The sequence below is a fragment of the Falco peregrinus genome, chromosome 6 (assembly GCF_023634155.1).
Source record: "Falco peregrinus isolate bFalPer1 chromosome 6, bFalPer1.pri, whole genome shotgun sequence".
NCBI classification, from domain to species: Eukaryota; Metazoa; Chordata; class Aves; order Falconiformes; family Falconidae; genus Falco; species Falco peregrinus.
Window position 1 is genome coordinate 67,807,624 of NC_073726.1, and position 286,522 is coordinate 68,094,145.

At 43.1% G+C, this 286,522-nt stretch overlaps 6 protein-coding genes across 23 annotated transcripts; 5 read left to right on the top strand and 1 right to left on the bottom strand.

Moving 5' to 3' along the window:
- Positions 1-9,171: 9,171 nt before the first annotated feature.
- On the top strand, positions 9,172-13,010 carry LOC114010344 (protein NYNRIN-like). Its single transcript, XM_055807814.1, has one exon. The coding sequence runs from the start codon at positions 9,187-9,189 to the stop codon at positions 12,418-12,420; it is 3,234 nt and encodes a 1,077-aa protein (XP_055663789.1). The 5' UTR covers positions 9,172-9,186; the 3' UTR covers positions 12,421-13,010.
- Positions 13,011-16,079: 3,069 nt separating this feature from the next.
- Positions 16,080-43,373, top strand: AMN1 (antagonist of mitotic exit network 1 homolog). 4 transcript variants are annotated; one of them, XM_055807817.1, is made up of 7 exons: positions 16,080-16,544; positions 23,360-23,492; positions 27,110-27,254; positions 29,473-29,690; positions 34,132-34,188; positions 37,201-37,312; positions 42,791-43,373. In XM_055807817.1, exons 1-7 carry the CDS (start codon positions 16,483-16,485, stop codon positions 42,829-42,831), a joined length of 768 nt encoding a protein of 255 aa, XP_055663792.1. In that variant the 5' UTR covers positions 16,080-16,482; the 3' UTR covers positions 42,832-43,373. The 4 variants fall into 4 exon arrangements, with proteins under 4 accessions (XP_055663792.1, XP_005241831.1, XP_013158177.1 ...); XM_005241774.4 differs by lacking the exon at positions 42,791-43,373 and adding an exon at positions 37,985-40,782 and having other exon boundaries at positions 16,094-16,544; XM_013302723.3 differs by lacking the exons at positions 16,080-16,544; positions 42,791-43,373 and adding exons at positions 16,733-17,996; positions 37,985-40,782.
- On the bottom strand, positions 41,776-50,371 carry ETFBKMT (electron transfer flavoprotein subunit beta lysine methyltransferase). Of its 5 annotated transcripts, none has more exons than XM_055807816.1 (4): positions 50,223-50,371; positions 47,112-47,559; positions 43,402-43,544; positions 41,776-42,678 (listed from the first exon to the last, which is right to left on the bottom strand). In XM_055807816.1, the coding sequence occupies exons 2-4, from the start codon at positions 47,432-47,434 to the stop codon at positions 42,314-42,316; spliced, it is 831 nt and encodes a 276-aa protein (XP_055663791.1). In that variant the 5' UTR covers positions 47,435-47,559; positions 50,223-50,371; the 3' UTR covers positions 41,776-42,313. The 5 variants fall into 5 exon arrangements, with proteins under 5 accessions (XP_055663791.1, XP_027648832.1, XP_027648831.1 ...); XM_027793031.2 differs by lacking the exon at positions 50,223-50,371 and adding an exon at positions 47,875-49,792; XM_027793030.2 differs by lacking the exon at positions 50,223-50,371 and adding an exon at positions 47,834-49,792.
- Positions 50,372-64,245: 13,874 nt separating this feature from the next.
- On the top strand, positions 64,246-183,218 carry DENND5B (DENN domain containing 5B). Of its 4 annotated transcripts, XM_055807487.1 has the most exons (23): positions 64,246-64,518; positions 113,309-113,374; positions 120,057-120,166; positions 125,384-126,050; positions 138,406-138,593; positions 142,019-142,555; positions 143,906-144,137; positions 146,236-146,386; positions 157,136-157,229; positions 158,235-158,345; positions 160,583-160,714; positions 161,545-161,697; positions 162,213-162,291; positions 163,503-163,584; positions 168,591-168,719; positions 170,092-170,213; positions 172,049-172,194; positions 173,938-174,056; positions 175,218-175,405; positions 176,987-177,069; positions 177,237-177,363; positions 178,174-178,348; positions 179,200-183,218. In XM_055807487.1, exons 1-23 carry the CDS (start codon positions 64,407-64,409, stop codon positions 179,381-179,383), a joined length of 3,987 nt encoding a protein of 1,328 aa, XP_055663462.1. In that variant the 5' UTR covers positions 64,246-64,406; the 3' UTR covers positions 179,384-183,218. The 4 variants fall into 4 exon arrangements, with proteins under 4 accessions (XP_055663462.1, XP_055663463.1, XP_055663464.1 ...); XM_055807488.1 differs by lacking the exon at positions 113,309-113,374 and having other exon boundaries at positions 64,247-64,518; XM_055807489.1 differs by lacking the exon at positions 158,235-158,345 and having other exon boundaries at positions 64,248-64,518.
- A 17,273-nt stretch (positions 183,219-200,491) lies between these two features.
- SINHCAF (SIN3-HDAC complex associated factor) lies at positions 200,492-219,119 on the top strand. 3 transcript variants are annotated; one of them, XM_055807491.1, is made up of 8 exons: positions 202,896-203,655; positions 204,557-204,636; positions 206,760-206,824; positions 210,819-210,966; positions 213,011-213,110; positions 214,094-214,220; positions 215,652-215,802; positions 216,665-219,119. In XM_055807491.1, exons 4-8 carry the CDS (start codon positions 210,839-210,841, stop codon positions 216,825-216,827), a joined length of 669 nt encoding a protein of 222 aa, XP_055663466.1. In that variant the 5' UTR covers positions 202,896-203,655; positions 204,557-204,636; positions 206,760-206,824; positions 210,819-210,838; the 3' UTR covers positions 216,828-219,119. The 3 variants fall into 3 exon arrangements, with proteins under 3 accessions (XP_005241829.1, XP_027648818.1, XP_055663466.1); XM_027793017.2 differs by lacking the exons at positions 202,896-203,655; positions 204,557-204,636 and adding an exon at positions 200,531-200,629; XM_005241772.4 differs by lacking the exons at positions 202,896-203,655; positions 204,557-204,636; positions 206,760-206,824 and adding an exon at positions 200,492-200,629.
- A 27,043-nt stretch (positions 219,120-246,162) lies between these two features.
- On the top strand, positions 246,163-280,882 carry CAPRIN2 (caprin family member 2). Of its 6 annotated transcripts, XM_055808812.1 has the most exons (21): positions 246,163-246,235; positions 247,489-247,751; positions 249,703-249,765; positions 253,386-253,472; positions 255,982-256,220; positions 257,497-257,579; positions 259,482-259,646; positions 260,117-260,160; positions 261,517-262,359; positions 263,575-263,694; positions 267,516-267,647; positions 267,832-267,919; positions 268,614-268,669; positions 269,278-269,388; positions 271,077-271,187; positions 271,821-271,973; positions 274,893-275,076; positions 276,609-276,794; positions 277,702-277,802; positions 278,543-278,609; positions 279,972-280,882. In XM_055808812.1, the coding sequence occupies exons 2-21, from the start codon at positions 247,503-247,505 to the stop codon at positions 280,538-280,540; spliced, it is 3,651 nt and encodes a 1,216-aa protein (XP_055664787.1). In that variant the 5' UTR covers positions 246,163-246,235; positions 247,489-247,502; the 3' UTR covers positions 280,541-280,882. The 6 variants fall into 6 exon arrangements, with proteins under 6 accessions (XP_055664787.1, XP_027648837.2, XP_027648838.1 ...); XM_027793036.2 differs by lacking the exon at positions 246,163-246,235 and having other exon boundaries at positions 246,347-247,751; positions 276,612-276,794; XM_027793037.2 differs by lacking the exons at positions 246,163-246,235; positions 263,575-263,694 and having other exon boundaries at positions 246,348-247,751.
- Positions 280,883-286,522: the final 5,640 nt, after the last annotated feature.

Here is a 286,522-nt window from a genome sequence, read left to right on the forward strand (position 1 = left end):
GGTACAGGAAATCACTGGACTGTTTGCTGTTCCTTATTCGGTATTTCTCCAGTCTGTCCATGCCAAACTGTTCCCAAGAATTGTACAGTAGCACTAGGGCCATGAATTGTCTTTGGATTAATAGCCTTGGTCCTGTATATGCACTTTAAGTGATTTGGCACCTGCTTCAATTTCTTCTTGTAGCTTTGCCACAATCAATAGATGATCAGTATAATGGTAAACAGTAATGGTACCTGACCGTAATGCTACATCATTTCGTGGCAAATGGACGGACTGTGTATCCCTGAGGCAATACTTGGGAAGTATATTGCTTTTGTTGCCAGGTAAAGGTAAACTGGGTTTGGCTTTCTGAAGCAATGGCTATCGAAAAGAAAGCATTAGCAACATCTATCACCACCTTCCAGGGTTTTAAATTTTTGCTAATTTTTAATGTGAGAGTAACTACAGCTGGTACTGTAACTGCAAGTGGAGGGGTAACTTTATTCAGTTCTTTATAATCTACAGTCATTCTCAAAGTGCCAGCCAGTTTTTGAACAGGCCAAAAAGGATTATTAAAAGCAGTCATGGTTTCCTTAATGATTCCCACTTTTTGAAGTGCCTGAATGGTTTGAGTAATTTCCTCCTCCCCCTGGAATACAATATTGTTTCACAGTTACCACCTTGGCAAGCAAGGATCCCACTTCAAGAATCCATACAAGATGGTTTTAAATTGAATAGTGAATTCCACTTGCAAAGTCCCAAAGCAGAAGCAACCATTTAAAGTTTCAACTGTTTGTCCTGACAACACATCAATACCCAAAATATATTCTTTAATCTGGGAAATTCACACTGTCATGGTGAATGGAATGGCATTTCCTATCGTTAATGTAGTCTTAGCTCAGAGAGCAGAGATTGGATTTCCCCCTAAATCCACAGATCTGTGATGTGGCTTCTTTATTATTAATATTACTATGTAATGCAGTAACTTCAGCTCCACTATCCACCAGAATACTGGTATGCTACTTAGGATAGTTCATACAAATTTCAATACATGCTTCTGGCAGAGCTAATGTAGCCAAAGTGGCCACGGTGGTCCAGTGCTCAATACCTGGCCACCTCACAATGCAGGGACTCTCTGACTTTTTTGTTGGCTGTGGCGTAGCTGTTCTTGAATCCTGTTGACTACACCATATGTGTGAGTCAGCAGAGGCAGAACACAGGAACAACCACAAAACCACAGATGAAATGCAAGGAGTAAATTTATTTTTGTTACTTTGCCAACCAGGGGATGCCTGAAGCAGCAGCCAAGCAGAGGCACACAAACTGAGCTTGGTCCATGCTGGCAGGTCAATGACCTGCTGTTTTCACCTGTGTATCAAGGATTCACACAGGCATAGATTACCCCTGTGCTTTGATCTTCTCTGTAGCAGGGCAAGAATTTCAAGCATGTCTGATAGTGCACTTCTAAACCTATCATAGGCTTATGTTATCTAAACACAGACGTTCTGCTTGTCAGGCACACAAGGATAAACAAAATTAATATGATATATGTGATTTTCTACACCTTAGCTGCATGTCATTTGAGCATGTTTATATTCCTCCTCGCCAATTGTTCATTGTTATCCCACAGTGCTTTGACGACTTCTTAACACAGCAGACTACTCAGGAGCTGATGAGAGGAGATGCTCTGCTGACAGTGATCCTTACAAGCAAGCTGGAGACCTAATCAGAGATGTGAAGGTTGAGGTACCCTTGAAATGGAGTTCAGGATCATGAAAGGAGGGAAGAAGGTAAAACCTGGGTTATGGTCCTGGGCTTCAAGAGGCCAGACTTTAGTTTGTTTGGGGATCTACTTGGATGAATCCATTTGATGTTGATACAAGGATTATTTACTTAAAAGAAAACAAGAAAGAATTTGAAAAACAGGATGTTAATCAACTCCTACAAATAGCTAACAAGACACAGCTTTGGAAGAGAGAATGGACACCGTAAATGCCTCAAGCTAAGAAATAACAAGATAAGCTCAAGGAGAACCAAATAGTTAATAAGACCAAACAGAAAATTACTTGAACTGTGTATGAACTATCCTAACTAGAAGATCCTCCCTCAAGCAAAGAAAGCCCCCTACTAACATTCTGGTGAGTGACCTGCTGCTCCACTTAGACACACACAGGTCTATGGGGCTGGATAGGATCCACCCAAGGGCACTGAAGGAGCTGGAGAAAGAGCTGACCAAGTCACTCTCCATCATTTATCAACAGTCATGGCTAACTGGGGACATTTCAGAAGACTGGAGGTTAGCCAATATGATACCCATCTACAAGAAGGGCAGGAAGGAGGAGGATCTGGGAAACTACAGGCCTGTCAGCCTGACCTCGGTGCCAGGGAAGGTTAGGGAGTAGATCATCCCAAGCACCATCATGTGGCACGTGCAGGACACCTGGGGGATCAGGCCCAGTCAGCATGAGTTTAGGAAAGGCAGGTCCTGCTTGAAAAACCTGATCTCCTTCGATGACAAGACAACTGTCTAGTAAATGAGGTCAAGGCTGTGGATGTTGTCTACTTAAAGCTTAGTAAAGGCTTTGACACTGTGTCCCACAGCATTCTTCTGGGAAAACCTGGCTGCTCATGGTTTAGATGGGTGTACTCTATGCTGGGTAAAAAGCTGGCTGGATGGTTGGGCCCAGAGAGTGTTATAAACGATAACAATTAAAACAATTTTATTTTAGGTTCAATCAATTTAGGTTGAGAAACAATAAGCAAAAACAGCGCTGGGTGCACAGAGAACTCAGTTAGTTCCACCACACGCACACCTGAGTCCTAAAAGCAGCATCTTTTATGCCCGGATCTTGACCAATCCCTTCTCGCCGGATGTTCGTCCCGCTCTTTCCCCACTGGGCCGTTAGGGAACGCCTTCTCCTCCTATTGGCTCTCCTTTGGCGCGCTTTTTCAAACCTCAAGGTCTTTGTCTCCTTCGGCAGGCCTTCCCTGGCGTGGTTTTGCTTTCCTTATCTCCCTTGGCGGGCTTTTCCAGGCAGCGATTGCCTCAGGGGAAGGGGAAGCCATCACATTGTCTTAAAGGAGAACCACACGCGCCCACTCACCACAACTGCGATACAGGTCCCAGATTTACACAGGGTACAACAATTATTTTTGACATGAATCATGACTGCGTTTATCACAGTAGTGAATGGAGTTAAATTCAGTTGGTGGCCAGTCACAAGTGGAGTTCTCCTGGGCTCAGTATTGGGACCAGTCCTGTTTGATATCTTTATCAATGATCTGGACACAGAGATCAAGTGCACCCTCAGTAAGTTTGCAGATGACACCAGGTTGTGAGGGGAGTGTTGATCTGCTGGGGGGCAGGCAAGCTCTGCAGAGGAATCTGGACAGGCTGGACCAATGGGCCAAGGCCAATTGTATGAGGTTCAACAAGGCTCAGTGCTGGGCCCTGCACCTGGGTCACACCAGCCCCACACAGTGCTACAGGCTGGGGCAGAGAGGCTGGAAAGCTGCCTGGTGGGAAAGGACCTGGGGCTGTTGGTCAACAGCCACCTGAACATGAGCCAGCAGTGTACCCAGGTGGCCAAGGCGGCCAACGGCATCCTGGCTTGTATCAGAAACAGTGTGGCCAGCAGGACAAGGGCAGTGATTGTCCCCCTGTACTCGGCCCTGGTGAGGCTGCACCTCAAATCCTGTGTTCAGCATTGGGGCCCTCACATCAAGAAAGACATTGAGGTGCTGGAGTGTGTCCAGAGAAGGGCAATGAAGCTGGTGAAGGGTCTGGAGCACAAGTCTTATGAGAAGCAGCTGAGGAAACCAGGGTTGTTTAGCCTGGAGAGGAGGCTCAAGGGGGACCTTATTGCTCTCTACAACTACCTGAAAGGAGGCTGTAGGCAGGTGGGAGTATTGGTCTCTTTTCCCAGATAACAAATGACCGGACAAGAGGAAATGGCCTCAAGTTGCACCAAGGGAGGTTTAGATTGGATATTAGGAAAAAATTCTTCACTGAAAGTGTGGATAACCATTAGAACAAGCTGCCCAGGGAGGTGTTGAAATCACCATGCCTGGAAGTGTTTAAAAAAACGTGTAGATGTGACATGTAAGGACATGGTTTAGTGGTGGACTTGGCAGTGCTAGGTCAACAGTTGGACTTGGTGGTCTTAAAGGTCTTTTCCAACCTAAATGATTCTATGATTCATGGTCCTGAAATTCAAGAGACTAGTCTATAGCCTGTTCAGGGATCTACCTGGATGAATCCATTGGATATGATCCCAAAGACAAGAGAGGTCCAGGGGAGCTGGTGCTTGCGCTTTTTTCCTCCCTAAGGAATCACTTCCTACAAGCTCAAGAATGGTGCACACCAGTATGCAAGTAAACCTGCAAAGGTGGCAGAAGGGCCTGCATGGATGAACAAGGAGATCCTGATTGAACTCAAGCATGAAAAGGAAGCATGCAACAGGTGGAAGCAAGGAGAGGTGACCCTGAAGGAACAGAGCCACTGTCCAAGTGTGCAAGAATGGGGCTTAGGAAAGCCAAATGCATCTGGAGTTGATCTGGTGCAGGATGAGGTGGGCAACAAGAAGCACTTACAAGAGAAAATGTGGGCCAACTCCTGAATGGGGCTGGGACCTGGTTATAAAGGATGCTGTATGGGCCACTACAGAAGGCATTAAGAAGAAGAGAAAATTATTTCAAGCAGAACTTCAGCAGAGTTTAACTGTAGATTTTGATTGTAGAGATACGTATGTTAGGATGACTGACTGCTAAATTTGAGCATATGACGTAATATTAGAATGTGTTTCCATTAACAGTGCAACCTGGATGTACTCTGCGTAACAGCTTGTTCCCACAGGAATGCGTAAAAGCATAATGCTTCCAGCAGACCTCAGTGTACCCTCTAGAACATTCAGTATTGTGCAAATAAGAGACCGATGGATTTGTTTTATTTCGAAGACTGCTGTAAGATTGTGGTGAACCCCCCCAGTCCTCAGGGCTATTTAACCACTTAGTGGAACAAGCTACACCTGCACATCATCCATGTCAATCAATCCACTGCCTCTGAAGCAAGGCCACAGCTGCATGCCATCAATGCCAATCAACCCACTGCCTTCATTCTTCTACAACCTACTTTACAATCTACCAATTGTGAAGTCTGTTTTCCGCATGTCAAGGGTATGATATGAATCATCTAATTAACCTACCAATGCCTATGTTGAGTTATCCAATCATAAAAAAGTGTATTTTGTAGGTCTTGCAGCACCATCACTCATCACCATCCTGTTTATCTATTAATCCAGATGTTTCAGTCATCAACTTCAGTAAAGTTACAAGGCAGCAGCAGCAGCCTGTGTTTCTCTTAGATAAGATTCTTCAGATCCTTTTGTGAGAACGTAAGTTTCCTTATGCTGTTCTTTTTAGTAGGAGTAGGTGATGGGTCTTGGGTCTGAAGGTAAGGCCACAGCAATTGTGAAGTCTGTTCATCTGATTTGTGTCAATATGGAACAGTGCTTAGGGTCGCATGATGAAATGTAACCTTCTGTCTTACATACCATTGTATAACCACACACCTAAGAAAAATGGAGTGATCAATGTGTACAGTTCCTGTATCTTGCAAAGGACATCTGGTTACACACCCAGTTCCTGTATCTTACAAAGAACATCTGGTTACACACCCTGATATGCTGGCTAAAGCTGGTTTGGCTGCTAAATAGGGCGCATGCGTAAAATCTAGGGTCATCCTAACAGTGAGCCGAGGAAGACTGCTGACTTCATCCACCGACCACCAGATAGGAGTCAAGAAGACCCTCGGAGATGGAAAAAGCATGCGCCATGGAGTACACGCCTATTCCAAAAATTCATTTACATAAACCAACCCTTTCTTAGAAATAGCTATGAGTATTAGTTTAGGAAATATAAACCAAAAGTAAGTTTTGTACAGTGTGTGTCTTGGTGGAGCAGAGACTCCCGGCACACCCAGGGCTGTTTGCTTGCCTCTACTCATTTAATAAATTGCAAACTTTGATTGCAATCCTATTTGGGACTCAGTCATTTATCACACAGATGTTTCAGTCACCAACTTCAATAAAGTTACCAGGCATCAGCAGCAGCCTGTGTTTCTCTTAGATAAGATTCTTCAGATCCTTTTGTGAGAACGTGTTTCCTTATGCTGTTCTGTTTAGTAGGATTAGGTGGTGGGACTTGGGTCTGAAGGTAAGGGCACAGCGATCATACCCTAATAACGTTTGCTCCTAAGGACGGTGTTGGTCTCTATATCACATTATCCAGGCAGAAAAGGGGGGGTGAGGGGGTGGGGGTATGAAGAGAATTGCTGGTAGAAAATTCTGGCAGACAGCAGGCTCTCATCTCTGCAGATTAGCAGAGGTTCAGAAAATCGGTGCTGTGGTGTAACTCCACCAGTAGCAGCAACAAGGGAAACGGTGGTTAAAACCACCATGCCCCTTGCCTGAAGTCCCTCTGATATGGAGAAATAGTGTGAAATGGGGACAATGGACATCGATCGTGATTGTATATGTCTGCTCAAGGAATGTGGGTATGGTGACTGGTCATGGGTGTGGTGTCTGGTCACATAGCCACATAGCCACACAGCTTTGAGGAGACACCTACCCTTCTTCCTCTAACAAAGGGGCTGTGAGAAACTATGGACTAGGGTATTGTTTATTAAGATTTATGTTAAGCCCAATGTAAAGGTCAGACAGCAAAAGATATGAAATCGCTTATGCAAACTAAAACAGCCACCAGATACCGCTTGTGCAAGATAAGATAACCACCAGACGTCCAGGAACCGACAGAAACAGGACAAACAACCCCATATAAGGACATATGAGTGAGGGGTCAACTATGGGACAAAGGAGGAAGACTTCTTACTTCGGCCTCAACGACCACCAGGAGGCAGAAAACGACCCCCTAACAACAACTGAAGCATGCGCAGAGTACCTCCACTACTTCATGAACACGGAAGTAAAAAATGTATAAAAAGGGACTGTTTGAACTGCTCAGGACGGCAGTTGGCGGAGCGCAGACTCCCCTGCCGTCCAGCGCTGTTTTTGCTCATATTCCACTTGCTATAATTAATAAAATTTTAATTGGATTATGATCCGTTGTGGTCTCAATTTATAACAATTCCTGGTGCCGTGACTCGGATAAGGAACGGTGGGCTTCCGTCCTCCGGGGAGGCGCCCCGCGGCAATCCGCGGCCCCGCGACCGACAGCCTACCTCAACCTTATCGACGAACCTAAATTCTAGAATAATGAGCAAAGGAGGAACTGGTAAAATCCCATAAAATTCTGTGCACGGGAGTCCGGACGAAGACGCAGGATGTGTAAGTATATTGCGAATTTGTTCGCGGGTTTGCCGTTCGGGCGGGATTGGGTCTCCTGGGATATAACGAGTGAGAGGTTCGATATACTGAACCAAGCGAGTGTGGACTCTTAAGTACTGCGTCTCCCATCTCCCGCGAGGGACTGGGCCAGGAACAAGGGGAGCGAGTGAGTGTATGTTTGTAGATGTTCCAGAAGATGGGGGCGAAGGGCAGCAAGCCTTCGACTCCCATGGGAAGGGTACCCACTGTACCTAAGAATACCCCTCTGGCATATATCTTAGACAATTGGAGATATTTCCCTGGAACCCTAGGGAAAGATAAGCAGAAAATGATAGAATATTGTACTAAGATATGGGGAAGGAAGAAGATTTCTAAAAATGTCTTTTGGCCAGTCTATGGGTCAGAAGAAGATTGGGTAAGACAACAATTAAACCTCTGGGTTAATAATAAAAAACCCCTTAACCCGGAGGAGAGTCAATATGCGGAAGTGTGGCTAGAAAGACCGGGAGCTAGACTTTACCCACTGAATGAAATAAAAACTAAACAAAAGAAAAAGAAGGAAGAGTTAGACGAAACCCTTCTAACCCCCCCTCCTTACGCTCCTCCTCCTGCTCCCACAGCCTCTCCAGAGGTCCCCAGAGCGCCCACTCCCCCACCAGAGTTGGAACAAGAGTCTCCCTCTCCTCCTAGACGCGTAACTAGAAGTCAAAAAGGGGCAGCTCAAATATACCCCCTAAGAGAAATGCCCATGGGGGGACCTCAACCTGTGATCGGATATATTTCTGTGCCTCTAAATTCAGCTGACCTACGAGATTTTAAAAGAACCGAAATGGGAAACTTAATTGAGGACCCACTCGGAGTGGCAGAAAGATTAGATCAATTTCTGGGACCAAACCTTTATACTTGGGATGAGATGGAATCTATCCTTTGTCAATTATTTACTACCGAGGAAAGAGATATGATTAGGCGAGCAGGAATGAGACTGTGGGATGCTCAGCATGCCCAGGGACCCCAAGCAGATATTAAATGGCCACTCCAAAGACCTAATTGGGATAATCAGGATCCGGTGCATAGAACTCATATGCAGGACCTGAGAACTATAGTAATTCAGGGGATTAGAGAAGCAGTACCCCGTGGCCAGAATATCAATAAAGCATTTAATGAAATGCGAAAGAAAGATGAGAGCCCTACTGAGTGGCTGGAACGACTGAGGAAAGCCCTTCAGCTGTACTCTGGGGTAAATCCAGACATCCCTTTAGGGCAAGCGCTCCTCAAAACTCAGTTTGTGGCAAAATCATGGGAAGCTATCAGAAAGAAGATTGCAAAGTTAGAAGACTGGCAGAATAGAGGCTTGGATGAATTATTGAGGGAAGCTCAGAAAGTCTACGTAAGGTGGGAAGAAGAGAGCAGCAAGCGACAAGTAAAAATGATGGTAGCAGCGGTCAGAGAGGATTGCAAATGGCGGACTGGTGAACACAGGTCTGCTGGAACGAAACAAGGGAACGTAGTAGTAAAGAAGGAACAGAGATGTTGTTTTTACTGTGGAAAGAAGGGACATATAAAGAACAATTGCAGAGAAAGGATCAGGGATGAGGAAATATTGAAAACGGAATAGGAGAGTCAGGGGCTCTATATCTTAGGGGACCGGAGTCATCATGAGCCCTTGATAAAATTAAAAATAGGTCCCCATAAACAAGAGTTCACCTTTTTAGTAGACACTGGGGCTGAGAAATGGACTATTAGGCAAATACCTGAGGGATGTAAAGTTTCCCCTGAAAAAGTACAAGTAATTGGAGCAAAAGGAGAACCCTTTAAAGTAAGCAAAATCAAAAATGTGGTATTCGAAACTGAAAATAAATTTGGAATGGGTGAACTCTTGCTCGTCCCTGAAGCAGAATTTAATCTGTTAGGACGAGATTTAATTGTTGAATTGCAATTAGAAATTAAAGTGAAAAATCAAGAGCTAACGGTGTCTGCTTATCCTTTGACCGTGGATGATCAAAAACAAATTAACCCCGATGTCTGGTACTCTCCGGACACAATTAGTAGACTGGAAATCCCACTGATTAAAATCCAAATTTCCGAACCCCACATACCTGTGAGGGTAAGGCAATATCCCATATCCCTAGAAGGACGGAGAGGATTAAAACCAGAAATTGATCGATTATTAGCACAAGGAATCTTAGAGCCTTGTATGTCACCCTTTAACACTCCCATTCTGCCTGTAAAGAAACCAAATGGGAAATATCGGCTCGTACATGATTTAAGGGAAATAAACGAAAGAACTATCACCCGGTTCCCTGTAGTAGCAAATCCATACACACTGCTAAGCAAGCTAGGACCCCATAACTCCTGGTATAGTGTGGCTGATTTAAAGGATGCCTTTTGGGCCTGTCCACTGGCAGAAGAATGCCGTGATTATTTTGCCTTTGAATGGGAAGACATAGAGACAGGCCGTAGACAACAATTGAGATGGACCGTGCTCCCCCAAGGGTTCACTGAGTCCCCTAATCTGTTTGGACAGGCCCTGGAAGAGCTCTTAAAAGAATACCAGGTACAAACGGGAAACGTGCTGTTACAGTATGTAGATGATCTGCTCATAGCAGGGAATAATAAGGAAGATGTAAGAAAAGAAAGCATTCGACTCCTAAACTTTCTTGCACAAAAGGGACTACAGGTATCACAAGAAAAGTTACAATTTGTGGAGGAAAAAGTGAAATATTTGGGGCATTATTTGTTTAACGGCAAGAAGATATTGGATCCAGAGCGCATTAAAGGAATTCTGGAATTACCTATGCCTGTCACTAAGAGGCAAATTCGGCAGGCATTAGGGCTATTTGGGTATTGTAGGCAATGGATAGAGAACTACAGCTTTAAAGTTAAATTCTTATATGAACAACTGTCTAAAGACAAAATACCCAAGTGGACCCCTCAGGATCAAGAGCAGTTTGCCAGTCTCAAAAGGGAGCTAAGTCAAGCACTGGTTTTAAGCCTCCCAGATTTAAAGCGGCCATTCCATTTATTCGTTAACATACATGAAGGAACGGCATTCGGAGTATTAACTCAGGAATGGGCCGGACAAAAGAAACCGGTGGCATACTTATCAAAGCTGTTGGACCCTGTGAGCAGGGGTTGGCCGAGTTGTTTACAAATCATTGTTGCTGCTGCCTTATTACTTGAAGAAACGAATCGTATTACCTTTAATGGAGAAGTTGTCCTATATGCGCCTCATAATATAAGGGGGGTGCTTCAACAAAAAGCAGAAAAATGGCTTACAGATAGCCGACTATTAAAGTATGAGGGAATACTCATAGAATCTCCAAAACTATCCCTAAGGACTATCGAAGCGGTTAACCCTGCAGAATTTCTATACCCAGGGGAAAGTACTGAGTTAGTACATGATTGTCTTCAAACGATTGAACAACAAACACGAATTCGACCAGATCTAGAAGAAGAGGAATTACAACATGGAGAAATATTTTTCATAGATGGGTCATCTCGAATAGTGGAAGGTAAACGATTGTCCGGATATGCCATCGTTAAGTTGGAAAAAGGAGAATTTAAGACAATAGAATCGGGCCCCCTGAGTGCCAGCTGGTCGGCTCAAGCCTGTGAGCTGTATGCATTGTGGAAAGCATTAGTGTTACTGAAGGGAAAGGATGGAACTATATATACAGACTCACGCTATGCGTTCGGAGTGGTACATACCTTTGGAAAAATATGGGAGGAAAGAGGATTTGTTAACTCACAGGGAAAAGAACTGATACACCCGGAATTAATTCGGCGAGTTCTGGGGGCATTGAAAATGCCAAATAAAATAGCAGTTGTACATATAAAGGGACACCAGCGAGGTACAAGTTATCAGGTTAGGGGAAATAATGCAGCTGATACAGAAGCAAAACGAGTGGCAGGCAATTATAGTACGATTTTGACTATGCAACAAATATCTGTTAGTAAAAATTTGAGTTTTGAGTCTGCAGAAAAGGAAAAACTAGAACAAATGGGAGCTAAGGAACAGAATGGTAAGTACATATTGCCAGATGGGAGAGAAGTCTTGCCGAAGGGCATAGCACTCGAAATATTTTCAAAAATACACAGTAAAACACACTGGGGAACCCAGGCGTTAGTTGATCATTTCAATCAACAGTTTGCCTGTATAGGCGTATATAACATAGCAAAGACAGTTACGGCACCCTGCGAGACCTGTCAAAAGGTTAATCGAAACAACATGAGACAAAAACCTCTTGGAGGACGTTCCCCAGCATACAGACCTTTTTCACACATACAAGTGGATTTTACTGAACTACCCAGGGTAGGGCGTTACAAATATTTATTAGTAATGGTGGATCATTTAACACATTATGTTGAGGCTTTTCCTACCTCCAAGGCAACTGCTAACCAAGTTACTAAAGTGTTACTTGAACACATTATACCTCGATATGGAGTACCTGAAGTAATCGACTCGGACAGAGGAACACACTTTGTGTCAAAAATTGTTAGAGATCTAACAGAAAGCTTGGGTATTAAGTGGGAATACCATACGCCATGGCATCCACAAAGTTCGGGAAAAGTTGAAAGGAAGAATGGAGAAATCAAAACTATTTTGACTAAATTAATGATAGAAACCAAATTATCATGGATTAAGTGCCTACCCATGGCACTATTAATTCTCAGAACCAGACCCCGAGCAGATGTAGGAATATCAGCGTTTGAAATGGTGTATGGAATGTCCTATAGAATTGAAAGTCCACAAACAAATGTTTTAATTCGAGACCGTGTGATTAATGAATATGTTTCACAATTAGCAGAACATCGTAACAAGCTTTGGGAACATGGACTGATTGTGCAACGACCCCCGTTGGACTTAAAAATTCACAATTTTAAACCTGGGGACTGGATATTGGTTAAAACGTGGAAAGAAGAAACCCTAAAACCCAATTGGGAGGGACCTTATCTTGTTTTGCTTACAACAGAAACAGCTGTCCGGACTGCTGAGCGTGGATGGACTCATGCCAGTCGCATTAAAGGCCCAGTGACGAGACCCCACTGGAAAGTAATCAGTACTCCAGGTGACACCAAGATAACCCTGAAAAGATAACGTAATGATAGAGACTTTATTTGATTATTTTGTCGCATTACCTTTTGGTATAAAGTGTGTATTGCTGTTTATATTTGCTATAATTATTTCTTTTTTTATCTATTACATATGGAAGCATACAAAGTGTGTTGAAGGAAATTGCTAAACTTATGCAACCACACAATATTGAATATAGAAGATATGCTGATGTAAATAATATATGCACTCTAGATATACGAATTAGGTGTAACAATTTGAACTGCAATTGTTATCCATTTGCTTGTTTCAGGTGTAAGGTATGCCAGGATAAATGGTGGACACACTGTGAATGTGGACACACTGTGAATGTGGATACCCTCCGATATGAGTTTACACACAGTGTTGAAAAATCCAAAGAACTCTCACTGAGTGGAAATTAAAACAATTAGAGTCTAAACAAGAAATTATTCGAGAATCCCATGAGTGGTGGGAAATTTTTACCAAAGGAATAAACCCTCAATATTATTGTTACCACTCCAACGAACCAGTCCCCTTTTTGTAGCTGAAATCTTGGCTATAAAGTGCAGAAGGGAAGTACTAACCGTGTCTTGCTTTGCCCCATTAGTTAAAGCTGCAAAGTGGGAAGCCTATGTAAACAGGCAGAAAGCCCGAAACAGCTGTTCTCCTGAAGACAGGCAGAAAGCCCGAAGCAGCTGTTCTCCTGAAGAATTCCCTTGCTGCCGAGAAGATGGTACACCCCGTGGCTCGAAGCAACCGAGTCGACGGGCAAGGCAGAGGAGGAACAAACTGTGGAGAAAAGAACCAGAACAATGGGACACAAAAGCAGCAATGGCCGAACTTCCCCAGGACTGGTAAAAATATACTTAAATTGGCAAAATTGACAGACACCCTTTTTCCTGGTATACCGTTAGTTTTGTTATTGATAATAACCCAAGCAAATGGAAACCCTCATGAACCTATGGCCTGGAAATTATATAATTTACCAGAGTCAAAATTAATTCAAACTCAGATCGGTCCAGGGAAGTGGAATTTCTCCGTGCATCTATATTCCCTGATACCTATAGAACAGGGCTCCCCTGTTTTTACCCCAGATCTAGCAAAGCTTCAGGCCCAATGCAAGGCATTTTATATATGTCCAGCAAGTAACCCTGGCAGAAGTTATTGTAATTATCCAGGTCATTTTTACTGTGGCTATTGGGGTTGTGAAACTGTTGCTTCAAATTGGAAAGCGCGGGGCGATAAATATATAGATGTAACTTGGGGACCCCCGGGCTGCACTCCCCCAAAGCATGATTTTGATGGACACCCTAAAAGACCCTGTGGCAGCGTGTCCTGTATCAGAATTGAAATCATTATAAAAGAATCCCAAGATGACACATGGTTAGTTGGCCGTATCTGGGGAATTAGATATTGGGAATCAGGAGCGGATAGGGGAAGTTGCTTTAGAATAGTTAAAGAAAAGCTTCCTCATGATCCTTTGTCAATAGGACCAAATCTGGTCCTGAATCCACCCACTTCCTCTGAAGAAAAGGTTGCCCCCGTAATTGTCGTAACCCCTTCTCCAGACTCCCTTTCGGAAACAACTAATGACACTGTGACTGAATTCTCCTTATCCAGGGATCTAGAGTTGTCAGAATCCAAAGACCCCTTATGGAATCTAATGCAAGCCTCTTATCGTGCCCTTAATGAAAGCAAACCAAATTTAACTGAGGAATGCTGGTTATGTTATAATGTTAGACCACCATATTTTGAGGCAATTGGAAAACCAGGTAGGATTCAATGGTCTAATGGTTCAAACCCACGAGAATGCCCATGGGATGACCAGAGGAACCATACGCAAGGAATTACTATTCAATTAGTAACAGGTCAAGGAAAATGTATAGGTACAGTGCCCGAAAAGTATCAGCCTTTGTGCAACCGAACAGGTCACTAACACCAATATAGAGAAACACAAGAATCAAAATGACAAATGGGCTATCCCGACACCAGGAGCTAAATGGGTTTGTTCAGACATCGGAGTAACGCCTTGCCTATCCCTAAACGTGTTTAATCAATCTCAGTTTTGCGTACAGGTGATTATTGTTCCTCGTCTGATCTATCACACCTCTGAGGAGGTGTTACGCCACTTTGAAGGAGACCTGAATAGACAAAAACGAGAGCCAATTACAGTGGTAACCCTAGCTACACTGCTGATAGCAGGCGGAGTTGGAGCAGGTACAGGCATAGCCTCCCTAGTAAAAGGTCAGGAATTACAAAGTTTGCAGATGGCTGTAGATGAGGATTTAGCAAAAATAGAACAATCTATCCAAAATTTAGCCACTTCAGTAAAGTCTTTATCAGAAGTAGTGCTGCAAAATAGAAGAGGATTAGATCTATTGTTCTTAAAGGAAGGAGGGTTATGTGTAGCTCTCAATGAAGAATGTTGTTCTTTTGCTGACCATACGGGAGTAGTCCAGGACACCATGTCTGAACTCCGGAAAAGGTTAGATCAACGTAAGAAGGATCGTGAGGCGGGCAGGCCATGGTATGAAAACTGGTTTAATGTTTCACCTTGGCTAACCACTTTGTTGTCTGCTTTAGCAGGACTGCTTATTATGTTGATTCTAGGACTTATATTTGGGCCTTGTATATTATGCTATATTTTACATTTTATTAAAGAACGGTTTGACATAGCTAAATTGCTTATTTTAACTACGAGGTCTGGGGCAAAATATAAGAGTGTATCTATTAATGAGGATGAAGATTGTTGTGAATGCGTTATGCCACGTGAGAACTATGCCTATTGTAATTGTGAGGTATTACCTTGTGAGTGTTATGATAAATGTTGGGATTGTGGAAAAAGGTTTGCTTGCAGTGCCGAGAATGAAAGTAGCGTCTAATAAACAATAATAGGATAAAAAGAAAAAGGGGGGATTGTGAGAAACTATGGACTAGGGTATTGTTTATTAAGATTTATGTTAAGCCCAATGTAAAGGTCAGACAGCAAAAGATATGAAATCGCTTATGCAAACTAAAACAGCCACCAGATACCGCTTGTGCAAGATAAGATAACCACCAGACGTCCAGGAACCGACAGAAACAGGACAAACAACCCCATATAAGGACATATGAGTGAGGGGTCAACTATGGGACAAAGGAGGAAGACTTCTTACTTCGGCCTCAACGACCACCAGGAGGCAGAAAACGACCCCCTAACAACAACTGAAGCATGCGCAGAGTACCTCCACTACTTCATGAACACGGAAGTAAAGATGTATAAAAAGGGACTGTTTGAACTGCTCAGGACGGCAGTTGGCGGAGCGCAGACTCCCCTGCCGTCCAGCGCTGTCTTTGCTCATATTCTACTTGCTATAATTAATAAAATTTTAATTGGATTATGATCCGTTGTGGTCTCAATTTATAACAGGGCTACTTATAAAAAGGATGAGAAAAGGATGAGAGACATTCCAATTTTATTTAGAGGGAGGGAGTGCTAAGTCTCCTTGCTGGAGAAGATCAGATGGTCACAAGGACATGAATCACCTACAAGACCACCACATTCCAGGCAAAGGACTGATAAGCTAATTAACATACGAAGCGAGAGTAAGCGGTTTAGGTAACGAATATGTATAGGTGTTAATTGAATAATCATTTGGTTTATTGTATAAATGTGAGATGGTTCGTCACTTTGGGCATGCACGCTTGTGGTGGAGCGATCCCCCGTGCATCTGCGTGCAATAAACATACCTACTTTATAACTTTCGAGTTATAGAGTTTAATTCTGTACATCACCTCAGCCTCCCCAGGCTCCTCTGTACGTCGTCCGGGCTTGGGGAGAGACTCTGTCCTAAACACGAAGCACTGGAAGCGGGGAGAGACCACCCCTCTGCGCGAGGCGTGGGGTGCTCCACGGCATTTCTGCTCGCTTCACGAGACGCCGCTGCCCCTTCCCGCCACAAGCCCCGGGCGGTCCCCGGGCGGGCCGGAGCAGGACTACACCTCCCGTCATGCCCGCCAGCCGCAGGGAGCCGCCGCCATTTCGGCACCGTCCCCCGGAGCCGTTCGGTCTGCCTGGCGCCGCGCTGCTCGGCCCTCGCCGCCGCCATGAGCCGCCTGAGCGGTGGTTGGGACGGCGCTGGCGAGGAAGTCCAGCTGCTCCTGGACCTGTGAGTGCCGCCCCCACACCCCCCTCCCTGTGCCGGCCGCCCCCTTTTCTCCCGGGAAGGCCCGTGGGCTCAGGGCCGGCGGCCGGGCCAGAACCAGCCCTCAGCGGGGCCGCGGCCTCGAGTGAGCGCAGCGCCGCCGGGGGGCAGCCCGCGGGGCCCGCCTGCGGGGGAGCACGGAGGAGGGGTTTGCCCAGGGGGACAGGGTTTGTCAGGCCTTGGGCGGGGTGGCAGGGCAGGTGACAGGGTTTGGTAGTGGTGACAGGCTCGCTGACGGTGTTTGGCAGAGGTGACAGTTCGGGAGGAGTTACAGGGCAGGTGGCAGGGCTTGACTTTAGTAACGGGGTTTGGCAGGGAGATAACAGGACGATCCCTGAAAGATCTGGGTGTGGAGGGATGACTGGGGATTCCTGACCCCAGTGAATCCACTAATGGTGTTTTGCTCTTGACTTTTTTCATTATATCAAATTCCTTTGTGTTCAGGAGGGACTTAGAGACAGCATAGGAACGAAATATTAAGCTGGACAGGTAAAGGAAAAATGGCTATCAAACAATAGTTAAAAAATTTATTCTTATTTTAAAGCACTGAAGATACGACTATAGTTGTCCTGGTGTAGCCAGTAAGTGTTTTATAGTTTCCTATAAAGCAGAATTAGCAGTGAAAACATTTATAATTCAAATGATTAATTGGTTAAACTGCAGATGAGTAATGTAGTCTGAGAATATCAACCAGCTTTTTGAAAACAGTGCGACTAATCTTAATAAGATTTTTTCTCAAGCTAAATTTAAAATTCTGTGTCAAGAGACAGTTAAATGTAACTGGAAGATTTGGCATAGCTCCCGCTGATTTCCAGGTGTTGGAGTATTTTCTGCAAATTTGAACTAAGTATTCCGTTGAGATTTGCAAGTCCCTATTCAAGCATGGCTGCATTAGCCACTAAGTATCTTCAAGATTAAAAAAAAATCTTAAATTTGTATTTAAGTTTTTAGATACAGCTGGGTTTACATACTATGGGTATGTGGTGGCAATCTGCCTCCTTCAGGATGAATTACCAGAAAAGTTAATTTACTCAGTGGCCAAAATGTAGGTATCATGTGATAAATATGTATTTAGCATGTAGCTGAAGTGTGTGCTCTTGGATGACAAAGGACCGCTTGACCGTTCACATGACTCAGTAGGCATCCATCACGGAAGAGGGCACAGTCACATGATAGGTGCATACATAGCTCCCCGAAAGGCTCAGAAAGTTCATCCTAGCCAAAGGTAGGGTGCTGGTTTGCACTGAGCTGCTGGTTCATTTGGCATCTCATTAGGGAAGGTGTCAATTCTCAAGGCTAGCCAACTGATGTATTGCGCAACGGACAGTGGAGGTAGAAAATGCAATAGCAATCTTATGTCCTTTCAGATGCCAAGGACCCCAGCTATTGCAGCATGAGACAAGCCCTCTCACATTGGTCAGTGTGTTGCGCAGATCCCATCCATGGCGAGGTTCACGCTTGCTGTTGTCTTTAGAGCTTTGATAAGGGTTTTTCTTTTTAGAAGTGAACACCTGTTCTTCATTTCTGCAGTCAAGTAAAGGAATGTTACATGTAGACATGCTATTTAATCTCAAGACAAATAATGTGGATAGTGTAGTCTACTTGTATGTATACTGAGTTGGAGCCATGTATAGGCTTCTTTGTTAGTCTGTCAGCCAAGTTTATCCAGCAGTCGCTGAGGTTCAGTGAAGGCGTACACATGTCCAGAGGAAGTGCATCCTTACACGTGTCCAGAGGAATGACTTGAAGGTCATCATGGTGTGTGCTCAGGTTGTGTAGTAGTCACTCATGCTGTTGTACAGGTCTCTGCAAGCAAGGCCTGAGGTTAAACTCTGCGTGGATTCTGCTTGAAATCACTGTCTTCTCATTACAATGTCTTCTGCAATGACCTGCTACAGGTGTCATTACTACTGTGCAAATTTTAGTGTTTTTTTAAATGTGCTTCCATATAGAAATCTTGTTTCTTTCCATACTTAGAAATCTATGTTACACTTCAGATTGTAGACCCATAATATTTTGACCTCTCTAGAGTTTTTAATTGGTATGGGTTTAATTTGTTATTTGCTGGTATTCTGGTGCCAGACAAGGTTCTGTTCCAAAAAAGTTCTATATAGGGACTCCAGAGTTGTGGCTATATGCTAAATCTAATTAGGCTTAAGTCTACGCTGCTGCTGCACCCTGACCTCAGCCACTTGTTCTGGCAGTGTTATTTCTGTGACCTCACAGTTTTTGTCAAAGGAATTTTCATTCAGATCAAATGCCAAACAGCTTATACTACAGCTGTGAATTTCAGAGCCAGCATGAGGAAGGTGCAGTAAAAAGTGGTTGGGGAGACAAGGTGGGTGTGGAAATTGCCTTTTCAACTTGTATTTGGACCTTACATTTGATTAGTGTGTAATGACAGCTGGACTGCTAATAGAAATTACTTAAAAGGGTTTTGTCTTGCTAATAACACTTGTGGTTTTGCAAAGCTAGAATGGTACCCATACTTTTTTTGGTGCATGATTGATCTGGTAAAATTATTTTTAAGATCTGTATTACACTACGTGCTTATCTCGTGATTACCCTTAGATCCTAGATCTAGTAATTTCTCTTTACATGTACTGTAGCGCTTGATACCATGAACAGTTTCTACTTCTGATTGGTTACTAATCTCTTTTATACTACTTTATTAGTACTGCTGCAACTGCTTTCTATATTAGTGTAACAATATAATTGTTATACGAGTAAGTCTAAGACTTGAAATGAATAATTACACAACTTTTTAACAGTTGTGTGTGATCTTAGTGTGTTGTTTCTTGTCTTATGCCAATCAGGTGATGGCCATCTATTTAATCCAGACTGCACTTTAAGCTTCTTACTTATGTTACCCCTTAGGCTTATTGTTTAACTAGCAGAACTTACAACAGAAACTAAAAACTGAAACAAATTGTTAGTGTGGCATAGTCCTTTTAATGAAGTCATTATTTTTAGGGTCTCCAAACCTAACAGAAAGTGCATTTATTAAGGTGTTTCTCCTGCTTGGTGGTGTTTGCCACCTGTTGGCCTTTGCCCCCTACCCTAAAAGAGAAATTAGCACGCCAGAGGTCACATGCACAAGAGCATCATATTGGAAATATTTAGAAACATCCTTTTTTTTTTTTTTTTTTTTCTTTCTAAAGTTATAGCTTATATTAGCTTCTGTTCCCTGAGGTTATTGTTTCCAAGATGAAAAATGACCAACTTCCACACGCACTCCTAGCTGATGCAGTTTTAAGGCCAGCATATTGAGGTACACCAAATTTGTGGTTGGTTTAGATAATTACGCTTGGTTGCAAACTGACAGTGTAGAAGTTGCAGGGCCTGCCAAATAGAGTGGATGCTTGGCAGCAACAGCATGTGCTGGAAAGGCAGAGGAGGCAGCTGTAGCTGTCATACTTTTAGGAGGGTGCTGTTACAGATCCCTCAGAGCCCTGGCAGGTGTTTTAAGTTGACTTGTTCATGGCCAGACATGAGCTTGGAACCAAGAGAGTTTTTACCATCAAAAATGAGAGTCTTAGAGCAACAGAAACGAAACATCAAATTTAAAGGTGTTTTAATTAAGATTGTCACTGCGTGATAAAGAAGCGTGCTGCACATGTCAGTCGTCACAAGAGTATGTACTTAGGTATTGCTTAGATTTGATTGTTCCATGTGTCATTAATAGATGGTTCCTGTGAAACAGATAGCATTAACAGGGAACCAACTTACTGCAGACTGATGCGTTACCTAACTTGTTAGCGTCTTGAAAAACTAAGGTCTTGCAAAGGCATTGGAACATTTGCAGATGTGCAGGGTACCATCTCTATGAATGAAAACTGAGGACAGAAGTAAAGCATCAGTTTCAAAACAGCTTCCTTTTATGGTCTTACTATGAACATAAATTATCCAACCCTGAAGAATGCAGGAAGGAAAATATTTTTTTATTTGCTTTTACACCTATTTTAGTATCTGTTCTTTTGGTTCATTCTTCTTCTGATGTGTCCCATGTCTAGCATCTGTTCTGCTATTCTATTTCACGTGACATAACTTAGTATAAGCTACACTTTGATGTAATTTATGAGTAAGTATTCTAACAAGTAGTCTAAAGATCTAATTTATCTTTGTGTGTTGGAAATACACACGTTTGTCCTGTCATAAGGCCCTAACTCTGTCATAAAGCTTAAGGTTAAAGATCATAGGCCTTTTCTATTCTGCGCATCTCGATACACTTGGAACAAATGAGTATGCCATTGACACTTTGTAAACAGCTCTGAACTATAAGCAGCTGGTGTAACAAGTTTGATAAGGTGGAGCAGGGAAAAAGCAGTTGGGGGGTTTGCAAGAAGGATTTTTTTTTTTTTTTTTTAAATCAGGTCATTACAAGAGTAAAGTGCATCTTGGTTTTTCCTGTCCATGAAAAATAGGATTCAGGTAATTTAGACTGGGACTGAATTTGTCTGCCAGGTGAATGCATTCTAGTCTTGACTTACCATTTGTGGTTATTGCTGTGTGTATCTAGATCATGTGAAGGTGTAGATGCCAACTACAATAGAGAATGTTACTGGGCAGTAACAGTAGCTGCTGTGAGTTTACTAGTAGGGCAAGTTTATGGAAAAATGTTGATTCTACAAAAGCAAAATATTTTGTAGGAACCTAATGTTTTCCTTCAACATTTTGGATAGGATTTAAAAAGGAAAGTTGGCCTAGGGAATCTAATTCGAGCATCTATGATCAGTAGGTAGTAAACTCCCAAATCAAAGCAGTCCATAACTTAGATGGACACATTAGGTTTCTAAGCAAGAGGGAACAGTGAGGAGTTACCTCTCTTCCCCCATTTCATCTCCCTCCATTTCAGTTTTGCTGTAGTGTAATGCTTTTTAAACACTTGGTATTTCCTAGACAACAAAGTGTTACCTTTTCAGTTATCTCAGGATGTTGGTTAGCTTCGCTGTAGTTTATGTTCCTCATTTACCTAGGAACTTGGTTGTTTGATAATAAAATCTCCCTTCAGAGAGTTCCTTCCTTAAAGACTAGCAGTTCATCTTGTAACATATGAGAGTGTGGTGATTGCTCTGAAGGGCAGTACGCTCAGTACACTTAGAAGATATTCATAAACTTTTCCCAGAGTTGCCTCCAGTGTTTCCGTAAGCCTGTGATGGTAATTTAAAGTTGCAGAGGTTGGGAATTCACATTTTGTGTATCCTATGATACATTAAAGTGCCTTAGGAATCTTAAAAAAATAGGATTGCATGATTAGTGTCCCTCTACAGTACTCAGTATAGCATAAGTGAATACTCTTCTGTATATTTGACCTCAGAAAGCATTATTTCAAATGTTCTACCTGGGTTCTGATCCACTTGTATGAATACTGATGTATTTGGTTTATTTTGCTTAAGTAAAGTTCTTAATGTTTTCTCCCAAAAAGCTGTGTTCCATCTGGGGTCTTTTAATGTATTCTGACTGAAATGATCCCTTTTTCTTGCATTCACACAGATAAAATTCTAGGATTTCAAATCCTGTCTTAAAGCATCACCCAGCATTCCCTGATTTTATTAGCTTATGAATATTTATTTCTACTTAGCCCTTCCTTTTCAGATAAATACTTAAGCCTTGTGTGTCTGTGAGATTTGTTTGCAATTTCTCATGCAGCAGTATCTTATGATGGAGACTTTGTGTAAGTCAAGTTTCAATATCTGGCCAAGGGAACAGGTTGCTTGGAACAAGGAAGCAATTTTGACCCAAATACAAAAAAGGTGCCTAAAGGACAGAGTGTTTTGTGATGTATAGAAAATGCAGTACATGTTGGCATTAATTTCATTCAAAATCTCTAGCCTGGTGTGTGTGATAATCATGTTGTTTTCTTCAGTTTGATAAATCATTTTTACGAATAAACATTTGGAAGGAAGGAGGCCTAAAATACTGCTAGTAAAAAACGAATGGCTGTGCTTACTGAGTCAAACCTATCTCTGATTGTCACAGGATTTCAGCCACCTGTGTGAGAACTTTTCTTCTTATCTCAGGGCAGCTTAATTTCTTGAAGAACCATTGCTGATGAGGGTTTTTTAATACCTTGTAAAAATCCAAGTAGGTTCACTTTCCCCTATGTATTACGTTTTCCATGTGTCCACTTGTTCTTTTATTTGCCTAATCTACTTTGTAGGACCATGAGCTTTTTGATTTGAGATTTCCTGGAGCCTACTAAGACAGAAGGATTTCTATGTCCAGTGACAATCCTCTGTGATCAGATTTAGTTAAAAAGATAGTTTCTAGTTAAAAGGGTTGAGCACAGGGTTACACAGCACAATTAATGTTAAAAATTAGTACTACAAACTAGGCAGTGAACAAAATACTACATCTGAAAATATCTCCTTAACGTTTTCAACTGAGGTGAAAGAGATGTCCCATCTCTGGAACCAGCTGTCCCAACTAAAGCTTTTACTGCTGACCAAGTGGAGGTTGAAGTGGTGAAAAGATATTTTTTTTTTTTTTTAATGCTGTGAATGTGCTACCAGTAAATTTATTTTGTGAGCTGGGTTGGTGACTGCAGTGAATGAAGCTAATTTTTGCCTACAGTCCATTGGGAAACAGTTGCACAGAAGGATCAGCTGATTGACTCCAAAGGGCAACAACTGAATTGGTGGTAGCATGAAACAGCTGGAACTGATAAGGTTTGAAGACAGCATAGCTGGATGCAGAAGATGACATCTTACGGCTTGATTGTTCTAGTTCTATTATGTAATGCCCTTTTTTGACTGTACTGTAAATTTCTTTTATTTCAGGTGCCTTCAGTGTTTGACAAGGAACCTTTCCAGATATGCTGCAGATATTAAGTCAATGCCACCCAACATAAAGGATAAACTGATTAAATTAATGAGTAGGCAAGGGCAAATAACCGATTCAAATATTGGTGAGGTAAGAACCCATTCAAAACTTTACTGTATGTGATAGTTTATTTCATCCTTGTGTACTGTTTACATGAGACAACAGGTAAATTCAGGCCCACTTACTCTGTTCATGTTTGTTTTCCTTAAACTTCATAATGTTAATAGTCCTATATTAGTAGTAATAGGATTATGTTTGTAGTAAATTTAAAATGTTGTCCCTTCAGTGATAATTGACTTCTGTGTAATCGGCTGGCATCTATTATCCCTCTTCAGTATCGGGAAACTGGACTATTGCTAACCAGTCTCTGTTCCTGAAGGCAGTATGTTTCAAGAAACTAGTGCATAATATAGTAATGAAAAGATTTCAGGGACTTGTACATTTCTGTGTGCACATAATCTCCTTATAATTTATTTAGATCTTGACTCTTTGCAATATGATGATGCTAGGGCTCGAAACTGATAGTTCAAATTCTCTCATTTCTCTTGCTCGCTTATGTGTGTCAGTGTTTCAAAATGGAACTAGTTAATGATTTTTCTTTAGCTGTAAATTCAGGGGCACATCTGTTTTGGTATCTATCTACTGTTATCTTGTTTTGCCACAAAGGGAGGCATGAGAATTGAGGAAGGCTAAAGGTTGACCTTGGGGAAACAGAAAATGAATGACTCCCTGTTCGTTCCTGCTTTGACCTGTAACTCAAAAGAGGCAAATAGTATCAGTTTCTCAGAGCGAGAATAGTGAAGCCAAGACTAGACGCAAAATCAGAAGTACTGTGGAAAACTTATGAAAAAAAAATTATCTTTAGTGTGCACCACATTTTGATTGTTCAAAACAATTCTTTGAGCAAAAATCAGTCTTGTTCACTTATCTTATTTTGGGAAATTTAAGTTGACAAAATTGGGTTTAGGCTATCTTTTCAGTAAGTCATCCCTTTCCAAGAACCCTAAGAAATGTGTATAATTAAAACCATATGATTGTGTGTGTATAAATGCACAAAAGCTATCAGGGTATCTTTAGTCTGGAAATAAACTCTCTAGTTTAAGTTACAATCTTCTCCTGTGTCTCTGTAAAATCCAATCTGTCATTGTCTTCATTCAGCAGTTGATGAGTGCCTTCTCTTGGAGCCTGTTTTCCATCTGACACTGGGATATTCTGGTCTGGTTCTTTTTGTCATGTGTTTTTCCTTTCTCTGTTCCTGCAATTTCCTGCAATTCTATCTTTAGCTGTCATCACTTTGCTTGGGCATATTATACCTTAGTTTTCCTCGCTAACAGTTTCCAGGTTTATCTCACTTGGATTTGTAAAAAAAATGCTAGCCACCTTTTGGATTCTGAATTCATGCTGCTTCTCCATACCATTTTGCTTTTCAGCTTTCCTGTTCTTTCATTTTGCAGATATTCTTGTTGCTTGGCATAGCAAAAATGGCTTATGTTGTTTAGCTCCTCTTACTATTCTTAGCTCACATCACGTATAACCAAGCTATTCTACATTTGACACATTTATGACATCTTAATTAGTCTTCTATATGGATAAGGAATTTTTTTTCTTTGCTGTTGTTTCCATTCTGCCCTTTTCTTTCATAGTCCCCACAATCTTGTGCCTAGATCTATTCTGTTAGAATTTTCCAGGCTATGTTATCTCATTTGCTTTTATGCGTGTGCTTTCTTTGGTGGTGTTTAAGCATTTTGCTTAAATTTCTTCCAGTTTAAATTCTGTTAATCTGCACTTCGGTATAAACTTCTATTTAATCTCTTACTTCCCTGTTCATGCCCAGATTTGTGTTATCATACTTCCCCCCTGCCCCCCCCCCCCCTTACTCTGCACTTTGCTTGGAGCTGTGTTCCATGACGTGCATGCTCAGCTCCTGTTTTCTACCTCACTTTTACCAAAAGCTCTGTAAAGCCATTCAGCATGTGTCCACAGGATATAAATCCATACTTTAATCTCCTGTACTCTGCATCCAAACAATCCTTACTTTATCTAAAATTCCATCTTCTTTGAGACAGATTAGATTTTAGTATATGCATTCAGTGATTATGAGTCTGTGAATAATAATAGAAAGCAAATCTCCAAGTAATACCTGACTGTGTGAAGAACCATGAGCTAGGGACACTTAATCTAGCTACTGCAAATAGGCAGTATTCTGATAGTATTATTGCTTCTCGTCTAGACTTCCTTACATCTAATTGTTCTTTCTTTCATAAGGTTTCTCATGTGGCTTCAAAACCAGCAGTTTGCTCACTTTTTGTGTCCTAGGCAGTTTGGAATTGTGAAAGAAAGCCTACAGTCAGGGAAATAATCTTGAGTAAATGTTGGTGATCACTTTGGCCATCTCAGGGTTTGGCTGTTCTGGTTCCTTACATATGAATTCAGAAATATGAGTGAAATAAGAGCTGCATGTTATCTTGTGAAAACTACTCATAAATGTATTATGGGATATGTTGGTGGTTTTGTGGCATAAAAAGACTGAGGCTTTTAGTGTTTGGGGAGGAAAAGCTGTCAAAGCTGTCTGAGGTCTGCCACTCATTTTGCAGAAAGGTTGCAGTTCCAATCCACTAGAAGCATTTGCTTTTTTTACAGAAGGCTTATTTGCCTTTATTTGTCAGTAAGGATTTTAGCACCTTAACATATTTGCCGAGCAGAAAAACAGTATTCCTTGTAATATTGTTATTGTAACTGTTAGAATGGTGAACCTGAGAAAAGAATAGGCCTGTAACAGGCCTGTCATCTATGCGCTGTTATCTTTGCTTGTGTGTGGAAATTTACCATATGCTTTTATCCTTGTGAGTTAAGGAAGGAAATTACAAGCTGAAGGGAATAATATAAGGTAATGTGAAAACCTGTTCTAATGTTTGCCTATTGGTCTGAAGGACAGCTCAGCAAAGGTATAGATTGTTTGCTCAAGAGGGCTATAAGCAGTATTTTTTTTAAAGTAGTGAGAATCCTTGAAAACTTAATTTGAGGTAAGCTATATGGCTATTGTTACCAGAATCTGAAGACTTCCATTGCTTTGGGTCTGAATTTCATAAATGTTCTCTTGGGGAAGATTTCACAAAAACTCCAACCTATGGTCTTGTGGGAGTGAAAGAGCCTATTTAATGAGGATTTGGTAACTCCTCATGTATGATAATGAGTTCGCTTGTTTATGAGAAAAAAAGAGTGTGTGCAGGTGAGAAAAATACCCTGGGGCAAAATATCTTTCAAATATTACCCTTATCTGTTCAGTGGATTGAAGTGTTGATCACAGTAATTTTTTTTATGCTCAGATTTCTGCCATCAAAGTTGTGCTGGTAAGTTTGAGAGTATTATCTGTGCTAAACTTATCTGTGCTGGCAGAAGCACTAGTGTTAGCAACTGTATTATCCATCAGTATTTCCACTGTTTAAATAATAGTGTTCATGTGCTCCTACCCTAGATGTGATCACAGAAACTGAATGTTCATGCTGTAGATTAGCTGTTGCAGCAAATATACCATATGTTCTTCAGAGTTTCTAGTTCCTAGGACTGATAACCACATCTAGTGAATGTTTTTTTCAAATACTTATTTGATATCTATGTGATATCTAACGTTACAAGTATTTTAGAAAAAAATATGCATGTTTTATAATACAGCAGAGTTTGACTGAAATGGTAGGTTTTTGTTACAGGTGTTGCACCCTGCTGTAGAGTCTTTAGACCTCCGAGACTGTGATATTTCAGATAATGCATTATTGCAACTTTATAAGTGCAAGCAACTGAAAAGAATCAACTTAAATTCTTGCAAAGAAAACAGATTGGGAATCACTTCAGAAGGTACGTTATCTGTGCACAGATAACTGGGATCTTATTTCTGTTTTATTTTTCTTGTCAGATTGGAGTAAATTGCAAAAAATATCTGGGGTAAATATTGTTTTAAAAAGTCCCCAATGCTACACCAATACTAATTAAAAGTCACTTCAGTGGTGTAATTTACAGGCCTAGAGCACTGATTATCTTATGAAAGAGAGCTATCAGGTTACTCTTATCTAGGTTTCTGGCAAACCTATGCTACATTTGATCATATTTTCCACTTCATCTTAATTATTCCTTCCTCAAAATTTGTTTCAGAGCCTTACCAGTAATACTGGTTAAAGTTTCAGGCTTGTGATTTCCTAAATTACATTTTCCCCCATTTTTAATTAAATATGTTTGTTTATTTAATAAGCTTGTAGCATCTTCTCTGACTTAAAAGACTTGACTTGCTTTAGGACTTTAGGATTTCATGTGTTACTTTTAACATCCAGTTTCAAGTTGTATCAGGAGCTGTTAGTTTAAAAGAATTAAGCTTGCTGAGTTTTATTTCCTACAAGTTTTTTTTTTTTGTCCTTTGATTACACTTACTCCTTTGCTTCATCATTAACTCATCCTTATTGAAAATTGAGGCAAAACATTAATTTAGTATTGACCTAATGTATATTGACTTTAGATCACTCTTGGTTTGTATTTTCTTACCACTGTGTAGTGAGACATTTACCTTTTTACTTAAGTAATAGGTTAAACTTTTAAAAATTTATTTTACTTATTTTCAATGTCACCTCATTGTTATACTTTTTGACCCCGAAGATACAGTTTGCAATAGTCTTCCCTCCATGCTTTCATCTGTCCACTGATTCCTAGTACGATTCTAAGGTACTAGCTAAGTCTAGAGCTCATTGTGTACTTCTCATCTATTTAGACAGAGATTCCCAACTACCTTGCAACTAAAACTGGGAAGTCCAGGTCTTCATGGGCAGGTTCCTAGTCCATGCAACTTTACTAACTTTCCTACTTATAAATAGCCATTTTTGAACTGAGAATCAGTTATGGAGTATTTAATTTAAGCTGGAACAGTTCTTTACTACTCATCACAATTACATACAGAAAAGAAGATACAAACCCACCCCATTTTAAAGCGTTGTTACCTTTTACTGATTCAGTAACTGGTGGGGGTTTTTTGGTTGGTTGGTTTTTTGGGAGGGGAGGGTGTTGGTAGTGTTTTGGTTTTTTGTTGGGTTTTTGGTGGGTGTTTTGGTTTGTTGTTTTTTTTTTTAAGAAACCTGCTGGCTACCATATGCAGAAATATCTGAGCCAACATTTACTCTGTAGGCTGCATGTGGAATGTTGAGTGTCTTTTAATAAACAGTATCCAGTAGTACCTCTCTGTCAAATTCAACTGCCGCTACTGTTCGTTTTATCATTCTTTGCAAAGTGGTTCTGACCCAAGCAAGTATGTGTTTTATCCATGTTTCTTTGAAGTTCTTGCATAGTAATGTACCTTAATGACATTCAGCTTGTTATATCTATCCAGAAGTGATGTTATTTTCTGTACCACTATAATCATCATGTTTCCATTATCCTTGAAATAAATTCCTTTTGTGAATTGCATTTGTAGTTCATGTGCTTTTATTTTATTGACTACTATCTAACATTTCTGGGCAAATATTCTGGTTATTACTAACTGTCAGGGTTCTGAGGGCACCAACAGACCCTAATGGCCGTACCTGGTCTCACCTGCCCACGCCCACCTGTACCAGCTACCCATGGACCTTCACTGCTGGCCTGAGCGTAGGTGTCCCTGGTTCCTGTCCTACTTCTGAGCTATTGTTTTGATTTCTTGAATTGACCTTGAACATGACCTCTTACCTTGCATTTTGCCTGATATTCACAGCACCATCAGTGGGTCCTAGTGCTATCATTAGTCTGCTTTCAAGCCACTGACGTTTTTTTTCATGCACTCACTGAGGTGGTACCTTTTGTATGTAATACCCCTCTGCAGTATAGAAGGGGATTCAGCATTCAGAAATCCTTGCCAACTCTAGCACTGTTCATTGTAATTTTCTTTTTGTCATCCTTGAATTAAAAGAAACCAACCACAAAATTATTTCCTTGTACAGAGTCTTGGTGACATGGTATGAGATGGAAGTTGAACAGTCAATGACAGCATATTGGATTCAGCATGGTGGTTATGTCAAAAAATGAATAGTTCTTTAAATTGCTCTGGTTTTTTTGACAGGTGTCATAGCGTTGGCCTTATCCTGTCCTTACTTGCGTGAAGCGTCTTTTAAAAGGTGCTGTGATATAACTGACAGTGGAGTACTTGCTCTTGCGCTCAACTGCAAGTTCCTACAAATAGTGAACTTGGGCAGCTGTTCAGGCATCATGGATGCATCTCTGCAGGCACTAGGAGAAAACTGCAAATTTCTTCACAGTGTGGACTTTTCATCTACTCAGGTAACTCTGGTAGCAATTGGCTAATTGACTTTTGTTTGTTTATTTTTTAAATTTGTCGTGATTGAGAGGGGATCTTTTTAGCTCTACTCTTGACAAGATTTAGAACCACAGTTCATTTCCAAGGTCTTCCTCTCAAGGAAAAGGAAAGATAATATTTTGTATCTTGGTAACCAGAAGAACACATATCTTGGTATTACAGCATATATTGTGGGCCAAAGATAAACTGTTAGTAGAATGTACCTAATACTGGAGATTTTCTTTTTGGTGTCTTTATTTAGAGCAATCATTTATTTCAAGTTGTAAAGTCCAAAATATTTACTTTAAAGTAAGTAGAATCTTGGACAGATTATTGTCTGCTTTCAGTTAGGACAAACTGACCTGAGTAATAATAATATAGGATGTCAAACAATATGAGCCCCTAGCAGAAGTAAACACTCCATAATTAGTTCTAGTTGAAGAGTGACTGTGCTTTCTGAATGGCTTGTCAGAGTTAAGTTATGGAGGCATCATGGAAAGAATGACATTTAAAATGTCAGAAAGGGCAGGTAGGATTTAACAACAGTTAGTATTTAGCATGAGAAGGGGGAGATCAGCTGCAACAGCGATACTGTAACATACTTCATAATTACAGTAAGATAATGAAGTGAGGGAAGGGATTTTTTGCAGTCGGTGTAGCCTGCAGTTGACTGTGATGGTGAGTGATTATGTTGAATGAGTCAAGCACAGAGCATTCATAGAGAAGTGTCAGATCTGGAAAACATGTAGCAGGTTCTTATTTTAAATGCTATTTTCTTTCAGTTTTTCCAGAAGTAGGGCATCAAAAGTAATTTTAATCTTTTTCTTGGTAATTTTTATTATTATCATTTAACTCTTATTGCTTCAAACTTCATTACTTTTTTGTTCCTTTGCCTCTCTTTCTTCATAGGAAATAGCTATGTTTTCCTGTATATGTTTTAAATGGGACTAAAACTTCTTCAGTAACTAAATGTTTCTACTTTTTTTTTTTATTCCTTTCTGATAATTGTATGGTGGTAATACACTAGAATTCTGAATTTAATTTGCCTAAAAATAAAGGGAAACTAGATATAAATGAAATAAGTTTAAGATGAAGCATAGAAGCTAAGGATGGCTCGTGCCTGTACAGATTGGAAGGCCTAACCATATTCTTGTGTTTGAGAGCCAGAATATGTAGTAAAAATATTAAGTGGAACTGGCAAAGCTGTGTGAAAGAGAAGAATAGTGAGAACACTGGAAGTAAGTGAACAGGCAGAAGAGCACAGCTCACTTGCAGGAACAAGGAAGCATATGTGAGATAGACTACAAAGGGACCCAAATGCCTCAAGGCTGATGTAGTAATTTTAAAAATAGGTTCATCCAGTGACTGCAGAGATGAAGTACGATAAGCAGGAGGTATAGAAGTGGTACAGAATAAGAAGAAATGGGGCAGGTGAGACAAGAGAAGGATTGAACCAAGAAGGATCTGTAGCTCTGTGTCCCCTGTATGCACACAGAATGTGAGTGGAAGCTTGACCTGAAGAACTCTGCTATACTGGCCCAGGACCACTTAGGAAATCTGTTTATGTTTACTTATCAGAATGCTTATATTACCATTCTAAGGAGGTAGGTTTCATACATAAATCCTGTACTTACTGCTCTACTTCTAGTGTGCTCTAAATCCCAGCAGTGTTAACAGGTAGAAACACAGGAGTCCAAATTCCTGCACCAATAAACAATACATTTTTCTCTTTTAATGTTCATTGACTCAATGTATGGCAAATAATTGTGTGAAGAATCTTGCCAGACTGTAACAGTTTTCTGTGTAGGATGTTGTATTGCCAATTGACAGGGTCAATAGATGGCACACAGACACCAATAAAGAAAATAACCTTCATTTACTGTTTGTTTTAAATTAATAGAGAAAATAAGGCAATATGCACATACAAAAGGATTAGCTCACAATACCCTGATTCAAGCGATAAAACAGATAAGCAAGGTAGTGCACCTAATCATTACTATGTACGGTTAGCTATAGTGACTAAGAAAGATACATCACCAATCACCCTAATACGCTACCGTCACCCAGATCTGCAGTCACTGGGGAGCCCCTGTTGCAGTGAGGATTTGGCAGGCCTGTCCCAGCAATTGGGAAGTCCTGTGCAGGGCATCCCCTTGTAGGTGAGGTCTCCAAAGCCACTGCAAAAAGGTCCAAGTTTCATACTGTTGAATAAACAAGCTCACATAATTACAAATTACAAATGCAGAAACATCTGGTTTCACTCTCCTCTCCAATCCCACCAAAGCCTGGCCAGGGCTTCAGGGAGGAACCAAGCGAGTTTCTTTAATCTGCTTGATTTTAACCACCAGTTTCCAAACAAGGCCATGTGTCTGGTTTCAAGGCCTCGACCACCTGCCTCTAAGCAAGGAAGGATGCGCTCTGTCTTTGCTAATGATTATATTTTATCTGAGCTACATCTTTTGCTAATGATTATACATACTTAACTAATGATCATGCATATTCCGTTAATGATTGGATACTATAGGTATATAATGCTTGGTTGGTGGGTTCATCTGGAGGTCAACTTTGTCTCAGGGCCTGTTGCTCAGGCCTCAGTACTTCAGATGTGGGACAGTTTAGTGCTCTGCAAAATGTGTTGGCAAAAGCAGGAGTGTTGCAGGCTAGCTATTTGATCTGTTCAGACACCTCTCATGCAGAGCAAAGCTGGGTTGCTCTTGTCTGAACTGCTGGTACTGAACTGCTTGTACTGAGCTACGTAAGCCTTTGCTAGAGATGCATACAGAGTTTGGTAACAGCTAGTCTTACCAAGAAGCTGATGTGTTTGTGGCTTGGTACTAACTGCAGGTGGTTTATCCCCAACACAAGAATGTATCCGTAGATGACAATGAGCAGATGTGGCATTACAGGCAATGCACATAGATATTCAACAGAATAGGAAACAATACTGCAACACTGTAATAATAATATAGCAGCGGTTACTGTAAGCTTATACAGGAAAGTGAGAGGACTCTGTTTTAATACAAAACTGTTTTCATGCTCTCATGCTGTCATAAACATGCTCACAAGCATCAAGACAGTAGCATTGAGATGGTCTTTCCAGTGTTCAGGCGCCAACCACACAGTCTGGTCCAGCTTTGTTTTGATGACATGGAGGATAAGGGACACAGGCTATCAAGTCTCTATCACTTTACTCTGATTGGTCTTAGGTTGGTGACCACGGACTGGTTTTGGATATGCCATTTCATACCCTTTAGGCACTGACAGTGATTACTCTCCATTCTGTCCCACCTATAGGAATTAATAGAATTTACTCATTTACTGCCCTTTGTGTCCTGGTCTAGGTGTCTTAAGGAACTAAATGTGCTGTCATCTTGAAGACCTGCTAAGCTAGGTACTAACAACTGCCATTCTTACAGGCCTTTATGTGCCTCCATGCTAGGACGTTCCTGTCCATTCTCCATTCACACTGATCTGACCCTTTCTATTACAATTCTGTACAGTAGGCTTGCAATAGAAGGCCAGAAGGCATTAAGACAATCTGTGCAATGGGAATAATCAAATCTTTAAACAGAAATGAAGTTTGTGGTCCCTGGATTCTAGTTGTCAAGTTTGTCTGAGCCTTACTGGGAATATTCGGTGACTGCTATTCCTGCCATCTAGTATAAGTTCTATGAAGAAACTTGTGTCATGCATCTGATACCCAATCCAACTTTTGAAGTGGCAAGGAAGCTTAATGCATTTGCTTCCCAGAAGCAAACTAATGAATTGGCCTTTCTTGCCTTTCTAAGGAAAGTTGTATCTTGTCTCTCTCCTCTCTCTTGCTGGTGATTATTGCTTCATGGCTGTCTGTAGCCAATCACTTCGATAAACATTTTAGTGCAGTGTATGACGACTACTGTAAGACTGCTTGTTTGAGGGATTTTTGTCTTGTGTAACTGGTTTGCTTTAGGATAAATAAAAGTAAGACAGCAGATAAAAGACTCCTATGATTACTTTTTTATTTCCCTAGCCCAGGAAACTTCCTTCAGGGACATCTCCAGCAGTCATGAAAATAGGAGACAAATTGGTCTAGGTAGAGATCTTATAAATTAAAAGTGCCATGCTCTGACCCTAATAGCATACCTACTGTTAAATGAGACAAGGAAGCTGCAGAAATAGCAGTTACACAGTTGAAAACATCTGGATAGAAAGGCAGGCTGGATCTCGTAGCAGCAAAATGTAGCAGTGTTTAATAGACTGAAAAAAACATACATGGATAACTTTCTCTACAAGCTTAGTTGGGAAGAAAATACTGTAATGCTAAGTTTATTCAGTGACTGCAGGGAGCGAATAAATTAAAATATTTTCCCCACACATACAAATAGCTGTGTTTGAAAAAATTGAGCTTTAGCCTATTGTATTAATAACATGGTTTTTATTCTCTAGGTAACAGATGATGGCGTTGTAGCACTAGTGAGTGGAACGTGTTCAAAGAATTTAAAGGTAACTGCCTTAACCTAGTAACAAAAAAATGAACAAAAGCAAATACCTGCATTTTTAAATTATCTGTGCTACTTCTGAGGGGTGGTTTTTATTGACTGATTTTTGCTTTAGTGGCCCTAATTTTGGTTATGAATTGAGTATTTCCTGTCTGTGGCAATGCCCCAGACCAGCTTTTTGATAACCTCAGTCTTTTCAAGATGGATTTTCTTCTGTTGAATGTAGTATGCTTCTTTTAACTGACATTGCTTTAGACAGCTGTATAATAAATGCAAATGAATGCTTAACTTTTTCTCTTGACTTCTTTGGAGTTATTACTTGATTCTGTTCAACACTGAGGCAGAATTTGTAATATGGATAATTTCATGGATTTAAGACATCAGTTAGCACCTCCACATAGGTAAATCTCTTAAGTCATGAAAACAGAGTTGTCTTTGCGTAAAGATTCTGTAGGCACAGAGACAGTGCTAAAAGGATGGAGAAGAAGCATTCCGTACCTCTTACCATAAATGATCTTGTACTTTCTCTGTGTGTGTGTTTGCTTTTGTAAGGGCTGCTTCTGGATCCAAGCTGTGCATCTAGAAACTAAGATGGGAAACAAGCCATACTTCTGCTAGTTTTATAGTGTTTAATAGAAAAGCCAACACTAAACAAAATACCAAATTTGGATCAACTGACAGTATTAATAACCTGGAAAAAATAGATCTGATATTGTTGTATTTGTAGGGCAAACAATTAGGTTTTGTTTTCTTTTTTTCCAGCTGACTTTGTCTATTTTGGACAATCTTTTTTGTCTTGATAAGTCTTGTGGTACAGATTAAATTATTATTTTTCAGACCATAGCAATGAGATTTTATATATATATATATACACGCACTAGAAGTTACTTGAAAATATCTTTGTCTTTTAGTTGGTTACATCTTTAGCTGTAGCAAAGCATTGTTTCCAGATTTTCTAAACAACCATGAGACTATGCAGATAGTCTTTATAAGACACCTCTTGTGTCCAGCCTACAAATGTAAAGCAGCGTGTATCTCTGTCGTTTGGATTGGGTCATTCAGAGTAGGTAACTCTCAAAAGTCTTCAGTATCTGTCTTAAAACACAAAGTTTTCATAACTTTATTGTAATAAGTTTTAGGTTTGTAGTTGAGTAAGGCAGGGTTCTGTAAAGTCCCTAGAGGGTTCCTAGAAGGTTTTGAACTATTTTCCAGCAATGCTGGCGTAATTACTCTGTCAGGATTATCTGCTCTTTTCTGTATTATTACTGTCCAGAGTTTGCAGAGAATTGTGTGCTTGTGTGTAAGCTCTTTTTCTTCAAGCCATAGAAATGCAGTTCCATTTATTCTTAGTAAAAATTTCCAGCTTACAAAACGTGGCTTTTGGTGTTTCCTGGTTGCATTGCTGTGGTTGCTATTTCATTGAAGGTGCACAGGTTTTCTTTTGTTTGTGTGTGCATGGATGCCTGTGGAAACTGCACTAGATCAGAAACAAGTTAGGTAGCTTACATAAGACCTGCTTCATCTGTAAGTGTTCGAGAAAGTAATATTGAGGTAGTGGGCTTAGATTTCAGAAGAACCGATGGGAAATTTCAGTCATGACAGACTGAATAGTGATACAGATTTTGCTTGTTTGTTTTCATGTGCTCTGTACTTGCATCCACTTTAAAGGCAATGTATTTAAGTGCTTTTGCATTTTGTTTCTGGGGTGGGTTGGTTTTTTTTATATTCAGGGGACGCAGTCTGTGCAGTTTTAATAAGGCAAAATTTAATTGGTTTGTGTGGAATGGCAGTTTTAAAAACAGAAGTTGTGTTCTGTCAGTATGAACAACTAGAACAGTTTAGGTCTCTTGGTTTACAAGTAGTAAGGAAAAGAAATTTAGTAGACAATATGGAATTATTTGCTAGAATCTCTTCTTCAGTGTAACTCTTCCTTATCTGTGTCACAATCCTCATACCTCTGCTTGATATCATCAAAGTGCAAATTTATAGACAGTGATCTGATGACAGGTACATGGTGAAAAAAGTAGGGTCTGAAACTTCTCAAACTGTAGCTAGCAGGCAGCTATACACATCTTCTTACTTCAGAGGCATTCAGATTCCACATTTCGCTTATTAAAATGAGCTAAAAACTATACATATATCAACTTTTGTATAACTTGGTTCTTTGAATAAAGTTCTTGTTTTCTGTGTCATCATGCTGTACAAAGTTGAATTTATTACAAAAGGTCCCTTCCATTTCTGTGCTCTTTGAAGATCCTTGGAGTTTATAATTTGGAAAGGCACTCTTTCACAATAAAACAGTGGGTTTATGGGGTTTTTATTTTTACCCCAGGATCTCCAAAGTATATTTTCCCAAATGCTATTTTCATTAGGTTTGATCATCTCTTTTCTAGATTTCTTCTTGTATGTTAATTTATTGATATGTAAGGCAGTTTAGAGGGGAAAAGAAAAAGTTGGTAATCTGTTAATTTATTCTGAATTTATTCTTTCTCTACCACATATGACTGTGGAGAAATGAAGAAAACCAGTTTAGTCTAGTCTTGGAAGACATTCTTAGACTTCTTTTAGGAACTATGTAGACGGGTAGATAGATATTGGGAACTTCAGCAGAGGCTCATGAATCCTGCCTTTTGGGGAAACCCCAGAATTCAGTTTGGGTTCTGTTTTCCTGGACAACAAATTGCTAGAAGAATGTGTGTCATAGAAAAACTGAAGGGACTCCAACACTGTAGAATCTCATTGAAGAGTTTTCTCAGTTGTCTTGAATAATATGTGTTTTGGGAAAACTCAAGATTTGTGTTTCTAGTTTTGACTCTTCATAGAAAAGCAGTCTTATTTTTCCTGAGGGTATTTTCCAGGTCTGCACAGGACCACATATGAGGTCAGTGCACAGAGGAGTAGTAAGTCATAGTTTCTTCTGGGTGGCTATCTCTGGAAATGGTTGGGCAAAGGAAAGCTCAGCCTCCAAAACTATGGGTGCTCTGACAGGCTTTTGTTACTGCTGTTTTCATAACAGGAGATCCACATGGAGCGCTGTGTGAATCTGACTGATGTTGCTGTGGAAGCGGTCCTTACTTGTTGTCCGAAGATACACATTTTTCTGTTCCATGGATGTCCATTGATAACAGGTAGGTCAAATCATGCGGGCAGTAAGAAGAGTAATTACTATGTCATAGTATCTTCTTGCTCCCTGGAAAAGAACACTCCACTTTTAAAATAATCTCAAACAAGTAAGAACTTACCAGATAAAATAATACTCATACGCTGAGATTTTCAAAGCGAGGTGAGAATTTTGCTTTGAAAAAATGGTGACCTTCAGAGAGGGAAATTTTTGTTTTGGAGTTTGAAGATTTTTTTTTTATTTACTTTTTTTACCCCTCAACATGCTGATGAAGATCCAAAGTTGATGATAAAGACTTCAGAAAAATATGTTAGCATCTTAAACTCATACTCTATTTCAAAAGTATGGAACAGCATCCATTCAAGAAAGAGTGGAATGGATGGAATAGAACTAGGGAGCCTGAAAAAAAACCAACCCAGACTTAGGAGAGGTTATGATCTATCTGTCTTGGGTTTTTTGAGTTCAGTTGGTTGGTGATGCTTTACATTTATGTGATTGGAGAAAGAACAGAGTGGTTTTGAGTTACTAAAGGTATATCTGAAGTGTGATACTGTAGTAGAAAGATAACCATAAATGGAGATATATAATTGAGGTAAATATTTTGTTGTTTACTTAATTTCCAAACACTACCTGTATATATTCTTAATGAATAACAAGAAATTCCTTTGGGTTTTTGCAGATCGTTCCCGAGATGTTTTAGAGCAGCTAGTCATATCAAACAAAATCAAGCAAGTAACATGGACCGTTTACTGATTTCTTTATCGTTTATGTATGAGTGTAAAGTTTACAGATGGAAGAGCTCTTTCAGAAAGCAAGCACCCTGGAGAAATAGCTGGTGACTTTTGTACCACCAGCTTGCTTCCCTCGTTGTTCCCACCAGAGGTCTCCGTCACCATTCCAGTCCTGACCTGGGCTTCCCCACTGTGTCTACTCAAAGCCTGTCGTGTCTTTGCATCGCTGATCATACTTAATTAAGAGGAAAGTTAAACCATAATTAATGTTACGCTGTAATTGCTCAGCCTCCTTCAAGTATCCGATTTGGCTACTAAGCATCTTTTAGCATCTGAGCTACATACACAAACCCAGTTTAAGTAAATCTGGGCTCTGAGTTTGTAGTCTGAGAGGGTAGTTGCAACTAAAAGTACCAAGACCAAACATAGTGTTAACACTTATGAGGAAGTGTCTGTAAAGTTGGGACTTAAATCTGACAAGTCAACAAGCAGAACTGGTGAACGGAGGTGGCATTAACGACAATGTAAATGCATTTTAAGTAGTAACAGTCTCCTTTCACCGTGTACTTTTGCTAGGTCTGGAAGAAAAAGTGTAGGTATCTTTTGATATTACTGATGCTGCAGGTTTCTGATTTTATTGACCATCAAAAACTTGCTGGATTTTCTTACATACAAAACTACAGTCTGTGAATGTGTCAACATAAACTTGCTTTGAAATTGTGGTGTCTTATCAAATTTCAGAGTAGTAGCGATGACCAATAAAAGAATCATATGTATGGGCAAATAATTATTTGCTCTGGCTTTTGCGTATGTTTCTTCATGAAAATCCTTTTAGAGGGCAAAACACTGGTCCTCGTAAGCATAGCTCTGAGTGAGTAGGACCAAATTTCATGTCTGAATACATGAATCTCAGGATGGTAGAGTTCAGCAGATATGTGTTCCACTGTATGTGGTTTATTATATTTCCAGTGCTGAAAATAACTATTTATATATTGCTCCATTGTAGTCGTATTAAAGAACAAAAGTAATTTACAAGTGTAGAATGAGTTTATTACGTGATGGACCAGTGGTATCACTACAATTGTAAGTATGTTCATTAGCTTTCTTGAAACAGCATAACCTATAGTGAGACTGATTTCTACATGCAACTTTTTTAAATGCTAGCAGTTTAGCATACAGGCAGGTAGCACGCTATGTTTAGCTAGGCTGGTCTTACATGGGTCTGATGACCTTTAGAAACCCATGAGTTTAGGCAACTATAAGGAATATGTTTATAATTTAACAGTTGTAGCCACACTTATTTAAGTGTTGCAGAAATAAACCAGTCTTCTGCTAATCTATTTAAAGTTCAGGTCGAATTGCAGGGAAGATAATAGTATATATGTTTCATCCAGTAATAATGAAGGGTATTACGATGTCTGATAATAATCTCTGTTCTTCTGTTATGATATGGTTTATGGAAGAGCAAGCCCATTTAGAAAACTTGTTCAAGTCTAACTGAAAGCATAATTTTCAAACTGCAGTGCCTCAATCCCTAAGTCTTATTGCATGCAGTACCATGGCTCAGCCCAGTGATGAATGTGTTCCTATGATAACGACAGGTATAGCTGCACCAGTACAAACCGTTCCTGCAAACAGGAGAAGCTGATTTTGCTACATTAGCAACTAGCATCTGAAGGCTTTAACTGCAGCAAATCCTTGGACTAGATAGAGGACTAAGAACCTAATCTACCATGTTTTATTGGCTTTTTTGGCTAAAGATCAGTTTAATGTTTTCCCCTATGGAATCCCTAGTATCAATCAGGGCCCATCATTCCTTTGAATTCTTGGACATATGTGGGCGATATGTTTGTTTTGTGTTATTTTTTCATATTGATCCAATCTAGCTAATTAGGCAGCAGCCATGACACGCTCAGTAGTTGTCGAATAAGTAAACATAAGGATCAGGCTGCCAGCCCTGGTTTCAGGAAGGGTGCCACAAAAAGAGTAGGTAGAATTGTAAGCTAACTCAAGTGGGGAAGGGGCCTCGGGAGGTTTCTAGTCTAACTTCCTGCCCAAAGCAGAGCCAACTCTGAGCTCAGACCAGCCTCATCAGGGGCTTGAAAAACAGTCTTGAAAAACAGAAGATGACAGAGCCTTCACAAGCTTTTGAAGCAACTTCTTCCACTGCTTGACTGTATTAATGGTGGAAAATGTTTTCCTTCTATCCTGTTTGACCCTATTGTGTTTCAACTTACACCCTTTCTCACTGGAAGAACCTGGCTGTCATCCTGACAACCTCCTCATAGGTATGGGCAGGCTGCTCATGGGTCCCTTGAGGACTTCTCTTTTCCAAGCTGAACAAGCCCAGTTCCCTCAGCCTGTTATTGTAAGACATGTAACTGTAACATAGTGCGGTGATGGTCACCAGACTCTCATCTCAAGTGCTACACACAGAAAGAAAATCATAAATTAAGGTAATGTAAAGCAGCTAAAGGTGCAAGACAGTGCTACTGCTAACCTCACTGGCAAAGTGAGATTTTTCCCCTTGCTAATGTAACCTTGGATTTGTCATGGTGAAGGAAAATGCAGCTTACACTGTGTCCTTAAACATGCATGTCTGTCTTCTCCTATAGCCTTTTCTAAATGTGTAACAGTGGTATAGCTTTACCTTGTGCTTAAAAATCTGTATAACACTGTAATGAATTAACACTGTATTTTTAGGTTTGGAAGTTTAATATGTCACATTAAATCCTTCACCGTCAGAGCTTGAGTCTGCTCTTACGTGTTTATTACTAGCATAACTCTACTGGAATATTGTTTTGATTCAGGTTGTGTCATGGTCATTTTCAACAAAAATTTACAAGCACTGGGTGAAGTCCAAGAAGAACATCATATATGCACTTACCACTTTAACAATATCCAAACAATACAGAATATATTGTTGTAAATTGTTGAGCACTGCACAATATTCACATATTGTTCTGAAGATTAAAGTTTATAAGTCTTCTGCTTGGATAGTTCTGAAAACTTGTTAAATTATATTTTATAATCATGTACATCTGAATGTGCCTCTAACTCTCCTACTTCATAAACACCGTGGTTTTCTGAGTGAATACCACATACTTTTTCACATTTATAAGCTCCAACTACATCACTGGTATTTGGATAGCTGTAGGTGCACTGTGTTCCATTCTGCAGTTACTCAGTTCCCCATTGCTGCTTGTTCAATACTTAACTGCTAAAGGTGGCAGTTCCTGCAAGACTGGCCTGAAGGTGTCAGTTTCTTCTTCAGATAGCTGCATTTACAGCCTTGTACCTGCAGATCAAATTTTCCTCTCTCTCGTGTTGTTTTTTTGGGTTTTTTTGGTTTGGGGTTTTTTTTTTCCTTTTACCTTGCAGAGGGTTCTTCCTTGACAGATGTAACTGAAAGTGATTCTGGAGCTTCTTGTGCGGCATCTCCTCAAGAGAAGAGAAAAAAATAATTGTATCTGACTTTTATTCCCTGTTTTTATTTAGATACTTTCTAAACATTACGGAAAGAAAGATTTCTTCATCCCTCACCAGCTTCCTATGATGGCCTTTCTTACCCCTGCAAAGTTAGGGAATGCGTATCATTTAGCCCCACTCTCTAGGGGATAGTTACCCTGTATGTATTACTATTTAGTCACTTTCCACTTGCTAAAAAGTTTTCCTTTGGCTAAGTTCAAGAAGCATATTTTAGATTTTGTTGCAAGTCCTAAATAATCACTCCAGCAGCTTCCGGAAGGAGTAAATTTTTATTATAGAGGGGGAGGGGAGATTCAAATGGGTTACGTTGACATTCAGAAGAGATATCCAGAAAAAGAGCAAGGCACTTTGAGTGTAATATGAGCTAATAATCTAGTGGAGAGTTTTATGAATGTCAGCAACAATCTTCTCTGTAAATAAGCTGCAAAACTGTGCAAAAGCAGTGCAGTAATCTTTCAGCCACCACTTTCTCCCCACAGCAGTATGCTGGATGTCCAAAACATTTCACAATACTGTCAGAGAGGAAGACATGAATATGCATGAAAAACACCAAGCATGCAAAGTCCTACTTGTCTTTGGATTTGCACTTCAGTGCAGGCCCCTTCGAATACAGTTTACATGTAGTTTTTACCTCAAATGGAGCAAAAGTCTCAGCGAGTATGACTGGAATCAGTACAGTAACCTACTTGGCATCAACAGATATCTTCCATATTTAATTCTCATTTTCATTTTACATACTTACAAAAAAAAGCCAACCAAGTGAGACAAAATCCATTTGAAAGCCAGCTTCAACAGTTTTCCAAGCTATTTGAGGGCTGATAACTCCAGACAACACTTGATGTTAATCCATAGTTTTCTTGTCTAGTGTATTCGGGAAGTGAATATTCTATAACTTTGTGCAACTGACTGCGAATGCTGTGGCTTAAAAACTGATGCCTGCCAGGGTCACCGATCAGCACTTCAGTTCGCTGTATCCTGATGCATTTCCTCAGCCAGTGGTGCAGACCATCCGCAAGCTGCTCATCATAAAACATGTCCCCTAGAACAATGAGGTCCCAGTTGCCGGCCTCTGAATTAATTATGTTCTTAATGGTGATGGGGAAGGGATTCAGGTGATTCAGTTCACAGTTCAAGATCATTGCCATTCCTGCAACTGAAGAAAAAAAGTCAAAGTTAAATTTTAGGATTCTGCCATTCAGCCCCCTTACCAATTTCCTTGGCACATCTTTCATCTCTTATTAAATATTTTTGTTTATCCTATCTAGGTACTTCTACAGTTTTCATTAGAGGTCAAAATCTGGCATAAAGTGGCCAAATTTTATCCTTGTTGCACCGTCACGCAGGGAAGAACTATTCCTGGAATGACACCAATGGAAACCAATCACAGAATCAAACCAGAACATCCAACTGCCTTAATCTATGGGCATACCTCCTCCCTAACCAATCAGTAAATAAATTATGAATAAATGGAATTCACAAGTCAATTATGGGAAAACAAAGTCTGGTGGGAAAGGTAAAATCTAGGCCTAACTTAAACATAACATTGGAAAATGCAGGAAAACACTATGGTCCTACGGAGAAGCCAACTTGCCACCTGCGCTTGCGAGTTCTCTCCCAAACCAGCTGTGATGGTGCATAGGCAAAACACCTGATGGAACCGTTGCTGTTTGTTCCTTCTAAGGAGCTATGGAGGGTTACTCAGTGTGAGAGAGGATGGTATAACCCAGCTTCTAATACTGGCAAAATCCATTCATCTTTTTAGCATTCTTAGAACTCTGAAACCTGAATTCCTCCCAAATATGGAGGGGAGCTTGTATTAAATGTGCTTTAAAAACTAAGAAATATCTGTACACAGATGAAAAAAAAAAGGCCTTACTTGGGTCAATGTCATTAGCAAGGACTTGCGATGCACCACTCATCACAGCAGCTATTGCTGTTGCTCCACATCCACTTCCAAGATCCAGAACCGATCGTCCTTTAACAACACGTGGATTATCTAAAATATACCTGAAAGAAAACCTATTAAAAGCAACGAACAAGATTATGCAAATTTTTCAGTTTTGCATTACACTGCATAAGACTTCTTGTCACACTTGCAATGAAGCACGGTATCTTAAAAACACTATTCCACAAGTGCAGCTGGTACACAGCTCCATATTTGTCTCTGCTGATATAAAAATCAAGAGCAATAGTCTTTCTCCCCTCTCACCCGCCCCCCAAACAAAAAGAAAACCAGCCAAGTAAGCAACACCATTTCAATCAAGCTCACCTGTCAGATAGAAGCTATCTAATAAGGTAGATTATTACCAAGGTGACTAAAAGGCTTGGCATCAAGAACCTGGAAAGTAAGGATTTGTAGAAATAAAAAGCAATCTGACTGAAGAAACATGAAAATGTATTCGCAGTGAATGCTGCGCCCATCAAAAGGCAAGGCCTACCCATTCCCTAAAATACTGCTTAATGCAACTGCTTGGAAGAAAAGGAATCTCTCCTCTTTCTTTTCCTGAACCATGCAGACACAGATGCAAATAGTTCTAGTCTGCTTAATATTGTTCCTGAGTAGCAAGAAGAAAATGAGAATAGAGCAGCAGTGAGCAGAAAGAGTATCTTCATCCAGTTGTTGGCACCTGTGAAGAGGAATCAGCAAGTAAAAACCTCTAGGCTGGACATGGAGAACTGACAGAAGGCAAGCAGCACCACAAATCATATAGCCATTACTGAGGGTTCAGAACTTTTAAGAATTGCCTTGAAATTCCATCTTCTACAACAGGGAAGACCCTAAGTGGTGGGGAGAGCCCTAAGTGACACATACTACTGCAATTTGCTACAAATTTACTACCGATTGCCATAACTTCTGTGAAAGTAGAAACAGGAAAGGATTGTACATTTGTGTTGTCTTCTGGCATGGAGGGTGATGGCTGACTCTTCACGCAGGGCTACCAGTAAGCACAGCTTTTGCAGGTGGGTGCCAATGCAGAGAACTGTAATGGAAACGTTAAGATTGATGTAAATGGTGAATGGATGGATGGAAATGCCTGGGCCTAGAAGCACCAACAGGAATGGCAGAAGGAGACCTAACAGGAATGTCAAGTGTCAATGGCACTAGATCCCAGCACGTCTGCACACAGATTCCTAGGAGCCCAGACTGGGAGAAAAGACGACAATCTACTCTCAAACTGAACAGTTCAAGCCCTTAAGAGATGACAGCAGGAAGGCTGAAACCAGGACTGAAGATACAAAATAACTAGATCAGAAACCCAGGACACAGGAGGAGGGCCTGTGTTAAAGAAAATATATTTTGAATTAAGAAAGTTGAAGTGCTGAAGCTGCTAAATGGCAGAGCCAGGCCTCATCCCTTGGATAGCCTTAATCCAAGGCTGGTTTAAAACGCAGTCAAGCTAATCAATAGGAGAACAGAGAAACAACAGATGATCAATTTGTGTACATAGGTGCTTTCTGAAACACAGATGTCTTTAGAAAAATTAATATAGATGAATAGGAACTGCTTGTTCAAAGACTAAGTGTGCTTGAAGGATTGTGTGAGTTAAAGCAGGCAGAAAGAAGATCATGATCCGAGGAGGTCCTTGGAACAAAGGCAGAGACTGGAACCAGAATAGATGAATCAGCTGGGACAGCGATGGATTCGCAGAACTGGCAAGACCAAAGGAAACTTCTAAAAACTTTGGACAGTGACTAATGATTTGGTAAGTGTGTATGTAAGCTGTGCTGTATCCCTTTGTTCTCTGCCAGTCACTGAGGTGGTGGCCCAACTCTGAGTTGTGATTGAAGCAAGCCTAGTGGTACCTGACATCCCATGCCTCTTGTCCTACACGTCACCACAAGGGATCCTGCCAGACAGCTCGGGCATGCACAGCTCGGTGCTTTTGAGTGGGTGGTTATGAATCCAGTGAGGGAAACTGGCTCAGTTTCAATGAGAATCACCATCTCCCATAGGTCTGGCACCCAGCTTTCTGTTACCACAGTGTTGCAGCATTATTTGGTACTTTGAAGCAGTACAGATGCTCTCTTTTTGGAGGGTACCCGTGCAGGACATTTGTGCAGAGGCTCAGCAACTCAGCTGCTGGGCAGCACTCCCCTGCAGCCATCGCTCCTCTAAGGATACCCTCTAGTTTACCAACAGGACGGAGAACAGTAGTAGTACCTCCACAGAAAGTGCTCTGTTTCCCCTTTCTAGGGACTACGCTTGGATTTTCAGCGACTTTCCAGCAGTAACTTGTGTAGAGCATGACCTGGCCTAATGCTGCAAGTGCCTGGTTTCCAGCTAAACGGTGCTCAAGTTACCACTGATGACTGTGGTGACTTGGGACAGCTGGAGCCAGCGGCATCCCCTGGCACACACGCAGTGCATTACGCTGCTGCTGGAGACGGCTGTCTGCCATGCTCAGTTAACAAGGTATCTTGGGTTACACCAAGAGGAATGGCCTGAAACAGGAGACTCCTGGTGTGGAAATGCCAACTGTGCAATGAGCACAGTTACAGAAGCAGAATATTTTCATGCTCCCTTTTTCTTTTTACTTTTCTGAATTATGCAGCTAATTTCTAGCATTCCCAGTACATCAAACAAGTGCACAAACAATAAGTCAATAGAGTGGTAAACCATATGGTAACAAAATGTAGAGATTATCCAATTTAATTATGCAATGTTCAGGAGCACTCTAGTTCATCTACACGGCAGGGTAATCAACTCTCAATTTAACTGCAAGACACACCTTTTTCCTGGTCAAAAGCACCTTCCTATTTATGCTTCTTGCAGAAAAACAGTAAAGCCCCAATTTAGATCCTTCCCTTTCATCTATGTGGGGAACATCTGACAGCTTGTTCTTTGCTGTAACAATTACAAACTTTTTGTGCTGTTCAAAGTGAGACTTTTGATTTTACAGAATAAAAGAACTCTAACTAGTTCCTGGGAATCAGGAACATTAAAGACATTTTGACAGTGGCCAAAATCAAAATGTGGCTTCTGATGTGACTAAAATACAGCCACAAGGCTTGACAATACAGCTGCTGAAATCCTAAATGAGGAGCATGGTTCAGGATAACAGCATTCCCAAGTGCATCAGCATAAACCTACTTTTCTGAATAGACCAGACACACATCCACACTCCTGTCCCCTACAAAAAAACAACAAAAAAAAAACCCCAAAACACACAAAAAAAAACACAAACACAGAAGCCAAACCAACCACAAATTACAACAAAATAGTAATCCTCCTGTTTGGAGCAACAATAAATGACAGAATCAAACACCTCACTAGGTTTCGATGGCAACTGCACAGACCCTCCACAGATCCAAATTCAGCCCCTTTGTCAACACATGCATCACCACTGAAGACAACAGATTCCAGCTTAAGAGCCATAAGTTATTCTATATACAGCAGGGGCTGACACTTCACTGCCAACCAGCAGAGATTGTGTCTCTCCTGTACAAGCAGAGAGGAGTACGAATACTATGCTCTCATACAAAGGCCAATACCCATTGCTAGGGATCACTACAAACAGAGCCAGGTTTGACATCCTGGCCTGTAGCAAACTGGATTTATCAGCTTTTGTGATGCATGCTGCATACCTGGAGAGGGCTTGGCCTCCTGGCCAGTAAATGGCCCAGAATGGGTCCCCATAAGGCCAGAGGTCAGGTTTTTCCTTCCAAAACCTGCAGCGAGGGGTGAGGAGGCGCAGCCGTATCTCTGGCGTGAGATGCCCACTGCTGGTGACCTCCGTGTTCTCCTCCAAAAACGCTCTCACCTCAGGATCCAGAGACTTGCCGGCACTCCAATGGCAGCAGCGCTTAGAGCGCACAGAGGAGCCTCCTCCCCTTCTGCTCCTCCAAGCCTTGGCAAAGGTGTTCTGCCTGCCCAAGAGGAGAAGCCACTTCCAGCTGCAGAAGGCCATGTCTCCCCAAGGACAAACCTTCCCCAGGAGAGCTCAGAGCACAGCTTATCTGAAGCAGGTGATGAGGCAGAAAGCTTGAAACAAACTTATAGGATGATGTTTTTCATAGTGATGGATGGCAATGCCTGAAAAAGAGAACATCATTACTTAAGTGATGTTTCCTCAGTGACTTCAAGGCTGTGCCCCACCAGGGCTTTAGGAAGAGGAGGTCTGTGTGCTGTTGTGTGACCATGATTGTGTGCCTTGCCCCTGCCCAAAGAACCATTGAAGTCTGAAAGAAGTGGTATTTAAGGAAGAAGCTATCAAAGAGACCCATTCAGAAGAGTGCTGTAAACATACCCAGTGAGAAACAACCCGTTTCACAGGACAACAGATAGAGCTAAAAATTAAACATACAACCTTTTAACATCTCCCTCCATCTGCCTTGGACATATACATACAGCAATCTACTGCTGTTTCCAGTTCTTCTATTGAATCTTAAGATTTTGCAGTACTGCTCTGGCATTGCAGGGCCTAAGGACATAGCAAAGGTTATCAGTAGGTTGTTTGGAAGATGCCGTTAATTACAAGTTTTATAATAGTGATGAGTCTTTTATATGAAAGCATCTCTTTAAAGGCAAGCAATTAAAGGATTTCCTCAAAAGACTTTCCTCTTTCTCCCTCAGATTTGTCAGGCTGATAGCTTCCAAAAGCAAAAATAAAATCTCCAAGAACGGATCAGAATACTGCCAATTTGTTGCATTTCCGTCTGTATTTTAAAAGTCTTACTGTGCAATAGTTTCACATGGATGCTCTCAGCTGTAGAAGAAAGCAGACCTCCATCACTGTAGCCTACTCCCTGTAATAAACTATATAAACATGCTCCAAGCAGTCCTAAGAGAGAAACTGAATCCAACACAGTTTAAAAAATTAAGCTTTTAAAAGGCAAGACATTCAGACTGGATGAACTCATGCTCCAAGGCCTCCTGACACCACCTGAGGCCAGTTTTCAGGTCACGAGCAGCAAAGAAAAGGATAATGGAGGATTCATTTAAAAATCAGGAGAATGGAGAGTGGAGAGCGACAGCATGCAGCTGAGGGGCAAATGAAGAGGAGCCGCTTAGCACTTTATCACCATACTGTCCTCACCCCCATCTCTTGCAGACCCTGGGTCTGTCTTATGCTGATCCTGTGAGTATACCTACCAAGCAGCGGCCTGAATCCTGCCTTCCTGCTCAGTTCTCCTCCATCCCTCCCGTAATATTTCCATATATTTTTTTCCTTTCTTATCTTGCTCTCTAATTTCTTTTCTATAGCTTCGACTTGCTTGCTCCAGGGCACAGCTTTTGAACCTCCCTCTAAACTGGTAACCAGAGAAGCATTTAAGGCCTGTGCTTCCACAACAGCAAGAGTGCGACTATGAACAGACACAAGAGAAATGGCACTCTGTTTTGCAATTGCTGTCTCTCTTTTGCAGTGGTTTCCATGAGAAAGCAGAATGACGCACGAAGACAGCTTCAGCCCACCCCTGCCAATTTTTCACAGCAGAATAATTGTGGCCAGTTTGGCCATCCAGGTTGTCCTTAAAAGCCAGACAAAGGGACAACAGGAAAAATATGCTAGTAAAACAAAGTCTTACACTTCATATTTTGTGACTTCAGGTTTTCTTTATTTGTCTGTATCTTTAGTGAAAGTTCTTATGTGTTTAGTGGCATTTTGTTGTGTGCTGGCCCCTGCTTTACATACTGGCTTTAGTTTGGCTGCTTACAGAAATGTTAAGCTGTGAATTTCCTGCCCATAACACTTTGCTGTTTAGGCTGGCAGTCCAGTTAAGTCTTTGTGGGTTTATTACAGATAAATATATGTGACTGAACATTCTGCCTTTTCCCACATTTGAGAATGCCATTCAGCAGAGTCCATGTAATTAAGGAATGCAGCTAATGACTGCCTGCCTTCTTGAAGGTGGAGCTGCATAACCTTCATCTGCCTAAGGGAAGCATGAAGTTAACTGAAACCCATCAAGAGACAAATCTTATCAGCTGCGTGCTGGTCTTTCCCCATGAATTGCCACAAATTTAGTAGGGCTGAGATTCGGCAGCCTGTATACTGTGCTGCCCACCACGACAGTTATTCTTTTTTAATTAATTGTCGGTAGAGAAATATCTGCCAAGAGCTCTGTGCTCAAAATGCCAAACTGGGCTTAGAAGTGTTTAGTGCAGGAAGGTGTCAGGATTGATCCCCTTGGGTTTGACACTGCTGGCCTTCCCGTCTCATTGGGAACACAAACAGGGGCGAGTAGAACTTGGAAAAGGGGACAACACCATGCACAACCCATTTAAAAAACAAAACAGAAACAAAACCCACAACAACAAAAAAAACAAAACACACACGCCCCCCCCCAAAAAACTCACAACCCTAACAACCAAGTCCTGTGTAATTTAACCCTTTTTAAAAAAAAAAAAAAAAAAAAAAAAAAAAAAAAAAGCAGCAGGTGCCTCCCACAGTACAGCCGCAGGGACGCTGCCGGGCGAGGCCGAAGGCTGCCCGCCTCAGCGGGGCAGCGTCGGGGGTGGGGGGATGCCGCGCCCCGGGGCGGCCGCCGCTGCCATCCCGACGTCCCCGGTTCGTCACCCCGGGCTGCCCGCCCCTCTGCAAGGCGGCCGCCACCCCCGCGGGGCACGGTCACCGGGGCCGCCCCCAGCCGCTCCAGCCGCCGCGGCCGGACCCGCCTGCCCATCCCCCCTCGCCCGGCCGCACCGCCCCCCGCCGGGGCGGGACCGGGGCCGGGGAGCGCCCGGCCTACACCTACCTGCTGCCGGCCGCCACCACCGCTCCGCGCCGCTCCGCCCCGCTGCGCGGAGGCCGGGCTGGGCTGGGCTGGGCTCCCCGCCCGCCCTTAAAGCGGCAGCGCGGCGCGGCGTGCGGCCTGGCCCGGCCGGGCCCGGCGGGGTGCGGGGGCTGTGCTCGGGGCAGCGCCTTGGGCCCGCACCGCCGGTCAGCGTCATGGCGGCTCCCATCCTGCTTCCTTTAAAGTACTGTTTAGAAGACTTGCATCAATGTAAACTAGCTCTGTATTTTAAAATATTAATTAAAAACACCACCTGGGAAAAGGAGTCACAACACAAATCCTAATTTGACAGCAGGCAACCTGATTTGTTTCCCTTTCCTTTGTGCACCAGACCAAGGCCTCTGTCACAGGGGTATGGCCTAACCAAGGTCTCCCGGTCTCTTTACAACAGCTGCTGCAGGTACCGGGTGCTGACGGACCAGGCAGCGCTCCAGCACCGGCTCTGTCCCCCGGGACAGCCGAACCTGCCTCCCCCCGCATGTCCCCCTTCCCCACGCTGCACCCGCCCCATTCGTATTTCTGCTGCTCTACGGATGCCACTGCTTCCCTCCCCTCCAAACCCTCCCTGCTGCGGGCAGGAGGGAAGGAGCGGCCGTTCTGTGAGCCCCCTTCCCTTGAAGCGCTGCCGTGCCGGTGCTCGGGAGGGCACAGCTCTGTGGGCACCTGACTACAAGCGGAGGTTCCTCCCAGGCTGCAAAGTGCATTTTCACGAGGCCACGACTGCAACTTGCTGGTGGCTGGACAAATAACCAAACCCTCCTGCATCTCCCCGCTTCCCCGGCCACTGTCCCCCACAGGGCGATCCCCCCAGACAGGGGCTTGCCTCCCTCCCAGGTGGGCCCAGGGCCAGGGCCAAGCCCCTCCTGAGGGTGCAGCCAGACCAGCCGGGGCTGGAGGTGGTTCCTGGGTTCCCTGCTGGGTGCTCCACGCTGCGGCCCCATGGCTGACCCTCTTGCAGGGGCTGGTTTTGCTGCCTTGATTAGCTGGCTTCAGCCAAGGGGGCCTGGAGAGATGCCTGCGGCTCTCCAACAGCTCCCACCAGCTCTCTGCCCCATCTCCAGTCCCATCTGCCAGGATTTAGGGACTATAAACAGCCCCTAACACGAGTGACAAACGTGGTTTTCTCTAGCTACCCCATGGGACAAAGTGTCCCAGATTTCACATGCTGCATTTTGAAAAGGCTCTTGTGCAGTGCCTGAGGTGGTGATCCTAAGCCTTGCAGCACTCAGGGTGCCAGGTTTTTTTTAAAATAAACCTGGCAATGACACATCCAGCCTAAGCCTCGATCTGTCCAAATCTGTGAGGTTACGAGGCCATCTAGTGATCCGCTGGCTTAGTACAATTAAAACGCGCTCTCCGGCGTGTGAAAGCTGCCTGTAAAGCTTTTCCTTAAACCTGGGGGACGTGTCCCGAGAGAAAGCGGTGCCTCCGTGGCGGAGGATGGAGGCGGTGCGCTGGGAGGAGGCCAGGACCCAGGCAGAAGCAGGTGTCCACCTTCCACACGGAGGAGCCTGAAGCCCACGGGCACATTAAGCTGTAGGAATACTTGCACGCCTTTTACCCTTGTAAAGCAGGACTCACGCTCGGTCTTTTTAGAAATGATCCCCCAAATTATACAGTGTGAACCTTTGTGGTTTAGACTCAGGAAGGACACTATTTCTTGGAGCCCTTAGGGGATCCGTGAAGTTTTCAAGGTCTTGGGTCTTTCAGCACTTCTTTCTGGTCCTCTCCAAAGAGGGAGACATTGAAAACACTCATAATACCCAAAACCATGCATAAAATGTGCAATTCAGGTCTTTGTGCCCTCTAGATACTCACCACCACGCTAGGAATAAACTTGGTAATGTAACAGGAAAATCATTAACAACATCAGCTCAGGGTGCTATGTGAGATGTGGTAACAGCTTTAATCACACTGACAGGTGATGATACAGCTCTACCTTGCACATTCTATTTTATGCCTGGAAGGCTCTCAGAGAAATCTGTCAGAAAATCTTTTTCACTTAGATTTCCAGCCTCTTTGATTGAGTATTTTAACAAGTAAGTTCTCAGGTCTAATTTTTCTGAACTTCTGTTACATGGTATTACCTGGTAGCTATGCAAACCTGAGTGAAGTCACTGCTGCCTAATACAGACCAACATCACACTGAGGCAGTTCAAAAAAAAATGTTGCCTGGCTGTTCCCAGCTTAGGGATTGCTTAGGTGAAAAAAAAGAGAGGTGAAGTCCTTGCTTCCTGGTAACGTTGTCTGGGATGTGAAAACCAGAAATCCATTCTTTCTTATTTAACCACAAATACTTACTTATTATTGTATAGACTTCTAGCATGACATAAGAAACTCTGATACCAATGATAGCTGCCATTCCTCTTGTGAAAGTCTGGGTGAACCAGTTAGACTTTCAAGACCTGCTTTGTGCTGATTACTTCAGCAAAGTACCAAAGCCTGTCCCCTCTGAGACAAAATGTTTAATTTCCAAAGGCTTTTTGCTTTAGATGGTGACATCTTGAGAATTTCTGCTGCTCAAATGTATGCTATACTGTGCGGCCAAGTATCGTAACTGTGCTGGAATTTGCTCTGAAGACAAGGACATCTTTGATCACAACATAACATCGATTTGGCGTATCACGGAGGAGTACAACACTCGCAAAATGCAGCTGTAGAATAGCACACGAGGGACTCCCACGTGTCCAAGGGAATTAGTGGATTACTGGCTGATGATACAACTGCCCATGTCTCTGGGGAAATCTTGTTTGAGCCAATTAACAACAAAGAAATGGAACTCCACAAGGACAGAGGGAAGGGGAAGGCAAAGAGGAGCTACCTTTGCATTAGTGAGTCCATGACTCATGAATCCTCACAGATACAAAGGTTAAACTCAAAGGAAGGCAAGCCTGCCATTTGGCAGCCAAGTGATCACCCCAGTTCACTCCTTTTCTTCCAGGTGGTACAGCTGAAGCTCCAGCCCCAGTATCCAGATCTCTTTTTTGTAAGGCCAGCAGCCACAGTTTGCTGTAGTGAAAGGACCTGGGTGGAAATTCACAGAAGATGGGTGGATTCAGAGTGCTGCTGACTTGTAAAAAACATCCCAACAACTCTATATCAGCAGTCAGGGATTTTGCACATCAGGATCAATTTGTTGCTGCCCAGAGGCTGCAGAAGCAAGTCGTTATCAAAATGTAGCTGGTGCTAGTACCTAGTAGCTAAGGTAAAATTGAAGGTGGGAGCTCTGGCTAGGTAAGGGAGAAGCAATTCAATCATTCTGTGGTGCCTTCAGCTACAATCCACACCTACTCATTTCAGAAACATGGTACATATTTTGCAGTTGAAGAATAGATATCATAACACAAAAAAGTCACACATTACCTGCAGTATGTCCTGAAAACATTAGATGTGTTTTTCATAGGATTACCTTTCCCTACTACTTTGCCAGATGCATTAAATTAGGAGCAGGAAGGAGCAGCAGCTGGTAGAGATGAAGGCATGAAGTACCTTCTAGCAGTGAATACAAGAAGGGGAATCTTCAGCTTTTTTTGGGAGTGGAGGTGGAAGACATATTAGGCTCTTGTGCCACTGCAGAATCAGTCTTCCTGATATGAGGAGTCCCTGTGAGAGCCTTGATGGTAAGGCCAAGAAGCTGAAAACTGTTACCCCTGAGCTCATTCTTGATTTTTGCCTTTTGTCCATGAGTGCAATTAAAGCATGCTTAGCCTTAGCTAGCTGCTTGTGTTCACAGACTGTTAAATGTGGGAGCATTTTTGTTGCACGGATGAAGACTGGAAAGACACATGGAGTCAGATGGTTTGTGTTTCTCTTTGCCGTGTTGTATGGATACTTGTTTTGATGTTAAAACTACTTTTATGATGCAAAAACATGTTTTCAAGTATTTCAAAACAATGTTCAATTGTATTTGAACAACTGAAGCCTCCTTGAACTAGCGGGACTTTGGCTCCTATGCATCTCTTACAGCAACGAGACATGGGCTCCTAAGTTCTGGGATTTTGTGACAATCAGCTAGCGTGAATAAAACCTCACTGTGGGGGAAAACTAGACAGAAAGCAGTCCAGCTTGATGAACGTGTTTATAGCTAATGAACGTGTCCAGAGATGTGTCTTGTAAAAACAGGTGCTCTGGTGGCTTTAGTTGCACAACAAGAAGACTGCAACATAGACAGCAGCTAAGAGGAAGCAGTCACCATGTTGGCACAGCCGCTTCTGGTGATGCAACTACCTGTACTGGTACACTGATAAAGGTGGTGGTGGTGGGCAGTTTGCAGTGGGCTTTGTCAGTAGCTCCCTCTGGTATTCCACAAACTGAACTATCCCTGTTGTACCTCCTGTACTGTTTTGATGCTACTGTGGTCATCTGTAATAGCTTTCCAGATGCCAGTGTCCTGTTTTGGGTGGCCAGGGGTCTGTCATAGTGTTATATATATTTTGGGTATCCCCAGGGTCTGGGCAAGCTCTGTAGCCAGCCCAAGGTAGGGCACAACTGCAAGAGGAAGAAGGAAGGACTGTAAATAGAGCTGAGCAATGGCTGTGCCTGGTGTCACAGCATTTAACTGGGGGAGGTGGGGTGGGGTGGTGGTGTTGTTTTGGGGGTCTTTGCTGTGCTTTCCCACAAAGCCCAGGGAGAGGAAGATGATGGAAGCTGAGTGAAAATGGGCAGCTGGGGAAAGGGGCTGCTTAGGCACTACAAACCCCTCTAGTCTGGTCTCTAGACAACCTGTAGCTGCCTGAGTTTTCCTGAATGAGCTGAAGATGTTATCTAGTCCCTCCTGACTTCCTATGACAGGAATATCCACCCTGTCAGCTTTCCCTGCATGGCTTTGTCCCACATTCCTTCCACACGTGATGTACCAAGGACAATATACAAGTCACGTTACTTCTGTATATTTATTAAACAGTAGCTTTTTGCAGACAAGCAGAAACCATGTCAAACAATAGAGCTAAGCCAATGCCGTCTGGAGCATGTGGACGTGACTGCTGGTTGAGGCCCTAATGCAAGCGATGCTTCCCAGGCTTAGCTCTCTGTTGCCAGGTAAGCTGGATTCACTACTGTGTTTAAACCTGTGACTAAGTCCTTCTCTTTTCTCCAGGCAGAACAATTGCTCCAGCTTGCTCCAGCGCACAGGCTGAAGCCACAGTATGTTTGGTCATCTGACTTTAAGGATCATGCTAACAGCCATTGGTGCCAGGGATTATGTAAGCAAATCAAGTTTTCAAGGAGCTGCATTGGTCCACAGCAGCTGGTTGATTTTTGTAATCCAAATTTCTTAGTTTCCTGCTGGTGCTCAGAGCCTGGCACCAGCTGAATTCTTTCTTTTGCCTTCTACATGGTGGTTTACCAAATATTTGGACTCTTCCAGGGACTTGGGAACAGAGGAAATAATAGACATCTGAGACAGACAGGTGGTGCTTACTCTCTAGAGGAAGCTGTTTGCCAAGGACCTGACACAATACGCTTCCTCCAACCTGAATGATTATATGGGGCTTGCTTACAGAACAACTGAAACTGACAGTAGCCTATATATTATGTCTTTGTGCATTTCAACCTTCTCCAAGCTTGGTACATAGGCAATGCACTTCAATTTCCTTCACCACAGCAGAGGACATGGTGCAGTGACACCCAAATGGATCGTTGAGAGTGGGCTTGCTTCCAGCTGGACCCGTTATCAGCAGGGCTGGGCAGGTTGCACGTGGAGCTGCTGAGAAACCCCCAACCTCATGCTGCGTGATCTCACATTTCAGGTTTTATCAGCTGAAGTGTCAGGCTTCGTGCAAGCAGCTGCATCCAGCTTGAGTGGAAGCAGCAGTGTCACTGTGACCCTGCAGCACTGTGAGCTGGCACAGGGGGAGCCAGGGCAGGAGCATCTGCAGGCAGGCTAATCCTCACCTGAATACTTGACCCAAGGACAACAGAGCAGACAGGCTCTGTCATCTTCCAAGATGAATGTAAGCACTTCCACAACTGAAACCAGCACATCTCAGCTGTACGTGCTGGGTATCAGGGCCCTGAGGGTGCTAATGGGTCTTGTCCTGCCCACCCCCTGGGGCTGCTCCTGCCTACAGCCCAGGACTATTTCAGCATCCCTGGGACTCAGCAATGTCACTCACGGCAGGGCTGGTCTCCAGCTCCACGCAACCCTGCCCTGCCCATCCGTGGGCCCCACCAATCCATCCCCTTCCCCACAGCCATCCAGGGGCTGTGGTCCCAGCCTGGTTCCCCTCACTGGGCCTGATCTTGGTGACCACACGTGGGCTGACACCAGAGGCAGAGTAGCCGGACACACCGACAGTGCCTGGCACCAAAGACTGCTCGCTGGCTGTTGCTTTTTGCCTTCACTACTGCCTAGTAGTACTGAGCACCAGGAGGCCAATGGCTCTGGTTTAGCCTGGGAAACACTTTTTACTGGAATTTCCCAATAACAGTTGCATTTCAGCCTGGAGGGACATGCTGAGCTAGCCCTTTGCCACATCAGACAGCGTCAAATGCTCTTGCCCCCAAAGGATGTGCTTGATGGGAACGGCTGAAATTGCTCAGCCTGGATTCAGGCTTAAATAAATTGTGACTATTGGTTTGCAAGAAAGTCACTAAGGAACATGATCCTTGAGGAGGAGCGATTCACTTTGATCTCTGTCCTGTTCGATGTGAGCTCAGAGCTGATTCCCAGTAAAGCAGGAGCACAGCAAGCCAACGCAGAAAAGCTACAATCTAGCTTTTGTCAGCAGTAAGTCTCCTGAGCAGCAAGTACTTTAAGGCCATGTGCTGTTTTCAGTGGCAGAGAGATATTGCTGAACCTGTGGACATAAATGTTTAGAATTCTGTTAAAAACACTAGTAGGGAAATAGAAACAGACCCTTTAGTGCTTTGATTAGCAAGAACTGCTTTTAGATCCATAATGTAACATTGCTGCAATTATATGAAAATGTATTGTAACTGAGCACTCAGGAAAGCAGCAGTCCTTGCAAAATGACAAAACGATTCACAATGCATATTCATTGCAGGAAACATTTTTCATCTGTCCTTGATCTCGTGTTGTGTATTGGCTATGGATTCTGTGGATTTGGATTTCTTTAGCATGCCCTTGGGCTTTCAAGTGTGCTGGGATGCATTGTAATGTAGATACAGGGTGTCTGGCACTTCTTAGTGAATAAGGCTTCAAAGGGAAGTTGGGAAATTGAAATCAGGGAAGTTGAAATCAGACTCTAATTACATTTGTACAGAGCCCAAAGGCATTTTGACAAAGAGCTTACCTGCTGTTCACAGACACATTTTGTCTAGTGCATGTGAAAACGTAGGATTGGTTCATGGTCCCACTGGTATCAGCAGACACGGGACTGCCTGACTTTTGGAAATCAAAATAAAGGAAAACAGTATTTGTGACTAGTTCTGAACACAATGTTGTTACTTAGGTAAATGTGACAGCTTGAGTGCATCTTCTCTGGAAGATTTCCCAGCACCAGAGATCAGCTAACTGGGAGCACAGACCACTGGCACAGCTGTGCCCGAGCCCCTGCCACTACAGACAACATTGGTGTGGGCATGTGGTCCAAGCAGCTCACCAGGATCTCCTCTTGCTTTTTCCCTTGGCACAACATGTACCTATGAAACTCTTGTGGTTTTTTTTTTAAAAAAAAGGCCACCGCCTTTTCCTCATGCTTTACATGAGCAGGTATATTATGTTACGAGGCTCTTTTACCTCCGGACAGATCATAGGGTACTGGGGCCCAGGAGCACTGAAAACAGAGAAGCTGGAGTTTAGAGGCAGGAAAACAAACACCCTCAGCAGAGAGCAAAAATGATTTCAAAAGAAGAACAGAGGTTTGCTGTCCACACCAAATACCTGCCTCATCTCAGGCCTGGTGTGAAAGGCATCTGTCTGCAGACAATGGCCTTGGGACGCGTGGGCTGGAAAGACTCGGCGTCAGTCAGGGCTGCTGCCTGCATAGAGGTGCATCTGCCTCCCAGTGCGATGCCATTGGGGCCAGCTTTGGGAACAATACAGCTTTGTGCCTGGCAGATGTTTCGGCAGAGGCAAAGCAGTACTTGCTTTCTTTTCCTGAGGGCAGTTGAAGCACAGGGGGTGCACTGACCGATTTTCAGGAGTCTGGTTCTCCTGCAAGTCAGGCTATGAGCAATTTGGCCAAGGTCGTGCAGTGAGTGAGTGATGCTGTCAGAGATGGATGGAAATCTCTTTGTGGGTGCTTGAGCTTGATGGTCCCAGCACAACACCTCCATTAGTGCGTGACATGCTGGTGATTTATCCAAGCAGTGTACTTTGCTGATTAGGTTTTATCTCAGTGGCTGGAGGAGTCTGTCTGTCTCCTACATCCAAAGAGCAGAAGGCATACCTCACTCTGAGCAAAATATGGTCTTTGACCTCAGGGTCTTGGCACTGAATCATACAAAAGGCAATGGTTGCATATGATCCTTCTCCTGACCTGGGGAGGGGGGACAGAGCACCCTCACTTAATCAGTTGCTTGGCAGGAGGAGGTGCATCTTGCAAGCTCAGTATAAAATCACAGGCAGAAGTGGAGTAAAATGGCAGGAATCTCCACAGATTTTTGCCTTTCTGTGCTGCTGAACACACGGAGAGGAAAGGGCAGGGTGTCAAAGGACACAAACCTCCAGAAAGCGGGCATGGCAACTGTAGGACTTGCCGGAGAGTTGTTTCTGAGGCAGTGTTCAAAGTCCACATGCCCTATCTGCTTGGAATGCCACTGCCATTTACCCCTCTGAGATCTGAACCCCTAAGAAGGCTGATTCAAGCTGGGGGGAGGTTTGAAACACAGGTGATGAGGCCAACCCTGAAGAGGAGGTGCCTCCTCAGCAAAGGGCTGAGCTGCGTGCTGTGCAGCCTGGTTTGCAGCACGACAATCATGGGAATGAAGACGGGCAATATGGTTCCATCCTCGCCTGTGTTTTAGGATTTGTTTTCTGATGGCGAGCTGGATGCGCTCACCAAGCAGGCAGATAAGGCTACAGTTTTTGTGTGATGGAAGCAGCAGGAACATAGGGCCAGTCCTGGGAGGGAGGTGGGAAGAAGGTGTAATTAACTATTAAATCATTTCAATTGCCTCATGAAACCTCTCCCTTAAGGAGCCTCTCTAAAAGCAGATAAGAGTGGAATGTGTCTATATGTGCCTGCAATGCAAGGGCATGCGTATGATGGACATACATTAAATGCATAAAATGCAATGAGCTACAATAGGGAATTAGAGATTTTAAACCTTTAAATTTTAAATTGTCGAAGCTTTAGAGATCCTATGGCAGAGATGCAGGAAAAGTAGTCATCTTTCACTTTGTTATCTATAATTCTGCCGTATGAATAATAATTACACAATGTGACAGAGCAAAGTCGTGTGCTTTTATTCAAGCCTAATCTTTATAGATATGAGGCCAGTACAGAAGATGAGCTACTTGCTTTAATGGTATTATAATTTGATTTAATATTAGAATATGTGCCTGCAGTATCTGCTTTCTAAGCAACAACAAATTGCACTGGAGGAAATGTTCTTTGCTTTATGCCTTATGGCTACTGATCTGGTTTATTTGGCTTTAAACCCCAAGGCAGCCAATGCTTTTCCAGTGCTTTAAGTAGTCTTGTATAAGCTCAGAGAATAAAAGCCACTTTGTTTATGAACCATGCTATAAAATCTTCTGCTGTTGTTTTTCTTCCCACTTCCACTGTATGTTCTTCTCCACTTTGTGCCAAAATGACTTAAATTTTGGTCTTACACTCCCCCCTTATTCCATCCTTATCCCATTTCTTTCATCTGACTATTCACACTTAACTTCTCGTGAAGTGGTTCACAGCACTGTGAACTGCTAAACTGAAAGTCAGCCAAAAGTAGAAAATTGTGTGCATTACAAACATTCATATTGCATCTTTGTTGTTCTCCCTTTCTTCCATCCTACAGGATCTCATGACCCTATAAATATTACAGTAAAACAGGAGAGGCTTTCAATGGAAAATCAATCTGGCTTGGCAGCTCATGAAAGGTCTTCTACAGGGAATGTAGCTGTGTGAAGGAGTTGAGCAATCCATCACCAGCAGCATGATTTCCAATTCGCCAAATTCACAAAAAAGTGAAGCAACAGTGTCACAGCAAGAAGAAGAGATGTAACCTTTAAATAGCAGGATTTTCCCACCTCTTTGAAGCATCAGGCACTGGCTTCTTGCAGAAGTAGGACAAAGAGTTTGACAGGCCTGTAGTCTGATCTTTTATGGCAGATCCTAAGGGCAGGGGAGACTGACACGCATGTTAACACTTGACCCAGTTTAAACTAACAGGTTAGGAGAGACAAAGACTCACTGAGAGGTTAAGGAGAGGGAAAGCTGCACCAACTTGATATGGAGAGAAATATTCACTGCGACTGAAAACACAAATACCTAAGGAAGAACAAATCTGCCAAACCAAAAAAATTTCCTTGCTGTGTTGTATCACTGGCAATCCAGCTGGTGATGGGACAAAGCTGCTGGCGCAGGAGAACAGATCATACTGAAAGGTCCCAGGTAGATCTGGTCTATGCCAGTAAGTTTTTGTGCTCATACCAGCCTGAAATTCTCAGTCCTACCTTATCCCTGTTCCTTGGAGGAACACATAAGCAGCTCCTAGTGCACGGATACTGCTTTGTGCTCTGCTGTGCCAGGGACAAGCCTTATTTCCCCAGGATTATTTTTCATATGCTTGGAAAAGGGGACATCCAGCCCATCTATGCCCCTTGTGGAGCTTTAACACTCTTTGTTGGTGAAGGGAAAAAATACTCATCATCCCATCCAGCTACCTCTGATAATCCCAGATGTGTCTCATGGCATGATCCTATCAGTCAGTCACTGCCTCTTCCTCGGCTGTACAAATGCTTTTCCATGGCATTTGGCTGATTAGTAAGTATGTGCAGCAGTTCATGATGCTTTGGGACCTTGTCTTCACTATCGTCTCACTCTTGCAAGAAGCTCCACAGCCCCTTTGTGAACCTGCCTGTGACTGCTGTGAAATTTAAGCAATCAATGTTTAAAGTAGAGCAGAAGTGTTTAGGCTGTCTCTAAAGCAGGGCGGCACTTCTAGAGAGGCACTGGGGACCATTGCAGGGTGGGTTTGGATGGTGAAGAGAGAACAAAAATTCCTGGATCCTGGAAAAAAAGCAGTGCAAAAAAAATCCCAGCATGGGGAAAAGGTAATTATGGACAATGAGGGAAAACCTCAGTGCTTTCCTGTGTTGTACATAAGATAGAATTCACTGGGTGATGGCATGTGATACAGAGAGCTGCCATTGCACTCTGTATCTGCTCGCACACCTGGTGTGGGAAGAGTTCATGGCGCAACAGAGCATGGGGTGGGCACAAAGTGCTCCTGGATGCTGCAAGCCAACGCAGCTTGGCCAACTCTGCTCTACTGTGCAGGCTTGCTCCAGGCAAAGGCCTCTGCCGCTTTTTCCTGGGAGCAGTTGTTTATACCCAGATAAAAGGAGAAGGCAGCTTGCAACAGACTCGGTTGCATTCCTATCCTTTTTTGAGCTGATATGAATGTAGCTGAAGAGTGAAAGAAGACAAGTGAAAAATAAGCTGTAAATGGGTATCCAGTTTACCTCCTGGAGCAGAAGGAAGCATTGCTACTGGGTGGGAAGAAAAGAGTCTTGATGTAAGTAAAACCCCACAGCTGAGCTCTGAAATTTTTGATTGTAATTGATGTTGCTGTCTAGTGACCTTACTTTCAAGTCTACTTTCACTGTTGAAATCTCCTAAAAGGTGCTGATTCCTTGGGATGAGAGCCGGCATGGAGGAAAAAACCCATGAGTGAAGAAGAGCTACCCAAAGGAAGCATGTAGTGTCTAAAGCCAGACCAGCTTGGACGGAAAGACTGGAACTACTTAGATGGAGGGGCTTAGATGAGAATCCAGGCCTGGGGACATAACACAACTTACCAGAGCCCAGACACACTCGGCACAGCCAGGTCTGGCACTGCAAAAGAGCTGAGTGGCCTTGTTGGGATGCCATTTGTTCACAGAAGATCAGACATCTTAGATGAAGAAATCACCATCCCCATGAGACTCCAAAAAAGTCTGTGGGAGCTGTATTTGCAGGAGCGGGAGCTCAACCTCTCAGCTGGTCTAGGAAGAGTGAGTTTACTAGGTTTTATACCTGCAATCTCATATATTGTGCTTTATCCCCTTGTTTAACACTATATGTATTATTGATTTTATTGAGATTGAAGTGTCTATGCACTGAAACTTCATTCAAGCAAAAAATACTGTCTCGTAAAGAAGACAGCTAAATCAAAGCAATCTAGAACCACTGGCTACCCAAGATAAAAAAGGTAAGGACCATTATATTCAATTTTTGGTTAATCTTAGAAGCAGTCCTAACCCATCCAGCTTTTAGAGAGGCTGGTGAAACCTGTCTTGGACTGCCTGGAGACACTCATGCCATTGGGCCTCCAAAAGTGAAGGAGATGGTACTTCTCCACAGTAAGAGCAATAGTTTCGAATGAGAATCAGAGAGTGACTTGTCAAACTCTTATCATCTGACCTAAAGCTGAATAAGCAAATACATAGAAGTTAATAAACAAACCAAACTAAATAAAATAACCTCTCAGTGCAAAGTCGAGGATATAACTGGTCTGGCAAATTCTCATGTGTATCTAGTAAGGTTCAGCTTGTTATACCAAGTGCTGCAACCACCAGAATCTGTGGTTGTGATAGAGGACTTTTTTTTTTATATATATTGGGGTTATTAGGAAGTGAGGAAATTGGTTTAGCTCTTGTCTGCTTTCAGTAGAGCACTACAGGAAGCTGAGAAGTAAAAGGGCATAAAATTTGTTAATTCAAAGGGAAGGAGAGAGAGAGATGCTGATCTAGGTTGCCTCCAGGTAGGAAGGAACAGTTACTCCGCATACCTCCATAAAATAACCCACGCTGGATGAAGTATCAGGTCCCTTGCAGGCATTTCTTTATCAAAGGCACTTGTTGAATAAGGACATATTATAAATCATAGAAGGAAAAAAGGAAAAAATATGGCTCACGCTGCTGAGAGGTAAGTGAAAGAGGCCATAGGAGTCCACAGTAAGCAAAGGACGAGATTGTAATGATGACTGGCTGCATGGACCCAGACTGGAAAACAGGTAAATACAGAAGGATGAAAGTGCACATGAATCTCGCAAATAAAACAACGTCCCTAAAATATACAAATGGCAGAATAATCTAACGTAAGCAGGGATCTCATCAGTCTGGAGAAGAAAGTCTCAGAACTTCAAAACAATTATCTCTGTCCCTTCAAAAGTAGGTGCCACTCCCGAACGGATCCGCCAGTACTTTGGCATCGGGTAATAATAGCGGGAGGGGTTTTAACAACGGGGATAAAATAATACGGATTTCCTCGTGGGCGCGACGGAATGGCCAGTAAATCTTAAACACACTGGGCACGAAGCGACAGTTTCGATTTTTGGTTTGAAACAGAGTGCACGTAGCAAAGAAATCCTTCTCCGCCCGAGAAGTTAACGTGTACGATGAACATCAGCCACGGCGCAGGACGGGCAGCGGACACCAGCCCCCGCCCCTCCCCCGCCGGGCGGTTCGGCCGCCGTTCCGCCGCTGGGACCGGGGGGAGAAGGAGCTGCTTCCCCGGGCCGGCTGCGAGCGGCTCGGCCCCTGCGGCTGCGGCGCCCCCCGCCAGCGGGACGGCAGCGTCCGCGGTGGGAAGCGGCACCCGCCGCCCCCTTTTTTATTTAAAAAAAGCGCCCCCCTCGCCCACACCGCGGGAGGCGGGAGCTTTATCGCACATCCCCGAGGACCACGGAAGCGACGTGTGGGAAAGCTGCCCGGGGCCCTCCTGCACCCCCCAAGCGGCGATAGCGCCCGGGACCGTCCCACCCCGGGGGGCGGGAGGCGCTGCCGCCGCCGGGGGTTTAAATGCCCCGCGGGGGCGGGCCGGCAGCGAGGCTCCGCCCCCCGCCCCCCGCCCCGCTCAGCTGACAGCGGGGCCGCGCGCTGCCCGCCCGCCTCAGCCGCCGCTCGGTGCCTGCCCGCCCGCCCGCCGCGGCCTGCGCGCCCCCGCCGGGGATGGGGGGCGGCGCGCCGTGACCGGCTCGCGGGCGCGCCCCCGCCGCCGCGCAGAGCCGCTGCCGCAGGGAGCCGCCGCCGGCGGGATGAGCGGGAGCGGCGCCCCCGGGCCCGGCGCGGCCCCCTGCCGCTTCGCCCACTACTTCGTGCTGTGCGGCATCGACGCGGAGAGCGGGCTGGAGCCCGACGAGCTGGCAGGTGAGCGGCGCCGGCGGCACCGGGCGCGGCGCGGAGGCCTCACCCGCACCCGCGTCCGCACTGCTGCGGCTCGCCCGCGGCCCGGCGGGCGTTCGGGATCCGCCGCTTCAAAATGTCTGCCCCCCCCCCCGAGGAGGGGCGCGGGGAGGAGGGGGTCGCTGAGCCGGCAGAAACCGTAGGGAGGGAGCGATTTGGAAGGGGAACGCACCCGCCGGAGCATCCCGCGGGGGGCAGCGCCCGCCCGGCGGCGGGGGGCGTTTGTCCACCGGGATGCGCCCCCCCCCGCCCCCCCCGCAGGCCGGCGCCGCCGGCTCCGGTCCCTAACGGTGGGAGGGGAAAGGCCGCCCCCGCCCGCGGCCGGTGGGTGCCGAGGGACAGGGGATGGGAGGGGGCCGGGTGACCCAGCTCGCTTTCTGTCGGGGCAGATGCGATTCCTTCCCTGCTTGCAGTGGAAGGGGGGAGCATGTCTGAGAAAAACTGAATTAATCAATGGAACAGCATCCTTAATTATGCTGCTTTATTCACATATTACGTCTATTCAGAAATAGCCGTCCTGCATCCTTCCTTCCCCTTCCGCCCCCCAAACGTTACAGAATCAGAGAAAAAAAATTACTACTATGGGGTCTAAATCATTTTCTAAAATGTTTATTTTTGTAGGGTTCGTGACTGGGTGTGAGCTCATTATGTGGGCAGCAGGCAGTATTTCTACCTGATTGTTACTTGTGTTTGTGTAAAAGGAACCGTGTAAGTCAGGTTTTTACATACAGAATTGGATCACTGTAAGCTTCATAACGGGGCTTAATTGCATGGAAACTAAACATTTTAGGAGTCTGAAAGCACTTAAGTGTGTATGTTTGCCTGTTCCTATGCATTCACGCTGCGGGCGAATGAACCATATGGGAGTGAAGTTGAGGGCAGCTGCCAGGGTGTGCACCTCTGCCTGGGGGGGGGGGATCCTGGGGGGGGGATCCTGGTGAGGGCTCCGACGCTGTTGCATCGGGAGGCACCTTGCCTTCTGATTGTGTAAGAGAGAGGCTTGATATCACTGACCAATGTACCCTGGTTGAAGTTCATATTTTTGTCACCTGTAAAAGGGGTGGATACACCACCTGGTGTTCCAAGGAGCTTTATCTTAACGTGGGGGACCTAAATCCTTTCTCTTTGCAGCGAGCACACACTGGAGGTAGCCCTGGGGTCTCAAAGCTGAAGCATTCACCGAATGTTCTTTAACCTCTCTTTGCTTTTTCACGTGTACTAGTGAATGCAATTGTGTGTTTTCAGTTTTGCTGCTTTTAGTGAAAAACTCCTGTCTCATAAGCCATCTCCCAGCTGATGGCGTACAGGGTTTGATTTGCATAGTATGACCTATTGGGGTTTCAGCTACCTAAACTTCGAGTCATCTCTTAAGTCTTTTATCTGAAAGAAACTATTCTTAAAGCAGTGTTGGCTGGCAGGCTGTGCCTTCCCCGATGAGTACCCAGACTTTCCAGCTTGTCTTTTGCTGATTTCTGCTCCGTTTCCCAGTGAGATGCGGAGGCGTGTTCCTGGGGAGTGCTGCCCAAGGGACAGCCTGAGCGCGGTGGGCTCGTGCAGCGTGGTGGCTCAGCTACAGGGCTCATTGCTTGCAGTCATTCAGTAGGTTTAGCTGAACTGCTCCAGCAACACTAGGCAGATTTCAAAGCTAAAGGAGGTCTCCCTCTTCATTTTTCAGTTAGAGAGACATTTTGCACACCTGGGATATGCCCATTTGTAAAATATAATGCAACCGTGAATAATTTCAAAGAGAAATTACCACAAGTAGTTGTTTTTAAAGCACAAGTGGGGCTTCTTTCTTCCATTTCCCCCCACCCCCAATAGGAAATAACAACTAGAAATGTCTGCAACTGATTTAAAGTACGCAAGGTCCAGCAGTATGTTTGAGCATACAAAAATTTTTGGTAATGCCAATTTGGGAGGCATTCTTAATACCTAGGAGGGTTGGGATATGATAGGGGAAGAAATGGAGTAACAGAAATGTGATGGGACTTACATTGCCGCTCAGCAATGTTATATTTTTAGGGACCTGTGACAAGAGCTTTCTGTTATCAGCTGGGAGCTCAGCACTTGGAAATATTAGGGAGGAACAGGGAGTGCTGTGAGCCACAAATATAATGCAGGCATGGAAAAATTATCTCCGGCTTTAGATATAGCTGAGAAAATGTTTCTGTTAAAGCTTGGGGAGTATTTATGCCACCATAGGCAGGCATTAGTGAGATTCCATCCAGAAATCTGTTACAGGTTTCAATAAACCAAGCTACTAGGATTGAATTCATTACCAGAATAGGTGAGGAGAAAGATGCTTGAGGGAACAGAAAGTCTATTGTATCACAGGAAACCCACGAATGAAGACTATTTCTTTCTAAAAATGCTGTTACAACATTTTGTAGAAAGAAATTATGCTATTCTTTCAGTATTGAATTACGCAGCTGTGAGAGCTTTCCATCTTGCTATCGTTGTGCTTAAAGAAGTTACTGAGGTAAGTTACAGCATCAATGAGAAGTTGCTGTTACTTAAGCTGCTACACAGATCATCCCCCATTTAGCAAAAAAGTAATCAAGAACCTGCTTATCTCCAAACCAGTGAATCCCTTTAGGAGCTAGCATACACAAAGCACCTTGCTCAAGCCAGGTTGGACTGAATGGAGCTGTGCTAGGGCCAAGCAGAGGAGCACAAGAGGAGATGAGATGAGGAGCTTTTCTGCTGCCCTGAGGCCTCTCATGTGAACAGAGAAGCAGAAGTTACAAAATCCTCTGGGGATTTTCAGCTTCCAGGTGGACGTGCTGGTGATCAGCTGAGGCACAGACTCACATCACCGGGGTACGGGCAGAGTGCACAGTAGCTGCCAGTGAGTCAGCTCTGTCGTCACCTGGAGCTCCCCGACCTGCACCCTCCCTTTGCTGGGGACAGTCGGGGACCCACCTACCTCCACGTGAAGGCTTTCCTTGCCTGGTGGCTGAAGCCCAGAATCTCTTTTCATGTGAAGCCTCTGCAGGTTGGCGGGAGAGGGGGGAAGAAAGAAAACCACACCAAAAAGCCCTCATCAACTGCATTAGGCATGAAGTGAAATGTTTCTATGATGCTCTTGGAGGCAGAGTGAAGAACTACCTTTTTAATTCTCATTTACAATTGTTAGGTCTATTCACAAAATTAAATAAAATCAAGGTTTTACTGTTGTATAAGGCCTTGACATGCTTTTAGGGAAGAGTGACTTGCTTGAAGTTCTTGTTCCTGTGGATGCACAGTGCTTAAAATCAATTTGGTGGATGAGAATTTTCCATCATGCAAATGGTTCATTTTGCTTAGATTTTTTTTTTTGCCTGTATGCTGTTTTCTGGTACAGATTTTCCTTTTTTTTTAAAATAGAAATTACTCCACAGCTGGTTCTTCAAATGGATTAATTTTGGTTTTTAAGTGAATTGATTTTGAAAAGTAAAAAGCTATTTACCTTTTGCTCTATTTGGTAGCGTATCCAGGCACACAGCAAAGTAGTGTATGGATTATAATGTTGTCAAAACACCTGAGGCACTACCACAAAACTCTCAGTCAAAGATGGAAGAAAAAAAAATCTTCCTGGGGACTTGAAGGAGGAAAGGAAACTATCTAAAGATTTCTTGGTACTTAATGGTTGGAGAGGTCAGAAAAGAAAAGCAGAGTGTTTGATGTGAAATATCTTAAAAAGCATGAAAATTTCGGTATTACTTTCTGTGCCCTGTTGAACTTCGCTAACACAGGATGAAGGGAGCTATTCTTTCATGTTCAGGGCTGATGGAAAATACATTTCAGTTCACTTTTATCTTCTTACCTACTTCTTTCAGGTAAAGCCATTTTGAGACTATCAGCTTTGGAATTGCATGTGCTTAAATGAACTCGTTATAGTAAATATGTAACATTGCCTTAAACAAAAAGACCCTATTCTTCATTAAATTGTTTCTATTACATATTTTGTCATACTGTATGAACTTTATAAGTGTATGTGCAAGGCATGAGATTTTCCTGGCTTTTAGATTTCGCTTTGAAAGCACGTTAAATTTTGTAGTATCTTGTTATGGAGTGTTGCAAACTACGGTTTATAAAAAATCCAGAATACATATGATTCGATTAAAAGGAAAATTAAATATCTTCTATTGGGGAAGTAATTTAGTGCTCTGGAGGAAAGTAGAGAGAGAATTAGGGATGAGTGGTTTGTTCCCAAGTGGAAGGACTGGTCTGTGCTCTACTGAGGATGCTGTTGCCAGAGCGGTCCGGAGGGAGAGAGGATGCGGTACGCCAGCACGGGAACCAGAGCCTGAAGGATCGTGTTGGATGATGCCTTCTGCGTCTCGGAACGTGAATATTGGTGGAGTTGCGGTAGCCCTCTTGCTGTGTGAAATGAAAAGTTTTATAGCTTTTTTCCACACATAAACTGTAAAATGTTACTTCCAGACTATGCTTATAGTGAGGAGATGATGTAGTTATTGCATCTTGTCTAGCAACATATTTTGCAATGTCTAGTTTTGGCCACAATGTAAAGATCCACTAACACATTGTCCTGGTTCAGAGCTGTAGAAAGCCTGCATCACTTCTAAGATAGACAGTCTTAATTTTTTCTTTTTATGACCAGCAAAGCTGAGAGTGCTCACTGGTCATGCTTACTGGGAATTTTGAGTGTCCGGGGGAAAATAGACACTACTTCTACCTCATGCTGTTTCCCTACAAATACTCAGTTAATGGTAATTAATTCTCCCCTCAATTAAATGCTACTTCAGTTCACAACATTGAAAACTGAACGGGGCATGTTGCAGTCTGGCTAACTGTGCTTCTTATCTAGTAGGCTTTTATTTTTAGGAAGATAAAAGACTTTTTTGTCCTTGTGTGTGCTTGGCACCTGCATGCTCATGCCTTGCAGAGCCTCCCTGCAGCCTGCACTGCTCTCCATTGTGCTTCCTGCGTGCCAAGTCACCCTGCAGTGCCAGAAAACTCGGTGCCATTACTACAGCAGTGCAACTTCTTCTGTTCGTGGCTTTGCTGAAAATAAGTAATTGGGTTTTTTCCTAGTTTACTGGAAATAGACTGAGAAATTTCCCTTGACCGAGGAATATCTAAACAGTTGCGGTTCCTATTCATGGCTTACTGAGTCGCTACAAATGAAGAGCGGGCTACAGGAGTTCTGCTTTTCATTTGTAAGTGCAGTCCAGAGTTGCACAAAGCATTCTTGGAGGGATTGTCCAGGTTAAGTAACCTGGATATGGATGAGAGTGGTACAAATAGAGGAGAACATGGTTTATGTGCAACTTAACAAAGTTTAACTTGCTCCTCAGAAGCCATTGTAGTAGATTGCTTAGGATTTCTGATCATGATAGGGATTGTGGGAGGGATGGGACTCAAGCATTTCTCTTGTCTGCTTAAGAAGCAATGCTCATATGCAGCGCTAAATCTTCTGACTCCATGGCTGGAATGAGCAAGTCTCATGGATAAGGGATTGGATGGAGTAGTTGGCTTATTGAAGTAACTGTTGGGTTTTGTAAATTGTCATAACGAACAAGGAAACACTGGGTGTACATTTAGGAAACCTGTTTGATAAAAGTCTGAGCTGGGTTAGTATTTTGTTCATGTGAAAACAAATATTTTGATTTTAGTCTGCACAACTAAAGTGGTGCCTTCTAGTTAAAGTGAGTATGGAGATAATCCCTGCTTTTGTGGATTGACTGACTTGACTCCATGCTGAAACAGAAATAATGTTTCTGCTGTCTACATCTTTAAAGATGGTGGCATGGATAGTTGCTGTAGTGGTTTAAAACATGGGTGGGTTTTTGGTTTTTGGTTTTTGGGGGGGGTTTTTTGCTACTAGGGAAAAACAGAATTCCACTGTAACACCACACAGATTTGATTTTTTTTTTTAAAGATTTCTGAATTATACATTAAAGGCTTTGCTCCTGTAGGAGGATTTCTGCAGCCAAAGGATACAGTGCTTTTTATAAAGAATTGTCAATATTATTGACAGGTATCATCTCCAGTTATGATAACCTTTAATAAGGAGTAACTCTTGCTCACTTGGATAACAGACCATTTGTGGAATTGCTAATGGCTGTGACATATTTTTATGATTTAATAATAGTGTTTTCATTCTTTATCTTCATATATGCCAGAGAGACACTGGATTTAAATGCTCCCCTAGCCCTGGTGCGACTATTCTGTTATACATTTGCCTTCATCTAGGTTTTTTTTTTTGTTACACTGTATTCCTTTGAAAATAAGATATTGATTGGGCTGGAAAAACATCATTATTCCTATCAATAGCACTGACTCACTAATGCTAAATCAAAGAGAATTTATTGTACTTTTTTTTTTCCAGATAAGCTGCCGTTTTAATTTCCAGTTAGAAAGACTAAACCCTCTTGCACTCTTGGAGGCTATTTTGTTGCCAGTGGCTGTTGCAGTGGCACAGAAGAACGTGTGACTATGTACATGAGGGTTTTTTTCATTGAAAATCCTAATAACTGGCCTGTTAATATTGCAGTCGGTAGCTTTTTTTCCTTCACATAGTGTAAACTGCAGTAGTAATCAAAGTGTTGGCAGGCAGAACGGCTGAGCTTCTGTCCTTTCTAAGAACAACCTAAATGCAACCCTAATCTTGTTCCTACACATCAGCTTGAAGTCACCACTGGCCCCATCCTGGCAGCTTAGTGGTGTGGTAGCTGGGGAGAGCTGGGGTCCCCAGCACCACAGCCTTGGGTGAAGAGCACTGAAAGGCAAAAGTGCACATATCCAGAAGAGCATGGCAGTGCCAGATGAAGCCATCGTGGCTATATGTTTGTAGGGAGCGTGAGGAGAGATGGTGTTTTTGAGCCTACGTTGAAGGTGAAGGTGCCTGTTGCCAGCAGAGAGGCTCCCGTGGTGATGTCTGCCTCCGCGATGGTCCTTATGGCTGCTGGAGGATGGCAGCATCTCGGGGAAGGCAATACCTGCTCCTCTAAAAATGGGAGAACAGAAACCATAAATATGTCAGAATTGCTCAGGGCAGTGTGTGACTGTAATATTGATTTCCCTGCTCAGCTGTTTGCCCATGAAGCCTTTCTGTCCTCGCCAGAGTGATTTCCCAGGGCTGCAGGAGCTGTGCCAGCACCCTGACACCCTGCCCACAGCTCTCCTATGCCAGTGTGGAGCTTGCCGTAGGAATACCTTCAGAATGAGCTGCTTCAGGAGAGGCTGAGATGCATGCAAACTAGCAGGACAAGGGTGTCAGGGCTCTCTTGCCTGCCGCCTTTCACCTGCTTGTCATGGACTAATCAAGTTGTCCTTAATGCCAGCTTGTCCCTGAAACATGCTGGCAAACACACAGTCTGCAAAGCCTCTGCATGGGCTGACACTGGATACGTGTTGGCACGCTGCTCCCCGCTGCAGTTGCTGATCTGTTGCAATGAGGGTTGGAGTCGACGAGAAATGTGAATGAAGGAAAAAGAAAAACCACAAAACAGCATGTGCACTTTGATCCAGTTAATACCATGGTGTTTGGCTGGTGCTGTTTGAGATCATGTAGGACTACACGGGAAGAAGATTACAAGTAACTTGTTCAGCCATCTCTTGTGTGTATGGAGAGGAACTGTAGCAGTCAAAATATATGGATCCACAAAAAGTTTTTGAGCGTAAATACCTTTCTTTTCCTTTCTTTCATTATCTACCTCTTGAACAGAAAATAGGAAAAAATATATGGTAGGAAAAGTTTTTGAGGGAAAACAGATTTGGTCAGGAAACAGTAGGCCTTCACTGTGGTATTTTGGTCACATTAGCCATATTGATAATTTCAAAAGTAATTAGGGAAGGAACACTGATGGGTCATCACAATAAAAGACACATACTGGGGAGATGACTAATGTGTGACAGACTGCTGAGGTGTCAGGTACTGGCATGGCTGGAAGATGCTTCTGTTACATTACCAGTATGAAAATATAAACAACTCAATTTATGCTTCTTGCTTGGAGTCAAAGATAGTTTTACTCAGCTGTCTGATCACTACATCTTAGCTGAGAGCTTTCTCATTAGGTGTCCTAGGTTTGATGAAGGTGCCTGGCTGGAAACGTGAAAACATGCTCGCTTAAGGTATGAGGTTCTGTTTCTTCCTCCTTCCTCTAGCTACCAACCCAAATTTGGAAAAATAACAACAGAACAACCAAGCAGATGCTTAAAGAGTGAAATGGAAAGAGTATTCCATTGCCAATACATACTCTGTAGAGCTGGTTTGAAGGACTTTGCTAGATCTCAGTGACCTGCTTCAAGTGATAGTATAAAAATTAACTGTTAGTAGATAGAGTATTGTGAGAGGGTTATGGTTTTGGTGGATCTTTAAAGAAAACTTGTTCTCTCACTGGAGAACAGCCTTCACAATTTCATACAGAAATGTCAGCAGTTCCTGGTTTGTGTTCAGAGTAAATGTTTAAATGTTGGTCTTGAAGAGTGAGCTTCCCCTGTGCCTTGGAGCATGAGCTTGGCTTTGCTTCACAGTCATATTATTCACCAAACTGCAATAATAATTCTGGGACGTAGTAGCAATTTTTATCAAAACCCCCAAGCTTTACATCAAATGGAGTCAAATCGTGTTTTGAAGCTGTGTGAGTGATAGGTTGCACAGCATGAAAGCTGGAAGAATCCTCTGTCCGTCCCCTTCTTGGTATTCTCTTGTCATGTTAAAGACTAACATGTGGAAGGGTAAGGGGGCTTAATCTGAAACACCATTCTGTGTAAACAATGACAGGATTAAAAAAAAAAAAAGCAAAGCTCAACTGTCATGGGTATGCAGTGGCTGCTGCTTTTCATGGATGACTGAAATTATTTGTATAAATTTGCATTTTCCCCCTTAGCATCTATATAAACCTATGCTCATTTCCATGCATAGCTATTTTCACGTACAAACTGATTGGCATGTGATGAAATGCAGTGTTACCTGTTAGCAGTAGCTATAGTTACAAGGGAAAAGCAAGTGCCACCATGAATGCTCCTTACACAGGGCTGCCCAGGTGTAAGGTGTTTTGAGACTTCTGTGCTTGAAAAAGAGGGCTGAACATTTTGTAATGAAACGATGAAACCAAGTGCTCCCTTAACTGGTAATTTATCAATGAAATATTGATCAAACAGGCCAAGCAGTCTGCTTTGGACTGGCTGACATTCAGGATGCAGCTGGAGCCTGCTGGGAGAGGATGCTGCCGTGATGGTCCAAATAGGTATTGCTTGTGCTGACTTTAGGTGTCTGATGGGTTCTGGAGCCCAGGTTCTTGCTGGCCTGGAGACTGTCTGGAGGGTCCAAATCCCTGATTTAGAAGCCCACCTCTTCTGATTTTTCTCCAGGTTGCTGCTGAGATGAATCCAGTCCGATGGTGTAAATACCTTCTGCTGAGCCCTCTGGTCTCATGAAAGATAATCAACATCTATTTTTTTTAAATTCAAACTATGAAGTACTTGAGCGAAGAATGTAATATACAATTGAGTAAATATTTGGCTTCTCTTTGTTGAGGGAGGGGAAGATTTGCTGATTAGTTGGTTACTCACACAATAATGTTTTTCCATCAGTATTCCCACTTGGTATTCTTGTTTGTTTTATGCTGCACAAGACTCTGACATGAATTTAAATTTAAGAACAATTTTATACTTTAAAATGAAACAACAGCTTTGTTAACATAGACCTTCAGCTGTGATGCTGGCTGGTGTGGGAGGGATGAGGGACTGTTGCACAGTTTCTGGAATGGGACTTTTTGTAATGTAGATGTTGTGCTTTCTCACTTTGTTTATTCTTCCAGTATAACAATTTGAAAATACACAGCACTGAGTATTTGGGGCATAATTCTCACATTTTATTTAAAACACAGCCCCCCCCCCCCTTCCCCCAACAACAACAACAAAAATCCAAACAAAACATCAGAAACACCCAAACACCTAAAATTTTGTGTGAACATATAAAGATTAAATGGCTGGTCATGACTCTCAAGGCTTAAAAACTGCCAGGTGCTTTGTAGAATGGCTGATGGTGGATGTATGCTCTGTCACAGAGCTTTTTTGAAGGGTGTATTCTGCTGTACGTTTTGCCTTGTAAACACTTCAAGAATGTCAAGGCCAGGAAGAATGACACCAGGTGTCTCTAACGCACCCCTTTTCTGGCTGTCAACCTTTGTCTGTAATGACTATTGTTATGAATCTATTAAGGGAGAATATTTTTTTCTGGAAGTCAGGGTAGCAATTATTCAGCACAGATGAATTAGGGCTTGAGCCTTTTCCCAAGATGATGCTATTCAAGATAGGTTTGTCTTACTAGCATTTGCAAATGTGTTGACTCTTTCTGGCTTCAGCAAGTGTGATGGCAGATGTTGTTTGACTCTTAATTCAAGCAGGGATGTGTAGTCTAGTGTTTCTGTCTCAAATCAAGGAGTGACTAAGTGCTAAAGAATCCTGGTGTAAGGAATGCTATTAAGTAATCATTTTTTCTCTGTATAAATATGAACATCTGCATCGGGTGAGGCAGCTGTAGCTGTGGCCTGCTGTCATACTTAGCGAAAGGGGAACGGTGATGGGAGATGTTAACTTCCACAATAGCAGTTCTGGTTAATAACTTATGTCGTTTCTCTGCCTGTGTCTTTGTTTTCTTTCTTCCTGGAGCTGCCCACAGGGTGGTGAGTTGGGAGGGGAAAGAAAGAGCCCGGTTGAAAATTGCTCAGTCTAACACACTGTTAAGAAAAACAACTAAACCCCCCCTCTAGCTTAATGTGGGCTGAACTTCCCATGAAAACTCTGCCTTAATGAGCTCGGACCCCTCAGCCCTGCTTTGTCCCTGTCAGCAGGTGAGAAAGAGCTGAGGTCCCTGGCGCGGGTGCCCTGGCTGTGACCCAGGGGCTCGGGGCCCCGATTAGTTCAGCTCTTGTGCTTTTGGCGGGAATAAGAATGAGAAAACATCTTGTCTTGGGGCCTGGATGTATTCATGCTCCTCGCCTGCAGGTCTGTGCTAGTGCTGGAACAGGCGTTTGTTTAGGAGCTGGCGAGAAAAGGCGCGGATTTAGGTCTGGCCAGAGCTGAGGATGAATCGCTCAGAGCAACTATCGCAGTGGAGTGTCCAAGATATGTCATATTTAAGAGTGGTGAAGGTCTGAAAACTATTTGCAATTCAAAATCTGTCTTGGGTTTCAGTTAGTGGTTAATATTTTGTCAGCACTTGGTGGCAATGACTTGTGACTGTGTCCCAGCATTGCTCTTGGTGTGCTGAATAGCTCAAAAAGGAAGCTGGCACTTGGCGAGAGACCATCTGTGTTGTTAATAGTGTAGCGTTACCCCACTCAAAATTAAAGCTTGTGTGATTGGTAACATGATCACACTAGACCTGTTTCCCTTTTTTTCAAAAAAGTCAAAAAACTAAGTCCCCAAACCAATCTGTATCCTTACCTACCCACTTCTGAGCCCATAGGTCAATTTAATTTTGCCAGAGGTGAAATTGAAAAGAGGGGGATTTTTTTGGTGTGAAGTCCCTGCAGCTAGAGCAGAGATCCTAATTAACCTTCCAATATTACAAAGGCTATGGGAAAAGCAAAAGCATTTTATAAAGCACGAGAGGCCCCTCCACGTAGGTATCAGGGCAGGCTAATTGGGCACAATGGTGGGATCCTAGCGGAGCGTGCATTGCCTCCTGCCCATCTGGTGGGTCGGGGAATGAAGGGGTAACTCATGGTGCTGAGGGGAAAGAAGGGAAGATCAGAGCTAACAGGCCTGTGTGAGCAAAAGGAGCTACAGATGAGAGGACCGTGGTTTCTCTCCTGGTGTCCTATCGTGTAAATCCTAGTGCTCTTCACCCATACCTGTGAAACCATACAGCTGTGTTAATGCCACCTTTTGTAATCTTTCCTTCTCAGGCTCAAGTGAACTGTGTTAGGAGAGCAATTCTGCTACAGCTCCTACAATGTGATAACAGGTGGTGGGAGCAAAGCCACATTTGGCAATAAATAGCAATGCAAGGATGGTTGTTTGCTGGGTCAAGGTCCTTCCTCAAACTCAATGAAAGGATGTAGGAGCTCGGCTGTGTTGGTGCTGTTGCATCCAAGAGATGAGTCTATGGAAAAGCTCTGCCCCCACCCCCAAATGCACTGAATGAGAGGTACAGCAGCAGAATATGCTGGGGAAGGGGGTTCTCAACTTTCTTTTTCCTTCTTAAATCTTCCTTCTTCTCACACTTAAAACTGAACTGGCTCATCCTCATGCTTTATTGTTTTGAAAGGCTATTCTGACCTTTCTGATAATATTGTTAAGAACCAAGAACTATATTCTGATGTATTAAAGTGCTAATGATGCATAAAGAGTCATAAAACTCCATTAAGTGCATTAAATTTTGAGTAACTCCAGTAAAAGGCACTGTAAGGGATGGCTAATCACTCTATTTATGAGTTGTCTTGGAGGAAAATGGCAATATTCAGCTGAATTTTTGCACTGAAACCTAGAAGGAGATGGCGTTGCCTTGCAGTACAGTGGGAGGCTGGCAATCCACGCTTGATTAATCTGCTCATACCAAAGTGACATCGCTCCGTGCTTTCAGCAAGCTTGTCATAGACGAGTGCATTTATGAGCCCCTGGGCAACTGAGACTACACTTGGAGGGCAGGGGCAGAAATCAGGAAGAATAAACATTGCTGACTGTTTCTCTTTCTTACGTTACCTATACATACTTTTTTCCAAGCAGTGCTTAAGTGATTCCATGTTAAAGTGAACATTTTAAAATGCGTCTTCACATCACTAACAGTAGCAGAGCTGTTGTGTGTGGGTTTGACCAGCTGGGTTATTTAAGCCTTTTTGTTTCCCTGGACTTTCTCTACTTAAAAAATGTGATCTTCAGATGTGACGGGCTGACTCTTGATTAGTCGCTGCTAGACTATGCTGAGCCTTAGTACATTAGAGAGAGGCTGGGGCCAAACCTCCCCCAGGGCTGGCCAAGCAGTCTGCTGAGCCATCATCTTCTTTTGAGTGGATTCAATTAACTGGTTGGTAAAAGTGTGTAAAAGTCTCTGAGGGCTGACGATAATTTGCGGTCCAGAAAGTTTGGAAATTATTCTGTCCTTCAGAGAAACCATTTCAAGAGGCTACTTAGCTTTTGTAGGGTTGATCATCTTTTACTTTCTCTTTCTGAATGTGTTCAATAAAAAAGGGATTGCAGCTAAATTTAAGCAAACTCTTGCATTCACGACTTACATTTCTGTTTTCCTTTGTTGCAGTGGCTTACTGATAATTGTTTTGCTAATGCATTTAAATTCTCCTTAAAAATGTATTACCTGGTTTATTTTGTGGGAGGTCATTGGTTTCACAACGTTGTATAAAACTGAAACCAAATCCTTCTGTCTGCAGCTGCAGTGTTAAATAGAACATCATTGTCATGTGGTGAACATGGCTGTCAAAACACTTCGGGCGAAGTGGGTAACATGAACAGTTCTTCTACTTTAAATATTTATAGAAGAAAATGCAAACTCAGAATGCTGCCAGCAGACAGACATACTGCTTAAATACATTGTTGTGTTGGTGAGGGCATGAATCTCCGTGCTGCAGCTTTAGGAAGAAGACAGCGAGTTGTCTCTCCTTGTGCACGAGCTCAACAGTGTACTTGTTCTGCGCGTAAATATCTATGAAAAGAAACTGGAAGTTTAAAACTTCAGAAGAAAAACAATAGCTCTATGCGAGTGATTTGCCTGCCAGCTCCCCCCAAAACAGTCCATTCTCTTTGCCCACTGGTCTTCTGCTACAATAGTCATAGCACAAGCCCCCTCTCTCATGCCCAGCCTCAAGGGCTGGTGCGTGTTTATTTCAGGTCCTCTGGTGCAAACAGGTGGTGAACTACAAGTGGTGAGATACTGAGGAGAAAACCATGTAATTAAATCTGTCACTGTAGTGTAATAAATCTCTGTTGTATTCTTTAGCTTTTTAGATGCCTTTCGAGCGATACACAATGGCTGTGATTAATGACTATTGTATTGTCTTAAATAATAAGCTTGAGCCTTCAGATAGGTGACATAATTTAGCCGTAATGAGCGTCAGCTTCATGCGTTTGATCTCAACGCTTTGAATTTCAGCGTCATTGTTGCCATGTCCTTGAGAGATCGTTTTATGCTAAAAACTGGTGAAGGGGGATGGGAGGCCATTTCTGTGAGCGTGAAGAAGCCAACCAATCTGTTGCTCTGAGGGCATTGACTTTTTTTGTTTATCTCATTTTTAAATATGCAAGATGAAAGCGGTTGGTTAGTTCATAAACTGGACCCACTGTTACTGAGAGAGATTGTCTCTTTGACAAAAGTATTCCTTGCTGGGAGGTGTCTGCTGACAGAACTAGTGATGGGTATTTCCTTTTGTGTGTCAAGATGCACCAAATACTCATAGCAGGGAAAAGGCTTTTCCATCCTTTCCACACTGCTGCCCTGTCCATCACCACCTCAGCAGGCTTCTCTGTTGTTTTCTCTCTTGACTGAAGGCAGCAGGTCTTTGGTATGAGCTCCTAATTTCTTCACATTTCTCTTTCCATCGCCTGGATTCAGCTGACAGGAGAAAACACGTTATATTCTCTTCCCTGCAGCTACTTGTGAAGAGCTTTCCCCTCTCTGTGCTGTGTACCTGCACAGCACTTTGGCAGAGCTGGGAAGGGAGGGCTGAGAAACTACAAAGCATATCAGACCTAATTATTCAGTTAGCATAAGGGCCTTTCTTCCCTGCTTGGGATATGTGCTCTTGACTGTGTGGGTAGTTTGACTGACATAGTGTGCTGATTTCAAAGCCATTGCACAGTGCCGCATAAATGCTTCAGACCCAAATCCATGCTCCCAGCCCAAAGGGGCAGCCTTAACGGCAGCCTTTGCAGGGCTTGTAAGTGAGGGGTCAATGCAGACTCTCCCCCCATCATTATCTCTGTGGGGATTGGGGGGGAAAGGGGTTTTAAATCCCTCACCCTTTCCTATTAAGTCTGACTCATTTTGTCTGGTTTAGCATTGTGGTAGAAAGAAACATAATGGATTTGTTAGGGTCAGTGCTTCACAATGTGACAGTTGACTTTGATGGGCAATAGGGCCTAGTTTGCCACTCCAGACAAAGGATTTGTAGGTCTTGCAGGCTGCCATCTGTTTCTAAAAGCAAGTTTTTGTGGAGAAAGGATGCAACTTGCATGCTGAAAAAGTTGGGTGTTTTTTTCTTGAGAACTGCTGAGCCTTTGTATTTGAGCTTTTAATTTCAAAACTTAAGTACAGATTATTAATAGCAGGACTCCCCTTTTGCCCTCTCTCGGGCAAGCTCCACATCCAAATACCTCTAGTGGTGGGCTGATGTCTTCTAAAATACTTGTACTTTAGAATACATGTACTTACACCCCAAGTGTTTTCTATTCTTTCCTCCAGCGTCTACATCAGCCTGTCTGAAATACAATGTCTGGCTGCATTCAGGTTGTTTGCATTTATTCTGATACATAAGAAAATAAGCAGGATTGGAGAAGAAATAATGTTCAGCCTTCGTTTGGTTTTTTCACTTGTGCTGAAGTTTTGTCTTGTGCTCTCTTAAAAACAGCAGAAGAAATAGTTGATCATACTGTGCCCCTGTAATCTAGACTGGAAAGTCCTATTTTCCTGCAGTGATTCCACGGTGGAGTCTCTTAAATAGAATGGCCAGTCGACCTGTAGGGCTTAGACTTGCTGACAAGTACGATCTATTTATGTGCCATGTGTTAACCTGACTGTTAGTGGATTGTTTCTATGTATAACTACTGGAGGTAGCACAGGGCTGCGCAATCCAGGTCTGGAGGGCAGGAAAAGATCCCGCTGCAGGACTTAGCAGAAATAATGAGTAAAGCCTCTGCAGTTTTCTTCTTTCCAGCTGGAGACAAACAGGACTGCAAGCACTGATAAAGAGATCCTGGCTCACAGTCCTGTCCTGCCTATTTATTTAGCCAGTTGCTCTCCTGGTGCAATACGGCAGGGGTTGATCCAGTCCTTCCCAGCACCCTTATGGTGCATTTTTCTTTTTTATTAAGGGGAGCGACTGTTGTGGCTGCCGTAGCTGTGCAGCTACACACGTGCGTCACAATATGGGGCTGGAAGTGCAATGCTCCCCTCGTTGTGGCAAGTGAGTTAATATGCTGCCGATGAATGTCACTTTAAGACTGTGGCAACAGCCAAAAGGAACTGGCACCTTCCACCCACCCCAAAAGACAACAGCCCATGTCCTGTGCCAGAAGGGCCTGCCTCCGGAGCCATCCTGGGCATCTCGGCACCCTCCTGCAAACCAGCATTTCCCACCAACGCTTTTTCTTTATTTCTGCCAGTTGCCAGCCACTGGCAGACCACTGGGAAGCAGCAGGGGGGCTCTTGCTCTCATTGCCCGAGTGCTCTGTTTTGGCCGTTCCTGGATTTAACCTTTTCTCCAGACTGGCTCCTGGCCCTGGTGAGTGCCATGGTGCCAGGGACTGGCTCGGGAGAGGGGGCTGCCAGCCCTGCCTGCTGCTGGGCAGGTGGGAACACAGCCATCGGCTGGCGAGCAGCACAGCGGCTCCGATGCCCTGCCCTGGCTTTCCTCACCGCTCTGCACCAGAGCCAGCACTGCCTGAGCAAGGAGGGATGTCCTTCTGTACAGGCAGCTGTGAAGAGAGGAAGATTTTTTTTTTTAGGGAATTAAACTAATAAAATGACTGCCTTTGATGTGGTGGCCTGGTTCTCTACCAAGCGTTCTGCTGCAGGAGGTAGTATCCTGCTCCTCTGCCAGATGTTCCTCTGAAGTCTGTTCCTGGCTCCTGCAGAGCAGCCCCTGACTGCCTGTGGAATCTGCCAGTGGTGTGGCTTCCTAGGTCAGTTCTTCCACCTCTTCCTAGCCTCCACGTTTATTCCTTAAGTGTGGGACTCTTCAGGCTTCATCTTGAGAGGTGAAGACAGCAGCCAGATTCCTTGGGGATCCCATCCTTGAACACATCAGGAATATTTTTTGTCAGAGGTGGTTCTGCAGCTGGTGTGGAGCACCTCTGCTGAGCAAAGTCCCTGTCTTGCTTCTGAGGAGCTGAGGTCTTCAAGGTCCAAGGGGTGGCACAACAAGCCTGGAAAACACTCCAGGTAAATACCTGAGGTCCAGAGAAGCAGCATTCCTGGTCAATGGGGTTAACTTAAAAGAGAGTGTACCCAGCTCTCACGGGATCGGAGCTGACACATGGTAGGCAGTCATCACAGGCTGCTTCTGCTGATACAGGCTCCTAGGTACTCTACCTGGCCATTTTGTAGAGTTTAAATATATTGCCAAGAAAGGGCTTGTCAGGTCCTGCCATGTAATCTAGCCATCTTAGGATAGTTGATGCTGGTGATTTTCTTTGGAGACGTGGTGGTTTAGCTATCAAGTATATGCCTCAGGAATGAGCCCACCCAGCTGCCTCCAATTCCTTTCAGGCAACAGAAAAACTTCATGTGTTTTTTTAGGTGTAACAGTGCCGTGGTGTTGAGTCCTAACACCCAGATGGGATCTTTGGAAATATACTTGAGGAAGCCCAATATTTTCATGCAGTTAACTTTTAAATTACCAAAGCTGAGAAACTTGTGCCTGTCTTCCACTAAAATACAGGGTGACACAACAAGCTTCACGGAAGTGTCTTCGTTAGCTTAAGAGGAGCAGATTAAATTTGAAAGGGTTTTGTTTAAGAAACATTTTCATAAAGGGATGCAGTAGCCACTGATGATGCATCAAGTACTTCTAGGTGGTTGTGTTATCACTATATTTTAAATGAGTGTTGAGTTTAAGAAGCCAGCATGCTCTTTAGGGTCTATTTGTGGTCTCCACGCTTTTGGCAACATATGTATATACTGCTCCTTGGAACTGTCAAACTTGCTGTAGTGGTAGCGATATGATCCTGTGTATCTTCTCTTTTTGTGTGGTCTTTGTAATCTTCTACACCTTTGGGGGAAAAAAAAAAAGAAGGGGAGGGAGGAGAAAATATTCAAGAGTGAGGACAAAAACGGTGGAAACATCATTTATAGAAACAGCAGCTGATTTAGCTGGTTTAACCAAAGAAGTATTGGCCCCATCAGAGGAGAACTATTCTGCTGTATGTAATTGAATTTGCCAAGCTGCAACAAGCCGTGGCATTGCAGTTTCAACCCCTGCCTTTGCTAGTCAGCGGCATTCAAAGCTGCAGAGAGATGATGAAAAATGCTGAGCAAATGCTGTGTGAACTGCAGAGTCAGCACTGAAATGCCTTCTTGACCTGGTCATGATGGTGGGTTGTTTCCTTCTTCTGAGTCAGTTTGGGACATTTGGGCACGTGTCTGACATGCAAAACCGAATTGCTTACCGCAGGTAGCACGGGTTGCCACTGCGGGGATTTTCTTCCTTGCAGAGGTCTGCGTGTGTGCACTCAGTGCCTTCCAGGCAGGCGCTTGCACAAGCTGTGCTCTGGAGAATGCCTCTGGTCTGATCAGAGCTTTGTGGAGAAAGGAAGCTGAGATTGCTTGGGAGCTGCAAGAAGAAGCCAAGAGTTTTCACATCCCGTTACACAGAGGCATTATTTGTGTCTCTAAGAATAAGGGTATAGTAGAGGACTCTACATCCTAAATTTTAATCCTGACGTGGCATTGACTGTAGTCCCGAGGAGCTTTATGTTCTGTCTTTCCTTCAGTCTACTGGAAAAAATGTGTTATTTGTACAGGGCAATGAAAGCGTTGACTATGAAAGCTGCAGTTATTCAGACGTACAGTTGGATGGTTCTGAACCAGTGCAACGCTGAGTGGTTTCAGCCTGCCTTGTGGGATGGCAGGGGACTAACGTCCTACCAAATTAGTTGTTACTTTAATTGCGAAGGGGAGGAGTGGTGTTCAAATGAGTGCCTTCCATTTGAGTTCATTTGGAGCTGTGGATATAGAAGCGGCTGTTTTTGTTTGATAAACTTGATAAACCTCATCTGCTGTAACAGTGATTTAAATTGCAGGAAGATAAATTGAGGTGGAGAAGGAAATTGGAGGGCACAGGCTCAAGCCTGAGCAGGAAGGTTGTTTTAATAATGTAAAATGCATGTTGCTTTGGTTCGGGATGAATGCCAACTCTTCAAAGTTTTGAAGGCAAAAAGGCAGAGACCTCAAATTGTTTAGGAGTAACTGAACGTCATATTTGAATATGTTTGAGATGCCTCTGAGAAGCAAGCCAGAAGACTCTGTAACTAACAACCAACAGACCAAGACAGAAGACTATGTAACTTCCTTGTGAGAACAGGCAGGCGCTCTTCTGGGTTTGTGTTCTCAGTCCTAGCATGAGAGCTTTCTGTTTGTGCTACCCAAAATAGTAAAATGTGCTGACGAAAAGGAGGAATTTAATGTAATCAGGGGAAGACTGATGTAGTTTATCTGTGGGCATGGGTGTGCCTCTGTGGGGGTGTGAGATTCCTGCCCTAGATTAAGGGAGACGTGTGTGCTTCTGTTGGACCCAGAGGAAATGATTTGAAGTGCAATGAATAATGTTTGGGAGGGATGAAGAATAGGAGGCAATGAACACAAGTATCTTCCTAACTTAAGGTTAGTTATCTTTTAGGTTTGGTTTGTTTTGTTCTGGTTTGTGTGTGTGTGTGGTACACCACATTTAAAATAGCTCAAATGCAAAACTTGAGGTTACAAAGCACACTAAAACTGGAATACAGACTGCTGTTTGGAAAAGCAAACTTGCAGAAATTTGTAAAGAAGTTTGTAGCCTAAGAAATGGGCAAAACCAATAAGAGACCTGATAATTTTTCAAGGTTCTAAGGGAAAAAAGATTATCACACAGAAGAGTGATGAGTTGGTGAAGCCAAAAGTTAAGTAGTTTTACAACACTGTCAAAAATCCTTAAAGCACAGATGCAAAGTGCCTGGGAGGCTGCGGGTGGTGGCGGCTGTTCTTTCTCCGCATCAGTGTGTGTGTGTGTGTGTGTGTGTGTGTACAGATGCATGTGCAGGTCAAGTTCCTCTCATCCAGTACAGCTGAAGGGACCCCAGATAACCCATATTGTTAGAAAATGGAGTTTCTGCAGGCTCACAATTCTCTGTGACCCTTTGCCCCTCACTAGATGAGAATTCAGCAGTTTTCTGATAGTCCTAAATGAGAGCCGATGACCTTGAGGGCAACAGGTACAGCTTCAAGAAGAATCGTGGCAACTTAATGGCTTCTTGTGTGTGTTTTTTCTGCACCAGATCTGAGAATTAAATAACTATAATCTTTTGCATGGGTTGTGCTGTCAGTGATCTAAGCAAAGAAGCCTACTTCATTTGGTGCCAGGGCCCTTGCAGATGAAGAAATTGCAATGCTTTTTTTTTTATGGTATGTGACAACTGATACTAATGCGTGTTCAAGAGCCTCATTAGTCTGCAAGTCCTAGTATTCCACGAGGAGTGATCCTCTAAACCTCTTCAAACTTTTCACTTATGTTAACAGTAGAAATCTTGACACCTGGTTCCCTCACTCTGTCCTTCAGTTCACTAACAGAAAGTTGTGGAACATGAAACAAGAAATCAGGCTTTTGGGGGTTTGGTTTTTGGTGTGTATGTGTGTTTATGTGTGTGTTCATGATAAGTCAAGATAATGTTCTTAACTTCCTTAGGAACTCTGAATATAAACCCCATGTTTCAAAATCTAGGAGGTAAGAAGTAAATAAGAGTGCTTCTGATAAATGTTTCTAAGAGGATTTGTTGAGATAAGTGACGTATAGGGATTACCCCATTTATATGTATATTTGTACTACAAGATGAACTAATGTTAGACGCCTGACAGACCAAATCACAGTACTTCTTAAACGGGTACAGCATTTACATTTTCCTTGTGATATGGCTCTGTTGCAGCGTCATTTACCACAAGCTTATCCAGGAGGCTTAGTTTGTGCTGTGAAAGCACAAGCTCAGTTAGTTACATCCACATTAACCAAAAATGTTCAGTGGTCTTAGAAGATGACTTAATGGCTGACAGCTGTCCTTTTTCCTTCCCTTTTGAAGCTAGCAGGCCATGTGTCACTAGCCAAGGTGGTGCTTGTCAGGCCTGCATGCTCCTTATCCCTACAGTGTGGGTACCACATAGTTCTGCAAGGTGATGGGTGGTTTCTGAAACAGTCTGCAACAGTTGTCCTGCTGTTGGAGCAGCCGGGGAGGATGGAGGTGTTTCAGTGGGGTGGCCATGGGTTACAGTAGCACAGGCAAAGCAGTGACTGGAGGGAGAGGAGAGTTGCAGCTGCTGAGAGAGCAAAGCAGTGACTGGAGGAAGAGGAGAGTTGCAGCTGTTGAGAGAATTGCAACAATTTTAGGGAGATGTGTGACTTGATCAGGACTAGCCTGTCTGGTGGCACTTAACTGCACAAAAAGACTTAGCTGAACTATGGTGCTAAAAATCTCGTGGGTGAGAGCATGGAACAGATTTTGGCAATTTTCAAACTTAAGTCCATTCTCTGATACCTGAAATTCCTTCAAAAACAGTTTTCAAAACAAGTGTTCTTATTCTTCAATCTTTAACTCTTGTATTGGGGCATTAACAGAAAGGAGGGGATTACCTGAGGGTCTGTAAGCTTTTTTGCAAGAGTGACTGTGGTGGAAGAGGTGTCAGAGGACTTGCTCTGACAGAAGTAGATACCCTTCAGAAGAGTCCTCTGCTCTGCAAGCTTCATCTTTCTCCACAGTTCTTAACCTGTCTAGTAGGAAAACGATCTTACAATTCTCTTTGGCTTCTGCCTTACCTTGCTACATGTCCAAAGGAAAGTCGTTTCCTTTCTGAAATGTACCAATTTAATGTAAGACATCTAATTGTAGTTGTTGCCATATGTTGCATTACTGGGTTAAATTTAGTCGTAAGGCTGAATTAAAAACTAGGTTGTCTCATTCAGGCAGTCCCATGTGTTGATTAAGTAGCTTGAGCTGCAAATGCTGTTCTGTGCTGCATGTAAAAATGCCTGCCTAGATCGCCAAAGAGGATTCCAAGTGCTTCCTATTGCCCTGTAACGGTGGGTAACACATATATGGCAATCCTGTCCTGGTCAGATATGCTGTCTGTCTTGTCTAATAGCTAGTATATGCTGTTGCTATAGCATATAATCCATCAACAATGTTATAAAATAACTCTCCCTAAGGGGTCGCTTCTTCATGGTTACCCTTTGGAAAGGTTGATTTACGTACTGAAATAGCAGGGAGCTTGTGCGTGTGCATGCACATCCTTCTACTGAGCCCAGTGTGCTGTGATGGGCAGGCATAGGCAATGACCAGTCTGCTTTTCATCCTCTGCTGATATCAAAGGGAGTTTTTGTTCTGCTGTCTCCTATGTACCTAGAGTTCTTCCATTCATGAGCATCCCCAGCCTGTGAAATAACTGTGATGTTATTCACACATAACCAGGTGTGATGCCTGTGTAACTTTGTTCAGTTTGTTTGATGGATGGGATTTATCCCCATCACTGTATTACGTTTCTATTGCAACTTCTAACCTTATTTTGGAAAGTCATTTAATTAGTTGGGCTGGGGTGGGGAAGGAAGTCATAGCTTTTTGAGACGTGATGATATTTTTGGAAGTGAGAGAGGAGGATGTAGTTATTTGGATTCCTTCCTTCAGGCTGCCAGATTGACTTTCTGAAGACTGTACTAGTGCAGGCAGATTTGGCATTTCTGAAGAATACGCTTACTGCTTTTTTACACAGTGTTAGGAAACTATTCCAGCTCAGGGAGATGCTGGGCCCCACCAGTAGTCTAAGAAACTACAGAAGCAGTGTATGCATTGCCCTGGAAGGGAGCTGGTGCATCTGCCATTTTGGAAGCCTGTCTCAAATGGCACAGCAGCCTCTCGGTGCATGGTTACGCATGTTTAACGAGCCATGGTCCTTCAAACAGAGGCAAGAATATGAAGAAATAAAGTACTAAGCAGATTGAAGCGCAATGCAATCACTGCATTAATCAAAACTGCCCTGCTATTTAGCACAAAACTAGTTGAAAAAAGTAATGCTCATCAATATGGATTTAATTCATTTGCAAATGATTCCATCAATACTTTGGTCTTTGATGTATTCATTTTATCCAGTAAATCTGTTATGTAGCTAGTATTTCTCACTGAGCAGTCTCAGCCCTCCATAGGAGGCAACTTGCTGGCAAGACGGAAGTTTATCAGCATGTTTGGTCACTGCAGGTCTGCCAATGAAATCCACAGGTAGTTGTTTGGACTTGCCTATAGAAAATTCCTGGGAGAGCCCCCAGAACCCTAGGAAGAGCAGAAGAAAGCTTCTAGGTCCCATTTTAATTTGTGTTTTTATGTTGTGGTTGGCTGAGGGTTCAGCATATCTGCATCTCTGAGCACCTGGGAGGCAGTGGTACAGGCTGACAGAAGATTCTGGGGGTGCTCCTGTCCAGAGTCGTGCTCAGGATGCGTGCTCTTCCCTACCATTTCCTTCTCCCCACTCCTTCCTAGGCAGTATCCCTGAGCTGTTCCTCAAGAGAAGTAGTGATACTAAAACCTTGTCTTCTGATGAGAATCGATGCATGGTATCTGCGGAGCTGAGCAAGGAGAAAGTCTTATTGCTAAAACTGTCGTTGCAAAGGGGATATTAAGAACTTTGTCTATTTAAGGAAAGCTTAAGGTCACACTATTTATGGCTGTTGCCTACAACAAATCTCTTGTGGAAGAAAAGGTGAGGCGGGGGGAGGAAAGCTCTTTGAAAGTTGTGTGAGCACCTGGCGTGGGTAGGACTGGGTGTCGTGTGACTTCTGAGTAGCTGCTCCTGGACTAGTCATTCTTGATGAAAAGATTAAATGTCCTTATGGTATAAAACATGAAGTTGATGTATCTTTTCAATGCCATCCTGTAGTTCATATTCCAAGGCCCTACCATAGCTTTGGTTTACGAAGACAAACCTTTTGGTTGTATTGCAAGGCCAGTAGCAGCTGCAAGGGGCTGTGTGAAGGAGTGCATTCTCCTAGGGCAGAGCACAGGCCACTGCTTTGCTGTGTGTTGGAGAACTTCAGTACCTGGCTGAATAAAAAGCTTCTGTAGGTTGCATAAACTGTTTGATACGGCATGGCACAAGGTAAAGCAGTACACTGTGAAACATTAATGTAGAACTTAAAATCTTGCTTTAAAAACTTGTTAAACTTTAATTACAACAAGCATGGTTTAGACACCTCATTAAAATGTTAGAACTTGATGTTCAGTGTATGAGTTCAAGCAGGAGAAGATTATCCTGAAATATGCATGCAAACAGGATTTCCCCTGCCCTTCTTCAGAACAGTAGGGATGAAGCATCAGAAAGTAAAGTATGACATTAGAAGTGCCAGTTACAGCTATCTGCATGGATTGAAGTCACTGGGTTCCTATCCATGAAACAGCTTGCCCCAGGAAGTAAAAAACAATTGTTCATCACCTTCTCCTTAATGTGGCCCATAAATCTCTCTGACCTAATGAAAGCTGCAAAGCACAAGGGGAACTTTGATTCTGTAATGCAGTTACAAGGTTCAACGTGAAACTGAGGAAGTCCCTGTCCACACTCCCAGGATTTGTCCCTGCATTTTATCCAGCTGAGGATTGGTCAGTTATTTCATCTGGCAACATTGAGCTCATCCCAGTCAGGTGAGTGGTGTCACCAGGGAACAGTGGGGTTACAGTCACCTTATGGGTCTTGTCTGTGGTCATTTTACAAGCTTCTTGGCTTAGCCAGGCATGATGTTTTTCCTTTACTCTCAGGTGTTGTCAAAAGCATGGCACTATTTGCAGCAACGTGCAATCCTTAGTGTAGGCTCTGAAGTGATTGTAGTAGCACATGTACAGTAGTACATGTAGCGATTGGCTTGGCAAGGCTTTGCAGCACCCCACTTGCAGCTGGGTGGTCCGTGTCTCTGATACAGAGAACTTGGGCACTGTTGCATACATCTCTAGGAGGGCCTTTTGTTCCTGGTTGCAGCAATTATGGTTCAGTGGTTCTGTACAACTGCTAGTTCTCTTAATTTGATCCTTTATTTAAAAATAACAAATACATAATAAAATAAAATAAAATCCCTGGCTCATTGCAGGGATGACTATTCCAAAGCAGTGAAGAGCCTGAGGCTCTTCAGGTGCAGACTTCTCTCACTGCAGTAGTTGCCTTGGTGTAAATGATAAATGTGGTCATGTTGAATAGCAGCATGTTATTGGACTGCCTTGGTAGTGTGTCGGTGGGAGGGAGGGCAGAATGAGCAGTATCCTCCTAAGAGGAAGTTGCTGGCTACACATTTGGAAAACCTTGTGATTATCCCTTTGTAAGCCACCTTTTCATAAGGTAGCTATGGGAACTTTCTTTCAAAGACAAGTAATTAAATATTTTTCATCATCCTACATTTTAGTATTTCATTCTTCCATTCCTTTCTTCTGTGTCCTAACAGTTTTCTTTGGGAAGTTTGGGTCACAAATGCTAGAGAGAATGCCTGTCTTTTATTGTCATTTTTTGAATCAGTACACATTAAAATCTTTCTTCCTTTAAATAAAAATTTCCACTATTCAGAAATTTTTAATTTTTTTGCCTGTGAAACCAGAGACAGTTTCCCTGAACTGTTTAAAGCTGTTTGCTTCCTTTCCCCATATCCTCCCCATCCTCCAGGTGTCTTTTTAACAGAAGAGACTGAAACTGTCTCTGAGGCATCGCTAGCCTACCATGCGATGCGCTGGAGCTTGTGGAGACTTTTATATTGTAATTAACTTGCAGATGTTTAACATGAAAATTTTGTCTGTGGATCTGAATGTGGCATCATTTACCATGTGGAATAAAACAAGGACAGGGCTTCGCAATACTAATGAGTCTTGTTAGTCAAAAGAAATGTGCAAATCTGAAATAGAGATGTCTGAGATAATTTTGTGGCACTTGTAGCAAAGTGAATCAGCTCGGCTGCACAGGTGCTTAGAACAACAGGGACGCAGGAAATGGAAACCTTTGATTTTTCTCTTAAAATAAACCCAGAATTAACTACAAGCACAGCTTGTGGTGCCTTTTTCTAGCCAGTATAAACCTTCTTGGTAGACTACCTGTAGTCGTCTCCTGACAGCAGTCCGGTAATAAAGGCTGCTGGCTTTGGGCTAGATGTGAAGAGCCAGAAGTGACACGGGCCTACGTTTCCTTTGGTTTCTGTAACACTACAAGGATCGTAACTCTGAAGCTCTGGTGGCAGCTCTGAGGCAGAAGTGACCAACATTATACAGAGCATAAAAGTACTGGCTTTTTTCCATGTTACTTGCCATGTCAGCTGTACTTTTGCAGGGACCCATAGGGTCCCGAGCAGTCCTGAAAATCTGATTACTACAGGCAAAGCGGATAGTGGCAGGTGGGGAAAAAGCCTCAGCATTGGTTTAAGGTGCATGTGTGTAGGACAGACTGGAGAGTGCGTTTGAGCAATGATAGAAAATCATAAATGGGACAGCAAAATGGTAATGATTAAAGTTATAAGAAAAAGAATATGGATGTGTCTGATCCTTTCTAAATACTTGACAAGCAATGCTAAGGCAGCTCGGAGAACAGAGTATTCATCTCTTTCTGCCCCCTCCCCAGCTGGAGCCCATGGAGCAGGGACACGGATGAGAAATTAAGCAAAAGATTGCAGCCACTTTAAGGACAGCAAATCCTGTTCACTAAGATGTATGTAGATGGTTACTGAAGCTTCATTTAATATTCTGCTTCATCTCTGATGTGTGGCCTTGCAGAGATCCTGTAATTTTTGTAACTGAGATATTTGAATGCTCCTTCTGAATTTAGGCAGCAAATTGTACAGATAAGTACCAAAAGATTATTTACTTTTTCTTTAGATCGTGGGCATCGTAATTGCTTAAAAGTTATTGTATTTGCTAATTTATACAAAAAGGACATTGTGGTTTTCTGTTATGTACAGGCCTGTCCCTTGTAACAAATGCAACATGAACAAATTCCCATCCCATCTTTTTTTTGGTCTAGTTTTTATTGTAGTACAGTGTTTTAAACAGCTGATACTGAGTAATTGAACATGTCTCCAAATATGCTTTCAGATGACTCTTATTGCTAATGTGTGAAAAGGAACAAATGCTTTAGGGTAGTGGCTATCTTAATGTTCCTTAGGAGAAAAGCATAAGCCCTGAGTGCTCCCTTTCACATCCCTAGTCTACTTGGGCTGTGTATTTGGTCAGCTTTGTTCCTGTGACAGGATTTCTTTTAAGGTAGCTAACTTATGTTTGTTCATATTTCTTGAAAAAAAAGGATGATGAGCCAGAACTGAGTCATTTTGTACTTTGGAGGATTAAGTAGAATTTGTGATATTACATTTACTGGTTTGGGTGAATGTTGCAGTGAAGTTTTCATATTACCGAGGGCCATCACTGTTCATCCAGTTGCCTTGCTGCGGTCTGTTAAACAAAATAACAGCTACAGGAAACATATGGTTTCAGTTTTGGGTGGCACAGTGTGTTAAGCAGTTCAAGATTTGTCGTCTTAACCTGTTTATTGAGCTTGATTTTTAGTAAGCTCCATCAGTAGGGTTTGTTTGTTCTAGGGTGACTTGTGTCAGGCTTCCCCTGGTAGGGCACCAAGTCTGTTTACAACACGGGTGTCTGTCTCCTACAATAGTCATACAGTTCTCATTCAAATGGAGCTTTTTTTTTTTTAGAGCTGTTTGAATGTTTTTAATATTCAAGCCCACTGCAGTCTCATAACTTAACCTACCAGCTGAAGCAAAGGCTTTTAAATGAGACTCTTCACTACTGTTCCTATGGTTACACTGGAACAGAAACCTGCTAAATAGGAGCCAGAAGGGCACAGAAAATCTTTTAGTAACAGTTGCTATCATTATTGCAACTTTACAGTTTCCAATTTATTCTTTCATGTTGTCTGCAACATTTTCTCTTTAAGTGGAAGCGTATCTTTCTGAGGATTAGTGGCTGATACTGTTGGAATACAGTAGCTAGAAGATGATGGAGACACATCCCCTGGAAACAGCTTTTTCTTCTGCTTGCAAGTGGATTTATCCCCCACCCCACCCGCCCCCCTTCCATCATTTAACTTAAATTGCAAAGCGCTCTTTCTGTGCAATTCTAAGAGATAACTCCTGAGTTGGCTGTAGGTGACTTGCATGCAAACTACAAACCAGCGTGTCAACGTACACCTTCCTATCAGATGGTGGGAGTAGTAAGTGGTACCTTAACTGCTATTGTGGGGAAATAATACATATTTAAAGCAAACAGTCAGCAGTTCCTTGAGCACTGGAACAAATGGAGCCCAGGTCTCCTGTGGATTTGCCTTGTGCATGATTGATTTTTACCATCTGAGAACAAGCACGCGCCTTTCCTCACAGCTGGGGCATTTTGTGGTGTTTCCCTCACGTCACATCTCCAGGGGAAAGCACACACGGCAGGGCAGTGCTAATGGGAGCTATGGCGTCCTCCTCCCTCCCTCCCTCCTCCCCACCCTATGCCCACCTTTGGGTTGGAGCAGAGGGGTGTCCCCGCTTGCCCATTTTCTCCATCTGCTTTTACTAGCCCAAGAGCATACCAGGTCACCGCTGCAGTCTCTGGGTGCTCATCCCCTGGGCTCCCTGGGGAGGCATGTGGAGAGGTCAAGGTGCCGGGCTGCTCTTGCCTGGAGGTTGGAGGGGGTGTGGCAGGGCTGGGGCGGCCATGGAAGGGGTGCAAGGGAGAAGATGCTCGGCAGTGAGTGATGGGACTGCCCCCTGCCCCTCTTGACCCTCCCCGTGTTAGTGAGAAGCAGGAAGGCCCCTCTCCTTCTCTCCAGGGTGGTGCCAAGGAGGCAGCCAGCTGCTCCTGCGGCACCTGCACACTTGGGCTCTGCCTTCAGCTGCCTCTCCCAGAGAGACCCTTCCTCTGCTAACCCCTGGGGCAGCAGATTGAGATGTTGCTTCTGTTATCTCGCTAATGCTGGTGAATGCAGAGTTTCCACTGGAGAGCAGGGTGAGCGGTAGCTGTGGGAAGGCACATTATCTGCTTGGGAACTGACCTCTTGGGGCTTGTTCTGGTTCCTGTTTAAAAGCATTGTCCTTGTGAAAACATCCTCAAGCCCTGTGGCATGAGAGCTGGCTGAAGTCAGCTTTTGTACTGCAAAAAGCCCAGGGTAATTAGGCTTCTGTATAAATAACACTTGAGGACACATTAAAACAGAAGAATGTTTATTCTAGCTGCTCTCTGAATACATGCGTTTGCCTTGCTTTTTAGATTATTGTCAAGGGTGGATAGAAGATCATCATAAAGGAGGAGCAAAGAAAATCAGACTGTAATCACATAATGCAAGCCTTGTTTCTCTTTTATAATACCGTTTGTGATTCAGGTTATGTGCAATTTGTAAGAGTTGTCAAACCAAAGAAAAAATTAAAGAGATACGGAGATTTAACAGAGATGGTTTGGGAGGGACTAAATGGAAAGTGGCAAGACTACAAATTGTGAATTAGGGTCTGCTTCCTGCTCTGAATAATTTCAAGGTGTGCTATGTAGCATGGTGTGTACTGGAGCATACTTGCTTTATCCTAGTGGTAAAGTGTCAAGAATACCTGGGGCCAGTGGGGTTAGAAACAACAACAAGCTGTTGGGGTACTGGGAGGGAAAGCAGCAAAGCAACAAACTGTACAATATATACCTATTTTTCAATCATGCTTTGTGATAAGTTAATTGCTTTTGGTGGTGGACTCTGCCCTTTGAGTCAGCAGGTAGGCTCTGACCTGTGGTTGTTACCCAGCCCCAGGGCTGGAGCTCCCTGGGGGTTGGGGTGCTTGCACCCCCTGCCCAGCTGCCGCCAGGGAGCCAGTGGCTGTGTCCTGCCAGGCACGGCCTGGGAGTGGCCATGTCCTCAGCACCACGCTGTTTTCTCCAGAATATCCAGAGGACAGAGGGTTTGGCATAGTGATAGTGCACTGGTGCCATCATTTCTGGGATAGCCACCCTGAAGAAAGGGACTATTTTTTGTCCATCACTTGGCCTGAAATATTCTCTGTTGTGAAGCAGCTTGAGGTAAACGTGAATGATTTTTTTTTTTTTAATTAAATAAATCACAAGATTGAAATGCAGACAATGCTGTTGCAGAGTTAAGAAAAACAGGTGAACAGGGGTGAAAGAAAAACTGGAGCTATAATTTCTCGGACTACCTTCTGCCAGCTAAAGAGCTAGCTGTCCTTACCTGCTTTGCAGATGCTCGTATCTCTCTAATCTCTCCAAGAACCAGTCAGATGTGTGCTGTGGCACCTGGCTAAGCCTTATGTGCTGGTGGGCTGATAGCAAATCATTAGTTTTCTCCATATGAACCTTATAAATGTATATGGCATGTAACCATGGTCCACGCACCTTGTATGCTATGAAGTTTCCCTTGAGACCAGCAATGACAGCAGTCAGTCACTCAGGGTGATGGGCAATTTGAAGGCATCTTGTGCAACTTAGCCATAGGGAATAGTGTAGCAAAGTGATTAATAGAAACTAATTTGAGTGCCTCTTCTCTGAGGGATGATGGAACAGCAAACACACTGCTTGTCCTGGGCTGGATCTGAGACTTCTGCTAAGCTTGACCTGTAATAATGTTTTAGCGGAGGTGAATTTCCAGCACTGGTGTAAATAACTCTGCCTTGGTGTATTGACTGTACCATTTAAGTGAGGGTTGCTGACTGCTAGGAGACGGGTCTTTCTCCCCAGTCTGCTACTTTCTGGGAAGTGAAATTATTGTTCTAGAAGCTAGTGTTTTATTGGTGTTCTTCTTCAGATGCTTAAAATCTTCTTCAGTCTTTGCTATGGTTATCTTTATGTGAACACAGTAAGTCTTAGAGATAAAATGGGAAACTCCAGAAAAGCTGTTAACTGCATGAATAAATTCTGAATCTAAGATTAGTAACACTTCTGTCTTGTCAATATATAGGCATGTAAACGTTCACTTTGTACTTCCCCCTCCCCCTCCGTGTCCATTTTTGTCCTTTAACAAAGTTTCTTTTTTTATTCTTCTCAGCATCATCAGTAAGACTGGCTTTTTCATTTCCCTTGCCCTGTGTGTAAAAGCTGTCTATTGAATGGCCAATGATGGAAAGGTGTTTTAGATTGTGACCTGAGACCAGGTCCTTCTGCACCGAGTTCCGCAAACAGCTTTAAATGCAAAATTCCTTTGTTCTACATCTAGACACTGCGAACTACTGAGAGGTATCGATTCCTTCTGTTTTCCTGCTGGGCAAGTTTTAGGTCTAAAATGGCCAGCAAAGAGTTCAGTCTGATTCCTTCTTCTGGTGGGATTTTGATGGGAGGTGCTTGCGGGCATGATGAAGTAGCAGCTAGTAGCTCTGGGAACCTTGCTGTGATATTGAGAGCCCTACTGTGCCCCATGAAGGGTGGCATGCTGCCTTCTTCTGCCGGTACCCAGATAACTGGAAGATATTGTTTTTTGCTGAAGATGGTTGCTGAAGCCCTTCAAGCGTGTGCTTTATTTGTTCTTAATAAAGTGGAGAAAAGCGCTATCTTTTTAGTCAAGGTGCTACAGTAGTCCTAGAATTTGGGTGCCATACCTGAATGGAGATGAGGGACATCTTTTTAAACATGAGTAGGATGTAAGAAAACAGACTGATTAAGCTTTCTGGTTTTACTCATTTATGGTTAGTGTATGTGAAGCAGAAGTCCTGTAGCCACTGACAGACTTGTAAGAAAGGTTAACAGAGGCGTTTCCTTTTTGCTCTTTAAAAACATGATTTCCTTTCACCTGCCTCAGCCCTCCTTCTGGTGGTCTTGAACGAGATGAACTGAAAAGATGAAATTTTTCTTTCCTTGGTCTTTCTGCTGTTCAAGAACCTATAGAATCCAAATCCTGTTAACAGGAAAAAAAGGTGGGGTTTTGGTTTTTTTAAAATGGACTTTATAATTAAGATGGCATATTGCTCTTTTGGAGTGAGGTGACATATGAAATAAACCTAAAATAAGGAATATCTATCTTTAGATGCCTTTAGTTGCTGGGATCTTTGTTGGCTGGATGCATCACTTGGCAGGCACCACCCAGAGCCTTCTCCATAGCTCTCTGGTTGTTATCCCTGCTTTCACACTTAAATTTAAGGGCTAGTGAGGAGGATCCCCATGCATGCGAAGCTGGACAGGGAGCAGACCCCAGGAGTGTTCACACACTGACTGAAAATCAGACCACTGGGTTATGTTTGAGATCCTTCTTGCATGTCTCCTTCCAATGTATGAGTGATGCACTTCTGTACTTTTTTTTTTTCTTTCAAAAGCCATTTTCAGTTGATAACACCTCTTCTGGGACACAGGAGAGGGAAACGTAGACCCAGTCTCTCCCCACTCCAGTAACCGTGCGTGCCCCCCCCTCCCCCGCCCCCCCCCCCCCCGCCCCAAGGCAGGCATTCTACCTCTTACACCATGTTAAAGCAGACCATTGCTACTTCCTTAGAAAGAAGCTTGTCGGGGTTTAACCCCAGCCGGCAACTAAGCACCATGCAGCTGCTCACTGACCCATCCTGTGAGATTGGGAAGAGAAGAGTAAAAGTAAAAAAACTCATGGATTGAGATAAAGACAGTTTAATAGGTAAGGCAAAAGCTGCACACGCAAGGAATTCATTCACCACTTCCCATGGGCAGGGAGGTGTTCAGCCACCGCCAGGAAAGCAGGGATCCATCATGCATAATGGTTACGTGAGAAGACTAATGCCATTGCTCTGAAAATCTCCCCCTTCCTCCTTCTTCCCCAGTGTTATACGCTGAGCATGATGTCATGTGGCGTGGAATATCCCTTTGGTCAGCTGGGGTCAGCTGTCCCGGCTGTGTCCCCCCCCAGCTCCTTGTGCCCCCCCAGCCCGCTCACTGGAGGGTGGGTGAGAGGCAGAAGAGCCCTTGGCTCTGTGCAAGCCCTGCTCAGCAGCAGCTAAAACATCCCTACATAATCAACACTGTTTCCAGCACAAATCTAAAACACAGCCCCATACTATGAAGAAAATTAACTCTATCCTAGCCAAAACCAGCACAAAGATATAGCTGCCTTTTGTGAGGGTACTATTCTTGTAAAACACTTGAAGCTTGCTTGCTGGATCAGGCCGTGCGTGCAAATCAGGCAAAGCGGTGCCTGAATTGTAGCTGATGTGGGCAGGAGCTTTGTCTGTGGTGGCTGAGGGAGGATGCGTGGTGGGAAGGAGCATCCTGCAGAGCTGGAGGTGCCTAAGGAATTTTCAGGCCAAAGGAGAAGTTATTTAACAAATCCATAAACCTGTAATCAGTGAGCAGCCAAGCCTGCAAGTGCAGAAAACCAGGCTTTTCATACATATAGAAGGAAAATCCTATGGTGTTGTATCCACTTTTGGATATGGATTTAAAGTTTTTCGAAGACCGGAGAGCTCAGCACTGTTACTTTTCCATTAAATGGATTTTGTAAGAGCCTGATTAATACCAGCCTTGCTGCTGATTAGTTTGTGAAATAGTTCATGTGCAAATGTTGCCTCTGCATTTGCTGCCTCCTGGGAAGATGATGGATTCTGTAATTCATGTCAAAAGATCTGTGTGTCATTCTGCAAACAGAGGTGATGCTTCAGATCAAATCAATAGATCACTCCCAAGCAGGAAACCTTCCAAACAGGATACCCTCTGCATTTTAAAAACAAACATCATAGCTAATACTGGTATACAGGTACTTACTGACAGCATGCTGATGAAGGCATCTCTTTTTTTTTTTTTAGAAGCTCCTGTGGCTTTGTAGGTGCTCTTTAAAGCATCTCTGAGGTTGGTGAGTATCTTTTACATGTGGAAAGCCAGGCCATAGTAGCCCAAGGTGCTCCCCCAGGAGGGGAGTGTGCTTAAGTGATGATGGAAGCTTCTCTTTGGACTACACCAACAAACAAAAAGCTACCCTTAACCTCTTGCTATTCAGACAGCTTCCGCAGCTACGCATAATGTAGTTTTAGCCAAACCAGAGAAGAGGTGAATGAGGAAGATGGTAAGCACCTTGTCAAAAAATAATTTGGTTGTTTCTCTTCAGATTGAATCTTTCTCGACTCTTCCTTCTTTCCCTATGTCTCCATCTCTAAACCAAGAGCAGCAGTCGTGTAAATGAGCCTTTACTTATACTGCTTCTCTCAGTCTTGATGCATCCTAATTTTAGTTACGTTATGTGGCCTGAACAGTATCTTGTCAGTCCTAATGGTTTTGCACCTAAAGACCGTTTGTCCTTAAATATATACCAGAATGACTTTAGAAAGTATGTTGAGTCTTGCTTTGGTGTTGTCTGCAGATTCCTGTGTGCCTGATAAGCTTTATAGTGCTGCCCAGTACCATAATAAGAGCATCTTAAGTTAGCTGGGTGAATGCAGATTGATTCCAGCATTTCAGCACAGGAGAAAATCGGAACAGGAGGAAAAAAGAAAGGGCCTGCTGCTGTCTTAAGGGCAGTGGGGGGACGGGGGCTTATGAAGGCTGGAGGCTTCTCTCTTCTTAGAGCTGGAGGAAAGAGAGATGGGGAAAAATATGCTCAGAGTCAAGTATGTGCTGATGGTCTTTCTGGCTCTGAAAAAAACCTGAGGGTATTCTGCTTGTAATCTTCCCCGCCCCAGAATCCTCTCTTTTTAAAACTCTAGCTCTTACCTGGGCTGGAGAGTTAACTTTACACAAAGCTTATGCTTTCTCTGTGGCTTATTTGAGCCCAGGCGATGGGGCCTGACCAAGTTGCATCTTGCACCTTCGGAGCCAGGTTGGCATCCCTGGCTTTTAGGATTTGCTCTGTCCTTCTGTCTCATGCTGGGCTAATTTAGCCTCATCTTGGTAAACAAGAAAAGGGTCCTTATTCAACAGATTTGAGCTGGAGTGACTGCAGCTGTCGTCTGGTCTGTGTGCAAACCAATTTTGTTCATTCCCTTGCCTGGCAGGAAGCCTGCGCCAGAATTGTGTCGGGACTAATCAGCATTAAACCGATGTCAGGAGGGCTGCAGCAGGCTGCCTTGTAGCGAGGCAAGAGCAACAAGGCTGTTCAGGAGGGATTAGCCTAAGTCCTGCCTGAGATGCAGCTGTGCTAGGAAAGGCACCGAAACTGTACGGAGTGTTTTTCTTGGGCCTTCTTGTTGTGGCAGTCCCTAGCTGACTGCCAGTGAGAAATCGTCATGATTTGCTGTGTGACCATAAATACAAAAGCCAGGAGAAGGTGCAGTGTCCACGGAGCTGTAATAGCCAGGAGATGCAAGTGGTGCCTTTGAGCATGCTGGGCTTTCTTCTCCTGGAGAGGCAAGGTGGTGGGGAGTGAGTAAGTTCAGTGTGTGGTCTCCAGCCAAAAGATGATGTTAGTGGTGCTGTTGCTAGTCCTATGTTATACCGTAATAGATGTGTTAGTGCTAAACAACATAAAGGCTGTGAGGTAGAAATATTTCTGAGACAAGACCAAGGGTTGGCAAGGGATGATTCACAGCTCTAATGCCTCGCAGTCTCTGTTTTCTTTCCTGGTATTTATGGTGCAGGTTCAAGAGTGCCTCCTGGTTTGCAGTGAAAGCATTAAATCAGAGAGATCCCAACATGCTTTTTTTCTCCAAAGATGCTGAAATGTTGATGTCTGTCTTTGCTCTCCCCTCCCTCCCGCTGTTAAATTGTCTTTGTAGTTTTTCATCTCAAAAATTATTTTTGTCTCTCTCCTGAGCACCATGTTTTGGCTTTGAAGTCAGCCCTGCTTTGAATGGGGGCATGGACAGGATGACCTCTGGAGGTCCTTTCTGACCTGATTATTCTGATCCCCTCAATCGTGATCCTCCTGCTTTCACAGGTACATGTTTTGGATGATCCTACACCTAAAATTCTCCAGCTTCCTCTCTGACTCTTAGGCGTCCATCTGTTTGTGTGTCTGCTCAGCATTAGTCATCCCTTCTCTGACTGTAGCTATAACACCTCATTGTATAACCACATGAAATGGGATGCTGTTGTATTATCCACAGCAGGCTCAGCCATGCTCTAAACGCCTTTTAGGCCTCCTAAACGACTAGGTAAATCTGCATCTGCCTAAATTTACACATCAAACTGTTTTCTGGTACAAAGCTAAGCCCAAATGAACTTTTGAACCGTGTTCTTGGCACATGTTAAGCATGTTTTCATTGTTTAGGAAGCTTATTTAGGGGGAGCAAGCAGACCTTCTGGTCTAAGATGCCCCAATTAATTACAAGCTATGCAGCATAAGAAATCCTCCTTCTTAGGGAAAAATCATTAGCAGCAAACCTGTCTGAAACAAGGGAACTGAGACCCAGGAACAGAGCAGCTTTCCGAGTGCTCTCATCGCTAGTGAAGAAGGGGCCAAAGGACCCAGCCTTGCCTTGTGCTTACTCCTATGTGGGCTAGCACCAGTGGGGATCTCGGCGAGACTCTGGCTGCTTTGGACATGAGTGTGTGATAAGATACAGCACTGTGTTACCAAAGCTCATTGAAAGCCTGAATACCTCTCTGCTGAGCTCTCCCTGGGCTATGTCTGACATGTGGAGCATTTAGTGGGTGTGAGTTTATCCTAAAGGGAGGTGAAGTGGCTTGGGAGGAGTTACTCTTAAGTGGGAATAAAATTAAAAAAAAAAAACAACCACAACCAAACAAAAAACACCCTATTTTTTTTTTGAAAATGTGGTGTCCAGCTAGGCACTAACAGAAATGGTAGGCTTTCAAGGCAGCCTCCAATGCACATTCTTGAATAGTCACTGAAATGGTTGGTCCCCACGTGTGTGTGGAAAATATACACGAACCTCTCCATCTCTGGTATCTCTGATTTATTTTGTGTGTGTGTGTGTGTGTAGTGGTGTTTTGGTTTTGGTTTTTTTTTTTGCCAGTGAGAGAAACCTGGCTGGTGTGGGAGCTCTTCCCCAGGCAGGGAGGGCTGGGCAGGATCTGGTCCCTTGGCACTCTTGCCTCCCACACTGCAGGGCAAACTGGACCATGCCGTGCTGAGCACACCTCCTCTCATGTTTCTCCTTTTCGCTTTCCCTAGTCATCTTATAGCAGTATCTTACCTGCCATGTTCATGCTAATGATGTGTCTCATTCTTTCCCTGACAAAAGTGGTTGAAAACAGGGAGCACCAGTAACAGAAAGGAGATTTGCTGTGAGCGGAACTCCCTTTTCTATCCTTAAAGACTGATATTTTTTCCTAAACAAGTTACCGCTTTTTCAGAGTCTCTCTGTTGGTTTCTGGATCTTCAAAAATTACTTTTCCTAATGCAGTTGTTACACTTGGATTCTGGGGCCCTATTTTTCGTGCTTAATCATACACAGTGTGCTGTGCTGATGGCCAGTGGCTTCAGGCTCTTACCCTGAATTTGTCCTCTGTAGCCATTTCTGATGCAGGAGGTTGGCTTTTTTAATTTGTCAAGGTATTTGACAAGTTTGAGCCCCCTCCCTGTGGTAGCGCAGATGGCAGCTAAAGGGGTGCTGGAACGATTTCATTCCTACCTTGGTGATTACAAACCGGATTTCAGGAGAGCGTGTGCCGAGACTGTGAATCTGTGCAAACAGATCCCGCATCCCTGACAAGCGCGGAAGGGATTTGATGCTCCCTGCTGTAGCTAGTGCTGTGGTCCAAGGTCCTACCTGTTCACCTGTGCTCTCCTGCTTGATCATTATGTGTAGGAACCCCCTCCTGTCCAGATCTCAGTTTCTTGATTTCTAATGCTCCTATGGAGGTTGCACATGTAATGTTAAACCAGTACCACCTTAGTTCTGTGTGGGTTTGTTTGTCTCTTTCTCACCCCACCCCCCCCCCCACCCCCGTACAAAACTCCAAATGTCATGATTGTCTGCTAAAAGAGTATTTTTGCATTTGGTGACCTTTTTGAAATTGTGAGAAGATGGGCAAGGAAACAACAGGTATTTCTAAGACAGGAAAAGGTCTGTCTTATAGACTAGAAAGGCACCTTGGTGTTCTAGAGCTAAAACAAGGCTGCAGTTCTGTTGAGCCTGTCTGCATGATGTCCCAGCTGGAAACCCCAGTTTTCACAGTGCAGGTTTACCCTGCAGCAGCTCCTGAGCAGGTCCTGGAGGAGCTGGAGCAGCCTCCAGTGCGCTACTGCCTCTTCTGCCTCAGGGCATCCTGTGGGAAGTGCAGAGCTGCTCTGGCTGTCAGGGATTAATTATTCACATCCGAGGAGAAGGGCTCTTCAGGAAAATTTGACCTGGTGCAACTCCTTTCTCCATCTTAAGGACCGTGTGTGGGTTTCAAGTTTTATATGTGTCCAGCTCACAAAGATCAGGGGTTTGAAGAAAGGGACAGCTTGACTCGAAATGTCTGGAGGTGCAGCAGTTTCCAAGTTCATGATCTGACTTGGGAGTTTTGCTTTCTGAATAATGCTGGGAAAAGAAGCTGTGGTCAAAAGCTTTTCTTCTGCTTAAAATAGTATAAATTGTATAATACGTTAAAAAAAATGCACGCACATGCACATTTATGCTTCTTGCCATAGTGCACTACTATTGTATTGCCCAGCTTTTCCTGTACTCTGTGAGATGGGCAGGCTGGTGCTTAGAAGTTCATTTTGTAGATGTGCAGCCCGTTTTTTTCAGTTTTTGAGGCATTGTGTTATTTGTTGGACTTTGAATGTATTCCCTTGCTCTGGATAGAAGTGCCAGCATGTGCAGTCATCCTTCCTTTTGCTCTCCTTCACCTACTGTTTCCCACCCTCCTGCAGCTTTTGTACAGGTGTGATGAACTGGATGGAGAGGCAAATCCAGCTGGGGGGTTGCAGACAGCACATTCCCCTCTGTTTTTCATCCCTCCATCCCTCCCTCGGGTATGCTTCAGCTGGCTCAGCTCACCCATGCGGTTCCCCATTGGAAATGCCTAGGCTGGTGAGCCAAAAGCTTGGATGCAGGCCTGGGAATAAGGAGAGGTGAGAAAAGGAGCCAGGAGCTGCTTGTGGTCCCTGAAGCATTGGTGCCACTGCTGGGTGTCTGTGGCTTCCTGCAGCGCCTACCCCTTGGGCTGGTAGCCTGCCACTTGCTGAAGGCTGTGTGGATGATTTAATGCTTTCACTGCAGAGTTACAGCCTGGGAATTGTGTGGGGCTGAGCTGACACTGGCTTGACATTAAGAAATAATCCATTGCAGCTTTTTTTCTGTTGTAGCCACTGAAGTTAAAGCTGCAGAGGAATTCAGGCAATTTTCTTCCCCCTTTTTCTGCTTACTACAGGTGTAGATTGTTCTTAGAAGCCATTGCAGAGATTTTCTGTTGGGGACCTTTGCAAAGCTTTGTGCTATTTTGTGATTGGAATGCACTTCTGCTGTAGCTTGCTTGCTGAACTACAATTGCATAGGATATATTCTTTCTCAGAAGATCACAATTTCCAAAATATTAAGTAAAAGAAAGGTTAGAGAAAGGGAAAAACTGACCTTCTGTCAGGACAGAACACATATTGAAATAAGTGCTTTTGTTTCTACAAGTTGACACAATGTTGGGATTAAATGCATTTTCAAAGCAGAAACTAAAAGGCTTAAGAAACATAGTTAATATTAGACAACTTGATTGTATGGCTTCTTCAACATGCCCCGACAGTTCAGAGAGATGAAGCAATTCTGTCATTTACCTAAGAAAGTGCAAACCTGTGTCAGAGAGTCCACCTGGATGACTATTGAGGAGTCATGTGAGTTTGCGTGTTATCGTTTGGGTAGGGTGACTGCACTTTGATCCAGACTGGAGAAGGAGCTGTACCCAAATGGGGCTCGGGTTTTGCTGCCATGAAGTCAGCTGCTCAAGATCTACCCCTGCAGGCTGTATCAAAATCCATCAGCTCTTTAGGCACGGATGAAGCGATGGAGAGGTGGGAAGGTGATGTGGGACAGTGCCCTTGCGGGATTGTTACCGCTGCATCCTCCACCCTCACTGCCAAGTGGACAGTGCTAAGGACCTGAATGAAATGGGCTCAGCGCTAACCTGCAGCCTAAACCAGCTGTGTTGGGAAGCACCAGTATAAGAAAGGAAGTGGGAAATGTGAGGAAGATGCCTGGACAGGCATACCAAAGAGTTTGGATCTCTGGGACAGGTGGCAAAAGGGTATTTCTTTGGGGAAGGATTAATTTGGGAAGGGGCTAACCAGAAGCACCACCAGAACAAAGAGTTCCGCAGGCTGTTTATAAATTGATACTCTGATGCCAGAAAATACAGAATCAGGTTGCAGTTTCATATTTCTGTATTAAAATAAGTCACATTCAGGCGGTCATATTGGTATAAACAGAATAGACCTTGCTGAATTCAAAGCCAGGGGTGGAGTCCTACTTCAACAAGCAACCTTTTTCAGAGGCAAAATGAGTGTATTTTTGAAATTTTGTTGTTTTGGCTTATAAATAAGCTTAGCTAGAAGCCTGAATGTTTTGTAATTCTTTTGTGACCCTTGAATTTGCAGCTGTAGGATGTATGCGAGCACTCAGATTCCTTTAATCTCATGTACATACATAGTCTTTGTGATTTCAAAGGAGAATTCTGTTCTCAACATGCACCGCCTATTCTTGTGACGACTTGAAGACCAGCCCCATTGGACTGATTTGCTGTGTACATGTGAAGCCCTTGAAATATTCATTATAGTCTGTGGTAATCTAATATTAGTGAATCATCTTACAGTCCTTTACAAGAAGGCATTTTTTTCAGCCTGATAATAAAACTGCAGGCTTTATTTAAGCAAATATCCAGTAGTACTTGTGCTCAGCTATCCTCTGCTCAGCTTATTGCTAACAGCTGTGTAACTGCTGAGATCTGCATAATTTGTTGTCACAAATATTTATAGTTTGGGTCTTTCCTCTTGTGTGTGCTTTCTATGCTAGTATCAAAAAAACCCCCTTGCTTCCTTAATGTAAATATTTAATCCAGCACACACAGACCTGTTAACCTTTGCATTGAGGAAGTATTCATCAGGGATCCTCTCTGTGTATTTGCATGTGGCAGAATAAATCACCAGAAACCTGTCAAACCCTGAAGAGGTATGCAAATGCCTGCATCTCTTTAATCTGGCATGTGTAGATCCTGTTTGATTTGAGATGGGAATTCTAATCCCATGGGAGCGATGCAGGAACTCCTGATGCTTCCTCGGTGTGGCGAGGAGTGATGAGCCAGCTGGTGTCCAGGTTTGAGGACTGTCTCTATTGTTGCTTGGGCCATTTTGTGAGGCTGGGAGGAGCCCCAGGTGCAGAGGCAGCTTTGAACCTGTAACTGAGTGTTCCTGCCAGCCCCCTCTCCTTGGGGGAGAGACGGTGTGCGCATGCATGTGGCTGTGAATACATTATGTGTGTGCTCTCTCTCACATACAATAGCGCTCTTTAGTTGGTAGGCTTATGTTTTATAAGCAAAGTGAGTGGGCACTATTGAAACCTATCCTTACACATCATAAACAACTCTCTCCTGTCTTGATTTGAAGGAATAACAACTTTCTCCTTGCAAAATTATTATTATGCTCTTGTTTTCTGTAACAGGGTGCTCAGATTTAGCTGTCCTACACTGTCACACCAAGACACCGTTGTTTTTCAGAATCACATTGCTATAGCCATATGTTTTGTTAATTCTGTTTCCTTTTGTATGCACTTCCCTGCATTTATTAGACGTCCCAGACCTTAGTATTGTCACAGAGACTGTAGGTACTTGTCCTGGTTTCAGCTGGGATAGAGTTAGTTTTCTTCTTAGTAGCTGGTGCAGTGCTGTGTTTGGTGTGAGGACAACGTTGATAATGCACTGATGGTTTTAGTTGTCACTGGATGATGTTTATACCAAGTCAAGGACCTTTCGGTTCCTTGGGCCCTGCCAGCCAGAGGGCTGGAGGGCATGGGAAACTGGGAGGGGACACAGCCAGGACGGCTGACCTGAACTAGCCAAGGGGATATTCCATTCCATATGATGTCATGCTCAGTATATAAGCTGGGGGAAGAAGGAGGAAGGTGGGGACAGCTGGCGTTATGGTGTTTGTCTTCCCGAGTAATCATTAGGCATGCTGGATCCCTGCTTTCCTGGGGTTGGCCAAACACCTGTCCACCAATGGGAAGTGGTGAATTAATTCCTTGCTTTGCTTTGCGTGCATGTGTGGCTTTTGCTTTACCTATTAAATTGTTTTTTTCTCAACCTTTGAGTTTTACCTTCCTTTCTGATTTTCTTCCCCATCCCTCTGGGTGAGGGGCAGTGAGCGAGCAGCTGCATGGTGCTGGGTTGCCGGCTGGGTTTAAACTACAACAGTACTAAAGTGAGTTCAGCCACGGTGTGGTCTGTGCCTAATCCAGCCTTAATCTGCTCAGTATGAAATACTCCGTGTATGCTCAAACAGTTACTGAGGTCTCCAAAACAGCGTGATATGGCTCCATTATGTGAAGCATTCTATTTAACTCTATAAAATCATCCTTTGCGTGAAAGGAAAGTGTAAAATACTGCAATGTATCTCGTGCAGAAATAACAGTTGTGTGCAATGGCCAGGAGGGCTCTTGTGTCTGGTTGAGGTGGCTCTGTCTGTCTTGGTTTTGAAGTAGCCTCTCCATAGTCAGTGACAACTCACGCCTATTTAAAAATTAGAGGAGCAATTACATGTGTTCTACCTATGTTTTTTTTAGCATGCCAGTCAACCTGGGATCCAGGCACTAAGAGATGAATGGATTAGTGGTAGAAAGGAAACACTTGCTCAAATGCCAAGTAATTTTAGGGTTATTTAGATCTCTGTTCTCTGCTGCTTCCATGTCTACTAGCAGGGTGCTAAAATAATGGGCAAAATAGGCACTTCGGATAAAAGTGGACTTGGATTTCTTTCTCTCCTTTATGTGCCTCTCTCCAGCTCCCATTTCAGAGTCCCACTGGCTCTTTCCAACCCTGTTTCAGGCCAGGAGATGTTCCCTGTTCCCTTTTGTGGCTCTCCAGGGTCTTTTTACCTTTACGGTCTCAAAACACTCCTAAAGCATATACTGTTTTCACATGGGTATCTACTGCTCTACAGAGGGATTTTTACTGGAGGGGCAGCGGAAATTTGAGAGGAGAGGGGGCAAGACACTGATTTTCATTGCTGAGCTTTGACAAAGGAGAGACTTCTAAGATACAGAGCCCTTTGCACTGACCCCTTTTGATCATTTTGTGGGACTTTACCTGTGTTCTTTAAGAGATCTTGTTGATGGCAGTGGAAGGTGTATCCTGGGGTTTGAGGCTGGGCTGTTGGGAAAGCAAGCAACCCCAAAATTCACCTGAGAGGAAATGTGATAGATGCCTTGAAGTGGCATTTTTGAGGCATGAAGGTTAGGAACACACCTGCAGAATCACCCTCATTTCCAGACATCTGTGGGGATGAGTGGGACAAGGGAAGAAAGGGTCTGAGGTGCAGGGGCATTTGTGAGCTGAACACAGAGACAATTATTTTTCTGGCTGCCTCAGTTGAGGTCCACCTTTACAGAGATGCTTTGGCACGATACTCACCAAGGCATTAAGGGAAGCCAAAGGATTTTGTTTCTGGACTCCACTTTAGAAAGGATTGGAACTAAACCTAGAGGCATGGTAGAAACACTGCTGTGCTTTGAGTTTTCCATCTGGAGTCTAGTTTGGATCCAGAAATTAGCATTGGTCCATGCCTTTGGATTTGAATGGTAACACTACTGTGGCATGGGGACTGAGTCTTGATTTCAGCTCTCTGTATTTTCAGTATACTTGGAAACTGGCCACAGAATGGTCAGCAGTGATAAAGCATAAATTAAATCTGGTTGTTTATGCTTTGTCTGAGATATATATAGCTCTGCTGCAATGAAAAAACCTAACGCTGTCATGGTTTACTTAAGATTTACTTAAGCGTAACTGCTATTTTTCATGTGGCTTAGATGTGCAATTCCTGTGCGCTGACAGCTTCTTAATGATCCCTTGGGTAAACTCACTGGTAGCAGCCTGTTCTTCAAACAATTTCTAAATGCAGGTGGTATTGACCAGGACATGTAGGTTCTTGCAAAGATGTTCATGGCAGAAGCGGTATTTTAACTGAATAGTTACAAGAACTGATCTTTCTTTCAATCTGATGGTATTTTTGCCTCTTAACAAAGTTCTGATGCTTTTAGTTGACAAAACTCCATTGCTTTTTCAAAGCTAGGAAGAACTGTGTCATCCAGCATGTTGTATGGATGTCTCGTTGCTTCAGTGGCAGGTTTGCCCACAGTGGAAGCATTTGCAGCAACATGCTGATCTCCAATTATTGTAGTACTGCTGGGCTGAAGCAGCTGAGAGCAATCTCCAAACTGAAATGGTTTCTCAGGCAGCTCTTAAGTGGAAGTATCAGCTCTGAGGACCAATATGGCTGTGCGGGCAGCAGATCCTTGTCTGCCTGCATCTTCATTCCTGCTCACCACCCTTCTCATTCGGGAGCTCTGGTAACTTCAGGCCTTGCCTGTGGGTTCTTATGACTTTTCAGTGTGCAGGAAGCTTTTGGGTTTTTTTCTCCTTCTGAAAGGATTCAGCTGTTGAAAACTGACTGAAGGCTTCCTCTCAGAGTAAGGCGTAAGGACAGTTATTTATTGGCAGCAATTTAAACAGCAGTTTCTCAAAAAATCCTAAAAGAGATCAGTTTGTGCTACACAAGGGAGTGTTTATACTTCATGCTGATGAAAGAGCTTTCCTGACTACAAGAAGCAAAGTTCTTTCTTTGTCAGACCCTTTTCCCATCAAACCCACTTATAACTAAGTTTTCACAAAAGCTCAGCAGCTGCAGCCTTTGACAGGCGAGCATTGCCTTGCTGTAACTCTTTGCTTGTAAAGGGTGTGCTAAAAAAAGTAACTCAGTACAGTGAGAAGCTATGTCTGGGTGCACCCTCTCTAAATCCACCTTTTAACCCACTTTTAACGAGTTATCTAAACCTGGCAGGTGTGGGCTGGATCTTCAGGGGATGTGAGGAGGCTGTGCCTGCTCAGGGAACACCTGAGTTCTAAGTAGCCAGCTTGAGTGCCACCGCTGGCTTGTGGATTTTGCTGTTTGAAGAAAAGAAAAAACTTCTTCAGAAACTGGGGATAACTTCCTTCTGGTCACCACAGCCTGTGCTTCTGGAGAGTGCTGATGAAAATCCAACCGTGGGTCCTTTGGATCCTCTTTGTGGCTCAGCACAGCAAGGGACAGCTCTTGAGGAGACGAGAAGGCAAGGTGTTCCTGTAAACCCGAGAAGTCTATTGCCCAGCTAAGTCCAGGGAGCCAAGGCCTCAAGCTTGTGCGAGATGGGTAAAAAGAAAGCTGCTATAAAGCAAAACCCCAAATCAGGCGTAGCTGACTATTCAAGCATCTTCATGCTCCGTTTATGTCAAAGTTGATTAGTGCTGAAAGTGGTCCAGGCCAAGTTAAGCTTCTTTCTTTTCTTGTACTGATTTGCAAGCCAAGCTTAATTAGGGTGGCAGAAGGTGTTATCAGTGAATTTATTCACGCTTTCCTGTTGTATAAACACAGCTTTGGTGAAACCTTCTAACTTTGAGTAACAGAACACCTGAAACTTGCCATCCTGATGAGACAAGGGAGGCTAATATTGGTGTGTGATATTATGTGCACTGCAGAGTGGTTTAGAAAATTTATCTTAATATGGCTCAGTTTAAAAGATAACTGAATGCACTGTAATATAAGAATAAAGCTGCCTGTTCTTGTACTAAAAAAGTCCCAAAGCAAAATTTACTGGAAAATTCCCCTCTTTCCTGCGTTCTTATACGCAAACCTAAATAGTAACAGTAGAGGGATTTTTAGGATGACAGGTTCTGGTTCTTTGTGGGTTGGTTTGTGGGTTTTTCTCCCCCTTTTCTCATCTCCAGGAATACCAATTGTAATAAAGCAGACCTTCAGACAAGACTCTTGTACCACGTGTGTCCCTGTGGAGCAGAGGACAAAACCTGCTTTAAGATTCATTTGAATTGAAAATTGTTTGTGAGTGCCTATTTCCAAAACCTGTCTGAGAGTGTGGCACCATGTTTTAACATGAAATAAGGTACCTCTGAATTTGATCCTGCTCTTGAAATGAGTAGAAAGCACAAGTGTCAAATGCGTCCTGTGCGAAAGGAGTGACTGGATACCTCATTCTGTGTTCAGTCCATGGAGGGAGGTGAACACATGAAATGAGGATTGAGAAACGGGTGTTGCAATGAGCGGGAATCCATCCAAGCTTTGCAGAGGACGTGATGGCATCTAGAATGTCCTCAATTCCTTGGCAGTTCAGCCCAAGCCGGCAGTCAGGTGCCTGTGGCTCCAAAGCCAGGGATCCCCTCGCCAGACGGGCTTTGGCATCCTGCTATGTTGAAGGACCTGAGCTGGTGTTTTGCTTCTGCTTGAACATTGTCAATATTCTTCCGGGAACTGAGAGATGGGTTTGGTTTCATACCCTTCCGTTTCCTGTGCTTGTGTAGCTATGCTTCCCTTCAGTTTCCTATGCTATGTAACTAACCAAAAGCTTAGCAGGCAATTTAAGAATAATGATGTATGAAACTTAAATGAACTTGTAATCATTGCTCAAATTGTTTTCTTTATTAGTAAAAATGCTCATTCATTCCATGTCAAGTGTTCAAGCAGATTTGAATATAAAAACGCAATAAAAAAGCGAATATGCCACTTGCTCTATATAAACAGGACAGACCAAGGATTTCTGGGACACACTTTCTGTGTACCACCTAGCAGTGGCTTGGGAGTCTGTGCTTGGAAAGGCAGTGTGGCAGCACCAACAGAATGAGTGAATTCCACGCGTGTTGATTTCTAGAGAAAATAAAGGCCCGAGGTGTAAAAAATTCCCTATATTTATAAGTATAGGTCCAGTCTTACACCCACTCCACTGTGTCTTGTTAATAGGTTCCAGCACCTGGGGACAGACTCCAAGGTAATTGCATACCGTGCCTTGGGTACCTATTTATTAAACTCCTCCCACCCCACTGAAAAAAAATCACCCAAACTGACATAATTTAAACCATGACTTTTTGGATTTGACAAGATTATGATGCAATTTTATGTAAAAGGGATGTGTAACTCATACTTGTTTGCTAGTGTGGTGGGATGGTCTGTTGGCAGCTGGCACTTGGGACTATTTTAAGAAGTTGAGAGTGTTTGTGCTGTAATGTTACTCTGTAGGCAGATAGGTATTTTAATCAAGGTCAGAAGGAAGATAATGATAAACTAAACTACTCACATTAGAGCCTTTTCATCTTTATTTAGACTTGTGCAATAACTCTTTTAGGTGAAAAAATTTCCTTTAGAAAAGGATTTTTGAAATATTGAGCCATTTCTAAGTATAATTAATTTGCGGCAATAGTCGTATTCCATTGCCTTGTGTTTATATAAAGAATTAGGCTGTACAACAGTGTTGGTATCTCTGTATTAATATCGCTGTTAATGATCTTTTGTCATTTGACTTCTTGTGCAGGAGATTTTACATAACTTCTCTGACTGTTTAGCCGTATGGTTGATGATGATAAATGGTCAAAATACTGAAATGGGTAGCAAAACCAGAACCTGTCCCGGTGCTTCTGGGACCATCTGGTTATGCATCCCTTCATGAGTTATGTCTTTCCTTTTCACTCTTCGTATTGCAGAGGTGGTCGCTAAGTCCACAGAAGCTTGGTGCCAAATTCTCTTTGACTGATGATGTTGTAAAGGACTTTTGGGGAGAGCTGTGAGGACAGCCTGGCAGAGAGCTTTGTAAAGGCAACATGGGTATGGGCCATCCGCAGGGGGAGTCTCCAGCTTTGGCAATTGTTTGTTTAGTTTCCTTTAATTTAAATATTTATGCAAAATTTTAGTTCAAACAGCTCAAAAGTAGAATGAAGTAGCTTAAGACACCTGGAGTGGAAAAACATAATCCTGCAGATTTGAATGTGGGTTATCTTCAAGTGCCTCATAAAGAAACAAGAAAATTGTCCTAAAATAAAAATTCACATCTAAAAATCTTTATTGAAAGAACTCCTGTGCCCTCTGCAGAGGGCTGCCTTCCCAGAAAATACAGCCTTGGCAGAATTATCTGGGTCCTCTGAACTGAAGCCTGGATTAACCGCTCAAGTAGGAGGTCATGGTGGAAATACTTTGAATTTACACCTAGAAACTGAATGACCAGAGAGGTCAAAGGTATTGCAGCTTTAATATATGCTCCAGGTTTATAAAAATGGATTTAACTTGAGGAGGATTGTGTAATGCCTTTGCGTATTGTGTGAATGGGACTTTTTTGATGAAGGAATGCCATGGCATCTGTGAAAACATATTGGTTTCTCTGTAGATGAGAAAACCAGTTGGAAGAAACCTGTTAGACATGCTAGCAGGAAGCTCTTCCATTAGAAGTACCTACTGGGGTAGCTGTTACAGGAAGACAAGATTGTTCCTTCAGGTTCTAGACGTAGCTTGCTTATTCAAATTTTGGTCCCTACTATGAGACAGAAATGATGAATAGAGGTATTGGGTAACTTCAGTAAGTCCTGGAAATGGCATGCAGTACAGATTGAAGGTGTAACAATATAGCCAACGGTATGATACTAAATATAACTTCATGGGTTTAGTTCTACACCAGTTGAAGAACTGGTGTTTTTTCCCCCCTGAGTTTCACAGATTCTGGAATGGCTCAATATATGAACAAAGATGTCTTTCATAATAGGGACGCTGTACAGCAGCATGCTATTTGAAGTACTGAGAATTTAATCTTGTTACTAATTTTGGCAAGTATTTCTGCAATATCTGTCATTGTGTTCAACACCTTTATAGTAATACAGTTGTGGAGAGTTTTATTTGTCACATGGATTTACCCTTTGCCAGTAGTGGGGGAATGAAAGGTTGCAAGGGGGAGTGTTTAATGTCAGGTTCACATTTTTTCCCTTCCCCGGTGCATTTATATATCTTTTCATTTTGTTCACACTTGCTTTTTTTATCTCTGTTTGTTATGTTGTGTAGTCTTGTACAAATGGCTAGAAGCAGATCTCCATGGCAAGAACTCAGATACTGCAGACAAAACCTCAGGTAAAGAGGGGTTAAGGACAAAACAATCACCAGGCCCTCTCTGTCTCTTTATTTTCAGTCTTCTAATTCCCCTTGAATCAAATTAAGGGCCAGAGTTCAAAACCAAAACCAACCCCCCTGGACTTTTCCCACTCTTTTACCTAATTTAAATCAATATCTAGTAAATTAAGTTCTATTTCTTGAAGCTCTCTTGGCAGATGTGCTTCCCCTCTCCAACAAAATGCCACTAGTGGTGTCAGGTATATTGGTGGATATACAATATGCTGGATCTTTGTGTGCTTGATACAGACTGAAAAATATCTTGCATGAGACCCTGTTAGAGGGCACTTACCCAGAAATCCAACGAAGCTTGGTTATGTGGATTTGTGAACAAAGGGTAATGGAAGGTCTAGCTCCACCAATTTCTGCTGCAGAGACCTAAAGGTTCTGACACCTCAAGGAAGCATCTTTTGCAGTCTAGATTTAAATAGCAGTATTAGTGAGGTCCACACAGACATACACCCATTAAAAAAAAAAAAAAGCCAAGTAATTTAGATGTATTGATAGCGTACACAGCCTGCTATGGCTTCCCGCTTGAATATGATCCACCAATTCCTTTACATATTGACATGCAAGACGTAGGTTAGACCCTGACCCCTCCCCAGCCACCCCAAAAGTCACAACCATCTTAAAGGCAACACAGATTTTAGAATTTTGGAATGAAAACTGTTTTGTCTGCCTTTTCCCAGTCCTCCCTTTCATATAATTTCTCTCCTCTGTTGTAAGATTATGAGAATACATAGTCAGAAAGAGCACCCTTGAGATAATGTCCTTGAACTCCTACTAGCCTGTCACTGCCACCTTGGTGTCTTGTAAGGCACAGAAGAAGAGCAGCAGAGCATGGTTTCTGCACTAAAAGTAACTGGTTCCTGAACCTGACAATTAACAGCTTTGTTGCTTCCCAGCCAAGCACTATTACTCCTGTTCCCACGTTGTTTTCTCACTCACACCTTGTATATTACTTGCTTCTCGTGCAGGGTCATCCAATTATCCGGTAAGCTTAACAAAGTTCAGGCTGCAGGGAAAGAACATAACTGGATGCTCTGAACACTTCTAATTAGAAATAGCCTTCAAAGAGGTTGTTGCCATGAGGTGCAGTACTGTGCATAGTCGTGCTCCCAGTACATTCCTCTAAAGGAATAAAAGATATTTTTATTTCTGTAGTCACAAGCATTCCTGTCTACGTTCCAGAGCTTGGAAGGAGCAAAAGATAGCTCGCATTCCCTGGACCAGAGGGTGTGGGTGGAGGATGCCTCTGCCTATATGGTACACAGCCTCTATAGCTGTGATAATTAATTAAAACAGGTCTACTTAAACCTTAAGATGGCTAGATTTTTAAATACTGTCACTCATATGAAAGCCATCGTGACTGACAACCTTACTTTGCAACTGTAACTGCATTTTCCTAGTAATTGTATCCTTCATCCAAAACATAGTTAAGGCTTTTAATAATTTTGAGAAATCTTTTCATTTTGAAATGAAATTAGCATGTTTTTTCTGGATCAAGCATCCATCAAATCACCATTTGCTTTTAATTTGAAACTAAATGTCCCTTTAAAAATTAGTGCCTTAAAGGGAAAGCACAAGTCGTTTAGAAGTACCGTTAGACAGGATGTAGTACCCAATTGAAATGAAACCTGAGTCTGACATATTTTACCCACAATTTTTGAGAAGTTCTTGAATTATTATTTTTTTAATATCCTGAAAGCAAAGGGATTAAATTTAAAACTAAATTTTTTATTTGCTTCTGAGAGGCAGCTTACCCTATGAAATGTACTGTTTGTATGAACAGGTACCACACATCAAGTACGATGCTTCTGTCTGTATTCATAGTACTGTGATCTGGCCATTAATATTTTAGAATATGGATTCAATTTGCATTTGATACTTGCTTCATTTTTAATGTGCCTTGCTACTCCTGTTCAAGAAGTTAGCAAGCAAGCACTTAAAAGCACGTAGTAGACTTAATGAAAATTCACTGTTTGCCTAGGATAACAGCTAAATAAATTTTATTTGCCACATGTGACTCAGCAGTTCAGAACTACCAAGGCTGAGAGCTGATAATATCAGGTATCCTTTGGTCCAGATCCCTTCCCTCACGTTTGCCAAGAAGGTTTTGCTCCCTGTGGTTCTTTTCCAGCTGCTTGTCCATGTGGAGCTGGCTTCACAGTCCACGTCTCTCATCTCATTTTGGTGAGAGTCGGGGTGTTTCCTGCTAGTTTGGCCAAACGATGACATTTCACCCTGACACGCAGGCTACTTTCTGTCATATGCTTATACAGTTTCTTTCCTAAATTATGCATCTCCTCTAAAAGCTTTCCCTGCCTGGCTTCCCAGGAGGCAGCTTTGTATGGAGGGTGCGATGTCATGTCCTTTCAAGCTAATGACCTGTTGATTTACTCCAGTGTGGTTTCTTGGCTCTTCTCTTTTGTCTCGTGATCCCTGATTGAGAAAATTGTATTTTCTGTGTGTGTATTTTACCTTTAATTTATTTTTTTAAAAAAAACCACAGTAGTAAAATGCAAACCCTGCAGAGACTCTGCAAAGGTAAGTTATTTGTGCCATTTACTTCTCTGGATAAAATGAATCCATGTTGTCAGCCTACTAGGACATCATTACTGCTGGTTTGGGGAAGCTGGATTTCTCCAAGCAATGTTCATGCTTCATAAACAACACTTTTTTAGATGTGTCTGTCGTCTAAACTGCACGAGTATTTGCAGCAGCATGCAAATTATTTGTCTTTTCCAAAAGCTGATTGAAACCCTGAGTTTATTGGCAAATATGTCTTGTTCTTCTCCACTGGGTCCAGATGCTGCCAGAGTATTGCCCGTCAAAATGGGGGGATCGTTTATAGGGAAAAGGAGATGAAGTATATTCAATAACGAGAACAGCAAAAAAATCAAGGACTTCCCTGCTTTTATATCCCCAGTGATGCAGGTTTTGGTCTAGCTTGGAGATAAGTACAACTTTACCTGATGGGATTAGTCAGTAATTGAGCCACCAAACTAGCAGAGGAGGATATTTTCCCATGGAGAGGCCTTCCAGGACCCCTTCCCAAATCTCTCTGTGCAGTGTGATATGATTCCAGAGCCTGCCAGTGCTGCTCTAACACTGGAGAACAGGTTAAAGGCAAGACAGCACCTAGCACCATGCACCAGCCACCCGCTCTGCTCCACCACAAGCTTAGGCTGTGCAACAGAACAGACAGGTAAAGCTACAGGGTATGTAACCCTCCACCTCCGGGTGTATGTGGAAGTTATTTAGGTGAAAACTATGCAGTTTGCTGTCCCATTCCATCTGAGCACACAGAGCCACGTTCCCTGAGATGCCATGTCTTTGGTGGGCTAGAAGCAGGGCTCTCCTGAGCTTGCCCAGCACACAGGGCAAAGCCTACCCCAGTGTCTTTGGTGCCTATAAGTGAGCACAGGCAGTAGAAACAGTAAATGACGTGATTAATGTACATTGCTACTGGAGTCCCATTTACAGTTGTGTGCTAATACCAGAAGATGAATCAATTTAGTTGTTGACTGTCATCACTGGGGGCTATTTTTCAGGCGCAATGTGTTTTTACAACACTGATACAATATAGAGTGGAAAACTAGTCTCCAATAAACCCGTGAAGGGCTCAGCCGGTGAACTGCCGAGGTGATGAGTGCCTCTGAACTGCACGAAGTAGCCTATTAGCATCCATCAGGTTACAGTAACATTTTTTTTTTTTTGTCAGGAAAAAGGAAACCTTTAAAGAAATTTGGACTCCCGCAATCACTTGCTGTTAGTGACAGCAAACTTAATGAAGTCACCCAGGTACTCTTCAAACTTTCAGTATAAGCAACCAAACGCATTTAGCATCAAATATCTGCCTTTCTGCTCATTCACGGTTGCAATGTAAACTGTGTCAGATGTGAGAAAGATTAAAGATCTAATTAGGAAATAACCTCATGCATATTTACTTGATTATGCAAGCACATTAATTACTGTATGATACTAAGAGTTAAAAATGTTGCCAAGTATGTTTAAGTGCATACCTGGAGAGATAATTTTTGCTGGCTTTGTTAGGATTTTTATTTTGTGAAACTTTAGGAATCTGTGGATGACATTATATCTTTATCTCTAAGCTTCTGCAAAGAACTTCTGGATAAAAATAAGAGGTTATTCTACTGCCATGTTCTGTAATAGAGTAATGGTCTCTGGTTTTGTATACTTCAGTCTGAGCTTTGAAACCAAGCATGCAGAGGATCTTCATAGAGCTTGTGCTCTGGACTGCCACAGCAGCCAGTGGCAAGTCTGGTCCAGTTTGGTAGATGTGATGAGCTGATCAGCTAAACCCAAACCCAGACATGTCTTTAAATTTGATCCAGTTTAGCAGATACCTTGTTTTCTTTATTTCTGTGATGCATACACTTTTGCTGGATTGCTGGTTTGCCTTGAGCAATTTCAGAAGCAGGGTGGATTCCCCTGCCAGAGCTCCTCACATCTTACTGTTTCCATTTATTCTTGCCCCAGGAAATATGGCTGCAGTGTTGCATCATCTCAGATGTTTTCTCCTCCCAAGCACAAAATATCCCTGTACAAGCTTATTTGCTTTTCTCCCCCATGGTTACCCACCAAAGTTAAGTGAGACAGACATAGTGCTAAAAAAAACCACAGTAGTGCTGCAGTGTGTCTAAATCCTGTGTTAAAAATGAGCCATTGTATCAAAATACCCGTATCTTTAAAATCTCAGAGATGTCTTGGGAAGGAAAAGATTTCAAACCCTTTCTCTGAAAGCGTTTGAGAGCAAAGTGCTGTTGGAAGAGCTGGTTAGCTATTCTCCACCAGCCAGCACAGCTGACTCACGCATCTCGAGGAATTTCCACCTGCCTACACATGTCCTCATGGAGGGGAGCTCCGGCATAAGCCTCCACTTCCCCTTCCTGACCAAGCGGGTGGTTGGCGCTGGTGTAAGAAATGCCTGACCTTCACCTCCTCTTCCTCCTCCTGCCCTGTTGTGCAGGTGCCACTGCGATGGCCCTGGCACTGCAGCCCCTGAGAGACAGCACAGGTTCTGCCATCTACGTTAAAGATGTTTTAAGGGTTTCATACAACAAATGGTTTTCAACCATCTTAAAAGTTCACCTGGGTAATTTTTACCTTGTGAACTGCCACTGCATGTTTTTTCCCCATTATCTTGTGTTCCCCACAGTTATTTGCACATCCTGAGCTCTGCCAGGCAAAGACTGAGAAGCTCTGCTTTCAGCTATCAGGTTGTACAGAAATTTCCTTGGGATAATTCACTCTGAGCCAAATGATTGTGTAGACCATACTTCACAAGGAGCAAAGGGCACGTGCCAAATGGCTGTGGCCTCAGAAACCTTCGGGTAACGGCCGAACTGTGAATTTTGCAACACCACTCGGAGGCCGGTAGCTGCACGAAGGCCGAGTTGTCATACAGAACGCAGCAAGCACAAATTATACTCCCCCAGTCCGTGTTGCCTTCAGAGAGGGGTTAGTGGGGTTAGTGAGCTGTAGTTCAACTTCTCTGCAGGAATGGTGAGTTGTCTAGAGCTTGCCAAGCGTTCGAGTATTTTTTCATCCAAAATAACCTCTCATTAAAAACATTAATGAAATGTTCATTCTGTCTTTAAGTATAAAGAGAAATAATTTTTTCATTTAAAAAAAGAAATTAAATTCTGTTTCAGTAGCATATTTTTAAAAATATCTAGGTAACGCTAAGAAGTCCCAAAGTGAGCTTTTCGGTGCAAAGCAAGGTTTGGTGAAAAGCGTTTCACATTGTGAACTTAAGGCTTTCATCACATTCATCTCTCAGGTGAGAAAGGAACAGAACCGGAAAGACCCACCTGTAGTCTTTAAAGCAAGAAACCTGAAATTAGTAACCTGATACCTGAGAAAAGTGTAGTAGATGGTAATATGATTAATAGATTTTAAGAACTTCTTCTTTTGATTACTGTTGCATACTGTAGAGCGTCCAGTGGTGGAAACTCCATTAACAATATCGCTGTGAAATACACTATTTGTATGCTGATAACTGGATGCATTTCTGCTTGAAGTCTAATTTCAATCTTCCTCTTTGCACTTGCTGGATTCTTTGTGTGGAAAAAGTCTGTCCTTGAAATTTGGTGTAGGAAAAATAGATGTTTTATCTTCACATGGCACTTGTGATAATAAAAAAGATCTATAATGAGTCCTTGAATAATTTATGATAGCTGGAAGGTGCTCATACTTTTTATTGACCGTAAGACAGCTTCTAACAAACTTGAGGGCAAGTGTTTTTTCAGCATCTAAGTGAAGCCATCTCTAGATGTTCAAGCTATAGGGGAAGGTAAGGAATTCAATTGATTGCAGGGTCTTTTTATGTAATACCGCAGCAGTAATTTTTCTCTTAACAATAAATTTCCATGCTGTAAATGCTAAGCTGGAAGCTATGTTGCAACTGTAGTAAGAGTTTGTGGGAAGGAGGGTAACGTCAGACTGAATGGGCATCTTTTTTCTTTTTTAAAAGGTAGTATGTCTGTTGGGAGTGAAAATGCCCTTGAGATTTCACACACATACACACACGCACAAAAAAGTGAAAGTTAGCTGCTCAGGCCAGCTACCTCTGAAGCCTCACTGCTGTGACAGTTCATTATTTCTTCATTTGTTGCAGGAGAGAATTTTGACCAGAGTCCCTTAAGAAGAACCTTCAAGTCCAAAGTTTTGGCCCATTATCCTCAGAACATCGAGTGGAACCCCTTTGACCAGGATGCTGTCAACATGGTACGTAGAGAAGCTCTCTTCTCAAGCTGTTTCCTGATTTCACCTCTGAAGTAGTTCCTGGGTTGTTTACAACCAGCCCTTGTGATGTGATGAACAAGGTGCTTCTGCTGGGACTAAGAGCATGGACTGAGACCCACTAGGCATGCTGGTTGAAAAGCTGCAGAGGAAGAAGTATTGTGCAAATACAGAATACTCTCAGGCACAACAAAAGTAAAATGCTGCATTTCCCTCATTATTTCTAATTAAGTCTAATGCATGATGAAACAAGTCTAAGCCCCATCTCGGTGAGTGGGTGAGAAGTGTGTGGTCACCAAGGATACATATCAACAGGTAGGAAGGAGGCAAACCAAGGAATTTTCAAGATACTAATAGCCATGTGGAATTTTTGAATACAAAACCTCTTGATGCTGCATATAGCAAGGGAGAGAGGAATCTTTACGCAGAAGCTGGAACTTGCCTAAACCACAGCTTTTGTTTGGTAGTCACTTTTAATGGCATCTCTGCACCAGTGCATCTTCTGTACATCTCTTTGCTCTCAGCTAAATTTGATGTGAGTGTCTATGTGGCTGTCCCATGTGAACAGGGGAGGGAGGGGAAAATTTCTGGAGCAGGGGCAGTGATAATTGAAAGACCAATGATCAACTGGAAATTTTCCTAATGAGTTGATGTTCCAGGGATGTTTCCAAAGTCACCACAGCACTTGTTAAAACATGTCCTGACAAAGACAACAGATTACTGGTATTTGTGCTTCCCAGTACAGAAAATGCTATTTGTTGTGTAACTTAGAAGTAACCAGATGTTGAAACAGTAACATTATACAGTATTACTGCTTCCAGCTGTTTTCAAAAATGTGTGTTGGGTCTAACTCAAAATTGGAAAATTAGGGAACCCATTACCCCCCAGTCTGGTTTAGATGTGTTTTGCATTTGAGGAGGGTTAGGACTACATACTAGCTACTTCAAAACAGAACCAACCTTGTTGTATGGTGCAGGTGTGAAGTCAAGAGAATCTCCTGGTCTTCACCCAGGACATGGAGTGACAGGGAACACATAAAACTCACAATAAAATGGCTTTTGCAATGCAAAAGTGCATTTGGAAGTTCCCTGCAATCATGAAGATGTACAAATCTGTAGTTCATCTCAAGTTCCATTGAATTTTATTGTTTAGCATTGTGCCAAATATTTAAAATGAAAACACAGGAGCTGGAAGTAGCGGTGACACAGAGAGCTGATACTGTGGCATTCACATGCATAGAAGGGCAGAGGCGAGCCTGCCCACTCCTCCTGCCTGCTGACAGCCGGGGATTTCTGTCCTCTGCTTCCAAACGTGCACTGATGGAGATGGTGCAGCGTTTGGGGCAGGTCTCCACATCACTTTGCTTATACAGAAGGCACAGAGGACACAGAACAATGCTTCATCAGCACACTTAAGATGGTAATAACTCTGCTACCAAGGCTACTCACGCCTTTCAGCTCTGCCTTTGAAGTGGGGGTGCTCAGAGGAGAAGCAATGAGGGGTGCGCAGCAGGAATAGGGCAGCAAGAGGTTATAGCTGGAATTGCTGCATTATATGTCTCTTACATTACAGCTGAAAATGTCTAGTATTCATGAAATGTGATCATACAGGACAAAAATAGAATAGTAAAAACTGCAGGAGACCTATTAAAATAAAATAATTGAACTGAGCTGCATTCAGCTGAAACCATATAGCTGAAGAACACATCTTTCATTTGCAGTGTGTCTTGGAGGGAAAAAAAAAAAAAGCATTTACTAACAGCAGCAGTATTTAATGGTCTTTTAAATCATCTTTTGGAAAACTTCTTTATTGTTTTGATCCGAAACATCATTTAAAGTAATATCCACCTCCGCAGAATCCCTTGAGGCAATTATTGGCCTTTCTGATCTTGCCTTGCTGTATTAGTTCTGCCTATGTGTTTGCTTTATGTGAGCTTCCAGAAGCAATTTTCCTCAGAGAAGAAAATGCATAAATCCTTGAACGTTAACTTGTGAGAACTCTGGCTTTGCTGGATGCCTAAGGAATTTCAATTGCCTTCTGAAACCATCCTGTCACTTTAAAAATAACCCCCTGAAGTCCCAGGCAATCACGCTGCCTACAAGTTGTGTTTTCCCTCCTTTTCAAAATATGTATCAAAATACAGAGTTCTCTTTAATAGGGAAGTATTTCTTCCCCCCACACTGCTTTTTGTGATTATCCCTGCCTAATGTCACATACTGTCTTCTGTGGTCATTCTGCAAGTAGTATGTTGTACCAAAATTAATTTCTCAGTAGAGAGGAAAGTGCAAGTTTTAGGAAATAAACCTCCTATTTTAGCCCTCTGGTTCATCGAAGTGTATAAATCTTAGCCTGTATTTTTGAAGTCCAAGGAAGCATTGTTCATTTCACATCGTGTACTCAAATGAAAGAATTAAAGGTTCCCCAGTGTAATTTGAAGGAGCAGGCTTTAATACAAACAAAAGCATCTTTCTTGCCACCCCCTCACCCATGGTGCATTTTGGGTATGGCGCTTGCTGCCATGGCATGTTGTGAACATGAAAAATATCCGGGGGCTTCAAAAGTGAAATAGATCTAATGGAGAGGAGATGAACCAGTGCTAATGGGCAGTGGTCCAGAGGGGACCTTTGGTTCAGAAGTACCTGCAACTGGTGATGGCTGAGGGGAGGAGGGAGGGAGAGACTACAGAGTGTGTGTGTGTGTGTCTGTGTGTGTGTCCTGCCTCCATGTTTAGGAAAAGATAAAAATACCTCCTACCTATCAGTTCTAGAGATGGGGTATGGATTAGCTGACATCTTTGTCTGTCTTTGTGCAGCTTCCCTTTATTTTCACAAACCATGTTGATTATAAGCCTTATTGCAAGTATGGCTTAATTCCACATTTTTCTGCTGATGGATATGTTTAACAATGAAAAGTGCTCTGGAAACCAGAATCTTGTCATTTGAGCAGTACTGTTGGGTAGTATGCTTTTATATAAAGATACAATAAAGGTGAACTGACTGCCGCCTTGCCGTTAGCCAGCCAGCTTCACCAGGAGGCAAAGCTTTCAGACCCTGTAACGTGTCCCAGGCTGCTCTTCCCCAACACTCTCCTGTGGGGTGTATGACAAACACAGATGAGATGGGGATTGATGTCTAAGTCACTAAGATGAAAGTTTTCATGCATTAACTGCAAATCTGAAGCTTTCTGTATTGCTGGAAAATGAGCACAGACCCTTCCTTTTGATCTTAGTTTCTTAAGTGACTCTTGGTCGCTTTTCCCTGCCTGGGTGCTTTCCCATCTTCCTTCTTTCTCTGCCTTTTTCTGTGTCCTCTTGTAGTTCTAACAACAGTGGCAGTCTCTGTGCCAGGGTGTTGCAGCCAGGGTTTTAAAATGTCAATACTCTGCATATGCGGGACTGTGGCTGAAACTTAACAGATGCGTGTCCCTTTGTGTGTTTATACTCAGTATATAAAGGGTGAGGGAGTAGTAATTAAGACTTGGGAGGAAATGTATGCAAAACAGCCTTCTGAAACTCTCAGCTGGTCTGAATTTCCGTGACGCTTATCTGTTCTTGATTGTACCAGTACATATAATTTGCTTATCTGGGTATTTTTCTGTAAAATGAAGAAAATATAATCTTTGATAGTGTTGAGATTAAAACCTATAATTTTGGCCTGATTGGATTTGATAAGACTATAGCAACCATTGAAAGCCCACACTCTTGAAATAAGTTTTTATTAAGCAAGCCAGCCAAAAAATGAGGTTAAGACATATTTATTTTGCAGAGTAAATTTAAATAAAGCGTGAAACAAGGATTTTTTTTACTATATACTTTATTAGAGAAGCCTTAACCATGGCACTGCTGTTGATGCCTCAATAAACACTATAAATCTTTTGAATGAAAACATGGCTGTTGTTCAAAAATGGTTCAAGCTGCAATTTCACGGTTTACATCAGCAAAGCCCATCATCTGAATTAAATACTTCTACCAACTCCAGGCTTCTTATTTCCCAACACATTATCTTTTAGAGCAACACCTTGAAGAGTTGTCCTAGATAACTTAGGGGCATGCTAGCATGTTGTGAAGTGAGCCTGGACCACTTGCCCAAATCCCAGCTGGCTGGTAGCAGCTTTATCAGGCTGGCGAATGATTTCTGCGAAGTGCACTGGTGAAGTCCAGGGTAGGGTTTGCCTGAAAATATATAATTATTTCTCTTGTCCTCTTCCACCATCAGAAGAATTTACTCCTGGTCAAGGTAAGACATTAGGAGATGCACTCAGTCATGTGTAGGTTCATATCCCTTGGGAAAGTGAGCTTCTGATACAGTGTTTTGGAACAGGAGGAGCACTTTGAAGGCTCTCCCTCTCTTCTTTCCTTTTATTTCTTCAGATGGGAGGTACAAAGGAAGCTGTAGTTCTTCATTTACAAACATACTGATTTAGCTAGAACATGAGGAGTTTTATGCTGATGTACATTCAAACAAGTTTTGCTGGATGTTTGTGATTTTGTGTTGGATGATAGAATTCCTGAGGAATGCCTGGAAAAATGCCTCGAGTTATCGCTAGGGCTATGTTTCAGAGAAACACACAGTGTAGTAGAATCACTGCAAAGGATTTTGCTGAGTGGTAAAACAAAAACTAGGCTTTCATAGCTTCTGTCTGTTTCCCTTTGTGGACCTCCCTGCCCTCTTCTTCCAATCTAAACTATTTTGTAGCACTTAAGGAAGAAAGTACATGTAATAGCTGTCAGTCAGTTGGGTTTTTTCTTTTAAGAAAATAAGGGAAGATCAAAGAATTTCAAGAAGTCTGTGTAATTTGATCAGTGGTATAAGATGCTTCCTTAGCTCTCGGATTTTAGAGTACGGTGAGCACAATACATGTGAATGACAATAAAACTGGATGTTTTTATATGATGCTTAAGTAAATGAGACGCATACTATTCAGTAGTGAAGATAATTTCACAAAGTAATGAAAAGGAGTTGTAATGATTTAATAGATAGCTCATTTTGGAGGCTGTTTTCATTTCTTCAGTCATGTCTACCTCTTCTTTTAAGCAGTGTCAGTCTTAGGCTGTATGCTTTTGGGCTACTTTTCAGGGGAATTATGTTTAAAGATAAATGGCTTGTTATGATGTGGAAAAAAAGAATGCGTCTGTACAGCAAAAGTAGCAAAATAAAATTGTAGCTTAGATAGCTATATCTATTTCTTTTCTCTTTTTTTTAGCTATGTATGCCCAAAGGGCTGTCTTTCAGGACACAGGCAGATAACAGAGATCCACAGCTCCATTCGTTCATCATCACCAGAGAAGATGGCTCTCGTACGTACGGGTTTGTGCTCACATTCTATGAGGAGGTCACGAGCAAGCAGATCTGCACAGCCATGCAAACGCTCTACCAGATGCACAACGCAGAGCAATACAGCAGCGTCTGTGCCTCCTCCTCGTGCAGCATGGACTCGCTGGCCAGCAGCATCGACGAGGGCGATGCCACATCCCTCGCCAAGCTCCAGCGGTACAACTCCTATGACATCAGCAGAGACACACTGTACGTCTCCAAATGCATATGCCTCATCACCCCTCTGCCCTTCATGCAAGCCTGCAAGAAGTTCCTGATCCAGCTGTATAAGGCGGTGACCTCCCAGCAGCCACCGCCTCTGCCCCTGGAGAGCTACATCCACAATATCCTCTATGAGGTGCCCCTGCCCCCCCCGGGGAGGTCCTTGAAGTTTTATGGGGTCTACGAGCCCATCATTTGCCAGAGACCTGGGCCCAACGAGCTGCCGCTCTCTGACTACCCACTGCGGGAGGTCTTCGAGCTGCTGGGCCTGGAGAACCTTGTCCAGGTTTTCACCTGTGTTCTTCTGGAGATGCAGATCCTTCTGTACTCACAAGGTGGGCACTCGTCTGACGATGCACATTGGGTCTGTTCCCAGTGGGCAGTTCCTGGGCAGCTGCAGCCACAGGAGCTAATGTAAAGCTGTTGATTTTCAGCAGGTTTGTGAAATCTGAGGATGTAATGAAAAAATGTGAGAGAAATGAGTCTGTCCTACTGGAAACACTAAATAATTGTTTCCTTCAGGCAGTCTTGGTGCTGCTTGTTTAATTATGCATTGTATTTATCACTTGTGACAGCTAGCAATAGAATTCACTTAATTATTATCCTTACATTGCCCTTGATCATGCTGCAAGACAGCATGAAACTAATCCTATCTTCTGCAAAAATGCCAGCAGAAAGTAATACATCTTGCAGAAGACACACTTGATACTTTCTTTTTGAGATTTCAGCAGCATATTGAAGTTTGAAATTTCCTGCCATCTGTATGATCTATATATTCTGGTTAAAGCACTGAGAGTTTTTTAGCACTTAGAAGCTGAAGTTTTGATGCTGGGTTGGAAGTGAGTGGAGTTACAGGGCATCCCTCATAGTCCTGCTTGAGAGATTTGGGAACTCTTCTGACAAGTATGCTGTACTTCTTTTTGAGACACTTAAGACTGCAGTTGGCAAACGCTAGCTACGTTGGCAGGAGCTGCCTGCACAAGGCTGTCCACGTTGAAGTATGCCAGTGAGCTTTTGAAAATCTGGCCTGTACGTTTTCCCTTCTGTTTGTGTCTTCCTGCAACAGTGCAATACTCTGCTACGAGTTTGGGGAATCTTGGCGTAGCACTGGGCCTGCTCTGAGGTTTTACACCCCTGTTATTTTTCCTACATGATATTGGTTGCTGTGGGTCAGGCCCTGGTGATATTTGGGTACCAAAAGGCATGCGCTGCAAATGTTGCAATGCACCAGAGTGCCCAAACAAGTCAATTTCAGTTTCCTGCTGACTTTCAAAGGGTTGTCCAGACTTTTTGCAAGTTCCTCTACATCTCATTGGATGCCTGTCCGTATTATCTGGGTTCCCCAATGGCTTCTGTGATGCTGACCCTGAATTAGTAAAATGTGCCTTCAGGAAACAGTGGGAGTGATGTGGGGTGGTCTCATCAGATGAGGGTGAACAACATGAAGCCAGGAGGTACACATACCTTTTAACAAAAAGAAGAAAAAGTGCTGAATACCTGGACTTCTGAAGAGATGTGATTCAAGCAACAAACAGCTTGAAATGGAGCAGAGGATGGGAAGTTGCCTAAAATGAGTATGGGTAACAAACCTTTAGGCTCCAAAAGTGAATGCTTGGGTTTGTCATATAAAAGAAAAGGTCAGTAAGTGTGTAATAGTAATAATAATGAATAAATGACTGAGAATGGGGGAAAATGTTCAGGGAGGTGGATGGAGGGTATTTCTTCTGCAAATAACTGAATTCAAAGAATTGCTAGTTCTTTGCAGAGCACTTCTCCACATGGACTCTGGGGGTTTGCTTTCAAGAGCCCAAAATAAAGGGCTTTATCTGCTCTTGGTTTGAAGTATGAGCAGAAATCCTGCTGTTAGTTTTGATTAGGCTGCTTTTCTCCTCCCTTCTGCTTCTGTGTATGTGTGCTTACCCCTTCTTCCTCAGTTTGAATTATGCTGCCTTTGCCACTTGACAGCGGGTTCAAGATTAAGCAGCAACACCACTGAAATGCCTCCCCATCCCTGCTCATCATTCCCACCCTGGTCCCTGCTTATGAACTCGCTGAAAACTGAGGTTTTTTGGTTTTTGTTGGGGGTTTTTTTTGCTGTAAGCTAGTAGCATTAGGAAAAATCTGCTTGTCAGATTACATTTTGTTAATATTTTGTGCAGATGGAGAGCAACCTGCATATGCATTACTTCTGTAATAGTCCTTGAGACAGATACAAAATATCCACTAAGTAATTACGACTCAGTTTTTAGTGCCACGAGAAGTTAGATAAATGTTTTTCTTCCAGTTACTGGCTATAATTTAAGGGTTTACTTGTTTGTTTTCAATGTGGTTTGTTTGAGGTTTTTTTTAAGAAGAATGAGATTGTGATAATTAATCATCTCTGCCCTCCAAAATTCAGATATTTTTTCCCTCTCGCTCTATTATTGGTGAATCTAGGGATGTCCTTGACATGACCTTTACTTTCCTATCTAATGTAGACACAACTTGATGGCACATGGGGAAAAGCATACAGTTGTATTAGGGAAATTCTGTGATTATGTAAATAGCTTCATAATGCTGGTTCCCAGAGGTGAGGAATGTGGAGTGGAGGTCAAGTGCAAAGCCTCATTTTTGGCACATCCTGATAGCTGAGTGCTTGGCTAATTGTGCACTGCAGCTTCTTTTAAATTCAGTCTTGCAATTCCTAAAAGAAAGCAAAGCAGCTCTTTTCCTATTTGAGACAGAACCAGCCTAGCTACTACTAGAAATCTCCCTAAGCTTTGAGATCTGTCAGGGAGAAAAGCTCCCAAGTTCCCAAGTTCTGTCAAGGCAAAAAGTTTAGAAGTTTTTGGCTTACATACCTCTTGTTGCAAAGTAATGAACACGAGAAGATTTTGCAAATGTGTCCTTCCTTTCCTTTCTGCTTTTAAGAGGACGGACTCACTGGACCGTGTTTCCAGTGGCCTGGGCTTGCTGCAGCCTTCCCAAACTCAACAAGAATTTAAAGATGGTCTTGTGATCACAGGGTGCAATTTCAAGCAAAACATTATTCACCCAAAGTCAGAATTCCCAGAAATGTTACAGTACCCAAGAAATGAGAGCACTGGAACAAAACCTGCTTCAGTTCACCAAACTATTTCCATGAGAGGCTGCTAATAACATGTATGGGAAATGTAAGCTGACTTTTCTGTGGTTCTCCTAGCCCTCTTGGAAGGAAGCTTTTCATTCAGGCTTGCCAGAAATTTTGTTCCTGTTTTTAAAGAATAAAGACTTATTTTGGAAAGTTGAGTGACAATATAAATTGCCGCACAACCCTGATGATACAATGAGCCTGCTGGCTCTCTGCTGAGAACTTTGAACTTCTCATTAAACATCTGTCTGCTAAAGGCAGATCACTTTTTGTGGCCAAGAAAGAGCTGAGAGGAAATGAAAACTGCAAACACTGGGAACAACTGGTCAAATGGCTTTAGTTCTTAACTTTATAGCCAAGCAGGCTGCCTGCAGGAAGGATGGTGGTCAGGTGGACTTCCACCTAGCTGGTGATAACAGCAGCAAAGGGCTGGCAGGAAGGTGGCATAGACACTGTACTGGCTTTTCTAGAGTGTCTTTTCTCTAATGAACTAGGAGTTGATGATGAAAAAGTTTATTTTTAACCCTGTAGCTGAGGCATAACATTTCCAGCAGCCTGAACAAAGGCATTTAAATGAGGAGGTGAAGGCGTTGGGTGACTTGATCCAGCTTGCCCTGGACATGTTCCCAGCATGATGGGAGAGTATCTGGCACAGCTGTGTGGTGGGGACAGGACCAGTGAGTAGCTGTTTGTACCATGGCTGCTACAGTCAGCTTTGGGTGCCTGGTTGCTCTGTTCGTGGTGTTTACGGGTGAGTGGTGTCCCGTCACCTGGGGGAAGGCAGGGTTTGTAGTGGACCGTAACTTCACTTTGCAGCGGTGGTGGTCAAGCAGAGGGGTGGAGAGACTGACATAAAAGAATCATGAGCGCATTTTTTGAGCTCATTTTTAAGCTGCTTCGCTCCCAAGTGTGTTGGACTGCAGGCAAATTCCTTAATCCTCTATTTCTCTCAAGTTTACATTTTAAACTTTAAAGCAGCCTGGTGCTACAGAGCTCTCACTGTGACTTTAGAAACCACAGCTGGGGAACTGTTGGTGTGGATAATTGTGTTCTTCTGGGGCAAAAGCCACTATGATCAAAGCATTTCAGTCTGAAGCTGTGAAACATCTTTGCAGCTTGGGAGCAGCGAACAGTGCAGCGGCAGCAGCAGCGTTAGGGCAGAACGCGGAACAAGGCAAGGACGGCTGGGTAACTGGCAGAGACCCGTGCTTGTGCCTAAATGGCAAGGCTGAAAAGACAAGCCCTTTACTGTTCATGGAGACAGTGTGGACTTCCAGGGAGTTAATCAAAATCTCTGTTGGTGTGTAAATGTGATAGACTGCTCTAAGTGCTGAATTTGGCCTGCAAAGGTGACACAGAAAACTGTACCTGAAAGCACTAGAAGCAGAACTCCTGTGGCTTCAGGTTACATCTTCCTGCATATAGACAATACTTTTGAGTTTAAATAGGGCCAGATTTTAACACTGAGGCTTTGAAGACCCCGGGGAGCAATTAGATACTTTTCCCCAGCTATTCTGCAGGGTGCAGTCTTTGCAATACTCTTGCAAATGCCCTCTATTTTAGTCAGAACACAGCTCTCCCATGTATCCATGAAGGTGTGCGGGTATCGTGAATGTCCAGGCTTCCAGCAGTGTCTGCTCTGTGATAGCTGCTACAGTTTCCCAAGGATCCAAGGATGTCTGCTGCAGGGAGATGAATTCAACTGTGGGCTCTGCGGAAACCTTGGCAATCCGTTTTGTACGTCTGCCTTTCTAGGGATTTAAACATGAGAAGGAATGTGTGGGTGAGACAAAGATAAACTTCTTAAAGCTTAGGCTGTTTCTACTCATTATAATTTTGAGCATTTACCAGGTTGTTTTTCAAAGGCCTTGAATAATTGCTTCTCAAAGATTGAAATATTCTTTGCATTATTATTTTTCAATCTTAGAAATTATAATACAAATGAGTATGCATCTATATAGTCATCGCCTAGAAAAAGATAGTGTCTGAAAGATCTTTCTTGCAAAGTCTGTTCTGTGGGATATTTTTTAAAATGAATACATTCATGATGTATTTGCCTTTTGAAATATTTTTACACCACATAGTTACATAGAAAACTTCTGTTCTGCTTGTTATTTAAATAGTTGCCCCCCATGCTAGTATTCATCAAAACCAATGGGAAGCTATGGCAGAGAGCAGTTTGTGTGGTGTCGAAATGTGTCTATATACGAAAGAGACCTGGGTTTAAGGCCTCAACAGCTCCACAGTCAGAGGAAACCGCAGTGTGTGTTCCTCTGGAAATGAGACAAGTAATTGGATAGAATAATCAGAGAATCAAATACACTCTTTTTATTTTAAACTTAGGTGAAAAGGCAAACCCATTTTTTAATTCCAAGTTGCTCAGTTTTGTTAAATGAAGTCAGTATGGCCTGAAAAGTCAAATTTTTAAAGCATCTGGAAACAAGGAGAAGGAGCTAGTACAAGGCTGTACCACAGCCCCGCTCCTGTTTGTATTCGCAGTGTGGAGGAAGATTGGGCAACTGCTTTTAACACTATGCATGCACGCACACACCCCCTCCATCACCTCTCCAATTATTTTGATTGGATTTTATTATTTTCCATTATAAAACATGTGTACCTTTCAAGAACAGGGAGAAGAAAGTTAAATTAGACCTTTACGTTCCAATCGTGGCAGATGTCAGATAAACAACATGGCAGTCAGAAATGGTCTTGAGCAAAGCTGCTGCCCACCGGGGTCTGTGCCCTCCCCACCACCTCACTGCCCTGGTGCAGGGCTGCTGCCCACCGTGGAGGCTGCTCTGCCCCAGCAGCCATAGGGGTGAGCAAAGGGCTGCTTGTGTCATCAGGGGCATTTCCATCTGTCCTGCTGCCACGTTGTCAGCTTTGTCACAGGCTTTTACCCTGCTCTTGGAGGCTTAACCATGACGGTAATGGGAGCTAATTGAAGTTTTCCTGGGAATTAATACTTAAGGTTGCTCTTAATCGTAAACTAATTTATGCTGAACCACTGATGGCAGGCTGTGACACAGATAAATTGTATAAATGGAAATTTATTGAAGTAGAAGGGATTTTTTTCCATTAAGCATTTGCCAACAAGGGAAAATGGGAAGAATTGGCCCCAGTGAATATCAGCCTTAGGATGTTTCCCTTGGGCCAGAGCTGACCCCCAGTCTGAGAGGCTAATTCTTAGTTCAGGCAATTAGATGCTGGCTCGCCTTGATCATCGTGTTTTAGAAATCTGTTTTGAGATTTGCATAAACTGCCATTCTGCTTCTATCTTGTAACTCATGCTCTGTCACTCACTGGTAAATCCACTCTTCTGTTGGGGATAAAGGGTGTTGAGATGCCATGGGTTGTTCCCTCAGGATGATCTGCTGCTTACAACCCCATGTCACCACCCTGTCCTTGTTGCCTGAAGGCAGCACTGGTACAAGGTGAGTTCTGTAAGCATTTCCTGAAGGATTTTTGTGCATTTTATCTGAACGTTTCTTGAAAAATCTCCTGGTCTGGCTTGTCAGTCATTGTAACTGCTGGTATACAAACCAGATGAAAGATGGAAACTTCCAGGGTGCTTTGAAGTCTGCAACGCTTGTATGTGTTTCTTCTGTGGAGCTATTGAGACCTGATTTGAAAACCTTTGCTCTCATAAACAATTTTTGTCTCAAATGTGAATTTCAGATTCCCTCTTTCATCTGCAGTATGCTATATATAAACATGACAGATCTGAAGGTACCAAGCCCCTAGACAGGTCTCATAATTGTTGTGCACCATTCCTGACTCGCACTCAGAGCTGACAGCAAAATACTAATTTCTGTTTTCCAGTTCTTCCAATATACCTGGCTCAGCTAATCCATATGTTGTTACAAAAAGTGGCAGTTGAACAGCAGTTGCTTATGATACTTTGGCTGAAGAGGTAGCGTGTGGAAAAACAATTAGTCATAAGAATGTTTTAAAGCTGGTTCAGGTGTTTCCCTCTGAAGAATTAGCTCTTATTCATGAAGGGTCATTGATTATTTTTATTTATTTGGTTTTCTCTGTTGATGGCTTTGCTTTGTTTAAAGCTATTGTTTAGAATTGTTTTGTTCCTTTTGATAAGGTACTCTTTGAAAACATCATCTGATTATCATCTTCCAGGATACATATTTAAATACGTGGCTTTGCAAAGCTGCTGTTATACTTTATGCATGTTCAAAAAGCAGTAGAGGAAAGGAAGTCGTGTCCAGGTAACTCATCTTTTCAAATCCTTCCAAGTGCTTTCAAACCCTATATAAAGCAGGACATAACAAAGAAAAGAAAGAGGAAGCACAGTCTTAATTTTTAAAGCATTGTACTGGATTTAGAAGATCCAGGCTGAGACTCCAGCTCAGTGGTAGGATTTCTACTTTACCTTTTGGTAGGTTACTGGAACAGAGAGTTGCAAAGCTGCCAAGTTATTCTTTCACCAGGACGGCTGGGTGCGTTGAAACTAGAGTAACAGTGCACTGATCACAGCAAGAGCATGGGTTCTGCTTTGAATGAGTGTGTGTGTGTGCTCTAACACACGCCTTACACTAAAATAATCCTGTGATTGGGCATTTGCTGAGAAGGTCCCAGGTGAAATTCTCTTCTGTTTGATTATGACCAAAGATTTGAACCTGTTTTGGAGGTAGCACCTGAATGAGGGAGGTTTTAGCTGTTCTGGGCAGGGATAACATTGATGTCCTTCTCCTTTCTCAAAGTATCTTGGTTTCACTTTGCTGCAGGATGGGAAGGATTTTGAGATATCAGACTCCTTTGTAGTGGGAAAAGTAATTTTTTTTCTTGAGCTTTGTGAATTGCTTAACACATCAGAGCTTCTATACCCTGTCCCTTAAAATGAAAGGAGAAGGATTATTTTGTTTCTCAGTCACTGTCTTTGTTTGGACTTTAAGCTCTTTGGGGGAGATATTTCTGCATGCAGAGTACCTGTTGTAATACTGTGCTGTTTGGTTATTGTCTTGTTATTGTATTATGGAGAATCAACATCAAGACAAATATTTGTCAAATGTTGTCCTCTTTCAGAAAAACATAGTGAACCGACGTTCAAATGCTGAAACCTTTGCCTTCTCCAGCACAAAATAGTGATTCATAATTATACAGGAATCTCTCAGGGTTTGCATTTTAAACATTACATTGTATCTTGTGAGCCATGTGAATATTACCAGACTTTTGTAAAGCACGGCTGAAGCATGGTGCTCTTGCGGCAGAAGAGCTGACCTGTGACGGAGTGGGTCCCCACTGCGATTACTTGTCCTGCACAGGCAAGTGAGATGCAGGGATTTAGCCAAGGACCCCTGGCAGATGCTGCCAGAAAAAAGGGCTGGATCCAGAGCCTTTGAACTCAACTTTGTTGCCTTCTTCAGTTTGGGAGAAGGTTATGTTTGAGAGACGGACCCATGCCAAATTCAGCTAAGCAGTTGCAGTAGAAGCTGTAGGGGCCACTTTACCCTCGGATTATCATCCTTGAGCAGTTTCTCTTTGAAAATGTCCTGTGTACAAATTAGAGGTTTAATTCTGCACACGAAGAATCATAGAATCTTTTAGGTTGGAAAAGACCTTTAAGATCACCAAGTCCAACTATTGATGTAGCACTGCCAAGTCCACCACTAAACCATGTCCTTACATGTCACATCTACACGTTTTTTAAACACTTCCAGGCATGGAGACTCAACCACCTCCCTGGGCAGCCTGTTCTAATGGTTATCCACACTTTCAGTGAAGAATTTTTTCCTAATATCCAATCTAAACCTCCCTTGGTGCAACTTGAGGCCATTTCCTCTTGTCCGGTCATTTGTTATCTGGGAAAAGAGACCAATACTCCCACCTGCCTACAGCTTTCTTTCAGGTAGTTGTAGAGAGCTATAAGGTCCCCCTTGAGCCTCCTCTCCAGGCTAAACAACCCTGGTTTCCTCAGCTGCTTCTCATAAGACTTGTGCTCCAGACCCTTCACCAGCTTCATTGCCCTTCTCTGGACACACTCCAGCACCTCAATGTCTTTCTTGATGTGAGGGCCCCAATGCTGAACACAGGATTTGAGGTGCAGCCTCACCAGGGCCGAGTACAGGGGGACAATCACTGCCCTTGTCCTGCTGGCCATGCTGTTTCTGATACAAGCCAGGATGCTGTTGGCCTCCTTGGCCACCTGGGCACACTGCTGGCTCATGTTCAGGTGGCTGTTGACCAACAGCCCCAGGTCCTTTCCCACCAGGCAGCTTTCCAGCCTCTCTGCCCAAAGCCTGTAGCACTGTGTGTGGGGCTGGTGTGACCCAAGTGCAGGACCTGACTTGGCCCATCGGTCCAGCCTGTCCAGATCCCTCTGAAGAGCCTGCCTGCCCCCCAGCAGATCAACACTGCCACCCAACTTGGTGTGATCTGCAAACTTACTGAGGGTTCACTTGATCTCTGTGTCCAGATCGTCAATAAAGATAACAAACAGGACTGGCCCCACTACTGAGCCCTGGGGAACACCACTTGTGGCTCTCTGCCAACTGAATTTAACTCTGTCCACCACCACTCTTGGGGTCCAGCCACCCAGCCAGGTTTTTACCCAGCATGAAGTACACCCATCCAAACCATGACCATCCAGTTTCTCCAGGAGAATGCTGTGGGACACAGCGTCAAAGCCTTTACTAAGCTCTAGGTAGACAACATCCACAGCCTTGCCCTCATTCACTAGACAGGTTGCCTTATCATAGAAGGCGATCAGGTTTTTCAAGCAGGATCTGCCTTTCCTAAACTCAGGCTGACCGGGCCTGTCATTCATAATATTACAAGCAAAACTTGGCTTGCAGTTGGAGGTAGTTACCAAAGTCCAATAGTGATGGTGGGATAGAATCTGGAAGTGCTGTTTCCCTTGTTGCAGGCATACACAGTCTGCACAAACCCTGGCTTTTCCATCCCCTTCCATTCTTTCCTTCAGTCCTGGTTTTGTGTTCTGCCTCTGGTTTTTCTCTCTCTGGTTTGGGGAAATGGAGAAATCCCTTGTTTCTGTCCTCAGTAGCCACATAAGCTTCCTTCAAAGAATCTCTCCATCAAAGAAGACTTTATGCCTTACAGAATAGGTGTCTAACCTTGTACAGGCTTGAAAGTAAATAAAAAGTAAGTAACAGAGTTTCTTCCTTCATTATACAAATATCAAAAGAACAATTTCCAGATTTTTCTGGAGGAACCTGGGAACATCCTTCTCTTCAGTGGACATATGTGTTTTTTCTCTCTGCTAATGGCTAACAAGCATTGCTAGATGGTAACAATTAATTTGGTTATTTTTAAAAACAGCTTTCCTCATAGTAAATTAATTACAAAACTTGCGCTAGTGACCATGTTAAATACTACCAGCATCAAAAAAAGTCAGCGTGGATTTTGAGAGTCGAATATCCCTTATCCTAAAAGATACTTGCAGCTATGCTGTGAAGACCTGTTATTTTACATGGCTGTGTAGATCAGAACAGACTTTGAAATTGTCTCACACATACTAAGACATGCTACCTTTTGTACTTGGAGGTTTTTTTAACCTTTAAAGTTTTCAGACACCAAAGCTTCACTAGTAGGTATTGTAAGTGAGTTTGTATAAGTGCTCCTCAACATGACAGCCAGTGGATGTGTATAATTATAGACCGTTGCACAGGGAGAGATTCATAAATAGCTGATCTGTAGCTGGGAATGGTTTTGAGGTGTAACCTTGAGACTGACTTGTATGCATGAAAATCATGTTGAAGGTTGAGTGACTAGCTATTAGTAAGACAAGATGAAAAATATTTTTGCCCTGCTGGCTGACCTTCTGCAGATCGAGGTGGGTTTTCCACAGAGAGTTGCTAGCAAGAAGGAGAACGGGTTATGCAATTTGTTGTTTTAATTTGCATATTTATTCAAGTGCATCTTCCCAGTGACCTCTTAATAGCTGAGCAGCGTCAGATGACAGTGCTTTTGCTGTTGCTGATGTCTGCCAGGGTATCAGGCTGGCTTGTTCAGGAGACAGGGTGGACCAGGCTGGATTCCTACGCAGGCAGAAGCAGTCAGTGGGGTTAAAGGAAAAAAACCTTCTTACCTGGCTCATAACTGGAGCGTTCATACATATATCTTTAATTTCATGGAGTGGGGCAGAGGGGCTAGGAGGGATGAGCAACAACCCAAGTGTTGCCAAGGATCTGGGTCTGGCCTTGGTGAGAGTGAAAATCTTTTGGTTGCTCAAGCCAAAGCTTGTGAGACTTGCCTGGCACAGAGGAGAGCTGGGTTTGGGTACAGCCACAGAGGAGACATCCCTGCTGCCACTCGTGCTGCTTACTGGTGATGTAACTGTGCACTGAAGCTGGGGGAGCAAGTCCTTTTGCAAACAGCAAAAAGAAGCTTTCACAAGTAGTGGGGGCCCAGGATGGGAATCGGAACTGACTCCACACCTCATGCAAGTTCAAAGCCACTTAAGAACTTGTGCTTTGGTGTTCCTGTCTTTACCGTTAAATGAGATGTGCTGCTGCTTCATGATAAATTTAGATTCCCAAGGAGTTTGGGTTTAAGTACTTCCATGTTCTTAGAAATTTGGGGGGCATTGTTATTAATGCAAAAGCTGTTCTAGTGTGGAGTAGAAGCAATCGTCTGGTTTCACATTCACCAGCAGCAACCACCCAGCAGTAGCAGTCTTTACCTGTTTTGTGATGGATTGTCTGCAGTTTGAGATTCACTGTAGGAATGGCCATCTCTTTAATACCAACTTGTGTTTTGTGTTTTTTTTTAGTTTTTTGTTTTAAAAAACTTGTGTTCTCAAATTTTGATTTCCTCATTTATATTAATAACTTGGATGTGGTATTGCATCGCGCCAGCTGCATATTTGAGAAACAATTTGCTCTTATCCAAACTCTGAAATGTTCTTGCAGCTCAGCTGGATCAAATTAAATTAAATTTTAATTTAAAAAATAATGCATGATAATGCATGAAGAAAAACATTGCAAAGCAGTGAACTAGTGGATTAAACACAAATTTGGGAAAATAATGCAATATAAATACGCTAGCTGTACAGAATATTTTTGAGAACTGGATTTCTGTTAGGCTTCTGTTTGGATTTTATTTAAAAGCAGTGGTTTTAAACAGGGAGTGTAAACTTCTGCTGATAATGTGGCCAAGAAGAGTCTTTTGAAAAGTACACTCAACCTTAGGAGTATTAGCAAGTGGAGCAGAAGCAGACAGGCAGGAGCAAACAAGAAACCACAGTGTTTCCTCGATGTTCACTTCTTTCTCCTCCTTTTCCTTGGAAAAATACATGCTTTTTATGGTATTATCTGCACTATAGAGAGAACTTTTGGTATCCTTTTAATAAAATAATTTAATAATAATGAAATAGACCTAGATAAGATATGAATATTTATGCTCAGCAGTTTCTTCCTAAGGGTAATGAGTTTTGATAAATTAAATAATGTTTAAGGTTTTCAAATACTGTCTTATTTTCAAAAGAACATCTTACTGTATAAACATGGATTCTGTCTTGTTTTGTCACTGATGTCCTTACCAACCAGATTTCAAAAGCAAAACACAGAAAGATAATTTTGTCTCTCTCTCTCTTTCTCCTTGTCCAGATTATCAGCGTCTGATGACGGTGGCAGAGGGGATTACAACGCTGCTGTTCCCTTTTCAGTGGCAGCATGTGTATGTCCCCATCCTTCCTGCCTCTCTGCTGCATTTTCTGGATGCTCCTGTTCCCTACCTGATGGGGCTGCAGTCCAAGGAGGGAACCGACCGCTCCAAGCTGGAGCTGCCTCAGGAGGTCAGTCTCCACCTTTGGGGTTGTTACTCTGGAACATGTTACTAATATTTTCGTGAATGTCTGCTGGAAAGTGCCATGCCTGGTGTTAGGAGGCTTTTGTGGCACTGTGAAGACCGCTTGCCAGGAGGAGTGAGAGAGCAGAGGAGGTCTCCGCAGCCCTTCTTGGCCCATTTCTGACTTTAATGAGTACCGCTAATTATGTAGATTTCTAAATGCTTCTTCTGCTTCTTGCTGTGATGCTGAAAGTTTCTCTGCTTTCCCTGCATCACACGCTTCACCAGGTTTTGTTAACCCTTTGTGAGTGTCACAGTCCTATTGACAGAACTAAAGAACATTTCATTTGGGGATGGTCCCTGTGAATCCGGATCTCAGATGCAGTTGTTAGATGGTGTCACCTGTCCCCATCCTCCTGCTGCAGCTGAGAAGCGTGCCCCATCCCTCCAGCCTCATCTCACCCTCGGGTGAGCCTGTGTGTTCCTTGCTGGGTTGAGGTCTTATTACTAGACCAGCATCCTGGCCTCAAACGAACCAGATTTGCATTAATACTGTGCCTGCAAACCACTCAGAGGCATACATGCATGTGTACTTTCAAAATATTGACTCACTCCAACGATAGTCTTTTGAAGATCTTCTGTCCTGTGCAATGGGAAGGGAAAACTTTTCCTGGTCTATCAATTCTTTCCACAGAGAAAAAAGGGAAAGCAAGGTTGTCCTAATCTAGGTGTTAAAATCACTGGTGTTAGAGAATGAAATGGAAGCTTTTCCCCTCAAAATTTGACCAAGATGATTAGAACTGCTTCGCATTTTAACCTGGCCACTGACCACTCTCTGTATTGCAAAGTCTTTGGGCTATGGCTAGCCTGTCTGCACTTGAGATGGTGGCTGGACCTGTCTCTTGAGCATGCCATGCTTTTTAACTTGGCTTTCTTCTTAAAATCCATGGGAACCCTAAGAATAACTGTTTGTGTGGCTGTAACATCTCGTGACAGTGGCAGCACCATGCTCAGCTCCATCTGGAGACCTCTCCTGGAGGCAGAGTCCCTAAGGCTTGCAAATAGGTGCTCTGACAGAAGGCAGGTGGGAGCAGCAGCAGAGGAGAGTATGCAGGAGCAGGAGTTGGTATGTGGAAGGGGAAGGGTAAACACAGGGCAAGGATAATACAGTTTTTAATAGAGATCTATTTGAAGTGTTAGGTGGAGGTGACTGATTCTTAGCCTCGGTGGCATGTAACAGTGCAAATCAGGTCTTACCTCATGAATGCAATGGCCCAATCACATGAAATTAATTGTATGAAATTTGCATTGGTGTGGAAACAAAGCTGGTACCTAGCTACGCTTTTCAGTTAAACCATGCTAATATTGTGTAATTACTGTGATTTTTAAAATTATTAGTCACATGCTTTTAGTTAGCAGATTAAGCTGTCACTTTCCTTAAATTAAGATTTTAATGCAATAGGCTTGCAGCATCACTGCAATAACAAATTCAGTATCACCAGTGAGGGAAAAGGAATAGTGGGGTGGAAATTGGCCCCCCTCCCATTATGATGTTTAACAAACAAGTGAAAAATATCAGCATTTATGAACAGCACAGGTCCAGTAACTGTGGGTGAGGGAAAGAAAGAAGGGGTATTGAACCAGGAAGATCTTGAATCTCAAATTCCTATAGACAATTAAAACCAGAATATCCTTCAATGCGCAAGCAGTGATGAAGCACTGTTTGCTTTAGCGTTCCTTTATTGTTCAGGCCAGGGGCTAGCTTTTCAAGCTCTTGCTCTAAATATAAACCATTTGTTTGTTAGAGATAAAAATTCTAACAACTGGCCATCATGCTGTCTTAAGGTTACTAATCTCTCTGCATTAACTTTAATCATCAGATGTTTTTGAAGAGAGAAGTGAGACCAATTCCCCAAGGGTTTTTTGAATCGCAATCTCATTTTTCAAATTTTGTAAATGATATGCAGAGCTGAAATTAAAAAGCCTTTGAAATGAAATATTGATAGATAAGAAGACAGTCCTTGAGCTAAAGAACCGTACCAACACATAGCACAACTCTTTAATAGCTGTATGGTTAAGTAAAGCAAATTGTTTTTTATGAAGAAATGCTTTTCTTTGTACAGTCCAAATTTATTGTGGAAAAGTGAGCTGAAGGGACATTTCTGCTTAACTAAATGAGTCCTAATACCCTTTAAAGTATCTATGTGAAAGGTGATTCATGTCAAACGTCCCTGAAACATCCGATAACAGTGTTTGCTGTGGAATATATTGTTCTGCTGAAAAATAACCTCCTCAGAAAAGGAGGAAAAGTCCTTTCTGTTAGCATATTCTGAAGATTAGTTGGTTTGGTGACAAAAATGTCGTGTTTGGTGAGAAGTAGAAAACAGTAAAAGTGCCTTGGAGAAGGCAGAGGAGTTGTGCTGATGGCCAAGTCAGGCTAACAAAGACCTGCTGCTGCTGCTGGCGCTGCTGTTGCCCTGTGGATTTCTGCATCTCCTGTTCTGCAGCTTTATGCCAGGGTAAAACCTGTCAGGGCTCAGCACCTTGGGAATCTGACCTGGTTTAAGATTTTATTCAGCACAGTGCACTCAGAGAGTGAATTTCAGATGTAAGCCGTGGTTCAGAAAAGATCGATTACTGTTTTTCATGCTGCTATTATTCCTGAGGGTGCATTTGCAGTGTAATTAATTTTTATGTAGGATTCTTCCACCCTCCCATTGACTATTTCTTAGTAAAAGTATCTGCTCTGCTAGATTCATGTCTTCACTTAGCTTTAATCTCATGGGCTGAGATCCTTCTCCATTCATAACAAAGCTGTCTAAGAGCACGCTGTTTAAATCTCAGGCAGAGGAATTGCCAAGATTAAAAGCCTCCACAGAAACGAGGGGTAAGGGGGAGTAGGGTTAACCTCCAGTGGACAAGCTATGCTCAGACATGATCCCAAAGGATTTGCATGGGACCCTCTTTTGTGGTTTTGCTTGTAACAGTGTCATCTTTCTCACTGAACATCTCGTTCCTTGATAGTATGGCTACAGAGGCTTCTTGCAGTTGGATCCTGGTAAAATAAACATGCCCTTGAAATGCAGTAATTCACACAAACAGTACTTATGTGGGCTGAGAAGTGGTGCTGCACATCCTGCTTGCTGGTGTGTCCTTGGCTGGTCTGGGAGGGGATATCAAATCTTTGTAGTGGGAAGCTGAGGATTTGCAAGTCCTGGGGAAACAGGAGAGGGCAGGAGGCTTGATTTATTCATTAAATCATTGCCCTCAGCTTTACTGAAGTCTGAAATGTCATAGGCTAGTCAACACAGCTAAAGTCTCCTGTAAAGTCTTACCCTTCTGTCTGGAAACACCCTAGGAAAATAGGACTACTTAGCAGAGGAGCCAATTCAGTGCTGAGCGTCCATGTTGAATTTTTTCTTTGTATTTCAGGCAAATTTGTGCTTTGTAGACATTGATAACCATTTCATCGAACTACCAGAGGAGTTCCCCCAGTTCCCCAACAAGCTGGAGTTTATCCAGGAAATCTCTGAGGTTCTCCTGCAGTTTGGGATCCCACCAGAGGGTAACCTGCACTGCAGCAACAGTGCCACCAAACTCAAGAACCTGGTTCTTAGTGACTTGGTGAACGACAAGAAGAATGGGAACATCCCCAGCAATGCCTTCAACATGTACGAGCTGCTGAAAGGCAACGAGACGATCGCCCGCTTGCAGGCCCTCGCCAAAAGAACGGGCGTGACAATGGAAAAAATGACCATCACGGCTCCCCTCGTGGAGAAGGATAAGGATGGGAAGTTGCCATGTGAGGAGGTGGAACTGAGGGACTACAAACTGAACGTGCAGCTCCGTGAGGTTTTCGCCAACCGCTTCACACAGATGTTTGCAGACTACGAGGCTTTCGTCATTCAGGCTGCCCCTGATATGGAGTCATGGCTGACAAACAGGGAACAAATGCAAAACTTTGACAAAGTAAAGATAGCTGCCTATTCATTTTTCCATCTGAAAGTGCTTTTGGGAGGGAGGGAGAATGGCTATATTACATATATGTAGCCTAGGTACTCTTTAATCCACCGTTCTTCATCTGCCTCACTGAGAGATTTGTCCGTTTTGATTAGGCAGGGTCAGATCGCCTGCCAAAGTAAATTGATGCAGATCCACCAAGGTGGTCAGAGCCAACCTGGCTTGTACGAACCAAGCTGGCTGGCTTCTGCCTAGCTGGTGAGGGTTCTCCCGTGGGTTTGGGGGAAGGATAGCAATGGAAAGTGACTTTTTTTTACTTTCTTTTCTTTTTTGTTTGCTGAGAGGAGAGGTGCACACATAAGTCAAAACATAAATCTGGTTTTTCTTGTTTCCTAATATCACAGTAGAACTTTTTGTTAATGGCTAGTATTATTCTGCAGAAGGCTATCGCATCGTTATGGCAGAGGAGTCCCATGAAAAGGAAGCTGAGATTATAAATGGGGAAATAGAGACTGTAGGCTAGAAAAGGAATGAGAAATGTTGGGATGCTTGCACAGTTATTATTTCCAAGTGACTCTGCAAAGTAGATAGCGTTCTTAGCCATCAGCTTTTTCAGATACAAGTCCTTCTCTAACAAGAATGGTAGAAGGATGAAGAGTCAGAAACAGAGTAAATATTGATCTGAGTCAGATAAAAAAAATGCTGCCATGCCTTTTATTGGTCATGTTTGTATTCAGGCACCGAGCTGTGCAGCATTCAACAGGAAGGGGTCATTTAGGCAATCTCTGCTAGTACTTTTACAATGAAATGGGCTGTTAAGGTTAGGGTTTCCAAAGCTCAGTTAGAGACTTAGGCACACACTCAGTTTAAATTGGAAATTCATTACTAATTGCCCTGAGTAATTTCACAAAAGAGCATTAGCTGAAGAGCACTGTACACCCCTTTATGTATGACACCTTAATAAGCAATCTGGTTCCCAGCAGGGATGCGCAGACCAGAAGTCCCAAGTGGGTACACGTGGTGGTGGTCTGCTGTGGGTTGCACGGGGCTTGTTCCTGCAGGCGGTAGCTGCTAGGCTACTTTGAAAAAGCTGGCAGCACAGTAACTTCATATTCCCTTTACCGTAGCTGTCACAAACCCTTCCCGACTGCTTATTTCTCACAGTTGTGGACCAAATACGCGACCCCCAAACCAGGCCCCTTCATAGACAGATTCACATCTCTCTGAGAGCTGTTTTTGTGGTGGGGAAGCCTTGTCCAAGCCTTCCGTTGGCTGCTGGGTCGGTTCTCTGCCAGAGGATGGCTCATTGTGTCAATGTCGGGTGGGAACGTGGCACTAATGAGCTGTTCTGTATTTCAGGCTTCCTTCCTTTCGGACCAACCTGAGCCTTACCTCCCATTCCTTTCACACTTCATCGAAACACAGATGTTCGCAACCTTCATAGACAATAAGATAATCTCCCAGTGGGAAGAGAAGGACCCTTTTCTGCGAGTTTTTGACTCCCGAATTGAGAAAATAAGGCTGTATAATGTAAGGGCCCCTGCACTGCGGACATCCAACTATCAGAAATGCAGCACTTTGAAAGAAGCAGGTACGTTCAGACAGGCTAGTAAAATATTCAAAAGAACAATGTCAGCCGCAAAGAAATATAGGCCCTCAGTCATCTGAGCACTGCAGCTGGTGAGGAAGCCCCAGAGCTACCTGAGGAGGACTCAGCAGTGTCCTTATTTTCCCTAGGCAAAAACTTCAGTATGCTTTTAAACACCAAAAACAGCAGGTGCCTTTACCTTCCCTTCGAGCTCTCCTAGGCTAGTGCCTTTAATAAATACAAACCAAACCACAGAGCTGGGCTCGCTCACCATTTCTCATTTCAGGCAGCTCCTCTTCCATTGCCAGGAGAGCTTTCCTGCACTGTGGTGGTGCGACCACCGCCAGCCACACTGAGGAGCTGAGCCCTGGTGTCTGCTCCACTGGCCTTGCCTCCCTCTTCCCGTAAAAAGACCTTTTTTTGCCTTATGTCATTTGGTTAGAGCAGCGGGGGATGCCGAGGACATAATCCTGTGTGGCATATTTAGTAGCTCCAGCAATAGTTGCTCAGAGTTAATGAACGCCATGTACTGAAGATTTGGATTTTTTTGCATTACAGTCACAGGAGGCATTTTCAAATTATACTTGAGTTCCTTACTGTGCAAGTATTTGTTTCATTTCCAAGCAATACAGGGAAATTATATTCTTAAATTTGTTGGGACACATATTAATGAACTGGGGCAAACACATTTCTCATGGCTTTTTTTTGTTTAATTCCTTCAGAGTGTTTTACTTGATACAAATATGGCAGAAATAAAAATCCTGTGTCTGCTTAACTTTTTCTATCTAAAACCAATTCTAATTTGCAGGTCGGCTGTCTATTCAGCGTCTAGTTTTGGTAGATATTGTGGCACCGGAACCTCATTTTCTATCTTGTGAAAAGCAGCAAACTGATAGTAATATCAACTTTACTTCATATTTCCCATTCACACTATATGTGACCCTAGCACTGATCCAGCACCTGTTTGTTTAACCTTCTATTTTCAGAACCCTTCAAACCCTCTGACCCCACACTGCCCGGTCCTTTTCTCCAAAATAAAAGCCTGTGAAGTTATTTGCTTCTTTAGAGGGGAAAGCTGCTTAGTTTCTGGTGGTAGTATATGTAAATCTTATAACAGTTTCATTCCCATCACAGTTTTCTAAAACAGGAAATGAGTTCTGTGTTGTTCTTGACAAATGAAAAATGGATTTAGTTTCTGCATTTTGCATATTTATTCACTTGTGATATGCTGAAAAGAATGGGCCTGCCCAGTAATGGATTGAATTTTTTATTCAAAAATTGAATATTTAAGTTGCTAATAAATGCTGATTTCCCCCATACACCTCCTTTCCCCTTCCCCTCACAGTGCATCTGACTCAATGTTGAGAGGGTGACAGATTTTATTTTCATCCTGCTCGAGATCGGAGATGAAATCCTCAGGTCCTTGTAGCAAATGACTGAACCACATTATCTCAGCGGAGCCGAGATTCCCGGGGAGCCCTCTCTGGTCTTGCCATACCGTCCCCTGTTTCCAAGCATCTGTTCATCTTCCTGGTGCTGCTTAGGCCTTGCCACAGTTAGCTATGGTTTTTGAAAGCCTGTCATCCCGTAATGGCATATCTAATTTCAGGTGGAGGACCATTATAATAGGTGCCAGCTATTTGCAAAACTCGGGTATCACCCCTATGGGTCTGCCCAGGGAGATGTGCCTGGGGCAAAGGGAGGTGCCCGACCCCACAGAGTTGCAGCTGGCCTCAGAGGTCTCCAGTCTGCTGAAGGAGGGTTAAAACCAAACACTGAATTGCAGGGAAAGATTGCACTGCTCTTGTTAACTCATAACGCATCTCGTAGGCTTCTGTAAATACCTGCTTGCTTAACAGCTAACGTGCTTGTGCCAGTGCTAGTTGTGTTGGATGAAGAAACTAAAAGCAAAATAACAAAACAATAGCACAGATGTTTCCTCACTTCTGTAAGTGACAGTTTTCTGAATCTAAAGTCACTAGTCACTATTGAACTTTTTAGAGTGTTTTCAGGGATAGGAGCATGACCGCTTCTGTTGTCACAGCATATGTCTTCAGATGTATCGCTAACGCAGGTGATCACCTGTGACTGTAACTTGCAGCCCAATCCATCGAGCAGCGGCTCATGAAGATTGATCACACAGCTATCCACCCACACTTACTTGATATGAAGATTGGCCAGGGGAAATATGAACAAGGATTTTTCCCGAAGTTGCAATCGGATGTCTTGGCAACGGGACCCACCAATAACAAGTAAGCCCAGGTTTTATTTTCTAGATTTGAAAGCAGGTTTCTCGTGTAAAGATTCACATCATTGGACAGAAGTCCTAAGTTTGGATTGCTCCTAACCAGTCTAATAAACCCTAGCAACTCTTTCCATTCCTGGTTTGTATGGGCTGCAATTTTTTAATTTATAGCCATGTTTTTCATTATGTTAGAAAGCATTAGGACTGGTTTTGGGAAGATTCCTCAGTAATGTTTTCCATTGAGTGGTGAGTATTGTGTCTTTTCGTATGTATTTATAGTTGTATCATTGCCATAATAAATCTAAAATTAATTTCTTCCCTGTTTTGCACTGAATAGGATAATCTGGAAACCTGAGCCAAAATTCAGATTCTGAAACAAATTTTGGTATTGAAATCTCCACATCATTGTGCGTAACGAAGTTATGCCTACTCTGTTCCTCTCTTTTCTTAGCTTTTATTATATAACACAATCATTTTTATAGCTCTCTTTCAGTTTTCACATTGGAATAACCTGGAAGAATAGCTTGGTGAGGGTGGAAAGTATGTGGTTCTGTACCTGGGTTTCTCTTCTGAGTCTGATAAGGTTCTGTAGTGCACTTCAATATGAAGGTAGTAATACCTATAGCTGTAGGATTGAGCATGTCATTACATAGTTAATTTACCTACTGTGAAATGAGAACCTGGAGTACTAATACACTATGCTTTTATACAGTTATAATATAAACTAAATGCTGTAAGTTACTTTTTAATTTCTTCCCCCCAAAAAACAGGATTGGGGGTGGGGGGGTTCTCCCCTTCAAAAATGGAAGATTTGTGCATCAGTGATTGCTACTTCATGGAATTATTATCTCAAGTCCTCACTGCTAGCTGCTGTGGTAAGTCAAAATGTGGGAACACAGATAAATCTGAGAGTTCCAAGAGCTCCAATTGTCCAAATGCTAAAGCTAGCTCTCATTTTAGACATGTGCACGCACACACACTGCTCTCAGCTCCTGTATGAGGTGCCCACTCAATTCTATTTATACACATTTTGTGCATCCCAGTGCTAACTAATCCCTTTTTAATAACCTACTAGCAATAAGACTTGCAAATGACAAAATAAGACATCCTTAAGCATTGAATGTTTAAAGAATTGCAGTTCTTTAAAAGAAATTTTTAAAACCCAACCAAAAGGAAGAACGTGTATTTCAAAGTTCCGTGGTTTGCAGTGTTCTTGCAAACAGAAGACAAAAGTTTACAGTAAATGCTTCCCTGAAGGATGGAGGATTTCTTCATCTTCTGGGATGCTGTGTTTAGCAGTCTGCCTCTTATCCTTCTGACAGGTTTCAGTTTTAGCATCAGCAGCAGTGTGATCATGCCCAGCCTGCTCAAAGTTGCTGATATCCTCTGGCTCTATTGCAGAATCTTAGTGAATCTATGAATAAGCATCAAATTAAAAATCGTTTTCTTTATGCCATTTGAGATGCTTCTGTTAGTGTGGTACCTATTCTAAAATGTGGCTTTTAACTCCTTGAGTGATAATTTTGATTTCAATAGCTGGATTTGGTCTTCAAATTGCAGCATGTTTCAGAATTTATAAGTACCAGAATCCCATTACTTACCACAAAGCGGTGTCAAAGTGACAAATGCTTGGAATACCTCCAGCTGTATATTGCCAAAAAGGTCTGTAATTGGAAAATCTCAAGACCATCTGTTTATATCTTTCTGCTTTCTGGCTTTTTATGTGAGCAGCTGAGAGGACTTCCTTTCTGTCTCATTTAGACGTCTAATTCTGCTGAATTTACACCCACGTATAAAACAGATAGCCTTTTCATGCTCTCTGCAAATACAGCATAATTCTTTTGATCACAAAAATCAGTGGAAGTATAGCATTCCATTAATTTGCTTTTCCTAGTGTGTGCTTCTTGGCAATATGTTATACTTGCATATGGGACTGGGCCTTTGCGTAGGGGGGAAGAGAACATTTTAGCTACGTTCCCAGGCACTTCAAATGTAGCTGTTTTGTGTGTTCGTAAAGTTAATGCAAAGGATATTGCTGTGCAGATGAGAATTGTTTTTGCAGAGTTCAGTTCTACATAGCAAACTTTGTCCTGAATGTTGCAAGGAAGTTTATTTGTGGGGGAAAACAAGGAAGAAAATAAAAATCATTCCAATGTTACAGTCAATCGTTGCAGGACAGTAGCAAATAAACAAATCAGAGCTGTTTTAATGAAAAACTGTCCTTGCTGGCCAGCAATCAGATCTTTATTGCTTCCCTTTCTGGGCAGATAAACTAACAAATATACAACTAGAGCTCATAATGTTATCTAGCTATTCCCTTCCTGTATCTAGGCAAAGCACTGAAAATACCACTGTCAGTTACTGGGCTGTGACAGGTATAATCTATCTAAATCACAAATATAATGCCAAGAACAAACACTTTTCCTTGTAGTTCTAGATCCCATATGTGATCCCAGAAGACGATGTTGCCTAGACAGGCAGAAATTGTGTTTGGGAGAGGAAGTGTCTGGCTCTTGCTTGCTGGCCATGGAGAAGCAGGGCTTGGGGACAGGGGCAGGGTGAAGAGTCATATTGGATCACTTCCACCTAAACACAGCTGGAAACAAATGTTGATCACGTTACCATGTGTAGTGTTAAAACACGAAAGTCTGTAGTACAAGCGAAGCCCAATATTGACCCATCGTCCTGCGGCCATGCCCAGCAGCATGCTGTGCCCCGCTTCTGTCACTCTGCTGCTTCCCCCTCCTGCTTCCCCTCAGGATGTCCTTTAGAAGACTGGACAACGTGGTGAACCTGTGTTCCTCTGGCCCCAGCCAGCATCACACTGCTTGCTGAATTTCTCTCACCTGCGTGGTCATTTCTTCTTCGGGAGAGCAACTCCTCCTACATTTGCTCCTATTCTTACCAGCCTTCATACTGCCGGTGCATGCTTTGTGTCATTAGGGCTGGTCTTCACCTGTTCTCCCGTGGCGGTCAGAAAATGTTGACTTGCTCAGCTAAGCACAAACTTCACTGAAAATAACTCCAAACTTCAATTTACTGAAATGTAATGAAAAGTTTAAAAACAGGCAAATAAAAACCCCCAAAACCCAAACACCAAAAAAACCCCCATTCCAAACACCCACGTCCATAAAACTGGAGAACAGGCTCCCAGGTATACAGTCTCCCTAATCATCTTTTTGATCAAAACCACCAGAACATGGAAAGACATTAACTGCAGAATATGCAGATCTAAACTTAAGCAAAATGTAGGAACTGTTACATCCAAACTATTTTTATAAATTAAAAGAAATATAATTTTTCTGTGAAGAAAAAGGCACTTCATCCCAGCTAACAGTAATTAGAAAAAGCCCTAAACCAAAAAAAACCCCAAACCCACCCAGTTCTGTCCTCTTTTCCATCACAGGCAGCCATGTCACACCTGAGGGACTCCCTCTGCACTCATCACCTTCGGTATGTCCCCTGCATCATGGGAAAACCTTCTGAAGCTACAGGGAGGCAGCTGTAGCTTCCTCTAGGTACAAAAGCAGCTCATCCATGCTGCTCTAACCTTGTAAAGCAGTGACTTCGGCAGAAGTCCTCCTAGAAAGCATCCCAGGAGAAAACAGTTCCTTAGGCAGTTTGTCTATTATTCTGGAAAAGAGCCACAGTTTCCAGAGTCCTTCCTTTTTCAAACCCCAGCACCACACTGTGGTTTACACACGTTCCCCTCTTCCTTCCCTGCATGCATTTTCTGCCAGGCTTTTAAAACTCTGTCTGAGACTCCACTGGCTGATGCATTTGCAATGATCCAGGAGGGGAATTTGAATGACAAAAAGCCAAGCTACATAAACACTTCATGGTTTTTGATTAGCTAATTGTTAAATTAGGGTGAATATGCTTACAGTGCAAAATTAAAACAATGAAACAAGCTGTGTTTTCAATCTAATTGATTACCTTGTAACTTAATTTGTACTAAGAAGCTTGATAAATGAGATTAAATATTGCAGAGGAAAACATCAATTGCACACCAAGCATGGGAATATATTTGCATTCTGGCAATTTGTAGTGAATGCTTACAAAGAACAAATTAACTGATATTTATTTATTAATTTTTTTTGCTTGTTTTCAAAGGAAGGTTTAGCTTTGCACACTTACAAAATGGCTTAAATAATCCTTTTTTTGGCTTTCTCTTTGTTTAGCCCTGTTTTTCCCATCTTCTGTATCTGAGCCCCACTTTCTTCCTTGCTTCCTTCCCCAACCAGCCGGTTTCCTCTTTCCTGCGCGGGCCACATCTCTCTCCTGAGCCCTCTCACCTGTATCCTGGCTTCATGGGAGCTTCATGCTTTTGTCTGTCCTCTATGCTCTACCTGAGCTGCCACAATCCCAAAAGGCGGGCAAAGTCCAAGTCTTCAAGCGCAGATCCAGCTATGCTTGGCCTCCTAACCTCAGGCTGTAGCTAAGTGATGTGTTGCTCTTACCCATAAGGCAAATTTCAAAAGTATTTGTTTTCTCCAGGCGTTTTTTCCTGTGCTATGTTTTGCTGACCTTACCACTGTGTCAGTATTTATTTGTAAAAATGATGCATTAGGAGTGTACAAAATTGGTTCATTTTTGTGCTCCGGTTTATGGCATAGCTTGTGCGGGCACTGTCCTGTGGCTTCCGTCACTGCCCCCCTTCAGGCTGTGGATTGCCCAGGGTTTATCTGCCTGGTGCCCTGGTTCTCATTTTTAAGTAGGACTACTGTTTACTTATTCACTAACATTTAACATTGGTTAATGTTTTTCAAGAAAACACGATGCATATAATGAAAAGTGGTTTCTGTATCTCTATACGATGATAGAATTCATTCTGGTTTTAGCTAAATTATCTTTTGTATAGGAAATGATCTGTCTCTTCTACTGAGTGCTTCATATTATATGGACCTTTTCTACCTCCCTATCTGTTGGGTACAGTTCCAAGGCCAGATGTCTTCAAAGAAGCTTTTTTTTTCCCCCCCATCAAGCCAAACAATTGCATTTTCAAGTAGTATAGAGTAGCATCTCTGCAGTGCATCTAAATGAATGAGAAAGGGACAAGCAATGAGCCACCCACACACAACACTGACGTTATTTAAAACTTGCAAGTAGTAAAAGCTCACCTTTTACGTATGGAAATCTGAAACAAGCAGTTGCTATACATTAGATGACCTAATACAGCAAACCACTGACAGGTGCAATGAAAATATAAACGACTTGTCTTCAAATACATTCATTTTCAAGAATCTTCAGCATGACTGACAATCTGTGCTTAAAAATGGTTGCTGAAATAGGAACTATGTGTTGTGGGGACTCTTGGAATCTGATGGGCGAGTCTCCTGAGTAGTGACTGATCCTCCGCTCAACTGGTGCGAGATGGTAAAAGGGCAATTAACTTCTTCCAGTTAATATATCGTTTTAAAATAGCTGTGCAGATTTAAAGTTTACAGGGAAAAATGCGTGTCAGATCCTTGCATCCTCTGTTCTGTTTAGTCTCCCCTGAACAGCGTCACTCTCTCAATGGAATTTGCAAATTAAATACCACTTAGGCCAGCGGTTTGTCAGGGCTTAAGGGGTGATGCTGGCAAATCACTACTGCTGTTCCTTGCAGAGGATGGTGGTTGTGGGTACCACCCTTCTGCATCGCTTCTTTTCATGTAATCTGATGAGAGGGCCTGTCAGTGCAAGACCACTCTCTGCAAGGCACTTTGCTCGTTTTTGTCCAGCCCATCAGAAGTTTAAAAGCTTTCCTCTTCAGCCCTACAGCAGAGACGGAATAGATGTAGTCTCTCTTCAAGCCTTCCTCCTCCTTACCATGGATCAGTGTGTGCAGAGCGATTCACAGTGCAGAACCCCTCCCCCATGGGCCCATCCCTGATCAGGTGGAGCTCAGTTTCCACCTTCCTTTTAATTTGTTCAGTCTCATGTGTATTTGACTTGGAATCTCTGTATAGTCCCGTGGAAACTACATCTGAACCCAAGCAAATACACAAGTCTGTGTGTATGTAATGTGTGCAGGCTGCATGCATGCTTTAGGGGGATTTGTTGGAGGGTGTAGGACAGCTATGTGCTAATTTGTGAATATGGAAACACAGTCAGATAACTCATTTGATGGAAGTATATAGGTAAAAGGGGTATTGTCATGAATTGCAGACCTAAATAGTAATCTGCCTCAGGAGATGGCCTGTATAAGGAGATTTAGGTTCTGTCCTATGGACAAGTGCATTTGTCTCCTTCCTTCTCTCTGTTATCACTGTAAATAGATTGTAAATTATGATAGTGAATTTCATGATGATGTCAATACTGGTTAAATCCTCCTGCGAATGAAGTTCCCTAGCAGCATGCTGCATGTACTGCAGTATATATCCTGCCTGTTATACCTGTGTCTGGTTTGGGTAGACACCACTTCTTCATTTCACCATGGAGCTTTAAAAAGTGGGGGAAGAGGGGAGAAGGTAGGGGGAGGGAGATGAACACATGGTTGCAGTACAGCATGGCCAGTCCCTGGTGTGAGGCTGCTGCTTTGCTAGAGTGGTTTCCGACAGCTCGGCTTTGCTGCTACCTTACCATTTTTATTACAGAAATTAATTAATTAAATTAATCACAGGTTAAGTACCATCTTTTTTCCAAGTGTCATCTTTACATTTCCTGCAAGCTCTTCAAACCTATTCCTGCACTTGTGGGGTCTAATTTGACATTAAATAATACTGACTTCACTGTCTTCATGTTAAAAGGGTCTTACTTGGAGGTGCCTTCATTTCTTTTCTTTATATAGAACAGCGTACAGTCTTCTCTAGTCCCTCCTCTGAAATATCACTGCTTTTTCACAGTCCCTGGTGGTGAAGGCCATTCATCTTTGGATACGGGAATTAGGTATGGGCAGACTACTGAAACGAGCCTTTTCTCCCTTCTCCATGTAGGCAGCTTGTCCCCAGGCTCTCCGCAACACAGCACCCAAGCTGCAGCTGCTTCGTGCCCAGGGACCTGGTGCTTGTAACAATGCTTCCACTGTGAGGAGTAAATGAAACATGCCAGTAGTCCATGCTCATGGCTCTACAGGCGAAAAATAAAGGGGAGAGGGCGTTTTTTGGGTCAGGGAGAACTTGGGCAGCATCTGGGCTGGGCAGCAGTGCTGTGTGCACTCCCCAGTGCCAGCCAGCTGGGGCTGGCTCATCTCCCTAAGGCAGGGACCAGCCTCCTCTGGCATCTGCTCCACAGGGACACGGGAGGTAGTTGTTTAGCTGAAAAGCCCAAGACTAAGGGCTGACAACAAGCTGGCATTTGCCCGTGCCGGTACAGCTTTCCTTGCTGCTTTGGCAGCACCAGGGCTGAGGTGTGAATAAGGCAGCAGCAGAGTCAGCGCCAGGAGAGGCACCCAGGTGGGATTTCAGCAACCCAAGGGAGGTGGTGTGGCCTCTGGGGAGGGCTTTTACCCACCTGTAAAATCACTTTGAGCCACCGAAGGGAGAGGAAGAATAATTTGAATGCAATCTCTGCTGATGAGAGGGAAGGGAATGGTTATTGTAATACTGAAGCATTATTTTGGGAAAATTCTGGCCCAGTAAAGAAAAGGCTTTAAAAGATTCAGCTGCTTAATCCTGCTTATCTGCTGTTAGATCTTTACAAAATCTCCCAGAGATTCAGGGTGGCATCCGAATGCATAGACTTCACTCAGTGCCCCAGCAGCTCCTCTTCCTCAGCTTAGAGGTTGGGGAAGAGGGAGTGTGCAGCTCACTGTGTGTGTAATTGCTCTAGCTAATAAGCAGTGGTCTTTTGTTCATAAATGCCCAATGATCCTTACATTAGTTTGCTGAAAATGTTTAAATAATTCTGATAAATAATCTGGAGAATGGCCTGTGCCTCCTCCCAGGTGCAGCATAAGGCTGGAATTAACTGAAAATGCTTTAATGATTCCGTATTACTTGTGATTATTCTGTGGCTTTCGTTCTGCTTTCACCTTCGGTGAGATGTGTTCCCTCAAAGGATACTTCTAGCAATTCTTACATCGTCCAGTAATTGCAGAAATGCAGGTGGGGAGGGATCCAAGCTTTGTCTAGAATTCAGAAAATACCATATAAATTGGAGCAGAAAAATGGGATGTGGGTAATATTTGATCTATAACTTAACTTTCCAATGTATTATTGGCATTCTATCTTGTGAAATGTAAGTGTGGTACCAACTTGGAATAAATGGAAGGTCTCCAGATCCAGTAGTTGAAGTCACTTTTATGTCTGCTGTCCTCTGTTCAAGGGGGAGACTTTTCCGCTACATTTCTACTTGCTGAGATTATTAAAATGTAAGGTTTTATTTCCTGCCCCCCCCTCAGCCATCTAATGAGGCATTGGGTGTTGCTTCTGGGAGAAAAAAAAAAAAAAAAAAAAAAAAAGTGGTGACTTACTAAACTCATGGGCTGAATATTTTTAAGACTTCTGAGGACGTGCAAAGACACTTAGGTCAGTGATGTATTCCCCTGAGAAGGTATCAGCGTTTGCTGTGCAGAGACCTGTTTGGGCTGGGTGTTTTTAGTTACCAGAGACTTGAGGCTACATTGCTTTAAAAATAAATCTCTTGCCATATGGGATAGAGAGGTGCTGAACCATAATTACATGCAGACCCAGATGTTTATTTCTTCCTTTGTACTTGTTTTGTTGACGTTATTTGGGAGGTAGGAAGGGACTTTGGTTTGACCATAAAAGCTACAGGTCCTGTGACTTTTTTCCCTTTTTATCTTTGTGGTTAGCCAAAATTTGGTCTTTGGTTAACTCACTGGAGGAATTGGTGGAGATAGTTATGTATGCAAAGTCCTTCTCTCTGGAAACAGGAGGGTTTGGCTACCAGGGGTCACGTCTGTGCACTTCTCTTAGGTTAAGTTCCCCTCCTACGCATCCCCAGCAGCTTGCTGGACATGTCAGGACCTGACTCCTGCTCTGTGCAAGGGTTTCCTCCTCCAGGCACGCATCTGCCTACACCAGCTGAAACTCCTCGCCCAAATAGGTCAGATCCCAGGTTCTATTTGTATATGCTCCTGTTTGGCGTTCACACAGAAGTAGATGGCTTTGGGATCTGGAGACTGCTGTCCCCACCAATACCGCCTGTGTGGAGGAGCTTATCAAGCACACACTTCTGCCTCTGATGTGGGCCTCTCTGCGTTTCTCTCTGTATAGATCAATGAAAAGCAGAGAACTCAAATCCCCAGGGGCTTTACCTGCTGATCACAGCTCCTGTAGAAAAAGCCATCTCGGAGCAGTCATTCTGGCATGGTGCCCAGCATGGATGCTTCAGTCTGGAGAAGAGAAGGTTCTGAAGGGTCCCTTTGATCCAAGCACTGAGGATGGGGAGTGTGAGGTGTTGTTTTCTTGGTGCATTTTATTCTTTTTATTTCCCTTTTTTCTTTTTTTTTTTTTTTTAATTCTTCCAGATTTAGGTTATTCCTTCAGATTCTTCCAGGCAGTTTCCTTCCATAGATAAAGCCTTATTCATACATCCCACCAGGCACTGGAGCTGGAACACTGCCCTGGGCACGCTTTGTGTTCTGCCTCACCTTAGTTCTGCTCTTTAACTTCTTGATGCAGGAGACAGGCAGAACAGATGACTTCATGAAGCAACTGAAAGGCTATACACTTAAAGGCTTTTTTTTTGTTTGTTTACTGTGTGTGAAAGATATTTTTAATTTTAATTAACACAACCACAGTAATTAAGTAATATCATTCAGAAGACATAGACTTCATGTGGATTAAGATGCTTATTTTTGATACTTGGTAGGTTGCTTTATACAGTGCTATTTCAGCTTGCTTTCATAAATAATTTATTAACTTATTTTTTTAATCTGCACCAGTTTAACATTTTGGTTTTCAAGGATTTGACAGAAGGCTGTGGTATTATTAGAAACCCTGCAGTCAGACTAGAAATTCCTTGCGACAGAATTATCTTGGTTTGTGTTTTGTTATAGTATGTGGCATAAAGGAATTTGCATGCTTGTGAGCTTTAAGGTTGCTTCATTTCAAACCTGGTTACCAGCCGGCTGCTTTCAGGCAACAGCCTCAGATGAGTTAAAAATGCAGCCGAACATATATGAACATGTAGGAAAAATATAGGCTTTCCTTGGTATTTAGAAACCTGATGCAAAAAAAAATATATACATGGTGAAGATAGCAACATGATCAATCCCAGGAACATCAATATTGTTTATAGCCTTCAGACATAGGTGCACCCAATATCATGGTAGTTACTATCACAATGACAAGTTTCTCTGAAATAATTCCTGGCAGTACCATAGAAAGTGGAGAAAGAAGAAGTACTGCCTCTCACAAAAGAGGAAAATCTTAAGAAGTTGCTGGTCAAAATACATCATTGTACTTCATTTGCTCCTACAGACACTGTTTTTATCAAACCTCTGCAAATGCAGCAGGCAACGGTGGTGCTGGGTAACCAAGTACAATTTACCTAGTGGTGGCATCCATGTTGCAGCATGACCTGCATTTTGGGTAACACAGGAGCTCTCACTGGAGACCCTGGCAGGCAGCAGGCACGTTTCCATCAGGGCTTTTGTCCCGTGGGTGCGCACTGGCCTGTCACCTGCCAGGCAGTTTCCCATGGGGAGGTCAGGCACGAGCTTGCACTCACATCTACTGCAGGGTCCAAGTTTGTGGGTTCACTTCTCCAGCTGCTGACCCATCAGATGTCCTCTGGCTCCTGACCCAGGCTTTCCCTCCTGATTTTTTTCCACTCACATGTGTCTTCTCTCTCTCTGACTTCTCAGCCGCTGGGCCAGTCGCAGCACCACAGCGCAGCGGAGGAAAGACCGCCTGCGGCAGCACTCGGAGCACATCGGGCTGGACAACGATTTGAGGGAGGTAGGTGGCATCATCAGTGGGCAGCATGAGCTTGTGATCCACCAGGTGAGGTTTAAACAACTGATCTGCTACTGCTTCAGGCAGGTTTTGGCTACCGTAAGGTTTGTATGGGTCTCCACAGCCATTTAGATGCTGCTGATCACAGATGTTTGTATGCGTTGTACAACTTCAAAGCACATAACGTAAATAAAATGCTTTTATTATTTTGGAGTAAGACAGCCCTTTGTCATCAGGAAAAAGGCTTATTTGCTGATTTAGACCCTGACTGTTACTGCATACAGAGAGCAGAGCCCTGGCGCCCGCCTGGGTCCAGCTGCCGAGCGCTGGCCAGAGTGAAGGTCTCTAGAAAAGTCAAGTCCTCAAATAAATGTCAGCTCTGCAGAGGCGAATTAGGCAGGGCTCTTTCATTTTTTAAAGGATTTTTTTGGGGGGTCTGTTTTACGTAGATTCCTGACATGAGTAAGCCTATTTGAAAGGTTAAGACTTCGGGGCCTTTTCATGCCTAAAGCTTGGAAACTCCCATGCATCTTGTAAATGTCAGTCACATACACGCATTTCTTTCCCGTCTTTTCAGTTTCTCATCCTTCATTAAATATTTTCTGCCATGTTTCTCCATTGATGTCCATGTGCTTCTTTTGTATGTCACTAGCAAAAATGAAACACTCATGCTGTTTTGTGGTAAATCTTGCTGAATAATGTTGGCCAGTGTTGGCATTTGCCTTCTGAAAGAACCTGAACAGATGAGTGGACTCTTGAACTACAGCTTTGAATCATGTTTCGTGGAAAACACAGCAAAACAGCACTTGTATATGTTGCTATTTTTGCTAACATGGCTTCCCAAGTGTATTTTAAATGTTGCCTCATGTATATCTCATCAGAGCCTTTTCAATACTTTGTCATGTATTTACTTTCTTCTTTTTTTGGCTGTGGATCATATGCATGCTTCTTTTGCTTTGTCTCTTTCTTTCTGGCTATTCTGCCATTGGGGCATCTGCCTCCTCTTAGCCATCGGAGGAGCTTTTGCTTCGTCAGAACTCAATGGCCTTCTGGGAGTGGGATCAGGGACCACCCCCTCCTGCACGGCCTCCTAAAAAATCCTTCTCTGAATGCTGCCTGGTATGTTTCAGTTTTTCTTGTTGAAAACTGCTTTTGAGATGTTGTTAGCGTAAGGAACCGCTGTCTTCACTCCGTCTCAAACCTCTCCCTTTCTCATAGAGTATGAGCACGTCCATGTAGCGCTTGTGGTTATATGTGTGGTTATAATCAGAAAAGTAGCTGGAAGTCAGCTCTAGGCTTCCACACCAGCTCCCTGGCACACATGATGGCTCCAAGGCTGAAAGACAAGAATTTTTGCTTTGTTTTTTTCCTGTGTTGCTCGCCGGGCAATTCAGCCTAGGGTATCAAATCCAAAAAGTATTGCTTTCTGACTGCTGGATCATTGCATCCCAGTGTGGAAGAGGGTGGTGGTGTGTGGATGCTGATGAACTGGCAAAGAGCAATCAGTTGGTTCTCTCATCCCACCCTTATTCTTCTCTTGAATTTACAAGAGTTAATATTTTTTTAATTTTTATTTTATTATAGTAACAAGACATATGATGAAGAAAGTAAAGTTATCCATGTTTTGTACTCTTCAGAATATAACCACACTTTGCATTTTATTTATCCCTTCACATTTAAAAAGAAATATTAGATTCCTAATTATATATTCCCTGTATTACTCTTCCACTGGTTTTGTTGCTAATTTTTGCACTGAGATAGATGGAACTCACTTGTGAGATTGCTTGCTGAACAACAACACGCTTTCATAATTTGTGATATATGATTTTTATTATTTATTCCCACGTGCAGTTTTTAACTATTTTTAATTCCTTACAGTATTGGTGAAAGTGTAATTACCTAACTGAGCACTTTTGTTGAAGACAGCTTTCCATGGCAGAACACTCCATTCTCATCTGACCTGTTGGACTGATGTTAACTGGTTCTTGCCCAAATTTTGTATTGAAAAAATCCAGTTGTCAGAAAAACTGTACTCCCCCATAAAAAATAAGTGAGCTATTTCAATTAATTTCAGCGTGTTAGGATTTTGCTTTTGCTTTTCCTGATCTAGTGGAAGGTACCCATGTCCATGGCAAAGAGGTTGGAACTAGGTGATCTTTAAGGTCACTTCTGACCCAAACCATTCTATGATTCCAGGAAATGAATTATTTTTGCCCCAGGCAGAAAGCTCTAAGGACGCAGCAGCCATAGTGAGACCTTTCAACTCCCCGGAAAACCCAGCCAGCAGCAGTGCTAAGTTGCTGGAGGGATGTGATCTGCTCCTTTCAGGGGAAGAGCGGTCATGGTCACATACTGTCACCCAAAGAGGCAGCATTAATTGGATAAAAGCACACTATGGAAGCGGAGCATTCCCACACCAGGCTGAACGCTTTGTTTCAAGACTTTTATTTGGCAATATTCTCTTAGTCTTTTTAACAAAAACTTTATTAATAATGCTTGAACAACTTTTTGATGGGCTTCACGTTTGCACACCTAAACGTGGCCAACTTCCTAGCTTTGCTCAGCATGTAGCCATGTCACTGATGCTGGGAGCAGAGGACACTTGTCCTTAACAAAGAAAGCCCAAACCAAACCAAAAACACCCCACCCCTGAACAACAAGGCAGTCGAACAGGAGGGTTTAAAAGTCTTTTATTATAGCTTGGATCCTTTTTTAAAGAGTATGCTAATTTTTGTCCATACTTTTCAACTACCACCCCACAGTAAAAGCATGAATGATCAGTTCATGTCAGTTTTGTTTAAAATGAGCTTCACTTGTACTTAAGAAGTTAATTGACAATAAAATCAAGTCTCATTTTTCATAACTATGCAGATGAAAAGGAAGGGGTGAAATCTTTGTCCTTTTGCTTTTTTTTTTCAAAGGATTTTTTTTCAATTTGTGTATAGTCTGGTCAAAAATTAGAGAAATGTCTTTTCATTTTTTTATTTTTTTAAAGTGACAATAAAATAACAATGGAAAGAAACTTTACTTGGTGTTTTGAATTTATTGCTGAATGGAGGAATGTGTTGCGCTTTTATGCACTTGCTGTGGCTAACTTTGTGCTAGCGGCTAACAGCACAGTTCACTAGCTGATATTGACTGTTTCAGTACCACGCAGGAAAATATCTTGCTTTTTCTGTTGTTAGAAGGGAGTGTTCCACTTCTACAGCCTGACACCTAAACATCAGACAGATGGTGATTTTGTTCCCACATTAACGCTAGCTTGTTCCTTTTCACCAGCATTTGCTCACCTAGAATTAGGATGAGGAGAGCCCCTCTAACTTTTAATACCTGAAATTATTCTGTTTAATTTTTAGAAATACATGCAGGAGGCGAGGAGTTTAGGAAAAAATTTAAGGCAGCCCAAACTCTCAGACCTCTCTCCAGCTGTGATTGCACAGACCAACTGGAAATTTGTGGAAGGGTTACTGAAGGAATGTCGCATGAAGGTAGGTCCTCTCCCGTGTGCTCTGCCCTTGCTTACACTGAGTGTAAATAGCATTTGCAGATGGTGTCCTGAAAGTCCTTCACAGCTGGAATGGCGTTGGTCTGTCAGTATACCAGGCGATTGCAGGGTGGATATCCCTTTAGTGTCGTATTTTTCAACTGCTAGAAAAGAAAGGATCATATTTTGACTCCTGTTTATGCAGTTAAAGTTAGTGGAAAGATTAAAAAGGACAGGAAGGAGAATCAGCGTGATAGACATCTTAGGAAGGATTTCCTTTAATTGTTCATATCTACATGTAGCCTAAACATAACGGGCTCAGGACCCTCGGTCAAAAGGGAAGCATTCAGCACATGCGACTGTTGTGCAAGTTGTTTAGGCAGAGCACGTGAAGTATGGCAGTTTCTAATATTAAAGAAGCTTTTATAGCCATGGAAGTATAACTTCCTGGTGTCTTTGTGTCAGTTCCAGTTGGTGGTATACTGTATTACCTGGGTTTTAAAGTTTAATAGCTGTAAGAAGGAAAGCAGATGCTGAGTAAGACTCCGATGTATCTAGCTCTGTGCTCTGTTTTTTGATACTGTTTGGTAATAGATCAACAGCGTAGAAACAGGGCAATAGGTAAAGGGTATAGAAATAGGACAGTATGGAGTAATCATGCTGATTTTTTAAAATTATTATTTTTAATCTGCAATCTCTGTAGAGAGATTTGAAGCTTCTCTGGTCAAGCCATCAACAACGGTCTGTAGATTAAGCATGTTTAAGTAAACTCATCTATAAATTCTGTCTCTTGTTGGATAACATTCTTGGAAACGGTGTTTTGGGTTTTTTTAGACTAAACGCATGTTGGTAGAGAAGATGGGCCATGAAGCAGTTGAGCTTGGACATGGAGAAGCCAACATAACAGGTCTGGAGGAAAATACATTGATTGCTAGTCTCTGTGATCTGCTAGAAAGAATCTGGAGCCATGGTCTGCAGGTCAAGCAGGTTGGTAACTGGAAACTCGGGACTTCGTGCATACAGTGCTCTAGCAAATACTGAATGCCACCTCTGCCTTTTAAGCTGCTACTCAGTGGTGTCATTCCAGCATAAAGTGGGAGGTTTCCTTCAGCTCAGAGCCCCTGGTTCATGTCTTGTGAGGGTTTGAAGAGTTTGGGGTGGTTGGTTTTTGGAGGGTGTGGTTTATTTTTTATCTATTTGAGATGTACCTCTGGAAATTGCAATGATGTTAAATAAGTGTTTGGTTTCTTTCCTTTCAACATTTACAAGGAAAGCCCAGGGAGAGGACAAAGAAACAAGGCAGGTGGGACACTGCTACTTCAGTGGTTTGGTCCTCCCCTCTTCCTGAGGGTTCGTGCCCAAGAGAGGAGGATTGATTTTTCACTACTGAAAAGTGAAAGTTTTACCTGCTGAAATGCCATCCCATTGTTTTGCCATGTTCATTGGCCTCTTTTCTTTTGCCTGATTCATTTAAAGCTGTATACTGCATATTCAATTTTCAGGGGAAGTCTGCTTTGTGGTCCCATTTACTTCAGTACCAGGAGAGAGAAGAGAAGCAAGAGCATAGTGCAGAGTCCCCAGGTGAGTACTTGGCAGCTGACTCCATGAAGGGTCCATCACAGCCAGTGAACTTGGGCCCGGCAGGAACAGTGCAGCCACGTGACACCCATGCAAGATGTCAGTGTTCTTTCTTGCTAATATCACATTTACATTTTGACAGCCTTTATAATCGTTGTGAAGATGCCTTGATGTCTGGACAAAATAAATTGACATCATTGAAGGCAAAGGAGCATACTTATTATCCCTGTCTGGAAAATCATTTGATGTCTGTTCACTACCTTTGTTCCCTTTTAATCAGCACTGAGAGAGGTGTGAGAAGCAATGCTTCCGCAAAAGATGTTTTCTGAAGAAGCTGAAGGTGTAGAGCTGCAGCTAAGACAGCTGAATTTTTCTTTGAATGAGCATAATCTGTCTACCAAATCCCAATGTGAATAACTCCATGTTCAATAAGTCTTTATACTGGTGGATGGTATAGTTCAGAAGTTGTATAATCCTCTATTAGTCAGTTCGGATGCTCCATTTATGCTTTGCTTGCCCCCTTATAATTACTAAATTACTGCTGTGTTGTGAGAAAGGTTGGTTTTACCTTGAGATCTCCCTGCCCAGTGGCTGCTGCTGGATATCGTAGTTGAACTTCAGTGGGTCATCTTCCAAGGACTCTCCAGTCCTCCAGATCTTGTAGATGGGAACTTGTATGAACAGTCCTTAAAGACATATCTATGGACAAACTAGTCTTGCTCATGAAAAGGCTTTTTAGTGAGCTTCAATGAGTAATGCACACAGCAATCTGGCTGGCAGGCACAAATTCCTGAGAGCAAAATGTGTCACCACAAAGCAGCTTGATCAGAGTAGCGGAGCACAGAAATGCGTGACATTCTTAGCATTAAATATGCTAGTGTAGCTTAATTTTAGTGTGTCCTCAGTTGTGAGCTTTCCATAGAAACATATTTCTAATAAAATCCATTGCCATACAGATTTATGTTAATATATTTCACATACGAAAAAGGAAGCTAAATCTCCAAGTTCAGTGCTGGATTAAGGAAGGAATAGGTAATATATTAAACATTTTTCATTTTGTCTACTTCTGCGTTTCCAGGATAGAGTTAATGATAATGCACAGAAACATGGCAGTTACCAGCCACTTAAGATTGTTTTCAGCTGTATGTAAAACAAATGCATTGCAGACCATTACTATGATTTTGTATTAAATTCATGTATTTTCTCTACTGTAGTTGCTGTTGGAACAGAAAGACGGAAGTCTGATACAGGAATTACTCTGCCTACTTTGAGGGTTTCCCTGATACAAGATATGAGGTACACAATTTGTTTCCTAAAGTATTAATTGTGGTTTTAATTGTGTAGCATAAGGTGAAGATCCTGATTAGTTTTGGGTCTGTGAAGGCTATGGGGAATTAAAAAGTCTCCTGAGCCCACATTCAGATCTATGAAGTGTTGCCTTTTTGTTTTTGCAAAAATTTTTTGCACATTCACTTGATTTATTTTGGTTAAAAGACAATGAAAACCACACAAGTTTTACTGGAGTTTTTGTTTTCCCAGGGGGTTCTTCTAGCAATAAAGCCAGCTTCTATGAATCACAGCAGATATGTTGAGTTCCTTAGTACCTTGAGTTTGTTTCTTTTTCTTTGTTTTAAATTACTGACCAAGCAGTTGATAGACAGAGCAAAGGGACATAAAAACCTGCTTGCAACGCCTGAGCAATATTCTTTCTTTTCAATTAGCATTTTATGGAAAACAGTAATAAATGTACAAATCAAACCAGTATTTGGGTGAATTTAAAGTTTGGATGTGACGTAAGGGCAGGGCTCTGTGGGAGACCACAGCCTGGCTCTGGAGAGCTTTCTAAGTAGTGTTGGCTGGGAATCAGAAGGGTTATAGAGTGAGAAGAGATGGAGGCTGATGTGACAGAACCAGGCAGAAGTTCTTCAGGGCAGCTCTTTGATCAAGCCACTGCCAGGTCAGGCCACTGTTTTGACACTTCACTTGCCATTGCTAAGGACTGCAGGATGGGTAAAAGTGCCATGAAAAGTGGGGGAGCAGCAATGCAATAATGCTTATCTGTGAAGAGCTGCTAGCGATTGCTAGCAATTTAATGCATAAGGCAACACAAATATTGTTCCTTGTAATACCATGCCCTTCTTCCACATAAAAATATGGCAAACAATCTTATGGTAAAAATAAAATTAATTATCGTTAGTTCACAAAACCATGATTACAGTGATGTGACTCTTACTATGCATGTTATTACAGAGATTTTTTTTTTCTGATGTGAGATTTTTTTTCTCAAAGAAAGTGACTGTACCTCCCACCTGCAGTGTACAACCTTTTTGTATGATGCTATGTAGTCTGAGTCTTGTGCTCTGATTTCAAAGAATATGACATGCCACATAAGGCTAAAACGACATGCAAAAGTGGGAGGGAGAATACACACAGTGTAATTAGGAGTATAATGCCAAGAGGTTGTTTTGAGCATGTGTCTGTCATTTTAGCATCCCTCTCGTGGGACATGGCAGCTATTTACTGAATTCAGTCCTGTGAGACTGACAGGCATGTGGAGGGTCAGTCTGAGGAAAGGGTGAAGGAGGATCTGGAGCGGAAACTCACGTGCTGGGAGGGGATCGCTGACAGAGGAGGCTGTGCGCGCTTGCTGCCGCATGCAGGGGTTTTGTCTTCCACGTACTTCCACTTGAGTAATGAAAGCCCAGCTTGGATCTGAGCTCTCTTCCTTGAATCACAGGACTGTTTCTGCTGCTTTTCAGAGAAAAAGTACAGAAGCAGAACATTAATTTTTGTAATATCTTGGGTATTCTTGATTGTCCAAAAACATGTCTGGTCATAGAAAATGCTGGGCAGATGGTGAGTTGAATTTGCCATGTGTAATCTCATGGCATACTTTCTCCTGCTTGGAAGGAATGTTGCTTAGTATTTGTTTGCACACACAGATTTATGCTGAAGTTAGAAGGATGGGTAATTGTTAAATTGCCGGGGTTATGGTGCTAACTGAACTAATGGCTAGAGGGTTAAGCATTACCTAAGCATGGCTTGTTTTTGATGGCTCGTGCAAGGTTATGTAAACAACTTAAAAAACAGGGCTGAATCACAGTCACGCTCTGAATGTGTGATAAGCCTGTGCTACAGGTAACATGGTGTGTCCTCTGCCTCCCTCACAAAGCCAGGCATCTTGGATGTGGTAAGAAAGATGCTCAAGATGTTTATTTTGGTTCTTTGCATGGAGAGTCTCTGCACAAGTGTGTTTGGGGGTATGCCCTTCAGCCTTTCCTCCAGGCAGGGATCTGCAGCATCTCTCCCAGCCCTCTTCCAGCTCCCTGGCAGGCTCCTGCTGCAGCCTGCCTTCAGCATGGCCTCACCCCTCGGGCACATCGTTGTGTGTCCAGCCAGATCAGACAGTGCCAAGGCAACTCCCTGAAACCTTTGGTCCAGCTGGATTCAAGTGTGGGGTCCTTCCCCTCCAGGCAAGCTCTTCCTTGCTGCCGGCACTTGCTTTCATGCCTGTGTGGTGCCTCCCCATCCACGGGGAGCTTGCAGCAGAGGTGCAAGCCCCAGGTGCTGGGTCCACAGCAGTGATGCTTAACCTGCTGCAGTCAAAAGAAGCTGGGTTAGCAAAGACCTGCTGCCTACATGGAATGAGCTAGTATGGCTCATTTCTGACTGTGCTGGGGTGGGGAGTATGCACACCGTCCTTGGGGGCATGGTGATAGTGAGCAGCTGTAACCTCTTCCGTCAGCAGAGCTATTTGCAGAGGGTATGTCTCGCCATACCCCAGGCTTACATTTGACAAGGTAAATAGATTTTTCTTTATTACTAATGGGATTAAAAGCAAGTCCCAACCTAGGGAGTCGCATTGAAATTGCTGTTCAGGGCTCTGACAAGAAGAGTTTGCTGTGCAGTGGTAAGCATACAGTGCTTATGTTTAGGTCACTGATAAAAATAGAGCTGCTTGACTCTCACAACTGAGCGTAAAATAAATTGGAGCTCCTGAATGCTCTGTTCTGTTACACTCTGCTTTTGCTGACACCAAGACTGACTACTGAATCTTTCTAATGTCTCTGGCAAGCTGCATGATTGCAGATCCTTATGTTTCCCAAATGCACAATTAATGCCAATCTGGTCTGAACCAGAAAAAGGTAATGAAGAGATTCAGAGCATGCATGGAATAAAGTTGAGTCCAGCTGTACTTGAGTCTTCTCACAGTAAAATAACATATTCTACTCAGTGTTTCATATCAGATGTAATTCAAGCCAAGCACTGGGCTGGGGGAAGGGGAGAGAGGGAGATGATAGCCTGTACTTGAGTTTTCCATCTCAGAAGACTTGAAATGTCTGAGGACAGTGTCTCAACACAATGTAGTTGAGTGCACATCCTGTTTCTCAAGGACTCTGGATCATGTGCCCAGCTATCTGGGCTGGAAGGTCTAATGCTGGCTGCCACACTGAGCCAGGAAGGGCTTTCCAGTGCCAGGAGCAAGGCTCTCAACAGTAATTCAGCTGGTAGGCATCACTGCTGACAGAGGGAGGCTGCTGAGCTTGCTTATGAAGGGCAGGGACTTGTACATGAGTGTAATGTGCCCTCCTACATTTGTTTTACAGCTCACTGAGAATTAGTATCTCTCACCTGGTCCATCAGAGAATTATCCATGTGTCATGTTAGGAAACAGGAGCAAAGTTTGTTTGTTTGGTTTTTTTTGGGTTTTGGTTTTGTTTTTTTTTTTAAAAAAAGTATCTTTTTTTCCCCCAACCTTGTTTTTTTAAAAAGGCATTTTAAGTAGACTAGGTTTTGTTACTGGTAAGCTACCATTACTCCTACTGTTTGTTTCTTCCTGATGGTACTTCAGATACATAGGTACAGCAGAGAGCCATGCGATGCAGACATATCAGCTTGGTTTGCAATTGACCTGTATTTTGAGAAATCCGGTGGGTCAGCCTGGTGGAGAACGGTGCTACTGAGCTGTGTCTGGTATCTACTTCATTTGTGCAGAGCGAGCTTGTATTTCTGGACAGCACTAAGTTGTACTTTGCAAATTTGCCCTTAAGGTCCTAATTCTGTTATGCTAGAAACTCTATAAACAAGAGAGTATTTTTCTCAAATAATACAGGGTCTAAATATAACACAAAGCACGCACTTGGATATAACAGATGGGGGAAAGCACGAGACAGTGAGACTATACTAGTCAACGTAAAAAGCATCAGTCACAGCATAACTTTGTTGGATTTTCTTTGGAGTAAATATTGCCACATTCCCTAACACTCAGCAATGCATGGAGAGCCTTCAAGGAAGATGCAGGAGTTGGGAAGGAGATCACAACAGAGATCAGTTCAGACTCAGCAAATGGTACTTGGAGCCTGCCACAGAGGTTTAGAGGGCTGAACTGCCTGCGCACTTAACATGCAAACTGCGTGAAAATTAAGAAATTGCAGCCTTGTCTTTTCTCCTGCTGGAAACTGTTACTTACATTTCTTGCTGTTTATTAACCAAGTCGGGGGTTTTTGGAAGCAGCTTCACCCTGCCATGGCATTTCACTTCCTCTTCTAAAGCTCCCTGTGCTCTAAAACTAGGGTTTCCGGCATTCTCCAAATGAAATATATGTGAAGTTTAAAAAAGAAAAGCAAAACCATAGAAGAAGGCTCCTATGGAACACTTCTGCTTTCCTACAGACCAAGCATGTGGAGGGCTGTTCAGATTATCACTTACACAAGGGCCCCTCATACCTCTGAAAATGCAGTTCTGCTTGTGACTGCCTGTTGCTGGTTTTGCCCAGACGATCCTCTTTTTGTCAGATTTCCCATTGCTGCTGCTATCAAGGGGGTTGTTAGAGCCTTCAGAGCAAACTGTGGTTTGGAGAAACTCTTATGATATGTATTTGTCCTCTGCTCTCCCAGACATAACCGTTTGTGTCAGCAGCTTGAGGGAAGGACGATGATATAACTGGGTCTCATGCGGCGGCTGCTTTTTTTAAGTGTTAGCAGTGTCCGTGAGGACACCTACCTCAGGCAGTGCAGGGGTGAGCAAATCTACCTCTGCTCACCTCGGCCAAGCAAATGCCAGGACAGAGCAGCTGATATGGGCTGCAGTGCATCTGGGTTGCAACCCACCATGCCTGGGAAGGGCTGCCCCACGTCCCCATGCCAGCATCTGTGGGGCCCTGCTGAAGGTCTCTTTCTCTAGAAATGATGTCAGAAGACATTTTGCAATTCAGCTGCTGCATCACACTGGATGTTGCCGTTTGAAGCATGTAGGATTTTTATGATTAACCTATTTTTATTTTATTTTCCCACTCGTTTCAGGCATGTTCAGAACATGAGTGAGATAAAGACTGATGTGGGGCGAGCCCGAGCCTGGATAAGGCTTTCTCTGGAGAAGAAGCTTTTGTCTCAGCACCTGAAGCAGCTGCTTTCCAACCAGGCACTTGCCAAGTAAGGTGGCTTTTTTTCTCAAAACTTCGCTTTCGCATTTTCCTCGGTGGTGTGTCAAGGTGCTGTGCAGGCTTGGGGTGCAGCCGGGCACCCCATTTGGGTACTGTAGTTTCCAGCTAGAAGTGACTGAAGGGCAGAGGGTAGCTGGGGGGAGAGGTACTGCCCACCCAGCAGGGCAGAAGTCTGCTTGTCTGCATTTTAATTTTAAGGAATTTTAAGGAAGGAGGTGTCAGTTTTTGGTCAGGTCAGTGCATTGATCCAAGCGGCTTTGTGGCCCTACAGTCACTGTCTTGTGCAAATGAAGCAGCAGGGGCAGGAATGCCCCTTTTCTCACAGCAGCCCTGCCTGATGTTGGCTCAAGCCAGAGGCAGGCCCCATCCTGACTGTGGATGAGCTGGGTTAGAGGCCAGCCCTCCCAGCCACTTAGCAGCTCCCCCAGCTTTGCTTCCTTTTGCAAGCACAGACACTTAAGGATCTGCCTGTGTAGATGTTCCCTGACTTCATTTTCTCACAGTGATGCATTTAGAAAAAAAACCCAAACCTTATGAAATGAAAACATCCTAGCTATTGCCTGCACTTCTGGCTCTGTGATGAGTTACATGCATGATTTATGCCAGAAGCTACCAAAAACTCAAATCTGCTAATGGGAAGAGAGAAGTAGCTGGAGATGGTCACGTCTTGGGAGATCAGCTAAAGGCACGGTGGCAGACCAGTCTTTTCCTGAAGTTTCATCTACGTCTATCTACCCCAGCAGCTTTTTGGGAGCCTGTTGCCTTCAGACTACAGGCAGTGTCACAAGCTCTGTGCTTTCTCAGAGCAGGGCCGGGCTACCTCCTGGTGTGCCTTTGCACTGCTTTGAGCAATAGGTGACTTACACTCAGTTCACCGAACTGCAAGAGTGGTGGGAAGACCCGTGCTGGTGCTCGGTGCCCTCCCTGGTTTGATGTCTTCTGCTTAGTTTCCTCTGTCACAGTGTGGAGCAGAAAGAAGATTAAGTTAATTAGACAAGGCTATTCCACAGTGGGAAGACACAGGGAAGAAATGAGGTTGCTGGATGTTGGTTCGGGTCTGCTGTTGTGAGTAGTGTTAGCTTGTATCTCTGCTTTGCAGCAAAACCAAAACTGATTGTTTAATGAGATGAACTCAGTAGCCTTGCTATGGTAGTGTGGAGCCAAGACTGATCTGTAAACCACGTGTAGCGTAGGGGGTAAATGCCCACTATGGGTTTCTAGCAGCTTGGGTTAGCTGGGGAATCTCACTTTTCATAGCTCCCATTAAGATCAACTCTTCCTTTGGTGTTTTGAGATTCAAACACCTTTTAAGATACTTGGTGCTTTTTCAACAAAAAAGGCGGTGTATTTCTTTCTACCAGGAAACTGTACAAGCGTTATGCTTTCCTGCGCTGTGAAGAAGAACGGGAACAGTTTCTGTATCACCTGCTCTCACTCAATGCTGTGGATTACTTCTGCTTCACAAGCGTCTTCACCACAATCAGTGAGTTGGAGAATCATTTTTTTTTCCCCTGAACAACAATTAGTTGCTGTCATGGTTTGTAAGAAATGCTGCTGCTGGTGCCTGAGTAGCTGAGCCCTTTTCTGGAAACGGCAGTTGTTGCTGCCAGGCTCACGGGTGCTGGGTGTTGCTCTGGGAAACCAGCTGGATAGCCAAGGTTGTGTGGGAGCTCTGCGTAAGAGCATTGCACAAAGGAGAGTAATCAGCAGAGAGTGCTGCTGTAGCACTTGATTTTCCTTGCCGAGAGCTGTGTAGTCTCTTTCGTCTTCCCTCCCAGACAAGTCCTCTACATCCTAATGCTCTTCCCGGCCGTGGCTAAGTGTGCATCCTAACAGCCTGCTTGCCACAGACTGAGGAGGAGGAAGTCTTGGAGGATGAAATACAAGGCATCTTGTGCTCTGCTGTGTATTTTAAATCTCTTTTTGCTTCTCTTTAAATGCCAAAAAGGTTCCCTTTCCCTTCCTCTCTTGTAAGAAGGAGAGCAGGGGTTGGATTGAAATCTGGAAATGAATCTTCCTTTCTAGCACTGGGCAATGCAAAGGCAGCAGGACCCCATAAGCTGACCTAATTGTTTGGATTCACCTTGGCAGCCTTTGGTCTTCATTTCCCTGCCTGTTCAGAGTGAAGTGACTCAAGTTTTGCATGGCTGTCAAAACAGCCACTCAGTCTACTTTTTCTCCTCTTAAAGCAATAAATCCCCTCAGAACTAGCACAGCACAAAGAGATTTATTCATCCTTGATTACCTTATTTCTGCAGGGCATCCAGTTTGACAGCTTTCCCCTGTAGGACAAGCACTTGGAATTTGAGGGTGGTTTTTTGAGTGCAGTATCATTGTATGGCACACAAAAAGTAAAAAGCCTGGCTTATTTTACCCAGCCAAAAAGGCAGCTTGTGAAACAGGAGAGTCTTGCGGTGCTAGTACGCAGTATCTGAGTCAAATCCAAACCGGGGTGGGTGGCAGTCTTTGTCTTAGGCATGTGTGGGTGGTGCAGATTTAAAAGCAGAATAATAAAATAGTAATAATAGTTATAACGATAATGATGATAATAACCATACACATAATCATCATAATAATAATTTAATGGGGGGATGTCCACCGAGACACATAAGACTTGGGACTTTGGCTATGGCGTTACCATCCTTGCCGGCATTTCTGACATTCCTTTCGCCCTGTCACCTGCCGTCAGCCCCCCAACTCCTTCCCGGCTGCGGGGACGGCGGTTGCCGCACACGGGGCTCAGCCCCTTCCCTCGGCGGGCTCCCGGCGCTGCGGCAAGGCGGCCGGCTCTGCTGCGGGGCTGCAGCACCACCGTGCGGTACCGCTGCCCCGGTGCTGCCCATCCCCCCCCCGGTGCTGCCCCCCCCCCCGCCTGCCCCCCCCCTCCCCCGGCCGCGCTGCCCCTGCCTACCCCACCCCACCCCCACCCCCGATGCCCGCAGGCAGCACCGAGGGCAGGCAGCACCGAGCCCCCCGCTGAACCGTGAGCGGCGGGGCAGCTGCGGCGGCGGGGGGGCTGCTGGCAGCGGTGAGTGCGGTGGAGGCTCCCCCGAGCCGGGCCGTGGGGCTGCGTCTTCTCGCTCGCAGCTGGCTGGAGGGGGGCTGCTGCTCTGACCCCCGTGAGGGGGGAGTCTCTGCCGCCGCAGCAAGGTTCATCTTGGCCTTTATGGGGAGAAGAGAGAAGGGTGCTCCTTGTCAGGGTGCTGAGACGTGGGACAAGAGCTTGCCTTCAGGGGGTTGCCCCAGAAACTCTACTCTAAGGGAGGGACAAAAAAAAAAAGTCACAACTAACTTATTTTCCCCCCTTCCTGTTCTTAGTGATCCCTTATAGGTCAGTGATAATTCCTATCAAAAAACTAAGCAATGCAATAACCACATCAAACCCATGGATATGTGTATCAGGAGAACTAGGGGACACAGGTGTAATGCAGATTCCTAAAAACCACCTAGAAATGACATTTGAGGTGAGTACGTGCTCTTTACATTTTACTTTTCGATTTGAAACATGCTTACAAATAGACTGATTTGGTGAAGGTTGGATTTATTGTCTTAAGATCACAGCATTTCAGATTCTGTGCAGGTTTTTAAGGTCATTGATACCTTCAAATATGTGCTGGGAAAACAGCGCTGCCTGCCCTTCCTGCGCTAGATGGAAGCTCCCTGTGAGCACACACCTTTAACCGCCGGCTTCACTGCTGTCCCTGTCCCTGGCTCCTCTTCTCACCTGGCCAACCCGTTTCTGCATCTCATTCCCTCCCATATCTCCTTGCCTAATTTTCCTTTTTTTTTTTTTTTTTTTTTCCTTCCTCATTTTTGGCTCTTCGTTTCCCTTCCAAGTTTCTTTTCCCTTCTTTCAATCTGTCTCCCCGCTTACTGCCACCCAGGTCCCGTTCTACCTCTGGCCAGTCCCAAATTTCTTCTCCTCCTACTCCAGTTCCCTGTCCGGCATTGCCGCTTTCCTGCCAGCCAGCCAGTCTAACCCCTGAGCTCTTCGGCTTCCCAGCTTCAGGTGCTACCCCCGGCAAACCGCAGAGCTGCTGTCCCCGTCGGGCTCTCTTCTTTATGCTTGCTGTGGTTTTCTCTTGGTGTTTGACTGCCCGGCATTCCCCTCTGCTTTCCCACCATCAATTCCAGGTTGGCTTGGTGCCACCCCAAAACAATTCCTGCTAGCGGGAATTGCAGGGAAAGCCCCGTCAGGCTCCTATAGCTCCAGGCTGTACCATATCCGGTAAGAAGTGATTTCGTAGGACAATCTGCCACTAAAATTAAAGGTGTGTCCATTGAGCATATGTGGACCAATCTTTAACAACAATTTAAAAACCCACACTTGCAAATACAGGTAGATTTTGACAGAGAAGAGAGGGGGAGGCTATTTTCATGATACAATGGCTGCCTCTCATTCAGATGTTAGTATTTTGTAGAGAAGATCTCCAGGCTTCTAACAAGCAAAATAACATATTTAGACTTTTCTAAGGACCATGCTAACACTGTTCTGGATTATTCCTTTGGCTGAAGCTTTCCTAAAATATCATCTTGGGTAGCCACCCACTATGGAAAATGTCAGCCCAAGCAGCTTGTTTGGCAGTATTAGAAGAAACGAAAACCAGGGTCTGCAAGGGGAGTGTTTAGGTGACGTTAATAGATGTTGCTGCCAGCCCCACCTACAATTACATATCGCACTGGAATTCACGGTCCCTTGTTTTCCTTGTTCTGTCTCTTTATGCTGTTAAGAGTTTCACGTTAGTGATTTTTGTCTTAAGCAAATTGATCTTTGAAAATAATAAAGGATCTAGGGACTGCTTCGTAGTGTAGAGGGAGTCAGCTGAAGGTCAGTATGCTCAAAATGCATTTTTGAAAAGCTGTTTGTACTGAAGATCTATTTATTCTACAAAAGCATACCTTTTTATCAACTTAGCTCAGAAATTTGTAATTAATACTTCTCAGAAATACTCAGTGAGTGCTCACAACAAAGAATGTAAACTCTTCACAAGCTTTTAATAGTTTTGTTTCAAGTTATTTATTTTCTCCTGTCTTAAAATAATTAACCTGCTTTTCAAAATGCTCTGCATGTTTGGTTGGAAATACTTGCTCTATAAATCAAAGGAAACTGAGTAAAAACATACATTTAAGACCATATGTGTGCATGTGGTGGGGGTGTGTGTTGTCTGTTGTTTTTTAAAGTAAGTAAAAACTGTTATTCATTTCAGTGCCAGAATTTAGGGAAGCTGACGACTGTTCAGATTGGTCATGACAACTCAGGGCTACTAGCCAAGTGGCTGGTTGATTGTGTCATGGTCAGAAATGAAATAACAGGACACACGTACAAGTAAGCAACAAGTTTTAATTTTCTTTGTCTGAAATTCTTACTTGTTAAATCTAGAGAAAGCAAGAAGGCATTCATCTTCTCCTCAGTTAATGGAGCACTGTGAATGGATTTGGGTACCTGATAGGGTTGGGTTCGTCTCCCCCACCCCTAGTGCTCTCATTTCAGAAGCCGTAGTTGGAGTTGAATAAACTGATAAATACCAAACGAGATTTAAATGTAGGATTTTCTTTGCATCTCTCTGAGACAGGACAGACAGTATGGATACTTATGAAGTAATTCATATGTTTGTCTCTAATAATTAAGTCTCTTGATTTAAAGTAGGGTGAGGGACAAATGAACTCTTTAAACCCCCAAGAGCTGGAATGACAGTTTAGGACAAGTCTTTGGTTTCTTTTTCTTTTTAAAAATATTCCAATGTCTAAGTTCTGTAACAAATGTACAGAAACTCAGATTACAGGAAAATAAAAGGCTTTGATAATGTCTTGATCTTCTATTAAGTACATGCCTTTGGTGTTGAAATGATTTTCTAACTCATCATTGGTTTTAGAAAACATCTGGCTAAGCACACTTAATTATTTTTTTTTTTTTTATAAACGTGGACTTGGAAAACTATAATTCAGAGAGGTGTGCTCCAGAGCTCAGGGTTGGCCACAGTGTATGGGGGAAACTAGGAGGAAACGGGGTACAAGGACTCTGGGTATGGACATATGCATGGATTTTATTAGGACTGCAGATGGGGTCAAAAAGTACAGCAATAAAATATGAGGTGAGGTTTGAGTACGAGGAGATGTCATGGCTGCAGCTGGGTGGGAAGTCTGTGTGGGGATTTAATTATTAATCATCGCAATATTTTTAAAGGCTGAATATCAGTTGTGGTTGCAAGTGAAAAATAACCCAGCAGAAATCAAGATGTGGACCATGACAGATGCGTATAATGCTTTCTGTTGTCCCGTGCTTGCATGCAAGCTTTGCATATTTCCCTTTTCCTAAGGATGGTACAGGGGATGCTGCCTGCTGAGTTCTGGTTTGTGAAAAGGTTTTGGCTACAGAGTATTCCCTGCCCACCAGAAGTGTTTGCTGGGTGCTAACTGTCCCTCTGGCTTTGAGATCAAGCTAGACTACCTGGGCGGCTGACCTGTGCTTGTCCTGGGTGTGCGGCAGGTTTCCCTGTGGACGATGGCTGGGAAAGGGAGTTGACGATGGCAGTTTGGAGCGAATACTCATTGGAGAGCTGGTGTCCTCCACGTCTGATGAAGAGCTGGGAAAACAGTGCCGTACCCCACCCCAGCAGAAATCTCCTACCACGGCTCGACGACTGAGCATCACTTCCCTCACAGGGAAGAACACCAGTAAGTCTTTTCCTTTCCTTTCTCACCGGGGCCCTCGAGAAGGGGGCAGCAAGCTGATGAGTTTTCCCTGTCCTGGTTTGTGTGTCTGCGGCTTGCTCTGTGGCTGTAGACATTGCCTCTTTCAATGTCCGCATCTGACAAGAGGTAACGGTCTCTTGGTGGAGCACGGGGCTGTGAGGTGAGGGAGGAGGAGGCAGCAGAATTTGCAGTAGCTGGGGCTGCTCAGTTTCCCGGCTCACTTCGCAGTCGGTGGGAAGACAGTCCTCTCCGAAGGGCAGTTCAGAGCTTTGACGTGGATGCTGTGAACTACCTTCTGCGGGAGCGCGTCTCCAGAGGGACCCTAGGGGACATGAAATTCACATCCCTAAAATTAGCTTTTTATGAGTAACTGCACCTAGCTACAGCAGGCCATGGGACTGTAAGGGCCACGTGAGGCACTCTCTGCTAAAGCATACAGATGCGCACAGTGTAGATTCATAAATCTGTGCAGCTCCTGTAAAATTAAGAGGACATGACTGCTGAAATGTGAAGCAAGGAAAGATTAGCCTCCAGGAGTAACATAGCATTTAAAAACCACCGCGGGACCACTGCAGCTCTTCACATGTGCGAGTCCATATTAGCTGGAGGAGCAGGCACCAGAGCATTTCCTTAGGTCTGAGAACACTAAGGCCCAGTAATTCATTTGTCTGGTGAGCTACTTGAGGCTCTGTGTTAGACCTGCCAAAGACTGGAGGGCATCGTGTACTGAAATGATACTGAATTAATTACACCATGCTTCCAAAATAACAGTTGTAGGACAAGCTAATAGCAACCTACATATGCCTGAAAAACTAGAAAGGACTCATGGAAGAGCCATGAAAATGATTGAAGTCTGGAAAACATATGCTTAAAATGAAGTTTTAAAAGTTCAGTGTGCTTCTAATCAGAAAGTGAATGAGGGACTAGATAATTTTCTGCAGGTACCTGTGTAGAAGATGAGGTGGCGGCAGGTGGAGGCATGGCATGATTCAGTGACAGAGGCATACAGCTAAATAGATTCAGAGCAGAAATGTGGCATATGTTTTGCCGCGGAAGATGACTTACTCTTGGAATCATTAATCAGGAATATTCTCTGCCTGTGGCCCCTCGCGCTGGTACAATGACTAGACATGTGCCGTAAATAGGTAGTCGTTTTGCCTCAATAAAACATGGCAGGTTCAAGTCGGGAATTAATTAGTGCTGGGTTTTCTGGCCTGTCATGTAGGAGTCAAATGACTGGGCAACAACTTTTCAGCCCATGTCTCTTCGTGTGAAGGTTGCTGTGCTCTGTGTGATGAGCAAGATATGATTAACTCAAATAAAATATTAATCAAGCCAGATCCCTGGGTTGTGCATTTTTAAGTAGGGTGATTTATTTGACTATTCCAGGGCTGCTCATCAGTTGCTTGTATTTAAGGGTCAGGTTTACCCAAGACAAATGATTGCCTGAACTCTTTTAAAGAAACAGAATAATTCCCGCAGTTCAAGCTATGTTATCATACAAATTTGATGAATGTTTTAAAGTTGGTATATTCAGCTAGTATGTTTTCAATCATTTCACAGAGCCTAATGCAGGACAGATCCAAGAAGGAATTGGGGAAGCTGTGAACAATATTGTGAAACACTTTCACAAGCCAGAGAAAGAGGTACTTCTTACTTTTCATTACTTGTCTGGTGTCTGCAATGCATGTAAGTATTTTTATAAACAGAAATGGAACTGATGTACCAGTAGAGACTGATAACCTTTAGATTTGAAGCTTCTGGCATATGAACAAGTCAAGTTGTACTTACAGACTCTCCCTTTCCCCCACAGAGAGGGAGCCTTACCATTCTGTTGTGTGGAGAAAACGGTCTGGTTGCAGCACTGGAGCAGGTCTTCCACCATGGATTCAAGTCAGCTCGCATTTTTCATAAGAATGTCTTCATCTGGGATTTCATAGGTAAGCTGGTATGTGATTTGGAGGCAGGAGGAGGAGAAAGACGAGGGCAAAATTACTATTCACACACAGGCCTTGGATTTTTGTCAGCTAGGGTGCCATTTGTTTCTGCCTAGCACTTGGTCCAGGTTGCTTAAAGTCAGTGAGAAACAAGACAGTAGATGAGAAATACTAAACTTTATATACTAGATGAGTGTGAATCTGTGCAGCAATTTGAAAGCACTTTGAATTCTAGTCATTTATTCATAAGTGGATGTTCAAACAGCTGCTTTTGTACCCAGACAGAAGGTAGGCTGGAGGTTGGGGTAGAGTAGCAATCCATGTTAAGGGGAGAGTTGGGAAAAGGCACAGGGAGTGAAAGGTTTAGATTTCTACTTGTTATGGGAACTCTTCTAATCACTGCACTGGTCTTATGGTGATGCTTATCTGTAGGCCTATGTTGTGGTAATTTAAGACATACTTATTCCCTTAAAACATGCTCACAAGTTGAGATACTTAGCCTGAGGGTAAGCTCTTACTTAGAAAAGGTGAGAAATCAAAGCTGATGGTATCACTTACAATGAAACTGTTGGTAAGGTACGTCGGTGCAGCTCCTTGATGTTACCTGTGTTAGACATCAGCCAGTCTGCTGACCACTGCTGTGTGGCAAAGGTGGAGATCACCACCTACTTAACGGTCTTCAGAGTGAGGAATCCATATATAAACTGTGCAATAGCTCTCAGCACATTGTTTTTTTTAAGGATTCCCTTGCGTTATTCTATGTCACAATGAAGTACTTCTGCTCACTGGGTTCTGATTTTCTCTCTACCACAGAGAAAGCTGTTGCTTATTTTGAAACCAGTGACCAGATTGGAGACAATGAGGAGGCCCTTTTGCTTCAGAGATCTTCATGCAAAACCTTTTGTCATTATGTGAACGCCATCAATACAGCTCCAAGGAACATTGGAAAGGATGGCAAATTTCAAATTCTGGTTTGCCTGGGGACAAGGTACCTAACTGCTCTTTGTTGTATGTGTCGTTTTGCATGAGACTAGAATATTTTTACACCAGTTTTGTTTCCTTTAGTTTTCCATTTTAAGACATCTCATACCTGTCTATTAACCAGTACCTATTTTAGGCAGCTTTAATACTACATGAAAAATTGGAGCCAAGAAACAATAATGATACATGGCTAGTGTCTAAACTGCTAAAAATGTTTTGAGCTCTTTTATAACTGTTAGCTTGACAGGCATATGTATGAAATTTGTCTTGAAATTGTATTTTTGATGAAGTGCTGGCTTGGGGAATGCAGAATTTCTTTGCAAGAGCTGGTGCATTTCTAAATCCTTATTGAATCACTTTGCCTTTGAAAATGGGATGTCTGTTATAATTTTGAGAAAACTATTCCAGGGCAGTCTTTCTTTCCTAATAGGATGCTTTCTGTCTTGTACTTGGGGAGGGGTGGGGGCAGTGCTTAGTTGTATTTTGGAGGGTGGAAGTTGGTATGTCTAGAAATAAGTACCACTTTTGTCTTGTCTGTCTGGAAACCAGGTGGAAAACAGTCTGTTGTTTTTTCCTGAGTATTGTATCCCCTGTTCCTGATCTGAAAAAGTTGCTGAATTCTCCAAAGTCAGTTGTCCAATTCTGCTGATATCTTTCCATCTTGATTCCTACAGTATGTTCAGTTACCTGTATTTTACTAACAAAATCAAGGGTTATGATTATACAGGAAACTTTTATGTGCAAACATGTATAACCCGCAAAAAGAGTGCATGTTTTGGGCTGTGTTCTTGGAGAAGAATTTCAGTTTGAGATCTATTGTACTTGATGCTAAATTAATTTCTTTCATCCCCTTTGCAGGGACCACTTGCTCTCTCAGTGGATCCCGTTGCTGGCAGAGTGCCCACCCATTACAAGGATGTATGAGGAGAATGCTCTCCTACGGGACCGCATGACTGTCAACTCCCTCATCAGAGTCCTACAGACATTGCAAGATTTCAACATCATCCTAGAAGGATCGCTCATTAAAGGAGTGGATGTTTAGCATGGCTTTGCTGAGAACTTCATTTTTCCTTTCCCAAGCAAGCAAACCACAACTGGAGACCTGTCAGGACTTGAATGCGATGGTAGTGCACCACTGTAAGGCCAAGCTGCTGGTTGAAATGGGAGTAGGAACCCAGTTTGTGCCCAATGGGGACTGTCCTCTAAAGCTGCAGAAAGCTAAGATGCAGTATTGTAGTTTATTTGAAACATAAATTTAGTATAAAATAGAGTATTTTCATGTGTTAGATGTGTGTAAATATGCTATCTTCTTTAAGAAATTATATTCTCTAAGAAATTTTTCTTAGACTGAATGTTCTTGTTCTGACTATGAGTAGCTTAAACCCAGGGGAAGGACTGGGGGGAGGGAAGGACTGAGGTGGGAAGGGATGCCGCTGCTTGCTTGCAAGGAAGAAGCCAATCAATGTGTAAATACAGCGCAAACTCAGCAGGGCTTTTTTTCAGGTATTGCAAATTAATACAGCAAATACCCTTACGTAGCCATTGTGATTGTCTCACTCTTGGAAATGTTGTAAGCATATGCTGTTTTACCCTACTGTACATGGTCTCTCTTAGTTTGTCTTTTTTTCATTTTGTTTGAAGACTCAACCCTTTCCATGCACAGAAGTTGTGAGTTGTCATTTTTTTTCTGTAAGGTCTTTTGTGTCACTTCTGTTGATCTCCAAAAGGGGAGACAAGTGCTGAAATGCTTAAACACTGTTGAGGAGGACTGCTGTCAGCCTCTGAGCCTGAGAGCATGGGAGACCTGTTTAAGCAGTGCTGCTGCAACCCGAGATGGGGAATGATGGCTTGCTTGACTCGCAGTGTGTCCCTTGCCTGTATAGATGTTCTGGTGATTCCCCCTTGCCCTCAGCCAGTTTGTGTTGTGGATGACTTTTTTTTTTTTTTTTTTTTTTTTTTTTCTTTCCCCCCCTCCATGTTGAGGAATTTGGTTCATACCAAATTCTTGCTGTACTTGAGAAGAATCATTGCTGTAGAGCCACAGACACCGATGTTGCTGTGCTACTGAACTGTATCAGCTGATTTTGAAATGCTGATAGGTTATGAGTCTTCCTTTATCCCACAAAATGAGTGTTTCTAGGAAGTACAGGATCTTTAATTACTTTTTTTTAATTATTATTATCCAACTACCCCCCCAAAAAAAAAAAAAAGCAAAAAGAGGAAAAGAAAAGAATCTCACTTTGGTATTTTGAGGCTCCTCTCCTACACTCTTTCCAGTTAATATATTACTTAATACAGCCTGTATATATAGGTACAGCTCTTGAAGAGGAACTGGGAACAACTGAAATCTTGTATGCTAAAAATTTAACAAGAGATTACATTAAAATCCTCTTGCGGATACCATGCGGCAAATACAGAGTGTATTTTCCATTCTTGTGGATGGGAGTTGGAAGGATTTGAGGGCATAGTTAAGTTCATCTAGTTTTAGGTTTTGGAGGTTAGTTTAAATATAGGTGTTTGTTTCCCTTGTTTATTCCCTATGATCTTGGCCATTTTGTCAGCAGGTTTCTGTGGATGTCTCACAGTCAGCTGTGGCTTGGGAAAGGCCCCGAACTGGTACTGTAAGTGTTTTGCCTCGCACTGTGCTCTCAAGTGGCCTTGGGAATGGTGGGCAGCTGCAGGTCTCAATATAGTGTGCACATGGTAGAGAGAGGGATGAGAGCTAAGGAAAAGGAAAGAGGATGAGAATTAGGGTTTGCTTTCTTACCTGCCTTTTGTCAAGCTTCTCTCCTTTCCTGTGGTCCTTCAGCTGTCCAGTTCTTATGACAGCACTCACTTTAGCATCAAAGTTTCACGTCATATTCCCAGCCAGAAGAAAACTGTTCGCGTGACTTTGTTTCATTAGAAGGAGAGTTTTATGTTATAGAAGTTTTTTTGTTTCTAAGAAAGAAGTAAAATAACACTGTCAGGGAGTCATTGACTTCAATGAGGGTTCCAGTTTTTAATAGCTGTTCTTTCCTTCGAGGCTTGTACTTCCCTAAACTGACTGAACTCATCCCAGATACTGTAGGCAGCACCGCCATGTCACTACAGTGGGTGTGAGTAACTAACGTAAAGGCTTGTGAATGGTGTCATAAGTAAGTAGTCAGAGCCCACAGCTGTGTGACATCTCTTTTACATTTCCAGAAATGTGACATTTGGAGTGTTAGGGTTTTCTGTGTAGCCAGGCTGGTCTGCTTAAAGTCAGCAGAAGATGCATGACAAGCCTTCAGCTGCAACTGCATCCCTAGTACTTAACTCTATCAATAAATTATACATTTAGCACCAGAAACCATGTGGCAGCATTATTTGGTAATGACTGCTTAGGATGTTTTGATTTCTATTACAGCTCAAGCCTTTTATGTCTAATGACTGCTATACATGATTTTTTCACGCCCAAACCAAGTCTTAAGTGACTTTCATTTTACTGAAATGATAACCTCTTTAGTCCTTGGATTTCTTCACAGCAGCATCTGCATTTGCTAGCTGGATACTTCTCAAAAGTATACTGCTGTATACTTCTCCAAAGACTATTTATTATTTAATCAGTCATAACATTAATCCAATGTGACATGGGTTAAGTGCAAGCAGGGTAAAGTAGAAATGTGAGCATCTCTAAAGGTCAAGCATAGATGAATAAACCACACACAGACAAAAGGGCAATAACTACATAAAGTCTTTCTGAAGTTAAAATAAATCAAAACCTGAGGAATTTAAAATTCAGAACAGGGCCTTCCCCCATTTAAACTACGTTAAGGAACCTTTAGCACTTAACTTCAACACAACTTCATGTCAGCTTTTTCAGCAAGTGTTGACTTGTTTGGTTTTGTCAGTTTTCACATCATATTATAATAGTACAATAAAAAGTATGTATGTCTAATATTTCCTTGTAGGCAATAAAACACCCTAAGATATGTTGAAAAGGGCACAGCTGAGTGCCTCAGATTCCTAGAAGACTAGTTATTTGACAACCTTGGGAGTACGGTTCTTTGTAGTGAGTTTTTATTCTGCCATGTATAATTACTTTTTTTTTTTTTTAGTAGACCACTTTTGTTTGTTGGAAACTGTGAGTTTTTTTCTGTAAGGTTTACAGAAATCATTCTACCCACTAGAATGGTGAGAAACCCATCAGGATTCTTCTAAGCTAACACAGTTTTTACTTCAGTGTTAAAGCACCTTCTTTGGTTGAGAAAGGGAATCTTGGAAAAGACCAAAGCTCTTTGGTATCTGCTTTTTTTTTAAAAAAAAAAAAAAAAAAAAAAGAAAAAATCCTGTCCAATACCCATCTACAGATGTCTGAGTTTGCATAGTCCTGTTATACTAACACCCAGCATGGTAACTTGAGGGAGTCAGAGAATCAAATGCCTCACTATGTACAAAATGTGTATTTATAATTCTCTGAAACGAATGAAATTCTACTGTTTAGGGAAAAATCTACTCATGTTTATTCTGAGTTGGTTTGTGTAATTAGGTATCATTGTTCTAAAATGTCTTTTTAGAATAGTTGTGCAATGGCATATTTGAGAAAATTCCTTCTTTCAATCAAATGAAGGTGTGCATCTTAAGGGGAAATACTGTATGTTACACTTGAAATGTACAAATGTGCCCTGTATAGCTTACAACGATCCTTAAATGTCTTCATTAAGTATATTTTGTCTTTACATTATTACTAACTGAATAAGAACTGGATTATTTTCAAGACGACATTAGTAAAAGTATTGTTATATCAAGCACTTTAACATACATACCACAAACTGACATGGGTTTTTCAGGTTTTGAAGTACATTGAAATACAGCTTTTCATGCTATGTCCTTTACAAATAAAACTGTGAGAATAATGGTTGGTGTCACTTTCTCCTTGCAGAGGAACCAAGACATTAGAGTCCCAAGCTAAAGAACTGATCTGAACCTGGAGGGCATGTTCCGTAAAGGGAACAAGTTGAACAAAATGATTCAGCTGACAGTCTCCTGGTACCGGGAACTTGCTGGAGCAAAAAGGAGGAGAAAGGCTGTGAGGGTCCGCTCTCAAAACCTGCCCTTCTGCCTCTCCTGACACAGAAGTCTGACTGTGCCGAGTCTGACCAGCTCTTCATTTTCAAGGCTTAGGTGGAAGGTGTGGCTGATGGAAGGAGGAAAATGGGATCCCTGTGAAGTTTAGCTCTTTCCAGGGTGGCATTTGCTAGGCAGTCTGCGTTGCTCTCTCCGTAGCTATTGCACGGGGAGGAGTGGGAAGAGGCGCGGTGGGATCCTGTCGGCAACAAATGGGAAACATGCGAATAACTGCAGCCAAGTGTCTCTTTCCTCTCTTGACGTGGGTCGCCCTGAAATTTGAACACAGGGCTAAAAACCTGGAATGAAACTCATGCCCTCCAGTCTGCCAGTTAGCATGTCCCATTAGAAGAGAGGTTGATGGAGAAGAGAGAGATGGGTGCCTGCAACAAAAAAAGTGCAAATGAATGATAGAGAAATACCCTGCTTAGTAATTAAAGGCTTAAGTTGGACTGGATTTTCAGAAATGCCCCCCACCCTGTCCCTCTCAGCTTTAGCCCTGCTGGAATTGTCAAAAATAGGAGAATTTTTGAAAACTGCGTAGCTGAAATGCAGTTCCCTGCATGTGTGTGTGCATGGTGCATGTGAGGTGGGGCATGTCTGCTCATTCATTTTAACTCTTGGTTTTGAAAAGGCAAAGGATCTAAGGAGAGGACTGAAAGTCTCAGAGCTTTGGGACCATTAATGTGAGAATCTTGAAATACATTATTTAATGATACTGGTGTTTAACAACAGTGTGGCAGCCAAATTATAGGATCCCATACATGTGAATAAAATCCATAGAGCTGCTTGTGGTCAAATTTCAATAGGAGGAGTGGCCACACTTAATACACCTCCTTACAAAATGTGTTAGGCTTAAGTACGTAAATCAGAGATAGTGGGTTCTGGCATCTTAAAGGCAGTAAGTACTTGAAGTAAAGCAGGACTAAACTTGTCCAGATAAGGAAATTCAAAGAACTTCCTCTCCACTGCACTGTCATTAATGCAGTCTGGGAACATTACAATGTTTTCTGCAAAGGGTAAGTAGGAGAAAACTGTCAGAAAACTTGCATGGGTGGGAGCTGAAATAGCTCACCAATCTAGTTTGTTCCTTTCCAGCATTTCAGGTAAGCTGGTTGGAACGAATTGGGCTCAAGTTAAGAGCAAAGCTGCTTCCCTGTCTGTCACCCCATCAGCTCGGAGGTTGAGGCTGCTGTCATTGCAGTCAGGGATCATTTCATTGCTGATATTCCTATTTTCTCTCCTGCTATGCTATCAGAAATGTATCATTTTAAGTTGGTTTGAGCTCAGCCCAGAATGTGAAGGGAATGGGAAAATACCTGTACAGGTCTGCTATCCAGTGGCTGGTTAAGGTAAACTGTCTGCCAAAGCCCCTGTGGAGCTGATTTGTCAGTGGAAAGCTGTAGTTCTGCAGGAGAACTTAACACGTTAATGGGCCCATCTGTATTCCCTGCAGACATCGAAGGGCATCTCAGCTCCTCTGAAAAAACTTACTCTGTCAGAAGAGGATGTGACCAGACAAATTATTTTCTCCTTTAACCAAGTCCACCTTTGTCTTGAAGGGGGGCTGCGGGGATAAGGGACAGGGACAGGGAAGGGGAAAGCACAGCCAAAACCACCCTGATCCTTACCTACAGAATATTTTTCAAAACACGTTGCTGTAAAGCACCTCATTGCTGTGTGATCTAGCAACAACCTTGTTGTCATTCAATAATCAATTCAGTGGGATCCATAAATGTAAAATAATTATGGTTTATATCAGAGAGGCTGAAGTATTCATACCAGTTACTCTGAGTAATAATCTGTAAGATACTGTTCCTCCTGCTTATAGTGGTTATCCAAGACTTGTGCAAGTCTACTTGTCTAGTACAAGGGGTAAACATAGAAGATAACCAGCACTTATACTTCTCTATCTTTGTGGAAAATAACTCCTTCGCTCAATACAGACCCCTTGGTTTTATGTGACCCTTCCCCTGAATGATCCATCTACTTCTAGACCTGGCCAGAGCAGCAAGTTAAAATGGGTGAATCATGGCGTGGTCTGCTCACCCAGCCTCAGGTGTTCAAGCCCTGCTGTAAAGTGCTAAACACGTGAATGCGGCGAATTAACAATTGAGTTTTATTTGCAAAGTGCATTTGGCAGGACTGTGCAGCAGATGTAGCTCCCAAAGAGCTCAAACACTTATCACAGGGCGTCTATTCTCCGAGCAAGAGGCAGGCATGGAGAACACAAGACATCCCAATCTTAGCGCAGCACATTTGGTGCCAGATTCGCTCCCACTCCCATGGTCAGCTGATACAAGCCTAAAGTCAAAAACTCCTTCCTCAATAGCAGCCAGATGTTGGGTTTGGTGGTCTGCAATCTTGCATTCTCCTGCTTTCAAAGAGAGGTTATCACAAAGGCTGGTGTTAGCCTAGGGAAGCCATTTTCCTTACGCTGCTTCTGCAGCCAGAGGGAAGAGATGGGCTCCTTCAGCAGGCCTTGCAAGGAGAAACCTCACTTGGCTGCTTTTAGTTATGCCTAGAGAAGTCCAGCAGAGGCAACTTGTAGAGGCTAAGCTAGCATTAATCTTTATGAAAATCCCCCCCCAGCACTGTCCTCCCATACTGAGTTCATTTCTTCAAAGGTACCCAAGTGATATATTAGCATGTTCTTTACACATGAAAAAATAATTCACAAGAGTAAAATCTAAGGGTGGTCGACTGAGATAGTTGTATGTTTTACAATATGCTAATAATTTAGATATAAAGACAAATTCCTCGTTTGTCTTACAGAGGCACAGGATAGAGACCAGAAAATGTGGCTTCAATTTCTAGATCTCCCTGAGTTCCACCGAGACCCTTAAGCAATTTGCTTATGGCACACCCCATTTTGCAGCTAGAGAGCTGAGATACAGAGTGGTGGGACTTCACTTCAGCCAGTCTCTGCCTTGCTCTGCCTTGGGCTTAGCAACCACTCATCCAGTGTCCATTGGTGTGTGGATGAGAGCAGCTTTGCAATGCTACTGTGACAGAAGTACCCTGAGGTCTCACTTGTGGTTAATTCCAGTTTAAAGGCGTTGGTAAAACCTGTTGATTTGTGGTGTTGTGGGCATATGCAAGTCTGTCTAGCTGTGTATGGTTAGAGAGTTTTGTAATCGTCATGACAGAAGAACAGACTTTCTTCATACTTAACTACAATACAGTTATGGTTACTATCTGTCTGCAATGTGATTAAGCACTACAGAAATGCATATAAATACTTGCTTGGCTGTCGTGTGAGGATGGCAACCGCTTCCCTACCAAAAGGGAGGAAGAGAAAACAGACGCTTTGCAAGAGCAAGTCTCCCCGGCTTTTCATCCTGAGCCCAAAGCTCTCCTAGGCAGTACAGCCATCCGTTAACATGAAGTTAATCTTGTCCCCTCTCTGCCTACAACCTGTCCTGCTCATTGCAAACCCAAATAGATCATCATCCATACCAGAAAATGCACAGTGGAAGACACATGAAGTGCTAGCGAGAGATTTCCAATAGTAGTGAGAAATGGTCAGCACAACCGAGAATCATCTTTGTTGTTGCTGGTGATTTGTTTGTTTTAAAAAAGCATGGAATTAATTTCAAATGAAATGGGAAGTCAGCTCAAAGACTCTGCTCCTGTACTTGAGACGACTCTGCCATTAAGTCTCCTTAGCCTGTTTCTTCTGCTGAGTGCTTTCACCTGAATTTACTGTGAGGGTGGTGAGGCACAGGAACAGGTTGCCCAGAGAAGCTGTGGATGCCCCATCCCTGGAAGTGTTCAAGGCCAGGTTGGATGGGGCTTGAGCAACCTGGTGTCTAGTGGAAGCTGTCCCTGCCCATGGCAGAGGGGATGGAACTGCATGATATTTAAGGTCCTTTCCAACTCAAACCATTCTATGATTCTGTGAATTAAGTTTACCTGCTGCACACATGCAGCTTTTCAGCTGTCATTACCCCATGAGATAAATAGGATGTTCTCTAAATTGGACCATGTCTTATGAACCCACCAGCTTAGAATTACTGTAGCTATTGGCTTGCTTGAGATCTAAACCTCTTGCAGATGGCCTGTGGTTCCTGACTGTGTAAATAATATGAAGCTGGCTGAAAGTGGCTGTGGTGCACAGGACATCCCCTGCCCCCCTCCGGCCCCAAAAGACTTTCAGAAAAACTGCATTCAGACAACATAAGTGGAAACATCACCCCATGGTTCTACCCAGCTTTCATGTTCTTGAAGCTGTGGAAAAGGTTTCCATCCATGGTAAGAGGAACACAGGAGAACTAGGAAAAATTTTCAGACGGGAGAAACTATTTAATTAATCCTCAGCATGGACTTTGTTAGAAGGTAATTTCAAATGTCAGCAGGAATTGTACTAGACAGGGGTAGTGTGGGTAGCTGTGATCAGTGAGAAATAGGATAGCTATTCTGGGGTTAGTCATTTGTGTTTAACTGGCACAATGCTGAGAAGTGAGGAATGAACTAGCTGATCTTCAACTCACGTATGTGTCCTAGGAAGTGCAAATACAAGCTGATCCACCACGGCTTGCTTGAAGTCAGTGGAAGTTCCTAAAACCAATGAATTTAGACAGGCACTCATGAGCACTGTAGTCTGCTAACCTACCAGTTTGTGCAGAGAAGTAACTCTCTTTTGGGAAAACAATAAAGTGACTATTGTTGCTGCTTTCAACACATGTTGTTTATTAAGCCAGTCCCACTCTTACACATAAGAGTTTGCTTCTCGGTGATCTCAGAATTTTACGTACAAATGTTTATCTCTGTGAAGTGCCAGGCTTGTGCTAATGAAGGTACTCAAAGCTCTTGTGCTCATCTCTTTGGTTAAGATAGCCTGGAACAGAGTAGCAGCAATACACAGTGTCTGACAAGCAGGAGATTGACCATGAAGACTCCCAGTGTTGACTCTGGGTAGCGTTGTGAACATCATGGTTTGTCTTATCACTAAGTGCAGGATGTCCTGGATAGATTCCACCCAACCCAGTATCACAGATTACGTTAGCGGGCAAATCTGAGACCCATTTCTCCATGGCAGAACAAGAACTAGCAGTACAAGGCAACAGTATAGGCATGCCCCTTTTCTCCCCTCCACAGCCACTCCAGGCTGTAGTTACCAAAGCATTTTGCCAGCTGCAGCCTACATACGTCAGTCTTTTACTTGCACTCGGCCTGTAGCTGAATGAAGCTTGCTTTGACATTGGAGGTTAAATCTGTTTGCAACTGGACCAGCTCCTGCAAGCATCCAAAGTGTTTGGAAGTTTTCATCAAAAAAATTGTGCAGGGCTACTAGCAAGTTTTCCCAAACATTGCAAGCTTAGTGCCTTTCTGATTCTTTTGCTGTGCAAGCTGGCCACATTCCTGGCAACATCCTAGGCTGAGCTGCTGAGTGAGGTCTGTCCTCAAAGAGCTTCCTGGGATGACTGTCTCTCCCTTGGACCTTGCTCCTTTTAGGTTTCATAAACAGGGGGATTCTGAGTAACTTTTACTTTTGTGCTAAGAATACGGGTTAGGAAGGGAAGGAGAAGGAAACAGCAGCAAGCTGGGGGAGGAAGGAGCCTGTAGTTCATTGAAATGGTTCTCAGCAGGCAGTGTTTCCATACAAGAACGTCCCTGACTGCCCCCTGCCAAAGAATTGCTTGGGGGAGGGTGGCGGGAGGGCTTCCACTCCCTTTGCTCCTCCCAAACCTAAAAGAGACTTTCTGCCTCTGGCTTAGGCAATTAATCAGGTAAGGAAAAACTATTGAGGACTCCAGGCACAATACACACCGTAACATCTCAATCAATTTCCCACTCCCCCTCTTTTAAAAGATACTTGCCTGCAAGGGCCAATACTGTTTTTTCCTTGGTTTAGCTGTGTTGGCACAGGAACCATGGGTAAGGAGCTGGGAGATGACGGTAGCAGCTCTGTTTGTGTCTGTATAATCACTCAAGGCTCTCTTACTCAGCTAATTAAAACCAAAACCCCTCTAGCTACCCTGAAAAATGCAAATAACATTTATTAAAACATTGTTCTGTGGAATAACCAGCACCAAAGTTACAGAAAGGCTGTTATGAAACAGGATTTTGCTTGCAAAGTGGTGGATGGCTGCAAATCAAGTGAATACCAGGCTTCCTTCATGAAAGCATTAAGTTGGGGACACACAGAACTGTGTACAATTAAAAATGTATGAAACGCACAAAGACAAACAGCTGACAGGGGCCAAGGCTGTCTGAACACCTTCTCATTGTGCTTTGCCTGTCTCTAGACTTAGTACAGATATGAGGGGTGTGGTATATGCAGCGAAACAAGATTTATCCAAGGGCATTGTGTTCTTAGCACAAGTAGCGAGGAAACAGACAAAACACATTAAAGCAGAAGAAAGAAGTTTTGATGAGACAGTAAAGTGTTTGTTCTTGAATCTCTGGCTAAATGCACAGTGCGTATTCAACAGCAGGTTTGTTGCAGTATAAAATAAAGGAGGGAAATATGAATGCGAAGCTGCTAACAAAGTTGAGTCTGATACAACGACACACAGCTCCTGTGTATTCACATTTATATCAAGACCCAAGCATGTTTTGTACAAGCACGAAATGAACCCTTGCTGCAAAAACAAGCAAGTGAAGCTTCTTGGTTGTTTCCTGCACCTGATAAGACATTACAGAACAGGCCTGATTTAATTCTTCTCCAGTGGTGGCAATGCCAGACTGGCTTGAAAGGATTTGATCCAACTTCTGAGCACTCTAATCTGAGTCTATCAAACCTTTAAAAGTGACTTTAAAGGTAACTAAATGAAGAACTCTGGAATTACATGAGTGTGTAAAGCCAAGTGCACGTTCCAGCCTTGCTGAGCATGGGCTGGAGTGTGGCAATCCTAAACCCCCATGCCTGAAACAGAAATCACGGAGACATTTAGAGAGGTTGTTCTGCTTTTATGCAAATCTGTACAGGTAAGTATAGCTCACAGACAAAGATACATATTAATGTGTTGCCTTTTTTTTTGTTGGTTTCTTAGGTTTGCAGTTTTTAACTTCGACTTAACACGGGCAATACCAAACTCTTAGCCCTAAAACGTGCTCAGATTTATATTTCAGTATCTGTAACCAATCCAGCTGTGCTGGAAGATTAACTTTTCTGCTCTTTAGCTGTCTGTAGGAAGGGAGGACTGGCTGTCCTGTACCGCCCAGAGAACCTGGTGGAGCTAAAGCATCCTGCGTTTGCTGGTAGAGCTGTCCCGGCTGACCCCGGCAGCTGCCCTGCAGAGGAGCCTGACCGGAGCCACCACGTTGAGGGAGCACCACAAAAGAAGCAGAATGGCCAAGCAGTTATTGAAGGTGTAAAATACAATAAAAAATAAATTGAAAAGCAGGAGGACAGTGTAGAATCAAAATAAATAATAAGAGAAGGAGAACTGAGGAAGCCAGGGCTGGGGAGGACCACGCAGGCTCAGGGGGCCTGATAACAGAACCACAAATGGGGCATGAAGAATTCGATGCCTCCTTCTTGGCTGCCACCCTTGGAGGCCTTGCGTGCTGTGCTGGCCCACCTCAGCCAGTGCCCGCGGGAAGCCGGCAGACACCTGCGAGGATTCCAGAGGGCCATGACAGGGACTATGCGAGCGTCCTGGGGGAAAGCAGAGCCAAAACCTCCTCAAGGTAGCAAAGGGGCCACGGCCTTGATGAACCATGAGCCCTTGGGGAGAAGAGCCAGCGGTGGCCGGGCCCTGCACCAGCCTGAAGAAACCACTGGCAAAGGCTGCCATGTCAGCCTGGAACAAAACCTCTCCCATGCAATAAAAAGCCCTGTCCTCTCACATTATCGTGGGGTAGGCGAGCTGTGCTGCGAACCTCATGGCGGAGCCCAGAGATCAACAGGGTTGCCAGCCCTGGGGCAGCCTGCGTGGTGGCATGGATGAGGCTGGGGCTTGCGGAGGGCCAAGGCTCGCAGGTGGATGGCCGGTGCTCTCCTAGGACACTTCGAAAGTGAGAGGCAAGGGGCAACAGAGCAGTGCCCTAGAACCGATCTGCACACATGCAGGTACTGCTTTCTTCTATCTTTAAAAGCCAATCCCTGTTGACTTTAGCCACCCTAGGCACGGTCGTGCTGTTCCGAGACACCTCACAACCTGAGAACAAGGGACAGTCTCTGTGACAGCCCCAGCTATCTGGTAAGAGACCAGGGGTTTTTGACTGGACATAATGATGCAGTTTACTTTCCCAGGACAGGAGATTCTCCGCTCTGCTTCAAACATCACATGTGGTCCTACAGTTCTTTTGACGACTGAGTGGAATGGATGCTGTCACTTGACGAATACTTTGGAAGGTGATTTGTTGTATGATCATCTTATGGTATATATAGTATGCAATTATGTAGATCTAAGTACTGTTTCTAATTTCCTATGACTGGTGTTATTATGCGCAGTATCACACCTACCTGAGAGGGAAACAGGAGTTTTCCAACAACAGCTTATTGACTGACCTCAGAGAAGCTGGGTACTCCCATTTCCTTTATGGAGAGGGAAATGCCTGCTTTCTTAGGACCATACATAGAATATAGGTGAGTTTTAAAAGCCCTCGGTGCCAAGAGAGAACTAGCAGTGAAGGGAACACGTCATGCTTCTTCAAAAGATTTATGGATATTTGTAACTCAAAAGCAGCTGTTACCTCACCATGTCAGACTAACCACTGAGTAGGACTTCCACATTGATGGTAACAGGTTGCACTCCAGCAACTCAGTCTAAATTTCTATGAGGAATGTAGTTAAGATGCTACTCTCAGTGTTTTCACAAAGACTCTGTATGAATTTCACACAGGCAGATGACATATTCTGCTGTCTATTTACCATGACAGACTTGGGAAATGGAAAATTAATAACTGCTGCCATAACAGTTCTCCTATAAAGGCACCTGGATCATTTAGAGTATAGCTTGCCTGAAGCATGACTGCACATACCTGTTGCAGGGGAGCCTGTGTCTTTCTCTGTGCATTAAAAACACATGGAGCAGGAAGCAGTGATAATGGTGGGTTATGTAAACCTAGCAGGAATGTGTACTGTTGCAGAGCAGAAGCTGGCCAGCATGAAGACTCACCAAAATACTTGGAAAGCAAAAAGTTGTGGAGGCACTGCTGAGTGCTGCCGTCCCCCAGAAGGTGGGCTGGGGGTAAAAGCCAGCACAGAAGCATCACAGCCTTAGGGCAAGAGGCAGTATGAGCCTGGGACCATGAACATGGGAGGGAATTGCCATGGTACAGAGGTTGCAAAGCAACACGTAATTTACCAGAGCTAAATAGCATGTTGTTAAGGACAGCGAGACCTATGCAGCAGGCTTGAAGGAAAGTGGACCATGGCACTGGCCTGTTTCACTCAGCCCACAAGAAGCTGCGTCTCTGATATGCTGTGCCTGCATGAGGCACATGCCTGACATCCTAGTCTGTCTAGGGGTGGAGAGATAGAGAGATGCCACCAATTTGAAGTGTACTCAAGTTTAGCAATTGGCATTTGTCCTCTAAGCCTCCCAGCACAACCTCAAAATGTTGTTTCCAGTGCCCCAGTCAGCACCCACATGCTGACTCAGTGTAAGGAGGATGCTGGGAGCCCATTTGCCACTACTTTTATAAAAGAGTCTTTAAAGGGCTGCTGCTTTAAAGAATGGCACGTACAAAACCCCTCCTGTTTTGCAGGCCTCCTGTGAACAACTACTTATTCTAATTTACAGCAGGATGTATTTTATAAGAGGGTAAACTTGGCCCAGCTATTTAAGGGAGAAGTATTTGAATGCTTACACACACACACACACTGGGGAAAGACCTGGACCGTCACAGCACACACACATCTCCGCTTGATGGGTACAAACATACTTGCACCTGAGGGTTGCAGTTGAGCCACTCCTCCTGTCTTCTTTGTGTATTGGGCCTCTCTGTTCGGAAACAGCTTGAGGATCCAGACCCAGAGAAAACACCAGGCCAGTAAGACCTGCCGTCTTTGATCTATCTGGGACCATGACTAGTACTAGATATCACAGACAGAAGTGCCTGAAACCTTGAACTGTTTTGCTCACCACCAAGTAGTTAGTGATTGACCTAAGCATGACAGATTTAACCCTTTTTTTTTTTTTAATTACATGGTGTAAATTAGGTGTTCATGATTCCCCATTCAACTCTGAGTGCAAGACTCGGCCCCAGCATTCACAGGGCAAAGAAGGATCAGCTCAAGGGGTCACTTTCATAGCTATCCAGTTTTCCCACTTTCCTCCTACAGATAACACAAATCAACCAGTAAATATTGCTCTTGTTTTTGAAACCCTGCATTAGGACTGGTTCAGCCACTGCTAAGGGTAGTTGTCCTGACAAGAATAGTCAGTCAGTTCAGCTATGGATAGAGATTTGTGTTGACAGCTTGCTGAAAATAGCATCTCAGAAACCACACTGCTAGCTGGTTTTAGAAAGGCCAGTTTTTGAAGTGTTTCTGACTGGCCAGCTTGTTACTCTGTAAATAGCAATTGCTTTGTTTAGCTGTTTTTAAGAAAGTGTCTGTGTCTGAAGGACGATGCCATCCCAGGGCACATCCTCATGGCCTGGCCATCCCTGCAGGCTGCTCTTGTTCAGCTTCCCCAGGAGCCCCTGGGGCTCATAAGAGGAGCAGGAACTCACCTAGGGATGCCATCACTCAAGGAGCCACCTTGCTCACTGCCTTCCTGCATGGAAGCTGGGCTTCCCGCACATGCCATATGCTTCAGGACACCACTGCTTGGCTGAGCCCCCAATCTGCTCAGGTGAGTTCAGTCTCAGCTGGAGTATCTCCCCTCCCACAGCACCTCATTAGCTTTCCAGATAAGCCCAGTCACTCCAGTGGGAAAGAGAAAAGTCTGACTGTGTCTCTAATGGAAGACATTTCTTTGGCAGCTGAAAGGTATGTGGCATGAAAGCTGTAAACCCTCCTGTTTCAAAAACTGTCCTCTCCTTGTTGAGAGGTTTCATGCATCTTTCCTGGAGATGTAGGTAAGTTACAAAATACCTCCTCTGGCCCTGCACGGCCAGTACCCTCTTGCATCCCTTTTCTTCCATACCGGCATGGCATTGGTGGTACCTTCCTTGGTGGTCTCTGCATCACAGGGTCAGTGAAGACAGAGGAACTTTCCTGCTGCCCTAAGGTGTCTATCAGATCACTTTGTGCCTATGTAACACAGGGCTCATGCTGCACACTAGGTCTGTGGCTTGGGCTCTGCCGCTTCTGCCCTGGAGACAGCATCTGGATCCCTTGACCTCTATGCATGCTGTAATTTGCAATGTGAACAGACAGTCAGACCTGAGGGAAGTCACTAAGGTCAGTTGTGTGTCCTGGTTTGGGTTTATTTCAGTCTCTTTCATCACCCTGTAGAGTTAATTCCTGACCACAAATATCCAGTATGGGACCCCAGCTTGCTTTTGGGGATTCCCTGTGATCAACATTTGCTCAAATTTTGCCTGAAGGTTGCCCATCCTGCTTCTGCTCTCCCCTTATCTGTATGGCTTTGTGAGTGAAGACTTTCCTCCTGCAAAGTCTTTCACCTTCCCTTCCCTTCTTTTCATTTTCAGAATGGGAGGCCTCTGCCCTGAGGAAAGGGGATGTATTCTACTGCCTCCTCCGTTCATGCTGCTTTTTCCCTTCCCGCCCTTTTCCTCTGTCTGCCCTTGGCTTGTTTTCTAGAGGATGTTAAGTGTCAAACTTGGTTGATTTGTTGCAGTCCAATTAGCTGATTCAATCCAGTTAAGCTATCTGAAGTTATCTGTGTAGTGTGGTGGCTTTGTTAGCCAACTCCATTCTCTCTTACCCTTGCATAACTTTTTGCCTCCAGCTCCTCCATCCAGATCTCAGTGGCAGATTTCCACTTGGTTTTTGGCTGCTTGTTCAAAGCTTGTGATCGGGACTCCAGGTTCTGCAGATTTCCTTCAGGGACCATCTACTCCCACCACCTCCTTCCCCTGGTTAGGCAAGTCTGCCCACCGCTCTTCTTTCTCTCCAGAAAACTTTTAAATACTGTGTCTGGCAGCTTGGCAATAATGTCAGCAAGATGCTGTCTCCTCATGAGAATCGACACTTGTACTTGAGCTCAGTGAGGTATCACTATCCCCTGCCTCGCTTTGGCTGAATAAAAACTCTGCCCACAAAGTGATGTGTTTTCTCCATAGTTTCTGTGGCTCCCTGCTGTCAGAGTCTTAAATCTGAAACTCTGTCACCTCTTCATAGTGCCTTTTTCCTTTCCTAGGGCTACCTCAGTATCAGGTTGATCTCATTCTTCAGCTAGGTCCTCCTTGATCTGGGAACTCTTTTTTTTTTTTTTTTTTTTAAATTTTTTTTTCCTCTCTCCTGGAAAGGGAACCTATGGACCTTTTTTCTGTCTGCTGGTACTGTAGATTATAAAGCAGCATCACTGAGAACAGACCTGTAGGCTAGAAAAATCTCCAAAGAAAGAATGGTGATGAGTGAAGCTTTAACTTGGAAAGATGCTGCTTCAGGTTGCTTGTTTTCATTGAGCTGAGTTTCTGGGTACGAGCCTAGGGCACCTACACCTGTAAGAAATCCTTCCTGGCAGTTCCCCCTAGGAGTTCTGTTGCCCAACTCATGCTGACCATGCTGGCGGTTCCCTAGCAGAGGATTTCAGGCATCAGGATATGACCTCATTCCTGAAACACAACAAAAATCAATTAGCTTCCCTAGGTCATTGTATTACTAGGCATCCCTGTGTACCTGTGTGATTCCAGCTGAGAAAGGTCAAGAGAAAAAGCTTGTCATGCTGAAGCACTGCTTTCTAGCCACCATGGATGCTCTCCCAACTACCCACCCGTGCTTTTCATTCTTTTCCAGCCAGCTATGTTGGTGTTCAGGGCCATGTAGTGGCAAATGGGGTTAAGGAGATGGGGCACTGTACTTCGTCAGGCGTCTTAGATTCGGTAAGAAGCTCCAAAGAGCAAATTCTGTCCCCTGTGATCCCACATGAGACCAGGCCTGCACAACACTCTCCAAAGGAGCTCGTAACTTCCTCTTCCCTAAAGATTGCTCTCAAATCATCAATATAAAAACTGGAACTTCTCCTCATGCTGTTGGGAAAGATAGGGGTCTCTGTTCAGAGGAAAGATCTCTTTTGGGTTTCCAAATACTTGGCCTGTTTTCAGAACTGCCCCAAATGACAATATAAGGAGGGCTGGGAGGGAGTGTGGTGTGGTGTAGTTAACTTTCTTGCCAGGAACAGTCTGGCAGGCCAAGAGGGCTGATCTTCTTAATGGTGTCTGCAAATCGCCTTAATATAGGTACTCATAGAATAGTCTGATTTGCTTTAATAGGGATGAAAGCAATAGTGCTGCAAAGAAATGAGTAGCACTTGGGAAGCTGCATTAAAGGTGTTTAAGCAGTAATAGAAAATGATCATTTTTTGCTATAGACTTTGAGCAATTCTTAAGACTTAGAGAATTATCTTCCTCTTAAGGAATTTGAAATATCACTTAAAAACTCTTTGGAAAGGTTATTATTGTCTGCTAAGCCTTGATGGATTTCTTACTTAGGCTAGGCTATAAATTATCTGCCTTGTTCCTAGGAGTAGACCAGTTCAGAGTCCTGTCTCTCTAAGCTGCATAACTTGAGTACTTCATTCTGGCAGTATGAATATCATGATATCTATTTTTATCATCATCAAACTTTGCTGTCACTGTTTATTTGTAGCCGTCTGTCATTTGGCCTAAAACGTAAAACAGAGGGGAAAAAACAATCGCATTTCTTCATTAACCTGTTTGCTTTAAACTACCAGTTCTGTGAGTATTTGTACCTTCAAAAAATTAATATGCTGTTAATCATATGGACAACTTACACAAGCAGGAGCTAAAGAACTGATCTATTGATCTCTGTCTGAAATTGTACTCCTTGGCAAAATCTTATTTACAACTGTAAGTCAATCAACACCCTTTTTTTTTTTTTTTTTTTTCTCCTGAAGGAACACCTGATAACTTTTTCAAAATCCTTTGGCCAGGTATTTAGCCAACAAAGCAAACTTTGAAATTATTCAAGTTGTAAAAAACATCTTACAGTGAAATCTCAAAGCAAGAACAGCTGCCTGGGTTTGGTTTTGACAGCTGCTCTTTACCTAACAAGTAGCCTATTTGTGTTTACTTATTCATTAATACTGAAAAATAACACAATAGGATCAGATATCTTAGCTGGCGAATGCCCTACTTTTCCTCCATGTAAGCACCTCTGCCTCAGAATTCATGATACATGTATGTTTTATATTTAAAAACCCCTTGTGCGTAGCTTTATTATTACACCACCGACATAATGCAGCTTCCCAGCTAAAATAATTAAGATCCCACCCGGGAAAGGTACCAGATTAACTGGAACACAGCAACAGTCCCATTAGTTTTCCAGAGACCCCATGTATTCTTAAAGTAAATGCGTTTTAGAACTGATCTGCATAAGAACAAATCCTCTGGTCTAAAGCTCATATTCCAGGTCACCTGTGATGTCCATGAAATCTCATATTCCTCCTTTATACCAAGCTCTGAGTGGAAAGGAAGATGCTTAATGTTTTAAATCAGGGCCTTGACAAGCGAGGCTTTACCTGTGAAGTGTAAAGGAGCATGCATTGTTTCAGATGTCTCTTTTCCTAACTAAACTCCTTAGGCTTGTTCCAAGTTCGGGGCTATTTTTCATCACCCTGTTTCCACACAGTGAGGTCAGACAAGGTGTCCCTCTGATGGTGTGGGGAGCGCAAGTGGTTTGCTCAAGGGGAAAGGGCCAGAGGAACCTTGATGAAAGCTCATTAGCTATTTAAGTGCATTTTATTTATTTGCAAGCTGGCTATCAGCCAAAAATGAAAACTCTAACCACTTTGGAGTTACAGGGTAGCCCTGAAATGTCATCAGCAAACACTTCAAGGAAACTAGAGACATTTCAGAAATGAAGGTTTTGACCGTGTTTTTCATTTATGCATTGCCATTTGGACTTCCATGGATAGAAGTTGTTTTCCTCTGAGAGGGCAGGAATAGCTGAACTGTTCACAGGCCAGAGCAGTACAGCATTTGGAAACAGAAATCCTCCCCGGGAGCATCAACTGTGTTCATTATTGTAAGTTAGAAGCCTGTGTTCCCCACTGAGCTTTGGGGCTTGCCTGAAACTTGGAGCGTAAGGGCATAAAGCTGTGAAATAAATACCCGAGCAGTTGCCCTGGCCCTGGTTTGTATGCAATCACTGCCTGTCCTGAGCCATTCTGTGAATGTTCAGCGTGGTGGTAAGGGCAGGCAGCCAGTGATGAGCACCAGAGATGTTTTGTTCAGCTGGGTGCTGAGAGGCAGCACGTTGCTTGCTACCTATGAGGATTCTCCTGGAAAATGCTGTTTCATTCTCATTTTGGGTTATAAATACTATACTAGATAGACTAAAAAGACTGTCATGGAGGGGCCTTGAGAAGCGTAGAGAAGTAAAAATCAGAAAACAGTGGGAGAAAATCCAGGAGAGTCACTCCCTCAAACCAAGAAGAAAGGCGGATAAAACCCAGGCACGTTATGTGCAAACAGAAGCTGCCGAAAGAGCTGGTAGAGTTCCCTAGACTAGTTAAACCCAGTAAAATTCTATACGTGTTTTGAGAAATTATTCAGCATTAGCTACAGTTGTGTCTCACAAGTTGGATGTCATTTGGCTTAGCTGTGTCTGGAAGGAAGCAGTGGTAGCAAAGGCAGCACCCCAGTCACCTCGCAGATGAGCCTGGGGCCTGCCTCGTGAGAAATCCCCCTGCCCAATGTGACCAGTTTTGTAGCACTGAGGAAGGAGATGGTGCAGAATTACTAGCCATTTACTAGCCAGTCGAGATGATGTGAGGTGCTAAGGTAAGGAAAAGTAGACTGTCCTGCCTGCCTGGAGATCCCCCAAGGCTGGCCAGTGCTGCTGCTGGAAGCCACAGGATCATTTCAGCAAGAGTTCTCTGTGTCTTGCTGACTTTGTGCCTAAATTAGGGTTAGACTGAAAAGGTCATTATCAGGATAATTTGTTACAGAAATACTCATCCCAGTTATTTTAGAATTTTGGAGTATGAAACAATGACTGCACACTGTTGCCCGAGCTGTTGTTGATTCTGTGGGAAACTTTTTCTCTTTTAAATACGTCGAAAGAAGGCATTCAGTGTTGGGGCTTGGTTTGAGCATAAGCCTGGGAGGCAGCGGCTTGCAGTCCTACTGTAGTTACAGGCTGTCATGGTGCTAAGTCATAAGTGCCCAAGCGTTACTGTGTATATATCACATGCTAATCCTTCTGACACACTTTTTAAAGGAAAACTATTTCAACACAACCTGCCCGCAGTTTCGTGGAGCAGCCCTTCCTAAATTGCATAAAGAGTGTGAAACGAAGGTTGCAATGATGTGACACTTTAAATCACACGTTCTGACGCAGCAGGAAAAACTGTACGAGCCACTGACGATTTTTTAAGCACCTTACAATTTTGAACCCTGCATGGGGGGAAAGAAAAAAACACCTTCCAAGACCAGCAAAAAATCTTTCCCTCTCGCTCGCGGAGGCCGTGACCCTCCGCCCGCCAGCGCACCGAGGTTCGGCGCCGCTGTCCCCGGTGGGAGCCCAGCCGCGCTTTGCGCGAGGGGGCGGCAGCGCCGGTAAACACGGTGGGGGCGCGTTGCGCCACGCGCAGGGGGGCAGCGTCCGCTCCGCGCTGGGGTTTGCTCCGCGCTGCCGTGCGCTGCGCCGGTGCCAGCTCCGCTTTGTTTTGTTTTGTTCCGCGGGCTGCAGGGCGCCGGGCGCGGCGCAAGGCGAGCGCGGTAACCCCGCCCCTGCCGCCGGGGAGGCAGGTGCCCGGGCCGGGCCCCGCCCACCGCCGGCAGGGGGCGGGGCGGGGAAGCGGGCCGCGTGCGTGAAGTCATCTCCGTCGTCACAATGGGCAGCGCCTCCCTCCTCCCAGGCTTCCCGCGCGGCCTTTCTCCCTTAAAAGGACAATGGGGCGCGCAAAGCGAGAGGGCTTGATTGAGGAGAATGGAGCCGTGGGAACGGCGCATGCGCAGAGCGCCAGGCGCCGAGGGGAGGGGCGGAGGGGGGGTGTGTGTGTGTGTGCGCGCGCGCGCGCGCGCGGGTTCGCGCGCCAGGCAGTGCTGGCAGGCAGAGCGCGGAGGCACGGGGAGGGCGCGCAGCGGAGGGACTTCGCCGCGCACCGAATCGCACCGCACGTTTGTTGGTGGGCGCAGTAGAGCGGTGAGTGACTTCTTTCCCTTTCTGCTCAGGGGGGAGGAAAGAAAAGTACAGCTGAGAGGGAACGGGAGGTTTAAATCGGTTTGGGGGAGATTTTTTTGTTTATTTGTTTGGGTTTTGTTGTTTGGTTCGGTTGCTTTTTTTTTTTTTTTTTTTTCCAGCAGTTGGTGGCTTCTGTTAAACACGCGCTTGATCCCGCAGCTTAAGTGTTGCAGCGGCAAAAAGACTTTGCCGCCTGAAACAGTTTGACACGCATGGCTCTTGCGAGCGGCGTTTTCCCCCTTTCCTTCAATTAGTGGAGTTTCAAGGAGGTGCTGGCGGGGAGAGACACCTCCCGTATTGTTGCGGACCCATCCCGAGCGCTCTGACACCCCCCCGCAAACTACGATTAAAGTCGCGAGGAGGGAGCGCAGCAAGGTTCGCGACGATTTAACTCCAAAAGCAGTCCCCGGCTGCGGAGCGGACTGGGGAGACCGGGCTGGGGGAGCTGGGGGGCTGCACGGCCCCCTTCCCGGGCCGCGGCTGCCCCGCCGCGCCACGCGGCCCCCGCCCGGTGCGCAGGGGGTGGCGCAGGTGCGGCCCCGGCGCGCACCGCACCGCACACCTGTAGCGCCGGCGCGCGCGAGCTGGTGCTAGCGGAGGGGAGGGGGCACGCCGGTGTGCCCGCCGTCCCTGCCCCGCCGCGGCTCCCGGAGCGTGTGGGGGGCACTCACACAGTTGTTTGTATTTTTCAGTCACCGCTCGTATTTGCGGAGGGGTCGGGGGTTGCGCACGCCCCGAGCCGGGGGAAGCGCGTGGCTGTGGGCTGGCGTGACACGTGGTGCCGGTCGCACGGGTCGCGGCGTGGGGCCTTCCCCCGGCTCGGCGGGCGCCCCGCCACCGGCCCGGTGCGCGGCGTGGGGACGGTGCGGCGGGCGGCGATGGCGTCCTGCCCGCTCGCGCGGCGCGAGTGAAAGTCGCTGCCGTCCCGGTCCGCGTGTGCCCGCGCCCGGCGCCACCAAGTTCCGACTCGCGGCTTGCGCGGCGGGGCGCGGAGCGGGGCGGCCGCCGTGCCCCCGGCGCGGCACGTAGGCAGCGCCCGGCTGCAGGAAAACAAAGGGCTCGCATGTGCTGCGGGCGCCGCGGCTCCCCGGCGCGCCGGGGGAGAGCGCTCGGCCGCCCGGGGGGGGGACTCGGCCGCCCGGGGGGGGGGCGTCGGTGGGGTGGCACTCGTCCCGCGGGGGACGGTGTGTTTTGGTGGCTGGCCGCTGGTTTTGGAGGACTTTGGAAGGGTCGGTGAAACTTTGGATGCACACGCGCTCCCCGGGGTACCGCGCTGCGCGCACGGCGTTGGCGGGCGCGGGCGGGGCGGGTGAGCCCCGCCGGCCGCCCCGGGGCTGCCGCGGGGCCCGGGGGTCCGTGTCGCCCCCGCCGCGGCGTGCCCGCGTTGCTGGGAGGTCTGCGACGGCCCTTTGAAGTGCAACTGTTGCCATGTTTGAATTACGTCAGGGCCGAGCCATGAGGAACCAGCGCGGGGCGGGGGGGGACGGGACCGGGGCGGGGGGCGGTGGAAAGTGGCCGTCACCCTACCGGGGCAAGGGTCGGGGTGCCCGGCGGGGCTGCAGCGGCTCGCCCCCCGCGTCCTGCCGTCCGTCCCCCCCCTCCTCCCCCCGCCGGATGGGGCTGCTGCACCGAGACCGCGTGGTGGGGCGGCGTTTGCAGCGCGGGGTCCGCCTCGCAGCGCCCAGCTCCGCTCTCGGGGCTTTCCTCCCCGCGCGCCGCCTTCCCCTTCCTGTGCTGCTTTAATTTATTTTTAATTTTATTCGTTTTTCGGCAAGTTGAACGCTTGGCAGCCTCGGGGAGGCGGGGGCCGGGGCCGCGGCCGCCCGCGTGTGCGCTCCCGTGGCTCCACCTGACCGGCGGGGCCGTCCGCGAAAGTAGGTCGTCCGCCCCGGGGGGGTCTTTGTTCCCGGCGCTGCCGCGCCTCCGCCCGCCAGGCCCCCCGTCACCGGGTCGGAGCGGGGCGCCCCGCCGTGCCCGGGCTGGCGCTTCCCCGCGCCACGCGGTGCTCGGCAGAAAGCGGCCGCCGCCTCCCGCCCTCCGCAGTGCGCCGGTCCCGGCGGCGCGGCCGGGCTCGTTATCTTGTCGGGCGCCTTTGATCACTGTTCCGTTCTTCCTAAACTCGCAGTTTTGCGCCAGGGGAATGCTCCCAGTCCCGCTCGCCTTTTCATGAGATCAAACTTGCCGTCTCCTCTGCGCACCCATCTCCGGATGCGTGCGGTTAAAGGGGTTTAAAGGGACCTGCCAGACCTGTTGTTTTCTGGGCTGAGCCCTGCCTGTCCCGGGGCCGCCCTCGGCTCCGCCGGTGGCTCTCACCTGGTGGGAACGGCCCCCGCGCGGCCTGCGAGCCTTGTCCCTGCTGGCGGCAGTGCTTTGGACCCACATCATTGAATAATCTTTACAATCTCAAACAGGTTTGGAGCTGCGCCCTGGTGCTGTAGTTCTGTGGCAGCCGGTGCTGGATGCTGCCCCCTCAGCCTGCGGCTGCGTGGGGAGAGGAGGGGTCCCTTGGCTGGGCTGGAGGCTGCTGCCCCACTGGGTGGGCAGAGGAGAAGTCCCAGTGTCCTGAACTGAGCCAGAACTTCAAGGGTGTCAACGTTTGTCGTCAAGGCTGAGTAACGTACCTGAGCACAACAACCTAGCTGTCATGCTCTCTTCTTTTCACTTTGAATTTTAATTTGTCACTAGTGGAAGGTGGTAGGGTGAGAACCATGGAGACACCTGTTTAACGCTTTTACAAGGCAAGCCAGGAGGGTGATGGTTCCCCAGCGAACCCTTGTACTATTGTGTGCTTGCTCCCGAAGGTGAGACTGTTTGTCGGCCGTGTGCTGTGGAAACCCCCTTCTCCCCAGCCTGCACCCAGCCAGATTCATGGTGTAGCTTACAGCTTTTTAAAATAAAGATTGCATGAACTTCGCAATGTAGAGCGGACAGTGAACTGGAGGCCTTTCTGCTGACACCAGTGGACACTGAACTCATTTGGCACCCAGGTAAATTCCAGGTTTCTTGGGATCTGTAGTCTGTGGTTGAGAATCAGCAAGTAACAAGTTGTGGGATTTCCCACAGGCATGCAGCATCCAGCTTGCACTGAAAAGTAGGTGGGATCGAGTGCCAGAGCCTCTGGGAAAAATTCCTCCTCACTTCTCTCCCAGCCCAGAGATTCTCAAAGAGAAGCCAATTGCCTACATTTACAGTCTTTCCTTTAGAAAGAAAATATGACTGTCTTCTTAGTAGAAGATGTTAAAAGAGCTGATAAATTCACACAGATTAAAAGTAAACATTAAAACTGTGACAGTTTCTTACTCATGCTGAACAGTTCTTTCTGTGTCACCAAGCTCTCTGCTCTGCATTGATTCTTAACACCTGCTGCGTTGTACTTTCATAATGAGATGAATGACATACACAGTCCTACTTGACAACCAACTTCTCCTTCAGACTTGTACCCCTTGTAGCATGCAGCTAGTAAGCTGGGGCTTGAAAACTGAGTGGTTAAGCAGAATGCATGGGTGGGACTCCATTTCATGACTCAAGACTGCATTTCTGTAGAACGTGCTCAGTCCAAAGTCCAAGTGAAATGACCAGTAGGATTACTTAAGGATATGGAAATGCATCCTTTTTAATGAAGTCACTTCAGCTGTTCTGCCAAATAATTACTACTTCTGTTCAAGTCCCCATCGGGTACGTTACCCTCTTCAAGAAAAAAAAACCCAAACAACCCGCCAAAAACCAAACCAAAACTGAAGTGTTTCATGATCTCAAGTGTTTGGGATGCTTTTTCAGTAGCAGGTGGTTGCAAGCAGCATCGTAACAGCTGCAGGGACTGTACTCAGATAAGCATCACAGACTGAACTCCAGCAGTTGCTTCTGAAACATCCCAGGTTTTCCTTGCAGGGCTCCTGATCAGACTGAGTGTGGTGTTAGTTATGCAATACAGCGGGAAGAATTCCTCTTTCAAGATCGAATGTCTGCAGGTGGGACAGGTTTGGGATTCCCCCCCACCCCCATGCAAATCTTGCTGATTACTGTTTTCATGCTTTGGCCTATCCCTTCTGGAGCACTAACCGCATGGCAGTTTAGAAGGAACACCCAAGTGGCTTAGCCTTTCACTTCTCTTGTCTAAATGGGTTAGGTACTAATTTCCCACTGAAGATCAGCAGGTGAGTAAGCTCCTTTGTGACTTGACTGCTCCTGAAAACTTTGCAGGAAACAGCTTGCGATGCAGCCAGGATGCTGTAGAAGCTCTAACATAGGAAAAAATGTCCATTTTTATTTTTGATACATGCTTGATAGCTGCTGCCAGTTGCATGTGGTGTGCTAAGATTTCACTGCAGCACTGAGCACACAACGGTAGCTGCAGATGACTACCAGCAAAAGAGTGAGTTGCTTATTTTGGCAGAGGAAAAATTCCTGAAGATGTAGTTTTGACCTTTTAATGGTTTTGCTTTGCTCATCAACTGAAAACTCCACAGGATGCTGTTTCGTTCAGATGTGCCTGGGCTGTAGTGGCCAAATAGAGCTTTCCTCCAAGTAAAGATCTTCTGGGTGGAGAGAGGAAGGGAAGTGAAAGGAAAATCTGAGGATATAGGGGACCAGAAGAGTGTAAAGTATGTGCAATTCTAAGGTTATAGTTGTTGAAAATTAGTCACTCTGTTTTGAGCTATAAGGACTGATGACAGTGTAAAAAATGTTTTTGCAGATACTGAAGTTGCATTTTCAAATGACTCCCAAGTAGCTTGGTCTCTTACTTCCTTGGAGTATTCTGGCTCTGGGCGTGTTAAAACTGGACCCCAGAAAACCGTATTTTAACTTATATTCCAAATTTTCTTTTTGCAGCGCATAAACTCAGGGGGGAGGTAGGTTTACATTGAGTCTCTGATACAGATCAGTTCCTCTGTTCATGTACAATTCTCTGTCCTACAGCTGATTTTCAGTAGAAGTATTGCAGTTCATTTCAGCAGAGGGACAGGCCCAAGAATTTATTAGCAAGTCAAGCAACTCCGCTTCTGGCGCCATAGACAGCTCTGGAAGTATTTTTCATGTGTGTGCTTGTGCCTGGGTGTATGCACTTGCAGATGTAAAAGCCAGAGTATGTATATTCCTTCTTTATTAAGGTATCTGTTTCTTTTCCTTTAAAAGAAAAAAAATGTAGTATTTTGGCTATGTTTCTTAGTTCCAATGAAATTCCGTAGAGATGAACATTGTGAGATTTTTACTGACAGGAACCGGCTGCATCGACATATGCAGGTTAGAATGTATTTTTTTGTAGCCCAGCTTCAGAGAGGCTGTGCCAAGGCTCTTTTGTACACAGAAGAGGCAATGAAATTATTTGCAGAGGTTCTCCTGTCTGACAATGTACTGGCAGTTTTGGATTGCAGAAAGGGTGAATGATCCAGGGTCAGAGTGAGGAGGTGGGAAGATGAAGGTACTGAGTAGTTGGACTGGCATCCCTCTGTTCTCCCCTCACTCCAAGGAATGTTTGTCTTTCAGCTTTGCAAGAAGCAGGTGAGCATGTTCCTTCCAACTGGCCTGATAATTGTGTTACAAAAGGAGACGTGCCTGCCTTCTAGGAATTCCTCCCTTTCTATTATAAAGGGGTTTCATTCTTCTTGGGTGATCAGAAAGAATGCAGAAGGAATCTGGAAAAGCAAAGTGGCTCAGCTTTTCTGATTTGAAAATCTGAAAGAGTTCAGAAGCTCTTCCCTAACTTGAAAACTTAATGAGCATCTGAAGCAATACCTCCTTTTAATTTAGATCATCAAGTTAAATTTTGCAAAGACATCAAGCACCAAATTCTAGTCCTGACAGGTAACGAAAGTATTCAGACATATGATGCATGCTGCTTTGTACGAGCCTTTCACAAATGTAATAAGTGGCGTGTGTGGGGTGTGGGTTTTTTATTCCTCACCTACTTTACTATTCTCTGCTGAACTCTGAATTTTTTTGCAAGACAAGTCTCTGTATTTGATACTACTTATCCAAAAGTGAGAGGGCAGAGTTGGAGAGAGCTTTTTCCTGTGGTCTTTTCTGAGTCTGTCCAAGTTGCTAAAATTGTTCAAAGCAGAACTTGAGGGAATAGCAACTTCTCCTTTGGCAGGGAGACCAGGGAGGAGGAGGACCACTTTTTTCCCGATTTGGAATACTGCTCTCCTCCTACTGCAGGTAAGTCTCCATTTCTGCAGAATGACAAATCTGCTCCACTAGAATTTCTGTTTCTTTGCTGGTGGGCTGTCCCTTTCACTTCCGTGCAACTGCTGATTTAAAAGATGTCATATATTTTAATTGCATGCTTTAAGTTGGCAAATCACATGCTTAAATAACACTACTAACATGCTTAAATATGGTACAGTTATCTTGTGTAATGCTTTTTAATTTCTATGGAAGTTATTCCATTCCTACCTGCCATCTTTTTTTTTTCTGTCCCAAATTCCACATGGTTAAACTTTCATGGCTAAGATTCAGGTGTTACGGTAGTTGGCAGTCTAATTTGAGATCTAAATTGCAAAGCTTTTGAGTTAAACCTTTTAAAGGGCAAGTCATATGTACTTCTAAGTACACGTTAGCTATTAAGCTCTTCAGCTGACAGAATATTTAGTGTATAATGGTCCAACAGCAACTGTTCGGGATTAAATGTGTAACTGGATTGACATCTTCCATTTATAACTGCACTTCAATGCAGTTGTCAGAGAAATGTTTTACTTGTGGTTTTGCTACTAGCTCTTCCCCGTTCAGGCATGATATATGGTAATACTGTTGCTGACCATTCATCAAGTGGGAAACAGATGGCACTAGTTTCCCTTCTATTGAAAGATGGTGTTGAAAGGCTGCTCCTGTGAGAATGGCAGCAATGATGCAAAACAAAATATTTTCAGAATATATGCGCCTGATGCCAGTCTTTGCCAGAACATTAATTGTAAAACATGCATCTTGTTCTATTGTGGTATAAATACCAGCTGGTGACAAAGAGCATCTCAGTAGTGTCTGTATTTCTGGAAGACACCGGGTTAGAAAGTAAATCACACTGTTGATAACAGCACTGTGTCTTGCCCTGTAACAGTCAGGATGTTCTGGCTGCTTAAGTTTTACAGCACTGATGAACCTTGTGCCTGCAGTTAGTCTTTGGCTTATAAAGAAAAGCACCAGATCACAGATGTAACATTGGAATAGTCAAACAAAACCCAAAATTGCTGTTTGGTAGTTGAAAGTTCCCAGATGAACATGCTGTTGGATCTCCAGGGGCTTGTTAAACATAGTGTCCTCAAGAGACTATCTATTGAAGAAGCATATCTGATGTGAAGAAACAAAATACCTACTCATAAGTGTTTGCCTAGACACTCTTGTTGTTTGTCTTAACAGTCCAGGGATGCTAACCTGATTTGGCTGTGCATTCGTTTGCTACATGCCTCTGAAAACATATCCAAGCAGAAGCAGAGAACAGTTCTGAGTCTAACCATTCCTCAGCAAGCCCATGCAGCAGGTCACTAGTTAGATACCTTCTTTTACTTACTACGGCTGCTTCTGGCTTCCAGGCCAATGCTGTGCTAATAGAGGGAGCAGTGAACCTCCTAAGCAGCCTGGCAGCATTTGGGGTGACTCTGCTGGATATTTGCACGTCATCCTTTGAAAAACCTAGCCCTAGGTGAGCTCCTTTTGCTGCAAATGTGCACAAAGAAGAAAGGAATACAGCACTTCAAGCCTGTGGCAAATAGCATGAGTTAGGACAGGAGGGAAGGAAAGACCTACCCCCTCCATCTCTCTCCTAAGCCTGGAGAACGTCCTTAGCATTCAGCTTGTGCAGGTCCCTTGCCATCAACAAGCTCTGCAAGGGGTTTGATCAAAACAGGCTTTTTTTTGAGAGTTGACTTGTGTCTTTCTGCACGTTTGTGCAGTAGTAATTGCAAGGAGCCAAGTGGTCTTGTATCATAATATGCTAAACTGAAATGTAAACATGTATGCTTTCAGCTGGATATGGGTTCGTGTAAGTATTAACCAACAGTATTAGGTACAATTTTTGCTTTTCTGTTGTACTTAGGAGCCTGGGAACCTTGTGTGTTTATTTGGCAGTGCTGCATGCTCTCATCTCCCCCTCTGGGGTAGGGGGCTGTATTTTTACTGGTGTGGAGGACTGTGACTAGGCCTGGGTGGTTCAGTAGCTTTTGCTGTGGTTCCACAAAAATGTGCGGGATCTTTTTCTCTCACATCCAGTCTCTGTCAGTAAGGTAAGTGCAGTGCTAGGAATGGCTGTTTTTTTGGAAGCATGTTTTCGACCTCACTTGAACCTACTTTTCAAATTGTTATGTTGCTGTTAACGATGCGGCAAGCCTTGTTGCTGTAGACCGAAGATTTCTTTCTCTGTCCTTTGGAGGATATTAGAATTGCATTCCTTACCTTCCTGCAAGTGGGAGATTTGGGGACGGATCCCTATGCCACGTACATTCACCAGTAAACCCAAGCTGGGCTGCTGGAACTCGGCAGTCCCTGGGACTGAGAAGTGGCTGGGGAGCTCCCTCTCACCAGACTTGCCCACAAGTGATGGAAATGCTGCGCTCCTGAAAGTCCTGTCCTGCCTGCGCTACTGGGCCTTTCAGAAATACTTGTGGGGAGGAGAGGTATTTTTCTTTTAGCTTCTACAAGAATATAATGACTTGACCTCTTGTTAAGGGAAGCAGGGGAAATCTTGTTGTTTGTGTGGCTCCATCTAATTTAAACTTTATAAAACCAGAAGTTCTCTCTCAGCAGTGGGAAGCTGTTCTGATGGAGCTTCCTGCAGCCGGTGGCCTGTCCCCTCTGAGCAGTTAGTGTGTGAAAGGCAGTGGAGGTGGCCGCTTGCTCCCTGCAGCAGGTGACTGAGGCAAACCTTGCACCACGGTCTGTTTAAAGAGAGCGTCTTGGAACGGTCCCTGCCTGTGTTACGAGACAGATGCAGCATGGCCTGTTAAGACTTGCTGTGCGTCCAGGCTCAGCGCCAGGAAAGCACCAGCTTTGCTCAGTCGTTGGTTTGGGTTTTTGAAGCATTGTGGGAGCTCTGTTCTGACAGCTTCTCATCCCGTGTCAGATTGTGCCTGACAGGAGTCTGCACTGGGGAGTAACTGGTGGCTGGGGAGAACTGATTGGTGGTGGGGACATCATGTCTTGGAGGGGTCTTTGTCATGGTGGCTGTAGTAAATCCACAGAAACTTCAGAAGTTTCTGCCTGGAAAACACCTCCGCTGTACGTTACCTGCTCTGATAGCAGATCGCAGCCCAGGTGCACTGAAAAGGGCAGGCAGGACCTCTAAGAGCAGCATGGCTTTGGCTTTCTGAGCCGGCGCTGACTTTGCAAATCTGGTGGTTAAGAAGAAACACTGTAAACGGAGTACCTCTCGCTCCGGCATCATTGACGGTGGCTGGGATGTGTGGTAGGTGTGTGCTGAAATGCGCCCCAGGGTCCTGCTCCCCGGCCCCTTTTCTGGCTGGGTTTCCTTCCCATGGAAAGCAGGGTGGGGAAGGTGGGAGGGTAAGAACTGAGCCTGTGCTGACATGGAGCTGGGATACTCACCCAGGCCTGAGAACCGAGAAGCCTGCTGGGTCCTGCAGTGCAGACATGGCCACTGAGGGCTGGGTGAGGCTCCACCCTGCTGTTTTTAGAGTGGCTTTTCAGGTATGTCTGCCCTACAGCCTAGAGGTATGACTGCAGCTCATTTCAAATGACTCCTACTCACTTTCAGCAAAGTTTGGCAGGGCTGTTTCCAACAGATGCCGGTGATGATGATGCGGTAGTTCACATCACAGATAGCTCACAGCCCGTCCTGCAGCCTGTTCTGCCACAGATGCAGGGCTTTCGCTAGCCAAGTCGGCTGCGTTCGCATCTCTGGGTTGTGCTCTTGTAGATGTGCCCTTAGAGTAGAATAGGGCAGTAAATGGGCTTGTCATGAGTCCTGCTTGGTATTACTTAATAGTCCAGCCGTTGCTAATTACTTTTTCTTTCCTTTTTAATAAGCAACTGCATTCTAGGTGCATCTGTTCTTCCGAGGCAATGCAGGATAAAGCTGTGGCCTAATCTCGCTGTTTGCCATCCTGAATTATAATTTACTTGTGGTTTGCTCAGTGAAGTTCCCAGGTTTTTCTTTCAGTATCTAACAGTGGTAAGTAATACCCATTCCTGCTTGTTTTCACAGGCTACAGCTGGGAGGAAAAGATGTTCGGCTTTCACAAACCGAAGATGTATCGGAGTATAGAGGGCTGCTGTATTTGCAGAGCTAAGTCTTCCAGTTCTCGTTTCACTGACAGCAAACGTTACGAAAAGGATTTCCAGAACTGTTTCGGGTAAGATTCTTTCTTTAGTCAACTTTGTGGTCAGTCATAGTGTTGGATCTCCAAGCCACAAACCTAATGTGCTGTCCCTCTTGCTCTGAAAGACTGAAATACTGGGTTAGCAGAGGTGCGTGGCAGGGGAAGGCTGGCTTCAGCTTCCTCACAACTTTCCTGGCCAGGCCAGGAGGAACTGGATCCTCTGTAGCTGTGTACAGTACCATTTGGTTACCGATCTGCTGTTGCTGCCAGCGGAGAGCTGGTGTAGTGAAGGGTCAGGCTCATGCCTCTCCCACCTCGCAGCATGTGCAGGGGTTTAGATCCCTCTCAGATTCTGCGTTTTGCACTTGTTCCTTACCATACCAGATGGTAAACAGCACAGGTCCATGGAGGTGTTCTGTGTCTCTGAAGATACAGGAATGTTAGACAAAGCTTGATGAGTAAATGTTAAACAGTTCCAGCAGAGTTTATGCAAAGTACCCTATTTCAGGTATTGGTCCCTTTGTTCAAATAGGGCATAGCAATGTCATTAAAACTTCTCATTTCCATTCTGATGGAAAGCGAGCATCCAGTAATTCATTTTCTAATTGGGTAATGTTGCACATAATGTTACTTGAAAACATTGGTAAACAAAACTATAAATACCAGTGATTTCTTGTGCCAGCTGCTGTGACCCTTCTAACTTTTTTGAAATACATTCTAAGAACTTTGAAGTTCTGTATAAATTTGTGTCCCCGAATTGTCAGGAGCAAATTCTTCTTGATAGTTTGTCATTAATTTTTACTTTTGTTTATTTTGATTTTTTTTTTCTGAAGCAATATGAATTTCTCCATTTATGCTGCAGCTTTCCATGAAATCATTTCCCTGGGAAAAGGCTGCATTGTTGATACATATTTTCTGCTTTTTCTTTCCAGTCTTGTTGGACTACCTCTCGTGAAAATCATAGGCCCAAGTGGAACTCTCATGCGTTGTATTAAAAACTACATATACATATCAGTAGTGCTACTGTTGTAGCAATCAATAACTGCACTTAACTTTAGATGTGCAAATCTTTGCAATGTTTAGAAATATTTCCCTCTCTCCCCCCCTTTTTCTAGAAACACTCCTTTCATGTGCAGCTTTGTAGTTCTTAGTATTTACCATGGATTTTTGTACATAAATCTGGTGCTGACAGTTTTCCTTCTATTGCTTGGCCACTGTCCTTGACAGTGGAAAGATTGTGTGAAGACCCTTTGCTTCTTGTTGTTGATAACTACAGTAAAGAAGCTTGCTTTACACAAGGTCTTGTGCTATCTGAAATATGTTTGCCAAGGTAAAAATGCAATCTTAACACTGAGCAAATAAGGGCTTATCTGAGCCTGCCCCGTTCGTCTATAAATGCTTTAGAGTCTTCCCATTTAAATAGCTGAAAAATTCTGCAGTGTATCCCCTTTATGTTTCTTTTAGCATGGGTTAGCAGTAGAGATAATTTCTGAAGAAAGCTTGTTACAGGGAGAAAGTATTGTTGTCATTCCAGTGACTGCTGCTTCTGAAACCTTACCCTACGCTTACGCGGGAGTGTTAGCTGGTATTTGTTACTCATCCTTGAAGCTCTGTGAGAAAGTTGAGAGCTGAATAAGCTTTTGTCAGATCTGTGAGGTCTGTTCCCAAATGTACGTTCAAGGAATATGATTATTCCTCCTCCTTTCCTTTTCCAGCCACACCAACCAACCCACTGGAGCAGTGTGGTGAGGGTTTTTTCTTGTTTGTTTGGGGGAGCAGGGCTGTTGGTTTTTTTGAAAAAACCCAACTGAAGGTGACAGGAACTTTTTCGTGCTCCTCTGGCAGCTGATTGCAACACCTTTTATTTCTATGAGGAAGAGTGCTTTCTGATAGTGAGTCCTGGTCTTTAAATGGCAATGTTTGAGCACCCCAGATGAATTGTAAAGCCTGAAAAACAGAATTTGAGAACCCTTCTTTTCCATCAATTGTTATGTTTCTTGCTGTTATCAAGTGTGTGGGGGGTGGGTGGTGCTTTTACTAATTGTGGTCAAGTGATTTTTGCTTTTGTTTTTACCAGGCTCCATGAGGCCCGCTCAGGAGATATTTGCAATGCCTGTGTCCTGTTGGTGAAAAGATGGAAAAAATTGCCAGCAGGATCCAAAAAAAACTGGAATCATGTTAGTAATTTATTTCTCCTTCACCCCAAAACTAACTTGTTTCTGCCTTAGTCCATCCTGCTACATAGGAGAGGTGCCGACAAGGATTTGGGGCTTGCTATTTTCCCCACTCTCCCTTCTCACCCTCAGCATCTCTAAATCCTTTTTGGAGTATTTCCTGTTACATGGCTCTTAGCTGTCTTCGTTTGGCTTACATGCAAATGGTGATTATGCAAGCCTGGGATGGAGTCACAGACTAACTTACCTTGTAATTCCTTGTTTTCACAAGCTCATAACTTTCCAAAAGTCTCTTATGACACTCAAAACATTTCATATTTGGCCTCTATCCAGAATTGGTCACGCTGGGGTTTTTTTGTTTGGTTGTTTTTTTTTAAAGTAGTTTGAACAAGCAAGGTGACTTGCTCAGGCAACACATAAATCAGTGTCGTTTAGTCAGATAATTACAATAACTAATATCTTGCAGCTATTCTCACTCATATATTCTGTTTTGATACATCTAATTCAGTTTGGGCCTAGGGCTGGAAAGATGATCAGAATTCTTTGCATATTTTATAATCTTTATTCAGGAAGCCTTGACAATAATGGGAGCCAGAGCTATGGTTATGACTACCACTAGCTTTATTCAGAAGTTAAACTAATGATTTTTTAAAAAATAAAAATTCCAGGGCAAATGTTTGGCAGACACTCTTAACTGAAACTGTATTTGCTTAAACAACTGTTGTCTACTAAATGGAATTTGTCAGAAATGGGAAGAAGGCAAAAGTTGACCTGAATGTGGATTTTAAACTAGTTTACTGTTTTCCTACAGGCTTAGCTTCTTATAAACCAGATTTAAATGAAACATGAGTGTCAGTGCACAGAATTGCCATGGTTTAACTAAATTGATTTTGATCACCTTCAGCTGAGTCAGTACAGGTACCTTGACTAGGGCAGTATCTGGGCATGATGCAGAAGTATTAATGGACCCATTTTCTGTGTTCTAGGTGGTAGATGCCCGGGCTGGACCCAGTCTTAAAACAACACTGAAACCAAAGAAAATGAAAACTCTGTCTGGAAGCAGAATAAAGAGCAATCAAATCAGCAAACTGCAAAAGGAATTCAAACGGCACAGTAAGTGGACCCGAAGAGTTGTTGGCAATAAACTTTGGACTCCCCTAACATAACTTACTGTTAACTGGCCAAGCGGAATCACCAGCTAGGTTCAGTTGTACACTCACGCATTTGGGTGCTCCCTGTTTTCACAGCCTTTCATTCTCCAAGAGCTTGGGGAGAGGGTGGCGTGAGGAGGATGAGCTTGTGTGCCAGGGGGTGGGTCATCAGAAGTGGGGAAGCAGTGAGGGGGAGCCTGATTTGAAAGTAGACAACTGTAGGTTATGTCCAGTGTTTAAATTACATGTGTCTAGAAAGGACTTCTTGGGCAAGACCCTCGGTGAAATAGAAGTTGGAAGAGGTTTCCCCCTGCTGTCAGTAACTCACTATGGCCACTTTCAGCTCTCCTTCCCCAAGAAGCACTGTTCTGTTGATGCCATTATCTTTTTCTTCTATACATGTTTTCAACCCAGGCTTTTTATTTAACCTAGATTCCACACACACACCCCTTTAAATTCCTGCCATGTTTCCTCTGTATAGTTTCCTTACACCTTTCTCTGCTGGTCTCAGTGATTTCTTTCCGCCAGCACTTAGACTCTTCAAATAGATTTGGATTCATAACTTTCTTAAAATGCCATCTGCCAGTTAACTCTAAATATATGTCAGTACTTTAGGCTTTTCCTCTAAAGCAAACCTTCCAGCTTCTTAACTGTTGCTGACTTGGTCTTCGGTTTCTTTCAATTATCCTACCTGGCCTGAAGGAAGAGCTCTCCAAAGAATCAGTAAAGGCCATGACCCAAAGGGTTTGTATCGCCTCATTCATTGTGCTGTAGTTAACCTAATTGTGTTACTGTAGGTGCTAGAGACTGTAACTGGAAGGTAGGTGAGCAGACCTTCTGTTAACGTGTGTGTCTGGACAAAGTACATAGTTCATAGTCTCAATCCAGCAAAAGCTCAATACTGCCTAACCTATTGCAGTCATGAGAAGAGCTTTGCAAGACTTTAACTGAATGGGTAAGAAAGGAGATTTACTGTGAGAGAGAGAAAGTACTAAGTCTGAAGCAGAGATCCCCATCATCTTCAAGGATCTTCCAGTGATTCCAGAGAGGGACTAGGATCTTGTCTGAAGCGTGGCCTGCATAAGCTGTGTGTGAGAGCTAGGAGCTGAAGCCTGATCCTGAACCTCTTTCCAGTCCCTTGTGTATAAGGACCCTGTCCAGTTCTGAGTTTTGTCTCCCAAGTGCTGACAGATAATCTCTCTATCGAAATCAGCAGGGACAAGTGAAGAATAGGTTGTAATTGTTAGTTCTGGTTACATATGGTTTTTCTTGTTAATTAAAAAAAAAGTCTGTGTCTCTGGTCCCAATCTGTGTGCAACCTTTTACAAGTCAGGAAGAGGGTAAGTCGTTGGATGCATGTTCTGATTCTTGCATTTTTTTCTTTCCCCTACAGATTCTGATGCCCACAGCACCACTTCGAGTGCCTCCCCAGCTCAGTCGCCCTGTTACAGTAACCAGTCTGATGATGGCTCTGACACAGAGATGAGTGCTGGGTCCAGCAGAACACCAGTTTTCTCCTTTTTAGATCTCACATATTGGAAAAGGTAAAAAGCAACAGAACATGCACTCTGCAGATAGCAATTCACATAAACAGTACTTGATTCTGCTTCTTCAGGAATTTGCTACTGCTGAACTTAATTTGTTTTAAGGGTATACTTTAAGTCACAGAGTATTAGACAATATCTGTCTGTCTTTAGAAAGAAATGTGTGTTTTAAGACATTTTCCTCTATCTCCCTCCAGTTCCCTAAATACTAATACAGTTGCTGGAAAATATTTTTTGTGGTTTTGAGAGTAATACAATATTCCTGACTGTCATTATCTTGTCTTAAAAAATGTGCTCTGTAGGTATGATGTGTTACCAAGTACAACTGTGTGCTCAGCTTGCCAGCAAAATGTAGCATTTGATTCGATTGACCTGTGATGGTAGTCATTAAAAAAAAAAAAAAAAAAAAAAAAAAAAAAAAAACTGGAGTGGGAGGAAAACCACAAGATTTTCTGGGAGCTGACAAGCTTGTTCTCTGTTACGGCCTGTTGTGACACAGTAACCCCTCGTTTAGCTAATTGCTATATTGAAATTGTTGTGACTGCTGCCTCCTCTCCAATAGTGTTTGCAAGTGCATTGTAGTCAAAGTTAGTTCAGCCCAGATAGTCGTGTGTCTGAAACTTCTCTGGGAAGCAAAATGGGAGGCTTAGGTTTGGTTGTTTTGGTTTTGTGTTTTTTTCCAAAGTGGTGTTGTAGATTATACACAGACTTGTTTTCTGTTTCTGAGCAGACTTCTCCTTCCTAACCTCCGAGCTGGAGGTGGTGTCTTGGGTCAAACTGATTTTTTTTTTTTTTTTTTTTTTGCATTTCTGTATATTCTAACCACACAAACTATCTGTCTCTTTTCTGCCATTTCTTCCAGGCAAAAGGTCTGCTGTGGAATTATTTACAAAGGGCGTTTTGGGGAAGTCCTCATAGACACTCATCTCTTCAAACCTTGCTGTAGCAATAAAAAGTCTGCCGCTGAAAAGCCAGAACAAGAAGGATCACAGTCTCCAGCAATCTCCACCCAAGAGGAGTGGTGACTTCCTCGGACAGCTGAAGAAGGTTATACAGATCCTCTTATTCTCTGGAAAAATACTAGAAAAGTGACTGTTCACTTTGGACACCTGCTATGCTGCCAAAAGACTATTCCCTAGAACTGTTTTGGGTTTTACTGCTACAATTCCACAAACTCTGAAGCCAGTTTGTATCCTTTCAGAAAGACTGTACATAATATTTAAGATGCTATGGAACACTTAGCAAAGCTGAATGCTGCTGCAAGGTTGTCTAATCTCCCCCCACCCCACTTGCTTCACAAGTGACCATGAGGCTGGGGGTTTGTATATGAAAGTATATGTAGTTCATGTTTCTGTATTGAAAGAAGCAGTGGTTGTAAGGCATTTTTTTTTTTTTAAAGTTGGTTGGTAACTTCCTTTAAGTCCCCAAGAAAATATTTCGTTCTTAGACATGTATGAGTCAATAAGATGAACTAATACATAGAAAAGTTTTAAGTCACCTCTCTAGTTATATAAATATATATTTTTTAAAGGTGTGGAGATCTCACCCTATACTACTGACATAACAAAGACAGATATTTCATCCCTCCTATGTGACACAGACTGGTAGACTGCAGACAGCTCTACTACAAGTGCTAGTTATCCAAGAAGCCCCCCAACATAAAGTGCTTTTCAGAAGGGGTGGGAGAGCTCTCCTCCTTAGCTAAGGAGGAAGATTTACCTAAGAATTGAACATAGCAAAATGGGAAGCTACTTTTGTTTTAACCCAGCAGCAGATACCCTGGGCTTCATGTAGTAATTGACTGGTGATCAGAGATGGACCAAGAAAACATCTTGATACCCAAGTTAGGTGTAGATGATGGCCAGAACTTGGGTAACTGCTACCTGTTGGCCCAGTGCAGCTGAAATGTGACCACAGACCAGACTTTATGCTGGTTTTGGACCTGACATAGATCCAAACCCCTTGCTAAGAAATCAGGCTCTGGTCCAGGGACATAATCTGATTGCAGCCTGGGGTCTGGATTCACAATTGCCATTTTGAAACCCTTCCCCTGCAGTGCTTCTCTGTGTTCGGGTTTTGTGTTTTTTGTTTGTTTAAATGACCACCAGATCAATGCTTTTGTGAATACTGAATATGAAAAATTCTATTAAGAATGGTGCTGTACGGAATTGAGGCAGCTCTGTTTGCATACGTGATCAAAAGGTAGCATTTTGGATTCCTAGACAAACTCGTGTGCAAACCATTGTGACACTCCTTCAAACTCCACTTTGCCTATAGGGTGGAGGCAGCTTCCTGGAAGAGTGTGCTGCAGTTCTAGCTCCCAATTGCTTCACGTTCCTGTTATGAAGGTTTAACTTGTCTAAGTTGGGAATTCTGCTTTTTTTTGTGTGTTTGTTTCTGGTTTTGGGGGTGGGGAGGATTTTTCTTACTGATACTCTTATGGGATATTCTACAATGGATTGCTACAAGCTTTCCTTTTTGTGAGAGTTGGCATAATACTGTGGTGGGTAGGGGTTAGGACTGGATTTCTATGTAGTCTCGCTTCCTGAAATGGGAATGCTTAGCAAATGAAAATATAGGTGGGAAAAGATATGCAGGTTTTAAGAGGAGCCTCTACCCTGAACGCTTTTTATTTTCTTTGCCTTTCCTCCCCCCTCTCCTTCCATTGGGTAAGCCAACCTCTGGAGAGAAAGAACATCAGGGGAAACAGGGCTTTGACTTATCACAGCCTTACAGCTTTCATTGGTCTTATTTTGCTTTTCCTAAACTCTCTGAGATTCTGAAGACAAAGCTGCCTACCTTGTTTTCATCTGCAACCAAACAGAATCTTAAAATAATTTAGGTTGGAAAAGACCTTTTAAGATCATAGAGTCCAATCGTAGATATAATGGCTACTTGCTTGTATACCAGCTTAATTAGGTTGGTCGTGTCTAATAAGGGCTTGAGCAAGAGTCCTAGCTGTTTTTGCAGACACCTGCTTTCATTTGAATTTTTGTTTTCAGCATCATTAATTCTGTATAAGGCTGCAGTATTGGTGGTAGGATGTGCTCTGATACGGATCATCTCTTCTGTATTTATTTATTTATTGCTAGGTTTCAACCGCCAACTGCTTCCTCTACTCCATCCCACCTCTTCCATTCCCAGTAGTAATGCAAAATGAACTGTATGTAGTCATGCACTTTGTATTAATGTATTAGAAATCTATGGAACCTGTTTTGTACTTTTATACTGTTCAGACACTTGTAATCCAAACTTTTTTTTTACTAGGGTAATGAATAAATTTAGACTTATTTAGAAAATAAACAACTTCTCCTGTATTCAGCTCTGTTCTGCTAATTAGTGTTTGAACTGGCCCGGGCAACCCATGTTTCTATTTGAACAAGACTTTTTTTTGGGATGAGATAATTCTCTAACTTGTAAGGAAGAGCAGAGCAAGGGAAGGAGATGGTGTTTAGTATGATAGACCGCTGTCTGGGGGCAGAATCACAGAGGTTTCCCTTGGCACTGCCTATGTCAGGCATTCCTTTACTGGGAATGGGTGGTGCTGACATCTTGGTGTTCCCCAGGGGCTTGCTCCCTGTCTAGCTCACCGGCATTCAGCAAAGGCCAGCTGAAGCAACAGCATTAAAAGGTTGGTGTTGATGGCATTTGGAAACATCCTTTTCCAGAGTCAGTGGAAGAGACCAGTGCTCCTGTCCTGAAGCTGAAGCCTGGAGTGTTCCCACAACAGATGTATTCAGCTGGATAAGCTCCAGCAGGCTGGTGTGTGAGCAAGGTCTCTGGCAGGAGATGGCAGTGAGTAACTGAGTTTAAAGATGAAGCTATTCCTTGATAATGGGGAGAACATTGGAACCTTAAGCATGATGGCTTGTTGCAAGAGAATGTTTTGAACTTTAGTGGAGACAGTGATATATTCCTGCTGGTACACTGGCCATTTTCTTATAAATTGAGCACAATGATATCCAGAGATTCATGTAGGAATAGTTTCAGTGAAAGCTCTGCATAGACTGCAAGACCACCTGATTTTAGTACAATGACATCTATTTTGGACATATCTGCTGTATTACCTGCTGTAGGTGCCTAAACGTACCTTGAGTGTGATTTGGTTCACTGAAAATGAAAAGCGCTCTGTAAAGTCACTGAAGAGAAGCAGGTGCACCAAAAGGTGGTTTAAAGCAAGTAAGCTAGTGTGTATCCTACTCTCTGCAAGTTACACCTTTTTTTCCAAATAATTACTTTTCCTTCTTTTATGCTGCTGCTGCATGCTGGTGATATAGATACTGTCTGTGTAACCTCTGGGTGCTTAGAACACCAGTATTGATGGACAGAGGGCTTTTTTTTTTTTTTTCCTCCTAGCCTTAACCTAATAGAGGATTACAGCTGCAGAGGAGGCGGTTTTTATGGGGACGCTGGGGAGGCAGGACCCGCTGTCTTTGGAGGAATGTGAAATAAAAGGAGGCAAAATCCTGGGTAAAGCCCTCCTGTGCTCCACCTGAATTGGCTGTCACAATGATGTGTGACATCTGCTAAAATACCTTACAATGTAAGATGCTTTTCAGAGGATTGTATGATACTCCAAAGGTGAGGAAAAACAAGGCATGTGACAAGAAAGTATTTTGCTGGATGTCACCAATGGACAGGAAGCAGATCCACAATTTCCAAAGCGTAAGCTGAGTGCCCAGTGCTGCTGCTGAAGCACACGTGTACGGATTCTGTTTGCTTTTGTATGGTGCCACACAAAGAGTAATTTTATTCTGATTTTTACAATGTAGAAACTTTTTTCAGTGACTTTACAACACTGAGGCTATAAACTGCTTTCTTGGCAGATGACTGGGTGCTATGCAGCCCCTGTGACTAAACAGTTAGAACTCTTGTGAAATCTTATAAAAAAATCTAGTTTTAGTAGGATGTAACAAAAAGGGAAGGTCTTTCTAAATGGTTCTTGTGGCACAACTTTTAGATTGTCCAGATGAAGGGTGAGAGCAGTCTGCCATATATTCTGCAGACCTGGTCCTGTGATTGCCAACAGAGGCGCAGCTCCCTTTTCGCTCTTGTTTTCTGTTGGCTTGCGGTGGGAATCTGGCCACGAGGGGGAAAAGGGAGCACTTGTCCAGTTCCCCTTTTTCAGACACTGGAAGTGGCACTGGGAAACTGCTGCTGACCTCCCTATAAACAGTCTCCAGTAAACAAACACAAAACTTGTGCAGGATAATGGTGTGTAGGGTTTGGAGAGCTGCTGAGGTACCTGTTTGGTTGCGATGGGCATCATGTAGCAAATCTAGCCTTTTCAGCAAACCCCACTTTGTTGTTGCTATTTCTGTTGGAAAGTCTGTGTTAGTGTTAACTGCAATGACTTGGAATTCTGTTAGTGAGGAACAGGTTAAGTCAATGGTTATGGACCTGCAGAGAAGTGACATTTTGGGAGAAAAAAACAAGGCAAAACACTTGTGTACTTCTAAATGCTGAATATATTTGAAGGGAATGTAACACTAGCATTTCATGCTATTTATCATAAAGAATTTAGGTTTTGGTTTTCTTTTGTATTTGTTAGTTATTTGGAGGATATTTTCTAATGTGTCTGAGAGTGTTGTTATCGCTACAGGAGACCATGACATCTGCTTTGCCATAGCCTCCCACTGAGTACAAGATTGACTGGAGAGGGACAGATTGCCCAGGTGTCCTAAGCCTTCGGTTCTGGGCATGGGAAAGTGTAGAGGAATGCAGCAGTGGGTTGATTAGCACTGACAATATGCAGCTGTGGCCTTGCCTCGAAGGCAGTGGGGTGATCAACATGGATGATGTGGAGCTGTATCTGTAGCTCGTTCCTGCTAAGTGGTTAAAATAGCCCTGAGGATGGTGGGAGAGGTGGCTGGATGGAGGAGGAGCAGTGTGGTCTGGCCTCTGGAGGAAGGAGAAACAGCACCGAGAGTAGAATCTGACCGATGGTAAAACCTTATTGCAGCCTGATAGCTTGCTTGTGCTGTGCTGGGAAAGGACTGTTCATGATCCTACCCAGCCCTTGCCCTCACCGTTGGCTGTAGACTTCTCTTCACCACAGATCCTGTTTCAAGTACTCTCAACCTCAGTGAGAACCTGGCCCCAGGTCTCTGCTGAAGCCACACAAAGGACTGGGAGAGCTGGAAATGGGCCAGGAAATGCGCTTAGCGTGGGTGAGGCTTACACAGAGCTGTGGGAACCGGGCACTTTGGAGGCTGCAGAGGCGTGCAGGTACCTTTTACTGCTGACCTGCAACGTGGCCTGACGATGCCGGGGAAATACAGGCGTGTAGGAGGAGGGTTAAACGCCTGGTACCCGAGGGCATGCTGCAGGAGGCATCGGGCAAGCACAGGCTGCCAGGCAGCTGACCACTCTGGAGGAAGGAGCGCACAACTGGCAGGTGCGGTTACGTCCTTCTGTGCCACAACGTCCTCCAGCGCTGCTCGCCTTCATGCCATCAAACTGCTCCACCGTTTTGTCGCGACCAGGGAGCCCCGTGCCCGGCCCGTACCGCTGCGGGGGCGCTGGCAGGCCGGGCGGCCGGAACAGGGGCTCGCCCAGCGGCGGGGGCACCGGGCGGCCTCTCGCCGCCGCTGGGTCCCGTCCCGCTCGGGGCCGCCGCCGCGAGGCGGGGTTGGCTGGCTCCGCCGGGGCGCGGCGGGGTGAGGCCGGGCCCGGCCCCGCCGGCGGCCGCGAGGTGGCGCTGTGCCCGGGGCGGCGGGCGCCGTGAGGCACGGCCGGGCTGCCCGGGCCGCCGCCGGTGCGCTTTCCCACGTGGCGTCCCTGTCCCGGTGGCAGCGGCGTGTCTGGCGGCAGCGCCCTGCTTAGCCCCGGGGAGGCGGCTCGCAGCGGCGCTGGCAGGAGTCGAGTCACCCGGTAGCCGTCCGCTCCCGGCGCTCAGACGCGGGCGGCCAGCTCCGCTCTCCAGCCCCAGCAACCCGGCGCGAACCTCCGCCGCCTCCTGGCTCAGGCTCGCAGGCGGGGCGGGTGCGTGAGGCCGGGCCTTTAATTTCGTTCCGTTTCAGCGAGGAGGTACCGGACAAAGAACGTTTTTGCCCGAACGGCCGGGCTTGTCCCCAGCAGAGAACCCGTCCCCCTGGCCGGCTCTGCCCGCCTGGCGGTGGAGTGAAGCCCCCCGGGAAAATCAGCTGGCAGCGGGGCTGGGGTCACAGCTCATCCCTGCTGACCGGGCTCCGAGGCGTCTGTCCGGCCCCGGGGGAACGGGGGGCATGGCATGGGAACAGGCAGCTCTTGCTTTGCTTGGATCAGCGTGCCTCGGCGAAGCGTCTGATCTGTCTCGTACCCTCCCGCCCGTGAAGAACAGCCACTTGGTGTGTTCCAACAGGGAGGAGTGTGAGGGGATACTGGGGCCTGCTCCTGGGCAGGGGTGGCGGGACAGCTCTGGGCACGCCAGGAGCAAGGGCAAGAGGCCGAGGAGGAGAAGCCAGCGCCGGAGCCTCTTTGGCTGCAGAGAATTTCCGAGCACTTGTATAGCCAAGGGGTACCCGCTGGCTCAGGAAGGTTACACGTACACCTGTGGTGGCTATTACAAGCTCTGACAGCAGCTTCAGGGCTATGGGAGATGCTTCTTTGTTACCTCAGGGATTTTACCTGACATCAGCAGAATAAAACAATTATTCAGGTTCTAGTTTAATTATTTGTTTGTATTCTGGTTTAATGATAGTTGGTTGTTCCTTATGCAAATGTTATTGTAAGCGTCATTGTGGCTCCAAGGCTCTTGAGAAGAGATGAAGAGGGAGCAGAAAGCATTATGAGCCTCGATAGTGCTCAGCACAGATCCAGGGCTGATTGCAGTTAGCCAGCATAATTTTGGACACCACAAGATGTTCAGTCAGGCTGATTGTTGTGTGCTCTGAGTAACTGAGGTGCAGGTGTTTGGAGCAGTAGTAAGCTGGTTGGAGAGCTCCCATGCCTTCTTGAGCATGCTCCTGCTGGCCTGGTCTTGGCTCTGTCCTTCATCCCTCTCCAACAGCCTAAGAACTAGAACACCGTGAGGGGGTAAGGATAGAAGCAGTGCTTCCAGTCTATTGAAAAGATTGTGAAAATTTGTGGCAGGGAAGTGCGCAGCTGGATATTTTCTCTGGATAACGTAAGCTGGCCTGTGCGGTGGATATGGAGCGGTTTCTCCTCACCCCCTCTCTCTTTCTCACGGTCACCTTCCCAGGATTTTCTCCCACATGTAAAGAGCAGCTTAAGGCAGGATGAGGCAAACTTAAAAACACTTTAAGGTGTGGGGGTTAGTGTTTTGTATGGAAATGGAGATGCCTAGTTAAATACTTTCCTGAAAGAAGGGGTGTTAAATGATAAGTTGTTTCTCCACCGTGGAGAGGGAGAGTAAAATTCTAGACTTCACACCTTCATAGACCCTTTGCTTGGGTAGTGCTTGTTGTCCCCTAAATGCCCACTTAGGAACCAAGAAAAGAAAACCAGCTGAAACTGCCCAAGCACCATTCCCTGTGCCACCACCCCCACCCCCATCACCCCCCCAGGCTCCCTCTCTTTTGGCTATAAATTTTCCTTCCATTTTTGTTCCCCAGTCATCTGCATGAGCGCTCTTGGGTTGGCACCTTTGCCAGGCTGTTACCCTTTACAGGGCACGAGGTGGGCGGCCTCTTCCTTCCCCTGGACACAATTCACTGACTGTCACCTACCCAGAGGTAGGCTGTTGAAAAGGCAGGTGCACTGTAGCGCTCTTTGCCTCTAGCTATGATCTAGCTTTTGATGTGTACGAGATGGTAGAGAAAAGACAGAAATACACAGATATTTTTTTTAAATTGGAGGAACAAGAGGCACTACTACAAAACAATAAGTCATCATCCAAAATTCCCATGCTGCACCAAACCTCCTTTGGTACCTTTTTGTCTAACTAGGAGGGAGGTCAAAAGTAAGAATACAGAAGCATTAGTATTATTATTAGCAGTGCCTGGTAACAACACTTTCATTAAAGACATCTCACATGTTTTCACATGAACTCCTATTTTCGGGTTCTAAAACTCAGCCGTAAAGTTCACCTGCTTGCTGACATCAGGCACTTAAAGTTTAAGACTATAAGCACTTCAGTCAATCAAATTTCTGGTGAAAGCGAAGTCCTAGAAGTCCTCCTACATATTCTAATTCAAATTTGCTTTTTTTTACAGTCTCTGCACGTTAAAGTACAGAGTGGTTGAGTGAAATTATTTATGATGTACACACTCTATAGGTTTCCAAATTCAATGCAAATGAACAACTAGTATATTTGATTTCATACCTTAATTTTTTGGGGCTTTAAAGCAGGCCTAATCCTAATGAGTGCTGAGGACCCATCAGAAGACCAGCCTTTTTTTTTAAAGGTGATTGGAAAGCCTTTTTAGTAGGGAAAGGGGATGGACATGGGACAGACAGCTGTACAGGACTAGCACAGAAAAGTCATTGAACAGCCATGAAAAAAGATGACTAACAAAAAATGTTTGCAGCTAGGTAAGTATCCATTGCCATGCCAGAGTCTGCACACTTGTTCGTAGCTACAGATAAACCTTTCCTGGAATTGTTTTCTATTTGCTTCCCTCAGAAGCTTATATAGGTGAATTATTTGCAGGATCCCAAGAGAACAGTGTTTAGGAGAATGTTTAGTTGGCACTAAAAGGAACTGAGGATAAAATGAATTTATTTAAAGACAGAGCTCTACAACATGTGCCTTTCCTTGTATTGCTAGACTTCATTTATAGCCATCTCAGTTTAGGCACTGTTATCTGGAGTAGGCAATTCTAGGAAATACAGCAAAAAATCCCGTCTATGGGAACATTTTAAGGGTGTCCAGAAATCTAGCCCTCAGGAACATTTTGGAAAACCTCTGTATGGTATCGATCAGGGCCATCCTGAAAACACCCCATGCCTGCTCCCTCAGCAAAAGATACTTTGAAAGTGCTTAAATTGGTGAAGCTGGCTAGAGGACCCCCTGTGCACTCATTTCAGTATGTTCTCAGGGTCCCACCTCGTGGAGGAATAGGAAGTGCCCCATCTGAGGACCAGTAAGGGAAGGGCCAGGCCATGGGGAGTGCAGCTGGAAAACTACAAAGGGATCATTGCCTTGGGACGCTCTCTGCAAAAATCCTGGATATTGTTTTTAAATGACTGAGCAGCACCAGACTGGGATTCCTTTGAATGTACACATGGTCCCCAAACAAAGGCCACTGTGATGGCCCTTTCCAGTGTGAGGTCTCTTTCAAAATCCTTTCAGTGGTCTGATGGACAGACATTTATATACATTGATTTTAATTCTTTCTGTGTATTTTGAAAACATTCATCCAAAAGTGAAGCTGTATTGAAAGCAGTGAAGAAATAACTCTTTACTTTCTAACGGTCCCTTGGATCCAACCACAAAACTGGCTTGAACGACAAACCCGACTACGTTCACTTGTGAGAAACTGAAAACCTCCCAGTGATGTTCATTTCCAAAACAGCCTCTTGAACAGAAGGGAATCATCTTTTAATAAAATGCCACTCTTACTAAGCTGAGTAGCATTTATCTTTTTTTTTAATGATAAATTAAGTAAATCTGTTGGATGTAGAGTAATTTGAAAACCTATAAATTGGAAAAGGACATAAAAAGATGTAATTGCAGTTTTCACTGCTCTGAGGTATGTTCCTCAGGTGCCACAAGGGTTTGAGAAATAGCACAGGGAACAGGTTTAAAAGAGATGATGCCACGTTAAGGGGAGGTTGGAAAGATGGTTATGGGATGTTGTCTAAGCAAAAAAGGATCCCATAAAAAGATTGCCAGCAACACTGATAGCTTGTACCAGTCTCTTCTTTGCCACCTCTTCTCTTGGGGTCTGGTCCTCTGATCCAGAGGTACTGAGCTCCTGAGTTGGTCTCCTTTGGGCTGGGCTGGTGCCTGGCTGCGCATACCCTGAGACTGGCAGCTTCAGGAGAGGCAGGGAAGGGCTGCTGTCCCCCTGGGCCAGGCAGTCCTGCACAGAAGGCAGCGCACAGTACCTCTGCCTTGGGTCACAAGGGCTCTGCGGGTACTTGAATACCATGTGTGTGCAGTTTTGAATTCATCCAACACAAGAAAAAGATGAATAAATTGGAGCAAATTCAGCAGAGGGATATCAAGATGGTCACTTTCCTTGTGAGGAAAGACTGAAGGAACTAGAGTTGTTTAGCCTGGAGAAGACAAGGTTTAGGGGAGACCTAGCAACAGCCTTACCAAGAAGATGGAGCCAGACTCTTTCCAGTGGTGTATGGTAGGAGGATAAGAAACAAGCTGAGAATAAGAAGAAACTGCTTCACCATAAGGAGAGCTAGGTAGTCAAACGGGTTGCCCAGAGAGGCTGTGTAGTCTCCATCTCTGGAGATTTTCAGGACAAGACTGGAGAAAGTTTTGAATAACCTGGTCTGAGCTCATATCTGACCCTGGACTAGAGATCACCTGAGATCTCTTCCAACCTGAATTATCCTATGATCTAAAACCAGTCAGAGGAATTACATCCCAAATGTGCTTCTGCTGAATTGAAAGGTAATTGTTAAAGGTGTAGAGGTTTATATGGCCAGTATTTAAAATTATGGGTTTATTTCAGCCTGATGGACAAAATCAGCCAGGTTTTAGTCCTGAGTATTTACTATCATATGATGAAATGGAAGAGAGAAAAAAAAGGGAAGACTTCGGTTAAGTAACTCTATGGAGGCATCTGAACGTTCAGCTGTTCTAGGCTAGTTTACAGAATCTAGGGTGTATGTTACCTGTGCATTGATCTTGAGGACTCTTACACTGCCAAAGTGATGCAAAGCACTCTCACTATTCCCAGGAGTAGATTCTTTATTGCTAGAAAATAGTCGTTACTGAAGAACTCAAAATAGTGAGTCACACTGAAGCAAAACGTGTTTTAACACACTCCCCTGCAATGCTTTCAGAGTGCAGAGGTGGAAGCACCACGGGGGCTGCAGTCCTCCCAAACAGTACACATGCTAGTTAATGTGTTCCCCCAGCAGGCAACTATCAAACCATCAAGCCCCGGAATATAACAGAATATATATTCTTCAGAATATAACTTCAAAATACAGAAGTGGTGGGCTTGTTTGTCAGCCAATGTAAATTAATGTCATTGTCTCTTTCAAGCCAGACGGTACCAGTTGAAGATTTGGTCCACTAAAAGTAGTTGGAGACTGTAAGTGGTGCAGAGGAATTACTGCTAGGAGGATCATTTAGCAGGGAAAGAAGCTCAGTGGGTGATGCTCATGTCTGTCTTTTCTCATTGCTGCTGGAGCGTTGTGTCATGATGTGAGAGCCATAGCTATGCTTACGGTCATGCTGGCCCTCGGTGCTGTTCTCAGTACGTAGCTGCCCTGAAATACTGCGAGAGCGGTGCTCCACTTGCCCGTCCGCAGCAGAACAGGCCACAGTCCCATCATCGCTGCAAGCTGGTATACACATGGCGGGCAATTTTCATAGAGGCTGGGCTAGAGATGCTGGGCATGCTTGCCTGCTGCCAGGTCTGTCTGCAAGTATTTAAACTGTGAAACAGCATGATGCTCTAGCGATCAGCAATGCTGCATCTCGTGAGTGTTTCACCATCTGACATCTAGGAAGCGATTACTCCCTGATGACTCTTTCTTATCTGGCATAGTTTAACCCTTGGTATTTGCCTCCAAGAGATGATCTTTGGGCTCCCCTTCGGCCTGAAAGGGAGCTGACCAGGGACCATGACCTCTTGCCCACCTTCTGCAACAGTGAGAGAAACAGAGCTTGTACCCACCTACAGTCTTTTTTCATCTCTGCTTTAGGGAGAGTACACTTGGGGTCATAAATCAGTAGGGGGGCTTTGCTGCTAGCTGTAGAGGCTCTGGCATTCTTCATTGCCCCTAAGCTGTGGTATACCTTCTATGATTTCTATCCTCCAGAAGTGAAAGTGTAGGACATGCAGGAGGCACGCGTGGCATCTATTGCTTGGAGAGTCCACTAAGTATCAAGGGCCAAATCCTGCTCAAGGGTTCAGGCCATTTCGATTAAGTCAAAAGACCCCGTTCTTTCATCTGAGAACAGATGCAAATTAAATGGCCATAAATTTTACAGCTGATTGTCAGATAATGATATAACTAGGATCAACAACTCTTGTTCCACTCCGCTAAGATTTCACAGCCATGTGCTGCTGCTACTTGTTAACATTGCTTTAATTAGGCCATGGCATTCCATAGAAGCAGAGTTTTGATCTAGTCTGAGGAGGTCTTCCCCCTGGTGAGAAACTTTACTAAATAATTGGGAAAATGGCAGTGGATTGAATCCAGGTGAAGCATCACAGGCCAGTCATTAACATCTCCTTGCAAGGATTGCTTTCATGGGAAGGCTACCTTGTGAGGAATTGGAGAGCAAACCACAGCCAGAATCCTTTACAGAAAGGCTACCACCTTGTAATAGTGGCAGAGGGTGAGTTCATGAGAAGCTAATTATAGCTATGTAAATAATTAATGGTGAATGCAGCCTATTTTTTATATCTGATTTATCAAAATCCCCACGATCTGATCCAATTCCTTCACACCCGAGAGGACTCTGTGACAAAGAACCACACTGGGGGACTCTGCAGGTGTTGCACGCAGAGCTGGACAGGATGGCTGCTATGCAGATGGCAAGTGTGTCTGTGTGACAGGGTATGCCCACGGCAGTGTGCTGTATGTGTGCACGCTTCAGCGTGTGTGCCTGGGGCACAGCAGAGCTGTGTGTGCCCTGAGTGCCAGGCAGCCAGTCCATGGTCTCTTGCTGAAGCAGCCGTAGGGACAGAAATGCCAGGGAAGGAAACAAGATGGGCAATTGTTCCTGGAACTGCTGTAGCATAGAGACCATTGGAGTTAACATGCTATTTTATGTCCTGAAGGGAGAGCAGATTTATTGTCCTCCTTTATGCTGGTTTGGAATAAAACAGGAATATATGAACCCCTTTGCTCCTTTTTCTGTTATTTTTAATCTTCCAAAGTTAGAGTTTCTAGAAATTTTAAAATAGTCATGAACAGAGGTCAAGGTACTCTAGAAGTAAAAACTGAGTAAAGTCTATTCATGTTATATACTGGCTCCCCTAAGTAACATCACCTTCTTGGTCTGATCCCATCCCCACCCCACCTTTTCTCTCTCTGTCTCTCAACTTTGTCTTTTTTAATGTTTCCATCATTTCTGTCTAGTCTGTTGGATGTGCTTTTGAAGTCTGAGTGATAACTAATCATATTGGTTTTGTGGCTTACTGCACCTTTGGGAGTAGAATGGATTCCTGGTATGAGTTGAATGTTTCAAGACACAGATCAAATGGAAAACGGGAACAGACAGTGTCCAAGTGGATTTCAATACAGGAAGACTGAGCAAATGTGGCTCTTAAGGAAGAAATGGAAGAGTGTTTCTAAGTGAAGGAAAAGGGGATTTTTCAAAATGTAAGCAGTGGCACTAGTATAATGCAAGTTCGTATTGCAGGTGAGGAATGTGCCTTTTATGAAAGGTTGGAGAGAATGTGGAGATTCATGACAGTGTGGGATAAAAGGAGAGCTGAGAACTATAGAGACCTGAACAGAGTCTCAGTGGTGTTAGCATACAGTAACCATCTGTTGTCTCTTTTGCTTCTGGAAGGCCTCTGTCAGCAGACAAGAAGCAGGAGCTTCACCTCATCTGTATTACCAGCTTTCCATGTGAGACAGGCTGTTTGCTAGGCAGGCACTTTCTCCTCTTGTGAAGGCGGGTGAGTGAAGAGCCTGCCCCCTCTGCATCACCTCTCATAGTTTATACAAGCTAACCCTGGGCTATTGTTTGTGCCTATGTGAACAGTGCCCTGTGCAACATGATGTGTGGCTCTGAGGCTTAGACGGGAAGCTTGTGAGCTGCAGATGGCTGTGCGGTGACAGCATGGGGCTGAGAGAAGGCACACAACTGAGCAGAGATCTGCTGGAGTAACAGTGTGGAGGTAGCTGGCTTCCCACATACCCTTCCTTGAGCAAAGTCTCCATCCTCAGTGACCTGTATAGATTCCTCAGACCCATTTTCACCTGCAAGGAAAACAGAAAAGAAACTAAAACTAAATAGGAATTATTTAATATCCATGCAGGAAAGTATAATTCAGACTTTTGTAGGCTTTGAGGGGCAACAGAGAAGTTATGGAGGTGAAATTTTTGCCATGGAGTTTGGAAGATGATTCTGGCATCTATTGATACGTAGTTAGATTAGGTTTGATTTTCTAATACAAAAATCTCAGGGAAGTCAAGTCTCTCCCTTTCATATTTTATTGTTTCCTTTGTTGCTTGAATTAGGTTAAAAGCGGCAATGTCTGCAAGTTGTGAACCATGAGGTAGATTTCTCTTAATTTTCTAACCTGGACATCATGTTCCTATGAGCCTGCCAAAATAAAAGGGCAGTGTTTATATGAGGGATTATGCTTTCTGACTGCCTGTGACTGCAGGGGAACCCACGCCATGACCCAGGGCAGGTCCCCTCCCAGCTCTTTATTCTGTAATGAGAACAGAAGTGGTATTTTAGACTGTGTGAGTTGTTGCCTGCCTCCTTGTGTAAAGCAGTTTGGCCAGTTACTGCCAAGTTATAGGGAGAAGGGAGTTCAAGAATTATCCTGTCAGCTCTGCTCTTGTCTAAACTGGAATGAAGTGAAAATTGCTTCTTTCTGTTTCACATTTTTCTCTCATTTTATAGTGTTTGAAGATGAGTAGCTATTTCAAAAGTTAGGAAATACCAAGAATCTGATTTCTCTTTACACTCAGGTCACAATACCCTGTACCAACAACATAAATGGCCTTAAAAGTGGCTGTAAACACACATGTAAAATTTACAGGTAGTACATCAGTATTTGTGTGTGCAGGGCCCACTGTGGCAATGCAGCAATAGTATAAGTTATATGCCTATGTGCACAGGGTGGGGAGTTTACACAGAGCCCTTGCTAACTTTAAAGCTGCCCCCCAACTTCAAGCTGTCTTTCTCATCTCTTTCCTCTTTTGTTCCTTTGCCCTCAATTACATGTATGTCAGAGAGCATGAGTCATTCAAGGTTTAGAATAATATATCTAAAAATACAATAGAGTTGTAACAATACCACATTTCCTACTGAAAGAGCATTCTTGCTGTGTGACAGGAATGAGTTCTTTCAGTTTGTCTTAACCACTTCCATAATCAACACCCATGCAAACAAAGCCCACTGTAACACAGAAAACAGGTATTTGGTGGGTTGTACACTATAACTATGTCTCTTTACTTTACAGCTTTGTTAGGGCTTAGATGCATGTGCATTGGCAAACATTTTTTGTGATGTTACTGTCTAGGATGTCATTACAAGCTTGTTAGAAGCTATTTGTCATGGTTTATCTGCTGGAGGTGAGGCTATTGAGGGAGAAGGCTGTGGGAGGGGAAACCCAGTGAAGGCAGCACACGCAGAAGGTCCCATCCCAATTCTGGCTTGGTAATGACAGGACTGACTGACACTGTATTGTCATTTCTGCTCCATCTTTTCCAGTGTTTTTCTTGTTACAACAAGTAACTTTAAAGCTACCAGATTTAGGACTTGAATCAGGAAATACATCATAGCTTCCATGTGTAACCATTTGGGGGATGGATCAGGCCACATACCCAGTTCTAAGTATCTGAAGAATTAGAGGTGTCTAGCACAGAGCTTTAAAATATTTATGGAAAAATCTTAAAATCAACTTAAGTAAAATAGCTTGGCAGTAAGGGCTATTGGCAGTAGTGTGAGATTAAATAGTAAAGGATCACCTAGTACTTGAGATCTTCTGGAACCCTTGGAACTTCTACCTAATTTCAAAATTTGTTTTTTATTTCAGGTGCTCTGCAAGATTGGGGTTTTTAATTAAAAAAAACCAAACTGCCATACAATTTAATCATGGATATTAGCATACTACTGCATACTTTCAGCCATAGCCCTTTTAAATACATTGGTTGTTATGAGCAACCCAACACAAGGGAAAATGAGATTTCTGTTTTTAGGACTGTCTTTCTGTCATTTGTTGTAAGATAGAAATTCATTTAAATTTTCAAATTAGTTGAAAACTTGTGCCTAACAGAATAAATAAAACATTTGGCTTAAAAAAAACCCCATACATTCATCATCACTTCTACCTGCCTCAGTTAAATAGCAATAAAAATAAAAAAATTATTCAGTCTTCAGTACATTCATTTAATATTTATGATCATTCACTGGGCTAAAAGTATTCAAAGGAAATTAAATGTACAAGTAACGAGCCTCATGACTATGCAACGAAGTGGGAAATTTTCAAATCATTGTTTTAAAGCATGTGTTAGTTCACTGTTCTCTATTATCTATTTAGAAATCACTGTCACAACTCTCATTACTGGATGAGGTAGAAAATAAATGTATAATAATTTCAATCAACTTCATAATTTTTTAAGATATTGCTTTTAAACTCTCCATTATCATATGCAAAATGGCAAAGTCAGTTCCATTTAATTTATTTCATATGTTATTCCAACAGCATCACAAATAGTTCATTGTTACATATCTCTCCAAATAATGAGTTCAAGACATCCTTTCCTCCGTAACACTTCAGCTGCATACTACGCACTTCATATTGTGTAATTGTCTGACGAAGAAGGGAAGCAGGTAGCCCAAGGCTATTAGAAAGAAGCGTCAATGAAAAAATGTTCGACACAGGTGTTACCCCCTAAGGACAAGGGAATATTTGGAGGATGAAGAGAAAAGGAAACATGATGAAACTAATCAACAGATAATTTTAAAAAATAGTTTAACTTCCCTCCCTCATCAGGGTGCTACCTATCGCTACAAGTGTTCTCTCCCAGGCTGGGAAACTTCCAGGCAATCATGAGATTCCCATAAAAGGTGCTGGATAAAATAAGCTGAGCTCTGTCTGAACGCTATACTCAGAGGATTTGCTGGAATGATCAACATGAGCCTAAGAAACCCCATTCACAAGAAAGGTGTTTAAATTGGAGTCAATTAATTTCTTGTGCACTTAAGTCTGCGCTTTGCTGGACTGGCAACACAGTAATCACACAAAATGCATCTACTCAGAAATACCTGTTTCTTCTCAGTCTAACAAGCACAAATAGCCCCCCCTCACCACACACACAGTGAAGCACATGTTCCTCTTCTAATGATCACAAGGTAATGGAATAGCAACTTCTTCCTCTGTATGTTTGGAGGGGCAGCCTATCCGGAAGGCAGAGAAGGCATCTGGGTAATTTGCTAAGAATCAATCTGCTACTTAACATAATTTTTTATCCTTGACACTGATTTTCAAGGCAAGTTCCCATGTAAAGTTCTTTTCAACTGCACCTGCAGGCCTCAATGTGTTCCTGATTGTAACAGTAACAGCTAAACAAGAAAAAAACTTTAGAAACATTTTGTAGCCCATTAAACTGCTATAATTTTTCTACTTGAAGTCTGTATATAGAATTTCAGAGTAAATAATCATATTTTGATTAGCTGTGAGAAAGGTCATTTGCTGCAAGGCTGGAGACAGGGGGGAATTTAATACAAATAGTTTTCTTCAAGTTGTATTGGAAATTTAGGCAAGTAATTCAGGTTCCACTCCGAGGGTCATTCATAATTTTGGGGGTTTGGTATGTTGGGTTTTCTCTGGTACATCCCACCATGTAAAGCAAAGACCAGAAGAGGAGCTGAGCAGTGTTGTATTGCCCTGTGTGGAGCCCTTTTATGCTTGGGGATGTGCTAGGTCTGTGGATCCCCTGCATCATTTGAAAAAAACCCACAGCTATTAAGTAAGAGAGACTGAGACTCAGCCTGTGAGACACTGAAGAAAGACAAATAAATAAATAAAAAAGAACAGTTATAAATTATATTGGCATTTCATATGGCCATCGTATCTGAGTATCTTCTTTATAAAATCAAGGTGAATAATGCAATTTCTAATGGATTTTTAAGATCCTCTGAGTTTTTACTGTATATTTCTCTATTCTGTTTCTCTGCAGAGAGCAGAAATATTCACCTAACTGCAGTCAGACACCATTTTAGGGACTTTCTGTAATCATACAATATACTTGAACTACACAGCAAAAGAAACCTGGCAGGAGCAAACTAAAATGCAAAGCTAAAACTAGTAAACATTTAGCAGTGTGAAACTGACAGCAGCGTCATGGGTAGGCATTACGGCAGGGTAAGGGAGAATGTGGAGGTTTTAAATTTAAACTCTTTCTTAATATGTATTCCAATATTCAGTTGCTTGGTGTTTTTCTTGTGAACACCTCAGTTAAATTCAGGCCTCCACTGAATACACGAGAAGCCCAGTGGGAGTGAGGGACAAAATACTGACCTCTGAGAAGCCCACAGCAATATTCCCAGTGGCTTCAATGACAGCTGGAATGCTGTCTTGCAGGATTACTTCTGTACTTAAAGATAAACCTGTCAACAAATACTTACAGACCCAGGGCCTTTTGGTTTTATTTTCAGAGTGGCTGAGCATTTCTAGTTACCACAGACATCAGAGGGAACTGTACGTGGCTCAGCATTTGTGGAAGTGGAGGCTTTTAGCTACGGGAGTTGTCTGCTCAGTCTAGGGCTACCTGCAGTCCTACCTACCCCAGGAGATTTGAAGGGTGTTAAGGCAAACTGGCTCCTGGTTCTTCATCCTGGTTCTGATCCACTCACCAGCTGCACAGCCTGTGCTGGGGTGCACCCAGCCTCTACCCTGGTGTGTGCAACTGGCTATCTCGGGAAGGAAATTCAAGTGCAAAAGTGTTCATCAGTTCACGTCCCTGTGTAACACTGAATAATTCAAGTGGTTCTGTCCTGGTTTCAGCTGGGATAGAGCTAATTTTCTTCCTAGTAGCTGGTGCAGTGCTGTGTTTTGGGTTTGGTGTGAGAGCAATGTTGGTGGCACACTGATGTTTTTGTTGCTGGGTGATGTTTGTACCAAGTCAAGGACTTTTCAGTTTCTCAGGCCGTGCTAGCAAGAGGCCGGGGGGGGGAGCACAAGAAATCAGGAGGGGAAACAGCCAGGACAGCTGACCCAAACTAGACAAAGGGATATTTCATACCATAGAAAATTATGCTAGGTATATAAGCCGGAGGGAAGTTGGCCGGGGTCTGCTTATCACTGCTCAGGGACTGGCTGGGCATCGGTCAGTGGGTGCTGAGCGATTCTGTTGTGCATCACTTGTTCTCTTTTCTCCCTTCCCTTTGTGTGTAATTCCTGTCTCCTTCCCCCTCCTTTTCATTATAATTGTTGTTGTTATTATTATTGTTTTCATTTTATTTTATTTTAATTATTAAATTGTTCTTATCTCAACCCTTGAGTTTTACATTCTTTCACGATTCTCCTCCCCATCAACGGATGGGCAAGGTGGGGAGTGAGCAAGTGGATGCATAGTACTTACTTACCAGCTGGGGTTGAACCACAACAAGTTCCAAAGGATTTTGAGGCCTGGAAAGTGTGGCCACAATCCAGGCATCCAGTGTGGCCCAGGATTTTGTGCTCTTGTTGATGTGCTGGTGGCAAGGACAATGTGGCTGTAACCTAGGAATGTAAGACAGGACAGCATTCAAAAGGGATGTTTTTTTTTCCAATTTGGCCTAACAATCCTGCATATCATGCTGTTGACTTTTGAGTCAATCTAGGTCATTTTAGTCCATGAAATGAATGCGTGTTTATCACTGAAACATGAAGATAACCACATCTCTCCATGCTGCCTTTCTGCCTTACTGCAAGAGATTTCAAGGTTGTGCTTTGTTGTGGTTTTAAAAGTTTTCCTTCCAAGCTGCAGAAGGGTCACTAAATCTCTCTCTGATGACAGAGAGAGAAGGTCTCTCTCTGAGGCTCACCCCTGGCTTTTTGTTTTGTTATCATTAGTGATAGTGGTGCAGAAGTATAATACTGGTCTGCTTTTCTGAGGAGCTGAAAACACTCTGCAGCCAATAACTTGACCAAGAGGCTAAAGGTTCCAATTATTTCACATCTTTGTTTTCAATCATGCTAGTGTACAATTGATTGAAAAATGGGGAAATTGAAATTATTCTCCTATTTTCTGGCAAGCTTCAGGGCTGGTTCTGGTAATTTTTTTAGCAGAAAATGTTCCTCATATTCCATTGGCTCTAGGAGGTATAACAGCAGTATGCTTTTCACAACATTATTCGTTGCTTTTCGTAACTACATTTCCGCATGTTCAGAGTCCTGCAGAAGCACTAGGGTTTTTTGTTTTCCTTTTTTTTTTTTAACAGGATCTCTGAATTGAGCAGTATTCATAACTTTTAAAACATAATAATACATATGTATCTGAATAATATAAATAATACAGAAAGTAAACAATTATTCATAAACACTTTAAGTAAAGTTCTTTCATGTAACTTTTCATTAGCATACAGATATTGTGCTGGAAAGCTGTCAAGATTTTTATCTCAAGGAAGCACTTACTGCTTCTCTTTAAGAAGATGAACCATTCCATTATGATCACAATTCTTGTGACACGAAAACCAGCAAATGTACAAAAACCCCATGCTTTTCAATATGAATTTTTAATAAAAATAAAATTTGTAGAGTGTATTGTCTTAATGAATTCAGTGGGATTAGTCAAACGCTCAAACTTAAGCATGGGCTTGTGCACATGTTAAATTATGGTCCTGAACAAAAGAATGATTTGTAGACTCACCTGCAGTTTATACTCTCTGTGGCTTCGGGCTGCCATGTTCCAGCACTTGTGTGAACGGCTGCACTCGTATCAACATGGCAACACAGAAATGCAAAGTACTTAATCAAATTGTTCCAACTGAAAGCTTGCTTCTTGTGGCAAAACTTAATAAGAGAAAACCAGATTAGTTTCTATGCAGAGACTTTAGAGAGAGTGTTTGAACTACTGTTTGTAACAAATACTGAGTAAATTAAAATGGGAGTTAGGTGATTAAAACAACGTCCAATACTTAATTCATTATAATAGCATAAAAAATATTAAGACCCAAGTTGTCAGGTTCCCTGAATAAATGCATCCTGCTAGCTATCTAAGTTTTATGAAAGTGTTGGAGTGGTTTCAGCCCTGTTATAAATTGTCAACAATATTGCTATTTCTGATAAAAATCAATTCCTGTCTTTTAAAAGATATTAATAGGTTTATGAGCAATTTGTTTGCTGGTGAGTCTAAGAAAATCATAGTTGCAATAGAAATATAGAATCTTTTTAGAATACAAATTAATACACAGTCTGGGTTTTATTAAAAGGTAGGAAAATGAACAACTATGATCAAAATTGGCTTTTATACTTCAAATTCTACAAGGAATTGTTGGAGTTCTTCAAGAAACAGAGGCCCTATCCTATCAATACTTAAATTTGTGTTTATTTGCATTCATGTGAACACTATTGTTTTATTTTGTGAGAAAATGGGAAACAAAATTAAGCATGTGCATGTCCATTTTTAAAAAACACCTCTCCACTTTATTAAAGCTACCAGAGGGTTGTTTTGGGTCTCTGCTTTATGATTTTTTCCTATAATTTCTATTTACTGTGTATTTTAAACTTCTGTTAACACCTTCCCTACATAAATACTGTATTATTTCAAGTGAATTTTATTTTTTTACAGGAACATAGATGAATGAAATAAGCTAACTGATAAAAAAATCTCTACAGTCTTTAAGCTTTGTTGCTAATTATTTGGGGTGGGGTTTTTTTCTCCTGACTGAATCTCATAATAGCACTTTGTGAAGTTGCCAAATTCCGCCCCTGTTTTTATTCAATTACACACAGGTGCATAATTTTTTGCATATGAAATTGCTCAGAACTTGTAGAAGAAAACAAAATGAAGCCACAGAAATTGAGTCCTGAGTTCAGGTCACAGACAGATTTCAGGAATGTCCATTTGTCTCCCACTCATTCTTTCTAATGACAAAATCAGAAAGTGGGGCCTATTTTTTTCTTTCCTCACAACATATTGGGAAATGATGCAGAGAAAAGTATCAGATTGCAGAGATAGTCTGCAATGAACTGAAATCAGACTTTAAAATTAAGTTTAATGGAGTCCTAGAATGCAGCTGTGACATAGTAACATTCAAAGGGAAACACCAGTGAAAATATTTTCTACAGGTCCATCTGAGAATGCTCGAAGGCATTTAGGTGGCAATAGGAAGTAAATAGATCTGTCATTAGTATTTCCCTGAGAATAATAAAAATCCATTAGCTCCCCTGGAGGAGTTAGGGTTATGGGTCATAGGATGAAAGGCATGAAAGCTGTCCAAATAATTACTATCTAAACCATACCTAAGACTACCAACTCAATAAAGAAAACAACCAAGTCAGGCTATTTGACTTAAACATTTTTGAGCCATGCACCATGGTCGTAAGAGTACAGCCAGCCAGAGTTTCATGCTTGTGAGATACCAGGAGATCCTCTGCTACACAGAGACTGGAGCCATTAGCAATTAAAGATCCTGCAGCTGAGTCAGTGAGCAAGCAAGCAAATCAAATTCTCTGAGAAGAACATGTGTTCACATAAGAACTCGGAAATCTGAAAAAGAAGGACCCCAGATGTTTCAGAAAGGTTTTAAAAAAAACAATTGGGAAGCTACTTTAATGGAAATGAAAACCATAGCAAAAAATGTTCTAACCAAGAAATACAACAAAGCAGGATAATATTTTAATGGATGCTTGCAGCATCAAAGAGCCCTTCAGGGCTGTGATGGCAGGGCAGGGTCACTGAGCAATTTATAGCTACTTCTTGGGAAGCAAAGAAACACTGGACTCTCCGGGCTCTGCCAGAGGAGCAGATGAAGGAAGCACACCTACCTCACAGTATCATGTAGTTAATCCCTGTGCAGAGTGGTTGCCATGTGCAGTTCTGCAGTTCCTATTTGTAATAAACTCTTCCCACCACAGAATCATAGAATGGTTTGGGCTGGAAGGGACCTTAAAGATCATCTAGTTCCACCCCCCCTGCCACCCTCCACTAAACTTGCTTAAAGCCACATCCAACCTGGCCTTGAACTCTCTCCTTTATGTTTAGGAAAAATAAAAGATTTTTCTGCAGACTACCAAACTAAATAATAAAGGTTTTGGAAACAGCCTTGGTTTTGTATGGGGAAATACACTGGAAGCTTTTTATCAGCATTCCTGTGAATGGTGGAGGCGGGATTATCCTCCTTTTCTACAAGTAAAAGTCACAGATGCTACTAATTTTGAGTGTGTAATTTGAGTTGATGTATCATGCCTCATTCTCCAGAATACTTTGTATTCAAAGGACAATATTATGCTCAAAGCATCCCCCTGTCTATGCTAGTTGCAGCTGTGAATACTGTGCATCTACAACATGATCCTAAGTCTTCTGGAAAATGATGATCACGTCCATGTAAAGTTGTTTGTAGCAGAGATAGGGGTAAATTTAGCCTAAAGGTCAGTGTTCACTTGCTTTATCCATAAAAACATCTTTTCCCCCAGTTATTTTGCTCATTCACTGTAAGTCTCCTAAATCGCGCAAAAACCCAGGTGTGAGTCCTGAACTTATCAACTGTTTTAATGCGCAATCCGGTTTTGTTCTAAGGCCACATACATGCCAGGCACAGAACAAAAGAGGGGGAAGGGAGAGGTTTCATGGAGAAAATAACACTTTAAATGTGTTAATTTATCAATTTGTCAAAATGCTGAGAGACAGACATAAAATGAACAGAATTAATATTGGTTTTAAAGGAAAATATACTTCTACTATTTTCTAACTTTTCAGTGCCTAATTTTACAAGCTTACTAATATTTTAACATCAAATTTCCAAGGTCTCCCCAATAGACTGTCACTCCGACTACTCTTCTATCCCATATAATATCTTCCTCCCTTTTATCTCCTCTGCATCTGAGCATATTCTTGCCCATGTGCTCAGTAGCAGAAACACAGAAAACACACAAGTATGATTCTCATTCTGAAAATGAGGGTAGTCCTCACAGCAGAGTGCAGTGGCAGTTCAGAGCTTTACAGTCTGCATGTTCTCTGCGCATAAACTCTGGAGACAGTTCAGCTGCCAAAAAACCTAACAAGCGCAGGTGTGAGTTGGAACTTCCAAGGCTTGGAAGTAGGCAAACTTTTTTCATAGGGTCAATGAAATAAATGCTTCTGACACAAATAACAAATCCACTTTCACATGACAGTCCCTAGAGCAAAGCATTTATGGGCAAAGGCTCCCTTCCCTTTAATCTCACCATTGGAAATTAGTTAATTTCTTTTGAACTTTTCACTCACATACACACAAAAAAGAAGAAATCCCACATGAATGGCTGCTCTGCAATGTTTCCCCTTTTGCAGCTGAGGTTTGATGATGTCCTAAGCAAGGACAGAGAAACTAACAGAAGGAGGTGCCGCTTCTTGCACCGCTTGGGCCACCACATCTTTCTCCTCAGCTGGTCCCTCTTATTATTAAGGTTGCCCAGCACTTCCCAATCTATTTTTTCAATTTGCTTTTTGTTTAACAGCTTTTTCAGTCCCAGATGAACTCTCCCATTCTAGGTGTCTGTCTCAAACTGAGTTGAGACCCACTGGGTTAGCCATTTTCAAGAATGGGACTGAAGAATCAAGCAGTTAACGGGGTCCTTTCTGCACTTTCACTGAAATTCCAGAAACGCACAGCCTGGGCAGAGGAATTTCAACTTCACTGTCAAGGAGTGTCTCTTGTGCAATGTGCCTATATGTAGGCAGTCAGCACATACTCCACAGAATGCTCTTTCAGCTGAACTTGTAAATTCTCCAAAGATGCTTCTGCCAGGGAGCATAACTCCATTCCCTCACAGATCTTACAGGTGTTAACATGGGCTTTAATTAAACATACTCTGTTTGGCCTGGAGCTACAGAGGTGAAATTTGATTAAGTTTGTAATGGCTGCTCCCAGGCACAGCAACTACTTCTGCTTAGCTTCATGGCTTTAAAATTACAGAAGAATGAAATGTCTGATGAAAATTGAGAAAATGGGGAGAAAAAAAAAAAAAGGCAAAATGAAAAAGAGTCAATAGAAGCAAGAATTCTGGCAAGGTGAGGACTCATTGAGGAGATTAAAACTGGCTGGGAACTGGAAAGGGTGCCTGGCACTGGCTGAGCAGGAATATGAACCAGTTTGCTAGGCAGGATTGAACACGGAGGTAAAAAGGAAGGAGAGGAAGTTCCTACACAAGGAAATTGAAACTAGGATCCTGTGATGAAAACACAGAAGACATGGAGGTGGAGTGTAAAGGGAGAACTGTTATCTTTAAGAAACATTTGCAAAAGTTAGGTAGAAAACATTGTGGTGTGCAGCAGCTTGTGTAAGGCAGTGCTGGTCACTGAGTGAAGCACCCTTTCACCAGTCTCCTTGGCTTTGAGATCTGAACAGTAGACAGCCACAGGGTACATATGGGAAAAAACTCCTTGCAGCAATGTATTTCCCAAGATCCTCCAGGTTCTTCCAACCTGGATTGTGAGATCTAATGTATTCATCCCTTGTTGGTTCCAGAATTCCTCAGCCTTCCTTCCTAAGAGATGTTCAATGAGTGAAGCAGGCTTCTCTAGTCCATCACTGTATAATCTTTGCAACACATTTAGTCTATGTCTTTCTTTGCTAAAGTTAACAAGCAGCTGATCTTATTCTACACATCTGTTTACTTTCTGGACTTTCACAATACAATAATAAAAGGGATGGCAGGGAATGAAGGTGGGAACCTGCTCCCAGTCTTCACCATGGCTGGCTGGGGATTGGCCCACTGTAGCTGGAGGGAGGCAAACTGACACTGGATGCCACTGGGATTAGGAAGGGTTTTGTTAGGCTGGATGAAGAGTCAGGTGTGGAAAACTGGAAGTGGTTGGGCAAAGGGTTGGCACTGTGTGCAAAGGAAATACTGCTTCTCAGAGGAACCTGTGACTCTGACAACATGCAGACCTAGGCAGAAAGACAGCCTAGGGTTCAGGAGTGGAAACAGGAAGGCAAGAAAAATGAGATTGGGATAAATTGCTGGGACTAGGAAAAATCAGGACAGTTCTGGTTCGAGGGGATAAACAGAATCAGTCAAACATGAAAAAATGAACAGCATGCTTTTCTTTAGGCATTAGAGTGCAACCCCCTTCTGATCCTGGAGTAAAAGGCACAGATCCCCAAGTTGGGAATGCTGAGTGTCTAGGAATCTGTGGCTATGATCAATGTGTGGCTAGACTATAATAACCTATGATCATCTACTTAAAGATGACCTCACAATGGGTCTGCAAAATGGCATTAAACGAATTAATTTAGGCTGCACTTAATCCTGGTACTTCCTAACATTGGTGTGCTTGACCTTGCCACATTAATAATGTTCTTTAAAGTACTCTAGAGACCATACTTATATTATAAATGTATATAGCATCAGTCTCAAATAGTGATTCTGTCTTTGTTTTAAAATGAAGTTCAAATAGCCTTTGATTTTAAATATGCATTTGAATTGTATGAATCTTCCTTTAATTTTTTTTCCTCATCTATACAATTTCATAACTGTAAAAGTGCACTATAAAGTAGTTTGCAAGATGTAATTATGATTTATAGAATAGTCCCAGGTGTCTTCACATTAATTATGACTTATTATTAATATATACATTCATTGATCATTCATTCTATAATTACTTTGCAAGGATCTAGCCCATCAGTGCTAGCTTTGAAAGAAACTACACAAAGAACAGAAATCTACTGGAAGAACTTTTAGTGTACGTTGCTGATCCTAGACACAAGCTGTGTCTTATCATTAGCATTTCTTCTCAGTCATGAAAACTAGCCTTACAAAGCAACCTCATTCTAGGAGCTAGGGCTTTAAGAACAATGGAGTATTTTGGGAGTTGTGATTAAACCAAAAGTGGCAAGACTGTGGATGTTACAGGTGGTTCCATATGACTGAATCTGATTCTGTGATACTCTGTGAATTCTCCTCATTGTTTGAATCACTTATCTTTTGCTTGGTTTCACTTTTAAATGCAATATTTCTTTTGTATGAGCCTTTCCTCTCCAGTTTTCTCATCCATCTTCTGTACCTTTTGTGTTCTGTGAAAGCTCTCTTTGCATTCCTTCCTTACTGACACATTCTTTTCTTCTTCAAAATGTTTCTATTTTCATAACTTTCCCAACTTTCAGAATCTCTCAGAACTTGCTATAAACTGTCACTCCAGCCTTCAAAAAGGGCAAGAAGGAGGAGGAGGACACAGGAAGTGACAGGCAAGTCAGCCTCACCTCCATCTCTGGAAGGGTGATGGAACAGCTCATCCTGGAGGTCACCTCTTAAGTACATGAAGGAAAAGGTTATCAGGGGTAATCAACATGAATTAACCAAGGAGAAATCATGCCTGACCAATCTGATAGACTTCTATGATGGAATGACTGGCTGGGTAGACGAGGGGAGAGCAGTGGATGTTGTCTAGCTTGACATCAGCAAGGCTTTTGACACTGTCTCCCATAACATCCCCATAGGTAAGCTCAGGAGGTGTGGGTTAGATGAGTGGACAGGGAGGTGGATTGAGAACTGGCTGAATGGCCAGGTGGGTTTTGAATGTCTCCAGAGAAGGAGACTCCACAGCCTCTCTGGGCAGCCTATTCCAGTGCTCTGTCACCCTCAAAGTAAAGAAGTTTTTCCTCATATTCAGATGGAACTTCCCATGTTGCAGTTTGTGCCTGTTGCCCCTTGTCCTGTCGCTGGGCACCACTGAAAAGAGCCTGGCCCCATCCTCTTGACACCTGCCCCTATGGTATTTGTATGCGTTGATAAGATCCACCCTTAGAGGCCCAGCTCTCTCAGACTTTCCTCATAAAGGGGATGCTCCAATCTCCCAATCATCTCCATAGCTCTCTGCTGGACCCTCCCCAGTAGTTCCCTGTCTCTCTTGAACTGGGGAGCCCAGCACTGGGCACAGCACTCCAGATGCAGCCCCACCAGGCCAGGATCACCTTCCCTCACCTGCTGGCCACGCTCCTCCTGATGCACCCCAGGATCTCACTGGCCTTCTTGGCCACACGGGCACACGGCTGGCTCATGGGCAACTTGCTGTCCACCAGGATTCCCAGGTCCTTCTCTGCAGACCTGCCTCCCAGCAGGTCAGCCCCAGCCTGTGCTGGTGCGTGGGGCTGTTCCTCCCTGGGGGCAGGACCCCGAACTTGCCTTTGGTGAACTCCATCAGGTTCCTCTCTGCCCAACTCCCCAGCCTGTCCAGGTCTCGCTGAATGGCAGCGCAGCCCCTGGTGTATCAGCCACTCCTGCCAGCTCTGTATCATCAACAAACTTGCTGAGGGTACACAGGCCTCCAGCTGGACTCTGTGACTGTGCAACCTGCTCTGGGTGAGCCTGCTTTAGCAGGGGGTTGGACTAGATCTCCAGAGGTCCCTTTCAACCCTGACCATTCTGTGACTTTATTGCTTTTTGACGTAACGGCCACAAAAAAAGAAACAAAGGAAACATAATTCCAGCTTAGTCTTCTGGTGTTTGGAGGGTCTGTTTAGCTCCCAACCTTCAATACCTTGTGTAGCACTGACACCATTGTTACAGGTTAATAAAAGTCTGTTGGTGATTATTTTATCGTGTATGTTCAATGGACTGAAGTGCTTTTACTAGCTATCAAGTGTTTACATGGTTGGGTTGCATATACAGAGGACATACACACCTTTTGTTACATAAGATGACCCACAGTCCTCCAAGTCTCCTCAAGGGACTCCATACTGGACAAGAGGAACTCTTCTGCTGGTTTAAACAGGCACAGACCAACATTTCTTACTGTCCCATGGCCACCCAAGCCACGCTAGTGAAGGGTGCAACCGGGCCTTGTGTTGCAGACAGGTGGAGGCTGGGATCCTCTTGCACGCAGGTGACAGGACCCTCTCCTCAGGGCTGCTTGTGGACAGAAGCCTGCCTGTCTTGGGACGACTGGTTCGAGAGGCTGCAGTGATATATGCAACTGGACAGCGGGTCATGGCTTCACCAGGGACCTGCGCGACCTTCTCCCCTCTGGACAGAGCAAGGCGCGGGGTGGTGTCACACCAGACATCCCTTCCCTACGCAGCTGACGGCGAGCCAGGGCTTTCCTAGGACGCCCCGTTCCCCCCCTCCTGCCAGGGCCACCGCCCAGGCCTCTTGCCCACGCACGGCTCTGGAGGAGCACCGAGTCCCGCCCGGGAACGCGGCACCTCAGCCCCTAAACCAGGGACCCTCACCGCCCGCCGGCGGCCCCCGGGCGGGGCACCCTGACCTTCACAGGGAGCCGCCCCGCCCCGCCCCTTCCCACACGCCGACGGGTAACGGCTGTCCGCCCCGGTGGCGGGCCCCGCCCCTCCCGCATCACGTGAGGCGCGGCGGCGCAGGGCGGGAAGGCAGACGGGCAGGTGAGGCGGCGCCGGCGATTGGGAGGCGGGCGGTGACCCCGCGGCAGGCCCCGCCCCGCCCCGCCCCGCCCTGCCGCCGCCTCTATATCAGGCGGGGGGCGGGCGGTAGGGCGGGCCTGAGCGTGTGCGGCCAGCGAGGTGAGCGGGGAGGTGGGAGCGAGGCGGCGCGGGGCTGACCGAGGTGCCCCGCAGCCTGGCAGCCGCCACCGCAGGGAAGGCACCGCAGGAGGAGGAGGAGGAGGCGGCGGCGGAGGAGGAGGAGGTGGTGTAGGTGGATCCCCGGGGCGGCGACGCCGGCATGGAAGGAGCCCGTCGCCGCTCAATTCTTCTTCCTCTGCCGTGCTCGGCGAGCGGCGGCGAGGCGTGCGGGGTGGGGGGCCGGCGGCGGCCGTGCTCTCCCCGGGAGGCGCTTTCTTGCCGTCCCTGGCAAGGGCGTGATGAAGGGCTGACCCCGGGCTCGGAGCCACCTCTCGGGCCGCTGGCGGGGCCGCGGCAGGGGTTGGGCGGGTGTCCCGGGGAAGGGCGAGTGTCCTCCCCCTCGGCCCCCGCCGCGGGCAGCTGGTGCCCGCCGGGGTCCTGCGCGGTAGGCCTGCGGGTGGGCAGAAATGTGGTGTCATTGCTTTCTAGGAGCAGGTGTAAGTCAGTAGTTGAAGATGAGGGTGGTGGAGCATCTCTTCCAAAAACTCTGTGCTCAAGGTTAAAGCCCAGCCCCTCCCATTGAAGCCGGGGTCTTGCTGTGGCACGGGCACATCTTTTGGACGGCTGTAGGCAGAGACCAGTTCCTCATGAAGAATGATGCTGTTGTAACTGAGCGTGTTACTTGCTTTATGAAGCGTGGTTTTTCTCATCTTCACTTTCTCAGTTGAAATATTTCTAGTTTAAATGCCTGGTTGGATTGCTGCGAAGGTCATGAAGGGGTAAAACCGATGTGGTGGGGGCAAGAAGAGGGGCTATACCTTCAGGTGTGCGATTTCCAAATGATCATTCAGGCAGCAGCCTGGATGGGAGGCTGGTGGCATGATTTTGCAATTGCTTGCTTGCAGTTTTTTCCCTTGTGGGTGATGTGTGCAGGAAACCTGCCTAGTTTTATATGGACACTATATTGGGTTTCTGGAATCATCCCCTGTGCTGTCTAATTCTGCCTCTGTAAAGGATTTTTGGTGTCTGGATGGGTGGGGAGACTTGAACAACACAAAGTTCGCCTTGCTTTGAAATTACTGGTACAGATATTTTGAAGAGGGAGAGAGCAGAGTGAAAGATTGTGGTAAATACTGAGGCGTAGCTTTGTGGGTACATGTTCTGAATGTGTGATGACAAAAGATTTAACTTTAAAAAAGGGAGGGGGTGGTGGTGATGAGAGAGAGAGCTAAATAAAAGGAGTTTCTTTGCAGCTCCATCCATTTCAATGGTGCAGCTTTCCCAAGCCCCTTTCCGTTGCCCATCATCACCTTCAGGCCGGTCAGAGGAGGGTGAGGATAAGAGCATGAAGGCTGCCAAGCAGCAGGTGAACCCGTCTGGGGAGAGCCAGCCTCCCTCCAGTCCCCTGCAGTCTGCGCTGAACTCGGCAGCCTCTCCTTCCCAGGCATATGAGACTTACATTGATAATGGGCTTATTTGCCTCAAACACAAGATCAGGAACATTGAGAAAAAGAAGGTAACTTGATTTTCTTTGGTATAGCACATATTTAAGCTGCTAATTGTAAAACTCAGTGTCTGTTTTATGATAGCTGGAATAAGGTTGTATATATAGAGAGAAATCAGTGTTTTTGTTAAAATAACCGTGGAAGGGCCTAAATGTGGATTTCCTAGTATTTTTATTACCATTTGTAACCGTGGTATAGTAAAAAATGGTGTTCTTTACTCTTGCAGTTCTGAAATGGGCTACTTGTATTTGACATTGTGTGAGCATAACATTATTGTTTCTGAGAATCAGGAGCGCAGCTAACTAGAAATGTGCTCTCAGCTGCTGGCTTTACAGTGTGTGCCCAATAGTTAGCAAAAGTAACTCGATGTTGATAAAAACTGGGGATGCTTCTTTACCAGGCTTAATCAGTTCAGAACTAACTTGGACCTGATTTGGTGATGGCTTATAGTCTTGCAGGGATGTTCATATTTCTTCTATTGATCATGTGCATTTAATATTAGGATGTAGAAATGTATGTAAAATTGGAAATTAGAACAGTATTTCCTCTGACTCATGGATATGTCAAATTATGTTAAATATGTATTGCCCTTCACTTTGCACAAATATTTGACTTCTATATTTTAAATATAGAAGAATGCTATTCACTAGAAAGCTTTTATACCGAAATCATCCAAAGCCTGCTGTCTTGTTTTAAATTGTGCTTTTTGGGGGGGGGGGGGGGGGGGGGGTAGGATGTGGGCAGGGACAGTACTGTGTTAGTAAGAACTGATATAATACAACTAAAACTGCAGCCATAGCTAGTCAGGCTTTTGCATTCTAAGATTTTTTTCAGTTGGTGGGGGACTGAAGGCTATGTGCATGACTAATTGGGGAAAATGCTATTTTCTGTAAGATAAAAGAAATAATGATGCTGTTGCTTTTGGTACTGAATCAGGATTACAGGTAAAGCAATTGCATGAATGTTGTGCTTCTCTAAATGTCTGAAAAGCTTATTGTTACGTGGTAGGGTGAGAAGGAAGAGTAGATCAGGCTTCTGGCCATGTGGCTTGGGGACTCTATCCTCCTGCAGGAGATGCAGTATTACTGCTGTCTCATGTCATGCATCATGCTGTAATATTGAATAATGTCAGATAAGCATGTTTTCTTTAGGTGATTAACCAACTGTGTTGTATTCTACTTTTGTCCAGGCAAGCTTGTTGTGGTGAATGTCTCAAGTATCTTTGGTTTTCACATGAATGACAATCTGGCCTCACTAGCAAATGAAAGTATGACTTATTAAAAGGAGTAGAAACTATTCTTAGTTCTAGATTCCTATAGGGACTGTGTGGGTAGGTACACCAATGAAATAGTATTCAGCTTCATGGCAGCGAACTCCCCTTTCTCTTCCTTGTGTGTATAAGGAAGCTTGTAATACTTAGTAGTTTTAAAAGCTGATGCAAATGATTAAAGACTTGGTGTATTAGAAAAAAAAATATTTTTTCCTTGAAGACATTAGTCTGCTTTCTTAGGAAATAGTGCTATAAAAGCCTGATGACATGACTGAAGCCAGATTTTGAAATACGTTCTCTGGAAAATTAAATAGGATTATTCACAGACTAGATAGCTTTTCCAAGTCAATGCTGGAATTTAGTTAAAGCGTAATCTAAAATAAGTTCACTGGATCTGTTTGGAACCCCTTTAAAATCTAGGGTCAATGCATTAGTATTTCTTAAATGAAACAAAGGTAGTAAGTTAGAACTGAAACGAGGTAGGCAGTCTTGGAGACTGAATGCCAAGTTAAAGGCACAGCAAAACTTTCTACGTTACTTTCTCCTGAAAATGAGAGGGAGTAGTAAAATTCCTATTCTGTTGCAGTATGTAGATGACTTAAAAATACAGAAAAAATATGTAATTTCACTTGTACCCCATACTCTACATTAGAGGAATAAATACAAAAAATTTACTTTGGATTTTCCTGCAGCTCAAGCTAGAAGACTACAAAGATCGCCTGAAGAAGGGAGAAGTCCTCAATCAAGATCAGTTGGTAAGTTTGCTTTGTGTGAGTGGATAGCCTCAAAACCTTTAAACATGTCAGAACGGATAGGCTGCTGAAGGTGGTGGTGGTGTAGTTTTACAGAAGTAAAATGCTGGCAATGGTATTATTCACAAAAACAAATGGACAAATTACTGGTAATTAAGATGAATGGTGAGCCCACAAGCTTTGTCTCCTACTTTAACCTTCATGCTGTGTACTGCAGTAATAGAAGCTCTGTGGACCTTCAGCTTCAGTGCTGCTGCACCTTTATTTCTTGATGAGGTGTCCATGTGCAGCTTATCTGTATGTAATTGTGGTGGTAGAACACAAACCTCAAGACTTCTGGGGTAGCTAATTAATCCTCATGACTTCATTAACAGGTGTTACTTGAAATTGGCAGTTGGCTGCACAGTGCTGTTGGTTACAAGCAGCTGTTAGAGTAACAAAGTCCCTGTTGGTAGAAAGGAAGATGCTGGTCCAACTTGCATGGGATCTGAAGGCTTTCCTAATACAAGAATCTAGCTATGAGTTACTGACTTAATTGGGAATACTCTCTTGTCCTTCTAGTGCTGCCATGAGATAGCTGGGAGTTGCCAGCACTTTCTAATGCTGTTAGAACAGTATGTCTATTCTGTACCTAAGATAGCAGAGTTCTGAATGCCAGCATGCAAGATTGTTACTTAAAGATGTGATCCACTTTGTGGAGCTTGCTTAAAATTGCCTGATGTTAAAACAATGAATCTGGCTCTTCTGTCTTGGACTAGAATGGATTCTAGATCTGAAGCCATGTTTCTGTAACATGAAAGTTACTGCTGCTTAAGCATTGAGTAGCAGTGTCACATAATCCAGTGGGTTTATTGCTCTAGTCATCTAGGAGTAGATTTTAACATGCTTCACATGTGCTAAAGAACAATTGTGTGATAAAGGGCATTGATGCTTCAGTGGTAGTACTGATCCTGCTAATAAACCAGTTGGAAAAATACTTCATTGACTGTTAGTTTTACCACAGTGCAGCAGTATGAGAACACAAATACCATTTCCTTACTCTGAATCATTTGTAAATGAGAACTAGACATAAATGGGATAAGGAGGGAAATGATAACTTGCTACTTAAAAGTGGAGTAAACCTATGGGAATGATTGATCTTTCAGCATTTAACTACAAAATCTGATGTAGTCTCTTGCCATCTCAAGTGCAGAAATATGTATTGTGTGATGTTTGAAATAGGATGGTGACCTTTTATTCCTCTAAACTCAGTCTGGAATTGGGTGGGCAAGGGCCTTCTGTCCTTAGATTGTAGGTGTTAAATATAATGTTTTCCTCTGTTGCTAGCAGTGAGATTGTTGAACAGTCTCCTGTGTAAGTCTGATTAATCTTAAATATCTTTTAAAGCTACTTCTAAATTTGACAATTTCTTTGGTATGTACCCTGGACTGTGGAAAGCTATTAGGTGAAAATGAAATTAAGATGTGGGAAACTAAAGAGGTGAAGGATTCTGTGGATGTCTGTCTTGCAAATGCATCCAGTAGCACTAACTTTGGAAGATGGCAATTAACTTGGTTACCGGCTTTCCATATTCCCAGCTGAGTGTAACTTTTTACATATTAGTATTTTTATCCCAGTTTCTGGGGTATCTGTCTTCTAAAATGGGGTACTAGATTCGGTCTTGCTAATACACTGATAGGTGGTAGTCACAGTGTTCAGATGACTGTTGTAGAAGCATGTATCAACTTCAGTATTTACCTAATCTAGTCAAGACCCCTGTTTCAGTGGTTATGATGCAGAAATACTGTAATTTTGTAGCTTTCAGATGCAATTTCCCAATGTATATACAAATAGTGGGACCTGGTGATCAAAGCTAGAGCAGAGCTCAATAGTTTGGACACTTGCCTAAAGAAACTAACTGCCTATAATATGGTGGAGCTCTAATGTAACTTGATGTCATCTATATTTGTCATGCTTTCTCTCACAGAGGAAGAAGTGCACATCTGGTGATGAACTTGTTTTGCAAGCAATTTGGATCAAAGTATAATTGCTTATGGTGCATGCCTGCCAGAGCTGCTGTGTGCTAGCCTTACTTAGGGAACATTTGTTTCAAAAATGAGGAGCTTCCAGCAAGTTCAATGCTCTCGCCAGCAGTTGTGTTCTTTGCAACTGAGCAGACTTCCCTCAGTACTGTTCCTCCAGCATGCTGTTAAAGAATGTTAATAACAAGTGTGACAGAAGAAAGCTATTGCTTTCCTACAGGCTGTGTTATAGCTTGTCATCAGAGCAGTGGTAACTGTTCTTGATATTTTCAGGTAGGGAGTTTTATTCTGGGATTTACATTGTTAAAAGCACAATTACTGCAATCTGTCTAGTGAGCTGTTGGTGTTAAATTATGAGTCTTCCTGAAATGTGTAGGCATTAGGGTCTTAAAAGTCATTATCCCAAGTGCTAACTGAACTTGCTAATTAGTTCTTAAAAGTTAAACTACCGAATGAGTGCTTTACCATCAACTTATGCACTTTGTGTTGAGTAGCATGTAGGCCTAGTAATGTCTAGTATTCTACAAATAAGTGAATGTAAGTAACTGAACAATCAAACTGATTGAGCGAATTCACATGTAACTTGTTTTCCAGTTATTTAGGAACACATGGAATTTGCAGATGTCCCATATCTTACTGGGACAGTGAATTAAGCTGTTGTCACTACAGTGATGAAACACTTGCCAATACTGACGCTATTTTGAAAGGGCTTTACATTTAGACTGGGCCCATCCTAGTAAGAACTTCAGATATGTCATGAGCATAAACCAAACTGAATGTAAAGCATGTGTGAACAACTGAAATTAAACTTGTTACTTCCCAGGCATGCCTTAGGGTATTGAGGAGGATATGGGCAGCATGTCTTAACTACAGCATTTAGCTCCTTTCAGAGCTGTCAGACTTTCAAAAAATGAACTCCTTAATGAGGAAGAACTTATAAAAGATAGGGTATATCAAAATGCAATTAATAATGTACTGTAGTCTTTTTGAAGACTGGCTAGTAAAATATTGGTTCAAGCCATTAGTGAAGACAGAACACTGATTTATTTGTGGAAACTAAATTGGAAAGCTTTTTTTCTGAAAGTATGACTTGCCTTCTGTATTCTTTCTAAAGTTTGTAGAAATTATCTGTGAAGACATGCAGCTAAACGTGAGGGTAAAAGATCTGCACTGAACTTGTCTGTCTCCTGTAGTCCTTCCAGTCTTTCATGTCAGTGTCTGATGTTTATGTAGCTGTTTACCTCTGCCTGCAGAGACCTATGGGAACAAAAGGAAAAGGGAAATAACTGGTACCCAGGCTTTCTTGTTTTCAATATTAGTACACTAAGTATTGCAGATGAGGTTGCCTGGAAAGTGTAATGCAGACAAACTTGCAGGATATCTGTGCGGTGGTGTGACCTGGCTTTGTATGGCGTATCAGACAGTCATGGTATTTGTGACTTAAAGGTAAAGTATCAGTTACAGACATAGTATCTTTGAAGCTAGTTTTAGAGCAGTACACATTAAATGACTAGTTCTCCATGAGAATTGAAGTACAAGGGCATTGGGATGTCACCAGTAGTCTTAAGGATGAAAAATACATTTTTATCTATCCTTTTGTAGGAGGCAGTAGAGAAATATGATGAAGTAGTACACAACTTGGAATTTGCCAAGGAGCTTCAGAAGACTTTTTCAGGACTTAGCCAAGATGTAAGTATAAAATGTTTTTCCCTGTACTGTTAGGAGGTAACTGAAGTTTATGCTAGTTTTCTGATGGCTACTGTTGTATGCCAATATGCAGAATACTAGCAAGTTTCTCTCTTGGAACTTGAGGGGACAATGTGCTTAAACTGTGTGGAGTAGTGAGTACAGCAGAGCAAATGTTGACAATTTTGTGTGCTACTGACCTCCATGATACCATTATTCACTGTGTACCTCTAAGAGTTTGTGCTTCAAGTAAATTGGGTCATTGGAATCAGCTGTTTGAGATTACTCCAGTTCATCTAGCTTTGAAACTGTTAACCATCTTGCTGGTAGCTTGTGCCTTATGTGGTCTCATCCCCTGTGTAGGTGCAGACTGGCAGGGGAGCAGCTCTACTGGAAAGGACATGCAGGTCCTTGTGGGCAGCAGGCAAAGTAAATGAAGTGTATCCCTAGAACAGTAAAGGCTGGACTTAAATTGAGGACTTAAATTAAGGAGAACTGATTATTTGGGACTTATTAACCAGTCATGTCTTTTTCTGGTCACTTGGTACAAAAAGGCTATAGGTGAACTTCAGGGAGTTCAGTGGTGGGCTCTGGAACAGCTGGGGCCTGGAAGATGAGACCTGTCAAGAGAGCCTGGAAGGCTTGTTGGGCCTGGTGATGGGAAGGCTTGGCAGGAGATAGTGTTACTTTCAGCTACTAAGGAGATTACTGAATGGGTGGAGCCAGGGTTTTTGGTGAGGGATGTATTATGAGAAGGAATGATCTTAAACTGAAAAAGTAGTTTCCAGCTAGGTGGAAAATGGTCACTCTGAGGACAGTTGAATACTAGAGCAGGCTGCCCAAAGAGCTAGTAAACTCTGTTCTTGGATCTTTTCAAGACCTGACTACACAAAGCTTTAAGCAATCTGGTCTTGATTCAGTGTAGCCTTTGTGCTGGAGGCTGGGCTAGATGACATCCTAAGATCCCTTCCAAACTGAATGTTTTGATGTTTCCAGTGCTGGGGTTAAATCACTTTGGTTTCAGTGAGAAGTACAGAAGTACAGTCTTTTTTTTAACAAAGCTTGTGGAGTTTGCAACTTACTTGGCAGTAGTTGGCTCTATGGTAAATCACAGATTTAGTGCTTTATTTAGGCCTTTATACAGGGTTTAAAGCACTAGACACTTTTTATGCAAGCAAGTGTTGTATCTTTGGAAAAACTGGTCTCTTGGCTCAAGCAAATACTACCCTTGTGAAAAGATTTGATCCAAGGTAGAGCTGGGCATGCTAAACATGATTAGTCACTGCTCTGGCATTGTTTCTCAGCATTCTTACAGAATGCTGAAGGACTGGTAAAATGGTTTGTCTTGGTGTTGACTGAGACCCAAACAATTTTGCTAGAGAGGCTTTTCTTGTATATGTAGTAATTCCAGGTAGTGCAGTAAATCTCTTAAAGCACTATGTGAGCAGAGATTTAAAAGCCTTTTCAGCAGCATTGCAGCTTTGGGTTCCCTCAGTCATTGTATGGTGAACATAGAAAGTACTGTGCCGAATGTCAAAACTTGAATTGCTTCCTATTGCTTTCCTCTGTAGCTACCCATAAAATATCAGAAATGAACGATTGTGACCCAGTGTATCTTTCTGTAGGTGCTTTTAGTAATCCAGCATTAACTTATACCAGTTCATGTTCGTTCTTGAACATATGCTATATTTAAAGGCTTAACCCACTTTGTTTTTTCCTTGGCTCTAATTGTAACAGTACGGATTCTACAGCCAATACCTATTACTGGAACACTAGGGGTTTTGCTGGCAAACAGCATCCTTACAGTGCCTTCTAGAAAACTAAATTTTCATGTTATTGCAAACAATTCAGATACCCCATACTGAGGCACTTAAATTCTGCGGTTACTTGGATAGCTTCTGTTGCATGATTCGATTAGTACATGATAAACTTCCCCTCAAATGTGTCAGGGCTGTGTATGTTCTGTGACTTGTTGTTGCTTATTTAATGAGTGCTTCAGTCTTCTGCCAACAGAAATAAGACTGAGGGTTTTGCTGTATCATTTAAATTGGAGTATTTGAAAGTGAAGAGGCAGTTGTTTTACTAGGAGAAATTTTGACAACTTCTGCATCACTAAATTAACATGATAAATTTTAAAGGTCAGCTAGGCTTGGTTTTGTGTGTTGGTATTATAACAATTCCTTATATTCAGTTGTAAAAGCTGTTACAAAAAAGCAACTAGCAGGCATAATCAGGATCTAAATATTATAAAGGCATATCAAAAGTCAAGCTACCATTATCCAGTTTTACTGAAAGCTAGATGTGTAGAGAATTAGAGGATAAATGGGGAGTTCACCCAAGATCTTTCAAGCTCCTCCTCTGGAAATGTGAGAGTTAGGAACTTTTATCTAACCAAAATTAATAGTTGTTTTGATCAAGGTAGAATGATCAATACTACAACTCGATATGTTTTATCCTAGAATCCTGTTACTAAACCATTGTGTTTAACTGTTGACTTCATGTGTTGAAATAGCTGCTGAAAGCCCAAAGGAAAGCCCAGAGGAGGGAGAGTCTGTTGAAGCTTGAAGCAGAGAAGAAAAAACTGCGTACAATACTTCAAGTCCAGTATGTGCTACAGAATTTCACTCAAGAGCATGTTCAGAAAGATTTCAAAGGTGGTATGAATGGTGCAATATACTTGCCTTCTAAAGAACTAGACTACCTCATAAGATTTGCAAAACTGACATGTCCAGAAAGAAATGAGAACTTGAGGTAAGTTTAGGATTTGTCTAATTGGTATGCTTTGTTCATTACACTAAATGTCCTGTTTGACACTGCCATGTCTTGAAATATTATGCTTTGGGACACTACACTAATTAAAATTCTGTTCTTTAGTCTGAGACTACGAATGTAGCAGATTTGCTTTACTCTAAGCACTAAAAGCTGCAGTAATTACAGCCTCAGTTGTGTGTGAGCTACATACAAGCTCTGCCATCTTATTTTTCCCTGTGGGGTTGAGGGGAGATAGTCCAAAACTGTTATAAGCAGCGAGGCTGGTGATGTGCTGCTTCCCTGAGGTCTCACTGTTCATGAAGTGAAAAACATGCAGTAAACACAGAACTGTTCTATATTCCATTCACCTGATAATCCAGATATGCTTCTTTATTCTGAAGGAATATAAGGTGGTACTCCTGAGGCTCTATTGCTATTAGCTTCAAAGTAGTTTCAAAAATTGAGTGTTTGATACCTCTGCACAGTCATGCATTTTAAGGTAACTGGTTGTCAACAGATATATTGTATATAAGTACTAACTGGGCACCATGCTTCTACTATGATGGCTTATGCTTAGCATGACAGCCTGTTTGTTAAAATATTGTAGTAGAACTTTATATATGGAAAAAGTAGTTACTAGGTGCTAAGTTGAAACACTTCTTGAGTAAGAGTAATTACATATTTAAATGTGACTTAAGTTCCTAAAACTTCTAATCACTTCTCATATACTAAATTTGCCTAATCTTTGCTCTTAACTTCTAAAGAACAGCTGCTTTTAAAAAGATACATAATAGGAGTCTCTGATCCCAGTGATAAATTTTTCTAGCTTATTCTCATTGTATTACACTTCTACAAGAAGTTTGTCTGGAGTGGGTGAGGTGGATCGTGGACCTATGTCAAAGTTTCTCAATAACTAAGAGTGGTGGGAGCTGTTGATGGTTGACCCTGCACATGTGCATCCAATAAACAAGGTGATCAGCTGATAAACAGGAGTTTCCCTGTCTGGCTTGGAATGAAGTCCAACCATATGGTCTTGTGGAGTAGTGCTAGGCTCTCTAATTTGTCTTAATTGCCAACAAAAACTTGCATTTACTAGGTTAAATCATGTAGAGATACAGATGAATCACTTTCAATAGTGGATCAAGGGCTTAGGATTCAGTCTGTAGACAGCCTTTATTTGGAAAGCTAAACATCAGTGTCTTAATGACTAGTATTGGGATACTGGAACACTTGATTTTTGACTGATTCTACCTGGTAAAACTGTCACTTGTTTCAGTGTTGAAGACCAGATGGAACAATCATCTCTCTACTTCTGGGACCTTCTAGAAGGAAGTGAGAAACCTGTGGTTGGAACAACATGTGAGTATCTCATCTACAGAAAAACTTAGATGTGAAATTTGTGTGCTGGTTAAATATTTTAAAAACAGTGAATATATGTGGAAGGTTACTACATTAAGCACTTTCAAATGCTTTGTAACTCAGTTATCCATGGATGAACTACTGTTTTTCCTAAGTACTAGGTGCAGATCAATAACAGTATGGCATGCTTTCCTTTCCAGGTAAAGACTTACTGTACCAATGTACTAGCATGTTTGTGAGCAATAATGATGGTAGTAATTCAAAAGCTGATGCATGTATACCTTACAGAACCAGCAGTGGGAAGCTTTTTGGATAGTTATGTGCAAACCGGTTAAGATGGGAACACTGTTCCCAGCCACAAAATGCTTACAGTATACTGATGTGTATTACAAAGCTGCTTTGGTCCCAGGCTGAAGATCCCACAGCACTGAAGATCCTCTGCTGTAGGAATTCCAGCCTTAGACCTGTTGTCTGACTAATAGCATGCTAAGGAAAGGAGCTTGCTGTGATCTAACCAGGCAGAATACAGTTTTTTTTGACCTGTTGCAAGTGTCCTTACTTCTCAAATGCCAAAGTCTGTGGGACTGTACATACTCTTCTGTGTATGGCTTAGTTTCAAAAGCCCTAGTTGTAAGCCAACATGAACATATGTTCCTATTTAGAACTTGCTTGTGAGGAAACAGTGCTTACTTGAGTGTCTTTCCTATTGCAAATAGACCTTGCTTGTCCTGTTTACTCTGGTGTTGTAATGGCTGTGTGGCAGTAATCTTTCATTTGTCATTGACAATGTTGTTGAAACGGTTAGACCAGAGCACTAGTGTACCCTACCTAACTTCCACATACAGATAGCTGAACTAACAACAAAGTGTTAACACTTATCATAGTTCTGGACAAAGTGCAAGCTGGCCTTGTATTGCTACAGGCTGGTAACTTTAGCCTTATATCTGTTGACATGAATTCATAGTTGCCTAGTTATCTTAGACTTGTAATAAACTCTTGTAGTGTTTTGGCTATCATCTAAACTTCTATTTTGTCAGTATCTATATCCAATCCCTTTAGTATCAGTCTTGCATCCTTTTGTGCACAAGCTAAATTTTGGATAAAGCTGTTATGACTTCACATTCATTGCCTTGGAAGACACTTTAATATAGATATCAAGTTCTAGCTACTATTCTTGTTCCATACAGTTGTCACTGGAAGGAGTGATTTTTAACTGAATATTTTTCCTGTTCTCAAGGCTGCCTTGTCTCTAGCTCCTCTGAAACAATTTCTAGCATCACTGCTACTTATGAGGTATTCACTCTCTAAGCTGCTGTCTCCTTTTTGCGTAAAGGAGTAAGCTGGACAGTGCTTCTCAGGGTACACGTGTTTGTCTTCAACCGTGTCAGCTTTGACTTTCCAAAACTTCAGAGGATTAAGTTCAGTCTGGATCAGTCTCTTGCTTTCTCCCTCCCTGCTTGTTTTTGCAGTGGACTTTTTCTTCTGAGACTTGCCATTCTACCACTGGGAAGAGTGTCTTGTTAGGGCAGTTCTATAGTGACTTTGTTTAGCTTTACCTGTGCTGCAGTCTGTACAACAAGCTTTTAGTATCAGTGCTGGCTAGCTTACAGATGGTAAATAAACCCCTTTCTGAGCATGTGGGAGACCAAGTGCCTCGGTGTTTACCTTGTGTATACTTAAACACAAGCTGCAGGTCTTACCTCTGGATTGCAAAGATGTTCTTGGTTGTAATATAAAGCAGTTTAACAAGTACTTAAACATTTTATTCCTATAACTCAGTAAGATGTGTGAACTTGGAGAAATTGTAATCTGTATAAAAGAGAAAGGAGTCTTGATCTGTAATCTGAATACCCTATACTTTCAGATTTTCATATATTTGTCTCATGGATTTTTACTTTTCAGATAAACACATGAAGGACCTGTTATCCAAACTTCTAGACTCTGGCTACTTTGAAAGTATTCCAACTCCTCGCACCAGTATACCAGTAAAAGAATTGGAAGAAGAAGTAAATAGAAAATCTGAGAGAACAAGACAGATGTCAAAAGGAGAGTCTGTGAAAGAACCAGGTGGAGTATTACAGGGTTCAATTTCTGTATCATAATGTTGGGATAAGCTTGAACTGAGCATTGACTTTGCATAGCTTGATGAGCAATCTAATCCTGTGCTGTAACTTATAATGTAGTAACTAAGTAGGGCTTGCAGCCCTATTCTGGCTAATATTGTAGAAAAGTCTAATTCACAGTAACAGGATGTTTTTGCCTTCTGAGCAAGTCTCAATGTTCATGTGATGTGAGAATTACAACAACCAAATTATGGATACTACAAAATGCCTCTTGCTTAATGCTAAACTTCTGCAAATGTAAAACCAAATGGGAAAATAAAGGCTTGTCTGAAAATAGCATGTTGAATGACAAGCTGAGATTTCAGAATATATGGTTTAGTAATTGGCACTACTATTTAAATAGTTAGACTTGGTACTGTTTGGTCTGCCTTTATGCATTTGATCAGTTGAAACAAATTAACATCCTTTCTCTAGAATCCATTATGGAGCTTATGAAGTCTGAAATACAGCCACAGGAGGTAAGATACTCCACTGCTAATTGCTTTCCTTTATATTGTGATCTAGCAGAAACATAACTGCACTTCTGCAGCCCTTTTTTTAAACCTAAGGGAGCCTGAACAGCAACTCAAATGTTGCTTTAGGTAGGGAGTGTTAAAGACTTGGTTGCATTTCTCTTTCTAACCCCAAATTTATGGCTTCTGTGGGATATTTTGGGCTAAGTGGGGCAGGATGACATGAAGCAGTGTAGCACTTTAATGTTCTGGCACTTTCTGGAATAAACCAAAGCATCAGCTGTTAGAGTGGAAACACACTGATCTTTTGTGTACTATGGGATAGAGAAAATACACATCTACTAAAGCTGTCTATAAAAGCTAAGCTTATTGCAGTAAGCTTGATACTGGTGGGGTTGAGAATGATGTAGTTGCTCTGCTTTCAGAAAAGTAGGTATCACAAGACATTATGCACTTAGGGGTGTGTAGACCTGTTTCAACAGCTCTTCAGACTCCTGATTTAAGTACTCGAGCTTCAACTGGCAATAGCCTAAAAACTATTAGACTTGGTTCAAAGGGTGGGGGAGGGGTGTCCTGTTGTAAGTGGAAGTGCTGGTTCTTAAAAGGCTGAATCCCAATTTCCCAGGTATCCCACTAGAGGGTGTACTCTAGAACAAGTTTTTGTAACCTACTGGTAACAACACTGTTACCTGACTCTAAAGCTCTTCTGGTGACTTGTCAGAAAAATCTCAGCCTGTGAGCCTTGTACATTTTTCACTTCATATATTTACTTCCTGTTTATGACAAAGTGGTAACTTGGGAAAACTTCAGGACATCTTCAATGAACTCTTACTGACAGTAAACACAGCCTGGAGTTGAAGTCCAGTGGTACTAAATCTGAGAATCTAGTGAATTTTTAGTGTTTAAACTCCATTAAAAATGAGGGCTCTACTTGGTTGCTGGGCCAAAGATTCTGGGGGAGATGATGCTGCAATGCTTAGCAGTATGTCTACTAATATAGTACCACAGCACTTTAGATACATAGGAGGAGAGCTACCTTTGTAAAAATAACAATTCAACTTGATATTGTTACTGCCTAGGAACATCCTTTAGGATAAGGGTAATAGATTCACTCAGCTCAAGTATGTTTCACATGTGCTGTTCAAGACTGATGCTTCTGTGGCATGCCAAGCAAAGCTAGCCTGCAGTGTTGTAGGATTAAAGCCATGACTGGCCACATATTTTCTATGGCTAGTGCTTAAGTTGTCTAGGCTCTGCCTTTAGTCAGAAATTTTCAGTAGCTGGCTGACCTAACTTAACTGACCTGAACTGTAGTAGCAAAATGTTTTCTTGGGAGCCATTAAGTTTCTCTGGTCTATATAGTTTCTCAACAGGCGTTATTTGCCTGAAGCAGAATACTCTGTCAAGAAGAAGCCAGAAGAGCCCAAATCTTGGGAAGCTGAGTGTGCTAGAAAGCAAGAACCTCCAAAGTCCTGGGAAATGCTTGTTGATATTGAAGAGCAGGAACAGAAGCAGAAACAAGAGACCTTAAAGCCTTGGGAAGCTCGTGTTAGGCAGCAAGAACAAAAAAGACCAGATTCTCCAAAGCCTTGGGAAGCTCGTGTTAAAGAGGAACAGAAGCATGAGTCTACAAAACCTTGGGAGGCCCGTGTTGAGGAGGAAGAACAGAAGAAGCAAGAAGCTGCAAAGGCCTGGGTAGGACGTGTCCGAGAGGAGCAGGAGTCCCCCAAACCTTGGGTAGCAAAGGTTAGGGAAGAGCAGGACCAGAAGAAACAGGAATTGCCTAAGCCATGGGTAGCAAAGGTTAGGGAAGAGCAGGAACAGAAAAAGCAGGAATCCCCAAAACCTTGGGTAACCAAAGTTAAGGAAGAACCACAGCAAAAGCAGGAATCTCCAAAACCTTGGGTAACCCAGACTAGGGAGCAACCAGAGCAAAAGAAGCCAGAGCCTGTGAAATCATGGGAAATGCCTGTTAGGGAAGAGCCAGAGCAAAAGAAGCAGGAGCCTGTGAAGGCTTGGGCTGCACATGTTAGGGAGGAGCCAGAACAAAAGAAGCAGGAGACTCGAGAGGCTTGGGAAAAAGCTGACAGGCAGCAGCAAGTGTCATCACAGCAGTTACAGAACCCTCCGAAGTCCTGGGGAGCTGCAAGTATTGGGCCAAAGGAGCAGATGGGGCCAAAGAAGTTTGATATGGAGCCCAAAGAAGTGAGTTGGCATATGTAGTATTACCTGTCATAAGCTTTTGACACTGGTGTATTGGACTAAAGCTACCTATTAGCAGAGGCTTTATAAGGTACATTTTGTAGGCCTGTATTTAGTCCTGTTTCATTCTTTCTTGGGGGAAATAATTCTGGCAGTTAAACTTTATATTTGAGTGGCAAGATGGTCTGCTCTGCTTTTTACATCAACATGGTATTGCTGTGTTTGAGCCTTGAATAACTGCTTTATGCATAAGACAGAAGAATTAACTTAATTCATCCCTAGCTATTGGTTGTGTCCACTGTTATCAGTACAAAGCAGGTATGACTCATCCAGGGATCAAATACTTTGTCTGTGGCTGCATGCAAATAGCACTTCAGTAATTTTTTAGGCTTTTGATTAAAATAGCTGCTGATTCAAGAGATCTAACATCTAGATGAAGCAATACCAACTGTACAGGGGCTTAAATATGTATTTCCAGATGAATGCATAAACCATACTGCTGTCCTGGAGAGTCTAACAATAGCATAGCTTTTTCAGAAATGTGAAATGAAAGCTATTGCAGTGCTTACAGCTGAGCAGGCTGCTAGCCTCTGGTTACATTACCTTTTCTCACCTGTGCTTGAGTAGCAACTATTCTGATAACCGTAAAACTAGATAACTGAACTGTGCTTTGTCTACCATCTTATGTTAAGAGCAGTGACTTCAAGAAGAAAATATGGGGAATTGAGCAATTCTTGTACACAATGTTGTCAGCACTACTGTCTTGTTTCTGCAAGAAAGCAGAAATCAATTCATTCCATATTACTTATAGCAAATGATTAAGCTTAAAACTTTCCAGTAAACTTGGCATAACTGAAAAATGGATGTTCTTGTGCCTAGAAGCGGGAGCGTAAACAGAAGGTAGAATACGAGACTAAAAGAGTATGTAACATGCAGCACTGGGTAACAATGGGATTAAGGTGTTTCAGCTTGATCCATCTTTACACTCGAGCTGAGTAGAATCTTGTGTCCACTAGTGGTGGTGGTACAGGTACGAAACGTGGTTGCCTCACTAACTCTGAGCACAAGTAGGTGTTGTACACCCAACTCTGCATACTATCTGAACTATGGGAATAGTCTCAAGCACTTTAAAATGCTTTTGAATTTCTGGTGTCAGATTACTTTAAAGCTTAAATGCAAGGTGCTTCCTAACGAGATGGGGCTCTTATTTTTATATAGGATGGACAGATGGATGGCTTAAGTGGTGGACAAAACTTTGATGCAGTAAGGAAAAAGGAGGGTCTCCAGTCAGCTGGAGAAACTTGCAGACTGCCTAGGAGTCTTCATAGCAATGTGCAGGTGTGCATATCAGCAATATTAAATTAAATGTTGGAATGTGACGGTGGTGTAAGCTGATTGCTGGATTAAGTAAACAAAGCATATTTGTAAAGTGGTCAAACTTGGATTTACATAGACCATAGTGAAATGGCTTTATTTTTGCTTGGTAGCTGTTGACAAATACAATTTTGATATTAGTATTGAGTAAGTAGAAAATAGTGTAGTGTCAATGTAACTAACATTATTTTTTAATAAAATTGGTTATGAATCTTTGACTTGAGGCACATATGAAGAACAACTAAAATCATATTGAACTTCTTGGATAATGAAGTTTCTCTTGCCTTTGCCTCTTCCTTTTTCATATAAGCAATCTTGTGCAATAGCTGCAACAATTTCACTCCCAAGGAGAATATGTAAGTGACTTTGTGCAGGGATCTAGGCATGGTAGATAAAAGGCCTATGTTGCTGCTGCCCTCTGGAGCTGAAATTAATCTTTCTTTACTCCCTGAAACAACTGTTAGAGCTTTGAGATCTTTTTAACAAATGACTAGGTTTTTAGATCTTAAAATAAGCTTATTTAACTTCGTGTACCATAAGATGCAATACCTAAGAAGTTGTGCCTATTGTAGAGTGAGCTGATGTGCAGGCCTGTTAAACTGTTGTTCTATGTAAATGTTTGCAACCTGTGGACCAGCAAACTTGGTTAGAGCTGAATTTGTGGCCTGCTATGTGAAAGTGAAAGTTTAGCTTGCTCTGTCATCCAGTGCCACTTAATTTTTATACCTGCTATGGGTAGAAAGTAAAAGTTAATTCTATATCTGCATGGCACAGCTGGAAATTACTGTTGTGATTACAGCTTAGGTATCACCTTTCCAGCTTACTTATTACTCCACAGGTAACAAACCTAAAGAAGAATTGGGAGTCCTGTATCATAGAATGGAGCTTTACTAGTATGTGAGGTGGTTGAAATGTATGTTAGTGTTATGTGTAAGTAGACCTTTAGTCTGTAAAAATGAAAATCGAGCTTTAGCAAGAGTTACCTATATATTGGTAGTCTGGCTAGTAAAATTCCAAAGTGGTCAGTGTACCTTTATGTTGACTTATTTGCAGTGGTTTAACAGGCCCTAAAACAAATTCTAGGTATTTCTACTCCAGTTTGAGTTGGTTCTCTAGGCATATATCAAAACAGTTTCTGCTGAGTGCATAAATAGTGTTGAAGGTTAAATTTCAGAAACATACTGTTACGGCAAGTAAGGCCCTAAACTTACCAGGGCTGTGTAAAACTCTAACCTGAATGTTAGAGTTGAACAACTGATGTTAAGTGATCTCAGCATATATGTTTGATGTGAGCTGGTCTAACAGGTTACTAAACTCGGAATCTGCTACCAGCTTGTAATGACTTCCAGAAACAGCATCTAACACTAGGCTAGAGAGAAAACTTGGTGTACTTGACATCCTTAAGATGGTTTTACCTGCTGTTTTTCAAAGCATCTCATTTTATAAAGGCATAAAACCTGAAATTACTTTAACTTCCTGATACTTTTGTATATATTCTGTATTGCACTTGAATATTTGAGTTTTGAATACCTTAAGTACCAGCAAAAGAGCAAATCAGTGTGAGAACTTCACTATAGCTGCTTCGGGCTGGTGTGTTTTAATATATGCAGGAACTAGAAAATAACTTCTACAGAGTGGAGAGTCTGTGTTTCAGTCCTGGCTTAAAGCCACATAACTCTATGCTTGGCTCTTCTGGTTGAAGTAAAGAATGTTACCAGCATAATGCACAGAGTATAAGCTGGGGAAGGCAATGAAGACTTTAACAAATTGTAAAAGTACAGAAGATTGTATCATCTTTGTAACCACAAGTGAAACAGGGCAGTCTCTTTGGCTTCCATGCTCTTGAGGCTGGTTTTACTTGTCTAATGTACAAGTCCAACTTAGGTAGCTAGTGGACAATTTTAATATCTTCAGATGCTACCAGACTTGACCTGGTTAGGTGACTTAAAGGTGAAAAGCTTGTTATCCATTTGCAAACATTCAGAACCCGTTTGCTAGTGTACTTGTGTCTTAGTAAACCGTAGTTAGGAGGAAGAGGGTAATAGAAGCATTAATCAGTTCAACCTGTAATGGATTTAACATAACAGCATGTGTTAAGATGCACCCTGCTTGTAAGTGAGGGATAATAAAGTGATGGACAGGAAGAATCAGATTCCTAGTAATTAATCTACAACTTGCTGTGATTTAACTTTATTCAACTGTATCTTTTGTCCTGCTCTTGGATCCTTCATAGCTTTAGCTCCTGTTTGTTATTGGAAACTAAACAGTGACTAAGCAAGTTTATATTGCTGTAAAAGGTAGTGCTTGTGCATCAGGAAATCTAAGATGGAGTAGTACAAAGGTGCACTCTTCCAGCTCTAGAATAAAGTAAAACTTCTCACAGCTCAACAAGTAGTTACTGTTTGGGCCACAAATATTGGATAGAAATGGAGTCCTCTAGAGTTAATGATGTACTGCATGTACGTGGACTATGCTTTGTGAAGCTCACTAAGTCCTGCAAGCTTCTTCCCTGTGCATGCTATTGGAGTTTTTGCAAATGCTAGTGATCAGTTTCATGTGACTGTTGAAGAAATGCAAGAGGCTTCTTGGGCTTGTCCTAAAACTGGATGAAGAGCTTTTTATCAATTTCTTCTGAATTTAGTGAGACAGATGTCATGATGCGTACCCTTCTGCCATATAGTCAAATTACTTCATACAAATACTCAACTATACTGCTGTACAGTGTATTGAAGTAGTAACCTCCTTTCAGAAAAACAGATGTTTATACTGTAAGAAAGTAAAAGCTTTCACGTGTTCTTGTGTGTCTCAACACTTGAGCCTGTTGAAATAATGCAAATACTTCATGTCTTCAATTTGCTTTTCTCTAGCTGCATAGATAAACGTAAGTGCAGCAAAGCTTTAGAGAACTGATAAATATGGTTTTAAAATACTTAAAGGAAGCCTGTTTCTTCCCCAAGCTGTTTTCAAAGGATATGTTAGACTATCTAGACAGTCTTAATATTATTCTCACTATGTAAGTAACAGGACTTGTGCTATTCGAGGAGTTTACAATCATGATTTTCCTGACACCTTAGATTTGCCTATTTTGTGACAATATTTTTCTCTTTCAAAGTAAAAGTGAGAACCAGTTGTATGAGCTGTTAAGGGACAATCTGAAACAGTCAAGGAGTTTTAATGCACCATAGAAGTCCTTATTTAGCTAAAAAGTTAGGCTCCCCCATGGGATCCTAGGTGTATTTTTCATGCCAAACATTTTTCTGCAGGAGCTGGTGCATTAAGACTGTCTGGCTTATTAGTGAAAGCACTTTGGTCTAATCCCGAATAACCTGCTTGCAACGTATCTCTTAAGTGCAGTTTCTTAAGAATGTCTGGAAATGCCATCCTAAAAAAAGATCTGTACTTCTTGGTGTGGGCTCTACTGGGAGGAAGTATGCTTTAAACCTTCAGTTATGCAGCTTTGATTTAAGTTTGTTCTGGCCTTCAACTTAAATATGTGGGTTTCCTTAGATGGAGGTGCCTAATCTAGCACTAAATGCTGGCAATCTGCTGTTTTCTGTACATTTGACTAAGAAATTAAGTGAATTAATTCTGTTGCTTAACTAGTTGTGGCAACAGTAAGCTGATGTTTTTTTAACAAAATGAAAGCTTGGTTCAGGAAATAACAATAACAGCACAGAATTCCTTGACCCATGGTATCTGACACCTCTAAGTTGCTTTGGAAGTTTATTGGATAAGGTAGTTTGTCTTGTTTCCAGTATTGGATTTAATAATTTTTTCCTTATTAGGTGCCTAAACTTGCACATCAGCCAGCTGCAGAATTTTGCTCTACTTCAACTCTTCCAAAAGATCCAGTATTGAGAAGGGAAAAACTTCAGGATCTGATGACTCAGATACAAGGGACTTACAACTTCATGCAAGTATGTTTTTCTCTGTAGCACAAAGCTTCAGTTCCTACTGGATTAGGGAAAACAATATTAACAATGCATGTTTGCACTGAGTAAATTAATCTAGCTCTAACTAACAGCAAGTTGTCTCATGTATTTCCTTTGTATCTAGGGTTTAAGTTTTTCTCCCAACCAATGACTTTTTTTTTTTCAAAAGGAGTCCATTCTGGATTTTGATAAAGCTTCACCAAGTGCCATTGGCTCATCCCAACCGCCTTCAGTTACTCCTGCAAGTAGTCCTGTAGGTAGGTAATACTGTAAGTGTAACTTGTGTATAAGATTTTTGTAAATGCTAACAGGGTTTTCTTGGGCTGTAGATCAGTAAGCATTGTGAAGACAGCTTGTCTAATTATGAAGAATACCAATGTCTAATTTAAAAAAGGCAGCTCGAGCCTCTTCCCTGCTTTTTTGTTGCTGGAGGTGGTTTCAGTTAGTGTTATCTGCCTGGAAATGGAATGCTTGTATAATCATTGACTGGCATGTGCATATGAACCCAGCTGCAGAACTGACATGCTCTATCTGTGTAACAAACTTCTCTAGATGTGGTGTGGATATAGACACAAGGTGTGAATGAGCTCAGGATAAAGAGCAGTTTTCTAGCTACACTTAGAAAACTGGAACTTTCTGCAAAGGGCTGTACTAAGAAAATGTTTGGGTGGCTCTTGGGCTGTAAAACACAATTAACCAGTTCTAAATATTTAATGTTTTAATCTGGAAAGTGGATATCTCTTGTGGTAAAATACTTTTATTCACTCAATACCTGTCTTCAACAAGGGAACTGAAGTTTGGCTTACTGATGCCAAGTCTAAATATTTGCAGTGCACACACTGAAAAGCATGTATCTTCTTATACCAAATGTTTCAAAAAGTAGAACTGCACACTGAAACTACATTTAGTGTTGGAATTTAAAAGTAAATGTTGCTTAACATTCTTTTACAGCTTCAAAAGAACAGAAACTGCCAAGTCAGAGTGATTTTCTTCAACAGCCCCTTCAAGTAAGTTAGAACTGTCCTGAAGAGGCAGAGCTGTAGCCAAGGAATGATACAGAGGTTACTTACTAGACTTTAATTGTTTTTCTTGTCAGTAGTTTTGTAACAGATTTCATATAACTTAGTAACTTGCAAGTCTAAGATCACTCAAATGCTGACAAAGTTGGCTGCTCTTCTGCTTGAAAAGTAGCAACAAATATTTGGAATTTTGTGAAGTAAAATGAATGTTGAAGACATGCTGACATAGTTTGAATATTTAATCCATAGATTCAACTCATAGCTAAGCTGCATGCAGAAGAACATGCTGCTGCTTTCCTAGGTAGTGCATGTCTTCATATTTGAGATCCTCACTTATGGCAGAGGGACAGTGTCTCAATTTTTAGCAGCCATGGTTAAGTGAACCTTAAATTCATTCACTGTGCTTGCATGTCTTGCCACTTTGGCTTGTAAATAGGTTTCCTTGCTGCTAACAAGAATTCCTAGGAAACTGGTCAAAACACTTCACCTCCTGCCTTATTCTGAGGTTTACTTTGAAATGCCCCAGTGTGGGTTTCGGTGAAATGCAACATTTAAGATAATCTTTCAAAACCTTACCTCTTTTCTCTTTGTGCAAGGCTGCTCCTTCATCCATGACATTGCATGGTTCAAATACTTCCCTAGCATCTGCTGATCAGGCTCTTTCTGGCTCTGAAACTGAAGACTTGGTGGCATCGCAGACACCGCAGGTAATACACCCTGGGATATCACTGGCATTCAGAGAGCTGTCTTAACAGAAGGCTGTGGTGAGGCCTCTCCTGAATAACTATGCTTGAACAACATACAGGGACAGAATGCCAAGTAACAATAGTATAGCTGACATTATGGAATACTTGAAGAAGGCTGGGAAAATTTTCCTAATAATGCATAATGCAAAGTGAACAGTCTGCCCCTTGAAATGGGAAGGCTGTGGGATGGAAAAAAAGTGTGGTCCACATTCTTGTGGGAACATATGAGCAGCATAAATACTTGCTTTGGTTACAGTGTAGAATACTCCCTCTAATGACAAAACAGTGGATGCATGAGTTGGGATGGATATTGTTATGAAATAGCAGACTTCTGTGTAAGCTGAAGACTGAGATGTGTTCTCTCAAGCATTAACTGAAGAAATACTGGGAATCTGACTTAGTGGTGTTCAGCCAAGACCTCAAACTTGCTTAACTGTAATTATGTGCAGTTAAATCTTCAACTAGCATTCAAATATTGGTTAGAGCTGAAAATAGTGTTTCTACTTATGCAGATCACTGTTTTAAAGATCTTTTGCTGAGTGTTGCTGTGTTTAGAAACACAGTTGGCTTTTTCCTCTTGAACTCTCTAATACAGTGTATATAGATTATAATGGAGAGATGTTCATGCTTTTAAAACATTTTTGTTGATGTACATGCTATCAGTATACTGTGTGCATAGCATTTACTCTATCCTTTAATGTACTATATAGTTGAATATAACAGTCCTGATCGGGATATTGTAGTCTTGCTGTCTCTTGAAGCAATAGTTTTGGCCTGGTTCTTGACACCTTCTCTTCACTTCTACAGTGTCGTAAGACTTGTTGGGCTGACAAGGATTGACTTTTGCTATTTAATATGCATCCAGAAGATTTGTGCTGTGTTATAACGTAGAACATCTTATTTAGTAGTGTTCTGAGTTTTTTGCAAACTTATTGTTTGGAATTAGGGTTGCTTATGCCCAGCACACCTCTGCTCCCTTAAGCTTGAAATGTGGTGTTTTGTCTTCTCCAGTGTAGTTTCTTGTGGAAAGCAGTAGATAAGCTTTGTTTGGTCTCAGCCCAACCAGGGAATACACAGTGACAGTGCACTCTCCTGGTACGGAAGTGCATGCCAGATCTGTCTGATGTATCTGTGATGGTATACATAGTGAGAATGGGACTGGGTTTTAGCCCTAGGCTGTGTATCTAAGTATAAGCAACTCTTAAAGTTAGCATTAGAAGTGTGAGTCAAAGATAGAATATGAAAAGCTTGCAAAAGCAAGCAAAAGTTTGGCTCTGAAGCTATGTTCAACAGAGTTTACCAGAAGCCTAATGTTAGAGATGTCTTTCTGTGTCATTTAATGAGATGGCTATGTGTCAGACTTCACTGTAAAAAACTGCTTGAAGCAATCTACAGTTCACCTGACTTTGCAGGGCTAGCTGTACAACCTCTTGTGTAAGAAGGGTGATCTAAGTCTGAATCTAAAGCTAAGTACTTGAAGCTTTTGGCTGAGATTAATATTAGTATGTTTACTTTGGACTTAATGTTTATTGTGGTCTTTCAAGATCCACTTGTTTAAATTTATATACTGGTATGTCATAGCTCTAGCAGAACTTTGTGCTTCCTGCAATACTTCTTGTAATAGCAGGTGCATATATGGTTTCTTCTAGGCATCAGCATCACTTTCTCAAGAGACTGAGAAATTTACATCTCAGCCACTGTATCAGACAAGTTCACGTATTTCTGAGCCACTGATACCCAAAAAGATTGAAATTGCCCAGGTGAGCTATCATGAATACAGGTGAGGATAAACATTGATTGCTTAAATGTCTAAAGCCTTACATTCCTTTTGACTTCTGATTCCTATAAATATTGGTATTCTAAATTAACACTTCATTTTGTCATCTGTACAGATGAGACTTAATGCTGGTTAATACTTTGTCTGGACAACTCAGCTTTGTTTCTAATCTGAAACATGATTGACTAAGTTGAGAGGGGAAAAAATCAAACCCCTAAACTTCCTGAGTTCCTTTAGAAAGGAGAAGTCAACTTTAATATCAGCCAGACAATAATCTTCCAATAAATAGAACAGCAGGCATTATGTGTTTCCTTAGTGGTAGAAAAATACCTAATGTCCCTTTATTGTGAAATTATTACAATGAGTGGTATGTATAGTAGCTCATAGGCACACTTCTCTGAATCAGCAGAGATTGCAATAGAAGTACTGTTTGCTGAGGATGCACAGCAAAATTTTAAATTGTAAGCAAAAGCTATTTTGTAGCTCTACTGTGTCCAAATGTCATCCTGTAGAAACTGCTGACTTCTGTCAGTCTAGGCTTTAGAACAAATTAACTGCTTCTGTTACTGCCTGATAACTATCAAGTGACCTTTCATTACACTTATTCTTGCCTCAGGCAACTATTCCCCTCCCAAGTGAGCCACAGTCACCGTTGCCTACTTCAAGCACCTCCATATCACCAGTGCCACCAGCGCAAAGCTTTCAGTCTCCTCCAGCAAGTAGCAGTTCTGTCACAATAACAGCAGCTCCCTTTCAGGCTATGCAGACTGTAAGTATGCAACTTGAGGCCACAGAAGAATAATTGATGGTAATGCTAATAACTTGGTCCTAATACTGGGTAGCTGGCTTCTCTTAATATAGTACAGAACTTGATAGATCATTATGATGTTTTAATGCTAAAAAAAACTAGTTTAGTAAGTTAGAACCCTGCTTCTCCAGTGCTGTCAGAACTTAAAACAGATCATCTAAGAACAGAGGTCCTGGTTTTGCTCTGTATAATCCCAAAACCTAATACTGGGATATCTTAGTAGCCTCAAGGAACTAAAAAGGGAGAAGTGAGACCTGAAAGAAGCAGACTTATAGCTGTGCCCCAGGGTAAAGTTCATTATGCTTAAACTGTTCTTATGCATAAATGTCAAATAGACTGCAGAGGAGAGAGGGAATTCTGAAGTATATAGCTGTTAGGACTAAAAGCTTTCTAAAGCCTGAACTGATCTTGCTGCTTTTTAAACAGTTTGCTTTAGTGGGGTAAAACTAAACTCCACTGGAATAATGGAAAATGTGTCCTTGATAGGTTATTAAGCTACAGCAGTCTATCTTGTTAACAAGTACTCAATATAGATATCAAGGGAATAGTCCACACAGACCGAGTGGCATTTCTTGCAAATAGATACTATTTTTTTTCAGGCTGTACATCATTTCTAATGTTCTCTAACATTACTACCATTGCTGCTGTCTAGTAATCTGCAGTGCAAGTTTAGACTGACTTGGAGGATGGATCTCCATTTAGTTGTTAATATTCCCTTCCTTGTACTTAGTCAGACTACTCTTCTGATGTCTTCTGAAGGTGTTAGAAACATTCATTTAATGTTCTTGCTTAAAAGTGGTGATTGAGATTCTCCAAAAGCATTCTCTATTTCAACAAATGTAGCAGTGCAGTTCCACAACTTGCTTGGACAATCTGAATCTTGCAGTATTGAGATGTATATAGTAGGATTTTGTGGAAGAAGGTAGCTAACAGCCTTTCAGAGCACAGGAATTAAGAACTAAGATACCTATGACATCCTGATGTGGTCTGTAGTAAATTACTACATGACTCTTCTTGGTTTTTTGTATTTGTAGAACAGTCCTCAAAGGTATAGAATTTTAATATACACTTTAAATAATGCAAGTGGTGGCAGGGAGGTTGTTCTTTCTAAGACAGATCTATTTAAATTATGCCAAGTGGCTAGGTGGTGACTTCTCATGAAAGTGGAGAAATAGCAGCATGCTATCTATTATCAAGGAATCTAGTCTTTTTGGGGACCCGGTCTATAAGAAGCATCTGTCATGATATAAATATGGAGTCTTGGTTTCAGTCATTCTGATTATATCTGAACGTAGTGTCCAGAGTGCTTTTAATCATAACAGTACCACCGAAAGCTCGCTTGAATGAATGCTGTGGTGTTTCCAGGCATACTAAACGTTCAAGATGTTTCTTGGGATTTGTGGGTCAAACTGGCAGACAGTCACTAAATTGCTAGGATGTTAATTCCTCTTGTGGTAGCAGTCTAACTTTGTAGTGCGGGGTTTTCTTTCTACATTGCCTAGATTCTCATTGCTGCCAAGAAGATGCAGCCACTGGATTTCAGTAGGTAGCCAGAAGTCAGATGGTTCCTTGCCAAATAGTGGTAGTACAGTGACAGTAATGGAAGCATCTGCTTACATGTCCTCAGATGTCTGAACATCCTATTGCTGCCTTTGTGCTTATGAAAGTTTAAAGGCAGATCCTGCCTGTAGCCCTAGTCCTTGGAATTCTGCCTGTAACACTTGCTGTAGGAAAAAGTAGACCACTTGCTACAAATACTCCAGGATTTGGGTATTGATAGCCTGACTGCACAGCATCCTTAAATTTCTTTCAGGAAGAGGATGGCTTTGGATGACTTGGATTACTTCATCTGGTAAAATAAAGACAGAATTTGTGTTTTATAAGGGGTCAAAATTTATACTTGACACCTCAGTATCACAAGGGGTTTCTCTCTCTTAGAGGCAGCACTTGGTTTCTTGACCTTGGAAAAAGTGTTCATTTCCCATTTTAATTATAGAGGCTTCTACAACTGGCAAGAATTGTCATGCTATGAAGCTGTCCCTTGCAAGTACCTGTATCTTGTCCTGGTCTGTCTTCAAACAGTTCATAGTCTTGGAAAATGGTCAGATACACCTCTGGACTCGGTATCAGTACTGCTGACAGGTCTTATGTGAAATTCAGATCCTTTTTACTGAAAACAGACTTCTTTCTCCCCGTTTGATCTTGATACTAGTTGTCACTTCTAACAGCATCAGTTCTGGTAACTTTGGATTATTGGCTCTAAAGCAATAATAACTGGAGTGACTGAACTCTAGTTAGATTTAACGAACAGTAATATCTGTGTACCACCATACTGCTCAGGCTATAATGTTAAACTTTGAATTACAAGTTGCTAGGTTACATATTTACTCAGAGGGAACTTAAAATGAGTAGGAAGTTAAGGCTCAATTTACCAAAGGGGTGAAAGCTGTCTAATAGGGTATTTGAGTGGATTGTAGTGTTGCATCAGGTTCCAAGATGTGTGAAGACCCAAATTCTTACCATATCTCATCTTGGTATAGGCTGTCACAGCCATAGGTTAAAAGCTGTAGGACAGGTAGTGAATTCAAGAATGGATTTCCCATAGAAGAAAAATAGCTTATGGCATGGCAGCTGTTCCATTGATCAAATTCAGTAGCTGTGTCAAGCTATGTTTCTTGGGTAGTAGCTACATAAACAGTATTAAGCTCTTTTACTAAGAGGGAAAAGGATGAAGTACAGTGTTCTTGATTATTTCTAAGAAATAGTTGAAGTTCTGAAACTGGTCTGGGTGTATGGATTTAAACCACAGTGTAGTAGGGTGGTGGCATTAGGCAGGGTTTAGCTGGTAGTGTTAAGCATTTGTCTTTAAACATGTTGTAGGTATTTAAAGTGAATGCACCACTGCCGCCACGTAAAGACCAGGAAATTAAAGAGGATTCTTCATATTCGGCAGGATATAACCAGAGTTTCTCTACAGCAAGTACACAGACTCCTCCTCAATGCCAGCTGCAGTCTTCTCATGTTGCAGAACAAACAACTCTTTCACAAGAATCTCTCTCTTCAGGTGAGAACTGTACTTGCATCTGTATTTCAAGTGGTCTTTAAAGATCTTCAGGTTATAGTAGTATTTTAATTCCCCAATGTGTGCTGTGAGTTGTAACTCAGTGAAATTCTTGAACACTTATGTAGCACCTGCTAACTTTAGGGTTACATCAGCTCTTATCTAGTTGACCATATGGTAGGTAAACTTAATTTCAAAACTGCTAGCAGGATGAAAGGCTGCTTCAAACTAGTTTCTATACTAGTTCCATGGATGTGCCTGAATTTCCCAGCAGGTGGGAAATTCAGTCAGACAACTGTTTGCTTTGAATTGAAGCAACAATAAAATACTTATTTAGAGCCATTAACTTGGTCTCTGGTAATAGTAGTACTAGGAGTTGCTGAGTCCTAAATAAAGTTGGAATAAGCTTTCAGTCTTACCTGTGGAACACTGAACTTCTGTTAACTGTGGTCTTGAGCTCATTTATTCAATGGGAAACTGACCTGCTTGACATTCTGATACTGTGCCAGGTAAATTTATAAAGTTGATGCTAAACTTGAAACGAAGCTAGCCCCTAAACATGCCTGAAACAGGTTCCGGGATAAAAGGAAGCTCAAAACTAGGGATCTGGATTTAAAAGACTATCTAATCAAGTGATTCAAGGTCATTTAAAACTAGTTTTCTGCCAGAGAAATCTTCATGGGTATTATACTAGAAATAGACATACTGTGTGAAGTCAGTGAGATATACAAAGATTAAGAGCTCCAGAGAATGAGCATACTTACATGCAGTCAGGAAAGCATTTGTAGCTTGAATGCTCCTTGTCATCACTGAGACTACAGGTGATCAACCTTCTACACAGTTTTTTGATGGAACATCATGATTTATTGATTAACCTTGTGCAGTTTTAAGCTTTTTGGATTGATGGAGTAATACAAAGTGTGGGCCAGTGGAAGCACACTCATGGCTGCAAAGTCTGTATTTAATATTACTGTGCAATCAAGTGGTGTGTGAAAAGCATTCTTGAATACCTGTTGCTTGGGGTTGAACTGCCTGATAACATGTGGTAGGGTCTAAAGAGACTGAACCCAAGTATCTAGCTTTCCATAGTTGTCTCATTGCTATCTAGATAAGATTGTCTTAACATTTTGAAGGATGTCGACTCTGAGGTGACCTAGTTTATCAGTGTATTGGAACTGCTGGTTCCAAGTGAAAAGTCTTAAGCAGGTGTTAATTCAAATTTATTCTAGCTTTGTTTTCTTGATGCTGCTACCAAGCTTGTTCTGACCTGTGCAACTGAATCTTGCTGAATGCATCAGAGGCTTACAATGACAACCTGGGCTGTCTACAGTATACTTTGTTCTATAGAGTGCAATACTTGTTAAAGGGGAGGATCCTCACTTATTTGAAGTAATGAAGGGGCAGAAGAACAGGATATTCAGAGCAGTTTAATCAGTCTCTGAACCTCCTAATGCTGCCATTGCTTCTAGTGCTTCTAGGTGTGGTAGCTTACTACAGTTAAAAGCTTTGAATTCATCTGTGTCTTCTGTTTTAAGCAGTGAATTACCAACCTGATGGAGCTGTTCCTGTTAGCAATGGTAGCCTTGCCTTTTATCCAGCACAGACTAATGTTATTCCCAGACCCCCTCAGCCTTACCTTAACAGTCGTGGGTCTGTCAGAGGATCTGCTAGAGGTGGAAGGTCACTGGCTAACTCATATCGCTCCCCTGGTGGGTACAAAGGTATGTCTGTATCTATTACCACCTTAAATCTTGTGTATTTTCTCTTCAGGTGTCACTTGCAGTATTTGCCCAAACCAAGATACTCTTCTTAACACTGCTGTCTTTAATATTACCAGCAGAAACTGGGATGGGGGAGAGGTTTCCAGTAGTGGAGAGCCCTTCTGGATTAATAACAAACTTAAGAGGAGGATTGTTTAGTCTCTGCAAATCAGTTGCTATTCTGCTGCTAGCTGAAGTATTACAGAAAGCTTAAGCTGACTTTAAGCAGATACTGACTTGAAGTTCTTGGTAGCTGTGGCCTATTCCACTTTGAAGTGGAAGGGCATTTTCTGTGGTACTTGTTTCAGTTACTGGGCTGAAACTGCTCCATACCTTGTAGGAGCATGTACCAGCCAATGAATTGTATGGTTCTAACTTAACAGCAGTTAAGGGTCTGGTAGTATCTGGTTCTAAATTGCTTGCAGCTCCTCTTTGGTAGTTAGTCCAATACCTAAAGAGGCTAAATATTATAGCACCTAAATGTGTAACAATAATAGCTAAGCATCTGTAATAGCAGAAGAAATTATTTCTTAACTTTATGTTAACTTGCTAGATCCAGAGATAAGATTTCTCAGCTGTTCTGTGCAGTCCCATTAGTATCAAACAGGCAGCTCTTAAGGTCTCACGTTAATACTTATACACATGTAGTTTTGATACATCCACAGTAGTTCAGAGTAGCTAATGAAATGCATTCTTTATGGGAGTACTGAGACTGCTTCAAATTCTGAACTAAAGAATGGATGTGTAATTGCATAACTTAATAAATTAAAAAAACCCATGGTAATTGCCAAAAGGGAGCTCCAATTGCATTCTGGACTTGTACTGTAAACCAAACAATGATACTGAATAATCAATCTTACTTGAACAGGTTTTGATGCTTACAGAGGTTCACCTTCAATAAGTAATGGCAACTATGGCCAGCTGCAGTTCCCTGGTAGAGATTATGCTGGAATGCCATATTCTCAGAGGGTGAGTATTGACTTTGTTTCCAGTAGCCTTTTGAGCACTATACAGGAGCTAGGTCTCCAATACTGTAGCTTTTCATTAGCTTAACAGGTGAACTATTCCCAGCAAGCTAGAGGTTAGTTTTTTCCTACACAAAACCCTTTTTTTGGAACAGTAGATGGCAGTTGAAATAGGAAATCCATTCAGACAAGAGTTCAGAGGTCAAAATCTCTGACAGATTGAATTTTAGTCTGAAGAGAATCTCTGAAATGCAAGCAGATAACAAATAAGGTGTGTTATAGTAAGTCTATTTTAATTTGGATTTTAAAGTCGGTACTCGGTGCCTCTGTAGCATAATGAACTCCTAAATGGGACTGAATAGGTGGTTAGGCAAAATAAGTAAAATCCAAAAAACGTGTAAGAAAGCAAAGGATCCTGGTGGGAGGAGGGTCTTCAGCTTTTACATGAGATATATTCTTCTGTACAGACTTTGAACAGACCTGAGGCTTAAGGTATTACTCAAACTGAACTGAGCATATAGTTCAGAAGCTTAATTTGCAGAACCAGCATCAAAATAGGTCTTTACCTTGCAATAGCTTGTATGAAATTAAATTTAAGGTAAATAGGGCTGTTTATCTACATCTTATTTCTGAACTCCATTGTCTATTCTAGAGCTTGAATTGTGCAAATGAAAAGTACTGTATTAGGCCCAACTGTTTTCAGATTTGCTTAGCAATCTTCCCAATACTTCTGTTCTTGTCTAGGATGTTAATTACCAGCAGTGCTATAAAAGAGGTGGGATAAGTAGTGGTCCTCGAGCAAATTCAAGAGGTAAGACTAACATCATGTTCCCAGTGGTACGTATACGTGCTTGGGTGTAGCAGATGGAGTGTTACTGTGAATAGCAAGAAAAAGTGTACTACTACTGATCAAATGGATCAAGCTTGGTATAAATTAACCAAGCTAGGTGGAAGCTTAAGTACTGTTCTTAACACTGCATAGCAGATTTAACTTCACTATTCTCAGTTTGGTGCCTTCACATGTCAAAGTTCTGACCTCACTGGACTTTCTTCACAAATACACTGACTAGTAACACATGCACAGAATGGTTCCAATGCTTTTTCTGGCTGCTTCTGTTAATTGCACAGTCCCCCCCGATTCTAGAGAAGTTATCAGATCCCAGAAACCTTGGAAGATAACTTTTAATGAAAAATAGTTTGGGAATATAGCTTTTACTATGTACTTCCATGCTGGAGTACAAAACTGAAAGAAATGTGTAAGACTAGCTGTCTGAATCCAAGCATGAATAGCATGTATTTTGAAAAGTTGTAAACAGGATGATTTAATCCTACTGTATGTGCTGGAAAAAGCTGGATTTAGTATTGTAAGTGAAAAGTGACATGAACAGTAGCTGTAGATTGCTGCTTTGAAGAATAAAGGGAAATGATGGCATACCATGGAAGCTGTTTTAGGATAAAGCAGGTCCCCTCAGTCTGAGGGAGGACTCATAGAATATACTTCAGAAAGAGAACTGAAAGAAAGACAAGATTGTGGTGAATTAACAGCTGGCAGAAGTACCCATATTGATGTTAAGATACCACAGCAACTTTAGTTTTATTGGGTATCTTAAAGTGTTTCTTTCCTGTGGAAATAACAATGGTTTGCAATTTGAGTGTGACTGCTTTGTGTTTCTCAGACCTATTAATGTTTTCATTCTAGACCCTTTTAATGCACACTTTTGAAAAGATAAACAGCTTCATTTTGGGCTGGGGGGTGCAGAAAGCTTAAAAGCAATTCTGGTTCTTGAGACTGAAAATATTCTAGCATCATAATCAGATACTATGTAACTCCAGAAGAACAGTATTGATGTTACTTGAAGTGCAAGTTCAGATCTTGAAGGTGACTAAATGACTACTTCATGCTGATACGTGGCAAATAATAAAGCTAAACCTATTACAAGCTACAACCCTCTCCTCCTTATTAGTATGAAAAGTAATTGTTTGTAGTTAATGATGGCCCATTTTGCTGAATGCAAGTGTGAATATAAACCAGCTTCAGAGTTCTGTCCTCGCTGGCACCTTCTGACAACTTGCTGTAGCTGAAAGACAAATCTGTTGCAGAGCCTATACACTTGCAGGCATAATATTATCCTTCTGTTATAGTACTCATATCATTTCTAATGATCTTTAACAGCAGGGTGGAGTGATTCCTCTCAGGTGAGCAGTCCGGAACGAGACAATGAAACCTTTAACAGTGGGGACTCCGGGCAGGGAGACTCCCGCAGCATCACCCCTGTTGATATGCCAGTGACAAGCCAAGCTGCCACCATACTACCAGTGCACGTCTACCCCCTTCCGCAGCAGATGAGAGTTGCCTTCTCTGCTGCCAGAACATCTAACTTGGCCCCTGGAACTCTAGACCAGCCAATTGTGTTTGATCTGTTGCTGAACAACCTTGGAGAAACTTTTGATATCCAGCTTGGTAGGTTCAACTGTCCAGTGAATGGTACATATGTCTTCATCTTCCACATGCTGAAACTGGCTGTAAATGTTCCCCTGTATGTGAATCTTATGAAGAATGAAGAGGTCCTAGTGTCAGCATATGCAAATGATGGGGCTCCTGATCATGAAACGGCTAGTAATCATGCAGTCCTGCAGCTGTTCCAGGGAGATCAGATCTGGTTGCGTCTGCATAGAGGAGCCATCTATGGAAGTAGCTGGAAATACTCCACCTTTTCGGGATACCTCCTTTATCAGGACTAAAATCCAGTGCGATGTTTACAGAAGAGCTGCTCCGAACACCTTGGTGGAGGGGGGTGGGACTAGCTTTGCACTTACTGACTTTATAGAAGATATGTGGTTCCATTATTGGGGGAAATGATGGTCCTGTTATGCAAGGTGAAATCATGGAGTTGGGGTACTGAATCAGCACTAATTTGGCACTTTAATCAGTTGTGATGTAGCCTTGCTAGTAAAGCTGTGAATGTATATTGTTTGCACTTACCCTAAACTGTATTAATGTCCAGCTTACTACACTATTGATTGCCTCAAGTATGGGCTATTCACAATGCCTTGTTGTGCCTCAATAAAACAAGTTAATATGCATTTTAGTATTAATCTTGCCAGTGGTCTTTATTTTAAAAATAAATCAACCAGAGCTTATTCCTGGTGTGGGGTGTACATGCTTACTACATAGAACTGTTATTCAAGTTTCAATAATTCAATGTATACTACATAGTTCAAATGAGTTTTCTTGGTGGTTGCCATTTTCTAGTGTTCCCTTTGATCAAAATGAATTTAACGCTTCGTTACCTGCTTCCTTTTTAACTGAACAAGAAATTGGAAGCTAAATGCTACATATTTCTTTAAGACTGCTTACTTTAAATGCATATCCTGTCAAGATCTAGCTTAGTCACATCACCTGTCCTTCAGTAGTGATGCAGTTGAAACTCTTAAACCTCAAAATGGTCACTGGAGGGCTGGCTCATGTTGTTACCCAGCTGCAGTGTATTTTGACATTAAAACTGATGCTTGTGAAGCCGATGTGTATGGCTTCCCTTCCCTGTGGGACTTGCATCATATTGTAATGCATGTTATCTCCTTTCAGGGAACTGCTGAGGAACTTGGTTTTTGTAGTTGAAGCCTGCTGCTTGCATTTTAAATCAAACCTGAATGCAAATGCTAGGAAGCATTTATGAAACTACTTTCTTACAGCTAATGGGCTGTGTGACCAGTCTTCAGCAATCTCTCATGGCCTGAGAACTGAAAAGCTATGATAAATCCTTGTTTAAGCTGCAGCATGTCATGTACTATAAAGCATTTCAACGTTCAAAATGGAAGTATGAACTAGGAAGAATGCAGGTCATTGGTTCCTTCTACTTTTAAAATCTTCAGTAGTTTGTTTTGGTGTACACAGATGAAGTACGGCTTACTGCTAAGGTAGCTAGTGCAAAAGCCTGACTGGTTTCTAAGGATGAACTAGAACTATGCAAAGTAAAAGCAGTTCAGTTATCTGCTTATTTAAATAAATGTGAAAACCTAAATGGAGTAAACATCAGACCTGACACAAAGCTGCTGGTTCTTGGTAACTGGTTTCAAAACTTCCAACTCTTAAAACAGTTCTCCCTTGGTACTGTGCAGATGCTAAACCCCCTTGCCTAGCATGACTTCCTAATGTTACTGGCACAAAGATCTTGGGTTTATTCCAAGTTGAGATTTCTTCTTTAGTACAGAGTTTTAAAACGAGTGATCATACTCAAGTCTTGGATTAATTCTTTTGGCAAGTTCTGAGATGAGAAGCTTAGGTAGGAAAAAGCTTTAGGCAACCTAGTTTTTACTACTACAGTCAAAAAAGGTCAAGCTTTAACTATTGACTGCTAAGCCTGTATGTTGTGGTTTTTAATGTGCTAGTTCTGTTTTTAGCCAAGAGGAGTCTTATTTCTAGAACACTCAATAGAGGGTAGGTGGCAGGAGTTTAACTAGCACCTTTTTTCTTGAACTATTAATTCTCCTTGCATATTAATATGGGTATATGGTAGACAGCCTGAAGTGCTAGGATAATTTTCAGCTTGCAGTAGCTTTTTGGCTATGGATAAGCAAACTTCATTGATTTTCTAACAGGCTCGCAACTCTAGATAATTTTTTTTTACATGGAGGACTGATGCTGTTGCCCTTCTCCCAGGCTCTCTGTCTAGGGGCTAGTGAATAAGTGAGCCCTATTATATGCATAATGTGCGTTATGCTTATAGTGTATTTGGCAGGATATCCCTTGCACTTCAGGCTCCCGTAGCACGGGCTGCTTCATTTAGCATACAGCTTATTCTCCTTGTTTTTATCATTTGTACTTGTATGATGAATTTCCTAAGTTTTAGGAACAGGTTACCAGTACTTTTGCGAAGCTCAGCCTTTGGCAACCTCAAATGTGAATATGTGAAGCATATGTTGCTTTCTTATGCTCTAATTCAATAAGTCTGGATAGCTGCTTGATGGACCCATGTTACATTTCTTTAAGGCCAATTTTATTTCTTACTGGCTGATCTAGCGAAGCTTTTTACATACTCTAACTTGCATGTATTTAAGTATCTTGAGGTAAACATCTCAATTTTGGAGATGGTTGTCCATCTGTGTAAGATAGATTTTTAAATTTCTGACTAAAGGAGTATACACTGTCGCATTCAGAAGCGTGCAGATATGATGAAAACTGAAGTCTAATCATTATACCATTCCTTGATAGTAAATTTGACCGTAAATCCTATAATGGATGTTTTTAAAAACCTTCATATTTTTCTAGGCTTTATCAGCCTGAATTGGAATAAACTCTACAGTACCATGTACTTTAAAATAACGTGTTCGTTATTAAAAAAAAATACACAACTTGGACAATTTTTTTTCCCATAAAATAACTGAAAATACGATGAATTTAATCTTACAAGTTTCTCGTATAGTACCTTCTTAGCCAGCACTGTTGGTTTTCACTGTGTTTCTAGCTGGAGCTGTGAACACAGCTTTGGCTAACCTCTGTTATGAAAAGGAAAGTAAGTACAATTGAACAGGTATTGTGATAAAGAAGTTTTCAGATTACATGTGACTCCAAAGGCTAGTACTGAACCTTAAACGCTAAGGCTGTGTTTAAAAATGTACTGCAAAAGACCAAGCAAAGCACCTTTTTTTTCCTTACCAATAGCTGGCCGAAATCCATGGGTAGAATTTGCATTTCTAATCTTCAAAATACCTAAACCCCTGACTTTATATGATTTCCCATAATGATAAATACTAGGATATTGATAACTCATTCTTTATGCTTCCAAATTAATGCTTGGTTTTGAAAGCTTCTCAAAGTACTCAGAGTATTTCAGTGCGTTATTTACTCACACGGTATTAGTCTACCTCAGTATGTCCAGACTGAAGATCTAGATCCACACGCTACTTGTGGGCACAGCACGGAACGGGTGAGTTTCGCAGCTTGAAAATATTTGAGGTAACACTAGTAGAGACTGTGTAAACTGTCTGACTATGCTTTTTTTCTCAGTTTTTAAATGGGGTTGCTTGAATTGTTGCACTGATGATAGGTGCATAATGATGTAGGTGATAATGCCTGAACTATATAAGGGTGATAATCAGGTCTAATTAAAACATACAAAGGGGCATCATAGTTCTGCTAAATTCCTATTGCTGTCGGCTATGCAAATAGGATACCACCTAAATTTTCCCCAGTTTAGTTACCTTGTGCAGCCTGCCAAAGTTAAACTGCAAGGGTAAGGACCTAACGCTGTTTTTGATTTGGACTGAGTGAATTTCTATGTTTCCTTCTCCAAGTTCAGTGAAATAACAGAACTACCCTGAAATGGGAGGGTGCACAGGTTTTGGCTGGGGTAGAGTCCATTTTCATCAGAGTAGCTGGTCTGGTGCTATGTTTTCTATTTGCTACCAAAATGCTGTTGGTAACACAAGGATGCTTCAGTTACTACTAAGCAGTGCTTACATAGTGTCAAGGCCTTTTCTGTTTCTGCGCTACTCCACCAGCGAGCAGGCTGGGGGTGCACAAGAAGCTGTGAGGGGGCTGTTGTGCTCAGCCATACAAGCTGGGGGAAGGAGGAGGAAGGGGGCACGCTGGAGTTACAGTCTGACATCCCAAGTAACTTATGCGTGATTCCTGGAAACAGCTAAACACTTGCCTGCTGATGGGAAATAGCAAATTACTTTCTTGGTTTGCTTTGCTTGAGCACATGGCTTTTGCTTTACTTATTAAACTGTCTGTGTCTCAACCCATGAGCTTTCTCACTTTTGCCCTTCCGATTCTTTTCCCTCGTCCCACCGGGAGGGAGGGAGGGAGGGAGTGGCTGTGTGGTGCTCAGCTGCCTACTGGGGTTCAACTGTAACAAAGGGTTTCTTAAAGTTTTCAAAATACGAATGGACTTGTGATTTTTGTGTTTTTTCCAGGTTATGGAAGTGAGAGGAAACCATGAATGATCTACCTGAATTGTCATGTGATTTCCTGCAGCTAAGGAAACCTCCATCCTGCAGGCTGCAGTGGTGGTGCAGAGGATGTCACTGTTCTGTTGTACTGGTTCAGTTTACCTACCTTTTCCTCCCTGACTGGTCTAAGTTATCTACAGCTGCTCCAGCAAAACATTCAGTGGGGGAGATGGCTTCAGAACTTTAACTCTGATCAAAGTCTTGTATCCGGAGGCCTGACATACATTTATCTGCATGTCATGCAGATCATCCTTGCTAGCGCTTCATCAAATCTATACGTTCCTTCTGAGAAAATTAAGTTTGAGAGTCTTGTGGAGGATACAAGAAGTCTGTTGAGTATTCTAATTGGAGATCTACTGTACCCTAACCAGATACAAATGAGTTAACTCTAGTTATGCGTTTGTTCACAAGTCTCTGATCAACTTAATTTTGTGTCTTGTCTCCTAACAATTCTATTCAGAATGAAAAAGCTTATACATTTGTATCTGCTGACTAAATGTTTCCAGGTGGTGTAGTTGGAAAAAAAAGTACTGTGAAGTACTAATTTGGCCGGAGAGTACTAGTTCCTACAGCTTTTGGACTGTTTGGAACTCAGATGAGTAAGGTTTGAGATGGGGTTGATGTGGAATGAAGGCTTTATGAGAAGTACAGATCCAATCACTTTGTCACTGGTTTACTACAATGAAGTAAACTCTATATTGTAAATAGTGGATTACTTTTAGCCTGTAGCGCATCACACAAAGGATCATTGTTGTCTTTCTCATACTTTTCCATGAGTACCTCTTATTAACTACAATTTACAACCAGATACTATCCGAAAGGAGCTTGGTTGACCTGATAACAGAGCAGCTGTTCCACGCCAGCAGAAGGCGTTACACGTAGCATTCAGATAAAGCACTACCTGCACTTCAAAACAACCAAAAGTCAAAGGACTAATTTTAAGTAACCAGCAATGTTTAAGGCTTTTCTAGTTTTTCTTCACCTCCCAAAGTTCTTGAATTTAATTGAGTTATCTTGATAGCAACTCCATCAGCAACTTTGTCTGACTGTCATTGAGGTCAAATTTAACGTTGCTTTAAAAATCCTTGGCTTTAGCAACCGAGTTTCAAAATATGATTGCTTGTTCTAAATACTTCCTAAAGCTGTTGTTATAGTGTACCTATAGAGTTCTGGAGCTTTAAAAAAAAATAAAAAATAAAAAATAATCTTTGCTTTCCATTCTCTCCCCACATCCCTTTTATTCTCATCCCTTTTCTCTGTACTTCCACACTAGTGCAACTTGGATTTCATTTACTTATTTTTAATTTCTTTATATATCACTTGTCCCTTTCATATTGGGTCTTCTCTCACTAGTAGTGTTAGACAGTTGAGAAGAAAATCTCAGAATTCTACCTCAGATTCTTTATTTTGCAGAGTAGCAAAACAGATCTAAAAAAACCGCCCAACATTCTAATTCAGTTCTATATCCATTATTTTGAAGTAGAAGTAGCCCAAAACATTAACAGAATCTTTGCTCTAACAAAAAACTATACTAATTCTTGCTTATATGTGGTTACTTTCATCCTGAAGGTTTTGAAATTACATAAAAATATTTCCATTAATGACTAAAGTTATTTTTTGAATAATATAGCCACTGGTATCTATGGAGGTTCACGTTTTACAGAAAGAAGTATCACACACACATCAAACCCTGCACACAGACTAAAATGCTTGTAACAATACTTCCACAACTAAATCACTGCTGACATATTACAAAGGAAATAAGCATTG

Coding starts and splice junctions, on each gene's coding strand:
- DENND5B (XM_055807487.1), top strand. CDS start 64,407: ATGAGCGGGAGCGGCGCCCCCGGGCCCGGCGCGGCCCCCTGCCGCTTC. Junction 160,715..161,544: donor TGAAGGAATGTCGCATGAAG/GTAGGTCCTCTC, acceptor GGGTTTTTTTAG/ACTAAACGCATGTTGGTAGA. Junction 177,364..178,173: donor CTTCATCTGGGATTTCATAG/GTAAGCTGGTAT, acceptor TCTCTACCACAG/AGAAAGCTGTTGCTTATTTT.
- LOC114010344 (XM_055807814.1), top strand. CDS start 9,187: ATGGGTGAACTCTTGCTCGTCCCTGAAGCAGAATTTAATCTGTTAGGA.
- ETFBKMT (XM_055807816.1), bottom strand. CDS start 47,434: ATGGCCTTCTGCAGCTGGAAGTGGCTTCTCCTCTTGGGCAGGCAGAAC. Junction 43,545..47,111: donor GGAGGCCAAGCCCTCTCCAG/GTATGCAGCATG, acceptor TGCTTTTAATAG/GTTTTCTTTCAGGTATATTT. Junction 42,679..43,401: donor TGCTAATGACATTGACCCAA/GTAAGGCCTTTT, acceptor TTTTTTCTTCAG/TTGCAGGAATGGCAATGATC.
- AMN1 (XM_005241774.4), top strand. CDS start 16,483: ATGAGCCGCCTGAGCGGTGGTTGGGACGGCGCTGGCGAGGAAGTCCAG. Junction 27,255..29,472: donor ATTGGGAATCACTTCAGAAG/GTACGTTATCTG, acceptor TTTTTTTGACAG/GTGTCATAGCGTTGGCCTTA. Junction 29,691..34,131: donor TGGACTTTTCATCTACTCAG/GTAACTCTGGTA, acceptor TTTATTCTCTAG/GTAACAGATGATGGCGTTGT.
- CAPRIN2 (XM_055808812.1), top strand. CDS start 247,503: ATGGTGCAGCTTTCCCAAGCCCCTTTCCGTTGCCCATCATCACCTTCA. Junction 267,920..268,613: donor TCCTGCAAGTAGTCCTGTAG/GTAGGTAATACT, acceptor ATTCTTTTACAG/CTTCAAAAGAACAGAAACTG. Junction 277,803..278,542: donor GAATGCCATATTCTCAGAGG/GTGAGTATTGAC, acceptor GTTCTTGTCTAG/GATGTTAATTACCAGCAGTG.
- SINHCAF (XM_005241772.4), top strand. CDS start 210,839: ATGTTCGGCTTTCACAAACCGAAGATGTATCGGAGTATAGAGGGCTGC. Junction 210,967..213,010: donor GATTTCCAGAACTGTTTCGG/GTAAGATTCTTT, acceptor TGTTTTTACCAG/GCTCCATGAGGCCCGCTCAG. Junction 213,111..214,093: donor CCAAAAAAAACTGGAATCAT/GTTAGTAATTTA, acceptor TCTGTGTTCTAG/GTGGTAGATGCCCGGGCTGG.